This window comes from Lutra lutra, chromosome 12 (genome assembly GCF_902655055.1).
Source record: "Lutra lutra chromosome 12, mLutLut1.2, whole genome shotgun sequence".
NCBI classification, from domain to species: Eukaryota; Metazoa; Chordata; class Mammalia; order Carnivora; family Mustelidae; genus Lutra; species Lutra lutra.
Window position 1 is genome coordinate 84,511,360 of NC_062289.1, and position 282,317 is coordinate 84,793,676.

General features: G+C 48.9%; 9 protein-coding genes, 2 long non-coding RNA genes and 1 pseudogene across 16 annotated transcripts in view; 5 read left to right on the plus strand and 7 right to left on the minus strand.

The window, feature by feature from the left end:
* Positions 1-1,608: 1,608 nt before the first annotated feature.
* On the plus strand, positions 1,609-23,835 carry VPS33A (VPS33A core subunit of CORVET and HOPS complexes). Its single transcript, XM_047697813.1, has 13 exons — positions 1,609-1,753; positions 4,140-4,205; positions 4,655-4,782; positions 5,649-5,835; positions 11,421-11,537; positions 12,486-12,660; positions 13,515-13,708; positions 15,419-15,545; positions 16,424-16,491; positions 17,035-17,172; positions 19,119-19,256; positions 20,642-20,810; positions 21,833-23,835. Exons 1-13 carry the CDS (start codon positions 1,652-1,654, stop codon positions 22,012-22,014), a joined length of 1,791 nt encoding a protein of 596 aa, XP_047553769.1. The 5' UTR covers positions 1,609-1,651; the 3' UTR covers positions 22,015-23,835.
* Positions 23,836-28,136: 4,301 nt separating this feature from the next.
* DIABLO (diablo IAP-binding mitochondrial protein) lies at positions 28,137-47,017 on the plus strand. Of its 4 annotated transcripts, XM_047697558.1 has the most exons (7): positions 28,147-28,305; positions 28,855-29,079; positions 29,158-29,284; positions 34,155-34,286; positions 35,243-35,353; positions 35,503-35,599; positions 46,150-47,017. In XM_047697558.1, the coding sequence occupies exons 4-7, from the start codon at positions 34,191-34,193 to the stop codon at positions 46,344-46,346; spliced, it is 501 nt and encodes a 166-aa protein (XP_047553514.1). In that variant the 5' UTR covers positions 28,147-28,305; positions 28,855-29,079; positions 29,158-29,284; positions 34,155-34,190; the 3' UTR covers positions 46,347-47,017. The 4 variants fall into 4 exon arrangements, with proteins under 4 accessions (XP_047553512.1, XP_047553511.1, XP_047553510.1 ...); XM_047697556.1 differs by lacking the exons at positions 28,855-29,079; positions 46,150-47,017 and adding an exon at positions 39,691-39,820 and having other exon boundaries at positions 28,137-28,305; XM_047697555.1 differs by lacking the exon at positions 28,855-29,079 and having other exon boundaries at positions 28,139-28,305; positions 35,309-35,353.
* A 130-nt stretch (positions 47,018-47,147) lies between these two features.
* B3GNT4 (UDP-GlcNAc:betaGal beta-1,3-N-acetylglucosaminyltransferase 4) lies at positions 47,148-50,790 on the minus strand. Its single transcript, XM_047697553.1, has 2 exons — positions 50,711-50,790; positions 47,148-48,400 (listed from the first exon to the last, which is right to left on the minus strand). The coding sequence occupies exon 2, from the start codon at positions 48,390-48,392 to the stop codon at positions 47,319-47,321; it is 1,074 nt and encodes a 357-aa protein (XP_047553509.1). The 5' UTR covers positions 48,393-48,400; positions 50,711-50,790; the 3' UTR covers positions 47,148-47,318.
* Positions 50,791-50,849: 59 nt separating this feature from the next.
* LRRC43 (leucine rich repeat containing 43) lies at positions 50,850-67,645 on the minus strand. The gene is made up of 13 exons (XM_047697552.1): positions 67,331-67,645; positions 65,718-65,978; positions 64,598-64,708; positions 62,917-63,056; positions 61,162-61,400; positions 60,351-60,538; positions 59,555-59,781; positions 57,496-57,637; positions 57,162-57,317; positions 56,873-57,058; positions 56,381-56,417; positions 56,224-56,268; positions 50,850-51,108 (listed from the first exon to the last, which is right to left on the minus strand). Exons 1-13 carry the CDS (start codon positions 67,421-67,423, stop codon positions 50,981-50,983), a joined length of 1,953 nt encoding a protein of 650 aa, XP_047553508.1. The 5' UTR covers positions 67,424-67,645; the 3' UTR covers positions 50,850-50,980.
* Positions 67,646-73,984: 6,339 nt separating this feature from the next.
* Positions 73,985-76,262, plus strand: IL31 (interleukin 31). The gene is made up of 3 exons (XM_047696514.1): positions 73,985-74,057; positions 74,210-74,358; positions 75,726-76,262. The coding sequence occupies exons 1-3, from the start codon at positions 73,985-73,987 to the stop codon at positions 76,038-76,040; spliced, it is 537 nt and encodes a 178-aa protein (XP_047552470.1). The 3' UTR covers positions 76,041-76,262.
* Positions 76,263-89,202: 12,940 nt separating this feature from the next.
* MLXIP (MLX interacting protein) lies at positions 89,203-150,179 on the minus strand. The gene is made up of 17 exons (XM_047696792.1): positions 149,602-150,179; positions 106,236-106,342; positions 105,419-105,504; positions 103,949-104,038; positions 103,524-103,565; positions 103,018-103,189; positions 102,277-102,366; positions 101,594-101,685; positions 99,990-100,641; positions 99,423-99,544; positions 99,148-99,301; positions 97,606-97,730; positions 97,005-97,106; positions 96,776-96,903; positions 96,392-96,515; positions 94,497-94,626; positions 89,203-93,914 (listed from the first exon to the last, which is right to left on the minus strand). Exons 1-17 carry the CDS (start codon positions 150,012-150,014, stop codon positions 93,793-93,795), a joined length of 2,751 nt encoding a protein of 916 aa, XP_047552748.1. The 5' UTR covers positions 150,015-150,179; the 3' UTR covers positions 89,203-93,792.
* Positions 150,180-157,811: 7,632 nt separating this feature from the next.
* LOC125081806 (thioredoxin-like) lies at positions 157,812-158,115 on the plus strand (annotated as a pseudogene).
* Positions 158,116-163,926: 5,811 nt separating this feature from the next.
* On the minus strand, positions 163,927-166,824 carry LOC125082212 (uncharacterized). Its single transcript, XR_007121912.1, has 3 exons — positions 166,700-166,824; positions 166,360-166,410; positions 163,927-166,181 (listed from the first exon to the last, which is right to left on the minus strand). It is a non-coding gene; the product is annotated as an uncharacterized LOC125082212 (long non-coding RNA).
* A 3,510-nt stretch (positions 166,825-170,334) lies between these two features.
* On the minus strand, positions 170,335-197,605 carry BCL7A (BAF chromatin remodeling complex subunit BCL7A). Of its 2 annotated transcripts, none has more exons than XM_047697289.1 (6): positions 197,344-197,605; positions 190,035-190,116; positions 186,614-186,710; positions 182,362-182,529; positions 175,350-175,534; positions 170,335-172,172 (listed from the first exon to the last, which is right to left on the minus strand). In XM_047697289.1, the coding sequence occupies exons 1-6, from the start codon at positions 197,433-197,435 to the stop codon at positions 172,101-172,103; spliced, it is 696 nt and encodes a 231-aa protein (XP_047553245.1). In that variant the 5' UTR covers positions 197,436-197,605; the 3' UTR covers positions 170,335-172,100. The 2 variants fall into 2 exon arrangements, with proteins under 2 accessions (XP_047553245.1, XP_047553246.1); XM_047697290.1 differs by having other exon boundaries at positions 175,413-175,534; positions 197,344-197,593.
* On the plus strand, positions 178,403-179,566 carry LOC125082094 (uncharacterized). Its single transcript, XR_007121885.1, has 2 exons — positions 178,403-178,612; positions 178,744-179,566. It is a non-coding gene; the product is annotated as an uncharacterized LOC125082094 (long non-coding RNA).
* Positions 197,606-210,556: 12,951 nt separating the features above from the next.
* CFAP251 (cilia and flagella associated protein 251) lies at positions 210,557-276,943 on the minus strand. Of its 2 annotated transcripts, none has more exons than XM_047698381.1 (21): positions 276,918-276,943; positions 273,467-273,820; positions 270,380-270,520; positions 268,835-268,944; positions 263,874-263,985; positions 263,526-263,606; positions 257,569-257,646; positions 255,452-255,502; positions 252,941-253,155; positions 250,609-250,803; positions 249,619-249,869; positions 249,144-249,295; positions 247,853-248,026; positions 246,475-246,659; positions 240,139-240,253; positions 239,104-239,267; positions 235,066-235,156; positions 234,713-234,856; positions 214,072-214,300; positions 212,808-212,909; positions 210,557-210,818 (listed from the first exon to the last, which is right to left on the minus strand). In XM_047698381.1, the coding sequence occupies exons 2-21, from the start codon at positions 273,638-273,640 to the stop codon at positions 210,682-210,684; spliced, it is 2,901 nt and encodes a 966-aa protein (XP_047554337.1). In that variant the 5' UTR covers positions 273,641-273,820; positions 276,918-276,943; the 3' UTR covers positions 210,557-210,681. The 2 variants fall into 2 exon arrangements, with proteins under 2 accessions (XP_047554337.1, XP_047554335.1); XM_047698379.1 differs by lacking the exon at positions 276,918-276,943 and adding an exon at positions 274,959-275,174.
* A 768-nt stretch (positions 276,944-277,711) lies between these two features.
* The window catches only part of PSMD9 (proteasome 26S subunit, non-ATPase 9), a 22,956-nt gene continuing 18,350 nt past the window's right edge, over positions 277,712-282,317 (minus strand). Inside the window, exons 5-6 of the mRNA XM_047697762.1 lie at positions 279,923-280,011; positions 277,712-279,390 (exon numbers count right to left, since the gene is read on the minus strand). Coding sequence (XP_047553718.1) covers positions 279,363-279,390; positions 279,923-280,011 — 117 coding nt within the window. The 3' untranslated portion in view covers positions 277,712-279,362. The remainder of the gene's footprint in view (positions 279,391-279,922; positions 280,012-282,317) is intronic.

Sequence of the window (282,317 nt, forward strand, 5' to 3'; positions counted from 1 at the left end):
TCCTCCTCTCTCTCTCTGCCTGCCTCTCTGCCTACTTGTGATTTCTCTCTGTCAAATAAATAAAATCTTAAATAAAAAATAAATTAAAGGGCGCCTGGGTGGCTCAGTGGGTTAAGCCGCTGCCTTCGGCTCAGGTCATGATCTCGGGGTCCTGGGATCGAGTCCCGCATCGGGCTCTCTGCTCAGCGGGGAGCCTGCTTCCCTTCCTCTCTCTCTCTGCCTGCCTCTCTGCCTACTTGTGATCTCTCTCTCTGTCAAATAAATAAATAAATAAATAAATCTTTAAAAAAAAATTTTTTTTAGGGGCGCCTCGGTGGCTCAGTGGGTTAAGCCTCTGCCTTCAACTCAGGTCATGATCTCAGTATCCTGGGAGCCCCACATCAGGCTCTCTGCTCAGCGGGGAGCCTGCTTCCCGCCCCCCATCCCGCCACCCCGCCTGCTGCTCTACTTGTGATCTCTCTCTCTGTCAAATAAATAAATTTTAAAAAATAAAAATCTTTAAAAGATTTTTTTAAATTTATTTGACAGACACAGTGAGAGAGGGAATACAAAAAGGGGAAGTGGGAGAGGGAGAAGCGGGCTTACCCCTGAGCGGTGAACCCAAAGTGGGGCTGGATCCCAGGACCCTGGGACCATGACCTGAGCTGAAGGCATTTAACGACTGAGCCACCTGGGCACCCCCAAGAACTTGTGATGCATGTTGAGAAGCACTGTAAAAACCGGGTTGAGAAATAGGGCATGGAACAGTGTGCATGAGTGGAAACAAGCTAGTTTAAAATCTAAATGGTTTTGATGGAATCATGGAATTGAGTGTACAAATGTGTATATATGGATGATTGTTTGCTTTTCTGCTTCATCCAGAACAGAACAGAAATTCTGTTCTTTGCCTGCCCAGACTTAATGGTAGTTGTTTAGTGAGCCCTTTCTTCATACCACAGAGTGTATATAAAGGATTGAAGGAAGCATCCACTTGAAGACCAATTTTCAAGCCTCTTTCACCTCCCAAATAATCAATTTCCATCCTCGAAGTACCGAGACGCACTTATCCTCCTAAAACATTAGTTATTAAGCAGTTAAGGTCCAGGCACCCTTCTAAGCTTTTAATATGAAACATGATGTAAATGCCACCTTTTTGATCCTCACAACTCACAAGGTAACATACGAATTTTATTGATGGAACTGGATTCCACGAGGAATAGTATATGTGTGAAATACCAGCAGTGGAAGTTTACCAGAAGAGCTAAACATTGACGTCCCATGACGGATTCCCTCAGCCGCTGTCCTTTTTCGTAAAGTTTAGCCTACAGAGCAAAGCGAAAGGCTGAGTGCTACAAAAGATTTCCATTATAGTGGGTATGCTTGCTGCTAAGAAGAACGAGTAGGGGGCCGGTCCCCGCCTCTCAACTCAATTCCCAGCGCCCAACGACTCCTGGACTGAGTCAGGGTCCGGATAGGGCTGGGGGGCGGTCTTGGGGTGTGTCGGAACCGACGCGGCAGAATAAACGGCAGGCGCTAGGGCCAGGAAAGACCGCAGACGCAAACCCAATTCAGTTTCCGGGTTTGCGTGCTGTCAGCTGCCCCGGTCACGTGGCAGTACGGTCACGTGACCGTGCCCGTGGGTCCTCGCCGGGAAAAGGGGCGGTGGGGCAAAATGGCGGCGCACCTGTCCTACGGACGAGTGAACCTGAACGTGCTGCGCGAGGCGGTGCGTCGCGAGCTGCGCGAGTTCCTGGACAAGTGCGCGGGAAGCAAGGTGAGGGACGGGAGGCAGCGACAGTGCTCTCCAGCCGCCAGTCCGGCCTGGCCTAATCTGGTTCCTGACCGCCTGAGCTCCAGGTGTATGAGGTCGCGGGGGCTTCCGAGGAGGGGAATAGGCGGTACCGGTGAGGCGGGGAGGCCTACTGGTGGGTCTGGAGGCACACAGCTCGGAGTCGGCGTGGCATAGCATTTGTTTTGTTGCAGCGCAGTAAGCCACTGTGGTATCTCAGCCACCTGAAACGGTTGTGTCAGGTGCCCTTCATGTCCAGAGGTCCAGCAGGTGTGGTGTCTCCCGAGATCAGCACGCGGTGGGGTGCGGGGAAGCGCGGCCCAAGGACATAGACAGTCCAGTGTCCCTGCATTACAGCGTGTCGTTGTATATCGAACCATCGAAAGTCTCCGAAGCACCAGCGTCTTACAACCTGCTGCTCACACGGATTATGAAATAAATTATAGTTATTTGAGGTTTTACCGTGACCATTTTGAGGATTGTTTCTCTTGTTAGACTTTTACCACCACCTAGCTTACAGCTGAATGAGAAATGGTAGATCAGGGACTTGATAGGATTTCTTCTTAGTGGTGTCACCTTTCTCCACTCCCCTTAGGATTTATCAGGCTTCCTTAAGTAATTGGCAATACAACTCCGAAAAGAGAAGGAAAACTGAGGAGTCATTAAGAGAAAAAAAAAGTAGGCTAAGTCCTAGGTGCCCAGTTCAAGCTCAAGAAATGGTACTGAAATCTGAATAAAATCATGGGTTGGATCAGTGTCAGTATCCTGGATATAATATTGTACTCTGGTTTTGCAAAATGTTACCACTGGGGGAAGCGGGGCAGAACATACAAGGGCTATCTGATTATTTCTTACAAGTAAATGTTAATCTACACTTATCTCAGTAAAAATTTCAGTTAAAAAAGAAGAATGGGGCTCCTGGGTAGCTCAGTCGTTAAGCGTCAGACTCTTGATTTTCGCTTAGGTCATGATCTCAGGATTGTGAGAACCAGCCCCATGTGGAGCCTGCTTAAGATTCTCTCTTCTTGGGGCACCTGGGTGGCTCAGTGGGTTAAAGCCTCTGCCTTCGGCTCAGGTCATGATCCCAGGGTTCTGGGATCGAGCCCCAAATTGGGCTCTTGACTCAGCAGGGAGTCTGCTAACCTCTCTCTCTCTGCCTGCCTCTCTGCCTACTTGTGATCTCTGTCTGTCAAATAAATAAATAAAATCTTTTAAAAAAAAAAAGTTTCTCTCTTCCTCGTCCTCTGTCCCTCCACCCACCTGGTATGTACCCTCTATTTAAAAAAAAAAAAAAGGGGGGGGGGCGCCTGGGTGGCTCAGTGGGTTAAGCCTCTGCCTTCGGCTCAGGTCATGATCTCAGGGTCCTGGGATCGAGCCCCACATCGGCCTCTCTACACAGCGGAGAGCCTGCTTCCTCCTCTCTCTCTCTGCCTGCCTCTCTGCCTACTTGTGATCTCTCTCTCTCTCTGTTGAATAAATAAATAAAAATCTAAAAAAAAAAAAAAAGCGGAGGAGGAAGAAATTACTCTGGGGATTAGTAGTAGAAAGGCTCTTAAGGGCCCAGAGCAATGATTTGTGGGTCACTGAGTTCTAGGTTGGTCCCCCTATTCTATAGGTAAGGTCTAAGGTCCCTATGTGACCCTGGACATGGTACTTAAACTTCCCAAACCTTTTAAAACTTTTCTGTCAAAGTAATATTTGTAATACCTATATCCAAGGTTTTAATTTTATATAATTTGATCATATGACATTTCCATAGAAAATACTAGGTTGAACTGTTGCCATTAGCAGTTTCCATCTCATTCAGTCTAATAAAATGCCATGACACAGATACACAACAAACTATAGTTCCTTCTTTCTGTTGAGGACAGTGATTAAGTCTTAACTTCCCCATGACAACAGTAGCATCACTGCGGCCCCTGTGTGGCTCAGTCTGTTAAGACTCCCAACTCCTGATATTGGCTCAGGTCGTGATCTCAGGGTCATGGGATCCTGCTCCGTGTTGGGCCCCAAGTTGGGCTCTGCCCTCAGGGGAGTCTGGTTGAGATTCTCTCTTTCCTTCTCCCTCCCCCCCTCCCTCTCCCTGCACACTCACTCACTCTCTGTCTTTCTCTCTAATAAATAAATCTTAAAACAAAACAAATCAAACAAAAACCCAGCAGTAGCATCACTTGTCCAGGGCTGGGTTTTTTTAGACCTGTAAGATATGAATGTGGTTAGAGCCAATTAAAATTTTTGTTAATTCAGAGTTTGAAGCAAATATTCCTACTACATATGACTGCTGGGTTTTTTTGTTTGTTTGTTTGTTTTTTTTGGTTTTGGTGAAATTCCTGATATTAACTATAACGAGAGTGTCCCTTCCATCCTACAGGCAATAGTTTGGGACGAGTACCTCACAGGACCATTTGGCCTGATTGCACAATATTCACTACTGAAGGTAAATGAGTTATTTGGGTTTTGTTCAGGAATTAATAATTCTAAACTTTAGCAATAATGGGATTTTACATTTTCTCCTGAGTAATTGGCTGGCAAAGCTCTTTGGCCCTTAGAAACACTGATACTAATGCACGTATAACATTCTTCATACAGTGGTCCATTGGCCAGTGATTTTATGTTGATCCTAATTCTAGGGAAAATACTAGCCTTGTAGTAAGTGACCATTACCTAGTGTCACTGACGGTTTCTCAAGTGAGAGTCATTTGAATTCAGGTGCAGTAGCAGTGACTTAATCCTGAAACTTTGTCCTTTATACATCTGGATTTGGGGGAACTAAATTTTGCTAATCAAGTAATGTCATTTGGCTGGGATTGTTACTGATGTCTGAGTCTGGATATGACAGGTAAAGTTCAGGGTTTTTGTTAACCTTTTGTGTGTGTGTTTTCCTAGGAACATGAAGTGGAAAAAATGTTCACTCTTAAAGGAAGTCGTTTGCCAGCAGCTGATGTCAAGAATATTATTTTTTTTGTCAGACCCAGGCTAGAACTGATGGATATAATTGCTGAAAATGTGCTCAGGTATCTCTTACAGCTTATGTTTGGTCCAAAAGCTGTTGGTCCTTCTCATGGTTTTAACATACTGAGCCTCTTACAGGAATTCCTCTTCTTGTCAGTTCGGGGAAAGGTGGCCATTAGAGAACAGGGCAGGCGCAAAAGAACCTAAGAGGGCAAATGGGAAACTCGTGAAGTTGTTCAAACAGTTGGAGAAGGGGATCAACATATAACCCCATTTTCTGGACAGCTAAAACTGGGACCTATACCAATAGAAAGGACTCTGATTACAAAACCAAAACCTCAGATGGTTATTTTTCAATACACTCAGTGTAATGTACTTGACTTTCATAAGCAAAGTAAGTACAAGCTGATTAAAACTTAATACTGCATCCAATCTTTAGAGGAAGTTCTCAGCCCCGTCTGCACTCTGTGGTACAGTTGATTGATGTGGCCCTTAAGATCTTAAAAGCATATGGGCTATTTTGGGAAGTCTGCTGTCAAGGAGACTAGACCTGGGAGTCAAGATTGATCTTTCATTTCCTGTAAGACCGTGTCACTGCATTGGTGGAGTTAAAGAATCATTTGTTTTCAGTAAGACACGGATATCCTGTTTCAATAAACCTGAGAGCTTTAAAGCCCCACAGAAAGTTTAAGAGAAAGTTAGAAAATGCATCAGGAAACACTGGCTGTGAATCAATGCCTCTTTCCCGCGAGGGGCAACTGTATAACAGTGTGTGAATCTGAAAGTCAGTATGTATGTGTTTATCCAACCAGCATTTATTTAGCGCCTGCTGTGTGCCAAGGCAGTGGTAAGGCTCTGGGAGTAAAATAAGTAAAATAGCCTATGACTTGTGGCTGCTCATAAGCTAACCAGCGTACTTCATTTGCAGTGAAGACAGACGCGGTCCAACAAGAGATTTCCACATTTTGTTTGTGCCGCGACGTAGTTTACTGTGCGAACAGCGGTTGAAGGATCTGGGTGTTCTGGGATCCTTTATTCATAGGGACGAGTACAGCCTCGACCTCATTCCATTTGATGGGGATCTCTTATCCATGGAATCGGAGGGGGCATTCAAAGTAAGTACGACATTCTCCCTTTCAATGTCAGACTTCAGTTTTTTCTTATTTATGAGCATGACAGTGTCAGCGATCCTGTTTTCATCTGCATTTCTGTGACTTCCGTGAAGCTGACCCTCTTTCCATGTGTTTATTGACATTTAAGATTTTTTCCTCTTCGGAGATCTTCAGCTTGTTCATTTTTGTTGCCCATTTTTTTCTTTTTAAGGAATTCTTTATATATTGTGTTCACGGATCACTGTGTGTTACAGAAGCTTCAAGTATGTTCTCCCGATCTGTGGTTTTTGGGTCTTTTTTATAATTTTTTTTTTACTTATATTTTTACTTATATTATCTTTTCCTTTTAATATCTTTTTTTAAACTTTTACTTATAAAATCTTCTATTACATAGACATTTCCCATTATAAAGTGCTTTGCTTTTTTTTTTTTAGTAATGGCTTTATTGAGACCTAGTTCACATGCCATAAAATTTACCCTTTTAAAGTGTGCGGTGCACCAGTTTCCGGGGTGTTCACGGAATTGTGCACCCATCGCCGCCATCTCATTGTGGACCATTTTTATCATCCCAGAAAGAAATCCTCTGCCCTTCAGCAGTCACTCCTCCCCACCCCCACCCCCCCGCCGCCCCCAGCTACTGGCAATCACTAGTCCATTGCCATCTGTATGAATTTGCCTGTTCTGGAAATTTCTTATCAATGAAATCATACAACCTGTGGTCTTTTGTGTCTGGCCTCTTAGCATCATGTTCTTTTTTTTTTTTAAAGATTTTATTTATTTCATAGACAGAGATCACAAGTAGGCAGAGAGGCAGGCAGAGAGAGAGAGGGAAGCAGGCTCCCTGCTGAGCAGAGAGCCCGATGCAGGGCTCGATCCCAGGACCCTGGGATCATGACCTGAGCCGAAGGCAGAGGCTTTAACCCACTGAGCCACCCAGGCACCCCTCTTAGCATCATGTTCTTGAGGCTCGTCCACATTGTGGCAGGTATCAGTCCTTCCTTTCCTTTTATTGCCAAACGGTATTCCGTGGTAAAACCCTCCCGCATTTTGTTTATCATCCATCTGGAGTGGACAGGTGATGATTTTTCATCTGTCGGCGATCATGATGCTGCCAACATTAACATGGGTTTTCATTAACATTAATACATGTATGTTCATTTCCCTTACCTATACCTAGAAGTGGAATCACAGGGTCATACGGTAAAGGTCTGTTCTCACCCATTTTCTGCTCCCACCAGAGAGAGATAAGGGTTCCAGTCTTAAATTCTCACCAGCACATTATTGTCTGTCTTTTTGAAGTTTGTCATCCTGGAGAATGTGATGCATTATCTCACTGTGGTTTTGATGTGTGTTTCCATAGGGACTAGTGATATTGATCACCTTTTCATGAGCTTCTTGGCCATTTGTATGTCTTCCTTTAAAGAAATGTCTGTTCTGGGGCGCCTGGGTGGCTCAGTGGGTTAAGCCTCTGCGTTCGGCTCAGGTCATGATCTCAGTGACCTGGGATCGAGCCATCTGGGATCCCCTTCTCTCTCTACCTGCCTCTCTACTTGTGATTTCTCTCTCTGTCAAATAAATAAATAAAATCTTAAAAAAAAAAAAAAAGAAAAGAAATGTCTATTCTGATCCGTGGTGCATTTTTTAAAAGTGGAATAGCTTATCTTCTCATTAGAAGAGTTGTAAGAATTCTGGAATGTTCTAGATGCAAGTTCTTTATTGGATTCACAATTTGCAAGTATTTTCTCCCGTTCTGTGAGTTTTTTTCACTTGGTAAAAGCGTTCTCTCCCAATACCAAAAAAATTTTTTTAACACGAAATTTTTCATTTTGAAGTTGGGTTTATCTGTTTTTTTTTCCCTTTTGATGCTTTTGCTTTCGGTGTCCCATCTAAGAAATCCTTGCCTAACCCAGAGTAACATATTGACCCCTATGTTTTCTTCAAAGAGTTTTATGGTTTCAGTCTTACATTAGGTCTTCGAGCTACTTTAAGTTCCCTTTTATCTGATGTGAGTTGGGGATCCAACTTCTCTGTTTGCATGTGGCTGTCCATTTGTTCGGCACTGTTCGCTGGAAGGCAGAACTTTCCTCGTTAAATTGTCTTGGTGCCCTTGGTGTTGAAAATCAGTTGTCCATAAATGTGTTTATTTCTGATGTCCCAGTTCTATTCCATTAATCACTGTGCCTGTCCTTAGGGCAGTACCATACTCTCTCCATTACTTGGCTTTGTAGTAAGTTTTGACACTGAGAGGTAGGAGTCTTCCAAGTTAAAGTAGTTAAATATATCACTTTTATTCTTTTAGTTTGTGCTTTTTTTGAGTATTACTAATCTTTCTCCATCCTGAAGACATGAGAAATCTTATATCTTCCTTCAAAAGTCTTGGAAGTTTTGCTTTGTTGGGGGGAAAAAAAAGTTCAGGGCTTTAATCTAGCTTGAATTGTGTATTTGTGTGGTGTGAGGTAGAGTCTCATTTAATTTTTTCCAGGTGGGTAGCCAGTTGTTCCAGGCCTGGTTTTCTCTGCTGCTTATTTTCTGTGTTTATAGCAAATGTGCACGCCTTTGTTCTCCAGAATGGAGAGTTTTCTTACAAATGTCATTTTATGTATTTGTTTTATTACCATCTTTTTGGGGTTTTTTAAGTTTTTTTTTTTTTAATCCATTTGACAGAGAGAGGAATCACAAGTAGGCAGAGAGGCAGGCAGAGAGAGAGGGAGAAGCAGGCTTCCCGCAGAGCAGAGAGCCTGATGTGGGGTTCAATCCCAGGACACCGGGATCATGACCTGAGCCGAAGGCAGAGGCTTTAACTGACTGAACCACCCAGGCGCCCCTCCTCCATTGTTTTAAATGAAAAATGTAAAATTTGCAACAAAAGTTGGGAGTTTGACAGGGAACACCCTTATATCTATCACCTGGACTGGAGTCACCATTTTGCTCCATCTGTTTCTTGCGTAGCTGTAATGGCGTACCCACGTGTCATTAATTCACATCTCTGTAATTAATGCGAATTGCTAGCAGCTGAGGCAGACGTGTCCCAGCATGACAAGCCCTGTCCAGAGGAGAGATTTCCTGTTTGTTTTTCTGAAGATTTGCAAAAAAAAAAAAAAAAGGACAATTATTTTCTGCTGGGAATTTCAAGCTCTTGGTTTTGTACATTCACTTCAGATTCTGTTTAGAAATCAAAAGATTTTGCCTGGATGGTAACGCTGAGAATTCCCCCTAATGCAAAATTCAACCCCAGTTTCTGATGGAGTTGATGTAACTTTACATATTTATGTGATTTTAAACAATGAGTATAATTCAGTGGGTTTTGGCATCAGAAGGCACAGGTAGGTAGATCTTTCTGTGCTGTGGGAATGTGCTTAGGATCTTCTCCATCATTGTTGTGTATAAAAATGTGGGAATCAGAGTTCACCCCATTGAGTGCTCGGTAACAGGGTTTAATGTGTCACGGCCTTCATGCGTATACATAAAAATCAGTGTATATAAACCTGTTTCCTTTATAGAAACTGTGGGCTGTTCTGTTGTGTGGGCATGTGGGATTTGAAGGTTAAAAAGTATGTGTATTTCATTGTTAACAATATTAGCATCTGTCGGGGCGCCTGGGTGGCTCAGTGGGTTAAAGCCTCTGCCTTCAGCTCGGGTCATGATCTCAGGGTCCTGGGATCGAGCCCCGCATCAGGCTCTCTGCTCAGTGGGGAGCCTACTTCCCCGTACCCCCCTCTCTCGGCCTGTCTCTCTGCCTACTTGTGATCTCGGTCTGTCAAATAAATAAATAAAATCTTTAAAAAAAAAAAATAGGGGCGCCTGGGTGGCTCAGTGGGTTAAAGCCTCTGCCTTCGGCTCAGGTCATGATCCCGGTGTCCTGGGATTGAACCCCACATTGGGCTCTCTACTCAGCGGGGAGCCTGCTTCCTCCTCTCTGCCTACTTGTGATCTCTGTCAAATAAATTAAAAAAAAAAATCTAAAAAAAAAAATAGAATCTTAAAGGAGCATCTTGGTGGCTCAGTTGGCTAAGCGTCTGTCTGCTTTCGGCTCAGGTAGTGATCTTGGGGGTCCTGTTATCGAGCCCCATGTCAGGTTTCCTGCTCAGCGGGGAGTCTGCTTTTCCCTCTTCCTCTGCCCTCCCCCTCACTCAGTCGTGCTCTCGCTCTCTCTCGCTCTCTCTCTCTCAAATAAATAAATAAAATCTTTAAAAAATAATAAGAATACTATTTTGAGAGATGTTCCCTAATACTTTTTTTCTTAAAATTTTGTCTTACTTCTGCTCCTGTCAGGGATTTTAAGTAATTTTGCCAGAAAGTGTGTCTTAGACACTTTTTTTTTTTTTTCACCTTCCTATTTGGCTCTTCCAGACTTGGAAGAGCCCTCCTCCAGCAATGCTTCCATTGGTGACCAGACAGTCCTCACAGTGTCTTCAGGGGACAGCCCTCCTTCCTCCCAGGGGCGGAGTGCCCGAGTACTCCTCTCTATCTTCCCTAATCCCTCTGGTATTAGACTAAACCCGTTGGGTGGGTGGGTGGGTGGGTGAAGGGCAGGAGTCTGGTGCAACGTACCATTTTGACTTATTATTTCTTTTGGAGGGGGGAAGGGCAGAGGGAGAGAGAATCTTAATTAAGCAGGCTCTACACCCAGCACAGAGCCCAACGTGGGATTTGATCTCACGACCCTGAGATCCTGACCTGAGCCGAAATCCAGAGTCGGACACTTAACCAACTCAGCCACCCAGGCCCCTCATGTACCATTTGACTTGGGAACAGAAGATGATCGTGAAAAACAGCCCAAAAATTACAAATAATAAAAGCTAACATTTATTAAGCACTTACGTTAGTTTCGAGTGCTGGGATTTAATTTTTTATGTGCATTTTCTTCATTTACTCCTTACACTATGTAGAATGTACTCCCTTTTACAGATTAGTAAATTGAGGCACACAGAGGTTATCTGACCAGTGGAGGGAGCAGCTGGGAAGTGGCACAGAGCGGCTCAGATCAAGGCGACCTGAGTCAGTGTTAGAACTGAGCATTTCCCCTCTCGCTTCTCAACTGGCTTTGTGTGTATTTTGTTGGCCTCAACAAAATGGACCTCATGTATCTTATAAAGTAAAATGTATCTTCCGAAAATGAGTTCATACTCTAAAGATTGTTCAGCTATGTTTTTTGTCAGTGTATGTGAGATCTCATGTTTGTCAGAACAGCTGAGTGTTCTGTTGTGCGGTCCTCTGGCACTTTGGGGGTCAAAGAATGTGTGCCTTTGTGGGGATTAGCATGTGGCCTTTCCAGAATGCCTTTCCATTCTCATTGTCCATCTTCATTAATCAGTTTACTTGAGAGTTGATAAGAAGAATTGCTGTGCTTGGTGAACACTTTCCTTCCAGAAGGTTCTGCCAGTTGCTTCCACAGCTACATCCCAGTAGCATAGCTGTTGGCCTTGTGTTCTCAACCGCCAGATAGCAGCTTGACAAGACGGTCTTGCGTCCCCAGCTTTCCAGGCAAAGTGGGAAATAAAGGGCGAGTCCCAGGGCCAGACAGAGGCAGGCACCCAGCACGCACCCAGTGACAGGGGCCTAACAGGAACCACCCTTTCTCCCTGCAGGAGTGCTACCTGGAGAGTGACCAGACGAGCCTCTACCACGCAGCCAAGGGGCTGATGACCCTGCAGGCTCTGTACGGGACAATCCCCCAGATCTTTGGGAAAGGAGAGTGCGCCAGGGTAAGAAGCAGGGCATGTTTCTGCGGTGAAGGAAGGGGTGCCCTGGTACCCAGAAAGGGAGAGATGGGAAGCTATTTACAAACCAGTACAGCCAATCCTACTTATTTCTGAACTCACCTAATTGCTGAAATGTACATGTAACTCCAAATTGATATTCACAGTATTTTGCGGCCACATCAACAGTGGCAAAACATTTGAGCGGCCCGCTGTGCGTGTTCCCAGCTGACGTCCTTGCAAAAGCAGTGCTTGCCCTCTTGTTTCGGCTCTCGGGCTATAAACAAGTGTCCTTTTGGGCCATTATGTAGTGTCACGCACTACTTAACACCATGTTTTTTGCATTTTTGTGCTTTCTGTTGGTGATTTCCCTGTTTCACAGGGCCCCAAGGGTGGTCGTGCGGCACTGCCCGTGTCCCCCTGCTCAGGAGGGTTGCGGTGCCGTGGTTGGGCCTTACCAAGAGGAGGATGCCGTGTTGGCTTAGCTTCCCGCAGGCCTGAGTGATGGTGCTGTTGGCTCAGAGTTCATTGTTGGTGACTCAACAATCTGTAGGAAACAGTGTCTTTAAATAGAGGCGCACGGAAAGCAAGCTTGCCCGTTGATGAGTCGGTAGAAATGTTGTGACCAGAGGCTCACAGGAGCCTAACCCCGTGTTTCCCCTTGGAGCAGAGGCTCAGTACGCACCGAGTCAGCGCTCATGGTGGCTTTACAGGGGTCTTGTGAATAACAAGTTCCTGCCTCCCCGAGTGGGGGCAGCCATAGGCACGCGTGCACATATGGGAGTGGGTGGCCAGCAGCAGACGCTTTTCTCTAACTGCTGATTTCTGATCAGTCTCACCCTTCCACAGTTTCCCTCCTTTTACATTTTTTTGATTGTCTTTCTGTTTTTAGCTACATTTTAAAATCTGCTGCTTCCCAGAAAGGTCCCACCTGATCTAATGTTTTGTTTCCAGCAAGTGGCCAATATGATGATCAGGATGAAGAGAGAGTTTACAGGAAGCCAAAATTCAATATTTCCTGTTTTTGATAATCTCTTGTTGCTCGATCGAAATGTGGATTTATTGACGCCTCTCGCCACTCAGCTTACGTATGAAGGACTCATTGATGAAATTTATGGCATTCAGAACAGTAAGTAAAGTGACATCTGTGTTTCCTGAAAGGTCAATGGATAAAAATATTCAAAAGGGCGTTTTTTGAGGGGAGGGGGTTTCGTTTTGGGGGGGTTTTCTTTGAGATGCTTTCTTTGCATATAAATCAGAAGCTATTTGAGAAAATACAGTTCTGACTTCTGGCTTTCGGACACCAGATTAAACAAAAGTCCGGCAAAAACTGGTGTTTTCGGTCCCACGAAGGCTGACCGGATGCTTAGTGTGCAGGACTCTGCTTGTTCCTGTGGGCAGTGACCCTCAGTTAGATACAGACGGCGCCGCGGTTTGGAGAAGGCGGACCCTCGGGGCTGGCGGTTGTTGGGACAGCTTGTTGGAGAGGCCGTATTTGCACTGTATTTGGTGAGGGGTGGGTGGAGAGGCCACAGCGAAGGGCAGGCTGAGTCAGAAACGCAGGAATGCTGCCGTGGAGATGACAGTGTGACGTAACCTGGGAAGGGCCGACACTCGACACTGGGGACACCAGATGGAAGATTGGGGAGGCCTGCTAGCATTTAGGTGTGACAGATCATTAGGTCCAAGGTCAGAGACATGTTGATTTGGCTTTGGCCCACACCATAGGCTTGTTTATTTCTGTCAGCATTTTAAATTTTAGAAATGTTTCATAATAATCCTAATAATAATCCAGATATATTTCTTTTGCCATCAAAGTCTATTTTGTGGAAAAATAAAAACCTCAGTATTATATGCCATTTGTTTCCTGAAGCTGGCTTATTTGTCTCCCGAGTTCGAAAATCCTGTTTTGTGCCTGGGCACCTGATCTGTTCCTTCAGTAAATGCACACAGGACCTTGCCCCCTTCCACTGTCATTCCCAGGTTATGTGAAATTACCTCCGGAGAAATTTGCCCCGAAGAAACAGGGCGATGGTGGGAAGGAGCTCCCCACGGAAGCAAAGAAGCTTCAGCTGAATTCCGCAGAGGAGCTCTATGCCGAGATCCGAGACAAAAACTTCAACGCAGTAGGCTCCGTGCTTAGCAAGAAAGCGAAGGTGATCTCCGCAGCGTTTGAGGTGAGGCTGTTTGGGTTTTGCTGCTGCCCTGGAGCACCCCCCTGCCCACCGAGGGGAGGAAGAGCCTCAGGGCATCCGTGCAGGGGCACGTTTCCCTCCTAAGGAACTGGGGCTCCCTAGGGTTTCTTTTGGGACCTGTTCCCAGACCCGCGACAGAACGTGTTCCGTTTGCTCCTTCCTGGGGGGGCGGCGGGAGCATTGCTTGCAGTTTACAGCCTTTTACAGATATTTGTTTTACCTTTTCTTTTTCGTTATTTCCTACCTCCCTCACGAGGAAGCCAGCTGTACTATAAATAAAAGATCCTCCAGAATAGAGCTCGTGGTCAGGGGGGACAGCGCTAAGTCCCCGTGGAGGCGGGGGGTGACAATGAGGGAGGTGGTTCATTATCACCTCCTGCCCCCTCTCACCCGGCCACTCATTTACTCTTGGGTAAGCTCACGTCCAAAACAGGGAATTCAGAAACATGATAAACTCTGTTTAGACTTCGGAAACACAAACTCGGAAAATTTTTGAAAACTAATGTTTCACCAAGTCTATATTTCTAGATTTCATCTTTCTGACGGATTATATTTGTTCATTGATTCTCACATTTCTTTTTTTTTTAAGATTTTTATTTATATGACAGAGAGAGGGAACACATGCAGGGGGAGTGGGAGAGGGAGAAGCAGGCTCCCCGCTGAGCAGAGAGCCTGATGTGGGAGTCGATCCCAGGACCCTGGGATCATGACCTGAGCCAAAGGCAGCCGCTTAACGACTGAGCCACCCAGCCGCCCGATTTTCACATTTCTGAAGTTACATTTGGTTTACATGACTAAATTTTGCCAAAAAAAAAAAATCCATCACTAAGCGAGGTTTACTTTGTTCATGGACAATATTCAGGATTGAGATTCAGCAGTAAGAATGCATCTTTTTTATCTTTTTATAGAGGATACTTTTGCTGTTTACGTTTCCCTCTTAACATAATGTTTTTGTTTTTTATTTGGAAGTGTTTGTGGGTAACCTAATAGTGCCCCCACAAATACTCAGATGCCCCCGAATGCCAGTCACAATAGGATCCCGGGCATAGGAGGAGAAAACCTCACACACTTAACTCTCTGAAAACTGCTAACACAGTAGTCAGGCACTATGAACTCATCTCTGTTTCTCTTGTAATGTCGGAGCTGGGTTTGGCCTGACTGATTTGCATTCTTTTTGTCACGTTGATATAAGTCATACATCCCATGAGCAAGACACAGAAGAGAGCACTTAAAATACCGTGGGGGCACCTGGGTGGCTCAGTGGGTTAAGCTGCTGCCTTCGGCTCAGGTCTTGGTCTCAGGGTCCTGGGATGGAGCCCCACATCTGGCTCTCTGCTCGGCAGGGAGCCTGCATCCCCCCCACCCCCTGCCTACTTGTGATCTCTCTCTGTCAAATAAATAAATAAAATCTTCTAAAAAAAAAAAAAATCTTCAGGGCACCTGGGTGACTCAGTCAGTTGAGTGTCTGCCTTCAGCTCAGATCGTGGTCCTGGAGTCCCAGGATCAAGCCCCGCTTCGGGCTCCCTGCTCAGTGGGGAGTCTGCTTCTCCCTCTCCCTCTGCCTCTTACTCCACTTGTGCGCATGCACACTCTGTCTCAAATAAATAAAATCTTGGGGAAAAAAAGTCTTTAAAAAATTAATAAATAAAATCTCTCCCCTGTTTGATGGGTCTGTCTTTTCCTCCATTTCAGGAGCGGCACAATGCTAAGACCGTTGGGGAGATCAAGCAGTTTGTTTCCCAGCTGCCCCACATGCAAGCAGCAAGGGGCTCACTTGCAAACCACACCTCGATTGCTGAGTTAATCAAGGATGTTACCAGTGAGTATCCTTGGAGGGATGATTTTCATCGGGGCTGATTTCGTACGCACTGACGCCAGGGTCACAGGCGCCACAATACCTCTTTGGGAAAGGCAGCTCTCTGTGAACATTGTCATTCTCAGTGTTAAAAATTAAGTGTTCGCATGTCCATAGTTAAATGTGTTTCATTTGTGGTTAACTCATTTTCTTCCCATTATTAATACCATCCTAAGACAAAATATTTGGAAAAGCGGTAAGAGGAAAAAACTCTTCTGTAAGTTTGCCACCATCATGAGGCTCCTTTTTGTCTAGAATTTTCCCTCTTGTTAAGGGTTTTTTAGTCAGACCAATGTGACATTTCTGGTTTTGTTTTTGTTTTTCCCTGGAAAACTTCCTGCAGAATTGGTAGAGAGATCATACGTTGAGTATTTTGAAAGTGCTCGGAAGATGTATATTAAACAGAAGACAAGTTTATTCGCAAAAATGGGTGCCGTGTATTATGAAGTCTACTTTGAATCCAAAGTAAAACATGGTGTTGGAAAATCAGTCCTTTGTTTTCATGTTAATAGAAAGCAGTTAAAACTGGGTTGAATTTGATGATGATAGTGAGTTGCTAGGAAGATGGGCTTTCCCTGGTACCGAGGCAAAATTCTTGGGATCTGTGTTGAGTCCGAAGGGTCCCAAAGGGGTCAGCTACATCTCGCTGCAATTGAGGAGCACAAGGTCGTAGGGTTTTCCATGTTTTAGAAGATTGTTTTCAGATGACAGTTTGAGCCTTTTGCTTGCTTGTTTTTGGCATGTCTTGTTTCTTAATTATCTTCTGTGTAGGAAAGCGCACTGCTCAAATAAATCAACATTTACTTAATTTCTAAGTTGCATATTTGCTGATTACGTTTCAGCTTCTGAAGACTTCTTTGATAAACTAACAGCGGAACAGGAGTTTATGTCCGGAGTAGACACTGATAAGGTATGTGGACAAAACAACTGAGAAATCATCGGTGATTTCTCAAACATACGATTATAGGTAGCATAGCAACGGTGTTGATTCCCGTGCCTTGCTGAGGCATTTTTAAGAGCAAGTGCGGAATGTGAAAGTCTAGATTTCTTCATGTCACGGACAGTTAGCAGTGTGCTGTACAAGGCGCTTCCCAGCCCCTGAAACCAGCCATCTTTAAGGCCTGTCGTAGTTAAATGAAGATATTTGCTTTCTGAGGGAACTGCTCATGTAATTCCTTTAAATATCTACCTCTATTAATACATTTAAAATTCATTCAGTTTCTGGAAATTTCCTATTCTCTAGAAAATCTCCTATTTTCCAAGAAAGTGCCTATTACTATTACGCATGATCACACACGCCCCAGACATCCTCCCAGAAGGCTGGCTGCTGTGTCGAGACGGGCAGTTGCATTGCCGGAGTGTGTCCTCCGCTTTGAAAAATAATCCTAAAGACCAAGTTCCTTAGGCCCCCAAACCGGATGCCGGGATACATACCTGTGTGTTTTGTTTCCAGGTCAATAGTTACATTGAAGACTGTATTGCCCAAAAGCACCCACTGATCAAGGTGTTAAGACTGGTTTGTCTCCAGTCCGTGTGCAATAGTGGACTCAAACAAAAAGTTCTGGATTATTATAAAAGAGAAATTCTCCAGGTCAGTAGGTTTCAAATGACTAATTTCCTAAGGGAGGAAACATCTTTCCAAAAAAATACTGCTTAAAGCTCCTGTTTTGGTATACTGTTTCCACTGTCTTTATTTTTTTTTAACACTGGGGGGTGGTTGTCCTTGGTATTGATCGCTGTTTACTGTTTTTGCATAACAACAACAGCTAATGTTTATTGAGCATTTACTATGTACCAGGCTCTAGTGAAAGAGCTTTACTGTATTCATTTGTTTAATCCTCACTATAGCCCTATGAGTTAGATACTGTTATCGACCCTACTTTATGGATGAAAAAAACTGAAGCCCAAGGTCACCTGACTAGTGAGGGGCAGAGCCAGTGCCAAAGCCCAGGGAACTGGGGTCTGGCGTCCTTGCTCTTACCCAGATTGCATTTGATGGAGGAAGGGACATCTTTGCAAATTTTCTGATATGATCCCTTAGCAGACATACTTAAATTAAGCCCATTTTACTTCATGATTAGGAAAAGGCCACCATTATTTTTAAAATTCTCCCCTGTTTGGACGTGTCTCATGTAGTATTTATTTGCTATCACCAGGCACAGTTAAAGTCATTATGATTAAAACTAAGTGCTCAAAATTTTTTTTATATTGTTTCGTCTTTTAAAAAATTACACAGATGACGCATGCATTCTCATCCTCTAAGATTCAGATAAGGCCAAGTGTCCAGGAGCAACATGCGGTCCTCCCCGTGCCCCACTCCTGCCCCCATTGCCCTCCCCAGACAGGACCCGGGGCCGCAGTTAGGTTATGCGCCTCCAGACTCCCTTGTTTGCATTTATGGACAAAGAATATTCACACTCACCGACTCTGGGGTGAGACTGGCTGGGTCCCTGTCCCGGCTCTGTTACTGAGTAGCCGTGTGACCTTGGGCAAGTTACATAAACGTCTCTGTCAGATGGAGACAGTAGTACCACCCAGCCCGTCGGGTTCTGATAAAGACACGGAGTTGGTGCGTGTGACCCCCTTACAGCAGACACTGCCCTGCCCCCGGAAGTGTTATGTCAGTGCTGGCTGTTACTGTTATTATTTACTGTATCTTTTTTTTTTTTTTTAAGATTATTTATTTATTTATTTATTTATTTGACAGAGGGAGAGATCACAAGTGGCAGAGAGAAGGGGGGAAGCAGGCTCCCCGCTGAGCAGAGAGCCCGATGCGGGGCTCGATCCCAGGACACTGAGACCATGACCTGAGCTGAAGGCAGAGGCTTATTAACCCACTGAGCCATCCAGGTGCCCCCTACTCTATCTTTTTAAAAACAGAAAGTCCTCCTGTATATAGTATTCTATTCCTGTATTTTTTTGTCCTTGAGAATATATCCAGGGGCGCCTGGGTGGTACTGCCCGTTGAGCTCCTGACTCTTGGTTTCAGCTGAGACGGTGATCGCAGGGTCATGAGATGGATGTGGGGCTCCGTGCCCAGCGGGGCGTCTGCTTGACATTCTCTCTTCCTCTCCTATGCCCCTCCCTCTGCTCTTGTGCACATGCACTCTCTCTCTCTCTCTCAAGTAAATAAATTAGTTTAAAAAAAAAAGAATATATCCAGATCTTCCTCATCAGGGTGTATCAATGTGCCTCATTCTTTTTTTAAATATCAAATTATATCACACTTAAAACATTTATTATTTATTCGATGCTCCCTTAAGTTGGGTCCATAAATTCTAATTTTATTCTTTTTTAATAAATTCTGACTTTAAAGGAAAAACTTTAAATCAGTCTTTGAAGCAGGGAGCTGGTTAATTTTGTGACAAGCGGGCAGGTCGCACGCTGCACGCGGCCCCCGTGCCCGTAGACAGCCCATGGACTTGGGTAACGGGCCCCAGCGTACAAACGAAATCCCTTTGTTGGAAGTGCACTTTTTAGAAAGTGGCAGAAACTCTTTTCCTGATCTGACTTCTGTCCGAACGGCTCGCCTTGCAGACATACGGCTATGAGCACATACTGACCTTGTACAACCTAGAGAAGGTTGGCCTGCTGAAACCACAGACGGGGGGCAGAAACAATTACCCAACCATCCGGAAAACGCTACGCCTCTGGATGGATGACGTGAACGAGCAGGTGAGACACGCCCCTCCGCTTCAGCTCGGTTTACCTCCTGGTACCAGCCTGGGCCCGAGGGCAAGGAGAGGGAACTGCCGCAGAAATCTGTTCCAGAACCTGGAGAGAAGAGCTGTGTGGAGAGGCCATCTGACAAGACGAGGGATGAGAGCCCTCTGGCCGAGAGACACAGCCAGCCTCCAGCAGTGTGGCAGAAGGAAGCCAGGGCCGTCAACCCGACCCCTCGTGCTGGCTACTCTCCAGGTTCCATCTGGTGCCTCCCATTGGCCAACCCAAAGAGGGCGTGGGGGCACATTGGCATAGAGCCTACAGGTTCGCCTCCTGGACACAGAGCACCAAGTTGGGGGAGTGAGGAGGTGGAAGGATCCGGAAAATGTCCAGCACGTGTGGTAAAAATGTCGGCCGTACAGAAGTAAGGCAGACAGTGAAGAGTCAGTTTCCCTCCACATCTCACCCTGGTGTTCCCTCAGAAGGAACCGCTGTAATCAGTTTTTTATCTGTCCATCCAGGAAGGCTCTGTGTCTCTACAGACCTTTTAACATAAATGACGCATATTTATACCATTGGCCTCCGAAATAGAGTGCACGTTGCCTTACATTTGTTGTTGATTCCAGTTTTTCTAAATTTCTTCCTATTATTTTCTTTTTTGGTCTTTCATAGGAACTTAGTCAGGCTGCCTCCTACAACAAAAGCTAATAATTCAAAGTGGCAGAATCGGATTATCTTCCCCCGGGGGGCAGAATATCCATACTCTTACTTTCTATATTGTACAGCGTAATAACAATATATGAGCTCCCCTCTCTTCACTGTTCTGACCTGCCTCTCCCTACCCACCCCAGCCACCACTTAATACTACATCTCGAAGATCCTTCTGTGATCTACCTCGTTCTTTTTTGTAAGTTTTTTTTTTTTTCAATTGCTGCATAGTGGTTTTGCAGCTAAACCTTAATTTCTGACGTAACAGATTTCTCTTGATAGAAATTCAGGCACTTCCCAGTCTTTTGCTAGTACGCACGGAGTTGCGGTTAATACATCGGGCTTTGGTCTCTTCCGGTGGACGAGCCCTTCTGTCGGAGAAAAGCCCGAAAGTAGAATGCCTGGCTTCCAGGGACATGCATGTTGTCACTCGGCTAGAGTGTGCCGGCTTTCCCTCCAAGAAGTTTCTTGCCAAAGCAGATAACAGCATTTCATGGTCGGTGCCTCGAGATGCTTTGAGTGGCTTGTTCAAGATCTAAGTTCAAAGCTAACCTCGGGAGGTTGTGGAGTTCGGTTGTGTTTCTGCCTTCAAAGCCAAATCACTGAATTTTGGGTTACCCGAAAGGCTGCTGCTCAGTGGCTCTGCGTCTCTGTAGCTACAGACTTTCCCCCCTCTCATGATTTCACAGAATCCCACGGACATATCGTATGTGTACAGTGGTTATGCCCCTCTCAGCGTGCGCCTGGCGCAGCTGCTCTCGCGGCCTGGCTGGCGCAGCATAGAGGAAGTTCTCCGCATACTCCCAGGGCCCCACTTCGAAGAACGGCAGCCCTTGCCCACGGGACTGCAAAAGAAACGTAAGTCTGTGGCCAGTCTCTGTAGAGAATTACGTGCTGCTGGTGTGGTTTTCGTGGATTGTGCATTTGCTTTGTAAAGTACATTTGTAAGGTATTTACAGGATTCAGGGTCCGGTAACCTCTTTTGTTAGTTGCTAATGTGCAGTGTAAGCTCTAGAACCCAGCATTCCCTCAGGAGAGCAGCTTTCAACTGCTGAGTTGAGGATCTCAGGAGCTCGAAAAAACATTGAGATCAAAATCGCGTTCCTGAGTTTCAAAGGAGCTATCTGTACGTACCAAGACACAGTTAACTGCTTTTTCTTATATATGATGCTGTTTTGTTTTTTTTTTAATTAAAGATTTATTTATTTTAGAAAGAGAGGGAGAGCAAGTACAGGGAGAGGCAGAGGGAGAAAGCAGATTCCCTGCTGGGCTCAGAACCCGACTCAGGGCTCAATCCCAGGACGCTGAGATCATGACCTGGTGGAAGGCAGACACTTAACCGATTGAGCTGCCCAGGTGCCCCCAATGATGCAGGTTTTTTTAAAGATTTATTTATTTTTAGAGCGAGCACACGTGAGAGAGCGAGTGGTAGGAGGGGCAGAGGGAGAGAACCTATAAGCAGAGTCCCTGCTGAGCACAGAGCCCAGCTATGGGGCTCCATCCCATGACCCATGAGGTCATGACCTGAGCCAAAACCAGGAGTTGGGTGCCCAACCGACTGAGTACCCAGGCACCCCCATGATGCAGTTTTTTAGTTTAGTTTTTTTCGTTGTTGTTTAAGATTTTATTTATTTATTTGACAGAGATACAGTGAGAGACGGAACACAAGCAGGGGGAGTGGGAGAGGGAGAAGCACATGTCCCGCTGAGCAGGGAGCCCGACATGGGGCTCAATGTCAGGACCCCAGGATCATGACCTGACCCGAAGGCAGATGCTTAACCCACTGAGCTGCCCAGGCGCCCATGATGCAGTTTTTTAAGATGTGGGAGGAGAAGCACCTGTAATAAATAATTGTTTTTTCTGAAATGTTTCCCTTTCAGGTCAACCAGGGGAAAACCGAGTCACTCTGATATTTTTCCTCGGGGGAGTAACCTTTGCTGAAATTGCTGCGCTGCGATTTCTGTCCCAGCTGGAAGATGGAGGTACAGAATACGTCATTGCCACCACGAAGCTAATGAATGGGGCCAGCTGGATAGAGTCTCTAATGGAAAAACCCTTCTAGGGGGATCAGAGTCGACTTGAGTGAACTACAAAATAAACTGCTCCTTTGGAGAAGCAGCCAAACAGAAGTGAAACCCCACCGAAGAATGACAGGAGAATACAGAATTTACTTCGGGGGTCAGCTTCTTCAATTACACTGGTTTCTCCTTTCTGCTTCTCTTTCGTGTTTCTAATTTCTTGAAGAAAAAAGGGAAGAGAATCCATCTGGCTCCCAGGAACACCAGTTGTTAAAGTTCTAAGCTCGGGGTCTTCCTTAGAGACCCTGCAAACGTATTAAGGACGGTGGGGACAGATAATCTCATACAGCTGCGCAAATGAGGTCGTTCTTAACATAGGAAGGTGGAGACTGGGCTGAAAATGAAAAGTAGAATGTCTCACCCCTAATAGGAATTTCTGGAAGGCACGTCAGGCCTGGGGCGTTAAGGAGCAGGAGCTGGCCCAGTCACTGAGTTGAGATCTCTTTGTCCTGCAGATTAGGCCACATTCTGTTTGGTGGTTGTCAGCCTCTGTCTTAGTGGTCACTAAGGCAAGTGTTGATTCCTTCTGCTTCTCAGTCTTCTGCTCCTATAAAGCAAGAGGCGTGGAGGGAATGCCTTCTCCAAATCAAAGTTCATCATCTGTCTGACCAGCTAGGGTTCTGTGGGTCTCATACTCGTCAAGGGCTTTTTATGTCAAAGAACCTGAGGTTGGGGAGCAGCTGCCTGAGAATTTTCTTCGACGCTATTCAGACGCTTTCTGAGCGCGCGTGTTGTTCCCAGTGTTGCCGTGGTAGATGCCTCCGCCCAGGCGTCCGTTTTCTTACCCATCCATCGTGGGCCCCAGCACCCGCTGGTCCCCCGTGAGCAGCAGCGACTCCTGCTTCTTCGGCATTTGGCGACGCCACCTGCATGGTAGCTGGCACATGTCCTTCTCCACACTCAGCCTCTTGCGTCTGTTTTGCTGGGAAACATACAGCTCCGCCGCAGGCCCTGGTCTAGTGACCTCTGCCTCCTCTGGTGCAGCTCGTCCATGGCCTTGGCATCCAGCAGTCGCAGCTGCTCCTCCTGCAAGGGATGGTTAGCCTGTGGGACAGAGGGACAGGGAGTTGGTCGAGAGGCTGGAAACCTGTGTGTGTTCCTGCCTCCCTCCTGCTCCATCCCAGCATCTGGAAGTTAAATCCAAGAATGGGACCAAATGGATGGCTTCATAGCCCTTGCCCAATCTCCCCTTTGTTGGGGGATCAAGGTCAGCATCCTTCCTCCGGGGAGGTGTGGCTTCTGTTGTTTCTCAGTAACCACACTTGTTTTCTGCTCATTTTGTTCTGTTAGTGAAATTCTGGTAGCACATTGCATGCTGTGAGTGAAAGAGAAATTCTACAAAAAAGATCTAAGAATGAGGAGCAGAAGAGGTACTATTTAAAAGATCTCCTTCTCATGCATTCCACTTGGCCTTGACATTCAGTATTTGGAAAAGGGTCTTTTAAAAAAACCAGGTCTGTTTTAGAAAATCCGTTTTCAAATACTCATTATCCCAGGGAGATTCGTTTTATACCTTCCAAGCCCCAGCTGTTGTCAGCCTCAGCCGCTTAGAGGACGAAATCCACCTTTTCCCTCAATGTCTTTGGCTCACGGGATTCAGTTCAAGTCTGGTCAGGTCTCCTTGGCCAGGGTTTTTGTTCTGTGAACAGACCCTCAGTTGTGTCTCATGTGTCAACATTCACTCATGATTCTGTACTCGCTTGCTCAGAGGATAGTTAGGTCGGCTCTTAAAATGCATTCAGCAGAAGACTTAAAAACATCAATTGCTTCATTTGTATGCAAATAGAAAGTGCTGGATAATTATATATTATACGCCTTTGTGTGAGTTCACTTAATCCTTGAAGCAGTCTCTGTCTCAAAGGAGTATGCCCTCACTGGGAAAGGGTATGTGAATGGTACATTTATTCCTAGAGAGGGTGGATTGTTTACATCATGTCTGGACTTTTGTCTAGCTAGGTAGACAGTTCTGCCTCCCCAGCAACTCCATAAAAAAGAAGTCTACATAGATAAAGAAGTCTGCATAGGCACTATTCTGTGTCTTACTATATACTTTTGAGTTTTAGCCAACAGAGAAGTATTTGAGTAGTGGTTTAACTGTAGAACAAAAGAATACAGGCATACTGAGAGATACTTGGCTTTGGTTCCAGAGCACCCCGATAAAGTCAGTGTCGCAATTAAGTGAGGTGAGTGAATGTTGTGGTTTCTCAGTGCATATAAAATTATGTTTACACTATCCTATAGCCTCTTAAGTGTGCAAAAGCATTGTCTAAAAAAAAAAGTATATTGCTTTATTAAAGAATTTGGCTACAAAATGCTCACCATCATCTGAGCTTTCAGTGAATTATAACCCCTGGTCACAGTCCACCGTGACGAATATAATAATAATGGAAAAGCTTGAGATAGAATTACCAAAATGTGACAAAGTAAGAAAATGCTGTTGGGAAGACGATGCTCACGGACTTGTTCAGCACAGGATTGCCACACATCTTCAATTTTTAAAAACTACACTGTCTGCAAAGTGCAGTAACATGAGGTGTGTCTCTAACGGTTAAAAGGGGGAATATGAAAAATAGCACATTTAATCCTTTTTTTTTAAGATTTTATTTATTTATTTGACAGAGATCACAAGCAGGCAGAGAGGCAGGCAGAGAGAGAGGAGGAAGCAGGCTCCCTGCTGAGCAGAGAGCCTGATGCGGGGCTCGATCCCAGGACTCTGAGATCATGACCCGAGCTGAAGGCAGCGGCTTAACCCACTGAGCCACCCAGGCGCCCCAGCACATTTAAAAATTCTTGAAGAGCACTGGGAAGGTTTGGCCACTCTGGCTCTGCCGTCCCTAGAAATGGATTATACTTAACCGTGACCTGCTGGTCTGCCTCTTGTTCTCAATTCTACATTAAAGATTGGCCTGTCACCAGGAGGAAGTGTCTGTATTCAGCAGAAATTCAAGAAGAAATACTTTTTTAAAAAAATTACCAAATGAACTGAGTGTCTAAGGCTGATAGGAAGAAGGACTGTGGTAAAATAAAGATGGCAGGTCGTACAAAGGCAGCATCCCATAGACTGATTTGTGGAGAGTCGGAATTCTGATCTTTGGCCAGATGTATTACATGCAGTCAGAGGCTGAATAACCTGCCACAGAAAATAGAGGACGCCTTTTTTCCGCCAGTGATCTAAGAAAAAGGCAATAATGTAAATTTTCTCAGTTGCTCTTATTTCTAAATGAATGCCTGTGAATTTTAAGCCACGTAATGTTTCTTTGCTTCGGTTGCTGCATTGGGGACGGGAGTCTACAGAGCCTGGAACACCTAAGTGCTCTGAGACATCCATCTGAAGGACGTGGGAGTGAAAGCCGACCGAACTGCGCCTGCTTAGTAGCCTCTCTTCTTCGTCTGTTGCTCTGGGGTGGGCTGAGGGTATAAATCTTAGCCATACTTTCTTTCCTATGCCTAGGCAGGACACACAAGCCCTTCAGATGACCAATTCTCTGGGGGAGCAATTACTACTCACTGGCTTCCTGAGCAGCTTGATAATGTTCCGCTCCTGTTTTCAGCAGGGCTGCGGCCGAGGCAATGATTTGATCATAACAGACCCTGATTAGATTAAGGAGCCATTTGCTTCTGGATGATGATGTTGATAAAAAAGGGTTGATGTCCGCACTCCCTGCTATTTTAAAGGTCAAAAAAAAAAAAAAAAACAACCCAGTCTTTAATCACAAACTTACAACAAAAAGCAAAATAATCTGAAGCAGCATAAAGTTTGTGTTTTTTCTTCATTGTTACATCTGGGAAAGGGTCTGTTCTTTATTTGCCGAAACCCTAACTGGCTCTTTTTGCATCGCTCCTGGGAGTTGAAATTGGGAGTGGGCTCACTGGGACGGTGCTTGTACAGTGCGTCTCTAAACTGCTAAACTTGGTCAGTTAGAATCAAGCACTCAGGAGCTCTTGGTTCTCCAAGCTCCTGTTTCTCACATACATGCATACGTGCATGCTCACACTTATGTGTTTTTAAGATAACAGCCCGAGGAGCGCCTGGGTGGCTCAGTGGGTTAAAGCCTCTGCTTTCGGCTCAGGTCAGATCCCAGTGTCCTGGGATCGGGCCCGCATCGGGCTCTCTGCTCAGCAGGGATCCTGCTTTCCTTCCTCTCTCTCTGCCTGCCTCTCTGCCTACTTGTGATCTCTGTCAAATAAATTAAAAAAAAAAAAACAAAAAAACAGCCCTTGCAGTAGTTGGACAGTCATAAGTGAAAGTCATTTGTATAGTGGTTCTTCTAGTCTGAGACTCAAGAGTAGGATAGGGCTCCTCTTCAATACGAGCTTGTTAGAAAAGGATTTGGACTGTATCCCACCGGCAGTGTTGAGAAAAGCAAGACAAGAAGGGGCATGAAAAAAATCCCCTAGTGTACTACTTGCTCAGCCCATCTGATCAGGAGTTTTGCAGGCATCCTTAGAGCCTGTGGGCTGTGGTGGTGAAAGCCGGGGGAGGCGGGGGAAGGCAAGCAGGGTTGCCAGTGCCCCGCCTGGCCTGGGATGGGCTCTGCGCAGCTCCCTGATTGCTCAGGGACCACGTGGAGACTGTGATTGGTCTCTAGACCACACCTAGTTGGTGAGTGCAGCTGCTCCCTGAATATCCCACAGCTCTGCCTAGATTGCTGGACTGCGCACACGCCTACCTTCAGACACCAGACCCGGAGAGGAACCGTGGAGCTGCTGCAGCAGAGGAGTCGTGGAAACTTTGCTGAGTGAGTGAAATGGGGAGAGAAGGAAGCTAGTGGCTGGCCCTAAGGGAAGTTGCTGGGCAGGACAGCAATGGAGATGAAGAGCTGGTTTGTGATTGTTGCCATGTAATTCCATCTGTGGTGGAAGATAGCAGGACTGGAACAGGTGCACAGGAGCACAGTTGGGAAGGAGATAAGCCCAGAATCAAATTGATGTCCACCCCTTGGCACTCCTGCAGTACTGGCTGCCCGTGAGGGCAAGCGTCCTGCCCACAAAGCAAACATTTTCAAACTCTGCATGCTGTCAAGCCTTGGGGTCCACGGAATTGCAAAGGGCGTCAGTGAGGACCTGCTGTCTTCTCCCACCCGAATGAGTCTCTCTCCTCTTCCCCTCCCAGGCAGCACTGACAGCTGGGGCTGCATCTTGAGCGATGGGAAAACCAAGCCTTACTCCATCAGGCCATTAGCAGCACTCACAGCATTAAAAATGCAGGAGGTGGATGGGAGGACAGAGGGCCTGTGATGAAGACTAATGCAGCAGCCGAGACTGGGAACAGACAGGATTCTCTCTCCTCAGAACCCAGATCCAGATTAGGAGCCAAAGAATGAAGGGAACTTTTGGCTTAAAAGATTTCTATAGTGTAAATGCTAAGAGGGCCTCTAGCTGGTTGTTAGGGAGAAAATCAGAACTTCAGGCTTCTTCAGCCTTAGGACAGCGTGTTTACCCTTTTGAAGGCCAGGACCTATCCTAGCCTCCTGTGTCCACATCAACTACGACAATGCCTGGCTCAGAGGCGCTGGCTCGGTGGCTGGGGGGTGGAGGAGGTGACCCTGCGGGGGACCGTCCCCTTTGGGCGCTCAGGGACTCCCGAGTGCCCCTGCCCCGCAGGTCCTCCGTCCTCCCGCGCACGGCGATGCCGGCCTCGTCTACCATCCACGTGCTGCAGCTGCTGCGAGAGCTGCTGGCCTTCGTGCTCCTCAGCTACACAGTGCTCATCGGGGCGCTGTTGCTGGCCGGCTGGACCACCTACTTCCTGGTGCTGAAGTGACAGCGCCCAGAGCCCCGCCCCGCGCCGTGCCCGCCTCGCGCCTGCCCCCACCCGCCCGTCCCACGGCGCGCTGCCCCGCCTCCCCGCCGGACGCGCTCCACTCGCTGACGGAAGAGCCGTGCGCCTCGCGCCCGGGCTGGGGCTGCCTCTCGAGGCACGGCCACGCCCGGGTTGGAGTCCAAGCTCCCCTAAGGACGGCCGACTCTGCTCCGCCCGCTCCTCGCCCTCAGGTCCAGGGCCCGCCCCGTCCCGCGCGGAAGCCCGATCGGTTGGGCTTTCGCCACAGCCGTTACTGCCGTTACCCTAAGCCCCGCCCCCTCCCCACCTCCTGTCCAATCCCGACGGCTCCTTCGGGGTGTGGTCATGGGGCCAGGCCCCCTCAAGAAGAGGCCGCGCCCCGTCCTCCGCTCAGGAAGCGGCGTCACTTCCGGCGTGTGCGTCTGGCGTCCGGCCGCCGCAGGATGGCGGCTCTGAGGAGTTGGCTGTCGCGGAGCGTTGCCTCCCTTTTCAGGTACCGCTGCGGTCGGGTTTGAGGGCAGTACCCCAAAGGGGGAGGCGCCGCAGGTAGCGCTGTGGCCGGGATGGCAGCGCCGGTGTAGCTGGCGCTCCTTTCGCTTCTCGGCCGAGCGGGCCGCTGCGTCCCGCCCCTCTCAGGTCCGAGGACGTCCCGACTCTGCCTCCCGCCTCCCGGGGCCAAAGCCGGGGTTTCTTTCTCACCGACGGCTTTTCCGTTATTCCCCTGGGTGAACGCCGGTGAGCGCCCTCCGCAGGCTCGGGTTGGCTTCCTGGGGAGCCTCGGCCTGTCCTCGAGTTCCCGTTGGCCCATCGCCGTCACTGGAGGGAGATCGGGAGCCGCCCGGGCGAGCGGCGGGTTACGAGAGCAAGTTTTCTCTGCGGGCGGGAGGGGAGCTGGTCAGTCCCCGCGCGGCCCTGCTGGCCGCGAGTTCCAGGTGTGGCCTAGCGGGGACCATCGGAGGTCCGGAGCTACATGCTGCCTGCAGCAGTGGTTTTTTTGTGTGTGTGTGTGTTTTTTTTTTTTTTTTTTTTCTTTTGACCCGAGGTTTTAAAAAAGCTCTGAGACTGCCTTTTAAACTTCCACACCTGTTGCCGGTTAAACTTCGAAATCACTGTGCCCGCATCCCCGCGCGGCCAGGTGCCCGGGAGTTGGGTAGCAGCTGCTCCTTCCAGCGAGTCCGGGGCTTTCCAGGCTCACACGCTCCCCACCGAGCCCTGTCGTCTGGAAGGCGGACCCAGCATCTTCGTGTAGGCTTCTGCGTGGCCGAGTGTGAGTTTCCAACCCCTGCAAACTGAAGACGTGCAGATTGGTAGTTCCTGCCTCCCTGAATCCGACTTGTGTTCCTAGGTACAGGCAGTGTGTTCCTGTCGTGGCTAACTTCAAGAAGCACTGCTTCTCAGAATTGATAAGACCGTGGCACAAAACTGTGGCGGTTGGATTTGGCGTGACCCTGTGTGCGGTTCCCATTGCACAGGTAAAAATACTGTAGCGCCACTGGGTGTTGCTTAGTGTGCTGTGCCTTCCTGAAGTCTCACCTGGGCAGTGAGCCACCAGACAAGCTGTTCGTGTTACCCAGTGTTGGCACACCGATGTGATGGTTTACTTACCTGTACCAGCATCATCATCTCATAGCTGAACAAATATATTAATGTTCGCATTTTTAACTGTTCCATTTGGTAGGAACAGTATGTCAGGGTGGTCAAATTGTATAAAGAGGACGGAGAATAAGAAAGGGGATATTACAGTCTGTCAACAAAATAATCTTGCATTCAACAAAAATTTATTGAGCAACTTTAATGTGCCATATGCTGCTCTCGTAAAACTTGCATTCTGGGGTGGGGGTGCCTGGGTGGCTCAGTCGGTTAAGAGTCTGACTCTCTTAATTTTTTTTTTTTTAAGATTTTATTTATTTTAGAACGTATGCGGGTTGCGGCAGGGTGAGGAACAGAGGGAGAGGGATAAGCAGAAGCAGACTTTGCACTAAGCGTAGCGCCCTACCCCAGACTCCATCCCACAACCCGGAGATGATGATCTGAGCTGAAATCAAGAGTCTGCAGCTCAACCTGCTGAGCCACACAGGCGCCCCAAGCATCTGACTCTTGATTTAAGCTCAAGTCATGATCTCAGGGTTATGAGATCGGGCCACATTAGCCCTGCATGGGGCTCCATCCTGGGCACAGAGGCTGTTTAAGATTCTCCCTCTGCCCCCGCGCCCCCCCCACGCTCTCTCTCAAAAAAAAACCCCCCAAAAACCAAACATTCTAGGGAAAAGAGAAGAGAGAAAACAAATATAAAATGCAACCTGATGAGTGCTATGGGGGAAACAAATAGGGTAAGAGTATAGGGAGTTCTGGGAGGGAGTTGTTTTATTTTAGATAGGAGGGAGTGGTCCAGGAGGGCTCCTGTGATAAGGTGAAGTGTAAGTCGGGATCAGAATGGTCTGAAAGAATAAGCCGAGGTAATATCTTGGAGTAGAGTTTTCCTGGCAGAAGGAACTCTTGAGTGCAAAGGCCTGGAAAGCAGGTGTATCTACCCAATATGTTTGATGACCAGCAAAAAAGGTTACTGTGGCTGGAGTGGAATGAGAAAGCATAATAGACAAAGCCAAAAAATTAGCTGAGGGTCAGACTCTTTTGTCCTTTTGAGCCATCGTAAGGCTTTTAATTTTATTCAGAAAAGGAAGCCACAGAGGATTTTAACACAAGGTTGTTACAATCTTACATGAGTTTTTTTTGTTTTGTTTTTAGAGGTTTTATCCATTTATTTGACAGAGATCACAAGTAGGCAGAGAGGCAGGCGGGGCGGGGTTGCAGGGAGCAGGCTCCCTGCTGAGCAGGGATCCCGATGAGGGGCTCGATCCCAGGACTCTGAGATCATGACCTGAGCCGAAGGCAGAGGCCCAACCCACTGAGCCACCCAGGCGCCCCTCACATGAGTTTTTTTTTTTGTTTTTTTTTAAGATTTTATTTATTTATTTGACAGAGATCACAAGCAGGCAGAGAGGCAGGCAGAGAGACAGGAGGAAGCAGGCTCCCTGCTGAGCAGAGAGCCTGATGCGGGACTCCATCCCAGGACTCCGAGATCATGACCTGAGCCAAAGGCAGCGGCTTAACCCACTGAGCCACCCAGGCGCCCCATCCCTCACATGAGTTTTTAAAGGTTGCTTTGTGAAACTAGGAAGACCAATGGGAGATTGTTGCCCTAGTCCAGGCTTGGAATAGGCGGGCACCAGTGTAGGTGGGGAGAAGTGGACCAAATGTGGTCAGCTCAAGATGCTGTTGGATTGAATGTGGAGTATATTCCAGGATTTTTTAAAATTATTTTTTAAAATTTTTTAAAAGATCTTGTTTATTATTTGACAGAGCGAGATCACAAGTAGGCAGAGAGGCAGGCAGAGAGAGGGGGAAGCAGGCTCCTCACCGAGCAGAGAGCCCGATGCAGGGCTCAATCCCAGGACCCTGAGATCATGACCCGAGCCAAAGGCAGAGGCTTAATCCACTGAGCCACCCAGGCGCCCCATTCCAGGATTTTTTAAAAAGCCTAAGCAACTGGAAGAATGGAGTTAGCATTTGTTGGAGGGGAGGGTGGTACATTTTGGGAGGATAAAATCAAGAGTTCAGTTTTGGAAATGACAGTCTAAAGCATCTAGTAGACATCTAGGTGGAGTTGGCAGGTAGGTGATATGAAAGTGATACCTTATTAAAAAGATCACTGATTATACGCTTTGTGAGAAAGAGCTAAATAGGAAACTAGCAAACCCCAGTTTGATAAAATATTTCTAATACTTAAATGTGTGTTTATCACAACAAGAAGATCAATTCCAGGGGCGCCTGGGTGGCTCAGTTAGTTAAGCGTCTGCCTTTGGCTCAGGTCCTGATCTCAGGGTCCTGAGATCAAGCCCAGAAGCGGGCTCAGTGGGGAGCCTGTTTCTCCTTCTTCCTTTGCTCCTCCCCTCCCCAATTGTGTTCTCTCTCAAATAAATAAATATAATTCTTGGGGAAAAAAAGATCAATTCCATTGATCACAAGTCTTTGCAGCATCTTCTGAGGCTTTCTCATGAGCCCGATCTCTGCTTGTTCATGAATTGTTGATTCTAAAACCCTTACTTGAACACCAGGCCATTTTCTGCCACAGTTAGGATAGCATTTCTTTTTCCCTTAAAACGAATTTTCTGGGTTTGTCCTTCCTCAGTTCACACACTTTTCTTCAGCCCCACTTACCTCAGTTCTGGGCCACATGACAGGAGCCTCCGGTCATTTTCCTGTAGGAGTAGTTCCACTTCTGTTCTTCAGAACCCGCAGCAGCTCCCCATTGTGTTCTGCAGAACTAAAACCCAGCCAGCTCTCCCCGTACTTGTCTCCTCGCTCTCTCCCCTCCCTAGTGCCCTTTGTTGTGACCAGATCCCCGGACGTTCCCTGAATGCAGTGGATGTATTCTTCTCCTCATTATTTCTTCTTCCCCAGGCTGCTTGGCATTTCTCATCCTGGCTATCTTCAGGCCCAAGTCCCACCTCTTTTTAATGCCTTTCAGAGTTTCTGACCAACAGTGATCTCCGTCTTTCTGACCGCTCGTGCTGTATTCTGATATTGGTTGATTACACTCCCCGGAGTCAGCGGAGCATCACAGAAAGGGCACAAACATTGACGAAGGTGTGGTTTAAGGTCTAGATAATGTGACTTTTTGGGAGAGTTTCTGTAACAGAATATTCGGAGTTTCCATCTCCTCATCTATAAAAAAGTGCTAACACCTGGGCTGTTGGGAGCAGGTGAAAACTTGTTAGATGCAGTGTGGGCGGTGCAGCCGGTTAAGCGTCTGACTCTTGGTTCGGGCTCAGGTTGTGATCTCAGGGTTGTGGGATCAAGCCCTCCGCTGAGATTAAAATAAAATGTATTATTAAGATGTAAGTTAGAGTATATCAAAGTTAGCTTCCAGTGAGCAGAAATAATATTCTTTCCACTCTTTCTGTACCTTCAGTGCAAGACACATAATGAATACTTAATTGTAAAGGAAAATTCTGGATTTGTTCATGTGTCAAAGATTTCTTGACTGATAACTTTTTTTTTTTAAGATTTTATTTATTTGACAGCGATCACAAGTAGGCAGAGAAGCAGGCAGGTGTGGCAGGGGGCAGGCTCCCTGCTGAGAGCCCGATGCGGGGCTCAATCCCAGGACCCTGAGATCATGATCTGAGCCGAAGGCAGAGGCTTTAACCCACTGAGCCACCCAGGCACCCCAAGTAGAGCATTCTTATAAACCTTTCATAATTCAGCACACAGTGAAGAGTATCTTTCCAAAAGCTCATGTTATGACACTTTGGTTTTTGCAAAGGACATTTAGTACAGTGACAGCTTTTTTTCCTTTGTAAACCTGAAAATCCTCTCCGGACTTTTGGTGTTTGAAGTCAGCTATGAATACAGTCAGATACCTTAAAAGCAAAGGGACTTCACGCAAACTTTCAGAAAGCAGGGAATACTTGAATTTAGTTAAGGTGGCCACACTTCCTTAACTCTTGAGATAGTTACATTGGCTTTTTTTTTTTTTTTTTAATAGCTGAGGTTAGAGTGAAGAGTTCCCACCCCCTACCCAGGACTGTACTGTTCATTCTGCTCAGAATCGCTCTCCCCCATCCACCCACTTACTTTCTTAGACTCAGCTTATCCCTCATCAACTCTGTAAAGCCTTTTTAAGCTATTTTCATTCAGTACAGAAGTGACTGTTTTTCATGCATGCCCCTACTTGTAGCTTTTACAGACGTCTGGGGCGCCTGGGTGGTTCAGTCAGTTTAGTGTCTGCCTTTGGCTCAGGTCATGATCTCAGGGTCCAGGGATCAATCCCCACAGCCCACTCCCTGCTCAGTAGGGGGTCTTCCTCTCCCTGGTGCTTTTTCTCTCAAATAAAATCTTTTAAAAAAGATACACAAACTTCTGCCATAGCTCCCATGGTACTTGATTTGCATTAATTGTTCAAGTTCTCTCTCAGCCCCAGCACCTCCCCTTCCCCATCTGAAATCTTTGAGGACAGAGAATATATCTTATATGTCTTCATATCCCAAGCGTCTCATACTGTGGTAATGAATGAATCATAACTTCATCAGATTTGTTGGTTATAATTACTAGACTTTTATTTCATGTAGAGAAATGCTTGGCTTTTTGGAACACGGCATAAAGAATAAAAGTCGATTGGAGGCACACTTCTATATGGTCTTTAAGAGCCAAAACAAAGCCTAAAAAGAAAACAAGCAGTTGCAGTGTAGGAAGTGTTTTTCACTTGTTTCTTTAGCTATGAAGAAGTTCTCGGTTTGAGCTTCAGGTTAGAAGTTGAGTGAAAATGTTTATGTCTTTCAGAAATTGGAACCTCATTCTCTTAGTAATGACGCGTTAATGAGGAGGGCTGTGTCTTTGGTAACAGACAGCACCTCCACCTTTCTCTCACAGACCACATATGCACTGATTGAAGCGATCACTGAATATACTAAGGTAAGTGTCTTCCTGTTGAGTCTTGATCTAAACCAGGGGTTAGCAAACTATGGCTTGTAAACCAAATCTAGCGGAGTATCTGTTTCTGTGGCAACACTGGAGTGTTGCCATCCTCCTTTGTCTATATGTTCTATAATTGTCTATATCTCTTTGTATTTTCTAAGACTGCTTTTATAGGTTGAATAGTTGTAACAGACTATAGGGCCCATAAAGCCTAAAATATTTACAACAAGTTGGTTGAGCCCTTGACCTAAAGCAGTGATTTTTAGATTTTTTTCCAGGAACCCTTTTTAAAAGAAAAAGAAGAAAAAATTGGTTTTTTAAGATGTATTTATTTGACAGACACAGCGAGAGAGGGAATACAAGCAGTGGGAGAGGAGAAGCAGGCCTCCTGCCGAGCAGGGAGCCCGATGCGGGGTTCAATCCCAGGACCCTGGGATCACGACCTGAGCTGAAGAAAGCCACTCAGTGACTGAGCCGCCCAGGCTCCCTGAAAAAGAAAAATCTTTAAATACAGCAGCCCAGTATGTAAGACAAAACCAAGCTGATTAGGTGCAGTTACGGGTAAAGGGGTCTAGAGTCTCCTGCTTGCGGCAGCAGGCGCTTCGCTGTGGGGACAGTTTGAAAACCACTTATCCGCGTAGAGAGGTATCTGGATAATCCAAGTCCTTGTTTATTGGTGTATTGTACCATCATTTTTCAGCAGTTTTTCCCTCTGCCTTCTGAGTTTTTCCTCTGCGTTGTATTCTCTGTCTGAATTCCTAACAAATTTTTAGAAATACAGAATTTGACAAGTGGAAACATGTATGTCCTGGGATAATGCCTCTACCTGCCGTGGTAGCGCAACTTCAGGGAAGTGGAGGGACAGAGTGGGTTGCCGTAACGGGACTCTCTCCCCTTGGGGTGTCATCTCACAGGTCCGAACATGCCTCACTTACTTTATTCTGTGTTTGTAGGCTGTTTATACCTTAATTTCTTTGTACCGACAATATACAAGTTTACTTGGGAAAATGAATTCACAGGAGGAAGATGAGGTGTGGCAGGTGATCATAGGAGCCAGAGTTGAGGTAAGCAGAACGTTAACGTTTCTGTATTAGTGCCCCCGCCCCGTCGTGGTGTCTAACAGTGACTGTCCTCTAAGTCTGTCTTGAATAAGCCCATGTTACGTGCTCATTAACCTCTTCGTGTTGTCTCAAGTGCCGTGTTTAATTTACAGATGACTTCAAAACAGCAAGAATACTTAAAGTTGGAAACCACTTGGCTGACTGCCCTTGGTCTTTCAGAGATGGCAGCAGAAGCTGCGTACCAAACTGGTAGGTTCGAAGTGCCCTTTGAGTTTTCGTCTGGCTGTAAAATGAGGGATTTAGATTTGTCTAAGGCCCACGTGGCTCTAACTTTGTGAGAAAGTTCCCCATTTCCACCTGCTAGGGAGTCTGTATCTAGAAAACGATACAGCTAGTGCCCGTTAGAATAATTGCATCTAAATCATTTTTAAGCATTTTGCTCCTTTTATAACCCCGGTATTGATGGATAACTGGGCGTACCGTGGCACAGTTGGAGACTGGAGACCACCCGTTGGTGTGAACCTGTATAGAAGGGAGAAATGGGGACCTGGAATCCTAGTCAGTGACAAATCCAGGACAAATAATAGCTTTATCTGTTTATTGAATACTGGTCTGTTCCATGCTTTGCAGTAAGTATTTTATAGGCATTTGTAACGTAAGGAACTGAGGATTAGCATCCCCACGTCTACACATGAAGAAAATGGGGACCCAAGGGTTATGAAATGCACTGAGATATGCGGGGTGTGTAAGGAAGCAGCCACACTGGCATTCAGCACGGTGCTAAAGCCTCTGCATCTCCGGGTCCCAGTATAGAAAATGTGGTTCCGCATTCACCAGGATGTTTTCTGGACCTCTCAATCCACCCAGTGGGCGTGAGCTGAAGGTTTTCAACTATATTTTGAAGAAAACTCTATTCTTACCTGAATTGGTCTCAAACTGGGTAGCTCTCAGAAATTTCTGTTTTCTCACTTTCAGATAATAGACTAGGGTCTGTAGCACCAAATCTTAAAAAGGATACAATATGCATTTTTAAAAGTAAAGACAAAAAAGTCTTAGTTAACTAAAGGAATCTGCGATCCTAGAGGCACAAGTGGAATGAAGGGTGAAACTGACCTAGGAGCAGGGTTTCGAGATACAGTGACCAGGGACGTTTGCTGGGCATTCTGGCATGAACATTCCCAGGCAGCCTTAGATTGAGCTGGAGAAAAGGGAAAATAAGACTTTAACGGATTATTAGGGCTCACACTTTAAATCATGGCAAAAAAGGCTCAATAAAATACTTCAACTATAAGAAAAGACTTACCTGCGAAGGGAGTATAATCTGATCAACAACCCTGGATACAAGGTGATAAGTCAGTAACCTATCATTTTACATCCAGTCAAATATTATTTCAGACCTAAAAATACTGTTTACCAACAGCATATGTTTTCTGAAAAAACTACTTTTTGAAGAAAAAAAATTAGGAAGGAACTGAGACGAATGAACAAAATTCAATAAAACTTGTCAAAACTTCTGAGTGTTAAATCAGTTTGGGAAAGAAGTGAAAGCGTGCCGATAGTTGTTTTGAAAAGAAATCATCAGCTCGACATTAGACCTTGCTAAACAAAGAAAACTTGGTAAATTCAATTAAGACAGGGAAGTTTTATTTTTTTTTTTTAAAGATTTTATTTATTTATTTGACAGAGAGAAATCACAAGTAGGCAGAGGCAGGCAGAGAGAGAGGAGGAAGCAGGCTCCCTGCTGAGCAGAGAGCCCGATGTGGGGCTCGAACCCAGGACCTGGGATCATGACCTGAGCGAAAGGCAGCGGCTTAACCCACTGAGCCACCCAGGCGCCCCAAGACAGGGAAGTTTTAAAAGAAATAGAACAAGTTCCAACATAAGTCATCACAGTAACTGAATATGTTAAAAAAAAAAAAAAATCACCGATAGGGGCACCTCAGTGGCTCAGTTAGCGTCTTCCTTCAGCTCAGGTCATGATCCCAGCTCCCTGGGATGAAGCCCTACATGCCTCAGCAGGAAGCCTGCTTCTTCCTCTCCCTCTGCTTGTGCTGTCAAATAAATAAAAAAAAAATTTTTTTTTTAGATTTTTATTTATTTGACAGACAGATCACAAGTAGGCAGAGAGAGAGGAAGGGAAGCAGGCTCCAGGAGCCCAATGCAGGGCTTGATTCCAGGACTCTGGGATCATGACCCGAGCCGAAGTCAGAGGCTTTAACCCACTGAGCCATGCAGGTGCCCAAAATAAATAAAATCTTAAAAAAAAAAAAAAAATCACAATTAAAACAGTTTACAGAGACACCTAAAACAAAATGATGTAGGAAGGTTGAAAGTTACAAAAACCTAAATCAAATCATTATTAACAAAAAGAAAGCTGCTCCAGAATGCCGGCAAAGAAGTGTCAGAATAAGGATTCAAGACTAAAAGAACATTAAAACAGTTCAGAGGGTATCAATCATTGGGCAGTGTGCCTGATAAGGAATTCAGTCATGTTCATAAAGATACTGGACTTGAGAAAAAAGTGGATGAATGGAGAATTTTTTTAAATTTTAGAGATTTTAAAAATCTCTAAAATTTTAAAAGAATTTTAAAGAAAATGCAAAAAAGGGTGCCTGTGTGGCACAGTAGGTTAAGCGTCTGACAGTGCGGTTCTGGCTCAGGTGGTGATCTCAGGGTTGTGAGATCGAGCCCCACATGGGGTTCCATACTCAGCACAGAGTCTGCTTGAGGTTTTCTCCCCCTCCTCTTGCTCTCTCAAAAAAACAAACCACCAGTCAGAGGTGAAGAATTTAACCAAAATAAAAAAATACACCAGAAGGAATCAACAGCGGACTAAGGGATGCAGAAGAATGGGTCAGCGACCTGGAAGACACCATGATGGAAAACAAGCTGAACAGCAAAAATAAAAAAATGAAAACCGGTCAGTGACATCAAGTATAATAGCATTTGCAATATAGGGATCCCAGAAGAAGAGACACAGAAGGGGGGGCAGAAAATGTTCCTAATCCGAAAAAGGAAACAGACATCCAGGTCCAGGAAGCACAGAGAGCTCTTAACGAGATGAACCTAAGGAGATCCACACCAGGACACAATATGCCAAAGTGATGATAAACCATTTTACAAACAGCAAAACCGTTACAGGCAAGGGATACCCCAGAAGGGGTATTTGTGTTTTCAGCACAAACTTTGCAGGCCAGAAGGAAGTGGCATAGTATGTGGAAAGTGCTGAAAGGAAAAAACCTACAACCAACAATACCCAGCAAGGTCATCATTCAGAATGTAAGGGAGGCGGTTTCCCAAACAAAAGTTAAAGGAGTTCGTCACCACTAGGCCAGCTATATAGGACGTGTTAAGGAAGAAATTTCACAAATAAAAGCAAATATATTTGGTAAAAATATTATTCATTTAGAAAAACATGGTGGTTAAGCCACAAAAGTAGTAAAAATCTATTATATCTATAAAAATTAGTCAAGGGATACACAAAAATGTAAAATAAGACATACATAAAACATGGGGGGCAGGGGAGTAAAAATGTGCTTTTAGAATGTGTTCAAACTTAAGCTACTAACACCTTAATAAAGATGACAGTGCAGGGGCGCCTGGGTGGCTCAGTGGTTAAGCCTCTGCCTTCAGCTCAGGTCATGATCTCAGGGTCCTGGGATCAAGTCCCACGTCGGGCTCTCTGCTCAGTGTAGAACCTGCTTCCTCCTCTCTCTCTGCCTACTTGTGATCTCTGTCAAATAAATAAAAAAATCTTTAAAAAAATCATTAAAAAAAAACAGTGCATGTAAGATGTTACATATGAACCTAATGGTAGCCACAAATCAAAAATCTAAAATAAAGGAACAAAACCATCAAACTCATAAGGGAAAAGAAAGGAAGAGAAACAGAAACAGCTAGAAAACAATTACAAAACTGCAGTGAGTACGTACTTAATACCGCCTTTAAATGTAAATGGGCCAAGTGCTCCAATTGGGAGACATAGGGTGACTGAATGGATAGAAAACAAGACCCATTTATAAGCTGCCTTCAAGAGACTCACTTCAGACTTAAAGACACACACAGACAAAGTGAAGGGATGGAAAAAATATATACACTATGCAGATGGAGGGGGGGCAGGTAGGGGTACTTCTATCAGATGAACAGACTAAAAGTGTACAGTGCGACACCTGGGTGGCTCAGGCACTTGAGCATCTTGATTTTGGCTAAGATCGTGATCAAAGGGTCATGAGATTAAGCCCTATGTAGGCTCCACACTAGGCATGGAGCCTGCTTAAGATTCTCTCTTGGGCACGGGGGTGGGACAGTCTGTTGAGCATCTGACTGACTCTTGGTTTCAGCTCAGGTCACGAGATTGAACACAGCGTCAGGCTCCAAACTCCGCTCAGAGTCTGCTTAAGATCTCACAGTCTCTCCCTCTGCACTTCCATCCCCCATGAGCACTGTGCCTCTAAAATAAACCTTTAAAGAAAAACTTTTCTTTCCCTTTCCCCCTCACTTCCCGTGTGTGTGTGTGTGTGTGTGTGTGTGTGTGTGTGTGTTCGTGTGTGTTCTCGACCTAACAACAACAATAACGACGGTAGCAGGAGACAGGAGGACAGTACATAATGATAAAGGAATCCATCTGAGACCGAACCGTTGTAAATGTGCACCCAACATAGGAGCACCTATATGTAGCAAATACTTACAGAAAGGGAGAAGTTGACAGTAACACAATGATAACAAGGGGCTTCACCCCCCGCTTACATCAAAGGATGGAGGATATAGACAGAAAGGAAGGAAACAGTGGCTTTGAATGCATTAGCCCAGATGGATCTAACATTCACACACACAACATTCCATCCCAAAGCAGAATACACATTCTTTTCAAGTGCACTTGGAAAGTTCTTCAGGATAGCTCATATGTTAAGCCATAAAACAAATCTTAAGTTTAAAATTGAAATCCTCCAAGTATCTTTCCCTTCCATTATGAATTGAGACAAGAAATCAATTTCAAGAAAAAAAAAAACTTGAAAAATACACAAACACATGCTACTAAACAAGTGGGTCAACCAAGAAAACAGATCAAAAAATACATGGAGAAAAATGGAAGCATGATGGTCTGAAGTCTTTGGGACACAGCAAAAGCAGTTCTGCATTTGCAGTACACAGGCCTACCTCAAGAAACAAGAAGCGCTTCAAAAAAATCTAACTTTACACCTAAAGGGACCAGAAAAAGAAGAACAAAGCCCAAAGCTAGTAGAGGGAACAAAATAATAAAGATTGGAACAGAAATAAATAGGACTTTTTTTTTTTTTTTTAAAGATTTTATGTATTTGACAGAGCTAGTGAGGGAACACAAGCAGGGGAGCAGGAGAGGGAGCAGCAGGCTTCCCGCTCAGCGGGGAGCCGGATGTGGGGCTCGATCCCAGGACCCCAGGATCATGACCTGAGCCAAAGGCAGATGCTTTATGACTGAGCCACCCAGGCACCTAAATGGGAAATTTTTTTTTTTTTTTAGAGATTTTAAAGATTTTATTTATTTATTTGAGAGAGAGACTGAGAGAGAGCATGAGCTAGGAGAAGGTCAGAGGGAGAAGCAGACTCCCCATGGAGCTGGGAGCCTGATGTGGGACTCGATCCCGGGATTCCAGGATCATGACCTGAGCCGAAGGCAGTCGTCCAACCAACTGAGCCACCCAGGCGTCCCCTAAATGGGAAATTTTTAAAAATAGATCAGTAAAGCCAGGGGCGCCTGGCTGGCATGTGACTCTTGATCTTGGGTTTTTGGGTTAGAGCCCCAGATTGGGGTATAGAGATTACTCAAAAAATAGAAAAAGAAAAAGAAAATGAAGCCAAGAGTTTGTTGTTTCAAAAGATAGACAAAATGGGGGCACCTGGGTGGCTCAGTGGGTTAAAGCCTCTGCCTTCGGCTCAGGTCATGGTCTCAGGGTCCTGGGATCGAGCCCCGCATTGGGTTCTCTCTGCTCAGCAGGGAGCCTGCTTCCCGCTCTCTCTCTGCCTGCCTCTCTACTTGTGATCTCTGTCAAATAAATAAAATCTTAAAAAAAAAAAAAAGATAGACAAAATGGATAAACCTTCGCCAGACTCATAAAAAAAAAAAAAAGTATTGAAAATTGGAAATGGAAGAGAAATAATGAACACCACAGAGATACAAAGGTTTAAAAGAATATTATGAAAAATTATATGCCAACAAATTGGACAATCTAGAAGAAATATTAAATTCCTAGAAAAAGAAAATCTGGGATGCCTGGGTGGCTCAGTTGTTGTCTGCCTTTGGCTCAGGTCATGATCCTGGGGTCCTGGGATCGAGCCCCACATTGCGCTTCCTGCTCAGTGGGAAGCCTGCTTCTCCCTCTCCCACTCCCTCTGCTTGTGTTCCCTCTTACTGTGTCTCTGTCAAATAAATAAAAATTTTTTTAAAAAAATCTTCCAAAAAGTGAATTAGGAAGAAATAGAAAATTAGAACAGAAAAATTATTAGTAATGAGATGGAATAAAAAAAAAAGTCCAAGGCCAGATGGCTTCACCAAATTGAATTTCACCAAACATTTAAAAAAGAAATACCTGTTCTTCTCAAACTACTCTGAAAAACAGGAGGAGTTTTGGAAAATTTCCAAATTCACTCTACAAGTCTAGCATTATCCTGACACCAAAACCAAAGACACTACAAAAAGAAGAAAACCAGGGATGCCTGGGTGGCTCAGTCCATTAACCTTCCTACTCTTGGTGTCAGTTCCAGTCCGGATGTCACAGTCATGAGATCAAGCCCCTGCATCAGGCTTCGCACTCAGCGAGGAGTCTGCTTGGGATTCTTTCTCCCTTTTCTTCTGTCCATCCCACCTTCCACCCCACCCCACCTCTGCATGCACACACACCCTCTCTCTCATAAATACTTAAAAGAAAACCAAAAACCAGTATCTCTGATGCACATAGATGCAAAAATCCTCAATAAGACATTAGCAAACTGGGGTGCCTGGGTGGCTCAGTCCGTTAAGCCTCTGCCTTTGGCTCAGGTCATGATCCCGGGGTCCTGGGATCCAGCCCCAAGTCGTGCTTCCTGCTCAGTGGGAGGCTGCTTCTCCCTCTGCTGCTGTCCTTCCTGCTTGTGCTCACATGAGCACACTGTCAAGTAAACTCTTAAAAAAATATGTTAGCAAACTGAGCTCAGTCATACATTAAAAAGACCATATACCAACACAAATGAAATTTATTCTAGGGATGAAAGGATGGTTCGATATTTGCAAATCAGTGTGATAATAATAATAACTCACATTAATAAGAAGGATAAAAACCATTGGTGCAACTCAACAAATGCAAAAAAAAAAAAAAAAAAAAGCATTTGACAAAATACAGCATCCAGTCCTGTTAAAACCTCTCAACAGAGTGTGTTTAGAGAGAACATCCCCCCCCCAACAAAATAAAGGCCATATATGGAAAACCCATAGCTAACATCATACTCAATGGTTTACCAAAGGGAGCGGGAGAAAAAAGATTAACAAGGGGCACCTGGGTGGCTTAGTTGGTTGAACTAATCTGACTAATCTGACACTTGATTTCAGCTTGAGGTATGGTCTTGAGGTTGTGGGATTTCGACCTGTGTTGGACTCCTTGCTGGGCACGGAGTTGGCTTGGTATTCTCTCTCTCCTTTTCCCTCTGCCCCTCCCCTGCTTACACACACACACACAAAATAAACAACCTTTAAAAATCTTAACCATTTACAATTGCACCCAAAACAATAAAATACTTGGGAAAAAATTTATCCAAGGAGGTGACAGACACATACTGTCAAAACTATGAGACACTGAGGAAAGAAATTGAAGACAGCAGAGATGTAAAGACACACCACGCTCTCGCGCGTTGGAAGAATTAATTTTGTTAAGATAATGCTGCTCTCCCAAGCAAGCTACAGAGTCCGTGCAGCCCCGTCACCGTAGCAGTAGCATTTTTTACGGAACTGGAATAATCCTCAAGTTCGTATGGAACCATACAAGACTTCGACTAGCCAAAGTAATCTTGAGAAAGTAGAACAAAGCCGGAGGTATCACAGTCCTGGATGTCAAACCACACTCCGCACCTGCAGGACAGTGTGGTACGGGCACAGAGAGAGACTGATGGACGCCACAGGAGAGGGGGCGGGCCCGGAAGTGATCGCGCACCCCTGTGGTCAGCGGATCTGCGACCGAGGCGGCAAGACTATGCTACGGGGAAAAGACGGTCTGTTTCCCAACAGATGGTGTTGGGAAGACTGGACAGCTACACTCAGGAGTGAAACCGGGCCACTTTGACACCGTGCACACAAAAATAAACAGATTAAAGACCCGAGTGTGAGGCCGGAAACCATAAACCTGAAAGCAAGCATAGGCAGTAACGTCAGCCGTCACCCTCAACAACACATGTATGGGGAACAAAAAAAATAATTGGGACTACATCCACCAAAATAAAAAGCTTTACCAGAGCAAAAGAAACTGTCAGCAAAACAAAAAGGCAAGCTAATAAATGGGAGAAGATACTTTGTAAATTATGTATCTGACAAGGGGTTAATATCCAAAATACATATAGAACTTACACAATGCAACACACACAAAAAAAGAAATCCAGTTAAAAAACAGGCAGAGAGGGATGCCTGGGTGACTCAGTCGGTTAAGCCGCTGCCTTCAGCTCAGATCATGAACCTGGAGTTCCTGGATCCAGTCCCACATCAGGCTCCCAGCTCTGCGGGGAGTCTGCTTCTCCCTCTGACCACCTCCCCCTCTCCTGCTCGCGCACATGCGCTCTCTCTCTCACAAATAAATAAAATCTTCAAAAAGAAAAAAATAGAGGATCTGAAGAGATACTTTTCCAAAGAAACATAGATGGCCAACAGACACAAGAAAAGATGCTCAACATCACTAATAACCAGGGAAATGCAAATCAAAACCACAAGAGAACCCCGCACGCCAGTCGGAACGGCTCCCGTCAGAAAGACGGGAAATAACAAGTGCTGGCCAGATGCGGAGGATAGGGAGCCCTTGGGCACGGTTAGTCGGGATGTAAATGTGTGCACCCACCGTGGGAAACAGTATGGACGTTCCTCAAAAAAATAAAAATAGAAATACTGTTTGATCCACTAATTCCACTACTGGGTACTTACCCAAAGAAAACAAAGACACGTTCAAAAAGATACACGCACCCCAGTGTTTACAGCATTATTTACAAGAGCCAAGATATGGAAGCAACCCGGTGTCCATGGTGATGAGTGGATAAGGAAGTTACGAATGATGTATGCGTGTGAAATAAAACATGTAAGAAGATTTACAGAAATAGGGGTGTCTGGGTGGCTCAGTCGGTTAAGCATCCAACTCTGGATTTCTGGTCAGGTCATGGTCTCAGGGTTGTGAGGTGGAGCCCCCATGGGGCTGTGTGCCCAGTGGGGAGTCTGCTTAGGATTTTCTCCTCTCCCTCAGCCCCCTCCCCCAACTTATGCGTTTGCTCGTGCTCTCTGAATAAAACCTTTTTAAAGATTTTATTTATTTGACAGAGATCACAAGCAGGTAGAGAGGCAGGCAGAGAGAGAGAGGGAAGCAGGCTCCCTGCTGATCCCAGGCTCGATCCCAGGACCCGGAGATCATGACCTGAGCCAAAGGCAGAAGTTTAACCCCCTGAGCCACCCAGGCGCCCCGAAAAATAAAAATCTTGATGGACACCAAGCCCAGGCTGTTTTGTGGAAAATCTTAGCAAATCTTCAAGAAAGAGAATTCCTGTGTTACAGAAAGCATACCAGGGCATAGAACATGATGGCAAGTCTCCTACCTGTTGTCACTGTACAAAGTCAGCATGGGCCTGACCCCCAACTGTACTAGGTCAGCACTGGAACAAAACTATGGTCGGCATCACTTATATGGACGTAAGGCCAAATGTAGCCATCCACCCTCAAAATACAAGATGCTTCAATACTGAAAAAAAACTATCAACATAACTCACTACTTGGGATTATCTGCAGTAGAGGAGGAAGGCGGCCATGTCATGTCAGTACATGCCCTGAAGCCATCAGTGAAAGGTACCCATTTATGCCATAAACCTGAGTACAGTTACAAATAGAATTTTCCTAACATGATAAAGGTTAAGTAATCCTACTTAGTAATGAAATATGAGAGGCATTCCCATCAAGGTCAGAAATAAGAGGGGTGCTTACAATTCTCCACTGCCTTTAACACTGTACTGAGATTCTTAATACAGTAAGGTTGGAAAGAACCAGATCTTCTCTAGATCAGTTAATAGGCAGAGGTCTGTGATGTACTAGAAGCAGGTAGACAGAATGATAGAGCCCAAAAACATTTTTAAAGAAAAAAAGATGGCAAAAATATGTTCAATACATAAAGACACAAAAGGTAACAGTATTTCTCTGTGCACTCCATACGTATAAAAGATGAGAAGGATGCCCTTTGAACTTCCAGCAGAGGTTATCTCTGAAGATTAGGTAGGGAGATGAGGTCTTTGACAATTCCACGGAGCTGTTGTCAAAAAGAAATGTGTTTCTTGTGTAAATTCCTAAGGCGTCTGTACTAAGCTGTGTGCTATAAAGAGATTGTGGGAATTGTAATTATTAATGATAGCTGCTGATAGCTAGAGAAAAATGCGGACCTCGGTGTGGAGGTAGAAAGGTCTCTGCTGTGCAGAGAGGGAGGACAGGGAGGGCAGGGAAAGTCTCCAAGAGGGAAGGGCTCGGATGCCAGCCACGGAGCCCCCGGCTTTCCTCGTCCCCCCGGTGCCTTCCACCCTGTGCAGCCGTCCAGCCCAACCGTCCCCTCTCTCGGCAGGAGCAGATCAGGCCTCGATCACCGCCAGGAATCACGTTCAGCTGGCGAAGTCACAGGTGCAGGAAGTACGCCAGCTTTCCCAGAAAGCAGAAGCCAAGCTGGCAGAGGCGCAGACAGAGGAGCTCCGGCGGAAAACACGGGACGACGGGGACGAGAGGGCCGAGCCGGAGCAGGACGCCTACCTGCGCGAGGATTGAGCGCCCGCGCGGCCGCCCGTCGGGCCCGGGGAAGGCAGGGGCGGCTGCCGTCCGGCCCGGGGCGGCACAGCCTTCTCTGGGCGGAGGAGGCAGTGGGTCCTGCTCTGGCCCATCAGGCCGGAGGCCTTAGTGAGCTGTGAGTGCCTGGCCCCTCCCTCCCCACCCCGAGGAGCTGGTTCTTGGCCCTGGGGCACTCACCCTGTTTAACGCTGACCCCACTCAGCACAGCTCCCCCCCCCATCTTTCTACCCCCACCCAGTGCGGCCCAGCAGCCTGGCCGGAGAGAGGGGTCCTGTCTCGTCATGCCCACGAGTTCAGTGGCTGGTTAACTTCCCTTTTCAGTCTTACATTTTCAGATATGATTTAGTCTTTGCTCCCCCCATAGGAATGTGTGTTGCTTCGGGGAAAGGGGAGCCTGTTGATAAGATTCCTTTTTACCTGTTTCTGATGCCTTCTGTGATCTGGCCCCGTTGCCTGTAAGGACAGCTGGAGCCCAGGCGCCAGAAGCCCATTATTGTTACGGAACTGAACGCGGAGTGTTTACCTGGTGCTCAACAGGACATACTCCAACCCGTGCTTCTCGTTTCCTTCTTTCCTTCGAGTGTCTCTATTGTATCTGAAGGAGAATAATTGTTTTGTTTTGCACTTCAAAAAGAAAATGTTTGTGTGTATATTCTGGGACCTGTGCAGCCTCTTTCCTTCACTTCCCAAACTGGCAGAGCCGCAGGGGCTCCAGGAATCATCCCCCCCCCCCCCGGCCCCGCCCCAGCAACCGGCACCTGAGTCCTGGCCGCATTCGCTGAGCCAGACTTGGTACAGGTGAAGCGAGGTTTCGGTGTTTTTAATCAGAGTTAGCAAGGCTGGGTGGGGGTACAAAAGCGAAGTTAGCATTTCCTATAGACCCTCAGGGTGGGGTCACGGTTCTCAGTTTGTCTGTCGTCATGATGGGAGAATCGGCACGGGCGCTCCTCATCAGCCCGCCCCTCGGACTTGAGGCAAGGGGGCCGCTGCACACCTGAGCCCCTCATCGGTCACCAGCGCCCACATGGTCCACATCTCCAGGGGGCTGAGGCGATGCACCAGGAGGAGCCCTTGGTACAGGCAGGGGTCTAGGGGGTCCAGGGGCCGCCGTATTCCAAATGTCTTAAAGCCAGCGTGGTGCGTGGGGCTCACCCCCAGCTTCCTCAGGCACATGCCCACGAACACGTCGTCGATGGGGAAGAGTTCGGCCTCTTCCACGGCCGCTTGGAGGCGCCGCACGGTGGCTCTAGACATCACATATCCCCCACCCCCGGCGTAGGGCGGGTAGTGGCGGGCCCGGTACATGGATGGGGGGATGAAGTACTTGACCTTGGTGTTCCTGTTGGGCAGGGCCTGGCGGATCACGTCTCCCACCAGGAGGTCCCGGGCTGGGTCCCAGCCGTCCAGGAACTCCAGCACATTGGGGACATGGACGAAGACGTCGTCGTCTCCCTTTAGCATGAATTGGGCGTGAGGACAGGCACCCGCCACCCAGCGCTGCAGGTGCAGCTCCTTGAGGGTCAGGTTGAAGAAGTCCTCCGCAAAGTCCCACTGCAGGATGTCGTCGAACTCCCGACTCTCGTAGGCCAGCAGCTGGGCAGGGGGCGCAGGGCCCGCCACCCCCAGGAGGAACACCAGCTTCAGCCGCCGGCCCCGAGCCCGGTCCCCCACGCGGCCCCACGTGCTGCGGATGGCCGCGCGCCGCTCCACGTGGCCAGGCTGCGACTTGATGGCCAGGAGCAGGAAGGTGTCCTCGGCACAACGCGAAGGCTCCAGCAAGATGGAGAAGTTGCGGCAGTGACGATAGGTCAGGAAGAGGCGGTGACGGCTAGGCAAGGACAGGGAGACGTTAGCCACCGTGTGGTTGGGGGGACACTGGCTGCGGCGGGGCCCTGGGGGAGCCCAGAAGGGCTGACGGGCCGCGGAGCCCCCCACCGGCTTGGCCTCCTTCTTCAGGAAGAGCAGGCAGCCGAGCAGCAGCGCCGCCAGGCTGTACAGGACAGGCCAGCCCAGCCGGCGGGACATGGCAGGGCCTGCGGGGAGAGAGCACGTGAGCGGCCGCAGCCCCCGCCCGGCCCCTGCCTCCCCGGCCCGCAACCCAGCCAAGCTCCTGCTGGCCCATCTCCGATTTACTCTTCCCAGCGAGTCCTTTAGCTCTTTCCAGAGTCCCTCTCCCAGGGGACAGGCCAAGCACACCTGCTCCGCCAGCCCTCGCCTTCTGTGGGCATGGAGGTGGGGGGGCCTCTCGCGCACCTTCTCCCCCAAAGGACTCGCAGCTGCTTTGAAACCGAGGCACCCCGGGGCACCTGGTGGGTTCAGTCGGAAGAGCGTGGGACTCGATCTCGGGGTGGTGAGTGCGGGCCCTACACTGGGTGTCGAAATTACTTAAAAAAATAAAACACCAAAAACCTGAGGCACCATGAGCACTTTCCTCTTTCCCAGAAAACTCGAGAATCTTACAGTGAAAACGGCACATAGCTGGTTCAGTTCCCAGTCAGATCCATTCTAAGCACAAAACCTGACATTCAGGGCCCTCGAGTCTAAAACCATCCGCCCTGCCCCCAAAAGTGTGCAGTCCCTGTTGGTGGCAGGCCCTGCGCTGCGTCTCCCAGAGAGGACAGCCCCGGGCGTGGCCCTTAGAGTTTGCTCCTCCAGGGAAAGGCAACCACAGGACAAACCCTTCACATCCGCCTCAGGTTTCCTCTTTCCCACAGGTTTCTTGGAGGAGTCACTTAAGAGGGGGTTTAAGAACAAACCCCTCGCACACAAGGGCATGAGAGCAAGTAGGAAAGCCGTTCGCCTGTGCGGGGCTGCTCCCTGCGGCCGCGGGAGCCCGAGTCCACGCCTCTCGCAGCTCTGGTTCTCCCAGCAAGAACCCCGCAGTCCGGAGCGAAGGCCCAGAAACGGAAGCTCGCGGGGGACACTGCCCAAGATCAAGGGCAGCAAAGCCAGGCCTCCAGCCTCTCCCCTTCACCTCCACGGCCATGTGGTCCTTGTCCAACAGGCCTTTGCTTCGACCCAGTCCACCCGCAGTCGCCCCATCCCTGTCACCCTGCTGCCACCGGGACAAAAGCATCTCTTCCCAGCCGCCAGGGACGTGGAGGAGAGAAACCAAAACAAAACCAATCCGAACTTCAGACGGTGCAGAGACATGAAAGCAGCGTGAGGACATTCCGCGACGGGGAGGATTCCAGCCCGTGGTGGGTCCGAAAGCTCTGAACGAAGGGACCCAACCGCAAAGACCTGGGGAAAGTGTGGCCGGCGGCGTTAAGCGGGGCTCCTGGAGGAGGTGGAGGGGAGACGCCTTTGCGGGCAGGAGGGCGAAGCGCCGGGAGGGGAGGGACGGGGAGCACCGGCCTGGGAAGGCAGGCGTTAAAGGCCAGGGCGAGGGGCGCGGGGCAGCTCGGGTTTACCGTAACCCCAGCAGGGACCCACTGGAGGATTCAGCAGAGGCGGCGGCAGAAATCACAGCGCTTGAAAGGTTCCTCCCGCTGCGGCTGAGATGATGGATTACGGAAGGGAGAAGGGAGCGGAGACCCGCGAGGAGACGCGCACGGGCCCAGCCCCACCGCAGCTGGGACGCGCGCGGCGGCCGCGGAGCAGCGAGCGGGAGGACTGGCAGCTGTGGGCGGGGAGCCCCGGGCCGGCACCGCGGCGGAGGGTGGCGCAGGGCCGGCGGTTTGGCTCCGGAGCTCCCGCTGCGCGCCCCCGCGCCCCCCACCCCACGTGTGGCCCAGGGCCATTCCCCCACCCCCGGCTCCCCGGCCCACACACTGCTGTGAGTCCCAATTCGGCACCGGCCCAGCGCAGGTCCCCAGTACTGGGAGCCCCCAAGAGCCCGGTTCTTAACCGTGCGTGGGCTTCAGCGAGGGCACGACCCCCTGCGAGAGCGGTGCCGAGTCCTAAGGGTCTGCAGTTGTCTCTGGGGCGACAGACGTCTCTGACCCTGGGAGCTCCATGTCCCGACACGCTTCAATAAGGGGAAGTGCCAAGGGCTAGTTCACTCCTCCCGACGGCCTCTAGCCGGCTGCTGGGGGCGCCGAAGGCCGGCGGGGTCGGCGGAGCACGGAGCAGGGCTCCCGCGGCGGACACAAGGCCGGGTTCCGGCGGTTCGGGCCCCGGCGGGCGAACACAAGCCGAGGGGCAGCAGGAGGCCGCCTGGCCCCGACGGCCCCCCGCGGGGAGACGCCCCCCCCCCCCCCCGCCGCCAGACCCAGCGTCCTCGCGGGTGCGCGGGCGGTGCGGAGGCACGGGCCCTTCCCGCACCCGGAGACACGCCTGCCCCCCGCAGCGGCGGCCCCAGGCGCCCCCAGGCCCGCTCAGCCCGCCCGCCGCGGACCTACCGAAGCCGGGACGCCGAGCCAGGGACAGGCGAGGAGCTCGCGCCGCGGAGCGGGGACCGAAGCTCTAGCCTCGCCCGGCCCGCCCGGCTGGGGCGGGGCTCCGGGAGGGGCGGGGCTCCGGGGCGCCGCGGGACCCCTCCCCCACGCGGCTTCGCGCACCCGCGGCGCACCTGCGGGCGGAGAGGCCGCCCGGCGCCCCCAGACGGTCCCCCGCTCCCGGGCACACGCACGCGGAGCCGCGGTCTTCAGAACAGCCTTTAATCCCGCGCGCTACAGGGACATCTCCCGGAGCGCCTCCTCGGCCGAGCGGTACTGGTTCAGCTGCACCTGCACCTCCACCGTCAGGGGCTGCGGCTGGTAGTCGCCGTCGTCCATGTGAACCGCAGACTTATTCTTCTCTGAGAAATAAAAACACGCGTGTGTGAGTCCCGAGAGATGTGCCGGCTGCCCCTCGGCCGCCCGGACCGGCAGAGCCGTCCTCCGAGCCCAGGGGCAGCGCGGTTTGCGAGTCCGAGATCCCAGCCCCTTCGCCGCAGGGAGGAGCAGCGGGATCACCTGTCATCAGATCATCATCTAACAGGCGCAGCTGTGCGAGCTGCAGGGCGAGCTGCTGCCCGGGCCTGGGAGCATCGTCCTCACCTGGAAGAACCCTAACCGCGGTTGTTCCGACGTGACTATTTGGCAGATAGTTTCTAAACAGCACATGAAGTCTGGCATTTCAGGGAAGACAACGGAACGCATTTTGATGAATTTATAACATTTGAGCTTTCCAGTAGAAATCAGAATTTTGAAATACTGTATCTACCACCATGAATGTAACAGTTTCCCAGTCCTCAAAGCCTCTTCTAATGATATGAGTGCAGAACGTGATTTTTGGATGATGTATAATGAAATGTGTCAACAGTTGAAAGATCTGCATCACTCAGTGAACCAGTATTTTACAAATAACCAATGCCTGATGTTAGATTGTGCATGAATAAGACAGCCCTTCAAAATGCAATGCAAAAAAAAAAAAAAAAAGGCAATGCAGACCAATGAATGGATTTTAACTGACTACAAAAAAATGCATTCATATAGATTGTTTTCACTCTGCAACAGCCTTTAAAAAACTACTAGTTGTCAAATTTGACATACTATCAAAGAAAAATATCATTATTCGAAAGTCTATTAAAATATTCCCTTTTCCAATTTCCAACATCCATGAGACTGGGTTTTCTCCATCCACTTCAAACACTGCAACACGAGATTAACAGCAGATGTAGCTATTTCAATGCAACTGTCAATTAAGCCAGACAATAAAAGGATTTACAAAAGTGTAAAAAAAAAAATTAAGACCATCTTAACCCCGTGGCTTGATCATAAATCGTATGTCCATATCTGCGTGGGTCCTTCCTGAAATCCATCGGTGTATGTCCTTTGTTCTTTTTCAAAGTTGTTTTGGCTATTCTAGGTCCTTTGAGTTTCCATATTCAGGTGATATGACACTTCACATAGAAATAGGAGCCTTATGGTGATACACTTCCATTTCCTTCCTTACTCTCACCCTTCACCTCTTTGCTGTCGTTACACATTCTACTGGGGTATAAGCACTGCAATGTATCTTTTCATTAAACAATTAACAATCGGGGCGCCTGGGTGGCTCAGTGGGTTAAAGCCTCTGCCTTCGGCCCAGGTCATGATCCCAGGGTCCTGGGATCGAGCCCCGCATCGGGCTCTCTGCTCGGCGGAGAGCCTGCTTCCTCCTCTCTCTCTGCCTGCCTCTCTGCCTACTTGTGATCTCTGTCTGTCAAATAAATAAAATAAAAATTAAAAAAAAAACAATTAACAATCATTTAAACATATCTAAATAATAAGAAAGGAGTCTTTATATTTAACCACAGTTAGCATTTCCAGGGCTCTTGAATTCTTTGTGCAGATTCGGATCCATCTAGTATTTTCTTCCACTTACAGGACTTCTTTGAACATTTCTTGTAATAGAAGTATGCTGGTGATACATTCTTTCAGCATTTGTAGGTCTAGAAAAGTGTTCAGTTCACATTTGTTTATGAAAGATATTTTTGTTGGGTAAAGAATTTTAAGTTGAGGGGCGCCTGGGGGGCTCAGTGGGTTAAGCCTCTGCCTTCAGCTCAGGTCATGGTCTCAGGGTCCTGGGATCGAGCCCCATGTTGGGCTCTCTACTCGGCAGGGAGTCTGCTTCCTCCTCTCTCTCTCTCTCTCTCTCTGCCTCTCTGCCTACTTGTGACCTCTGTCTGTCAAATAAATAAATAAAATCTTAAAAAAAAAAGAATTTTAAGTTGACAGTTATTTTTCTTTGAGTGTTTAAGAATTCTTTCACTGTCTTCTGTTTGGCATTTTCCCGGTGATAAGACTGCTGTCGTCTTTATCTTTGTTCCTCTGTCTTTATCAATGATTTTAAGCGGTTTTATTACTATGTAGCTTGGCTTAGTTTTCTTCATGCTTCTTGAGTTTTGAGTCACTGAACTTTTTGGATTGGTGTATTTATAATTTCCATCTAACTTGGAAATAGTTTAGCAATTACTTCTTCAGCTATGCTTTCTGCCTACCCCTCTCTCCTTTAGGGACTCCAACTAGACGGACATCAGTTCCTTTGAATTTGTCTCAAAATACTGATGCTCTGTTAATTTTTTTCCAGCCATTTTTCTGAGTTTAATTGCGGGTAGTTTCTACCGCTTCCAGTTTACTAATCTTTTTTTCTGAATTATCTAATATACCATTAATCCCAATGAATATATTTCTGATGGGACATGGTTGTTTTCATCCCTAAAAGTTTAGTTAATAGTCCATATTGTTACATACCACCATCTTCCCTTTAGCTTCTTAGATATATAGAACATAATTATAATAATTGCTTTAATGTCCTTGTCTCCTAATTCTAACACATATGCCATTTCTGAGTCAGTTATGGTTGATAAATTCTCCTTATATATTAAATTTTTTTTGCATGTGTGGTAGTTTTTTTGCTGGATGGTAGATGTGAATTTTACCTTGGGTACGTTTTTCTTTTTTAAAATTTTTCTTATTTTGGAAAGAGAGAAAGAACATGTGAGCTGGGGGAGGGGCGGAGGGAAAGGGAGAAAGAGAATCTTAAGCAGACTTCACGCTGAGCACAGAGCACAGAGTGGGGCTCTATCTCATGGCTCTGAGGACCATGACCTGAGCTGAAATCAAGAGTCTGATGCCTAACAGACTGAGCTACCCAGGCGCCCCAACTTGGGGGGTAGTTTTGTATTCCTTTAAGTATCTTTGAATTTTGTTTTAGGATATGGTTAAATGTGATCCTTCTGGGTCTTGTCCCCTCCTGCTCAGATTTTGTTGTGGTCCCCAAGGTGCTGGGCTCAATCCTTTCCTCTTCTCTGTCAACATAAGTACGCATATTTTCATGGTTTTAAATACCACCTATGAGCTGATTCATTGAGTCAACCCATGTTGATAGCCTACTACGCTGGGGACTGGGGGTTCTAGGACTTTAAAGAATGCAGGCGCAGACCCCCACCCTGAACAACACACACCTGTAGTTTCAGTGTCGTGGACAAGATAAACATAAAACAATCACATCGGTTTGTATCTCTATCGTTTGCACAGGGCTGAGTACTATAGATGAGAACACCGGATTCAGGATGCCTGAGTGGCTCAATTGATTCCAAATCTGCCTTCGGCTCAGGTCCTGGGATCAAGTCCCTCATCGGGCTCCTTGCTCAGCAGGAAGCTGCTTCTCCCTTGGCCTGCTGCTCCCCCAGGACAAATACGTAAAATTCTTAAAAAACCAGAAAACCAAAACAACAACAACAACATCAACATCAACAATGACAAAACCCACCAGATGCTATGAAGAAAACAGGGAGCCCAGGCCAACCCGGAGGCTCAGCTTCCCTTAAGAAGGAGCCGGACGCTGAGATCTGATGGATGAAGGAGCTGAGTAAATTCCGGGCAGAGCTCGCTGGGCTCACAGAACATGGGCATTCGGACTTTGGGAGGCAGCCAGCAGGAAGTCATGGAAGATATTCCAACAGGGGAGTGACTCGGTGGGAATGTGGGGGGCCTGGCAGAGTGGCTGCGTGGGAGGGAGGCCATGCAGCGAGGTGACCATGGGGCCTGGCTGGCGTGGGGGCAGAGGAGATGGACAAGGCACCGGGGGGACAAGAGGCAGGAGAGGGAAAGGCTTCTCGGGTGCTCCACACACTTCGGGTTTCTCAGGTGCAAAACCCAGCCCAGCCCCGGGTGCAGCTTTGCAGGCCCCCCTGCAAAGCCTCTCCCGCGCCCCCGGCCCCCCAGTCACTCTCGGACGCATCCCCTCCACACCGCCTCTGCCGTCCACTTCCAGGTCAGGCCCTCAGAGTTTCTTGCTTTTACGTTGTTGTTGTATTAGGTGAACTTCCTTTCATTGAGATAAAATTCTCATCATATTCAACATTCTAACTTTTTAAGTGTACAGTTCTGTGGGTTTTAGTATGTTCACCACGTTGTTCAAACATTCCCATGATGTAATTCCAGAACATTCCGTCCCCTGCATGGAAACCCTGTGCCCATTAGAATCACTCCCCTTCCTGTCCCATAGGCCCCACTGGTCTACTTTCCGTCCCTGTGGACTCGTCTGTCCTAGGACATTTCACATGGACGGACTCACACACCGTGTGGCCCTCTGTGGCCGGCTTCTTCCCCTCACCGTCTCCTTGTCAAGGTTCCTCCAGGTATACCTGGGCCGAGCTCTGTTAATTTTTGCTGCTGAGGAATCCCCATCGTGTGGAAATGCCACGTCCTGCCGCGGCTTTCACCCACGGATGGGCCCTGGCTATGTCCCCTTTCCGGCTGTCGGGAACGGTGCTGCTCTGACCTGGCCTGGCGCCGTGGCCGCCTCGCAGCCGGGCCCTGTCTCCTAGCGCTCCTGCCACGCCAGCTACTTCCTTCTGCAGCTCCAGTCCAAAGCCCAGCTGTCTCAGACACTTCGGTGACTGCCCCCTCTTCCGGGACCAAACCCAGACTCCGAGTTGGGCAAAGACAGCCACTGTCCTGAAACAGACCCCAGACTGCCAAGCCCGAAGGACCCCGGGGCCAGGCCCAACTCAGCCCCCTCCCACCTCACCTGCCTCCTACCCCAGGTCCCTCTCCTGCCCCTAGCACGATCCATAGCTGGCTGCTCCTGTCTCAGGGACACAGGAAAGATGGAGGGTTGGGTCCTTAGGGTGGGCAGGGCCCTCCTGCTGCCCAGAAGATATGATTCTCGGTCCTTCCATTTCTTTGGCCCCAAATCAGGCTGCTCCTTCCCCAGGTCCTGCTATGGTCTGAATGTTTGTGTGTCTGCAAAATTTACATGTTGAAATCCTAACCCCCAGAAGTGACGGTCTTAGGGGAGCCCTGGGAGGTGACAAGGTCGTGAGGGTAGAGCCTCGAGAATGGGATCAGGATCCTTACAGAAGAAGCTCTAGCGAGTCCCCGCGCCCCTCCCACCACGTGAGGACGCATCGAGAAGGGGCTGCCACGAAGTGGGCCCTTACCTAGCGACGCTGGCACCTTGGTCTTGGACTTCCTTGCCTCCGGAGCTGCCAGAAATAAACGTCTGTTGTTTACATGGGCTGTGGCCTGTGATCACATGGACAGACTAAGGTCCTCAGAAAACATTCCCCGCTCTCTGCTGCCATCATTAGTTCTTACCTTTTTTAGCTTTCTTGTTCTTGTTCTTCTTTGCATCCTGAGAGAAAGAACGGGAGAGGCTTATTGGAGTTGGGGGACGCTGGGGAGGGGGGCCTGCAGATTCCCCCCCTGGCCCAGGAAGGAGCGGGCCTGACCCGCCCCCTGGCCAGGCTCCTCACATCTGAGAGGGCTGCTCGCAGCGCGGGGTCCAGCGAGCTGGGCACAGCTGCAGGCCGGGGTGGAGGCCCTCCTCCTCCTCCTCCTCCCCTTCTCCTCTTCTCCCTCCTCCTCCTCCCCTTCTCCTCTTCTCCCTCCTCCTCCTCCTCCTCCCCTTCTCCTCTTCTCCCTCCTCCTCCTCCTCCTCCCCTTCTCCTCTTCTCCCTCCTCCTCCCCGTGCCTCCCAGGGGCCTGCCCACACGGGGCCTTCCAGAGGAGGCTCAGAGGCCTGCATAGCCCTTCCGGGCCCAGCACTGTTTCGGTGGAGAGGGGTGTGGCAGGGCCCCCCCCCCCTACCCTGAGAGCAATCAGGTTGTCAGTTTCCAAGGTGCGGATCACCCCGAAGTTGCACACTTCAGACACCAGTGGCTCCCCCACCAGCAGGGGCTCCAAGGCCACCAAGCCGCTGCCCAGCACCCGCAGGATGGGCGGGTCCTGCCGGAGCTCCTTAGGAAGCTCCTTTTTCTTGGACGCCTTCGGCTCCTGGGGGCAGAGTCGGGGCGAGTGGATGGGGCCCGGCAGGGACAGTGCCCAGAGCGCCCCCGGCCACTGCAACCGCCCTGGGCACCAGGCAGCCCAGAGGTACCTTCGGCACCGTCTCCTTCTCCCCTTTCCCAGCCTTGTCCTTCTGGTCCTTTCCTTTCTTGTCTTTGTCCTTCTGCCCCTTGTCCTTCTCCCCTTTTCCGCTCTTGGAAGACAACACAGCGTCGACAGGTGAAGGCACTGGAGGCCAGGAGAGAATCTAGGGGACAGTGAGGTGGCCACGAGTGAAGGAGACCAGCGCAGGGCTGGCCGGGATCTTGCTCGAAAGGCACGGAGACCTCGCCAACAAGGCAGCAGGGCCCCGGGACGCCCTGACAGAAGATCGGAAGACGGGACAAGGGGACCGACGCACGGAGCATGGGAACCCCGTCACCCACCTTCTCCTCCACGATGGTCACGGTGGTCCCTGCCAGCAGGAAGGCCTTGAGGGGCACGAGGTCCCGGAGCGTGTGATGCATCTCGTAGTGGCAGGGGACGACGTCAGTCCAGGGCTTACGGACAGTGCTGAAGAGAACTGTCCTAGGGGGCGGGGGCGGAGGAAGACGGGGTGCCGTCACCCGGGAGGCCAGACACACAGCATTACTGCCTGAGGCCATGTATAGGAAGGTCTAAGAGAGGCACACGAGTTAATGGTGTTTGTTGAGCTGACAGTGACCCTTGGAAGGCGGGAAGGGCATAAGGAACCTTCGGAGGTTCTGGTCTGTTGTTTCTTGTCAAGGGCAGTGGTTCCCTGAGCCTCATCACTTGGCCGCAAGGTGGCTTCTTCTGTACATGTGGTTTACATTTGAATCATTTGTTGTTGTTTTTAAAATAACAGGTCTGTGTGTCCACAGCTACATGCGAAGTCAGCACATTTCAAACTGAGACACAGATTACGAGTCCATTTTTTGAGAAAAAAAATTATAGGTGTATATAGGTTCATATATATGAGTGTGTAAGAAAAAACAGGGAACTCTACGCACAAAACTATTCAGAGTAATTCCCTCTGGGGCGCCCGGCTGGCTCAGTCGGGAGAGTATGGGGGCTCTGGATCTCGGAGGTCCTAAGCTCAAGCCCCGCGTGGGATGTAGAGCCTCCTTAAATAAATAAATAAATAAATAAGAGTAATTCATTCTATGGGATGAGTTCAATGGATACAGGAGAAGAAACCTTTATTTTCTAACTGACTTTTTTTTTTTTTTTTAAAGCAGAATCATTTGTGGTTCTTACTTTTTTGTTGCTATTTCCCAAAATTCAACAACCACCACCACCACAAGGCTGTCAGCTGGGGTTTACTGGGGAGCCTGGCTAGGGGCTGGCTGGGGGATTCCCCTCTTCTGACAGCTGGGGTAGCCACCTCCGTCACTGTCACCCACAGGAACTCAGCCAAACAGCCTAGGGCAGCTCCCCCATACCCTCCATAAGCCTGTATCATTTACCTTCAGTGGAGGTTTTAGGTCATTAAAAAAATAAAAAACTCTTTTAGCTTCAAGAGAAACTAACTTTCCCAATTCCCTGAAGGCATAGGCTGCAAAATCTGTGGGGGTGGGGCGCCTGGGTGGCTCAGTGGGTTAAAGCCTCTGCCTTCAGCTCAGGTCATAATCCCAGGGTCCTGGGATCGAGCCCCGCATCGGGTTCTCTGCTCAGCAGGAAGCCTGCTTCTCCCTCTCTCTCTGCCTGCCTCTCTGCCTACTTGTGATCTCTGTCTGTCAAATAAATAAATAAAATCTTTAAAAAAAAATCTGTGGGGGCGAAGGCTGGTTCATTAGAACTCAGCCACAGATTCTGTTTTCTGAGCTCTGGTCTTCAGAAGAAACAGCAACGCCAGCTGATAGCAGGAAGCTTGTTAAAAATGAAAACAAAAACCCCAAACCAGGCTCCATGTATCGCAATGACTTAAAAATCAGTTTAATGGAGCTTCCAGACTAAACGAGAAGTGATTTCAAGTTCTTGTGATATTCCCCATCACCAAAAAAGACTCTTTATCAAGTAAGACAAAACGTGATACGCAACAAACAAAAAACCACCCCAAACACGTGATAGGCACGACGCCCACGTGGTGGGCCTTGGGGGTGGGTGCGTGGGAAAGAACCCGCGACTCAGATCCACCCCACGGGTCAGAGGCCAGAGTAAATCCCGGATGAATGGAAAAGCCCGACTGGGAAGGTCTTCAACTCGGAGGGCGGGGAAGGGCTGCCCCTCTCTCACCTGCGGACTGAAGCCAGCCCCGCATTCGAGCACCCGGCGGTTCGGGGAAAGGAGGTGCAGCTGCGTCCGGGCAGCGGGAGGGCTCCCGGGGCCTGAACACTGAACCCCGCCGCACCTGCGCGGCCAGCGGCCCAGAGGGTCCCCCGGGGCTGCAGGGACCGCTCTGCTGTGGGGCCGGGAAGGGGCGCGGACCGAGCTCGCTGGACCCCAGCCCCCCGCCCCCTGCTCCCTCTTGGCCTCCGTCCTTACCCCGGGGAGGGGCAGAGCCGGGGATCTATTCGCGGCCGCAACTTGGCCAGCTCCTCCGCGGAGTCGGTCACCCTTGGCAGGTGCCCCGAGCCCTCCGAGGCCCCGGATTCCTCCAGCTCTCCCGACTGGCTGGACAGCCCGGACTCCGGGGAGTCTTCGGCCTCCCCGAAGAGCTCTTCAGGGATGTCCTCGCCCAGCTGTTCGGTGCTGGGCGAGGGCTTGACGATCTGCGGGAGAGACCCAGAACCCGGGGGCCGCTATGCGCGGGCTTCTCCTCGAGCCTGTGCGGGAGCAGGTGTCTGCGCCGCGGTGAGCTTGAAGCCCTAACAAACGCGCGGGCTCGGGCAGGAAGTTTTTTTTTTAAATGCCTGTCTTGCCACTTCTGAGAGGTCTGTGTTGGGAGTAGGAGCAGTAACAATTTCTGCAGGAATTCGGGTGTGCCCCATCTCTCCTGGTTGGAGGATACCCTCGGGTCTGCTTTTGACGGGGAGGGCGATGGGAGACTAATGGAGACACACGGTGGGGACAGCCAGGCTGGTTGTAAATGTTGCTCCTGTGCGAGGCCGTTTGCTTGTATTTCAAGGGCAAAGGAAGGAGGTGAGCACAGGTGAGTAACTGGAGCTGCAAGAAAGGGGCTGAATAGAGCCGCTTCCCTTCTGAGTAGAGTGTGAACCGGAAAGCCCCGAGCAAGGGGTTTTCTGGGCCCCAAGAAGCGGTTCTGCCTCATAGGAGACCCCGTGAAGCCAAGGGCAGCGCGTGTCCCCCAGTTCCCCCGAGCAGCCCGCGGGGCACACACCTCAGCCAGCACGCCACCGTGCGTGTTTCTTTCTCCTTCTTCATCTTCCACAAAGTCGTAGGTCACGTAATAGCTGTATGAGATAAAAGGGCCTTGAGGCCCGGGTTCTGGGTCCAGGATAGAGGTGTCCAGAATGCCCTTGACATTTCCAATAGTCACCACAAGCTGCGCCTCACGGGCCAAGAGGTCTGCGAGGGGAAGGGGCAGAAGTGAGCAGGACGGCAGGGGAGGCCAGGCCCAGCCCGGTCCCTGAATTCTCCCCTCCTCCCGCATTGAGCCTCGTGGTTTGCAGACTTGGGTTCAAATCCCAGTTCTGCCGAATTCAAACAGAGATTTGAAGATACCCCTCTTAAGCCTTGTTTTCCAGATTCGTATAATGGGAATGATAGTAGCTGCTTTACAGGATGCTTACAGATAAAGACTCGATGTTACCTTAGCACAACCTGGCACACAAAACCGGAAGCTATGATTACCAAACTCCATTGCCCTGACCTCGAGAAGGCCCTGATGCAGCTTATGGTGTGGGCCACAAGGGGGTGATCTCAAGCCACCACAAAAGTACAGAAATGGACTGATCGAATGCTTCCTGTTGGCCTAGGATGGTTTCAGCCTCCTTACCACTTGTCCCCAAATCCCAATCACAGGGACCAAAAATCTGGGAGAGAACTCTGATCAGGAAGGTGAGCTACGCCTGACTAACTGGAGAGCTGCAGGGACAGGCCACCCAGTTCGATGGCGGACCGTCGAGCAGAGGCTTGGGGGGGTGGGTCCAGTGCCAGCCCCCCCCCAGTCTGCCCATCAGCTCCCTCACCCCCACTCTGGCTGAGCCCCCGGAACTGATGCTTCTCACTGGGAGACACGGTGATGTCGTCCAGCACGCAGAGCCGGGGCAGGCTGTCGATGGTGAAGCCTCGATAGTAGGGCACCAGGGCCAGCGGGTTCCCCTGGAGCACAAGCACCCGCAGGTGCGGGAGGGTGCGGAGGCTGGCAATCAGGCCCTGCAGGTCCGTCAGGTCGTTGAAGCTCAGGTCCAGGGAGACGAGGTTGGGCCTAGAAGGGGAGCGGGACCATCCGGGAGTCCTGAGGCAGGGTTGAGTGCAGGGATGGGGACAGGCAGCTGTGGTCCGGCGCAAGGCCTGCCCTGATTGACAGCCCCCAGCACCCCGTGTCCAGAACAGACAGCAGGCCCACACTGAGGGCAGGAGGGGAGCCTCGGAGGGCAGGAGAAGGACCTCTTGGTTCTACTGCCCCTCCCCCACCCCTCTCCATGACACTGCCATCCTCACTGTGACAGAGATGGCCCTGGTCACATCCTGCTTGCAATCACTTCCATTTACACAGATCTCTTATTCTCAGCGGCACACTTGGTACTGCCCATAGATCCTGATACAACACCGTGCATCTAGAATGTTCTCAACAAAGACTGACACTGGCAAGAAAGACAGAAGGAAGCCATGTGGGGAGAAGCCATGGGCAGAGGTAAAAAAGGCCAGTAAATATGGGGACCTGGGAAGAGGGTGCATGAAACTTGAGGGGTCCAGATGCAGGAGGACACCTTCCAAAGCCCCACTGACTCATGGTCGGGGGAAGCCTTGTGATTCAGGACTTGGGGGCACATGGGAGAAGAATGCCAATGAGGACAAAGAAGGCGCCCTCCATCCCAGTCTGGCAGAAAGGGCCAGGAAGGGGGGCACGTGTGCTCTTCCCACACACAAACTAGAAAGCAAACAGGTGCCAGGTCTGAGAACAGCAGGAAGAAGGCAGGACACTTCAGCAGCACATCACAGCCTCTGGTCTCCAGCAGACTGAACTCGGGCCCCTCCCGTCCCCTCCCGCCCTGCTTTCCTGGCCTGGACAGCCCTCGGCAAGGCTGGCTAGCCAGTCAACAGGAAATACCCAAGAAGAACATCTCTTGGGGGCCAGCACACGAACCTTACCCAATGTCAGCCTTCAAGAAGACGGGGAAGGCATCAGCAAAACAGATCCATGAACAGGGTACCCTCCTTTGAATTTCAAGGCAGTGAAAGACAGAAGTTTCACGTGCGTATTTTTACGAAATTCACGCTTGGCATGAAGCAGGTTACCTCGGTTTAGAGGAGGTATGTTTTCCAAATTAAAAAATCCAAACACAGGGTACTCTGGCCATGGTGTGAGTCTACAGACTTTGGGTGGTTACAGCTGGTGTGGGGGAGCTCCTGGCCTCTAGTGGGTGGAGGTCAGGGGTGCCACTCGACTTCCTACAGCGCAGGAGACAGCCCCACACCCGACCGTTGCCCACTCCGATGTCGGCAGTGCCCGAGCTGAGCAGCCCTGACCTAAAGGTCTGACCCACTCCCACCACCCGTTGTTCCCCTTCCCTGGGCTTCGGTGGGAATTTTTGCTTATTCAGTCGGAGACACAAATCCTAGGTCTGGAGCTGGTGGCCAACCAGCAGTTATAGAAAAGAATAAGGCAAAAAGGGAAAAAAGAAAGGAAAAAAAAAGAGCAAAGCTGAGTTCTTCCAGACGCGACCCAAACCTAAGGCTTAAACCCTTCTCTCTCTTTCTGTCCGGGGCTCTGGAGTTACCAGTAGTCTGCGGTGACATAGAGACTTTCCAAGGGGCCTAGAAGCTTGTTGTGACCCAATCCCAAGTGCTGGAGATGTGGGGGCGGGCGAGTGCACAGACACTCCATGCTGCTGATCTTGTTGCCGTAGAGCTCCAGCACCTGGGGGGAGCAGAAAGGACAGTGCCCGTGACCTCCAGTCTGTCCTTCCTTCCAGCCTTCCTCCCTTCCTCTCTGAGAAACAGCGGGGTGGGACCAGGAAGTACTCATACCCTGCCACCCTGTGCCCGCCTAGGCTCCCTTTAAAATATGGGGAAAAAAATATATGGGTGACTGGGTGGCTCAGCCGGTTAAGCGTCTGCCTTCAGCCCAGGTCGTGATCCCAGGGTCGTAGGATCGAGCCCCCATGGGGCTCTCTGCTCGGCGGGAAGCCTGCTTCTCCCTCTTCCACTTCCCTCTCATTCTCTCTTGCTCACTCTTTCAAAATAAATTAGAAAATAAAATAAAATATGGGGAACAAGTATTTCTGCAGTGGGTTTTGGAAAGTTTCTTTTCCTTTTGTGAAGGAAATGTTAAAATTTGGCATGGGAGGTGATGGTGGAGTGGATGGGGACAGGAGCAGCATTTTGGCAACTGCTCATCCCACAGCAGCCTGTCTCTGGGAGAGCCAGAGGGTCCCGGGCTGGAGTAAGGACTCATGTGGAGGATGACAGCACATTCTTGGATTTCTGCTCCGAAGCCTCGTCTGGTTTCTCCCTAAGCCTGGCACTGAGCCACATTTCTGAATTCCTTCTGCCACAAAATCTACAAATTTCCATATTTAATTTAAAATTGAGACCACAGGGGCACCTGGGTGGCTCAGTGGGTTAAGCCTCTGCCTTCGGCTCAGGTCATGATCTCAGGGTTCTGGGATCGAGCCCCGCATCAGGCTCTCTGCTTCCCCCTCTTTCTCTGCCTGCTGCTCTGCCTACTTGTGATATCTCTCTCTGTGTCAAATAAATAAATAAAAATCTTTAAAAAATGATTTTTTTTATTGTGGCAACATACATACGATTTGCCATGTTCCCTACTTCAGTGGTGCTAAGTCGCACCATTTGCGCAGCCATCACCACTCCTAGTTCTCGAAGTTTTCATCGCCCCAGACGGCTCTGTCTCCATCACAGTGGGTCCCCCGACTTATACCACAATGACTCCCATCAGTCTCACCCCTGCCCTAGTAACCTCTGCTCTACTTTCGGTGCCTGTGGATTTGCCTCTTTTAGATATTTCGTGCAAGTGGAACCCCCTAATATGTGACCTTTGGGGTCTGGCCTCCTTCATTCGGCATAATGTTTTCAAGTTTCCCCCATGCTTGTGGCATGCATCATTCCTTTTTATGACTGAGCAACACCCCACGGTCCAGAGAGACCACATTTCGTTTAGCCACTCATCTGTGGATGGACGTTTGGGTTGGCCCCACTTTTGGCCGTAAGAATCCCAGTCCCTGCCTTCAATTCTGTGGGGCATATGCCTAGAGATGGCATTGTTGGGTCACATGGAAATTCTACTTCTTTTGAGGAATCTGGCCTCCCTCTCCAAAGCCTGGGGCTGGCCCTTGGCATACAGCCGCACTGGCTGAACCTTCAGGCGGCAAGACAAGGCAGGGGCAGGGTCTCTGGGCTGTGGCGGCACAAAGATGCCACAGGGAGCCTGGGCTCCTTTACCTTGAGCGTTGGGGGCAGGTTGATGGCATCTATCTCCTTGATCTGATTGGCACTCAGTACCAACTCTTCAAGTTTCAGAAATTTCAGGAGACCTTTATCCACCAGGCTCACCTGGAAGGGAAGATCAGGAAGCTGAGAGCTCTCATGGGTGAGGCAGTTGCAGAGCAGAAATGGGGTTCACGGGGGACAGCAACAGGTGGCCACTTCCCCTCCTGAGTCACCTGGTACCTGCCAACCCTCTTCCTGCCCTAACGGACCTCCCTAGCCGCTCTCCCGCCCATCCCACTAGGATCCCTGTGCCTCGACCAAAGCCCACCCTGCCCCCTAGAGGTGTTGTCCAACTGTCAGCTCAGTGTCCTGTTAGACTGTGAGCTCCCAAGGGCCGGGATGCCATGTTCTTTGCTGTCTCCTGCTGGGCCGCAGTGAACCCCGAGGCTGTAAGGAACCGCTAGCTGATGCGCAGCAGGGTCAGACCCGAAGTTCAGAGTTCCTTCTGTGATTCTTCAGTTGTCTGTGGCCTCAAAGACATTAGGGTCCTTCCTGATGACCATGCCAGTTTGCCCAGGATTGAGGGGTTCCCAGGACACAAAACTTTCAGAGCTGACACCCGCAAGGTCCCGGGCAAATTGGTGGGAGTGGCTCCCGCTCCCCATGCCCAGTATTGTGTAAATTCAGTTTCTCTGGGGGAGGAGAAGCAAAAGGAGGAAGGCTGAGTTTGCAGTTTGGGGGCTCTGTTATTTGCTAGAAGCGAAGAAGGCTTTTTTTGTAACAGAAAGTAGCATACAGGACTATGCCCACCCTCGCTAACCCCGGGCCCCAAAGATTAAGTAAAACCAATATAGAGACTTTAAGGGTCTGTCCTAGGACCCAGGGGGCCTACCGCACGGTGCAGCAGAAGTCAGCTATGCAAGACACACCTGGATGACCCCCCCACCCCTGGGGACGGGGGTAAAGACACACAACAAATGAGCTGCTGGCCCTCCCTGCTGGAGGGGCTGGTGAAATTAATTTGGGGGTCACAACTACCTTCCCATCCTTCCTGCCACTGAACACCGAGGTCCCACCCTAAGGACTATGCAGTTCTGTAGGGCGATGGCCTCCCCCCCCCGGCAGCTCTTACCTGCTTGTCCACTACCCGAAGGGACCTGAAGTAGGAGTCGAAGAAGGTGTCTTTGAGCACCAGGGGATTCCGGACGGCCAGTTCCTTCAGAAAATGGTCCTCTGCACTGGAGCCCTCCGGCAGAGCCCAGGGTGAGTTGGGGCTGCGGACCAGGCCCAGGAGCGCCTCCACTGTCTCCTCCCCAGGGTTCCCGGCCTCCTCCTCTCTGGGGACCAGCTCCTTCCATGTTCGCCACGTTCGGGGAAGAAAGCGTGACTTATTCTGCAGTGGTGCAGGTGGAGAATTTCGCTGCTCAGTGACTCAGCCCTCTCCAGGACTCGGGACACCCCAAATGGAGCAGATTGTAACATTCAGGACAATCAGGGACAAAGAGCTTAGACATTTAGATGGTGAGTACTCAATAATTTTGACTGATTATTAGCCTGGATAGAACTACAGACCGAGAACTACATTCCTGCCTTTAGGAGTTTACTCAAGCCGGGAACCTTGAAGAAGCAGGGGAAAGCAACCAAACATTTCAGAAAGATTTATGTACTAGAAGCTACAAGGTGCAAAAGGTCATCTGGGGGATGTATTAACAAAGGAAAGGTTTGTGAGGGAGTGGTGGCAAGGCTGGAAAGGTGAATTCTGTATTTACATATCACAGTAGCCCAGAGTTGACTGTCTCCCAGCCCTTCCTCCGGGAGACCCTTCAGAGACATCAGTGAAACCCAAAAGCACCTCAAGGATGCCAGGCACACACAGTAGGTGTGCAACAAAGTTTGTTGATGAAACAAACAAGTGAATTGATTCCTTGATTGGTGTCTCCGTTTTCTCCTCTAGGAGAAGAGGAACACTGACCTCCCCTTAGTGTTTTACCAATGTGGGGAGTGCCAGCTTTCCAGCAAGTGGGAGGGAAACGTTCCAGACCCTCAGGATGTTCCTGTGCACCTCTGAGGGGCGGTGGGCTGTCACTGTCATGCTCCCCAGCCCCAGCAAGAGCATGGAGCTTATGGGGGGGAGCGTGTGGGCAGACACACCTGCTCTAGCTCTCCTGAGCCACGACTTGCTCCCCAGGGAGAAGCCTCAGAAGGGAAGTGTTTCTGGCCTTAGAGACAAGGAGACAGGAAAGGAGGGAGGAAGCTGCCTCAGGACAGAGCCGGCTCTGAAACCACCACCCGGTCCACAACTCCCCTCTCCCCGCCCCCGCCCTGCACTCAGAGGAGTGGGGCCTCTCGCTAGGTGTTCTGGAGCACTTGAAGGTTGAGAAGCTCTTTCCCCTGGGAAAAGCTTTTCACCCCAAAAGGAGCCTGGTGTCTCTAACAGGTTGAGAAACCCTACCCCAGGTCAGCCTGATGTGCTCAGGATAGGGGGTCCTGCCCTCCTCTCTGGTCAGGCGGGGTGGGGGTGCTCTAGGGGAGCCATCCCGTCTGCCCCTGCAGTGTCCCAGCTCCCACCCCAGGTCAGGCCGCTCCCTAAATGCCCAGATCCAAACCTCCTCCTCAGGCTTCTCCAGATCAGCCGTATCCTGCAGCTGGCGGCCCCTAGGGCCCACCCCACCGCCCCTGGTCCGTCCCGTCCGTCCCCCAGGCCCCCCGAATCCCTCGTCCGGCCGCCCCCGCCGGGGTCCGCACCCAGCTGCCAGTGCCGCACGGGAACTCGCGCAGACACAAGCGCCTCAGGTGCTCGCGGACCGCCGCGCTCAGAGTCCCGCCCGGCTTCTGCATGGCCGCGCGGCGCCTCCCTCCCAGCCGGTTGCTGAGCAACCGCCGGGACACAAACGCGCGCGCGCGCGCCCCATTCGGGCGCGTGCCCGTCCCAACGGGGCCGCGCGGCCCACAGACGCTCCGGAAACCCACGACTGGCGACTGGCCGGTGTCTGCGGGCTTTTCCGAGACCCTGACTCAGGCGGGAACGACCTGGGTTTTCTCTTCTGACCCGTCCGTGCTCGCAGCTGTACAATGGGAAAATAGTCCACTTCGCACCGCAACCAGGGGACTGTAACCTGTAACGGCTGTAGCTCCTAGCAGGAGCCGATCGCTTCCCATATGAGAAAAGTGCTGTCGTCCTCATTTGACAGATCTAGAAAAGAGAAATGAGCCGAAGGTCAAACAATCTCAAGATTCTAACCAGTGGATTGCAATGTGGATGGATCCCTTTAACCCCCAAGTCACGGGTTTTAATCACTGTCTGCATATATAACCATTCTAGTACCAAGATCCCCTTTTAGACTGAAGAGTCTCATTCATCTCTCCATTTTCAGAGCATCTAGCATCTAGCCTACTGCTGGCCACACAGTAAGGGCTCCTGGGCACAGCTTTGACAAATAAATGGGATAAGATGATTATGGTTCCTATAATTTGGAAATGCAATATCTTTATTGAGATACAATTTACAAACCCCCAAATTCACCCGTTTAAAATGGGCAATTTTGTGATTTTTAGTATATTCACAATGCAACTATATTCATAGTGCAACTAGCACTGTTATCTGATTTTCAACTTTTTCCTCACCCCAAAGGAAACGCCATTCCCACGAGGCAGGCAATCCCCATTCCCCCATAGGCCTATCCCCTAGGCTTCCTGTCTCTATGGATCTGCTTCGTCTAAGTGTTTCATATTAAATGGAATCATACAATAGTTGTCCTTTTGCGTCTGGCATCACGTTTTCATCCATGTTATACCGTGTATCAGTACTTCATTCCTCCTCTGGCCGAGACCGTAGTATAGTACGGTATGGGCAGACCACGTTTTGTTTACCCATTCACCTGCTGGCTGAAGGACATTGGGACTGTTTTTACTTTTTGACTCTTATGAATAATGCTGCATTCAACCTTCCTGTGTATATCATTATGTCAACAGATGTTTTCATTCCTCTTTAATAGATACCTAGGAATTATATTGCTGGGTCACGTGGTCACTCTGTATTTAACACTTTGAGGAACTCCCAAACCCTTTGACACAGAAGTTGTGCCATCTTGCATTCCCATCAGTTCTATATGAAGATTCCAACTTTTTGTATCTTCACCAACACCTATTATTTTACTGTTCATTTTTTATTTTTTTTAAATTTTTTTAGAGATTTTATCTATTTATTTGACAGAGAGAGATCACAAGTAGACGGAGAGGCAGGCAGAGAGAGAGAGAGAGAGAGGGAAGCAGGCTCCCCGCTGAGCAGAGAGCCCGACGCGGGACTCGATCCCAGGACCCCGAGATCATGACCTGAGCCGAAGGCAGCGGCTTAACCCACTGAGCCACCCAGGCGCCCCATATTTTACTGTTCATTTTTTAAATGATAGCATCTTAGTTGGTGTAATGTATCTTATTGTGGTTTCTATTTGCTTTTCCCTAATGCCTGACTCGTAATAATATGGAGCATCTCTTCATGTGCTTTTTGGCCATTTGTATATCTTTGGAGAAATGTCTATTCAAATCTTTTGGTCATATAAACATTTTTTTTTGTCTTTTAATTGTTGAGTTGTAAAGGTTTTTTTTAATATATATATATATATATATATATATATATATATATATATATATATATATCCTGGATATTGGGCCCCGCTTTTACATATAATTTCCAAATATTTTCTCCTGTTCTGTGGTTGCCTTTTCAATTTCTTTTTTTTTTAAGATTTTATTTATTTATTCAACAGACAGAGATCACAAGCAGGCAGAGAGGCAGGCAGAGAGAGGGGGAAGCAGGCTCCCTGCTGAGCAGAGAGCCCTCTGTGGGGCTCAACCCCAAGACCCTGAGATCATGACCTGAGCTGAAGGCAGAGGCTTTACCCACTGAGCCACCCAGGCGCCCCTGTCTGTTCAATTACTTGATAGTGTCCTTTTACCCACAAAAGTTTTTAATTTCAATGAAGTGTAATCTATCTATTTTTCTTATATTGCTTGTGCTTTGGTGTCATTTTAAAGAAACAATTGCCTAATTCTAATAAAACTGAGCTTGAGCATCTTTCTATATTTCATCAAATATATTTCTTTCAGTCTACTCTTGTCTTTTCATCCTCTAAACAGTGTCTTTTAGAAGACCAAACATTTTAACTTTGAGGAAGTCCAATTTATTGATGTGATCCTTCTGAAAACACCCACTATGGTGGACATCTATCATCCTTTCTGCCTTCTGTCAGAACACCTTTACTATTATTACAAAAATTCTCCAAAACTGGACTATAAGACAAAAAAAAAGTCACATGTCATTAAAGAATAAGATAAATATCCATGAGTAATATAAACAAATCAAAGAGACGAATCTGGGATGACTCCTGGGATTTTGATGAAACCGGGTAGCTGCTGTGCAGTGAGGGAAAATAAGTCTGGGGAGGGGAAATCAAGAGTCCTGTCTGGACTGAGTTAAGTTCAAGATGCCCACTGGCATCTCCATGTCAAGTCAACAGTTGGATAAGAGTCAGGAGCCCAGGGAAGAGGTCTACCCTGAGTGGTCTGCAGATCCTAATGCCCAACAGAAGGAACAGCTGGGAACCCCTCACCACCACAAGGGCCCTCCAACCACTGCTGTCTCTTTCCTCTTCTTTCTTTTAAAAATTTTTTTATTTATTTGACAGAGATCACAAGTAGGCAGAGAGGCAGGCAGAGGTACAGAGAGGTGGAAGCAGGCCCCCTGCTGAGCAGAGATTTTTTTTCCCCATGCGGAGCTCTATCCTAGGACCCTCAGATCATGACCTGAGCCGAAGGCAGAGGCTCAACCCACTGGGCCACCCAGACGCCCCTCTTTCCTCCTCTTATTCAAGGATTCTTGACAGAGCAGTCTGCGTGCACTTTTTCCCTTCCCAAACGGCTGCAATATAGCTCCTACTCCCAACTACTTACTCAATCTCCTCCAGCAAAGTTCCCAGTGACCTCATGTTGCCAAACCTAGTGCCTCTCTTCAGCCTTTATCTTACTTGACCTCTCCATGGCTCATGATGGTGCTGATCGCATTAGCCTTCTTGAAAACCACTTTTATCTTGCTCCATGACAGGTTTTCTAGTACATTTCTCTCCCTCTCAAGAGTGCCTTCTCAGCATTTTAGACTGTCATCTTCCTCTCCCTATTCTGTGGCCAGAGGTGTACCACTGGCCTCCACACTTACCTCACATGTCTCTCACTGCTTATCTCTGGTAGGCTTACAGTTTTCTCAACCACAATGTGCAGATGGCACTCAAAGATGGCACAGTACGCAGATAGGACAGCCATGTCTACAGTTCCTTCAAGCTGCAGATCCAAATGCCTAGTGGCTCACTGTACATCTTCCCCTGAGAGTTCCCTGACGCTTCTAACTCACTGTGTCAAAACTGAATTCCTCATTCACCTGAGCCCTGTGGTCCTCTCTGTAGCACCTCCGGTCAGTCTAGTTGCCCAAACCACAAACCCAGAAGCAGTCCTCACCTCTTCCCTCTCCACCAGCCCCATATATGGTCAACTACCATCTCCTGTGAATTTTGCCTCCTACAGATTTCCCCAGTCCCTTCACATCCATTCATCTCCAGCATCATTATTACCCTGGTTCAGATGCTTGGGTTTTGGACATGTCAAGGGTGGGGCATTCAGGTGGAGGTGTTCAGAGCTGTTGACCTTGTCCCTGTGCCCTTGATTCCTAGCCAATGGCTGACCTGACATTTAGATCTGGAGTTTGAGAGAGACCTTAAAGTGTGAGGACCATCAAGGGTGGGGCCCTTGGAGACACACCTACTAAAGGACCAGGCCGGAAGATGATTTGGCCCGAGGAGGCACTGTCAGAGGGCCACAATGTGTCAGGATAATATTGTCATGGAATAAGAGGAAAAAGAGGTTTTTAAGGAGAAAGTGGCTGGCATTACTGAGAGTCATGGAGGGGTCAAGTAAAAGGAAGGCTGAGGAGAACCAAGTAATGCTGGCAACACGGGGCCACTGGAGATTTTATCGTTTCTCAGTTGCTGCTGTAACAAATACCATAGACTCAGCAGTTTAAACCTACAAAGCTACCGTCCCACAGCTTCCGTGTGTTAGAAATTTTTTTTTCTAAAGATTTTATTTGACAGAGAGAGATCACAAGTAGGCAGAGAGGCAGGCAGAGAAAGAGGGGAGGAAGCAGGCTCCCTGCGGAGCAGAGAGCCTGAAGCGGGTCTCCATCCCAGGACCCTGGGATCATGACCTGAGCCGAAGGCAGAGGCTTTAACCCACTGAGCCACCCAGGCGCCCCCCCCGTGTGTTACAAGTCCAGTGTGGAGTAACCGGATTCTCCGCGCAGGGTGTTATCAGCCTAAAGTCAGAGCCGTAGTTGGGGCCCATTGTCTTCCTCCAACTCATGGTTCTTGACCAAATTCATCTTCTTCTCATGCTTTCCACCTGGTGCCTCCCTCTGTAGACCAGCAATGCCAACTGAGTCTTTCTCCTGCTTCCAGTCTCTCTGCTTTCCTTTTGTATCTAAGGGTTTGTGTAACTACACTGGATCCACCTGGCAAACAACCTATCTTCAGGTCAGCTGATTAATAACCTTAATTATATCTGCAAAGTCCCTATAATGTCACAAAATTAGGGGAGTTAACATCAGAGGGTGAAAGTCACGTGGGCAAAATTCTGCCTACGGTGGACTTGGCTAGAGGATTTTGAATAAGTTGTTAGGTTAGAACCATATTGTGGTGGTTTGGGAAGTGAAGTAAAGTGTGTGTAGACCCTTCTGTCAAGAAGCTTGGAGAAGAAGATGAAAGAGACAGCAGGGGCTAGAAGAGGGCCTGGGTTTAACGGTGGGAGGGGGGTTCCCAGCTCTCTCTTCCATTGTGAATCTTGAATTCTGTGGATGGTCCCGGCCTGACCTTGTCCCTGTGCTCTTGATTCCTAGTCAGCGGCTAACTTGACGTTGAGTAGATGCTCAGAGGGCATCCTGACCTTAACTCATTCCAGACAGGACTCTCAGCTTCCCTTCTCTAGACTTCTTTTTCCTCTCTGCGTATCAACCACCCAGTGGCTTCATCAAAACCCCAGGAGTCATCCCTGATTCCTCCCTTGGATTCACCTCCACGTAAGTCCATCAGCCAGTTCTGTGGACGCCACCCCCATCCACTCTACCCTGGTCTAAGCCACCATCATCTCTACTTGGACAGCCACATAGCCTCCCAATGGCTCCTCTGCTTCCATCCTGGGTTCACACAATCCATTCTCCACTTAGCAGCCGCTCTAATTCTCACTTCTGAAAGCACACCAGATTCTACATTCCCCTCCCTAGAGCCATTCGGCGGTGCCTTGTCACACTTGGGGTAAAACCCAAGTTCTTTAACACAGCCTCAGAAGGTCCTCTGTGACCTGGCCTCTGCCCACCTCCCTACCGCCCTCCCCAGCCCTCACTTTGCCCCAGTGGCCTTCTTGGCCACACCAAGCTCACTTTTGCACTAGAATCCTCCATTCTAGGAGCACGCTTTCCCCAGAGATTCCCACAGCACACACCTCCCCAGAGACACTATTCCTTATCACCTGACTTAAAGTATCTCACCCACCGGTCTCGATCCCATCACCTTGCTTTATTTTCATAATTCTTATCACTACCTTACACCTTCTTGTTATTCCTATAGCTTACTGTCTGCCCGCTGTCTGCTGGAACGCCAGCTTTACCAGGGCACGGACCTTGTCTAACTTCTTGGCCACCTTCCCCAAGACCCTAGAGGAGTTCCTGGTCAACGTTGGCATTCAAAATAGGAATAAGTGCCTTCAGCAAATCACCCAGGAGCACGGATTCTGGTTCTAGACCTTGCTGCTTCCAAGGCACAGCTGAGAATCCAACCATGTTCAAGGCCGAAACAGTGGAGGCAAGGCCTTGACTCACCTCATTCATAGTGGTCATGGGGCCATCCCCGCGCACTGGCAGGGGCATGCTTCAGACATTTACAAAGGTAATACATTTTTGAAAACCTCACGCCAGCCTGACACCTACACACCCTCACCGTGACCTCCCCAGAAATTCCCTATGGGGCACTCGCCCTCAACTCCTGTAAATCACCTGTTCCTGGGCAGTTACGTCTATCAAATCTGGGCTTCAGAATTTCTTCTAGTCAAATCAATAAGCTTTTTCCCAGAAGAAATGGCAAAGATGCGTGTGCCTTCCTGTGTGTGTGTGTACTGAGTCAGGCATCTGCCCACCTTGAGGGTAACCTCAGCGCTTCCTTCCAGCCCTGATTTCGCCCAACTTTGGGCCGCAGAATTTTGAGTGTTTTCTGGAGAAAAACTGAGCTATGATTTTGCCATGGGCGGGACGTTGATTGTGCTTTTCCCCGCTGCGAGCGGCCCTTTATATCTCTCCTGAGGACCATGGCGAGCACATCTGACCGGAGGCTGCTGCCGAGGCAGGCTGCGCGCTCTCTCGCCATGCTCTCCCACGCAGGTATTGCCGGGTCCTGCTGCCCCATCTGTGGGCACGGCTTTGTCTCCTCAGAAAGAGGGGAAGACTCTGGAGGGGCTCAGCCAGCGGTGGTGGCAGCTGGGGCGGGCAGGCGGTATCAGATCCTGCGTCTCACGGCGTCTCTCTTTCTCCAGCACCCGCCAGGTTCGCCCTGTTCCTGCTCTGCTGCATGGAAACTTCGATGACCTCCCATGCAGCGCCCGTCCAAGGGCTACAACCACGCGATGTTCGGAAAATCATCTTGGAATTACAGCACTTGTCGAAGGGACTTTTGGAAGACTACGTGAGTGTCCTACAGAATTCTTCTCTGGGCCATTTCTTTAAAATGCCTTCTGTTGCCCCCAGAAGAAGCCTCCTCTTTTCAGACCCGAAGCTAGGGCTGTGGATACACCAGAAAGGGACGGGAACAATGAGCCAGGCTATGATGGACTTTCTATGAGGGTCGGAGGCAGAGATTAGCCCAGACAGCCTGAAATTCAAACACTTCTCATCTACTGTAGGTTCTGTTCATCCCCAGCATGTTTGGTTCATGGCAGGATGACGTGGATTTTCCTGCCTGAAGCGTATCTTTAGAGATGGGCCATCTTGCTTGACCATTTAGGAACCCACTAGGGAGCCTCGAACATCAACGGAAGCTATAAATGTGAACTCAGTGAATTCAGGACGTTAAGCTCCTCATCTGGGTCTCAGAGAATCTCTCTTACTGCAGAGAAGAGCAGTTAACAAATTAGCATCTGCGTGTGTACTACTTTGTTGTTTAATTAAGACCCAGCCTGCTTTTGCTGAGGCTCTTCTGAGCCCAACCCCACTGGCGGGAAAGTCTGAGGCTGAATCAATGTGAAAGCTCTCGTTTTCTCAGAGCCGTGATCAAGATAGAACCTCGTGGGCAGCTTTGCTTAAACAAACAAATAAAAACCAAAACCTGGAAACGACTCATCAAATTGGCCTGGCTCTTCCCTTCCACCCTGACCTGTAAACCTTAGCCTTGGTTGTTAACAGACGCCTCGCTACCCGCCAAGGTGACTAGGCAGTTCAGGCTAGGGAGGTGTTCTCAGCATTTCAGGTGAATCCAAAAGCTCTTAGTCCTTAGGAAGAGAGACAGGAGAGAGCCTGGTCTGGAGTCCATGGTATGTTTGGAAAAACCCTCCCTGGCATCTTGGAGGCCTTTCCAGACATGCATATCCCCCCTCAGTGAGCTGGGGATACACGGGCTCTAACACAGAGTCACAAAGAGCAAGAAGCAAGAAGGAAACCCAGATGCTCTCCTCTTCCCCAGCTCTCTGAGCCCCTGGGCAGCTAAGAGAAGATTCTAGGGGTCTGTGAAGGCCTTGGGCGGAGGGGCAGGGGAGGCAGGATGGAGCGGCGGTTATGGGCATCGTCTTTGGGACTGCTGCTGGCATGGGTGAGAGTTCCAGGCCTGCCACTTGACAGGGCCAGCTCTGCTAATGAATGGAGCTTTCGTTTCTTCTGGGAAGGGAAATAGTGATGATCACAGCCTCACAGGTTCGTGGAACCTATTACGAGAGATGGCAGGGGGACGTACTCCCCCATCCCAGCCCATCGCAGAGGGAGCATTCAGACGTTAGCACTGGGGCTTCTAGCTATTACTGCAAACCTAATGCTCACCCAGTTCTCCGCCTCATTCCACAGCTGAAGAGAGAGACAGGGGTGCCGGAATCCAATCATTTCCTGCTGCCGTGTCTCACCTCTGATTCCCAGCCACTACGGATCAACAGCTCAGCCATCCTGCCTTATTTCAGGGCGATCAAACCATTATCAGACAAGAACATGATCGATAAAATCACAGAACAGCTCGACAAACTCAAATTTCAACACGAGCCAGAAACAGAAGTTCCTGTGCCTGCAGATACCTTTGAAAGTAAAAGCTTCATCTTGACGATTTTACAACAGTTCTCGGCGTGCCTGGAACGTGCGTTTAAATCACTGAACCCCGGACCCCAGTAGGTCATGCAAGGCCATTGGGTTGAACCTCTTCCTTTTGGAACAGTGGACATGTATGAAGCCTTGAGACAATACGACTGACAGCCAAGTGCGACAGCTCTGCTTTGAGTTGTCAAGTAAATTATTCTAATAAATAATCTCAGCGAATCCCCAGACGAGCTAGTCTTGGGAGGACTGAGGTATAAATGTGTGAATTAACTTGAAAAGACTTCAGGTTAGGTCACTGTTATCGCTCTTGTATTTACAGAATGCCTTTCTTCTGCAGACTTAAATCTTATCCTCATTATGCTTCTGTGAAGGCAGGAGGGGGCACCTATGTTAATTTATTGGTTTTATTGTATTCAGAGTTGTTAATGTTCCTTGAAGGAACCCTCGGGAATTATTTAATAAATTATATTGAATTTTTCTCATAACCTGTTTTGGATTTAGTAAGGGGGTTAACATGAGTGGCTGGGAATCCAAGCTGGGTGGTGTTAGGGCTGAGGGAGCATGGGACACGCTGTGGAAGTGGAGACCACTGTTCTCACTGGTACTTCTCCCCCACTGAAAAGGCTCAGTAGTAAAAAAATAGTAATTCCAGCAGCGACGACCATTTTCTTTATGCTAGGTCATGTAAGTACCATTACTGTCCTATTTTTATAGGTGAGGACAACTGAGGCAAGGAGTCCTTTAGCCACTTGCCCAAGGCCACACAGGTGTTCAGGGCTGGGACCCGGACTCAAGCTTGCCCTTCACCACTCTGCCCGACATTTGTCCCTCTCTAGACTGGGTCTTTGAAGCACGTCACGGCATGACTAGTACCCAACAATCCCTCAAGGGTCCTCTGCATGTTTCCATGCTGGATTTCCAGTGCCTCTACCCCTGCAAAGTGCTGTTCCACAATTGCATCCATAACTTTTTCAGAGCCAAGCCCAAAGATTTTACCAGTTGAATAAATGTTGAGTCCAAAGTTGTGAATGGGTCTTTGAGAGCCTCTGGATTAATGGTTCTCAAAGCGTGGTCTCCGGACCAGTGGCATCAGCATCATCTGGCAACGTGTTACAAGGGCACAGCCACGAGTCCCCCCCTCACACCTGCTGGATCAGACACTTTGGAGGTGCAGCCAGTGATCTGGGTTTTAACCAAACCTCCAGGTGATTGCTAAGCACGCTCAAGCCTGAGAAACCCTGATCCTGAGTTGACCAATACCTTCATCTTCATCTTATTTGGGGGGAGACTGAGGTCCAAAGAGACAGTATGATTTTCCCAAGTTCTTGTATCGGGGGGATGAGGTTAGGACTCTGAGACATGCCACTCAGCCCTGGAATTCTCATTCTCAGTCTTATGGGGTTTTCTCTCCTTCAGTCCTACACAGGGCTCCTAAGCGTCCATACATTATAGCCTTTGATAACAGTGTTTTGGTCAATCTTTCCAAAAACATCCACCGTGGTGGTCATTTATCATTCTTTTTTATTGTCCTATATCAGAACACATTTACTGTTATTAGAAAAATTATCCCCAAACTGGGAAACAAGGCAAAAAGATGACCATGTGTCCTTCTAAAGAGTAAAACTAATATCCACTATTCTGTAGTGATATAAATAAAGGGAGGAAAAAGGACAAATGTTCCTTACAGAATTCCAATTAATTAACATTGAAGGAATGAGGGAAAGAGAAAATCACCTTTAGAACATGTGAGCCCTGGGGCACCTGGCTGGCTCAGTCAGTAGAGCATGCAACCTGATGTTCGGGTTGTAAGTTTGAGCCCCATGCTGGGTGTAAAGATTACTTAAAAGTAAAATCTGGAAGGAAGGAAGGAAGGAAGGAAGGAAGAAAACAACACCTCAGTCCTAATTGCTGCAGGCAGTTTCCACAGATGAAGGCTAAATTTTTTTTCTAAGATTTTATTTATTTATTTGACAGACAGAGATCACAAGTAGGCAGAAGGCAGGCAGAGAGAGAGGGGGGAAAGTAGGCTCCCTGCCGAGCAGAGAGCCTGATGCGGGACTCAATCCCAGGACCCTGAGATCATGACCTGAGCCGAAGGCAGCGGCTTAATCCACTGAGCCACCCAGGAGCCCCATGAAGGCTAAATTTAATGAGTGAGGGATACCTGGGTGGCTCAGTCGGTTAAGCGGCTGTCTTTGACTCTCTTTGACTCCCAGTGTCTTGCGATCGAGCCTGGCGGCAGGCTCCCTGCTCAGCTGGGGGTTTGCTTCTCCCTCTCCCTCTGTAATTGTGCTCACTCTCTCTCTCTCTCTCACCCCCCTCCAATAAATAAATAAAATCTTTAAAAAATAAAATAAAATAAATGAGTGAACTGAAAAAAAAACAGGAAATTTGCATAACATCAAAGGATCTTCCCACAAATATTTACTAGTCACTTGGCAGTTTTTTTTTTAAAGATTTTATTTATTTATTTGACAGAGATCACAAGTAGGCAGAGAGAGAGAGGAGGAAGCAGGCTCCCTGCTAAGCAGAAAGCCCGATGCAGGGCTCGATCCCAGGACCCTGAGATCATGACCTAAGCTGAAGGCAGAGGCTTTAACCCACTGAGCCACCCAGGCGCCCTCATTTGGCAGTTTTAACTTGTGTCTACAAATTCCTTGATATTCCCTCTCCAAGAGGTGGAGGGGAACTCCCTTCTCCATGACAGCAGACTGGATCTGTGACTTGCTTCCAAAACACGGAGCACAGGAGAGCAGACAGTGGTGCATAGAGGTGACAGCAGCCCCGATGGGAAGGGCGGCTCCTCACCTCTGTGGGGCTCTTCCCCCAAATCCGTGACTGGCCCCTTTGTGAGAAAGCACCAGGCAAATCCGAATCAAAGGATATTCTACCAAATTCCTGACCACAACTCTTCAAAAGTGTCACAGTCAGGAAAACCAAGGGAGGACACAAGGGTCTCCACCTGGGGACCAGGGAGACACAGGGGTTGAGTGTAATCTTGGACGGGATCCTAATAAAGGACATTAGTGGAAAAAAATGGGTGAAAATCCAAATTAAGCCTGTACTTGTGTTAATTTCATAGTTTTGATAAATGTACCACGGTTGTGTAAGATATTCCCATTTAGGAGAAGCTGGGAGAAGGGTATATGAGAGCTCTGTATTATCTATAACTTTTCTGCATAACTAAATCTATTCTAAAATAAAAGATTTTTAAAAATCCAGGGGCGCCTGGGTGGCTCAGTGGGTTAAGCCTCTGCCTTTGGCTCGGCTCATGATCTCAGGGTCCTGGGATCAAGTCCCACATCACAGAAAGTTCTATTGGACAGCAGTGCTCTCAGGAGATGGGACTTTGGCATGATTTCTTTAGGAATGAGGTCCCAGAGCCTATGAGTTTGTAGGAATTGTAGAAATCTGTAGGATATATAGAAATCTGTAGAAAATTGGTAAGGTACAAATCATTCCTAGCTAGTAGAGAAGTAAGCCCAGGGGTGATGGTTTTACTGACCGTGAGGCCAGTTGAACATCTACCTTATCTTTTTGTTCCAGTGCTGATTTCCCTCACTGAGGATGGAGGGACAGATGAGAGAGAGATACGACCTTCTTGAATTGTCCTTTGAGCCAGTTGTGCTGGGCTGACTTATTCCTTCACTGATGAGGTAAATAAAGCTTTGGCACCTAAGTTACCTGGATTTCAGCTAACAAGAATTTCTTTCAGTGATAATCTGCCAAAACCTAGAAAGAGGCAAAAAGACAAGCAGATCTTGGCATTTTGTCACAAGTTTAATATCTCCTCCACCAAATCATTTCCTCAATATGTTTTATGATCAAAACACTCCAAAATAATGTCTTAAAAAATATCCCGGGGCACCTGGGTGGCTCAGTTGGTGAAAGTCTGCCTTTGGCTCAGGTCATGATCGCTGAGTCCTGGGATCCAGTCCGTCAGGCTCCCTGCTCAGCGGGGAGTCGGCTTCTCCCTCTGCCACTCCCCCCCACCCCGCTTGTGCTCGCTCTCTCTCTAATAAATAAAATCTTGAAAAAAAAAAAAAAATCCAGTGCCACTGACTCACAGAGGAAAGGAAAGCAAATGGTCAAGAGTCACAGAGAAACAATAACTAACATGATATGATTAACATGACTTCCTTGTTTCGGGGGAACTCTCTGAGGCTGAGCAAAGGCTTAAACGTGAGCAATTTATAAAGGAAGAACAGGCAATATAAAGCTCTAAGAAAAGCACTTTTACGCAATGTCATCTTCTTGTTCTGGAGAATTAAGAGGTGAGAGGAAAAATAAAAAGGAAATAGAAGGGGCGATCAGATAGCGAGCGAGAGGAGGAGGAGAGAGAAGACAGCGCAGTGGTTAAATGTACAATAGGAAATCAAGTCACTGCTAGATGTGAAACTAGACTGAACCTCACTAGTAACCAAGAAAGGCAAATAAACAGCAGGTCAAATCAGCAGAGGTTTTACACATGATAAGGCTTGCCTGCGAGGCGGCGAGGAGGAAGGCGTCCTCAGCCTTTCAGAAGTGGGTACCGCTCTCCTGAGAGGATTCCCTCCCTCACCGGGAAGCCTCTCCTGCTGTTCTATCCCGCGGTACTTCCCTAAGGAGCTGACCACAGACCGGGGTGGGACCAACACGCGTGCGCATGCGTGCACACGCGCGCGCGTGCGCACACACGCACATACACAGGTGCACACGCACGCGCCCGCACACACGCGCACACGCATACGCGCGGGGTCCAATAGCATCAGTGATGTCAGAAACGGGCCGGGAAATCTGGGTCAGTGCGGGTCCCCCCAGGAGCAGACGTGGTGCTGGGACTCCCCACACAAAGGCTCCACAGCAGCCAAGCCGGTGGGGGCCGGAGAGAGGGAAGAAGAGGGGCTGGCGGCAGCCTCTCAGAATCAAGTGCTTCTCTAAGAGACATGGGCGAGGCTGTCGGGAAATCTGCAGGGTCACTTGCCAGAGGAGCCTCGTGGCCCTCGGGAAGGAGCCCGCCTCAGCATCGCTGCCATGGTCACTGGCTGGGAGAGGCCGGTGGGAGGCAGGGCCCCTGCCTGATGGGTGGATGGATTTCGGGGTCTATTACTGGGCAAGTCTCGTAAATCGCCTATATGGACAGGGAGCAGGCCTGGGAAAAGGTATCCTTAGGGACCGGGGTCATTTTCTTTCTATTTTTATGTACTTTACCAACTATTCTGAAACCGGTATGTATTATTTTAGGAACCAGTAAGATAAACACAATTTCAAATGTTGAAATAGCAGTGTGAGAAAAACGGGATGAAAACGGAGCGTTTGAAGGCCACCCCAAGGCTGTTCACTGTGACAGTGGGTTGACTTCTGACCCCTGATCTCTGAAATTAGCCTAGCATCCACTGCTGACCGCTCTCCATCTGCTCTTCAGACTCCCAGCTGAAAGGCACGGCCAGAGCAGCCCAACCGGGCGCGGTTATTCCTTGTCCTGTACAACCGACTTCAGTGTAAACCCATGCGGTACTCCTACCTCCAGCCCTTCTGTGAACTATCCCAAACTACAGTACTTCGCAATGAGAAGGACTCTTAAGAATGACAATCCTGAGGCTCTTTCAGATCTCGGCTTTCTTAATTTGCTTACTCATGGACCCCAGAAACCTTCTGCCTCCAACAGCCACTGGTGCCATGAGCAGATGGTCTTGGGCTCCAGCTTCTGGTCCTCTACTTACTGTATGTGATGGGACCTTAGATGGATTATGTCATCTCTCTAAAGTATGCAGTTTGGTAGTGCGTGTGTATATACATCTTCACAGAGTTGTGCAACTATCCCTGTAACCTAATTCTAGAACATTCTCATCACCCCTAAAAGAAGCCCTGTTCCCATTAGCAGTCATTCCCCATTCTTCCAGCCCCTGGAAACCACTAAGCTACTTTTCTCTTTTACAGTTTATCTATTTATTATTTTTAGTAATATTCACACCCAGCGTGAGGCTCTAACTCACAACCCTGAGATCAAGAGTCACATGCTCCACCGACTGAGCCAGCCAGGGGCCCCTCTACTAACCTACTTTCGGTCTCTAAGGATTTGCCTATTCTGGGCACTTCATATAAACAGAACTGTATAATATGTGGCCTTTTTTATTTGGCTTCTTCTACTTAGCATAGCGTTTTCAATTCACCCATATAGCAGGTGAGAGTACTTCATTCCTCTTTATGATGGAGTAACATTCCATCGTACGGGTATGCCACATTTTTTTTTTTAAGATTTTATTTATTTGACAGAGAGAAATCACAAGCAGGCAGAGAGGCAGGCAGAGAGAGAGGAGGAAGCAGGCTCCCCGCTGAGCAGAAAGCCCGACGCGGGGCTCGAACCCAGGACCTGGGATCATGACCTGAGCTGAAGGCAGCGGCTTAACCCACTGAGCCACCCAGGCGCCCCGGTATGCCACATTTTATTTGTTCATCTGTTCAAGAACATTTGGATTGTTTCGATATTTGGCTATTACGAATAATGCTGCTCTGAATATTTAAATCAGCTTGTTCATTTCTGCAGAAGGGGTAATTATAATCTTGACCAGGATTGCCTTGAGTCTGTAGATCACTTTGGGGAGTGCTGCCATCTGACAATGTTGTCTTCCAGTCCGTGAACACAGAGTGACTTTCCATTTATTTAGGTTGTCTTTAATTTCCTTCAACATTTTTTTTTAAGATTTTATTTATTTATTTGACAGAGAGAGATCACAAGTAGGCAGAGGCAGGCAGAGAGAGAGGGGAAGCAGGCTCCCCGCTGAGCAGAGAGCCTGATGTGGGGCTCGATCCCAGGACTCTGGGATCATGACCTGAGCTGAAGGCAGCGGCTTAACCCACTGAGCCACCCAGGCGCCCCTCCTTCAACATTTTTAAATTGAGGTGAAAATCATGCAACATAAAATGAACCATCTTGAAGTGTATGATTTCACTGGCATTTAGTACGTTCAGTGTCATGTAACCACCACCCATATTAAGTTTCAAAACATCATCACCACCCCAAAAAGGAAGCGCCATACCGGTGAAGCCGTCACTGCTGCTCTCCTCCCCCCACCCTCACTGGCCCTGGCAACACCAGTCTGCTTTCTGTCCCCATGGATTTACGTATTCTGGGTATTCCATATACAGAATCATACACTGTGTAGCCTTTTTGTCTGTGGGCTCCTCCCACGTAGCATGGCATTTTTGAGGTCCGTCCACGTCGTAGCATGGGTCAGTGCCTCCCTCCTTTTTATGGCTAACACACCTCAACTCTGGCCTGTAGTTTTCAGTGTAACAGTCTTACACTTCCTTGGTTAAACTTATTCCTAAGTATTTTATTCTTTTTGATGCTACTGTACATGGAGTTGTTTTCTTAATTTCACTTTTGGGGTGTTTATTGCTCGTGTCCAGAAATGCAGCTCATTTTTGTGTACTGATCTTTCCTCCTGCCTGGGACCTTGCTGAACTCATTTACTGGCTCTCCCAAGGTTCCCGTGGGCCCGTGTGTCCTTCGGGGTGTTCTACATATAGGATGGCATCTGCACATGGAGATAGTTTTACTCCTTTTTTTTTTTTTTTTTCCAGTTGGAATGTGTTGTAGTTCTATGCATTGCCTAACTGCTGACAAGGCCCTCCAGGACCGTGTTGAGTCTTGTACCCGTCTCAGATGGAAAGCTTTCAGCCTTCCACCACTCAGTGTGTTAGCTGTGGGGTCTTCGCAGATGCCTTTATCAGGTTGAGGCTGTTCCCTTCTACTCCCGTTTGTTGAGTTCTTATCATGAAAGGGAAGCCTTGGTTTTCTCCTGTGGAAAAGGAGGAGAGCAGTCTAGGGACCACATAGGGCCTCTTGAGGATACAAATCGGGATAATGTGAAACTCTCTGGCTGGGGGTGGCGCCTGCTGCTGCTGTCAGACACACCCAGTCCTAGAGCACCAATCTGCACTTGGTGAGAAGCCGCTGGGCAAGTTGGTGGGCTTCTCTACACCGTCAACTTCCTTATCTCTAAAGTGGGATGATAACAGTACCCATTTCATACAGTGTTGCATCGCCCCGGCAGGGCAGTGGTAGATATGACTTAAACCATGAGCTGACTCGTGCCCAGGACACAGAAACTGCGTGTGATGGTAGATGGCTGATAAACTGAGATGTTGGTCCCTGTCCTTAGGCGGGTGTTGTGTGTGTGTGTGTGTGTAATTCTGACAGTTACATTACCAAGAGAAGGTGGCGTGTGGCAGAGGTGACACGTGGAACACTGGTGGTAAGTTCAAAGACCAAAGTGGGGTGGGCCAGGGCAGGCCACAGAGAGGGACAGAGCACAAGGGATTCCAGGGGCAGGGACTGTTGGCCAGGCACAGAGGGAGGGCGGCTCAGGGCATAGCTAAATAACCACAGGGCAGGCATCTAGCCTGGGACCTGGGCTATGAAAACGGACGGGGATGTGACATGGAGCGAGTCGGCCATTGAAGGCCACACTAAGGACTGGGGACTTGATTCTAGAACAGGAAGTTCTGAAGTGCTGGGAGGAGGGCAGGTTTTTGAAAAAGGGATGAATGGTTAGGAAGCTGAATGCTATTTCCTGACTGTAGACCGGAGTGAGCTAGGAAGGTTCTATTGGATATTTCTCAGCTCTGACCCATACCGCCTGTTTCCGCGGCAAGGAATGGACCCCAGTCGGTGACGTTTTGCAGAAAGAATTCACAACACTAGATTCAGTGAATGAAAGGGAGCAAGCAGGATGCGGTGCGGCAGGGAGAATCAGAATGACCCCAGAGTACTGAAAAGGAGGATGGGCTTCAAGGGTAGCACGTTAAAATCCAGGAGAGTTGGGAGAGGGTGCAGTGTTGGGAATGGGGGAAGAATGTGGGGAAGAGAGACGAAGATTAGCAAAAGTAGCTCGCGCTACAGGGGCTTACTGTACACCCGGCTCGCTTAATCCTCCAGCAACCCGGTTGGGTGGGTGTGATTTTTATCCACGTTCTCTAGATGAGGACTATTCAGGCCCAGAAAGGGCTGTCATTCGCCCAAGCAGTTAGGGGGCCAGATGGTGAGGAGTTCAGACTTTATTCGAAATGCAACAGGAAACCACTGGAAGTCTGAGCAGGGGGAAGGACACAGTGTGTCCTGAGTGTCTTAGTAAGGTCACTCTAAATCTATGAAGGATTGGCGATGAGCAGCAGGAAGTGGCACGTGCAGGAGGTTATGGTGTCCCTCCAGGTAGTGGCAGTGGCAGCGGGGAGAAGAGTGGACCTGTGATTATCCTGGAGGGCTCACTGACAGGATTCAGCCCAGATTAGAGGTGGGATGTGACTGGATGGGACGGAAGAACCTGGGCGGGGAAGAGAGATGAGGAGGGATATCAGAATCTCTCGGCTGGCCCCTGGGGCTGGCAACAGCACGTAGCCAGATGCAGAATATTGGGGGATGAACAGGCCCCAGCAGGGGAATTGAAAGTTAAAGAAAGGTGGTTAAAGCAGATGGACCTGAGGACAAGCAACCGGTGCCTAGAGAGTGAGTCAATTGGAAAAGGGAATCGGAGAGGCAGGAGAGATAAGGAGAAAAAGCCCCAGCCCCAGCGGGGAAGGTGGAGGGGGAGGCTCCCTCAATGGATGGTGTCCCCTGGGCGGAGCTTTGCCTCCAGTGGAGCCCATTCTTTTTCCCTGAGGGCTCTGCCCCTTTGCCCAGTGACCTCTGCTTGTCCCGCCGCCGGCTCCTGGCTCAGGCACCACCTACCTCGGGGACATTTTCTAGCCCCTCCCAGGATGGGTTCCTGGCGTGCCTTCATGACCTCATGGCACCCCGTGCTTACCCCCATCACTCAGTATCAAGACAGTGATACTGTCTCCAATAAAGTCATTGCTGTGTTCTCCGAGCTGAGTTCGAATTGAGCCTTCCACACACACGTGTTGATCAAAGACTGGGGCAAAGAAGGCACAGCTGGGCAGCGCCCCGGCGGGTGCTGGCTAAGTGGCACAGAACCGGAGCTGCTTGAACATATCCCCGTGGAGGTCATTCAGTGACACCGATGGGTGGGCTGGGGACGCAGGAGACACCCAGGCTGGGATCTGGGCTGCCAGACAGGTGAGGGGGCAGGTGGGAAGGCAGGCCTCACTCTCACGCAGGCCTCACTCTCACCACTAGTCTGTAATGGAACCCTGCCGGCACAGCTTGGTCTCGTCCCCCAGGAAAGTAAATCAGTCAGACTAGATCAAGAGATTAGATTGTTTGCTGCACCATACCCATTAAGGCAGGAAAGTAGACTCTTATCTTAGAAAGCTTTTGCCTCTTTAAACAATAAGCGTTTTCTAGCTAATGATTCAGTGAAACAGAAAATCTGATCAATAAGAACTCCCCAGTCCTCAGATTTCTTATTAACTGTGACTTTGGAGCTTTTGACAAAGCCTTCAGGAACCTTTAAATGACCACAATGGCAGGCATATATGCGCTTCTGTAAATGGTACTAAGAAGTGCATTTACTATTAACAAATGAAACCCACATGGTGTCTGGGACTTGCTTCCAAACAATGGGGGCGGGGGTGAGCTACGTAGGAAACAAAACTGGCCCCGAGTTGGCAGTTGTTAACGTGGACGATGAGTAAGTGGGGGATCCTTGTACTAGCCCCTCTACTCCCGTATGCGGGAGATTTTTCTGAAATAAAAACGTAAAAGGCATGCTTACTGAAATTTAGGACATGCGCACTCACATCGTCTTACACGAGGCTAAATTCAGGTCTTGACATGTGAAAAGAAAGTAAACGGGTCCTGGAGAATAATCACGTCCACATCCAGATGAAAGGCTTTTAAATGCCAGTTAGAGGTTTGTTCTTATACCTACTACCTCAATTGCTGGAGTTGATGTTTTATATTAAAAATGGACTCTCAGGGCGACTGGGTGGCTCAGTGGATTAAGCCACTGCCTTCGGCTCAGGTCATGATCTCAGGGTCCTGGGATCGAGTCCCGCATCGGGCTCTCTGCTCAGCAGGGAGCCTGCTTCCCCCTCTCTCTCTGCCTGCCTCTCTGCCTGCTTGTGATCTCTGTCAAATAAGTAAATAAAATCTTAAAAAAAAAAGAAAAAGGACTCTCAGGGGTCAACCTCTTCACCTTGGTCAACATCTACACCAGCTTGACCTCTGCACCTGCTAGTGGCCCCCTTCCCTTCTCCCGGATTCTCACAGGTTCTGGGCTGGGCGTGGCAGTGAACATCGGCACCACATCCTTGTCCTGACGAGCCTCGGTACCTGGTGGGGAAGACAAATGACAATGATAAACACAACAGGTGTCCTGAGCACACAGGGGGTACCTGGTGGGGAAGACAAATGACAATGATAAACACAACAGGTGTCCTGAGCACACAGGGGGTGCTCTGAGGACTGACTCCACGTGTGTGTGTGCGCCTGTACATCGGGGAAGGGGGGCCGTGAGGGCTGGTTTCTGAAAAACTAAGGTCCACAGATTGGGACTAGAAGAAAGAATGGGAGTGAGCCGGGAGATGGCGAGAGGCTTGGGCAGAGGAGATAGGCCTTGGAAAAGCCTAAGACTGGAACGGCACACAAAACATGGTAGTTCAGAGAACAGAAAAGAGCAAAAATGAGGTTGGGAAGGCAAGTAGGGGCCAGGTGGGCAAAGAGATGGCGGTGGGTGGGAAGGGTGGCAGAGAGCCACTAGGGCTTGGCCCTCATCTGGAAGGCCGTGGATGGACTGAGGACGGGAGTGACACCACTGGACCTGGGCTTTTCCAAGCTCCCAGTGACTGTGACAGACACCGCAAGACAGAGTGAGGGGGACACTGTTACGTGAACTGGTTGAGAAATAATGGAGACTCGGCTTTGATGACAGCAGTGGTGATGGAGAGAAGTGGATCACATATCCACATCTGGAAGAGAGCTAGAAGACAAACTTTAGCAGACGTGGTGTGGGGAGTGGTGGTGGGTGGGGAGGAGGACAGGTCAAGGATAATCCTCCCATTATGGTGGGTGGAGACACAATTTACAAGGTAAAAAAACAAAAACAAAAACAAAAACCCCCAATCCTTTAGCCTTTTCTGAGGCGTGTGGCCTTGACACTTTGGAACTACTTTGACTTCCTCCCCTATGAAAAGGGAAGAGCTACCCTGCCAGGTTGAGAACTACCCAGGGGCTCCCTGAGGAGCCTGGAGCCTGACACCTGGGGACAGTCTCCAGCACATTTGTCTCGCTCCCTCTGCTCTGTCTCCCCATTCCTGGCCTATCCAAACTCAACCCTCTTCTCCGAATTATGAATTATGCCCCAAGCATCTTTGAAGATTCCATACATAACATGGAGCTGGGCTCGAAAACTTAAAAAGAGCAAAGCCGACATCTGTTGCTTGATGGAAATCAAGTCTCTCCCAGGGGAGTCCGTGAATCACGCTCTTCTTTGTAGGGCCTCCTGTTCTTAGGGCCCAAAATCTTGCTTTGTGTCATGGAGACGTTTTTCTTTGGGGAGGCATCGGGTTTGATCAGACAAGAGCCTGTGTACCAACCCACGGCATTTCAGTCAGAGATCTGGATCTGCCAGGCCGCCTGCAGGAGGTAGTGTGACTCAGCTCACTGGGTCACCTCCCAAGCACCAGGAGCTGCGGTGGGGGAGACGGGGGGGGTAGTGGGTGCAGGAAGATGGTATGGAAAAGAGAGAAGCTTCTAAATTAAACAGAGATCATCAGAATCTTCTCAACACAACAAAGGGCACCTTTGTTGGTCAACTTCCCTTCCTTTTCCTACAGCTCTGGGTCCACAGTTAGCAGGGAGACCACCGCCTCCAGGGGCCATCACCTTGACTTAGTCCTGGGGCCGGTGTTAGCCGTGCTGACGAGAACCTACGCTTTCTAAGCACAGTGCTGCATGGGTTACTGAGCACTCTGACAGGATTTTATGGGAACCTCACAGCCACCCTGTTCATGTGTGCAGGGCAGGTGCCAGCTGCCCGGGTTCCAATGGGGTCATGGGCAGTTTGTACAAGCACCACTGAACTCCATCCACCCAGGAAAGGCCCGGAGCACCAGGCCCTGGTGAATTCACAGGGAGCATCAGTGATGTGGGGCTTTTGTCATGGGTTCTTCCAGCAGCCTCTCTTTAGGACCCCCTGCTCACCTGGGGCCTCTCTCCTCACCAACCCCCGCCCCCACCCCGGCCTTCAAGGTTAGACTGAGTAAGCCAGTCTGAGCGTCACTGTGTTCGGATCTCCCGGTATCCTCATTTCCACAGCCCAACAGGAAGCATTTAAGAAAAATCATCACAGGCTTTTCAAAAAAATACAGCTTTTTATTGTTTTGGATGCAAATATAGTTTTAAAACTGCATTGTAGTGTTGAATACAGCTGGTGGAAACGTGCTTCTCGACCGCGGAGCATGAAGGGTGGTGTCTGGATGGCGCAGCCTGAGGGAGCCTCCGAGGGACTAGGCTCTCCTCGGATTGTGCTGTTCGGACCACGAGGGGAGACCGTCTCCTAGCGGAGCCCTGACACAATCACCAAAGCTCGCAACAGAAAATGGGAACCATTTACACAGTGAACTGGAAGCGGGAAAATGAAGAGAACGTGGTGGCTCAGCTGTGATGTTACAAAATAAGTAGATGAACAAAGTCTCCTTTCCTGGGCCTCCTGAAAAGACTCGGCAGAGAAACAGCAGGGCGCTGTGGCGTTGTCGGGGAGAGAGGCTGCCTTCAAGATCCCCCGTGAGAAACACGATCTGGGAACTGTGTCTCCCCGGGCTAAGCCCTTCGGACTCTTCAACTGCAGGACAAACTCTACGGAAATGGATCTGCTTCTCCCAAACCCTCCACAGTCTCAAGCCTTGGGAAGGGCACACCTCTGTTCAGAAACCCAGAAGAGAATTCTTCAAATTAGTGATGCCCACAGTTGACCATGAAACCAAAAGTTTGACTGGGAAACGGAGGTGAATTCTGCTACATAACTGGGAAGGAATTTTGCAAAAATAAAATTCCATTAAGTGCACACACACAGGTGGGCTTGCGCAAGCACGTGCACGTGCGTACACACACACACACACACAACCAACATTCAACATGAAAATTCCCTTTTCTTTCTCAAAGGCTGATTTTCACAAACTCCAACAAGGAAACAGCCCCCTGCCTGATGAGACAAGCAAAGTCAACTCCTCAGAAGGGAATGAAAATGGGGCAGTTGTTGGAGGTACACAGTAGGCCCGAAGTCTTCTCCCTGCTCCTGCAGCCCCTCGGATCCAGGAGGGTCAAGGCCATGGAAACTACTGAATGTTACAAACAGGTGTTGACCTTCCAAGCTCTTCCACCGTCTAACCCTCTTCTCCCCTCGTCCATGTTCAGACGTGGTGAAGACCCATTCGCAGTATCGGGGCACTGAGGCGTTGACCCCGGCCCATGGCTGCCATGTTGCTCACACCAGGGTATCCCAGCTCTCTCCCCCAATGAGACCACAACAGAGGGAACACTTGGCAAAGCTGAGTTCCCATGAGCGGTGGGTGGGTTATCATCACTGCCAAAGTGCATAATCGGAGGCAGGAGGTCTCCAGGGAAAGGCAACTTTACACCAGAGAGAGGAAAGAGAGCGGGCCAGCCTGTCCACAGCATGGGGGGTCCTGGGCATGGGGCAAAGGGCACTGAGGACAGCCCAGCAACCTGCCGACTGACCGGTGCTTCAGCTAGACTGACAGCTTGTAATCCTAGAAACAACGAACCTGCTCCTCCTCCCTCTCTGGTCACTTGCCACCATACCCCTTCACCTGGGGCGACACAAAGGGGGCTGGCACCACCCTGGGGGTCCATGCTTGCTCAGAGTCTAAGTTTCTATTTCTATCGCCAGAGCAGAAAAACCTTCAGGCCCAATCGTCAGGTCACAAGGGCAGGAAGCAGATGAAGCTGGGAGCCCAAGGACACATGGACAACCACGGACCACCCCTCCTCCTGCAGAAGCTCCAGGAACAGGGCGGTGCTGGGGGTTCCCTGCCCTCCAGCCCTTCCTCCTGACAAGAGCCAGTGATGCCTGTTAGCACCTCATTAACTCTAACTTCCAATGCTGGGGCTGCTGCTCTCATGTGAGAAAATCTGGCTGGACAGCAGCCAGGATGCATGGGCTGGGGCCCTCCTGGGGGGGGGGGGGGTGACTGCTGCTGTGCAACCCGCCTGAGATGGGAGGGACGGGCCCACCAACTTTCAGAAAGCCCCATGGTGGCACCTGCCCTGTCCCTCTGTTTCCCACTCATCGTGAAAGAGCAGGCAGCAGTGTGACGGGAGCTGATGGCACAGAAAGATTTCACAGAAATGCTTTTCAAAGATTTATGTGCCAGGCAAGCTTTTTTTTTTTTTTTTCCTTTTCAAATTGATTCTTTTTATTCTCCAAAGTGTCAGCATTTAAAAATTTCTCTTACGGGAGCAGAGGCAGGGGCAGGGGTGAAAACGAGTGTAAACAAAGCACAGCCCTGCGGTCAGCAGGCCCTGGAGGCCTCTGGCAGGGTGGTCTCGCTGTCCCTGCGCCCCCGCTGGGCCCCTCTGTCTGGCCAGATTCATCAGGCAAGATTCCAAAATAAATGATTCTGGGACATGAAACGATCACGTCTGTGGGAAGAGATACAGCTTTGCAGCCCTATAGCCAGGGTAACCGTGAGCACCAAGAGAAATGGATTTAAGTAAATGTCTCAAAACAAAAATATGCATCTAGTTAACGGTCTGCCAAGACACACACACGAACACACACACACCCTTCAAAGTCTCACATGACCTAACAGCCTTAAATATTTAACAAAACAGAATCATGAACATTAATTCAGCAAAAGGAAGAGGAGAGGTAGGCCGAAGAAGCCAAGAGGCCAATTTTATACCCCATAGAGTTAAAAAACAACAACAACAACAACAAGCAACAACTCCCAGCACAGGGTGGGGAGAAGGCTACTAATTTAGGAGAGGTCTTGGTGGGCCAAGCATTACGGCCATCCGCGTGGTTTACAAAGGCACAGGAACTGGGGAAGGGATGGCGCTCATGACCCCCCACAAGCCCTCACAGCTAGGGAGATCTCGTGTTTTTCCTTCTGACCCTCGTGAGTTCTTACCATGGTGGTCTTCCCCTTTTGAAGGGCGACTTCCTGTTTATCCTGGGGTGAAGGAGGAGTTCTCTTACCACTTCCCAGTGGACAGTAAGGATCAGCCCAGCCTCGTCTTGTGCTCGCCCCTCAGGGGAGTGAACTGGGAGGCTTGTAAACACATCTTCTGGAGAGGCTGAGGGGTGCCGCCAAGCTGCTCTTGTACGGAGCTGAAGCACAGATGGGAGTGGGTGACAGGTCGGTGACCTGCAGCGAGACGGTGGCACAGCTGGCAGGCGGTAGGGGGAAGACACCCCTTCCATCCTCCATCAACTGAGGCTGAGGCAGGGATGGATGTCCCCCGAGCAGGCCTTCAGCAGGCCTCCAGGAACCCGCGGGAGCCTCCGAGTAGGTCCAAGCTGCAGGAGGTGGCCCTTGGTAGCCCCCACGGAGCCTACCCCAGGATTTCCGGCCTGCCTGGCACTGCCCAGGCTCCATCTCTGGCAGGGGGGACAGAGGTTGAATGGAAAGCCCGCAGGCCCTCTGAACTTCACAGCAGGACGTTTAAAAGCACATTCTTTCGACGAGGAGGTACCCTTGGCTGGGCTTCCTGAGTGTTAGAGAGAGCGCCCGCCCTTCCATCTGCACCCCCTCTTGCAGACACGGCAAGAGGTTGGGCCTGGCCACTCCAAGTGCAAGTCCCACGTGCAGAAGCAGCCCGCTGCCCTCAGCTATCCTTCTGCCTTGATCAAATAGGAGTGTAATTCTTCACCGTCTGATATGGGAGATGCTAGACAGCCCTGAGGCCGGCTGCCTCAGAGCGCTGCCCAGCAACATTCTGTTTCTTCCTCCAAACACAACATGGGACAGACTTTGGGTGTGGTGACATCTTTGGTCCGAGAACTGTTATGGTTTGGGACTCCTGGCTGAACAATCCAGACAAGATGACAGCCCGCTGGCGGCACCGTGGAGTCTGGCCTCTCGGATGCTACACCCTGAGGGCTGTGAGCGTCCCCCAAACGCCGCTGGCTCGTCCGAGGCTGCGGCTTGGAGGAAGGTGGAGAACAAGGGCCACGTGGTGAGTCCCCGCCTGAGTCCCCGCCATGGTTCTCAAGACACTGACGTGTGGCTGCCGCCCGCAGCGCAGCCCGAGGGGTTCCAGGCCGGAGCCGTGGCTTTGCACTGCTTGTGCTCTCCTCGCCAAGTGTGCACCCACGTCCATTGCTTCCGCCCACGGGGCCTGGGGTTCCCTGGCGGCCCACAAGGTGGGAGCAGCCTCCCATGCGCAAGCCTGAGCTGCTGTCCAAACCTACTTACAAGGCCAGAGTCTGAGGGAAGAAGGAAGGGGCCTTCCACCTGCCCCCGCCAGGAGAGTCAGAGCAGCTCAGGGAATCGCTTAGAGCCATCCGAGGGCCCAGGGCTGACAGGAGCCAGCATCCTACGTCTGAGGACAGAACCAAAGAGGAACCCTTATGCTTCCTAGCTCCCGGGAGCAGGCCGTGACTGTCTGTCCCATCTACTCCCTTAGGCCACCAGTGGGACAGGACACTGTCTGGGTTGCCCGAGGGCAGGGGAGGTCACGACTGAGGTCGCTGAGTAAGAGTTCACAGCAAGGAGTTCCCAAAGACGAGCTATTGCTGTCGGCAGGACCCGAACCTGCTTCAGACCTGAGCGGTGTTCTGAGGGGCCCGGTGGGCCGGTGGAGTTGGAGGGAGGCCCTGAGCTCGGCGTCAGGAGAGGCCTGGGGTGCAGCGTCCTCTCCGCGGGCAGGGAAGAGCCTCCGTGGCATCTTGTGCGGCCAAGTGCCCGCGAGGCACTGCTAAGACTCCCCTGGTGTCTTGCCAATTCTGGTGACAGCCTGTGCCGCCTGCTCCGGCAGCTGGGATGGGTCCGTCAGGACGGAGGTGGTGGTGCTCAGGTGCCGGAGGGTGCCCAGCACCGCTGCAAGGAAGGAGCAGGTTAGGCCAGGGCCACCGGCACCCGCAGCCGCTTTAAGTCCCGCAGTGGATAGCATGCGTGGTCTCCCGCACAAACGCGTGTGGTCATTCTCATGCCACCAGAGGAGATGCACTGAGCAGCGCTGAGGGACCAACGCCAGCAAAGCCTTTCGGCTCCAGGATAACTGTGAACCCTGTCTCCTCTCCCACAGACGAGCAGGGAATTCCAAGCTCCTCCTGTCTGTCCACCTCCATCCCCTCAATATACACACGTAGCCTTGTCCGTTGTAAGAATTAAATGAGAAAACATACGTGAAAGCACCGGAGACGGGGCCTGGTGAACAGCCAGTGCTCAGTAAGCACAAGGGGCCCTGAGCACCTGGATGCACAGGGACGACAGGAAGCAAAGGAGTGGCGTGGGGGGCCAGGCCCCTGTCCCGCAGCTGGCATCTCTGGCCCGGGCCTCCCACACAGCGTCACCTTGTGCCGACGCAGCTGCCCGCGGGGCGCCTGGATCTGCACTATCCACACAGGCCCTCCTCCCCCCGGGACTATCCTCAAGGGTCCCGGCAAGCCCCGGACTCACTCGGCCTGAGGACGGGCAGGGAGCAGTGCTGGTCCAGCCAGGACAGCGCCGTCCGGTGCAGCTCCTCCAGGCTGCTGGTGGACACCATCCCCTTGAAGGACTCAAACAGCGGCTTGATGATGATACTGAACTGCACGGCATGTGGGTTAAAGAAAAGGTAAGCGAGGAGGAGCGCTGGCGAACATGTAACCGGGGTTGGGAGAATCAAGTCCGGCTACTGGCCGGCCCGTGACCAGCTTCCCCTGGGAGCGGCAAGTAACTGCGGACACTTGGCGAGGGAGTGTGATCCAGGGGAGATGCACCCTCACGTTCCCCTGAGATCTTTCCATCTAACTCTGAGCATCAGCTTAATGACCACAAGAGGCAGGGACAGAGACGTTTCCTCGGTGTGGGACATGTCCTAGCACTCTGGCACGAAAGCCGGCAGTCTGTGCGCGGTGGCAAGAGTAGCAGAGGCGGGCGCCCGGGCGGCTCAGCGGGTAAGCCGCTGCCTTCGGCTCGGGTCACGATCTCAGGTCCTGGGATCGAGCCCCGCATCCGGCTCTCTGCTCCGCGGGGAGTCTGCTTCCCCCGCCCTCTCTGCCTGCCTCTCTGCCTGCTTGTGATCTCTCTCTGTCAAATACATACATACATACATACATACATACATAAAAGAATAGCAGAGGCGTGGGGCGCCTGAGTGGCTCCATGGATTAAGCCTCTGCCTTTGGCTCAAGTCATGATCTCAGGATCCTGGGATTGAGTCCCGCATCGGGCTCTCTGCTCAGCGGGGAGCCTGCTTCCTCCTCTCTCTCTGCCTGCTGCTCTGCCTACTTGTGATCTCTGTCTGTCAAATAAATGAATAAAATCTTAAAAAAAAAAAAAAAAAAGAATAGCAGAGGTGCATCGCAGACCACAGGGTGGACCGTCTGTTTCTCTTGATGAACACACGTGCTGGCTCTCCGTCACGTTCTGTGTGGGTCTCCCAAACCATCCTGGGCAATCAACTCTGCAAAGGCATGAGGTCCATTTTCCCCCTGATCTGAACCGCAGTGGTGCCCCTGGTCCCCCAAGCTGAGGCTGGCGATGAGGAACATGCCATTTTACCAAAAAGGCCCTGGCTCACCCCAGCTGCCGCCTCGCTCCATCAACGATAAGGGCCAGAGCCAGGCTGAGTAAGCCGGGCAGAGCAGAGGAAACAGAGCTCGTGCGTGCTGTCGGCTCTGCTCCCAAACGGAGCAGTCTGTTAGCAACAAGATGAAGACACACAGCCAACCTACCATGCGTGCACATGAGGCACAGATGTGACTGGAAGGGCACTGACAGGGCAGGAGCTGTCCCCCAGAGGGGCCCTGCTGCCATCTGGAAGGCTGAGCGCAGATAGGCCCTGGCCCCAGGGACAGACCCCAGCACGCTGGTGAATGTACCTCACGACAGCATCTAAGACCATGTGGCCCAAGCGAGACAACAGCCTGCAGGAGCTGGTTTCAAATCCTGCCTCTGCCACTTAGTCATTTACGAGCCCTGGTTTCCCGTCTACCCCATTGGCAGTACTCGAGCCCCTGTTGTTGCAAGGACTGAGATGGCTGCCAGGATGTGCCATTAGATCCTACCTCTTTCCTATGGGATGGCCTCAGCTGGTGGCCCTGGCACCTTGCAATAAAGCATCTTTATTTTCCAAGCAGGCAGAGAGCTGAGCTGGGCTGCTCAACCTCCCCAGCAAGCCCCAAGCCTGGACAGTCACCAATGACAGCCCCACTTCATAGCGTGGGCCAGGCCAGGCTCCTGTACAGTGCCTGTTGGGTGAACTCCACGAAGACCATCTATATAGAATTTCTCGAAAGGAACTGTGGGTAGGGGCTGCTGTTTCAGTGCACAGGGTGGGGGTAGGAGAAGCGAAGAAAACGCAAAGATACAATCCAGAACTTCCAATTCTGCAGGGTCCGGCTCTTCACATACTCATCAAACATGTCCCTCATGTGATCGAACTGGTGCCGGGGGACGGGGACTCCGGTGGCAGGGAGCAGCTGCTGGCAGGAGCTGTAACAACGGAGGGAGCAGAGGACGCTCAGAGCGGCCGGCAGTGAAGCTGGACCCCGGCGCTCCACGTGGGCAGGGCCAGCCGCTGCTGGCCACTGTGGGCCCAGGAGAAAGGCCTCAGGAGGAGGAGGTAAAGAGCCCACAGCACGACAACAGAGAGGCAGCTATGGGTGACAAGGCCACAAACGACCCTCCTGTCTCTGTGACATGCACGCGAGAGGATGAGGTACCAGCCCCGGGCCCCACGCCCCCAGGCTCACATGATGGTGGCGTTGAGCTCCTCGATTTCCTCCCGCAGCCGCCGGGCTTCCTCCTGCATCTGGCTCCGCTCCTGCTGCAGCTTGGTGATGTACTCCACGGTCTTCTGCAGCGTGAGGGCGTGGCTGGTCTGGGAGAGGGGCGGCGGGGTCACAGCACAGCAGCCGCCCTGCCTGTCCAGCCGGCGCCGAGGCCAATACAGGGGCTCCCCGCCCACCTGACACCACTCACCAGCTTGGAATTATTAGAGATCAAACTGTTGAGTGTGTCAAAGCCCATCTTGATGTTGAAGCGTCTTTTCTGCTCAGCTGAAATATGCTTCATCTGCCGGTTCTGTTGGAGAATCAGCCCGTCGCCGTGGCACATGGTGCCCCGCAGGGCCGCTGCCCCTCACTCCCACCTGCGACTCGGTGGGGGGCAACAGTGGGCAGGACAGGGTGCTAGAAAACCCCGCCTGCAGAACAGAGGCCCTCGGCAGGGGCCATGACTGCTGCTGCTGACACTCCCCAGCCACCCTCGGCCCATTCCTCGCTGACCCAGTTCTTAGAGCCGCCACCTCCCGCAGGCTACAGGGCTCGGCCGGTTCCAGGGCTCAGGGCCACCTAGCAGGTGGGGCAACGGGAGGAGCCTCCGACATATCTCCAGGTTACGTAGCAAACGTCCAGGTTCCTGATACTACCTTAGCCTGCTGGAACATCGGTGAGGTCTGTGCTGCTCCTTTCCTGTGTGTCCCTAGTAAGGGACACAGCAGCCCCAGCGGTCCCTGGATATTCTCCTTGCCCCTACCCCCATCCCTCCAAGGAAATCAAGACCCAAGAGAGACCTGTGATACCTTTAAAGCAGCCACGTTTTTGGGGTCTGCCGATTTCCCTGAGCAGTTGTTCTGGGGAGACTGGGGACTGGGGCTCTGCTCTGAAGCACATGGAGAGGCCTGCCCTGAGTTTGGGCCATCTCGACCTGAGAAGAACAGAGACTCCTCTTAGGACACGGCCGGCCGCAGCAGTCGAAGCAGTGCCCACCAAGGAAGGGAATCCCTGCAAGTCCCAAAGCCGGAAACCCGTCTGAAACCTCCCCCAGGGACCCCAGAGCAAAAACTGGAGAAATCCTTGCCAACCTCCCAAGGAATGTTCTGTTAGGTGTGGACAAGGCCCGATGAAGGCTGGCTGGACGTGGGGCAATATGGCCTGAGCTTGGCCAGCCATAGCTCTGGGGCATGGAGAGTTCCGAGAGGAGGCCCGACTGCTAATGCGACCTATTAACAAGCCACCCGGAGGCCACCTGCAGTTTCCGCAGCCTCTGTGAGCCTCTTGCCCTGTGCGTCCAGTACACAAAGCTGTTCATTCGTGTTCCTTCAACTCTACATTTTCAATCTTGTCCACTCCCATGCCAGCCGTGCCCTGGTCACTGGCAACTCTCAGGAGGCCCCTGGAGTCGCCTAGGGCTGCCCCGCCCGCCTGCCCAGAGAGCCCCCATGCACTCCTTTCTGCGGCGCTGACCACCTCCCTGCCTTGCTGCTCAGTTTCCCATCGTGGCTCCAGTGCCCCGTGTTCTGCGTCCCGGCAGTCAGGGTAATGCTACGCTTCCTGAGCTCTGACGCCACCGTACGGGCCTGACCTGTAACCAACCAGTCTTCGTCTTTAGCTTTCCAGGCTGGAGGCCCTTATTCATCCAGCCTCCCTGGACAAGTCCCTCCACGGTCTCATCTGTGTAGACAGAGACCAGCCCTGCTCGTCTCCTGGACTGTTCAGCATGGAGCTCCAGCAGTGGCCATGCCCAGCTTTTACTTGAGACAAGGCACCTTTGGTCTCCCTCTCCAGTGGGCATCTGAGAGGAGGAAGCCTAGGTTCTGGTTCTACCCCACCACCAGGGGCACAGCCTCGGGTGACTCCTTTATCCCGGGCTCCACGGCTCTTCACTGGGCACAATCAGTTCTCCCCCGACCCTCCTGCCGATGGAAGACCCACAGTGTGGAAATGGGCTCAACAGATGTGAGGGGCTTGAAAACTAAGGGATGACCACATTGATGTGGAGACAAGCCTAGGTGGTTCCCGTTTTCTGGAAAGTGTTGATAGCCTCAATCCCTTTTCTCAATCAGAACCAGCAGCTCAGAGCCAGGCCTTTCTGAAGGGGGTCAGAGTGGTGTTCCCCAAGTGCATCGGTCGCCTACCCTGCACACGCTTGCCCCTTTCCTGCTCCTGGGGTGAGCTGCCACTGGCTGAGCACTCCCCAGCGTGGGCCACGGGCAGGCTTCTAAGACCTCACTGCACAGTCCAGCCCCAATCCTGGGGAACCCCATGGGCGGTCTCCCTGACTGTGCGGGCGTGCTCATTTCACTCACGAAGTCCCAACCATTCAGAATGCAGCGCACACTCACTGGAACCCGTGGCCGGGACCTGCTCGCCCTTCACCAGGGCGTCTTGCACTGTGCTTGGAGAGAAGAGCCGAGAGACAGGGGCCGGCTGGCTGCTCGTGGTGTGGCCAAGGTCTGTCACCAGGATGCCACTGTGGAACTCCGTGACTCCAGGAGCCTGAGGTGACACAGGAGAGGGAGGTCACCCCCAACCACAGTCATGTCAGGTGAGAACCACCCAAAAGCAGGGCCATGTTGGGGTGATAAGGATACGGAGGGTCTGCCTAGGGCCTCCTCACCCGGGCAATAGCAGCGGGCGTGAGGACCACATTGGACTGGGACACGGTAGAAGCCAACATCCCTTCTCTCTTCAGAGGGCCTGATGTCATAATCACCGCTTGTGGTTGTCCTGAAAAGGCAGCTGCCAGAACAAGAAGTGACAGTGAGGCCCGGAGTTGCGGGGCTCTGCTTCCAACACTACTGCTGCTGAGCCCAGGCCTGTGGGGCCCCCAGGAGCAGCACAGACCCCTCCCCTGCTGCTCAGACATCACCTCTCTCACCACAGGCCAGAGAGAGACAAAACCACTCGTTTTGTATCTGACATCTGTTTTGCAACTTCTCCTCGAAGAGGACAGATTACAGGCCCAGGAAAGAGATCACCTGGACCGTGCTTTTTCAAAGTGGGTTGAGACTAACTTGAAAAGACCACCACAGAGTAGACAACAGACTAGATCACACACATGTGGTAGACTGGAACACTTTCGTTTCACAAGTGTGTGTGTGTCACAAGTTTGTAAGCCTTGGAGACAGAGACATATCCTCTGGGAAGGGGAGATCAGACGTTGGCTTCCTTCCACCTGACTCACCTGGGGCGATGCAAGCATTCTTCAATACCACGGATACAGACTCTGGTTTGGGAGCAGGCACTATTTTGGGAGGCTGCTTGGGCCTTCCCCCAGTCAGAGAGACAGGTTTGGGGTGCACAAATGTTAAACAGGGTTGGGGAGGCCCAGCGGTTGGCGGCCGGGTGACCGGAGGAAGCGCCAGGCCACAGGGGGACACCGAGGGCGTGGGATGGTGGGTTGTGATGACAAGACCCTGGCTCTGGCTGAAGGTGGTGGCGGATGCATCATGGGTGAGGGTGGCAGAGGCCGTGTGTGTGATGACGGAGGGTGACTTGCTGGCTCCAGCAAACTTCGGCTGCAGGAAGGTAGGTGGAGCCGAGGGGCTCAAGGCAGGGGCAGGGGGCGGGGCTAAAGGCAGGGCAGGAGAAGCAGGCGCTGGGGCAGGGCTGGGAGATAGCAAGGGCATGGTGAACACGGGCAGGAAAGGCTGAGCGACATTCAGTGGCGGTGCAGGGGGACCGAAGTCTGTGGGCTGGATAAAGGGGTCTCCAGGCTGGGGAGCTCGTTCGCAGCCCTCCCCATCCGTGGCATCCAGGGCGGTGGCTGCAGGAGGTGCTATGAGGCCATCAGGGAGGCTCACGGTGGGGAGAGCTGTGGTTGACAGGACGCTCTCCTAGGAAAGGAGGACAAATGCTGGATCACACAAGTCGCTGTTCACTTCCTGGTACAACACACCCACAAAGTCCAACAACGGATGTTGGGCACCTGAGCAGAACCTTCCGACAGAGGGACAGGGCGATGGCTCCTGTCCCCATTCCTGCCAATCTGGGGGGAACGGAGCTGTGTCTCTCCAGGCGTCCATAGGGGTCTTGTTTCCATTAAGGACTAAATGATAACACGGAGCTCAGACAAAGTGTCTGTCTGCACACAGTTGGCTCTGGGCCTGGGAATATCTTGTTTCTAGAGTCCAGGAGGGGTCCCCCCAAAGTCCCGGCCATCTTCTGTTACAGAGCACAGGCAGCCTGGAGCACAGCTGCTCATGGGGTTCCCTCAGGACAGTTTCACGTATCAACTTCTAGAGGTCACCCCTTCCTAAAAGGGAAACGCTATAAGGAATCAATTGTCAAGATCTCAGTCTCTATAGAAGAAATTCTTCCCAGAGCCAGATGGAAGAAGATGGGGCCAGGTTTCTGTGTCTAACCGGATACGGGTACCAGCCTGAGAGCCCCTGCAGGCAAAGAGCCGTGCCTCACTCGGCTCTGCAGCCCCAGCGGCTGATAACCAGCCTGTGTTCATTGTTAAGTTGAAAGTAAAAGAGGAACTTCTTTTTACAGAACTTCTGTTTATTAGCAATCCATGTTTTCCTTCGCTAATTCTTTCTTAACTGGTTAAACAGAGCTCACTGCACACCGGTTATGGGGAGCTTCAGGCAGGAGCCAATGTTTACAGATAGCTCCTACCTTGTGGAGATCTATGGCTGCTTTCAAGGAGGGCTAGAATAACTTTTTTACACATCGTGTGTGTTTGTTCAGCACTAGAGCTAGCAAGCTGTAGCACTCTGCTTATGACTTTTGCACAGTTACTCATTAGCCTAGCCCTGGCCACCTCTCCCCAGCTCCCTCTACCTGAGCAGGTGGACTGTTGGGATCTGGTGCAGGTGCTGAGACAGGAGCAGGCAGCATGGAACCAAAAATGGAGCGGCTGGAAGAGAAGAGGTCTGAAAGACAACATTGGGTGCTTTTAAGCTCTATGTGCCCATCATATCCTTGAATTAAGATCCAAATAAATCGGGCACTGAACCCCATCTTACCCACAGAGGAATGCCACGGCCAGAGGGCATCCCCCGCCTGAGGTAACTCTGCAGAAAGAGGCCCTCTGATTGGAACCGCTCATGCTGGCAACTAGTGTGGGGTCTGAAATACTCCCAGGCCGGGTGTTTGGCAGCTCTTATGAACCCAGTTCTAACTGCAGGATACTGCTGGGAGGCGGCTGTGTTGCCAGCGCCCTCTGCTGCCTATAGGGAGAACTGCTTACGGTCCTGGGCAAACCTGAGGATCTGAGTCCGCAGGAGAATGGTGATTCTCTTTAAGAGTAAGAACCCTGCTGCAGAAAATCTTCCCAGACCTTGAAACTACTACCAATATGAATATGAATATGAATATGAATATATATATTTTTCTGAAAAATTCTAAGTCCTCCCTCTTGCCCATTCTAACAGTTCCCTCTATGAAAAGGAAACACCAGTGTGCTTTATCCTGGGCAAAGGGAGATCAGGCGGCCATGCTCTCTTCCTGCCCCATGTCCTCACCCTGGAAGGGTTCGAAAGTGTCCATGAAGTCCAGGTTGGGCTGCAAGGGAATCAGCCCCGGCTGGATCATGTCTGCATTTCCCAGATGTGCTGTAAGAATCAGAAAGGAGACAAAGGAATCATCCTGCCTTCTCAGACAATGTTGCGAAAACATATAAAAGGCCTGACTGGATCCTCCTGGCCCTGCTCAGATACTTCCAAGGAGATGTGCAGGTGGCTGGCAGGAATTTCTACCTTCTTGTGGGTTTGTGGCTATTCTTCACCCGCAGAAGGCAGGAAAGAAAGAAAGAATTTTTGTAAGAAAGATAAAGTGTCAGGGAACAGATACTGCCGGGATGCAGAGATCCCCAGTTCTAACTGGTAGTCTGTGGGCTCTTCCCTGAGGGGTTAACTGGATGCCTGACTTCAGCCAGGCAAAAGGTCGTGCCCAGGAATGCTTCTGATTTCCTTCCCTGTCAGTCAAAGGCCCTGTCAGTTGGCCTAAGCACAAAACCTCTGCTAAGGGGACAGTGTCAGAAATGTGAAATTGATTCAGACCAAATCCCAGTCTTCTTGCAGGGGTACCATGGACCTGACAGCTGCCCAGGAAGGCCCATTTGCAGCCTCCACCCACTCAGTGCATATGGCCCTCAGATGCCAGCAAGGTTGGCCAATCCTGCCCTGGGGGGCCAGGTTACGGGGGCGATGCCAGAGAAGGAAGCCAGCTGTGTGTTCAGGGTCAAGGATCTAGAGATGGCTTACCTATTTCCCGGGGGTTGGGCCACGCCACCGGCTGGTGTGAGGAAAGTGTTGAGAAGAGGGTGTCGCTGAATTCCGACATGAGCATGTCTGTGTCCAGCAGTGGGTCCTCCTCCATGGGGACTGGGGTCTTCCATCCATCCCCACGTTTGTGCCAATAAAGCATGTCATCATCCTACCACCAACAGGGACAGGGGGAGGGAGGAAAAATCAGAGGGGCACTAGTGAACTCAGAATTCTCGATCACATCATGTTACCCTATCAGAGAGAGCTGCAAGGGCTGCTGTAAAACATGAGGGGAGCGTGTGGAGCAGGGAGAACTGGCCTGTTTCCTTAGCCTGCATGTCTTCCGTGTGAGAAGGGAGGTGGCCCCTCCTGGAGCTGCAGGGACAGTCTTTGTCCCCACAACCTCCTACTGCAGGCTTCACTGTCGGGCCACCCACATCATTCCTGTTCCTTGTCAAAGGAGGGCTCTCATGAGGGTCCTCATGGCCCCTAAGCTCACTCACCTGGGCCAGGCTGGAAAGGTCCTCATCCTTGTGCTGCTGTAGCTGTGGAGAAAAGGGGAGACAAGGTGGTCACCCAGGGTCCCGGGAGAGGATGAGGCCCTCAGCCTCTCCTCCAGGAAGCATCTAGGGCTCATCTCCCTGAGAGGCACATGAAAGAGCCTGCTCTCTGCCGTTCCCAGGCCCATGCTAGGCACAGAAGAGGTTCTCAACCAGTGTTTGTGAGGTAACTAACAGCCAGAGAAAACTGAGACCACAGATAACTTGGCCAAAGCAGGCCCATCACTTGGGCTGGGCTAGAATGCTGGGTTCCCCGGGGCCAGCGACAGAGCCACAGCCTTGGGGAACAGTGTTAGAACATAGACTTAGATCCTCCCTCCCCTATGGGGCTTCCTGAACATGCTGTTCTTGGAGTCCAAGCCAGATACCCTTTTCTTGAAGTAGGTTCTCCACTTGTGATACTCCCGGATCACTATCTCAATGCGGCTTTTCCAGTACTTCCCTTCCGTGGTGATGGCCTGTGAAGAGATATGGGTCGGAATCAAAAGAGGGCAATCTAGGTTGATTGGCAGAACTTGACCTGAAAATAAAGGCTAGCAGTCAGCCCTGGGCAATCCAATTCAGAGAACCCTACCACATGCACATAACTTCATTCACAAAGTGTGTCCCACCCCAAAGACAGGCTTTTATTTCATGACCTCAGATAATGAAGTGCGTCTTCGGGAGTACGGCTCCTAAGGGTCTGGACTGGAGCATGGGTCAGAGAGTGCTTGGGCCGGGAAGAGGGAAAGGGCGCTCCACCCAGGCACTGAAAAAGCCCTACAAAGAGCCAGGGGTAGCACTAAATGCCCTTATCCAGGAGACTCTGCCACATTTTCAAAGGGTGAAAACAAATGGCCAATCACAGAAGTTTTAGATGGAAAGTGACTTCCAAGAGCAGCTACTTCAAACTTTCCATCACGCAGGGGAGCCCCTTCCACGATATGCCTGAAGAGCTCTGGTGTCAAAGAAGCTACAACCTCCTCAGAGAGCCCACCTCACTTTCAGGCTCCTTTTCGTTTATGGCTGGAGTATATTATATATTAAAGCAAGTCCCACACATCATAAGGCCCATATAATTTCACCTAGCAATACTTCATTATGTGTCCGACAGTAAAGAATCCTCACAGTGAACAATACAATATTATCACCAGAACCAAGAAAATGATATTCCTTAATATTGTCCAATACCAGATCATATCCCACCACCAAAAGGGTCTTTCACTGGGTCTTTTACTTTCTAATTGTTCCCCCTTTTATCCTAACAGTAAGACAGGCTAGGATAACATTAAAACAACACAGGAGGGTATAAAGGGTATCCGCCTCACTCTAATCACCCTCCCCAGAAGCAGCACCCAATAAAGGATTTCAGTGTATCCTTCTAGACTTTTCCTACACACACATAATCACGCAGATACACGCTTTAAAAAAAAAATTAACATAAAGTTACTAAAATACTGTTGTACAACTTTTTTTTTTTCATTTACTATTTCTTCAGCATCTTTCCATCTCCACATAGAAAGATCTTGAGGTCATTCTTTAACTATCAGAGATAACTGCCTTGTAAGGAGCCCAGATCTCTCCCTTGACTTCCAGAGAAAGGCCAGTGTTAAGGGACAGTGGAGAGTAAGTCCCAGCGGGAGAACCCCTGAGTGCTCTGGGTCAGCCCAGACTAAGAAGAGGGGAGCCTCTGTGGGCTGTCACAACATCAACATGGTTGTGGGGCGGCACAGCCAGACCTTCTCCCCACACCACCCCGACTGCTGCAGAATCCAACCCCTGCTCCGAGCCCTGGGAGAGTGGCTTCCTCCTGATGAGGGCAGATCCTTTCCAGCTACTGATGGCCACGAGCCAAGTACCTCCGGCCTGCGATGCTCATCTACTTCAACAGAGCCATCTAGTGGAGTGACAAAGTGGCACACAGGATTCTTGCGCTTCTCCAAATCTAGGCAGAGAAAGGATGAGACATCATCACTATGACCAAGACCCCTGAAGGAGCCCTTGCCTCCTCTGTCCACATCCCCCTTAGAGCGGGACCCTCCTAAGTGTTCTTTCCTTCTCCTTCTCTTGAAAATGAGATTTCAGAGTATAAAGGAAAAGAATCTGTCAGTAACTCATGGGTAAGAACCCAAGGGTTCAGTACCCCTGGGTCAGTAACCCAAGCATGCCCCAACCCAAAGATCATTGGATCTACTGGCATGAAGCCAGGTGGAGAATAAACATGGCCTGGGTCTGTATCTTCTTCGACCTGCTGAAAACAGGAACTGTTCCCTGACTCTTCAAATGTCACCTCTGCTACAACATCCTTAATTCCCCTAGAGAGAACTAAGCCCTCCCACCTCTGCCTTTACAACCTGGACCCAAGTGTCTAACCTAATAGTGAGCACGTTATGCTGTGAGCACTGAGCTAACACATCTGTCTCCTGCAGATTATGGGCAACTACATGACACAGACCACATGACGGGCCCCTGGGGCCTGACACCTGAGAAGTACCTAGTTCATTAGGATTTGGCTTGGTTTTCCAATTGCTGCAGACTCCCCAAAAGAGGCTTCCCTTTGAGGCATCGTGTTTGAAAAGTGGGCTTTGGGCCCCAACGTGAACCTGGAAGTCCCACCCACTGCAAGGCCTCGGGTCCCCGCAGGCCCCTCCTGCCAGAAGCCTGCGTAGCACTCACACTGCATGTACCACGCCCGCCAGATGGCATTATTGAGCCGGATCTTGTCTCTCCACTGGAGCTTCAGGCCCTTGAAATTCTTCCACTTGGGGGATACCAGCTTCCCACTGAAAGATAAGACAAAGAAGGGAAACTCAGTGGTTCCTCTGAAAATGAAATGAAATCGAGAAGTGCCACCCACTCACTCCAGGCTTCAACATTCTGGATGATCCATCATAAGAGACAGGCTAGGCTTGACAGAAGATACCAGTCACTTTGGGATTTCTTCAAAGTGATCAGCAGTAGGGAAAGGGGAGGTGGGAGTGGGGGTGGTGACGGTGTCAGTGCACAGAGGGGAAAGGACTGGCCACGCATTGGTAGGTGCTGGAATGGGACGATGGCACACGGGTTCACTGTCTTAGTCTGCCGATGTTCACCTGTCTTTTAAATTTTCCTAATTAAAAGTTAAAAAAAATCTTTTGATTTTTCAATATATCAGATCTTCATGTTGTACACCTTACCTCAGCTTATGCAATGTTGTAGGTCAATTACAACCCAATAAAGCAGCGGGTGGGAGGAAGAAAGAAAGAAATCTGCCAGCAAATACGTAAAAGCCAAGCTCCTTTACCCTGGTCCACCTCCTTTGTCACCAGTCCCCAAAAGGCATTTACAATGCAGGCACACAAACCATCCCATCGGCCTTTGAGCCTGTGGGACCCTCTCCTGCCTCCAGTCCTGTGCACCCATGGTCCTCACTCCTCACGGACCTCCTTCTGCCCCCTCCTCCAACACCATCTCCTCCGTGCTGGCACTGGCCTCCCCTAGGCTGCTGATGACTCCTTCGGGGTTCCCTGAGCACCACTCAAACTCAAAGGCGGCACTCAGCTACCCTCCACAGGGCAGTATCCACACCCACAGCTGCATGTAGTACTCTGCAGCTCACCGAGGGGAGGACCTGTTAGGTGTCACACCCCTAAGCACCTAGCACAGATCATGGCACATAGAGGGTCTGGGAATAATTCTTCTCTGGATGAGCTAAGGAGCCCTCGAACCCCAGCCACCTGCAGGCGAGTCACTCCCCAGTGGCATGGGCTTCTCAGACAGTCTAGTTCGCCAAGCGCTGTGTCAGAAGCCGCCTTCGGGCAGGGCAGCTGACACAGGGCTCCTTTTTTCAGAAGGCTTGAGATGGACAAGGCAAGATCTTCAGTCCGTACTCTAGTGGGTTCTGGTGGTTCTACCTGGCTGTGAGCCACAGCCCTGCCTCTTCTGCAAACGCACTCAGAAAGACCTCGTGAGGAACAGCAACTGGTCTCCAAAGACAGTACCCAAGCCATAAGCCCTGTATGAACCTGCGAACCTGGCTTAAAAGCAAAGCCCCTGGCTGGGCACCTGGCAAAGACCTCGTGCCTCTCCCACCTATCCCAGCGAGCCGGGGTTTGGATCACATGGGGCGGAAGGCTGGGAGTCCCAGAGAGAAAAACGCCTCAGGATGCCCTCACAGAGTCTGAGGGACAGACAGAGCAACAGTCTCAGCTCAAAGGGCTGGACATTTCCAACCCATCAGACACCTTCTTTGCCACTTCTGCTCAGTCCGAAGGTACTCCTAAGCCACCTCCAAGTGATCTGCTCGCCCTCAGCCTCAGCAGCCAGCGACTAGGCCTCAAGCCTCTGCAGCATCGCGTGTGCACGAGGCAGCTTTGCAGTCAGGTAACTTGTCTGACACCCAGTTTCCTGGGTAAACTCAGGATAATGCCATTTCCTCCTGAGTGTTTTGATAAGGATCGTGTACATATACATATACACTTAGACACATATAACTGGCAAACCCTACCGCAAAATACGTTATACATAACCATCTCAACTATCTGGACTTAAGTTACTACTGAAAGGCCTGAGTTTTAACATCATCTGACTTGAAAAGTTCTTTGTGTTTGCCTCCACTGACATGTGGCTCTTCCTCCTCCAGGGGAGGAGAAAGGTGACACCCACAGGCCCACCCTCGATAGCAGTGAACAAAGACCAGGACAGAGGGCAGCCTTGTCTCAGAGCTTAGAAGGCAGAGACCCTCACTCATGCATTTGACAAGGGACAAGCGCTACAAATGGAGGAAAGGAACAGATGGGGCACATGAGGCCCCGCCCCTGTGCTGAGGGTCAACAAAGAAGAGCAGAGGGCTGTGGGAGCACAGAGTTGCATAACCAACCCAGCCTGAATAGTCAGGGGAGGCTTTCTGGAGGATGTGACATCTCAGCTACCACCTAGAAGATAAGGAAACGGGCTTAACCTTAGCCAGAGAGTGGTCCCTGCTGCTCTTCTGCAAGTCTGTGGTGGCCCTGAGGTGAGCAACCACACACCCGGTCTAGAGCTCCTGCGGTGATGGGGGGGCGACACGGCACACGTGTGGGGCACTTGACACCAGGCTGGAGAGCAGAGCGCACGGCAGAATAGATTAGGTCCCACAACTTGGCAAAACCAACCCTCTCTCCCCTCTTCTGTTAAGACCTTCCAGCAATTTGGTATCTAGCTAGGCAGGTGGTTCCCAGAAACAAAACAAAACGGAAAACTGTCCCTGTTTTTTAATTTCCTTAAAGGGAGAAAAGACACTTTTTCCGTAATTGACAGCTTTCTCATGCTGAAGCCAGCATTCAAAGGTCACTCTCTCTGTGGAATCCTTCCAGGGTGTTTGCTGCTACAAAGATGACCGCAGAGGACAGAAGCAGAAGGGACACCATGCGAATGAGGACTCCAGGGAAGAGAAAAACCTTTGGTGTCCTGCAGTGCTCTGTAAGAACTAACCATTGTGCTTAACTACAGACCAACTCTCACCCCTGCTTTGTTAAGAAAAAGTGGCTGACGTGCATGTAAGACCATCTCCTCAAAGACGTCAGATCAAGCCAGCAGCTTCAATTTCGTAAAATGAAGAAGGGAAGATACAAAGGGAGCTAAACTCTGTGAGCTAGAAACCAAACTGGACAGGGGGCAGTTTGGGGTTCTCCTCTTCTTCCTCCTTGCCTGCTCAAATGGTTCACTTTTCCTTGATGTTTACATCAAATTTGGTCAAACCTCAGCACAAATATATAGGAATCCAGAACGTACAACTGCTGTCCCATTGTCGTCCCAGGTTTCTGTAACATCTCAACAGTCAACAGGTGGTGCTCAACCAGCACGAAGAAGTGAGTCCAAAACCCAAACCCAACCTGCCCACAGAACTAGAGACAGTGAAAGAGCACTGTCTAGGATGTTTTTTATGGTGACTGACCACTCCTGGCCCATAGAAATTTCAAGAAAAGGTCTGAAAAAGCAGCACAAAGAGTTCTATATATCAAAGTACTACAGAGAAAAAAGGCCTCCATAGACACATTTTTAGGAAAATGGGGGGGATAAATTTCTTTAAGTCTCCTCACTGATGGGCCTCTCAGAGCCTTTGGTCCGCTGATGTCACCATCAATCTTCAAGGAGGGAAGAGGGGACATTCCTTATGCAGACATCCACAGACCAAACCTGGACTGGGACCCTTATCATGGGGGGCACCCAAAGTCTAGTTTCCCAGGAAACACACTGGGGATGGGTTGCTCTACACACTTGTAAAAGGGACTCACAGCTCCCTTGGCAGAGCTCTCCAGAGCAGTGGCCCCAGAAAGCGTTTGTAGTCAGGCTTCTGCTCCCCCAACCCTGCCCCAGCTTCACTCATCCTCCAGAAATGGCTGATGGGGTCCTTCTTGGTCTAACTCAAGAGTATGTTACTTTCCTTCCTTTTGGAGGGGAGGGGGCAGATGGGGAGGGGGAGAGAGAGAATCTTAAGCAGGTGCCCAGCATGGAGCCCAACACCAGGGCTTGATCTCATAACCCTGAGATCACGACATGAGCCAAAATCAAGCCAGACGCTCAACTGACTGAGCGACCCAGATGCCCCACCACATTCCTTCTTTAAAGAGTAACCAGAAACACATGACAAAATTTTTTAAGACCAGTGGCTTTGCCTCAATAAACAAAGCCCTCTTCCGGCCTCACCTCCCCAAACTGCCCTCCTACATACCCCATGGGCTTCCCTGTCAGAATAATGACCCTGGATTCTCCCCAAACTACGGGAAGGCCAAGGTCTAGGGCTGACTCATCCCAGCACAGTGCCTGGCACATGGGAGGCGCTTTTAAAAATTTTATTTATTTATTTGACAAGCAGGCAGAGAGGCAGGCAGAGAGAGAGGAGGAAGCAGGCTCCCCGCCGAGCAGAGAGCCCGATGCGGGGCTCGATCCCAGGACTCTGAGATCATGACCCGAGCCGAAGGCAGTGGCTTAACCCACTGAGCCACCCAGGCGCCCCTGGGAGGCGCTTTTAAATACGGAGCTACTAAGTGACTGTTAGCCTCCTCCATAATGAAAAATCTTCACGCTGCCCTGTCACGGACACTCTCCTAGAAGACAGGCTCACTGCCTGAAACAGGTAATTTAGAGTACAACAAAGATCTCTCAGAACTGTTGGCGGGGGGAGCACCTGGGGGGGCCCAGTTGATTGAGGAGCTGACTCTTGGTTTCGGCTCGGGGTCATGGATGGAGCCCGGCATGGGGCTGGCTCCATGCTCAGCAGGGAGTTTGCTTGAGATCCTCTCTCTCTCCCCCTCTGCCCCTCCCCACCTCAAATACATAAATAAATCTTAAAAAAAAAAAAAGACTGTTGTTGGATGGACTAGCAAACTGAATTCTTCAGAGGTCTGGCAAGAGACTGCTTTAGAATGGAAATTAAAGTGCAAGCTTTACACAGATAGGAGCTGAAATTAAGAAGAACTGGGGGTAGGTGGGTCCAAGAGGGAACTTTTGTATTCTGTCCGTCCCAGGTAGGATTAGCTCCTAACTCCCAGTCGGACCATTCTCTCCAAAAGAAAGCAGGCAGAGGGCTCTAGGATCTGTCGCTACAGGTCCCAGAAGAGTGGGGGGGGGGGGGCATTCATTTGTTCACTGAACTATCCTTGCTTGTTATGGGGCAATATTTCTTCTCCATTCCTCAAAATGCTTCCTGGACACCCAATAGCAAGTTATCCCTAGCACTGCCTCTCCTTTATTCCCACCCAGTTAAGCAGCGTGGGTTATGTCAGCAGTGAGTGTAGGAGGAAGAACCGGAGTGGGTGGTCCAGGCCCTTCCCTGCCTCTCCTCTTGGGAGCAAGCTGCCATTTGTCCTGCTCTGCTCCTGCAAAGCCTGGGGTGGGGGATGGGGCCTGTCCTAGTCCAGGACTGCCTGAGACGCCTGGAAAGGCAGTCTGCGGTTCACCTATAAGCCATACCCTCAGCCTGACTGACAATAAAGATAAGATTCTGGCTACCATTTATTGACTCTTTTTTATTGTGATCAAGTATATATAACATAAAACTTATCATCTGAACCATTTTAAAGCATACGATTCAGTGGCTTTAAGCGATCTGCAATGCTATGTGCCCATCGGGGCTACCTAGGTTCACAACAGTTTTCATCATCCCAAAAGGAAGCCTGTACCCATGGAGTAGTCACTCCCCATCTCCTCCTCCCCATGCCCTGGCAGCAACTAATCTACTTTGTCTCTCTGGTTTGTTTCTTCTGGACACTTCATATAAACAGAATGATTAAATATGTGGTTTGCATGTGGCTTTTTTCACTAGGCACACTAGTTTCAAGGGCCATCCACGTTGTAACAAGGGCTAGTCCTTCGTTGCTTTCCACGGCGGAATTCCATCCCGCTGGAGGGACAGACCACACGTGCTTATCCTTGCACTCGCGAGTGGACATTTGTCGTTTCACCTTTTGGCTGTTACGAATAGTGCTGCTGTAGACCAACTGCTCTGTTTCAGTTCCCAAACCATGCGGCACTCTGGCAGGGGAGAGAGGGTGATCAGTAAGCTGGCCCTGGGGACACAATGATGGGCAAAAACAACTTTGTTGGGGAGGCAAGCAGACAACTGTCTGTCAACATCTTCAATGCACCTCCCTTTGACTCACAATCCCACTGTTAGGAACTGATTCACGTGCACATGTGCACAAGGACACACGTGGAGGGGCGCCTGGGTGGCTCAGTGGGTTAAGCCTCTGCCTTCGGCTCTGGTCATGGTCTCAGGGTCCAGGGATCGAGCCCCGAGTCGGGCTCTCTGCTAGGCAGGAAGCCTGCTTCCCCCCCACCTCTGCCTGCCTCTCTGCCTACTTGTGATCTCTGTCAAATAAACAAACAAACAAACAAACAAACAAGGACACATGTGGAAAGATATCAAACAGCAGCACTGAAGTGGCAGCCAAAGGCTGGAAACGACTTACACACTCATCAAAGGGAACTGGTTTGAAAACTGTGTTGTACCCACAGAGAGGGACACCATGGGGCAACTGCACAACAGCACACATTTTATGCGCTGAGACGCAGGCAGAGCCATAAGCTATATGAAGCGAGGAGGACACTGAGGGGCAAGAAGGACAGTGTGGCCGCCGTGTGTATTTGTAACAGGGAGCTACGCACACAAGACACACGGGCTGGGCCGAGAGGGAGAAGAGACAGCCTGTCAGCCAATCTCAGAGAGATGCAGGAGAAACAGGGAACAGGAAAACAGTGATTTCCCTTTAGAGAGCTAAATTGGAGAATGAAGGGGTTCAGTTGGAGACTTAGTTTTCGCTGTTAACTGTTTCATACTGCTGAAATATAATACAAGAACAGGTTTTGGGTTTTGTTTTGTTTTTTTGTTTTTTTGTTTTTTCCCCAAAATAAATAAGGCAAAAAGACCAGGTACAGTTCAAGACCTTATAAGAGAGTTTCAGGTTAATTGGGGGAGGCAATTAATCACATGAACAGATATAAAGTTCATGTGCAAGTCAATTTTGTAAACTAGACCCAAATATGAGGATAATGCTTATTAAAAGGTTTCTTTAATGAGTGAGTAGATTAATAATGCTCAGACTGGTCTCTCTTCCAGGATTCTCTTTTTCTTCAAAAGAGCGAGCGGTCTCTATTGGCTTTCCTGGGATCTGGGCCTGATTCCACAGGCAGCTAGGAGCCAAAACTAACAGGCTCCAGACGGACAAAGGTTCATTGAGGAGCCAAGACGTGGGGAGCAGGCACAGCGAGAGGCATGGCAGGAGGAGGGCAGTGTGTTTAACGGAATTGCCTGAGCTGTGGGCCTCCGCCCTGGGCCTCCTGCCCAAGCAGAGCCTCCTCCCAGAGGAAACTCCCGAGGTTGTCAGGCCCTGCTCCCACGCCTAAACATGGGTCCTCCCTCCTGCACCCACAACTCATCCTCCTCGGGGGTTGCTTGGTGTCTATTTTACTTTCTTTTTTTTTTTTTTTTTTTTTTAAGATTTTATTTATTTATTTGACAGAGAGAGATCACAAGCAGGCAGAGAGGCAGGCAGAGAGAGAGGAGGAAGCAGGCTCCCCGCTGAGCAGAGAGCCCGATGCGGGGCTTGATCCCAGGACTCTGAGATCATGACCTGAGCCGAAGGCAGCGGCTTAACCCACTGAGCCACCCAGGCGCCCCTACTTTCTTATATTCAAAGAAAGTCCTGTTGGAGAAGCAGATTCTGAGGGCAATGACAGCAAGGCAAGAACATACCCTCCTGAGGTCCTTGTCCCGGGTCTGTCCTACTGACAAGGTGAGTGAGTGTGTGTTGTGTTCATGTGCGTACGTGTGGTGATGTATGTGGTGTGTGGGTATGTGATGTATATGGGTGTGTGTGTGTACAGGTGTGTGGTCTGCATGTGTGACTATGTGTGTGAGAGAGCACACTTGTGTACATGTGTGTGCTAGTGTCTAGGTGTGCATCTGTCCTCATGTGTGAGCATGTTTGTGAGGGCCTGTCTGTTTTGTGTAAAAAACAGGGAGTAATCATTTCTTTTTTTTAAAGATTTTATTTATTTGACAAAGAGTACAAGCAGGGGGAGCAGCAGGCAGAGGGAGAAGCAGACTCCCTGCTGAACAGGGAGCCCGATGTGGGGCTCAATCCCAAGACCCTGGGATCATGACCTGAGCCCAAGGCAGACGCTTAACTGACTGAGCCACCCAGGCACCCAAGGAGGAATCATTTCTATAACCTTCAAAAATTAAAGCAACTTGAAGGAGTTGACACCAGGCAAAATCAGAGAAGCTGCAGTGGTGACCTCTCATTCACCCTGTGAATGCTGGTGACCTGTGTCCTTGCTGGAAGCAATCCCTCCTATGTCCTGGCCTTCCATAAGGGGACAGACACCGCCAAGCTTGTACCACTTCTAAGACAACAGGAAAAGGAGAATGGTTTCCATTTCCGAACAAGGGACATGAGCTGTCCAAGCCCCACCTTCTATATAAAATGGTGTCGATGTCCACCTCACTGGGAGAATTACAGGTGACATATAAAAGGACAGAGGGAGCACCAGCCAATGCTGGGGCACGCAGCTGAACAGCAGTCAGTTCTGGGGCACGTTGCTGAGTTTGAAAGCCTAGAGTTTCCAAATTCTAGCCATTTTAAAGCCTGGAGTTTCCAAATTCTAGCCATAACTGGACTTTCAGGCAGGAGCAGGGATGCTGGGCAGGGAACCATTTAAAGCCAGATTCATCTGTTTATTTGTCAGGGTGTTCAGACTCCTCTGAACCGGGAATGGGACCAGACTTAAAACAAGAAAAAGTGCCATGACACTTCAGTTTGCATCATTTGTTAATAAATTTTAATACTTAAAAAAAAAAAATCTGTGCATTAGCCATATGTATCTCTTACTGTATTGAGCTGTCTGTGCCCTTTGCCTTTTAAAAAACTTTTTTTTTTTTAAAGATTTTACTTATTTATTTGACAGACAGAGATCACAAGCAGGCAGAGAGGCAGGCTGTCGACGGGGAAGCAGGCTCCCTCCCTGCAGAGCAGAGAGCCTGATGTGGGGCTCAATCCCAGGACCCTGAGATCATGACCTGAGCCGAAGGCAGAGGCTTAACCCATTGAGCCAGCCAGGCGCCCCCTAAAAAACTTTTTATTTTGAAATAATTATAGACTCACGGGAAGTTACAAAAATAGCACAAGGAGTCCCCAGTCCTTCTCCAGGGCGGCATTCTCCGCAGCTGTAAGCATAATCTCGCCACAGGGACAACAACCCTGCATATGATCGTTAACTAGAATACAAATCTTCAGTTTTCACTATCCATTAAAACGTTGACTGTTTTTCTCTTGCTATTTTATGTTAGTAACGCCATAATATTAATTTGTGATGTTTCTACAAATGTTTCCCTTAAGTTTTGGAGTTTTACTTCTTGATATAGTATATCTTCGAATAAGTAGATTATACATGTGTGTAGTCATGTCTACTGGTCTTCCTTTATCATTTCTTTTATTGCTTCGCCGCCCGCCCATCTACCCCATGAGATTGTTTCCATTAATCTCCTTTTTAGCTTTTTAGTCTTATTGATTTTAAATTATACACCCGCACTGAAAGAAAATTCAAACGACACAAAATAGTACATACAAAAGCAAAGCCCCCTGTAATTCCACTACCTAGAAATAACCATTATCTGAATTTTGGTGACAATATTGTGTAGTGAAGAAATGAAATAACCTTATCCACAGTCTGGCCTTTGTCCTTGGCTCCTGGGAGGTGACCTCTTTGCCCCTGGAATGTCCTGCCAGACCGGAGTATCTTTGTTTGTCTGGGGGCTTTGGTCTCAGGAGACTCTAACAATCTGATTCACTATAGGGGTTTTGGACCACACGGTATCAGTTCCAATCTCCAGAGGAACTGATAACTAAAGGTATTAGCCAGATCTCCCAGGAGGCGCTGGGGACCAGAAGGTGGCCACACAGGCAGTATGTGATCAAGCCCCATAAAAGCCGCGAACACCAAAGACTCAGGTGAGCTTCCCTGGCTGACAAGGCTCCGTGTGCGCTGTCACAGACTGTGGTGGGAAGGAGGTAATGCCAGCAGAAGGACGGCACTGAATGCGTCTTCAACTCTGCCCTATGCACCCCTTCCCTTGCTGATTCAATTAGAAGCTTTTTCCTGTAATAAACCCATAATGAAGACTTTAAGTTTTCAGTGAGTTCCCTGAGTCCTTCTAGAGAATTGTTCAACATGAGGATGGTTTTGGGAATTCCTCTAATTTATAAGCTGGTGTGAGAAGTGAGGACAGTCTTGTGGACTATTATCCCTAACTTTGTAGTTGGTCCTTAAATCCTTATAATATACATATATTCGTACATATATATACTTACACATATGAATAAATAAAATATTTAAATATGTTGGATCATTAATTCTATTTTATAACCCATTTTCATTTATGTTACAGGTATCTTATGCCAATAAATATAGTTTCATATAATTTTTATTGGCTGTATATATTTATCACAATCTAAACTTTTTCTTTATAAATAGACATTCATTTATACTAACGGACACATGTTGTTTCTGTTTTTTACTATTATAAACAATGCTGTGATGAATATCCTGCTACTTACATTTTTGTGCAATTACATGACTGTTTCTGTGAGATAAATACCTAGAAACTCAAAAGCTAAGTTGGAGGGTATACATATATTTATAATTTTATTACAAAGAATCAAAGCTTATACTAATTTACAGTTCCAACAGCAGTGATTAGTGCCTATTTCCCCAAACCAGTACTTAAATTAGTTATTATTAATGTTTGTGAAGCCAACAAGCAAAAAAATCATTTGATTTTTTGGTTCCCACTTATTATCTTTTTATGCTTATTAGCCATTGGAACTTGTATATTAGTTATCCACCTATCTTCTCTTTGTTCTGTGTTGCGTGAGAGCTCTTAATGTGCTAGGAATGTCTGCAACACATACGACAGAGTTAGTGGGCGTATCGTTGATGGTCTAACTTGGCCTTGACCATTTATGGTGTGCCTTGCCTTGGTTTTTGCTCTACTCTATTTTTTGTATGTACCGTGGGCTTTTGTTGTTATTTTAAGTAGGAATGTTTCATTAATGTAGTCAAAAATTTTAAAGTCTTTTCTTTAATGTTTTTATTTTTTTGTCCATACTTTAAAAAGGCTTTTCCTATGCCCAAACTGTGAAAATTGTTCCAGTTTTCACAGCTCCAGTGCTCTCACAGCTCCACATTTTACAGTCAAGTCTTAGGTCCACTGGAATTTATTTTGCTGTAATATGTGTTAAGGGGATCCTGCTTTAGTCAATGGTTCCTACTTATTTATTAAATAATCCAACTTTCCCCTGCTGGGATTAAAATACCATCTTTATCCTACACTACGTTCTCATATATATATTTGGGACTATTCCTGAATATCCTATTTCTTTTGGTATTTTGTGCATGTGGTTTTGTTTTTTTTTTTTAAGATTTTATTTATTTATTTGACAGAGAGAGATCACAAGTAGACAGAGAGGCAGGCAGAGAGAGAGAGAGAGGGAAGCAGTCTCCCTGCTAAGCAGAGAGCCCAATGCAGTACTCGATCCCAGGACCCTAAGACCATGACCTGAGCCGAAGGCAGTGGCTTAACCGACTGAGCCACCCAGGCGCCCTGTGCATGTGTTTTTAATGGTTTCACTTTTTACATTTAACTCTAATTCATCTAGGGGGAAAAAATCAATTTACTTCTTTAGGCAGCTCACCCCAATTAGCTATCTGATTGTCTCACCTTGCTCAACTATTTTATGAAACTTCCATTAACATATATTAAATTATAATATACACTAGGGTCTGTTCTGGGGCCTCGTGTCACTGATTCATGTCTAATCCTATGCTAGCATAACACTGATTTAATAATTATACATTTGTAATATACTTTACTATCTAGTTTAGGTTGGTCCCCATCATTTTTTAAAAAATGTTAGAATCCTTGCCTTTTTTTTTTTTTTAAAGATTTTATTTATTTATTTGTCAGAGAGACTGAGCACAGGCAGACAGAGTGGCAGGCAGAGGCAGAGGGAGAAGCAGGCTCCCTGCTGAGCAAGGAGCCCGATGCGGGACTCCATCCCAAGATGCTGGGATCATGACCTGAGTCGAAGGCAGCCGCTTAACGACTGAGCCACCCAGGCGTCCCAGAATCCTCGCCTATTTACTCTTCCATGTTCCAATTACAATCACTTTGTCAAATCTCAAAAGACAACTATTCTGGTATTTTGATTAGAGTGGTACTTAATAAATAAATTAATGTGGGCAGGGCTGACCATTCCATCTGGGTCATCTCCATCCTAGATCAGTGTACATTTTGCTACTTATTCAAGCCACTTACCCTACTTAAAATATCAGAGGAATCTGCAGCTGTCTAGTATTCTATAATTTACTTCATCTACGTCTTTCACATTTCTAATCATATACTTCTTTTAAAAAAAGATTTTATTTATTTATTTTTGGGGAGAGAGATAGAGCACAAGCAGGGTGGGAAGGGCAGAGGGAAAGGGAGAAGCAGGCTCCCCACTGAGCAGGGAGCCCTGGGATCATGACCCGAGCCAAAGGCACTTTACCTGACTGAGCCACCCGGCACCCCAATCATATATTTCTATTAATGGTTTAAAATAATGTAAGAAGAAAATTTAGAAAGCTAAACCAGCAAAATTAGTTACACACCCAAACACAAACTCTGTCTACATTTTACTGTATTCCACTTAGCATACTCCGGCCCGCAAGTAACTAGTATGGTAACCGCCACCCTCACCCTGATCAAAGCCGCCAAGCCGCAGACACTCTGACACAAGTCAGAAGCTTCTACCGCATCAGTATTAGGAGTGACTACCCTCAAAGAATTCAGCCATTCCCTAGCACTTTTTTTAAAAAGATTGATCGATTGATTGATTTGACAGAGAGAGAGAGAGAGAGAACGCACACAGGCAAGGGGAGAAGCAGAGGGAGAGGGAGAAGCAGACTTCCCACTGAGCAGGGAGCCTGACGGGGCTCGATCAGAGGACCCTGAGATCATGACCTGAGCTCAAGGCAGATGCTTCATTGACTGAGCCACCCAGGCGGCCCTTCCTTAGCACTTTTATCCACCTACGCAAAAAGGTAATTACTAGGTTCAAATATTCACCACGGTTAAGATTTTTATGTAAAAGATGAAGACTCCACCCTGTTACAGATATCTGGCCTAAAGGGAAAGTAAATTAACAAAGGCCTCCAGCCAGAGGACACACCTGGAGTCAGGACTCTAGAAACTATCCACCAGAGAGGTAATAGAAATAGATCAGCAGGGGCGCCTGGGTGGCTCAGTGGGTTAAGGTCTCTGCCTTTGGCTCTGGTCGTAGTCCTGGGATCCTGGGATTGAGCCAGGCGTTGGGCTCTCTGCTTGATGATCAGGGGGCCTGCTTCCTCCTCTCTCTCTCTCTGGCTGCCTCTCTGCCTGCTTGTGATCTCTGTCAAGTAAACAAATAAAATCTTAAAAAAAAAGAAAAAAAGAAAAAAAAGAAATAGATCACAGATGTTTCTGAGTTCCTATGAAGTGTTCCTACGAAGACTGGCAAGAAACAAATTTGTTATTATTATCATTACTAGTTGTTTTCAAGGCACTGCCAGCTGCCTAACCCACTTAAAAGGCAGAGATATCTGAAGCTGTCTGATGCATTTCAAAGGATAAGGTAACACTCTTCAGGTAGCCAAGACTATAAATAGGCTTTAAAAACACTGGCTCCTTTTCTAAAAGTCAGCTTTGACAATTAAAGAAAACCACTGCAATCTGCTCTCCACTGAATTTGAAACCCAAACCTTGACTTTGACAGGACAAGGGTCACAGTGACGGTATAGGTACCTCTACCAAATCCCCACTTCTCTGGGGGCAGGAGCTAGAGCTATGTAGCACCTACTCTAATGCCCGTGTAAAATGGTGCTTAACAAAAGAAATGAGTTGATGATGAGAAGGAGAATGTTTTCAGGTTGCATGTGGGCTATACAGCCTGAACACTGTAGCCAGATTAATTTGGCCGAGACACCACTTTCTTCCTGACACTATCCTGATTTACTTATTTAATACAGTTCTAGCTGCTAATGATACAGCAGCAAACAATACAACATTCCTCGTCCACAGAGCTTATATTCACGGGGAAAGACAGACAACCAAGTATGTGCTATGTCGGGAGCCCTTGTGGTGTGGAACAAAAGCACGGTGGAGGGAGCGGAGGTGCTGTCTTTACAGGGTGAGGTGTGAAAGCAGAAGGCGGATCCTGTGGACACTGATGGATCTCGGCTTCTGCCTCAATAAGCCAACAGAACCGCTTTTGCCAAGGACACTATCAAATCAGTCACTGTCAGAACTCACCTGACAGAGTTTCCTCCAACATTTGCCCCTACCCCATCCCCAAGGCCTCAGCTACTGCCCAGCCTACTCCTATGCCGGGCTGCTCTCCCCTTCACCAACTTTTCCTCCCCCTTCCCACAGTCAAGGGGCTTGACCTGGACCCTCCACACCCCACACTCTCTCCCTCGCCTCCCCTCTACCCGCATGCCAGGATGACCTCAACAACTCTCTCACACCTCTCCCCTGCTGAAACTCCTGCAGGGGTTCTCACAGCTTAAAAGGTAGAACAGAGGAGTGCCTGGGTGGCTCAGTGGGTTAAGCCTCAGGTCATGATCTCAGGTCCTGGGATCGAGCCCTGCATCGGGCTCCCTGCATTAGCAGAGCCTGCTTCCCTCTCTCTCTTGCCTGCTTCTCTGCCTACTTGTGATCTCTCTCTCTCTGTGTCAAATAAATAAATTTTTAAAAATTTTGTTTTTTTTTTTTAAGGTAGAACAGAGTCCCTAAATACTCAGGAAGGTAGAGCCCCCCCTGCTGCACACACCTGGAGTAAACAAGCACTTCACTCACGCACTTCACTCACGCAGCTAACTCCATCATCTTGCAGATCTTAGCCTCCCGAAGGATCCCTCTTGGACCACTCTCAGTGTAAATTACTAGCTAAGCCTCTCCCAACACGCTGTACCCGCCACAATCTGCCATTACCTACTCGTGTGTATGCTGAGTATCTATACAACAGACTGAGATTTCCATGAGGAAGGAGCTGTGTCTATCCCATTCACCGACACCTGACTTGTCCCAGCACAGTGCCACCACATAACAGGCTCTCGAGTATATGCTGAGTGACCTCCAGAGTGAAAACACCAGTGTGCTCCTACTGCCCACAGAGCCCCGCTGCAGACTAGGGCAGCTGCTGGCCTTGCCCCATTGGTCCTGCACTCCGCACTCCTCTGGGCTCTGTACGGGACCCCAACTGCAAAGAGTCTTCTGTTTCAGTCTCCATTGTCTCTCCTTGCTGGGAACTCCAGGTATTCACACAGATGCGTTATTATCCATTTAATTATCCATTATCCATTTAATAATTATCCATTATTATCCATTATCCATTATCCCCCCCATCCTACCTCCCTTCTCCCCCGCCCATTTACAGTTGTATAAATGAACAATTATAGCCTTTTCTAGATCTGCTTCATTTTAAAGACCTCACCTAGGGCACCTGGGTGGCTCAGTGGGTTAAAGCCTCTGCCTTCAGCTCTGGCCATGATGCCAGAGTCCTGGGATCAAGGCCCGCATCGGGCTCTCTGCTTAGCAAGGAGCCTGCTTCCCTTCCTCTCTCTCTGCCTGCCTCTCTGCCTACTTGTGATCTCTGTCAAATAAATAAATAAAATCTTAAAAAAAAAAAAAAAGACCTCACCTAGATGAAAAGGAACAGTATGTCACCAATTGAACAAAACTAAATCAGGAGTGGGACCCAGCAAGGCTGTCAGTTCTGTTGCTAAACAGCATGTGATTTTCAGTGGGATATCATCTCCGTCCAATTCAGTTCTCCTGGCCTCAGTTTCCCTTTCTGTAATGAGAGAGAACTTAATCAGCTTATCCCAACTTCCTGTCAGTTCTCCAATCTGGAACTGTACCCCTCCTCAGAAAGGGAGATGCTGCCCCTGGGGCGCATAAATGAGAGGTACCCAGAGTAGGGGTGTACTGGGGAAACAGCGGCTACTCTTAAGCAAAAGAAAGAGCAGAAGGATCTGTAACACCCCACCACAACCACACCCCTCTGCCATAACTCAGAGGAGGAGGCTTTTACAAAGCACGGACGTGGGGGTGGGGGGACGGGTGGCTAGGCGACAGGGATTAAAGAGTGTGCTTGTGATGAGCCCTGGGTGCCATACGAAGTACGGCATCACCATCCTGTACACCTGAAACTAGTACCACACTGAATGTTAAATGGAATTTAAACAAAAACTTAAACAAACAAAAAACCCTAAAACAAAACAAAATAAAAAGCACAAACACCACAAGAAACCATAGGTGTTGGCGAGGATGTGGAGTAAAAGGAACCCCGGTGCAGGGCTGGCACCAATGCACACTGGTGCAGCCACAATGCACGACAGTGTGGATGCGCTTCAGAAAGCTGAAAAGAGAACCAGCCTCCGATCCAGCAGTCACACCGCTGGGTACTTACCCGAAGATAATACAAGAACACTAATTCAAAAAGATACATTCCCCTGTATGTTTACAGCAGCAATATTTACAGCAGCCAAGACACAGAAGCAGCCCAGGTGTCCCCGGCTAGATGACTGCAGAAAGACGTGGAATATATACACAATGGACTACTATTCAGCCCCGAGAAAGAATGAAATCTTGCCATGTGCAACGACAGGACTGGAGCTGGGGAGGAGAATGCTAAGTGAAGTCAGTCGGTCAGAAGGACAATATGTACAATTTCACTATGTGGAATTTAAGAAACAAAACAAACAAGCAAAGGGAAATGAGAGAGAGAGAGATAAAACCAAGAAACAGACTCTTAACCGTAGAGAACAAACTGACCATCACGAGGGGGGAGGGCATGGGCAAATGGGGGACCAAGGTAACAGGGAATGAGGGAGGGCACCTGTCCCGATGAGCACCAGGCAATGTACAGAGGTGCTGAATCACTGTGTCATACACCTGAAAGTAACACAACACTCTGTTAACTATACCGGAATTAAAATAAAAACTTAATTAAAAAAATAAAAACCAAACAAAAGAACTTTGTATGGCCCTCCTCACATAACAGAAATTCCCAAAATGAAATGTTTTACCTTTGCCTGCTAAAGACAATCTCCCTTCCATCTGCTACTGAGAATCAGCTGTCACCCTAAATCTCTCTCTAATTCCCCTCCCATGCATGCATTTTAATCAACTTGTCAGGCACCCAAGTAAGAAGTTTGGGGTGGGCTTCAGAGCTGGGGCTCACTCACTGAAGGCAAATGAGATAATCTCAGGCTGGTGTCTATTTCAGAAACATTGTAAATCTGCACCACCCCAAAGGCGCAGCCCAGCCCTCCTGCTGACCGTCCCCTGAGATGTGTGTAAATATTTCGTCTTTACTGGCACTCAAAATACCTATATTTTTATCTTCATGATATTTTCACTCTGATCTTTCTGTCAAAAGCAACAATTTGCTATTCATGAAATCAAACTGGAAAACAGTGGTAGAAGATGAGGTTTTGGTTCATTAGCAAATCCCAGTTTTAACCTCAGACCTTTATACATATGAACCCTGCTGCACCAGTATTTCCCATCTTAACTGCCGCTGCAAATGCTTAAGAAGGAAAGTGTGTCTTTATAGCTCCACAGGAGAAGAAACACACCTTAGTTACTACAGTGCTATAAAAATCAAGGTCAGGGTAATTTATCTCTCTTTCATTTACTCCTGCTTTGAGCCTCCTGGGAAAACACACAAAAACAAAATGCACATATCTAAGGAACAAATTATTTAACAAACTACCCAGCAGGAAAAAAGTCAAAAGAAAAAGTGATGGGCATGTGTTTTCTCAAAACCAAAGTCCTTAAAATGCTGATATTTTTCTCCCTCCATATTCACAAATGAAACCGACAAACGAGGTGGGCAGGAGGAGCTTGTGGTATGCAAGACTGAACCAAATGGCAAGGAGACGCCGTTTTTTCTTCCTGCAGGTCTCTAGGAACTGGTGTGCATTTGGGAGGAGGAGAAGAAGGAAAAGAGTAGAGAGAGAAGCTCCTATGAACGAAACGTGAAGCCAACCATTTAAACTGATTTTTATCTGTAAAATTTCAGAATCTTCATATTATTGTAAGAGCCCAATCCACTTCCCTGATATAAGGAAGAGAGTACCACCTGATTCTTAAGTCAAAATCCCAGATTGTACTAAGGAAATCTGATCCTGTCCACTGGGCCGCAGTGATGGATCATAAAAATCCATCTACCAAGAGACTCTGAGGCCAGGCCACCCTCTTTGTGGGGAGACACAGTGTGGCTCCCACCACGGGCTGACTCTCAGAACAAGAGTAGCCCTTCTTTCATTACTACCCGTTACCTGCCGGCCATGGGAGTGGAGAGACACCGTGTCCCCACCTTCCTGCCCACTGTGTAGCCTTGGGTGAACATCTGGCCTTCCTGAACTTCACTTTCTTGGCGGGGGGGGGGGGGGGGGGGGGGGGACGACCAACCTACTTTACAGAACTCTGGTAAGAATTAAATGAAGTAAGGTGTTTAGATGGACCTACAGCGTCTGGAACACAACAGGCTGCCACTACAACGGGTCTCTGAGTTCAGCTGACACTCCCCATGATGTTCAGAGCTGCTCTGACTCTGTGCTGTGATAAAGCCGTTGAAGGCTTCCCGGCCAAAGCAGCCAAGCCTCCCAGCAGAGGGACTCAGGAGACAAAAAGAGAGCACGACTGTTAGGGTGGGTGTTGAGCAAAGGTCTTGAGAGTGGGAGGGAGCTGCCATTTAGAGATTAGATACGCGGCTCTTCAATGAAACACCATCAAATCCCACCAGTGCCTGCATGCAGACACAGCTGTCTTCTTTATTAGCACTGGTTCACTCTCCAACACAAAGGAGTCTACATAGTAGCAAGATCTAATAGCCCTTCAACAAGAACTGCAGTTGGGGCCCTCCACAGCCTCCCATTACTGGCACACCCCCCCCCCCGCAAGCAGCTCCCTCAGCAAGGAAGTACCCCCTGGGGGCTGATGCCCAGCCTTCAACATCCGCTCTGGGGCATACTTCACAGCACTATCCCCTACCGGACCAGCACTCAGGCTAGAGGGCGGAATGCTGTTCTGAGCACTGCAGGAGAAATGAAAGCAGGCAGCCCGTGGTCTGTCTACTTGGTGGCCTGTTTCAGCTCCAAGTCCACAATTCTATAGGCCTACAAGAATAAAGAGTAAGAAACGTACTAAGTGGGGGCACCTGGGTGGCTCAGTGGGTCAAGCCTCTGCCTTCGGCTCAGGTCATGATCTCAGGGTCCTGGGATCAAGCCCTGCATCAGGCTCCCTGCTCAGCGGGGAGCCTGCTTCCCCCTCTATCTCTGTCTGCTGCTCTGCCTACTTGTGACTTCTCTCTCTGTGTCAAATAAGTAAATAAAATCTTAAAAAAAGAAAAAAGAAAAAAAAGAAACGTACCGAGTGAGAAACAACTACCCTAGAATGCAGAGAAGCCAGCTTTAAGGCTGTTTGCACAATTATTGAGGGAATGGCCAAGGAGTGTTAATTCCTCAATTATTTATAAGGTACAGATAAATGTGTCTTTTGATCAAAAAGAGCCTGCGAGGGACGCCTGGGTGGCTCAGTCAGTTAAGCCACTGCCTTCGGCTCAGGTCATGATCCTAGGGTCCTAGGATCGAATCCCTCATTGGGCTCCTTGCTTGGCAGGGAGGCTGCTTCTCTCTCTGCCTCTGCCTGCCACTCTGCCTGCTTGTGCACACACACTCTCTCTCTCTCTCTCTCTGACAAATAAATAAATAAATAAATAAAATCTTAAAGAAAAAAAAAAAGCCTGCGATTCCATCTTGCTTTCATGCCCAGGAAGCAGACACATCCAGCCTGTGCAGCAGAGGTCATCTGCAGGCCAGGAAAGGAAACATCCCAGCAACATGTACCAAGAACCTGTGATGTGACAGGCTCTGCACTGAGAACTGGGTGACAGTAACATCAGGATGTCACAAGCTAATGGGAAAGACAGCTTTGAGGGGCCTAAGGCACATGTGCAGTGTATGGAAACACACACACAAGAGCATTCAACGTTGTCGGTGGGTCCAGAACGCCTTTCTCAGGTAGGATGCCTGAGCTGAGGCCCCCAAGGATGGGCAGGAATGAACCAGGGAAAGAGGATGTAGAGAAAAGGGTTGCAAGCAGAAGGAATAAAGAGCTCTTTCTCAAAGTATTAGCAGTCTGGCTTCTGGTCCCCTCTCTCTTCCATCCTTCGCTTTGATGAACAAAGAAGTGAAGGTAAGAACATATTATCTGGAGCCCTCAGGATCCAAGTCTCCCCCTTGCCAGTGAGATGGGGTTGGGCACAGCAGTGACATCCTGGGATAAAGGAGAAAGAGGTATGGAGAATTTAGTCTATATCTACATTGAGGACCAGTGCAATTTCCTGAATCTGTCATTCAAAAAAGATGACAGAATGGGAGGAAGAACTAGCTTGTCACACGCATTTCTGAACTAAAGCAGAAGAGAAAGAGGGGAGAAAAAGAGAGGAAGAGGAAGGGGAGAGCAGGATTGAGAAAAGGAAAGTTTGGTAAAGATATGTCTTCTATTATTGGTTTGACTTTTTAAAAGGGATAAGTCTCTCTTAAATCAAAAAATCAATAAGCAAGTTAGAAGATAAGTGCCAAATGGAGGGACAGATCATGGAAGAACATTACTAAGTAGTTCTACAAGATCGGTTAAGCTCCCCAACTACTTACTAACTGCAGAGAGAAAAACATATCTTTACAGTGAAAAGACCTGGCTGTTATCCTAACCAAACGATCAAATCTAGCATCATTAATGTGGGACATCATTAATGTGTGACATTATGTTCCTTTGATGTGTCTGTGAAGCACATCCACCAAAAATCCTGAACCGAAATATAGTCAAGTCTTTTGGGCCCAACATGGTTTACAGGAAGTCCAGGGGACGGAGGAACATGTTAATTAACCACTGCAACAAGAAAACAAATACAGAACGTGGGATGTTCTTCCGTACAACTGGACCCATTACTTAAAAAGTCAATGCCAAGAGGAAAAGGTAGGATTATTCTCTTTGACATGAAAATGACATAATGATCATGAAAGGGAATGTCTTTATTTGTAGGAATACAAGGTCATGATGTCTCCAACTTTTTCTCTGAACCATATGAAAGTAAGAGAGGCAGGTATGTAAAACAATTATGGCCAAAGTTAAACATCTACTGCAGGTAGTGGCTATGGAGGGGATGGCTGCACCATTTTTCAAATTTTCTCTGTTAATGATTTTTATAATAAAAATGTTAGGGGGGAAAAAAAAGCCTGGAAAAAGAAAGACCTGGAGCACCTGGGTGCCTAATCAGTTAAGCATCTGCTTTTGGCTCAGGTCAGGATCCCGGACTCCCTGGATTGAGCCCCACATCAGGCGCCCTGCTCAGTGGGAAGTCTGCTTCTTCCTCTGCCCACCTCCTCCCGCTCCTGTTCTCTCTCTCTCAAATAAATAAAATCTTAAAAAAAAAAAAAAAGCAAAAGAGAAGATCTAAAAGGAAATTCACAAATATAAAATAAATGGTCAAATTCAGGGAATAATACATCCACTAGAGATCAAAGAAATGAAAATTAAAACACCAGAGATACTGTTTTTTGCCTATTGGATTAACAAAGATTTTTAAAAGCACAGTATTAATGGTACATGATTTTTTTAAGACGTACAGCCATTATGGAAAACAATTTGCCAGTTTCTTATGACATGAAACATCTTACCTATGACCCAGCATTTAACACAAGAAAAATGAAAACATGTCCACATCAAGACTTGTATATAAACAGTCATAGCAGCTTCATTCATAATGGAGCTGAAAACAATAGAAAGACATGCCAAATGTCCATCAACAGGGGAGCAGATAGAGCCAACTGTGGCATATCCGAGCAGTCGCATATTAACTACTGAGATATGTAGCAATACAGGTAAGTCTTAAAAACACGCTGAGCAACAAGCAAAAGAGTATGTACTGTATGATTCCATTTATACACAACACAAGGAATGATCAGTCTAATCTACAGAGAGAGAGCAGATGGGGGACGGGAAGAATGCCTGGAAAGAGTACAGAGAACCTTCTGAGATGCTGGAAATGTTCTATATCTTGGCTATAGTGGTTATACATGTGTATATATTTGTCAAAACTATTGAAATGTACATTTAAAAGGGTGAATTTTATTGTCTCCATATTAAACCCCAACAGAGCTGAATTAAATTTTCAAATTATAGAAATGACACCCAGAGTTGGAGAGAATGTGGGATAATGGGGTCTCTTATATACTGACTGGTGCAATTTTTTTTTTTTTTACTAACAGCTTTATTGGAATGCAATCCACATATGACATAATTCATGCACTTAAAGTGTCCAATTCAATAGTTTTTAGCCTAATAACAAAGTTGCACAGCTATCACCACAATTATTTTACAACATTTCCATTCCTATTACCTCAAAAAGACATGCCATACCCCTCAGTCATCACCTCCCAACCCTAAGTAACTACTAATCTACTTTCTATCTCCACATGTGTGTCCACTTCAGACATTTCATATAAGTGGAATCACGTAGTCTGCAGTTTTGTGACTGGTTTCAACTTAGCATAATGTTCTCGAGGTTCATCTGTGTGACACCAAATATTTAGTTCCTTTTCATGGCTGAACAATATTCTATTATATGGATGCAACACATTTTGTCTATTTGTTTATTCGTTGATGGCCATTTGGGTTGTTTCTACCTTTGGGCTATTCTAAATAATGCTGCTATGAACATTTGTGAACAAATTTTGTCCACACATATGCTTTCATTTCTCTTGTGTAGATACCTAGGAATGCCAACTTCTGAGGCAAGTGGTACATCTATGTTTAACTTTTTAAGGCACTACTAGAGCAGTTTCCACAGTGGCGGCACCATTTTCCATTCCCACCAGCAGTGCAGAGGCTTCTAGTCCCCTTCACATCCTCACCAGCACTTGTCCCATCCTAGTGGGTGTAAAGCAGCATCTCTGTGGTTTCGATTTTCATTTCCCTCATGATTAATGGTGTTGAATATTTTTTCATGTGTTAATTGGTCATCCACGTATCTTTGAAGAAATATCTATTCAAGTCCTTTGCCCGCCATTTAATTAGGTTGTCTTTTTCTTTCTGAGTTGTAGTTTATATATTCTATATAAAACATCCATTATTAAATACATGATTTGCGGGGTGCCTGGGTGGCTCCGTGGGTTAAGCCTCTGCCTTCAGCTCAGGTCGTGATCCCAGGGGCCTGGGATCGAGCCCCACATCGGGCTCTCTGCTCAGCAGGGAGCCTGCTTCCCCCTTTCTCTGCCTGCCTCTCTGCCTACTTGTGATCTCTCTCTCTCTCTGTCAAATAAATAAATAAAATCTTTAAAAAATAAATAAGTAAATAAATAAATACATGATTTGCAAATATTTTCTCCCATTGTAGGAGCTGTCTTTTCTAAGTGGTACAACTTTTAAAATCAAGTCTGACAACATACATCAAAGATTTCAGTGTGTGGGGCACCTGGGTGGCTCAGTGGGTTAAAGCCTCTGCCTTCGGCTCGGGTCATGATCTCAGGGTCCTGGGATCGAGCCTCGCATCGGGCTCTCTGCTCAGTGGAGAGCCTGCTTCCTCCTCTCTCTCTCTCTCTGCCTTCCTCTCTGCCTACATGTGATCTCTGTCTGTCAAATAAATAAATAAAATCTTAAAAAAAAAAAAAGGATTTCAGTGTGAATACCCTTTTATCTTTTAGTTTTACTTCTAATAATTTATCCTGAAAAATAATTAAAGAAGTGGAAATGAGAAGAGCTAATAATAAGAACATTCATTACAATACTATTTAAACTGGATCTCAGGGCGCCTGGGTGGCTCAGTGGGTTAAGCCGCTGCCTTCGGCTCAGGTCATGATCTCAGGGTCCTGGGATCGAGTCCCACATCGGGTTCTCTGCTCAGCGGAGATCCTGCTTCCCTCTCTCTCTCTCTGCCTGCCTCTCCATCTACTTGTGATCTCTCTCTGTCAAATAAATAAATAAAATCTTTAAAAAATATATATTTTTTTTTAAACTGGATCTCAATCCTTTCCTCATACATAGATAAAAATTAACTCCAAATGGATCACTGCCCTACATTTAAGAACCAAAACTATAAAACTTCATGAAGAAAATATAGGAAAACTTTAGAGACCTTGGGTCTGGGATTTCTTTCTTACTTTTTCTTTTCTTTCTTTTTTTTGGTAGATAATTTCTACCATATACACAAGTTAATATATCAACAAATTTCAGTGATGTAAATGGATAATAATGGCTTAAGATTATTCTATAAAAGAAGTTTGTATGTACAGCATTATCTCACAACTCTCTGCAGCTTAGTTATACAGAAGTAAAAATAATTCAAGATAGATAATGTCTGTGCACTTGACTCAGAGGAGACTCTCTAAGCCCTCACTAAGTGAACTGCTCTAATTTTACACTCAATTTAACAAGCTATGCAAACCAACAGAAAACGGGAGGCACTAGACCAACAGGGAGGGTAAGTGGCAAACTCACATACAACAAGTGGCAGCCAAGAGCCCGGAGGAGACAATCACTAGAGATAGGAAACCCACACACAAGAGAGCCTGTGAGGGCTGAGCAGAGAAGCAGATATACACACATACTTGATGGCGCAAGAACATCAAGAAGGGGCTGTAAGGATATAATAAATAATATTCAGAAATGAGGGGCTAGACAATCAAGTTATACTCAATACATTCAAGAAAGCAGTGAAGACCACTATGTATTTGAGAGAGATTTCCACTTTTCATTAAAAATGGCTAATTTGGGGGCGCCTGGGTGGCTCAGTGGATTAAAGCCTCTGCCTTCAGCTCCGGTCATGATCCCAGGGTCCTGGGATCGAGCCCCACATCAGGCTCTATGCTCAGCAGGGAGCCTGCTTCCCTCTCTCTCTCTGTCTGCCTCTCTGCCTACTTGTGATCTCTCTCTCTCTCTCTGTCAAATAAATAAATAAATAAATAAATGTTTTAAATGGCTAATTTTATTAAAGAGATGATTAACAAAATAAGCCATGAAGATCTGGAAGACCAGCTTATTCCAAAGGAAGCTCTCTATTTATTAAGAGAGGCAAACAATCGGGGCGCCTGGGTGGCTCAGTGGGTTGGGGCCTCTGCCTTCAGCTCAGGTCATGATTCCATGGTCCTGGGATCAAGCCTCGCATCCGGCTCTCTGCTCAACAGGGAGCCTGCTTCCTCCCCTCTCTCTTCCTGTCTCTCTGCCTACTTGTGATCTCTGTCTGTCAAATAAATAAATAAATAAATAAATAAATCTTAAAAAAAAAAAAAAAGGCAAATAATGAAGGTATTTTTGTCAGCATATCTCAGTAGTTACCCAACATTAATGCCACTCAAAGGACTTAAGTAAAGAAATAATTAAGATCCACTGACAGATTCTTCTATGCTCCTCAGATCTCACCATGTAGGTAGGTGGTTCCCAAGACCAGTACTGAGTAAGAACTAACCCTGTGGACAAGATCACTTTATTTTTTTGTGGGCAGCAAAGCAAGGCTTATCGAGTGACAGCAAAGTGATAGTACAAAGCTCCAGAGAAGCAGGGACCCAAGAGTGTTGCCGCACGATCACTTTTGAGTGCTCCTCCATCTGGCTCTGTCCACCACATCTAATCCCCTGCCTTTGCACCTCTGTAAAAAAGCACTTCAACTTGGCTGTCTGGGGCCCAGGTCTGCATTTTTCCCAAGCTCTTCCAATGCCACTCTGCAACCGCACCAATTTGGATAGCCACCAGTTCATATGCAGAGAAACTAAGCTCCTGACACGTAAGGAAATGGAGTCCGATCTTCTCGCTGCTTACGTGAGCTACCTCCACCCCAACGTGAGTTCCTGCTGTCCACACCCATGAGGCTGGCATTCCCACAAAGACAGCTGGATGTGACTAATCTGACCACACAGATATGAAATTAAACGAGGGGTGGAAGCCAGTGCCACTTAAGTAAGCAGCAGAAAGAACCCAAACACCGAGTTCCTGCTCCCAGGCTGGAGGGACTGTGTTTGGGACGCCAGCCAGAGGAATCATTCACTCTTCGGATTAACTCTGTAGCTTGATAGGGGCAGATGCCAGACCAAAAGGTCGGCATGAAGGTCAGCTGGGCTGCAGCCACAGCAGGTGGGGAACCTGGCCAGAGAAGGTGGTCTCCTGCATGAGGCAGGGGAGTGCCAAGTGAGGCTGAGGCCACGGGCAAGCAGCGTGATTCCTGGAGGCTCCACGCCAGGAGGCCATGATGTCTGTGACCCAGCTGAGGTCCAGGAGTGGCCTGGGATGGCCACTGACCAGGTGGCAGCTGTACTATTCTGGAAAGGTTAACTAATCGCCTAAGATGCTACTGAGCCAAGAGGGCAAAGGAAAGCAGGTTCTTTCCTCTGGACTGGCCAGTTCTCCTCCCACCTCCCCCCGGGGAGCGTGGCTGAGGTGGAAGGAAAGCAGCCAGTTTCAGAGCACTGAACTGATTCAAACTGAACCAACTGGTGCTTTATTCAAAACAATGACAGCTTTGTCAGGAGACTGCAGCAGGCCAACAAGGGCCAGTTGAAAAACCTGCCCTCCCCTCCTAATTTCTGCCCCCGAGTCCCCATGACTTTAAGACATCACACAAAAAAGAAGGGGGAAAAAGTACACATTTAAACCAACATCAGCCAACCCATGTGACACGAGAGAGGCAGGCCAGCTGCCATGCAGCGATGACACATCACTGGAGCTGGCTGTTTCGCTGCTATGGGATCTCCTACCCAGGAGCTGGAACTCTCGGGACATACTTGAGTCTCACTTACTGATATATTTCCAGTGATCCCAGCCAACAGAGAACAAAGGGCTGAAACGTCAGGTTTTTCTGTAGTGCTGCTGGGTCAATGTTCCAATCAGTTTGGGAGGGCAGCACACCCAAGACCTCAAGTAGAGCTACCAAGCAGGGGTGGCTGCCCCTAGCTTTACAAGAGCCTGAAAGCGGCTACCCCAGGACCCTCTGGTTGGAAACAGAAAGAAATTCTCTCTGCGGGAAAGAACCTGGAGGGAGCTAGGGTGGGGGAACCAGCAGATTACAGTATTTCTCATACCACACCCATGCCTGCTCCCTTCATCCATGTTTACCAATCAGCAGCAATCACCTCAAGCACTGTTCAAACACACCCATAACTCCAAGGAGCCAGCCACGAGCACAAAACCAGAGATAAGCAAACAAAGTTATAGGGCAAAAAGCAGCTGGCTACCTACTGGCCAGTCCAGCTCAACTATAATCAAAAGGTCTCCGGGGGCGCCTGGGTGGCTCAGTGGGTTAAGCCGCTGCCTTCGGCTCAGGTCATGATCTCAGAGTCCTGGGATCGAGCCCCGCATCGGGCTCTCTGCTCATCGGGGAGCCTGCTTCCTCCTCTCTCTCTGCCTGCCTCTCTGCCTGCTTGTGATCTCTCTGTCAAATAAATAAAAAATCTTTAAAAAAAAAAAAAAAAAAGGTCTCCGGTAGGCTGCTTGGAGAAGCAATGGTGGGAGACCATGTTGTGCCTCATGCCACAGGCGAGTTTCCCCAGCACCTGCCTGCTGGCTCTCGGGAACAGCACAGGGCCAATGCCAAGGACAAGCCAGAAGCTGATGACTGGGTTCTTTGCTTTTGCCAGAGGCTTTTATTCCATGGGAAGAAGCCTTCTGACAAGGTCTCTCATGTTGGGGCGGGGATGGGGATGCATCATGAATTCCAAAGCTAAAGAGAAATAGAAATAGGGACTTGTCTAATGAATAGAAGACCAGCCTGAGAAAGAGCTAGGAGGCTGGGGGGCCAGTCTGGACCCCTGAGCCAGAGTGTGGTGGGTGGCTATAGATTCTGCTGTAGATGCCGCAAGGGGCAGCCCAGCCTCTCCACTGAGCCAAGGAGTCCTACGACCAATGCCGTTCTTCAACCATAACCAAGGTCCTCATGTCTCCAACCAGCCCCTCCACTACACACCACACATTCTGCCAGCAGTGCAGGGGTGTGCTAGATGGAACCACAGAAACCCCACAACTGATCAGACTGACAAGCAAGGCTGCCAAAGCCAGAGGTCAGCATCTCCGGACTTGATGTGACAGATCAATTAAATTGTTTTCCAGCAAACTGAATTAGCTCTTCCTTCCACAAATAAAGTCATACTAGCATTTTGTTTTACAATTCAAAGGAAATGCATCCACACAGCTCGCCAAGACATGTGGTGTGGATTTACACAACTGGAATTACCACCTTTCATGACACTCAATGCTCTCCCTGCCTCTGGAACAACAGGAAGCCAAGGGACTGCATTCACCCATTCACATCATTACAAAACCCTTGGCCTGAGGGTTCTGTCCACCAGCAGGACACAGCAGAGACATCCAAGCTCAGGCCTCAGTACAGGCGTGCAAGCTGTGACCCGTGTGTCAAACACCACCCATCATGTTCCCTGCCCTTCTGCAGCCTGTAGGGACGCACATAAAAAGGTGGGGAGCTTTCCTATCAGCAGCAGAGGACAGAGAACAAAGGGTGTTTTTCTGCTGTGTACCTGCTCACCTCCTCCCTCCACACACACCTTATCGATGAGGGTTGGGAGGGTGTGACAAGGCAGGTGGGTGCCTTATGTGGCAATCCTGATTGCCGCCTATTTCCAAGAGTCTGCAGAAAGATTCTCAGGGTCGAGGGTTATTTCTGTTATGGAGAAGGAGGCAGCAGAAGGACATTTGCAGAGTAAGTAGCCACCTTACAGTATGGTAAGTGAGATGAACAGAACAAGGGCCCAGAAACACCTTAAAGTTACACAAAAATAACATGAAATATTCTCAATAACCAAGAGATTAAATAAATAGTACATCCACACAGTGAAATACCATGCAGTCAATAAAAAATATTGCAGATGAGTATTTTAGGGCTTAGAAAGGCATTCGTAATCTATTCAATGGAAAAAAAAATACACCCATCATGACCAAAACAAAAAAAAAAAGAAAGAAAAAAAGAAAGAAAGAAAGAAAGAAAAACAAAATCCCCACAAGGTCTGGAAGGATAAACACTAGTGAACTGACAGTAGTTATCTCTGGGTGTGGGATTTTTTTTCCTGGAAGGAGGCCTGGAAATACAGTCAAATTTCAAAAACTACGGTGTTTAGCCTAAAAGAATAACTCCCCAACTTTTCAGAGACCACATGTCAGCAGAGGCACTGCACCTCTAAGAAATACAAATTCTATTTCACTCTGGCTTAGAAGCAGAAGTTACTGGCATTTAAGAACCATAAAGCTAATTTGCCCACACCCTTACAGATCAGATCAAATACAGATAGAAATCGGAGAGCAGGAACATGCCCACGGTGGCTGCACAGGCCGTACTTTTATGTGAGAATATGTGTGTTAGGTAAAGCCTTCTAAAGTGGCACATCTATTCTTTTCTTAACTGCCTCAAACACATACACACACACACAAAACACACATACACTAAAATTGAGGCAGAAAACACAGAGGCATGTAATATGTTAAATGTGTAGGTTAGAAACCTTAAAACAAGAGCCCAGAGATAGGCCTCCTCAGTCTAACTTAGAGTTATAATTTTGTTTCAACTATAACCAAATCAACTATTTGTGGAGTTCAATCAAATTATTATCCCTTTCCTCAGAATCCCCCTATGAAAACAGCCCCACTCCAGTCAAGTATGGTGAAGTTAAGGGGTGTAGTCTGAGACAGACTATATAGCTAAGAGTAACTTCTAGTCCAAGAAATTCACAAAATGGAAAATCGACCCTCCATCTCCCAAGATAAGATCATTTAAAATAATTGCCCAAGCCCCTCCTAACTCAGAGTTAACTGTCTACTAGGTGCATATATATCTCTGGGATTTACCAGGCAATCTTAGATTTTATATTCAGAAGATTACGGTCCTGTGACTTTAAACACAGCACAAGGCAGAAGGTACACATTAAGAGTTAGTACACCTAAAAATACTTTCCTTGTGCCAGAAGCTGACCTGTGGCAAACAGCACAACACATTCCTTAATCTCTTTGGCCAAGACTCATTTCTAAACTAGATTTAACCTAGCCCAAACTCATTTCCCCAGAATAACTAATACTTGGACTCAGACATTAAAATGTAAATTGAAGCAAAATATAAAAGTACAGTTCACATATTAATTCAGATTTCTCCCAACTTTTCAAATATGCCAAATCTTCTAATAGTGGGATCACATTCCCAAATAGCAAGAATCACCTGAAGCTGAATGATGGCTGCCCCCTTTAGACCAGACAAACATCCTTTAATTCGCCACACACCCCACCACTCCCTATTGCCTTTCCATCTGTCACTGAGGCCAAGTTCAACTACAGTTTATGCTTACAAGGGTTTTCACAATAAAAATTTTCTCTGTAACCATGACTATATCATAAGAAGGTAAACGCACAGTAGAAAAGGTCCTCTTTGCCTCACAGACGGCTCATGTCACTTCCTGGCCCTTGTGGGCATTTATATTTGTAACCCCTGACTCATTAAGAGGAAAAAAAGAGCTTAATAGGATAACCTCAGAGAGGGTGATTTGGCAAGCTATCAGGCAAGTTGGAGAGACAGGTCAATTTCCCAACCAGTCTCTCATTTATGATACACAGAAGAGATGGGGAGACACCAAATTATGAAATTTCTAGACACTGACATATTTAAGATCTTCAAGATCATGTAGTCCAGAGTTTCCCAAGTCTGACTTCCTAAAGATAATGTTGAAAACCTGAAGTGTTTTAAGTATTTTTTAAGTAACAGTTCTATTGGAACATAATTTCCATGCCACAAAATTTTCCCTTTAAAAGTGTTCATTGGGGGCGCCTGGGTGGCTCAGTGGGTTAGGCCTCTGCCTTCGGCTCAGGTCATGATCCCAGAGTCCTGGGATCGAGTCCCGCATCGGGCTCGCTGCTCAGCAGGAAGCCTGCTTCCCTTCCTCTCTCTCCGCCTGCCTCTGCCTACTTGTGATCTCTCTCTGTCAAATAAATAAATAAAATCTTTAAAAAAAAAAAAAAAAGTGTTCATTGTGGGGATGCCTGGGTGGCTCAGTTGGTTGGACGACTGCCTTCGGCTCAGGTCATGATCCTGGAGTCCCGGGATCGAGTCCCGCATCGGGCTCCCGGCTCCGCGGGAGTCTGCTTCTCTCTCTGAACTTCTCCTCGCTCATGCTCTTTCTCACTGTCTCTCTCTCAAAATAAATAAATAAAATATTTTTTTAAAAAAAGTGTTCATTGGGGGCGCCTGGGTGGCTCAGTGGGTTAAGCCTCTGCCTTCGGCTCAGGTCATGATCTCAGGGTTCTGGGATGGAGTCCCGCATCGGGCTCTCTGCTCAGCAGGGAGCCTGCTTCCCTCTCTCTCTCTCTGCCTGCCTCTCTGCCTACTTGTGATCTCTCTCTGTCAAATAAATAAATAAAATATTAAAAAATAAATAAATAAATAATTTAAAAAAGTGTTCATTGGTGGGGCGCCTGGGTGGCTCAACTGGTTAAGCGACTGCCTTTGGCCCAGGTCATGATCCCAGAGTCCTGGGATCCAGTCCTTCGTCAGGCTCCCAGCTCCATGGAGAGTCTGCTTCTCCCTCTTACCTTCTCCCCTCTCATGCTTTCTCACTCTCTCTCTCCCAAATAAAGAAAATCTTTTTTTTTTTTTAAGATTTTATTTATTTACTTGACAGAGAGATCACAAGTAGGTAGAGAGGCAGGCAGAGAGAGAGGGGGGAAGCAGGCTCCCCACCAAGCAGAGAGCCCAATGTGGGGCTCGATTCCAGGACCCTGAGATCATGACCTAAGCCAAAGGCAAAGGCTTAACCCACTGAGCCACCCAGGCGCCCCTCAAATAAAGACAATCTTAAAAAAAAAAAAAAAAAAAAAGTGTTCGTTGGTATTTAGTACATTCACAGGGTTGCATAATCTTTACCATTCTCTGATTTTAGAACATGTTCATCACTCCTTTAGAAACCTCACACCCATTAGTTGGGCCCATCCATTCTTCTATCCCGATGGCAACCGCTACTCCACTTTCTGTTTTATGAGTTGCCTAATCTGGACATTTCATATAAATGAGATCACGACAGGTGGGCCTTTGTGTCTGGCTTCTTAGCATAATGTTTCAAGGCTCCTCCTGGTTGTAGCATAGATCAGTACTTCATTCCAAAGGTTGTCTTCAATATTGTTCAAAATATCTATTTTTCCGTGATAAAGCCATGGGGGTCATTCTTTAAATAAATGCATTTTTCTCATTTTGCTAACAATGTGAAGATTTTTAAATATACAGAAAAACTGAAAAAAAAAATATGCTGCACAACTGTGTACCCACAACTTGGATGCTACAATTAACACTTGGCTATATTTACTTTATCACGAGTTAATCTATCCAACTATCCATCTTATTTATTTTTGAGCAGTGGTTCTCAAAGTGATCTGGAGACCCCTGGGAGTCTGTGAGGCCCTTCTGGGGGTCCATGATATCAAAACTATTTTCAAAATAATACTGAGAGGCTCTTTCCTTTTTCACTCTCATTCTCTCAAGAGGATACAGTAAAGTTTTCCAGGCACGTAATACTGCAACAGATGAATATAGATATGAGCATCCAGCTGTCTTCCAACTAAACATTAGCTAAACATTAAAGAGAAGGGCTTGTTTTTTTCAGAAAACAATTCTTTTTTTTTTTTTTTTAAAGACCTTATTTATTTATTTGACAGACAGAGATCACAAGTAGGCAGAAAGGCAAAGGGAGGGGGGAAGCAGGCTCCCTGCTGAGCAGAGAGCCTGATGTGGGGCTGGATCCCAGGACCCTGGGGCCATGACCTGAGCCAAAAGCAGAGGCTTTAACCCACTGAGCCACCCAGGCACCCCTTGAGAACTGTTATTTTCTACAAAACCGTTAACCGTTAGGTTGACCCAAATAGGTTTATTATTTTTTTTAATGCTTACCAAATATTTTTACATTTTCTCAGTTTTCATTTCTAATATGGTAAACATTAACAGATATAATCCACACAAACAAAAGCTCTTTGGGGTTTTCAATATTTAAGAGCACGAAGGGGTCCTGAGGCCAGAAGGCTCGAGCACGACTATCTTAAAACACTTTGGAGTAAGACACAGACATCTGTACACTTTGTCCTTAGCAGACCAGCATGCCTAACATCAACCAGGGTTCCATATTTGTCGATGAATGGATAAATAAATGTGGTATGTTAAAACCGAGAATACTATTCAGCAATCACAAAGAATAAAATATATTGTAAGTAAAATACACACCATGGATGAACCTTGAAAACAGGATGCTAAGTGAAAAAGTCAGATGTAAATGTTTCCATTTATATGAAACTGTCCAGAAAATGCAAATCTAGAGACACAGAAAGCAGATCAGAGTGCATCTGAGGCTAACGTGGGAACTGGGATTAAACATCAAGGGGCAGGATTTCAGTGGGGTGATGGAATCCAGTTCTAGAACTGGACTGGGATAACGACAACACAACAACAAATCAGTGAATGGTATACTTAAGATGAGTGTGTTTTGGGGCACCTGGGTGGCTCAGTCAGCTAGGCGTCGGGACTCTTGATATCAGCTCAGGCCAAGATCTCAACCTTATGATTCCCGCCTAGCAGAGAGCCTGCCTGTCCCTCTCCCTCTGTTCCTCCCCCAACCTCGAACTCTCTCTCTCCTCTTTTTCTAATAAATAAACAAAAATAAAAATCTTAAAAAACAAAAAAAGATAAGTGAATTTTATTGTATATAAATTATACTTCAGTAACGTTGCTAAAAAACAACAACAAAAACTTGTCTGTGCAAGTGGCTAAAAGAGACCTGCTTCAAGGCAGAGAAAGACCTGTTTGATAATTTAAAGAGCAAAGAAGGCATTTTAAAAGACCCTGCTTGCTACTCAACTAGAAAAGAGTCGTTCACAATAGCAAACCAATACAATCATATGTTGTTTGAAGCATTCAAAGTGTTTCATTTTATTTTTTTTTCAAAGTGTTTCATTTTAATAAATAAAAGGGATTTATAAATTAACTTCCTCTAAAAAGCTCAGTATCAAGCTACCAGGGCAGGTCCCCGCTGCCCATCAGGAGACGAGGTAGCCACTGGCACACGGGCCGGTTGCCGTGTGAGCACAGGATGAAGTTCCTCAGGGTGTTCTTTCAGAAACTCGGTCACTGGGTAAATATCTAGAAACTAAGTTAATGCCCCTACTTTTTATATAAGAAGCTTTTTTTGTTTTGATGCCCAAGTTTATCTCATGGTGACAAACCAAAAGAGGCCACCTTCCTTCCTAGGCCCACAAGCCACAGAGGGAAGGAACTGTAACTCGCATTCAGAACAGATCCTCCTGCCCCCAGACTATTCCTCAACAGCAAAGCTACGCTACCTAAATCCTCACGGTTTCTCGCTCACTGCACCGGAAACCCAAACCTGTTTCCAGCAGGCGCCAGCTCTCATTGCCGTCTCCTTATGAGATCTTACTGCTTAGCTTTATTCCTCGCTGTTAGATTCTTTTTCTTCACTCCTGAGGCTCAAAAGCGAAGGGCAAGAAATCCTGTTTCTGGAATTGTTTTTCCAGATCTTGGACGCCTTCCTAGAACTCCCCTTTTACACTGCCTCCTTCCAGACGATTTTTCTGGAATGCTAGATTTAGAGAAGTTTCGTTAGAGCATTTAAGATCGGGCAGTGTTCCTCTACCACAACCAGACCCAGCTGAGCAAAAATATCTTGGGATATACGATAACATATATTTCGCAGGAAAAAAACATTACCTTCCGAATGCCAGCTCTAACATCCAAAACCTCCCATCCGCAGCTGCCTCCTCGAGAGGCAGTGGAGGTCTGGGAGGCAAGATGGAACATCACGGACTGGAGACTGGCCAAGGATCTGCGAGGACTGCTTCAGCAGTAGTGAGCACCTTGCTGAACCCAAGGGCCACCCACATTGACAGCCCCCTCATAGCCTCCTCTTCGGGAAGCTGCCTCTCCCACAGCTCCGGCCACAGGGCACCCATGGCAGACAAACTCAGTGCACAGCACACCAGTGTCCTGCCACTGCAGGCGACTGGGCCTTCCTCAGCCAAAACCTCCCAGTCACGCCGATGCTGGCCTTTCTTTAATCCTCCATGTCCAATCCCTTGGCAAGTTCAAAACCCGCCTTGAATCCATCCAGTTCTCCTCACCTCCAAGGCTACCATGCTAGTCTGAGAGAGGCTCCACAGCCTCCCAAGTGGTACTCTTGCCTATCAACCCTTCTCCACAGAGCAGCCTCAACAAGTTGTATCCCCCAGGACAGCAAGCACAAGACCCTAATGTCCCCCCCACGGCCAACAAGGCCCCTTGCCTCTTGTGTCTTATCTCCTACCACTCTTCCTGCCTTCAACATTCTAGCCACGCTGGCCTCCCTTCTCGCCCCGCAGTGTGCCAAGTTCATCCCACCTTGGGCCTTCGCCTCCAGCTCTTCTACTGCGTGGGAGGCCTATCCATGGCTGGCGCCTACTCACAACTCAGGTTTCAGCTCAACCTAAAATGTCACCTCCTCAGAAGACTCCTCTGACCAGGGAGACAGAGTATCTGCCCACCCTCCCCCAGCCCCGCAGCACTCTCCTTCCTTCATCTTGTTTTATGTTCTCCACTGCACTAACAACATACATCACTTGCTTACTAGAATACAAACTCATGAGGGAGGATGACTGATTTTCCTCATCTACTACTGGATCACCAAGGCTAGAGCTGTGCCTAGCACCCAAAAGAGGCATGATTAATAACTTCTAGAGGGAAGGAGGAGCCAGCCCAAAGACCACAGCCAGACTCGTGCTCTGGGGCCAGTGAGGTTCTGCTCAGAGAGGGAGGGGACAGCTAATCTCCCCCTCAAACAGTTTAATTAGAGGCCATGGGGCTTAGGCGACTGGCAAGGGGCAGTGGTGGTAACAGGAAGCTCTAAGCAAGGGCTCTATCCGAAACACAGGCCACGGGCAAGCGCCAGTCAGGCAGATGCCAAAGCTCCGCTAAGCAGAAGCTTAGACACAGAGAAGAAACAGGCTGCAGGTGAGCGAGCCAGCTGGCAGGGGGCTACGCAAGACCGCGAAGGAAAGCAGAGCCTGAGAAGAGCCGAGTCACTTCACGGGGTGAACCAGGAAAAGACAAGCTCCCAGTGCCGAGGACCCAGAGCCGCCTGGAACTTGGCTCCAGCCTGCACTGAAGTCAGGCGGTCCTAAGAATCCTGGAATCATCACAAGATTCCCAGCACCTTTCCTAATCCTTATGGGGTAATCAGCCCCCATTACCCAGGTGAGCACAAGAAGGTCCCTGATCCATGATCCTGATTCCAAGAGATCTGTCTAAATAAAATGCAAGTCCTGTGGCCTGGATTTCTAACTATAAACAGAATTTCAACAAAAGATGGAAAACATCACCCAAGATATTTGCTGTCTGAACTGCACATATTGTATCCAAGAGAATGGGAGCTCACGCTGAATTTTTCATCATCGTATGAATCCTTAAAAATAAGTAAAGTTGGGCGCCTGGGTGGCTCGGTGGGTTAAGCCGCTGCCTTCGGCTCAGGTCATGATCTCAGGGTCCTGGGATCGAGTCCCGCATCGGGCTCTCTGCTCAGTGGGAAGCCTGCTTCCCTCTCTCTCTCTCTCTCTGCCTGCCTCTCCGTCTGCTTGTGATCTCTCTCTGTCAAAAAAAAAAAAAAAAAATCTTAAAAAAAAAAAATAAGTTAACTCTCTATAATACCCTGTTCTCGGATTGTACTGGGGACTAAGGGTAAGACCCATTTTACAGGCTTTTCCTGATATAACTGGGCCCTCCTATCACTGGATCCCCTGCACTGGTGCCTACTATAGCCTGTATAACTCGATAGAATTCCAGGGTGGGCTGCTATGCTCTCCTGCAGTTGAAGAGCTGAAAATGCCTTTACAGAACCTGGGTTACTTAAAAACATGACCTCAAGGAACATTTCAAACCAGGCTGTATTAGTTTCCTAAGGCTGCTATAATAAATGACCCCAAAATGAGCGCTAGAACACCACCTATTTCTTATCTTAGAGTTCCGGAGATCAGAAGTCTGACATGGGTCTCACTGGGCTAAAAATCAAGGTATCGGCAGGGCTGGGCTCCCTCTAAAGTACTAGGGGAGAATATGTTTTCCTGCCTTTTATAGCATCTGGAGGCACCAACATTCCTTAGCACACAGCCCCGTCTCTGTCTTCAGGGCCAGCAAGTAATCAGGCCAGGGCTTCTGCTGCTCTCTCTGCTTCTCTCTGATTTCCTCTCCTATTTTTTTTTTAAGATTATTTATTTATTTATTTGACAGACAGAGATCACAAGTAGGCAGAGAGGCAGGCACAGAGAGAGAGAGAGGGAGAAAGGCTCCCCACTGAGCAGAGAGCCCAATGTGAGGCTTGATCCCAGGACCCCGAGATCACGACCTGAGCCGAAGGCAGAGGCTTAACCCACTGAGCCACCCAGGCACCCCTCCTCTCCTATTTTTAAGGACCTTTGTGATTACAGTGGGCCCACCCAGTTAATCCAAAATAACCTCTTCATTTTGTTTTTTTAAAGACTTTATTTATTTATTTGTCAGAGAGAGAGAGAGAACACAAGCAGAGAGGGAAAACAGGCAGAGGGAGAAGCAGACTCCCCGCTGAGCAAGAAGCCTCATGCAGAACATGATCCCAAGACCCTGAGATCATGACCTGAGTCGAAGGCAGACATTTAACGTACAGAGCCACCCAGGCAACCCTAATCTCTCCATTTTAAAGGTACCTGATTAGCAACCTTAATTCATAGTCACAGGTTCTGGGGATTACCACATGATTATTGGGGGAGAGGGGGTGTCATTAATCTGCTCCAACAGTCCATGTGGGCCACGATACAAATACCAGCCAACAGAAGCACTCAGCCTGTTGTCCCACTGCACACCAATGTCCTCTGAAGCACCACCCCGCAGAGTTTGTGTTTATCTTTGCACAGGTGAAGATAAACCAGACTGCCAAGAGCAAGTTTATGATGTTGGCTTCCAGGTCCCTGAGCTTCCCTTTTCAATGCCACAAGTATTTCTTAATCACCTAGTATGTGCCAGACACTGTCAGGCCCTGTGGGAAAGTCAAAGGTGAAGACAGCATGAATGGTGCCAAGTCAGGTCTACATAACAAGAGTGGGCAGAATCCACGGCGTCACGGATTTACGGAGCAATGTGGCACATGCGCCCTTTGCAAAGTCTTAGTAGGACAAGAGTGCTTGAGCTGAGTCTGGAAGGATGGGTGGGAGTCCATCAGTGGGGAAGGGGAGCACCTGGAAGGGCTCCGAGCAGCCTAAAACCATCTCAGTTTCCCGTGGCTTGCTTTAGAGGGACTGGCACTCTCGCCTCCTAACAGGGCCGCAGGCTTTTGTGGAAAGATGAGAGAGGCAACTTTTCAGCTCCACAGACATTGCCTTGGACAAGCTGCTTCACCTCAGCAACAGGGCAAATTACCTTCTAAATTTGGGGAGAGGGATATTTGTTTAATACGAAAAATGAGGACTCAACCACCACCCACCTAAGAAGGCTATTGTGAGAGTTGTTTAGGATCACATAAAGAGAGGGGCGCCCGGGGGGCTTAGTTCAGTGTCTGCCTTCGGCTCAGGTCATGATCCCAGGACCCTGGGCTGGAGCCTCATGCCATTGTCCTGAGGCTCACTGCTCAGAGGGGAATGGGCTTCTGCCTCTGCCCCTACCCACCACTTGTGCACACTCTCTCTCTCTCAAAAAAAATAAAATAAAATCTTAAAAAAAAAACAAAGACCACGTCAAGAAAATCCAGGACACAGGAGAGCTCAGTTAGTGTGAGTCCCTTCTTCCACTCTTGCAAATAAACTCCCTCCACCTTCTCCTCTAACCTCTTTTCCCAGGCTCTTCCCAATATTACCAACTTTTTCTGCCCTTCCATCAGGATGGCAATTAGCAAATCAGCCTCTGTGAAAAGGAAATCTGCTTCCAGTCTACTCAAGGGAAGAAGACAGAGAAAAGGAACACTGGGGCTTCCTGCTGGGGAATATGGTCCGTAATTGTGGACAGTTAACATGGGGAAGGGGAGGTAAGTATTAAACCCCGATGTCAGGGCAAACTGTCCACACTGATAGCAATTACATAAACACACACACACACACTCACACGCACTCTCAATCTCAGTATGGCCCTAAGAGCTGGCTCACATTTTTTATCACAGCCCTTGCTAATTATTCTACCACCGTCTGTTTATCTGTCCCCTACTCCCTAGTTTGTAAGCTCAAGGACAGAGACGGTCTTTCTCATCTCTGTAGCCCTCGTTCCCACCTCAGTGCATGCCCCTCAGTGCATACTATAGAATGATCAAATACTGAAAAGAGTGAAAGAAAACCTGCTTATCCTTGGCATGCCGCAGAAGAGTAAAATTAGTCATTTGTGTGCACGGTTCCCATTTACAACCAGTTACCATGCCTAACATTAGAAAGTACCTCTACTGGTAACCTAAAGTTTGGAGGATACCGTGTTCCAAGCCTTTAATCCTGGCAATTCCTTGAGTGTGGCAAGAGACTCCCACCATGGGACAGGAGCACAGGTTACTATACAGAGCATACGTGTATAGGAATAGATTTTGGAGATCCGTATCCCAACGCTATCCTACAGGTACGAATTAAAAGGTCTCCTCAGACATCCATTTCAGCAGAAACCCACTGTCCAGAAGGAACTGCTTATCCCTAAATACATAGAAAGACCATCTCTTGCCCTCCAGAGACATTCATACCTAGGATTCTTATTAGGTTCTTATTAGGAACTACTTAAAAAGATGGAGAAATGAAACCAAAACCAACCACAAAAAAACTATCTACTAGATGTGATCAGAATCTGTGTGGGTGAGTTACATGTGTGACATTCCTTAAAATGCTAAGAGGGCAAGAACCATGAGCTATGTTCTAGAGTACATAGCTCCATTGTGGAGCTTGGGAAGCATGGGCAAAGCAAGAATGCATCTATTTAGTATTTGTCAAGCAGGCATTTGAAAGCCACACTAAAAGACCCCAGTCAGACCCGTTACTTCCTTCAGCTTATACATGAGGACTCTTGGTCCTCCTAAACATCAGCGGGGTCAGGACAGAAAACTGGACTCTGCCTGTGAGTCCCGCCTACCTGCCAGGTATTAGGCACATTCACGACATTCTTTTTTTTTTTTTTTTTTTTTAAAGATTTTATTTATTTATTTGAGAGAGAGACAGTGAGAGAGAGCATGAGCGAGGAGAAGGTCAGAGAGAGAAGCGGACTCCCCGTGGAGCCGGGAGCTCAATGCGGGACTCGATCCCGGGACTCCAGGATCATGACCTGAGCCGAAGGCAGTCGTCCAACCAACTGAGCCACCCAGGCGTCCCCACATTCACGACATTCTATCAGTTAATCCTCACATCCACCCTGCCGGGCAGGGCAGTTTTATTCTCCTGGTTTTACAGGGGCAGACAGGAAGGCTTTGAAAAGGTAAACCCTGGGCTCTTCCCCCATCCTCTATCACCTAACTTTGCCTTGGAGAAAGGCAACTTCTTCCCCTCTAGAACGTCCCAGTAACTGAGCACACATTGTAGGACCAAATCAAGAAGTTCTGTTGTGGGGCTACTTAACGTCACAGAGCAGGAAGGACGTGGATGCTAAGGCCAGATATAGAGCTGGAATCCCCCTGGCACTGTCACCCAAGCGGGCCACTGGGTGCACTCACACATAGTCCCCATTTCTCAAACACCCTATTCCCTCATCCAAAGTCTGTCTTGCCAAAGACCCTTTAGGAGTTCAAGACTTTGCATGTTCAAGAACAGATCATACTCAGAATCCCTGGACCACTTCACAGGACTAGGGAAAAAATAGCCACAACTTCCCTTGCACTTAGTTCCTCTCCCAAAGAGCTGTTGAACCTCATCTGGAAACAGCTGGGAGACAGCAGTTCAACAGGAAACCAAACCAAAAAAAAAAAAAAAAAAAAAAGGGCACAGAGTGTACCAGGGAGAGTTAGGCAGCTATAACCAAGAGACAGGAAGCTGAGGTTAGAAAGAGCCTAGGCCAGAAACAGTCACGCAGAAGAGGAGGCCCTGCTGGCCTTCCTCTAGGCCCAAGGAGAAAGAGAAAACCTGGAAAACAGCAGTGAAGGCTCAAACCCCACAGAAAAGGAAGTCAGACCACCAAGATCAAATCTGCTTCCCTCCCTGCCCCCACCTCAACCCTCCTTCTCAGGGAGGGCCAGCTAGTGGTCATGATAGGACAGCTGGGTCAGAAACTCACTTCTGTTCTCCTGCTGCTTTCCGTGCCAGAGGCGACAGCCCAGACAACTGGTTTTGAGTCATTCCTCTGTCAATCTGTACCACAGCTCCACACTGCCAACTAAATTCAGGGACATTCAAATCGGCCTCACACAGAGAGACAAAGAGTGTCTTCATGAGAAATTACTAGGCAGATACCCACTGGAGACCTGCAGAGTGGCAGGACTTGTGCACAAGGAACTACAGCAAAGCAAGAGAGCCAGTGGGGCTGGAGGTCTTGAAGAGCAAGGTAAGGGTGCGTTTTGCAACCAAGAAACTTAATTGAGCAATGGCCAGTTGCCAAGATATTTTTGAAAGAAGTGGGGGAAAAAAATGCCATTACTAAAATTCTTTGGTGTTATTTAATAATAAGCCTTTAGGTTATCCAAACCTAAAAGGGCAAAGGGAAGACTGGCTTATTTTTCCTTTAGCAGAGCTCAGGTAAGAGCTTTCTACTCATGCCTCCTGCGCCTTAATCATCTTTCTCTCCCAGTACACGAAGAAGTTTATATTAAAAGAAAGAAAAGGATTCAGTCCTCTTAATAAAACACATTCCTGTCTTTAACCTATAGTTTTGTTGGAAAAAGCTCTTGTGGCATATGCTACAATCTAGGTGGGGTTGATTCCAATGAAGTGCTCAAAATTCAAGACTGAGTAAGCAGAGCTAAAACAGGGCAAAAGGCTGCAATCTCAATACCATTAAAAGAGAGAGAGAGAGAACATCTTCACAGGCTCAGTGCCAGCTCAAACTGGCAAGACCAGAGAAACAGAGCAGAGCCTAACCAATGTGCCACGCAAGGGGGATGGGAAGAGAGCTCTGGGTAATCCACTCTAGCCGTGTGCCAAACAAACCACCAGGGAAACCTTCAAGAGAGGAAATGGGGTGGGGGCGGGAGGGCTGTTTCAGGAACATAACAAAGGCACAAGTTGACTAATCATTTATTCCAGAGAGGGAGAATGCTGCCCTGAGCCATGTTTTAACTTCAGGTGAATGTGTAATGTTTTTAACTTGGGACGTATCAGGGTTTAAAGGCTCTCCAAAAAAAAAGGGGGGGGGAAACGGGGGGGGAACATACCTACTTTTCTTTATGCTGTTTCTGGAGTCTCCTAGGAAACGTTCCCTGTGCCGCCTGCAGACCTGAGACAGCCAGAGCTAGTCCAGTTACCAATGCAATAACCACCACTCAGCAGAGATCCTATCGAGAGCTTCATGCAGGACTGGACTGCTCTGCACTGCAGCTAGCCCAGAGAAGTTCTGTTGCTGAGGCAGAAGTCACCTGGCACAAATACCTAACATGCACACGGAAGGAGGAGAGGGCGGAAAGACACTTAACTCATGAGGGCCAGGCATATCTGTGACTTACGGGGGGAGGGGGAAGGATTTCTGCCCAGAGCTGGATCCACGTGTCAGAGTGGTGTCTGGGGAGCCTGCCCTCAACAATGCCATCTCCATATAGTGTTTCACCGCTGACCAGACAATCTTCCAACTTGTCAGCGGGGGCAGACTGCACCTCCAACAGCTGTGGCTCTGAAAGTCTACCTAGGAGGCACCCAGGGTGGCCACGAAGGTGGGAGAGGGTCTCCCAATAACGTAGATGTGAGAAGACCCAGCCTCCCTCTGCTGGGACAATCAGAAAAGTAGCCAACATTTAAGGAGCATCTAACCATGTGTCAGGCACCGGAATAAGCACTACCTCTCTCGTTCCATTCCCCAAAATAGCCAATGGAGGCTGATACTACTGTCATCCCCCCCTTCATAAAGAAGGAAACAGGCTCTGGGATTGGACACAGCCATTAACTACTGGAACCAGCACTGAAGCCAGCCCTGGACAGGTGCTCTTACCTACTACCCGATATTGCTGGCAACACACAAAGCGTTTGGGGGAAGGGGTGGAGAGTCGAGTAACACAAGGGGCAGCCTGTATTTACACCCTTTTCGTGCCCCAAATCGGCGGCCTCGGGACCTTGGAAGGGAGGGCCTGGATGGAGAACGAGAACCGGAAGAACCCAAGCACTGCTAGCACGGGAAGAGGCCAGGACAATGACCCCTTTGGCTTCCACGGAGGATCCCAGACCCATAAACCCTGCCCTCCGCGCCGGTTTTGTCAAAGTAGAAAGCTCCTCTCGAGAGGTGGGGCCGGCCCGGGGTCGCCAGGTCCCTACCTGTAGGCCAGAGTCATGCACTCGAAGAGTTTGGTGAGCGAAGCGTCGATGGACAGGTGGCAGGAGCTGGTCTTGCCGAAGCTGTAGGTCTGGCACGTCTGCTTGTTGACCGTGTCGAAATCGTAGCCCTTCTTGGGCGGGTGCTCGCGGTGTGGCGACGACACCATGAAGTGGCCGCTGTGGATGATCTGCTGGCGGCGCGGAGGCTCCTCGCGGCCCGGCCCGGCCCTCGGAGGCGGCGGCGCGGCGCTCGCGTGGGCCCGGGCCGGGGTGGCCGAAGCGCAGGCGGGCGGCGGGGACGGTTCATCGGTGTCCGAGTCGTCGTCGTCCTCAGGCACCTGAGGCTTGAGCAGCACCGGGCGGCCCCGACTGCGGGGCCGCCGCGGGGAGCACATGAAGACGTCGGCGGCCATAGGGGGTGCCGTCTGGGGGCATCCCCCGGGGCTCCGGGCGACGCGGGCGAGCAAGGCTGACTGGGCGCCGGCCCGACACGGCCCGCGCGCGGACTGTCCGCGAGCGCGCCGCGGGGTGGGAGGGGGAGGGCGCGGGCCGACGGGGCCGCCTCGGCGCCGACCCCGATGTGACGTCACCGGCGCGTTTCGGCCAATCGGCTGCCAGCCTCCGCCTCTTAAAGGTGCAGGGGAGCCTTTCCGTATCTAGGCGGACAAAAAAAGCGCGGGGGTGGGGCGGGGAGGAAGGTCGCCGGAGGCCACGCCTGGAGGCCCCGCCCCTCGCTGCCCCTTGCCGCCCCCTCCGCTCACGGGTGCGGGGGATGCTACGGGCTGCGGTGGCCAGGTGGTGCGGCTCGCAAGTGTCGCGGCCTTGGAGAGGCGTTGGCCAAGCGGTGCGGGACCCGCCCCGCCCCGCTCTCCCCGGAATCGCGCTGCGGGCGGGGCGGGCGCTCCACGTGGTGGGTGGAGGTGGGGCTCCTTCCCCCTCTCAGACTCCGCTTTTTCTGGCTGGGCCTGGAACTGTGTCCTCGCAGCTGGTCCCCGGTGTTTCTGAGCACAGTGGTTATGATCTCCATCTTATTGATGAGAAGACTGAGTCTCTGAATATCAAAGGGATTTTTCTAACGCGGAAACACGATCAAGAACGCTTCTCACTGAGACGTCATATCCACAGGGGTGGAAACTGGCTCGGCCGAGTTAAGGCACTCTGCGAGGGGCATCGCAATTAGTACGCGGTAGAGCCACCAGCTCCTTTAACCCCAACTACTGTCTTTTCAGACTGTTCAAATCTTAAATTTGGTGGGTGAACCAGCCCCCAGGCAATTCTGAAAGGGGAAATTCTGAGCCATAGTTTACTTCCCTTCCTAACGGAGCAATTCTATGTTTCAGAAGTTGTGACAGTTAAAAATGATGATAAAGTGCCTAGCTTGGAATGAATGCTAAAGAATTGTTACACAGGCCGCCTGGGTGGTTCAGTGGGTTAAAGCCTCTGCCTTCGACTGGAGTCATGATCCCAGGGTCAAGGGATCGAGCCCCATATCAGGCTCTCTGCTCAGCAGGGAGCCTGCTTCCTCCTCTCTCTCTCTCTCTGCCTGCCTCTCTGCCTACTTGTGATCTCTATCTGTCAAATAAATAAATAAAATCTTAAAAAAAAAAAAAAGAGCTGTTCTACAGATCAAAGCAATGGAACCAACCAGACCAGAGGTACCTAGAAATTGCCAACACTCAACCATTTGGGACCTACAGAAACAGCAGTTTCATATGGTTCAACCTAATAGTCAACACTTCTAGAAAACTGTCAAGGTTTCGGGGACTCGAAGCCAGCCTGGGGTTGGGGGCTGTGTTGGGAAGATAGGGGATGACAGGGCATCAATAGGCGGAAAGAGGCACTTGGCCAAGAGGCCCCATTAATCCGTTGAAAGTCCTCCTCAGCTTCTGTGCTCTGCTTTGAAACCAGTTTCACTTCCAGGTTTGGGTGGACGCTAAGCACCCTGCCCCGCCCTCCTCCTGACAAAGGTCTCCAGAAGGGCAGAGTGCTCAGAGTGAAAGTGAAAAAAGGGCTCTTAGTGGCCACGCACCCTCCTTCCCCAGATGTCTCCAAGAAGGGATAGGCCAAAGGGACTGGCTGCTTCAAGTGGAAGTTTGAGTTCTTACCCCTTGCCCAAAGCAGCGCCCCCAACGCTGGTTGCAGATGTCTAAAAGGCCACCATTTGACTTGCCATCCTTCATCTGAAGGCTTTTCTCCTTGGGAAACTTTTTTTTTTTAAGATTTGTTTATTTATTTGTTTATTTATTTATTCGACAGAGAGCACAAGTAGGCAGAGTGGCAGGCAGAGGGAGAGGGAGAAGCAGGCTCTCTGCTGAGCAGGGAGCGAGATGCAGGGCTCCATCCCAGGACCCTGAGATCATGACCTGAGCCAAAGACATCCACTTAATCAACTGAGCCACCCACGTGCCCCAACTCCTTGGGAAACTCTTAAATGCCCAGCTGCATTTGATGACAATCCCACTTCAGAATTTGATCCTAAGATTGTAGCATCACTTATCAAGAGTGGAAATTAGAAACAACATAATGGGGGCACCTGGGTGGCTCAGTGGGTTAAGCCTCTGCCTTCAGCTCAGGTCATGATCTCAGGGTCCTGGGATCGAGCCCCACATTGGGCTCTCTGCTCAGCGGGGAGCCTTCTTCTGCGCCCCCCCCCCCCGCCGCCTGCCTGGCTCTCTGCCTACTTGTGATCTCTGTCAAACAAATAAATAAAATCTTAAAAAAAAAAAAAGTACAGGGACGCCTGGGTGGCTCAGTGGGTTAAGCCGCTGCCTTCGGCTCAGGTCATGATCCCAGCGTCCTGGGATCGAGTCCCACATCGGGCTCCTCGTTCTGTGGGGAGCCTGCTTCTCCCTCTGCCTCTGCCTGCCACTCTGTCTGCCTGTGCTCTCTCTCTCTCTGACAAATAAATAAATAAAATCTTTTAAAAAAAAAGTACATAATGTCTGACAAGAGGGAATTCATTGAATATACTGTGGCCCCAAATGGAATAAAATGCTACATTTGGGGGGGCGGGGCGCAGAGAGAGAAGGAGAGAGAGAATCTCAAGCAGACACCCTGCTAAGCACAGAGCTCCAACAGAAGGCTTGATCTCACAACCCTGACATCATGACCTGAGCTGAAATCAAGAATGGCAACTGGCTGAGCCACCCAGGCGCCCCGGAAACACGACATATTAAATGAAACAAATATTACTGACATGGAAAAATGCCCATGATATGATGTTGGGTGGAAAACCAACTTTTTAAAAAGTTATCAGTAGTTTGATATCAATTTCAAACAAATACTAACAAAGCATATATTTCTGTGTGTGTGTCAGAAAATGCACCATAGGGGCACCTGGGTGGCTCAGTGGATTAAGCCACCGCCTTCGGCTCAGGTCATGATCTCAGGGTCCTGGGATCGAGTCCCACATCCGGCTCTCTGCTCAGCAGGGTGCCTGCTTCTCTCTCTCTCTCTCTCTCTCTCTCTGCCTGCCTCTCTGTCTACTTGTGATCTCTCTCTGTCAAATAAATAAATAAAATCTTAAAAAAAAAAAAAAGAAAATGCACCATAATGTTCATAACGGTTATCTCTGGGTAGTGTGATTCTTATTTTCTTCTTTATGCTTATCTGTATTTTCTAATTTCCAAAAGAAATCTTACTTGTATACCTTTTTTTTTTCCAGTATACTCTTTATTTCTCTTTGGTCTCTTAGCACAAAAGACATCCTTGTGGGAGGATGTATACTTTATTTTTTTTTTAATTTAAAAAAGCAAACATCAATTCCGTAGGAGGACAGAGCCTCTCTAAAGGCTGATGTTGCAAACTGGCAACCCATGGGCCATATGTGGTGCACAGACCTGCTTTGTTTAAGCCACACCATCGATTCTTAAAGACTATATTAGAGAGGAAAAAAAAAAAAAACAAGACTGGAGGAAAACACAGTTTAAAAGGCAGGAAGCAGTGAATTACCAAGAGTGAGATCTGGAGGGCATAACAACCAATCAATGGCTAGAGGGAGAAGGCCTTGGGGGCAGTTAACCAGGATATGGGGAAATGATTGCAGAGAATCTAGCCTGAGAGGCCCCCACCTTCCTTCCTGCAGAGTAATGAGCAGCAACAGCCACGTGCACAGAGGGACAGGCAGGGCAGTTCTCCAGGTGAGCTGACAACTCCCATGAAGGACAGAGAGCTCCTAGACCCAGCAAACCACAAGAATACAGAACCTCATAAGGACAGCCATCTCTTCTCGAAAAATCAGAAGCATGCCGTTATAATCAAATCAACAATCAGGCAAATAGGAATTCCCCAATACAGAGTATTACAGACCAGCAAAAGTCAGTCAGCAAGCACTTAAGGAAAGCCAGCACTCCGGAAGAAAGCTAGCTGAGAACTGACAAGTAAGGGGGAAGTTAACAGAACAAATAGAAGACTTTAAAAATAATTAATAGCCCTAGAAAAAAATGTGGAAGATTCTGTGCCCATCAAGCAAAAAACTCATTTTAGCTCCTTTGTTAAAAAAAGCAAATAGAGTGGGGCGCCTGGGTGGCTCAGTGGGTTAAGCCGCTGCCTTCAGCTCAGGTCATGATCCCAGGTCCTGGGTTCAAGCCCCGCATCAGGCTTTCTGCTCGGCGGGGAGCCTGCTTCCTCCTCTCTCTCTGCCTGCCTCTCTGCCTACTTGTGATTTCTCTCTGTCAAATAAATAAATAAAATCTTTAAAAAAAAAAAAAAAAAAGCAAATAGAGGGTCCCTGGGTGGATCGGCGGGCTAAGCCTCTGCCTTCAGCTCAGGTCATGATCTCAGGATCCTGGGATTGAGTCCCGCATCGGGCTCTCTGCTCAGCAGGGAGCCTGCTTCCCCCTCTCTCTCTGCCTGCCTCTCCACCTACTTGTGATCTCTCTGTCAAATAAATAAATAAAATCTTAAAAAAAAAAAGAAAACAAATAGAGATCTTGGAAAATAAATAAATATATGATTTTGAAGAGCTGAGTTGATAGCAAAATGAATATGGCTGGACAGCACAGTAGTAAACTAAAAAACTAAAACAGAATTTCTCCTAGAAATTCTAAAAGGACAAAGAGAAGGTACATGACATGGAGGATATATTCAAAAGCTCCAGCACCTGCCTAATAGTTCCAGAAAGAAAGAAGAGAGTGAGAGAGAGAGAGGGAAGAATAGAGGAAATGATGACAGCCCCAATAAAAGAAAAGTTCCAGTGCTTAAATGCACAGGCCTTCTCTGTGGATCAGTATGGGCTGATTGTGCTATGATAACAAACCACACCCAAATCTCAATGACTGAAAACCACCACGGTGTGTTTTTTGGCTCTAGCTACCTATCTATTGGCTACGCATCCATCACACATCTCTCTGCTGGTTGCAGTCACTCAAAGGCTCGGACTATCAGAGCAGCCACCGTCCAAAATGTTGCCCATCGCCTCCGTGGCGGAAAGGAAGAGAAAGCTAGGTGGGTCTCACATGAACAGTTCAATGGTCCAACCTGGGAGTGATACGTACACACTCACACGACTCATTGCCTGGAATGAATCACATGGCCTCACCCAAACACGAAGGAGCCAGGAGGCACAATCCCAGCATATGACTGGAACTATGTAGTGCATGGCACTGATGAGTAATGATCAATTATATTTTTGGTTTCCATTAACGCGACACCATGGGTAGCTCTCAGAAGCATTATGATAGGTGAAAGAATTCAGACTTAGAAGGCCAAATACTGTTTGATTCCGTTTATTTATATGACATCTGTAAAAGGCAAAATGATAGGGACAGAAAAACCAGATCAGTGGTTGCCAGGAGCTTGTGGGGAGGAAACTAACTGCAAAAAGGAACAAGAAAACTATTTTTGGTGTTGAAATACTCTCTCTTGTTTATGGTGGTGCTTATGTGACTGTGTAAGTTTCTCAAAAGTCATAGAAATGTATGCCTGACAAGAGTGAATTTCACTGTATGCAGTTTTACTTTAGTAAGTCTTGGAGTATAAAAGGTTAAATGAATGGTTTTTCGTCCATAGGATATTTGAAAGAATTACTGGAGGCTGTTCTTCAGCAACAGAAATTAAATTCAAGTAAATAGAGTATGCAAGAAACAGAGTAGAGCAAAAAAATAAAACTTAAACTTTGAATTTTAAAATTATGACTTTAAAAGACTTTTATAAAAATAAGGTGTAAAATGGGGCGCCTAGGTGGCTCAGTGGGTTAATCCTCTGCCTTCAGCTCAGGTCATGGTCTCAGGGTCCTGGGATCAAGCCCCGCATCGGGCTCTCTGCTCAGCAGGGAGCCTGCTCCCCCCCCCCCCGCCTGACTCTCTGCCTGCTTGTGAGCTCTCTCTGTCAAATAAAAAAAATATATTAAAAAAAATTAATAATAATAAGGTGTCAAAATAGAGCTTTTAAGAACAAATCATGTTAGAAGGCTTATAATTAAAATAGCAGTCCCCTATCGGGACCCCCACACCCATGACATGCTCCTTATTAACTGACAGTGCTACCCACCTCCTCCCAGAGGTAATCCTTTTCAATTCTTTATCTCAAGTATTTATCTTCAAGTATTTATTTCCAATTTTTTTTTCATTTTTAAAAAATATTTAATTTAAAAAATATTTAATTTATTTATTTGACAGAGAGAGAGATCACAAGTAGGCAGAGAGGCAGACAGAGAGAGAGGGGGAAGCAGGCTTCCCGCTGAGCAGAGAGCCTGATGCGGGGCGGGGTGGGGGGGTTCCGATCCCAGGACCCTGAAATCATGACCTGAGCCGAAGGCAGAGGCTTTAACCCACTGAGCCACCCAGGCGCCCCCTAATTTTTTTTTTAAAGCCTCTCTTACTATATATATATATATATATATACATATATATATATATATATATATATATATATATATACATACACACACACACATATATATATTCTAAAATCACCAACTTCAGACTTCATCTATTGACTTATTATGTTAGAATGATTTGACTTTGAAACACCTGGGTGGCTCAGTCAGTTAAGCAACTGCCTTCAGCTCAGGTTGGGACCCCAGGGTCCTGGGATCGAGCCTTGGAGTTGGGCTGCCGGTTCAGAGGAGAATCTGTTTCTCCCTGTCTCTGCTCTTCCCTCTCACTCATGCTTGCACACATGCTCTCAATCTGTCTCAATTAATTAATTAATTTAATTTAATTTAACTAATTTAATTAACTAATGTAATTAAAGTATTAAAAGAACGATTTTACTTTATTTTGTTATACACCTCTTTCCTCCCCCTTTTTACTAATATAGTTAAATTGTTATTTTGTTAAATTCACATTCAATGTTTTTATTATTTTGGCCACAAGATCATTTTATTTATTTTATTCTATTTTATTTTGTTTTTATTTTATTTTTAAGAGGGAGGGAGAGGGCAAATGTGCACATGTACGTGCAAGTAGGGGGAGAGGGGCAAAGGGAGATGGAGACAGAGAATCTCTTTTTTTTTAAGATTTTATTTATTTATTTGACAAACAGAGATTACAAGTAGGCAAGAGAGGCAGGCAGAGAGAGAGAGAGGAGGAAGCAGGCTCTCGAGAGAGCCTGATTTGGGGCTTGATCCCAGGACCCTGGTATCGTGACCTGAGCCGAAAGCAGAGGCTTTAACCCACTGAGCCACCCAGGCGCCCCGAGACAGAGAATCTTAAGCAGACTCTACACCCAGTGCAGAGCCCTACTTGGGGCTTGATCTTGTGACCCTGGGATCATGATCTGAGCCAAAACAAAGAGTTAAACGCTTAACTGACTGAGCCACCCAGGCGCCCCGGCCACAAAATTATTATGCATTATAATTTCTTTTCCTTATTTCTTTGAATAAAAAATTGTTCAAATTTTTGTTTTTCCTGGAGTTAATAATTGCCTTACTTTTCCCCCATTTGTTTAGCTTTCTTAGAACCAATGGTTTAAGTCTCCCCATACCATCCAATAGTTTTGTTAAATATATCTCAATACAATTTTGACAGAGTCAACCCTGTCAGATCTTATCAGCCTCAATTTTTCCCACTAAAGTCCTTTGTACTAACAATATGGATCGATTTTGTCTAGGCTTACTGCATAGTTATTGTCCTGGGACCTCGCTTTATCATCCTGGAAATTTCCTTCATTGATCCTGTGTCAAATATACTATTTCCTAAGCTCTGTCTGATGCTTTGGATCCCCTTTCACTGGTTTTTACAATTGTTTGTCAGACCCCAACCACCAAAATGGTGAAGCAGATTGAGAGCAAGTATGCTTTTCAGGACGCCTTGAACAGTGCAAGAGATAAACTTGTTGCTGTTGACTTCTCATTCACATGTAGTGGACCTGGCAAAATGATCAAGCCTTTCTTCATTCCTTCTCTGAAAAGTATTCCAACATGATGTTCCTTGAAGCAGATAGGAATGACTGTCAGGATGTTGCTTTAGAATGTGGAGTCAAATGCATGCCAACTTTCCAGTTTTGTTTTTTTTGAAAGGACAAAAGATGGTTGGATTTTCTGGAGTTAATAAAGAAACTCTTAAAGAATGAATTAATCTAACCAGGTTTGCTGAAGCATAACCAGCCATTGCCTGTTTAAAACTTATAATTTTGGTGCGGGGAGAGCCTGGGTGGCTCAGTCAGTTAAGTGTTTGCCTTTGGCGTGGGTCATGATCCCAGAGTCCTGAGATCGAGCCCCATATTGGTCTCTCTGCTCAGTGGGGTATCTGCTTCTCTCTCTGCCCCTCCCCTCCCCTCATGCTCTCTCTGACTCTCTTGCTCCCTCAAATAAATAAAATCTTTTTTTAAAAAACCTTATAATTGGGGCGCCTGGGTGGCTCAGTGGGTTAAGCCGCTGCCTTCGGCTCAGGTCATGATCTCAGGGTCCTGGGATCGAGTCCCGCATCGGGCTCTCTGCTCAGCAGGGAGCCTGCTTCCCTCTCTCTCTCTCTCTGCCTGCCTCTCTGCCTACTTGTGATCTCTGTCTGTCAAAGAAATAAATAAAAAAATCTTTAAAAAAAAAACCTTATAATTGTTTTATTTATGAAAAGGAAAGATCAAGCATTAAGACTATATACCCAACTACCCTCTGATTATAAGTAACAATAAAATATTAATTCTACCTTTTAAAAAAGAAACACACAAATGTAGTATTTCCTGGACTCCTTGTCTTTATCTTTCCTGGTGTACCTTCTTGTTTCACAGGAGTATATCCTCTAGTAGCCTCTGCAGAAAGGTCATAGGAAGCAGAATTTGGTGGGTTTTGCACATCTAAACGTGATTTTATTTTACCTAATAACAGTTTGTCTGGGTAGAAAAATGTAGATTGAAAATCATTTGTCCTCTGAATTTGAAAGATATTGCTCCACTATCTTATAGCTTCTGATATTGGTTTTGAGACATCCAATATCATTCTTTTTTGTTTGATTAAGATTTATCTATTTATTTGAAAGAGAGAGAAAGATGAAAGGAGTTGGGGGGAGGCAGAGGGGGAAGGAGAGAGAAAATCTCAAGCAGACTCCCCACTGAGCATGGAGCTCAACACAGGACTCAATCTCACAACACTGAGATCATGGCCTGAGCTGAAATCAAGAGTGGGACGCTTAACTGACTGAGCCACAGGCACCCCTCCAATGCCATTCCCATACTGTGTTTTGTTTTTGTTTTTGTTTTTTTTCCCATGACCTGTTTTTCTCTCTGGGAGCCCTTCTGTTTTTAGTGTTCTGAATTTTATGATCAGGTGTCTTGGTGTGGGTCCATTTAAAATTAATGAGGTTGGGCACTCTGTGGGCTCTTTTATTTATTTTATTTATTAAAAAATTTTTTTTTCAGTCCAAAACTCATTGTTTATGCACCACACTCAGTTCTTTTATTTTATTTTTGTAAGATTTTACTTATTCATTTTAGAGAGAGAGACAGAGCATGAGAGCAGGGGAGGAGCAGAGGGAGAGGGGAAAAGAATCTGACACGGGTTCTGCATTAAGTGTGGACCCTGACTCTGTTCATTCTCACACCCATGAGGTCATGACCTGAGCTGAAACCAAGAGCTGGATGCTCAACCAGTTGAGCCACCCGGGTGCCCCTCTGCGGACACTTTTAACCTGAAGGTTCATGTCCTCATATGAGGAATATTGTTTTATATTATGTAATTGATTATTTTCTCCATTTCATTTTGTCCTGTTCTTTCTGGAACTTCTATTAGATATTGGACCCATTGGATCCATTCTCTAATTTTATTATATTTTCTGACTTCTGTCTCTCTGACCTACTTTTTGGGGAATTTTACCAAAATTTTAACTTACGCCACATTAAAACTTTTTTCTTAGGGGTCTTTCTTAATTTTGGTGTGTTCTTTCTTGATAGAGAGAGCATTGGTTCCTGTTTCATAGATGCAATCCCATCTCATCTCTCCAAGAATAGTACTTTGAGTTTATTTGAAATTATCTTTTGCTCACTGAATTATTTATGTTTCTTTTTCTTCTTCTTCTTCTTCTTTTTTTTTTTTTCCCATTAGTTTGTTTTGAACTCTCTTTTCATGTGGGAAGCTTTCCACAAAGGTCTGGGCTCCCATTAGAATGTCCGCCAGGATCTGTGCATGTGGCTGGAACTTTGCTCATAAGCGGCGAGCCCGTGGGTGGCCAGGGAGCTTTTAGGTTAGAGACTCCAGAATGTCACAATCTGGTGGTCTTTGCTCTGAGCTCCAGTCGCTTTCTGGGAAAGGATAAGCCTGTCTACTGACTCTCTGGGACAAGGCCAGGGGAGGGGGAAGGGGTCTTGCTGTTCATCTGTCCACTACCGCCGAACTCTCTGCCTGCAGCTTCCGGCTTCTTCCCTGCCCTCCTCCATGCTACTGTCCAGGAGCCTGGAGCCTCTCTGATGTAATTTCTCCAGATGTTAAACCCCCTGTCTCCAGAGGAAGGGAGAGAGGGTGGTCAGCTGAGACTGAGCAGGATGTAGGAGGCAACCTAGAGGTCTGTTTCATATACAGATTTTTTTTTTTTTTAGATTTTATTTATTTATTTGACAGACAGAGATCACAAGTAGGCAGAGAGAGAGAGGAGGAAGCAGGTTCCCTGCTGAGCAGAGAGCCCGATGTGGGGCTCGATCCCAGGACCCTGAGATCATGACCTGAGCCAAAGGCAGAGGCTTTAACCCACTGAGCCACCCAGGTGCCCCTCATAGTCAGACTTTCAACCAAGCCCCGTTTTAGTCCCCTGCCTTCTGCAGTAGCGGAGACATCCAATTCCTGAGATTTTCCGGGGCTGCGGAGAGGAATGGCTTGCCTCTCACTAGATTCTACCTCTCCAGCCCTGGGGTCTGATCTTTCTCACCTTGCAGAGCCCATTCACGTCCCTCCTCCTCCTTTCCACTCTGTATATTGTAGCCTGGGGCTCCCGATGTCGCCTTCTTTCCCTAAATTTGGATTTGCCGCTCCTGCTTCTTGTTTTCTTGTACTGTGGGGGCGATTTTGGCGGAAAAGAGGGGGTGAACTTGCCATTAATATACAATAATAAGAACATTATCTAAACAGCTTTTTGTTCTTAATTTGGCTGATTTGCTGACATTTAAAAAATCATGATATTTCATATAAGCGTGAGAATGTTAGAATTTTCTTGAACTATCAGAAGGTCTGACAACATGGGGCCCTTATCATTTCTACCTGGTAGCAGCTGGAGCTCCGGAGCAACTGTCCCCTTTAGATGCAGCATGGGCGCTCCCATTTCCCACAGTCCCCACCATTCCCTATTGTCCCAGTGGGTTTTTGCTTCTTTCCATTACCTGCCTGGCTCCTGTAGGCATTTGAGTTTGCATTTCCTGCCATGCCTCTTCATCAGCTGTATGCCTCTCACGGGAGCAAGTTAGTGGGATCTCTTCCTACTATAGCTGTGGGAAGAAAACAGCCCCAGGAGAGGTGAGGGTTGCAGAAGGAAGTACGTGCTCGGGGTCAGACCAAGGTGGGGAGGAAATTGAAGGTGAGAGAGCTCTGGGGACAAAGCTTTCACTATTTAGGATAATTAATGCCCACTCCCTGGGGTTGTTGTGAGGATCGAGTAAGTCAGTATGTGTGAGGTACTTCCAACAGTGCCTGGAACCTAGTATGTGGTGCCATATTGGTTTATTATGATTGTTTGGTTTGGGTGGGGTATAATTTATATGCAGAAAACCTCTCTCTTTACGGTACAGTTCCATGAATTTTGACAAAAATATGCTGTCACGTAATCACCACTGCAGTCGATATGTGGCAGATTTCCGGTACCCTCCTCCCCACCCCAACACACAGAGGCTTCCCTCGACCCCTTTCTTCTACCCCAGTCCCTGGCAACCACAGACATACTTCTTGTCCCTGCTGTTTTGCTCTTTCCAGAATGCCATAGAAATGGAATCTTTCAGTACATAGCCTTAAGTCTGGTTTCTTTCATTCAGCATAATGTATCTGAGATTCTTCCCTATTCTTTAGTGTCTCTAGTTCATGCCTCTTTATTTCTTTTCTTTTGGAAAAAAAAAAAGATTTTATATATTTATTTGAGAGAGAGTACGAGAGTGGAGAGGGTCAGAGGGAGAAGCAGACTCCCCGCTGAGTGGGAATTCTGATGCAGGGCTCCATCCTGGGACTCTAAGATCATGACCCCAGCCGAAGGCAGATGCTGAACGACTGAACCACCCAGGCACCCCCTGTGTAAAAGAAAAAAAAAAAAGATTTATTTAGGGGCACCTGGGTGGCTCAGTTTGTTAAGCATCTGCCTTCAACTGCGGTCCTGGCACAATTCTGGTCCTGGGATCGAGCCCCACTTTGGGCTCCCTTCTCCATGGGGAGTCTGCTTCTCTACCTCTGCCCCTTCTCATGTGCTCTGTCTCTTGCTCACTCTCTCTCTCAAACTAAAAATTTTTTTAAAGATTATTTATTTCAGAGACAGAGAGTTCGAGTTGGGGGAGGGGCAGAGGAAGAGATAGAATCCTCAAGAGCTTTCCCACCCGGGGCAGAGCCCAACACGGGGATCAGTCCGAGAGTCCTGAGATCATGACCTGAGCCAAAATCAAGCGTCTGCCACTTAACTGACTGAGCCACTCAGGCGCCCCTTTTCCTGTTTATTTGTGAGCAGGATTTCACTTTATGAGCGTACCACAGTTTGTTCATTCACTCAGCAATCGAAGGCCATGTTAGTCGTTTCCAGCTTGGGGGGATTATGTAAAGAAGGCTACTATAAACATTTATGCACAGGCTTATGGACATCTTAATTTCTCTTAGATTAATACGTGTAGGAGTGGGATTTCTGGGTTGCATTGTACGTTGATGTTTAAACTTTAGAGGAATCTGCCAACTATTTCCCAAGTGGCTGTACTGTTTTAGCTCCCCACCCGCCATGTGGGAGGGATTGGAGGGGTCTGGCGGAGCAGCGCTCTCACTGACACTTGGTGTGGTCTATCTTTTCAGCATTCCACTGGGAGTAGACTGGCATCTCACTGTGCTTTGAACTTGCATTTCCTAATAACTCATGCTGTTCAGCATTTTTCCTGTGCTCATTTGCTTCCCATATATTTTCTTTGATGAAATGTCTATGCCGATATTTTGCTAGGTTTTCTTTTTCTTCTTCTTGGCGGGGGTGTTTGCTTTCTTATTATTGATTCTTGAGAGTTCTTTATATAGAACTAGGTACAAGTCCTTTATCAGATATATGTTTGGCCAAGACTGTCTGCCGGGCTGTGGTGTGTCTTTCCGGCTCATAACAGCGTAACTTTAGCAGAGCAGAAGTTTTGAATTTTGATGAAGTCCAGTTTTATCAACTTTTTCTTTCGTAGTTGGCACTTTGAGGTCATGTTTACAACAGTTCTGCCTAACCCCAGTCACGGAGATTTTCTCCTGTATTTTCTACTAGAATGTTTAGAGTTACATTTTTGGTCTATGGTCCATTTTGAGTGAATCCGGCTGGAAGGCTCAGGGGATGGACTGAGGTTCGTTCCGTTTCCAGGTGGCTGTCCAGTTGTTCCAGCATCAACTGTTAAATATTTGCAACGAGCATTCACACTATTAGGAGTCCCAGCGTTCTGGGGGCTGGCAGGCAGCGAGAGGGCATCCTGGCCCCACGTGTCTCTCCAATCTAACAGCTGGGGCCTGCTGCTGTTCTTTGCTGGCGGAGGACTTGGTTTCAGGTCACTTTACCTCCTCTCTCTCTTCCTGAAATCTCTAGCATAAAACAAACCATGAAAGGGCAGGGGTGGCTTAGTGGTCTGGCAGCGTCCCTTTGAAAATAAACAAGTGCAGAAGCTGAAAGCCAAGGGCCATCTCTGGGGACTACTTGGAGAAACAGTTTGGGGCCGGTGCTTCCGCCGCGCGTGGCTCTCCTGCCCCCGCCGGCTGCAGGTCGGATGCAGCAAAGCCAAACAGGATTCTGATCGCTTCAGATGTCACCTCTGCAGGGAGACACCCCAGCTCCCCCCCACCCCGACCCAGGCCTTTGCAGAGAGAGGCCACGCTGGTGGGGGGGTGTCTAATCGTGGGGGAAGCCAAAGAGGCCCAGGCTAAACGGCCCGCGACTGTTTGCACAATCGGCCTCACGCATCTACTGAGCAGCGACCTCTCTCTTATAGATAGGGAAACTGAGGCGGGGCGGGGGGGGGGGGGCGGCGTCTGTGTGTGTGTGTGTGTGTGCGTGCGTGCATGTGCATGCACAAAGAAACAGATGAGTGTAAATTTGGAATTTTGGGGGAACAGCCTTATTGAGGTATAACTTACATTCCATACGATTTCACCCACTAGAAGCACAGAGCTAGATCAGCTTTAAAGAAACACAGCTGTGTGATCCTGCCGGCCATCCACTGTTAGAATATTTCCATCACCGCCTGCCCTTTTGCAGTCCATCCTTGCTGCTCCCAGTCTCTGACAACCCAGGCTTTACCTTCAGTCACCAGAGTTTTGCTTTTTCTAGAAAGTTCGTGCAAATGGAATCCTGCAGTGTGTAGTCACAGTGGGATTTCAAAGCAGAATCTAATAACGAAGCCAGAGAGCCAGGACCACAAGTACCACGTTACTAAAGCTTTCCACACCGGCCGTGTCTCCAGACTTGCACATCTTCCAAATGAGGCTATGCAGGGGTCCCCCTGTCAGGGTTGAGGCCAGGCTGAGACGAGGTAATGTGGGTCCACTATCTTGGATAGTCCTCTCACTCCACGGAAACTGGAAACAGACCAAGTGGCCAGCAGCAGGAGAATGGGTAAGTACCTTGTCGTGTCTTCACCCCAGGGCATCTTCTCTAGCAAGAATGGACTCCAGTGATGGGCAACCGTATTGTTAAAGCTCACAAACATGGCATAGAGTGGATACAAAGGAGCACATCCTGTGACTCCACGAACGGAAATGTCAAAACCAGGCAAAACACACCTGTGCAAAGGGAAGTAGGGAGAGTGGTTGCCCTTTGGGGGGTAGTGACTGGGAGAGTCAGAGGGGGGCGGTTAGGCAGGCGTATTCAGTGTGCGCAAGTTCAAGGAGCTACACCTTTACGTGGTGATTAACACATCAGGAAAGGCTTGTTAGCGCCAGGCACATAGGAGGGCATGAATTTTCTTGTTCTTTTATCTACACCTTGTTTCTGTGGGAAAGTGTGATCGACCGCCAGGGTTGGCAGACTTTTCCCATAAAGGGCTAGATACTAAGTATTTTTTACTCTGCCAACCATACAGCCTCTGTAGCTACGATTCACCTTTGCTGTTGTCTTGTGAAGGCGTCCCGGGATGACGTGTAAATGAACGTGCATGGCTGTGCTCCAGTAATAACTTTATTTACAAAAACAGGTGGTGGGCTGGATTTGCTGAGCCCTCGCCTAGTGAAAGGTTGAATTCCAAAGCCTCCTTCACTGAGTCTGTGTTCAGGTCCTTCCCTGGCCTCAGTTTTCCTATCTGCATAATGGGGAGGCTGGTCTCTGCTCTAAACTATCATCCCAGGGGGCACAGAGGTCAAATGAGCTCATTACCAAGGGAGCCTTGAGGCAGAAAAGAGCAGGAATTAGAAGAGTCTCTTGAGATCCTTTGGTGCAAAGCAAACGGTTCTTCCTGCCAATATTCCTGTCTGAGGAGAGAAAGCCACTGGCCTCGAGTCACCCAGTGCCTCCATGGGCACCAGCATCCCAGGGGTATCCTGGAAGGGGAGTCAGGACCCACAGGCCTGACGCCACATCCTGGTCCTTGCTCCCCAGAGGCTCTTTTCTCAAGAGCCTGTGGAGGAAGAACAGGGATGAAGAAGGAAGCCTGGAGAACTGAGTCCCCAGTGGGCTGCTCTTCTGAGACCCCGGGCCCCTGAAGCTCCCCACTTGGGTCTGCTTTACTGAGCAGCCAGCAAGTGCAACAGGAATATGTCCTCATCTCCTCAGCCACGAGTGTCTTCCCTTCTTCCTGGTTCCTGGCACCCTTCTACTCATCCTTCAAGGCACGATTCAGGCCATTGATGACTCTGGGTGGATGACCCCAGGGTCAGTCATTTGAGGGAAAAGGCTGGTCCTCAGAGAGTCAAGCATAACTCAGAAGGCAAGCCCAAAGCAGCCGGGGGTACCCAATTCTTGCCTTTCCCTGTGCCTCGTTCTCTAGGAGTGGAACTCCCACTGTCTAGATGTGATCGAAGATAGTAACTGTAATAGCAATAATAGTAGCAGCTACCATTTATTGAGATTTCCTATGTGCAAGGACCTGTCCCAAGCCCTTCACCTGTATTAATTCATTTAATCCTTGCAACAACCCGAGTAGGCACTATTATTCTTCCATGTTACAGATGAGGAAATGAGGGCCCAGAGAGGTTAAGACACTTACCTGGGGTGACATAGCTCTGAAGTGCTGGAGCTCTGAGGGTGACAGCAGTGGCTGTTTCAGAAGTCCAAAACGGGTCTGTGTTATCCTGTTTATATCCTTTTCCTCAGCTCAGTGAATCATCTAAGTCCTTATCACATGGGAGCATTAAAAGGGGAAGTTGTGAGGGGGAAAAGAGAGTGTCTCAGGAGTCAGAGCTACCGTAGGGCTAACCACCCCTCCTTCTGGATTCATCCAGGTGATGCTCCAAGCCCTGGGACAGACGACAGGGTGGGGGGGTGCTCATGTGGGAAAAGACCCAGGGAAAATGGACTTAAACCAGCAAGGGCATTCATTGACTCACAGGATTGAGAAGTTCAGGAGGCGGCCGGCTTCAAGGCTGGCTGGGGCCAAGTGGTTAAATGCAGCTCTCTGGAAGCTCGAACTCCTCATCTTTCTTTTTTTTCTTTTCTTTTTTCCTTTCTTCCTTCTTTCCTTGCTCTCTTTCTTTCTCTCTTCCCTTCTTTCTTCCTTTCCTATCTTTCTTTCTTCCTTTTTAAGATTTTATTTATTTATTTGACACACACAGAGAGAGACACAGCAAGAGAGGGAACACAAGCAGGGGGAGTGGGAGAGGGAGAAGCAGGCTTTCTGCTGCTCAGGGAGCCCAATGCGGTGCTCAATCCCAGGACCCTGGGATCACCACCTGAGCTGAAGGTAGATGCTTAATGACTGAGCCACCCAGGCACCCCTTGAACTCCCCCTTTCAACTTGTACTAGTGCTCGCTTCATTCTCAAGCAGGACTCTCCCAACGTTGAAGCAGAGGTGGCCCTTTAGGGAATTCCCTAGTGAATACTTTGGGAGGCCCCGTTCCCAGCAGTTCCCACAGAAATCCCAGAGCTGACTCTCACTGGGCAACCTTGGCCCATGTGATCATCCCTGAACCAACCCTGGTGGGGGGAGGGACCATGCTGCTGGTACCCGCCTGCAACACCAGGCTGGCCTAGGGACTGAGAGGGCAGGAGTGACCCCTACTGGCAGAAGAGGAGAATGCAACCAGCAAAGAGCAAGGTGTCTTCTATGAGCCTCTAGAGAGAAATAAAGCATTCCTCACCTGGAGAAGGGGGATGGTTAGACTTGGCCTTGAAGGTCTGCAATCCCTCCTTGGTCTTGACTGTGGACCTCCAGGACCGCGTTGCTTTAGTCTGGGCTAAGACCTGGACGTGAGTTTCCCTACCTGCCCCTTCCAGCCCACCTGACTCCACCCCACCAGGCTGCAGTGCTGATTGCCTGGGAATACTCGGCCTTGTCAACTCCCAGCCTCCTGCATGGCCTATCGCCCCAGTTCCCTGCTTGCTTTGCCTCACCTCTAGTCTGGCTTTTTCCAATCCATGCCATTCCCTGGAAATACCATCCCTGTTCCAGCAGGGCCCTGGTGCAGAAGCCTCCTGCCTACTCCATAGCATCAAGGAAAAACGACCTTCTTAGCCCCATGCATGGACTCTCTCCGCCCATAAGCCTTCCTGATGCCGACCCCTCATCGAAATGCATGTCCCCTAATTCCAAACTGTGCTGGCCATCCTGGCACCGGCTCTTTTTTTTTTTTTTTTTTTTTTGCCTAGAAGGAAAGGCTCAAGCTTGAGTCACTGCTGCCCAGGGCCCAGCACACACAGGATGCTCACAGGAACACCTGCAAAGCCTACATTTCCAGCTCTTGGGCACGACTGCTCGTGCACAAGATTAATGGCACATGAGAGCAAGTCAGAGAGTTCCACACACGGACAGGAAGCCGGAAGCAATAGGGAAGCCAAGACAGAAAGAGAATGACTGAGAAACATAATGGCGGGGAGGTTGTTGGAGACAAGGGTGGTAGAGCCAGAGAGACAAGTCTGGAAGGACCTTCTTCCAGGACAGAGATGCAGACACAGAAGACATCAAAGGAGGGAGCCAAAGGGCGTGAGCTGAAGTTTTGCTTGAGCAAACAAGGCTCCTGTGATTTCTGTTTTGTCAAGTTGAACTTTCTCTATCGGAGTTCAGGAGTTTATTTTGCTGCGTAATCACTCCTGGGAAAAACACTAGAACATGTTAAAAAGGAGGGGGTGGGGTGGGGAGGAGAGGCAGACAAAACAAAGGAGAGAACATTTGCCTCCAGGTGGGTCAACATGGTGAGTCTTGGCAGGCCTGGCTTAAACCATAATCTTACCCCCCACACACATACCCCTTGCAGGCGGCTCAGCCAAGTTCAGGTTTCAGGTGTAAGATGAGGCAGTGAGACAGGCCCAAAAAGGAATAGTCAACTCCGGGGAGGGAGTCTGAGCTGAGGGAGAGAAGTGGCCCCCCTGCTGGGAGAGGGACGGACCTTGGGAAGGCTCTGGCTCTGGCCTGGCCACAAGTCACTTAGTTAAGACAAGTCAAGAAAAAGTTACAATCCACCCCTAAGCTGACCCCTCAGAGCCCCTGCCATGAGTCACAGCCTCCCAAAGTCAGGGACATAGCAAGCTGGTGCCCTTGACCAGGGAGCAGGTGTGGCTTTTCCAGAAGGGCTCTGCCTGGCTATGCGACGGGCTGTGTTCTCACCTCAACAGGGTGGTCTCCAACACCTGCCCAGAGTACCCAGCCCGTGCTTTGTGATGGTAGCTAACACGACGGTGGGAGTTGACAGTCCCTGCCTGCAAGGAGCTCAGTGTCCCACACAAGGTCAGGGCCACACAGGTGGTCAGGAGAGGCCAGCACCAGTGCAGGACCTTCTCACCATCCATCACATTTACTATTATAATGCTACAGAATCACGTGGTGGTCATGATTTGAATTTTTTTTTATTTTCTGAAATGGAACCATTGTACATTGTACAAACCATATCTACTTGATGGAATAAATAAGTGAAAAATTATACTGCTGTACAACACACCAAAAAAAAAAAAAAAAAAAACAACCAAAAAACAAAACCAAAACAAAAACCAATAACAAAAAACAAAACAAAAAACCCAAAACGTAATAGGGAAAAAAAAAAAAAATTAGGTAACGGTGAAAAAAAGGTCTTTATACCTCTAACCGGGTCCTTGGCGATAATGAACATTCCAAACCATGACATCGCTCCTAATGGGAGGTCACCACCCTATACACGGGTCCACCGCCTTCCGGGTGTAAGTGCCAGCACTTTGTGGAATGTAGCTCCCTCGACGTCACGGGTGGCGGGGAGTAAGGTTGCCCTGGGAGCCCTTTAGGCCATGGGGCCTGGTGGCCGCGGAAGGCATCTGCTGGGGACCCCCGCCCCTGGCTCGGCCGGCTGAAAGGTCTTAGATTCTGTGGTGGGAGGGGGCGAGGGGCGCAGGGCAGGCCGGGCCCGTGGCTCCGGGGAGCGGACTGCGTCGGGGAAGGAAGCACGTCCGGATTTGCGCAGTCTCACCGTCCCGTGTGGAAGGCCTTCCTGGCCAGTGATGCGTGCAGGGCCACGGCGGCGGGGGCACAGGGGCCCAGTGGGTCCCAGCCACGGGCCCCTTCCTACCTTCAGGCACTTCAGAGAAAAACAAATGACAGCCTCGGTGTCGCAGATGTCGTCCTCATCCTCAACTGCGTTGACTCCCCTTGCCTGTCCAGAGAGGCCACCACAACCGGAAGGGGACCCCCATGCGGGGGGCGGGGGGGAGAGGGACGGGGCGGGGGGGGGGCTGGCCGCCGTGTGGTGTCTGTGGATGCGTGTGATTCTCCTTCAGCTGTTTTGCTTCTAACCTCTCATTTCCCAAAAAGAAAGGAAATAAATATCCAAATTCATCTTTTGTCAAAATGGAGTTTCGCTGCAAAGAAAAAAAAAAGTTACTCTAGCTTTAGAGGCTCTGGAGGTAAAGCCGCCTGGAGATATGTGAGAGGTAACGCAGAACGGGGTTCTGCACGGAGCTGACTGCCTGAGGGGCAAAACTGATAAGGATTTTTCTCTCTTTTTTTTTAAGACAGAAACCTTTCGGCATTGCGAACTTCAACATTAAGATTTTCAAAGTTTGTGTGTTTTTTTTTTTTTTCCCTTATTTCAGGAGACCATTTTGCATGAGGTATTTGAAATTCAGGAACATTTTGATTCTTCTTGAAGTGCAGGAAACAGATTGGCTCCCTTAGAAACAAGGGAGAGCCCACCCTCAGGAACTGGCAGACACTTTCCATGGTGGTCAGGAGAGAGAGCCCCACGTCAAAGGTCTTGAAGGTAGTACCTGGATATGCACCAATCAGCAAAACGAAAACGAAAACAAAACAACAAAAAAAAACAAACCACAAAACAAAAGCAAACCCCCTCCCCCCGACCCGCCCACCCCCTCACTCAACTCAAAAGGAGTTGGAACTCCAGTGCAGTAAAGAAAGCTCAGGAAAAGGGTTAAGGTCCGAGGAGTCCATCTAGGAATTAAGAGCAAACCAGGCCTCAGAACCAAACAATCAGGCAGTTTGTCCAAGGGGCCATCTCCATTTTAGTGAGAGGAAGGTGTCCCAGCACAGGCAGAGGATGGAGGCGAGGAGGGGGCCTCGGTCGCCCCCTTCTGGAGGCGTGCAGAGCATTCCACTCCCTGGTGCCTTGTTCTGGCCTTTGAGGCCCAATTGTCAGGGTCAGCTCCCCCGTGGGGGCCGTCTGTGCATCCTGGGGGCAGGAGGCCATCTGACTGCCGGCTCTGAGCCTCAGAACACTTCGCAGTCTTGCCTCCCCTGGGGCGGGGGGAGCATTGCCAAGTGAAGCTGGGGAGGCAGAGGGTAGCAGGTTCCTGCGGATTTGAAATCCAGGCAACATCCTATGAGAAAGTTCAGCACCAGCTCTTCCTGCCGTTGGCTCCCAGCCCCCTCGGCCCTTTTAGCGTCCTAAGGAGACAGTCCTGCAGTCAGCCACAGAAGCCATTTCATTTTCTGAGGTGTGGGAGAAAGCGGTGTGGTCGGGGTAGAGGGTGCACGTGTCAGAGCGGTCGAAGGGTTCTGTGTGTCCGTCTGGGCCACGGTAGGCTTGGAAACACCGGCCTCAGATGCCCCGAGGAAGTGAGAGAGAACGTCCCGAAGCCAGCCCTTGGGGACAGCGCTCCGACATCCGAGACTCCTCGGACCCAGGACCCAGGGCCCAGGGCACGCCCAACACCCCCACACCGGCAAACCGGGCGGCCAAAGAGGTCCTGCTCGTGCGGGGCCTCCAGCCCCCTCCTCCCTGCCTGCTCCGCTCCAGCTGAAGTCCCGGGTCAGGGAGGAGGGAGGTGTGAGGACGGTGGCACTGGCTGCCCGGACAAAACCGAGGGCACTTTGCAAAGGGAGATGCAAAACAACCAGGAAAACATGCCAGAGGTCACCTCAAGGGCACAAGGCACAAAAAAAGAAAGCGGAAGGAATCGGGCAAACAGTGAAAAGCCCGGACGAGAACCGATTCCCTGATCGGTATGACCCTCGAATAGCTTATATCGTTAAATAGAGAGGGTGTGTGGGGGGGAGGGACACAAAACAATACAGCAGCAACACAAATGTAATCTTGGCTTCAGAGACAGTGTGCAGATACTCCTGAGCGGTCGACCCCGCCGTCCCAAGGACAGTCCCTCCAACACCCGAGTGTTTTGCTTCACAGCAGAAAAGTTCTTCAGTGTCTGAGAAGTTACGCTGTTCTGGGTTTTCTTGGATTTGCACTTGGTAAACTTGGAAAGTTTGTAGTTCTGTCCACGCCCAAGAGGAACCGCGCAGGTGAAGCCGTTCTGGGATTCAGCCTGCAGGTGTCTCCCCCGTGGCGCATGGACAGCAGGACTGAACGCAGGGTCTACATCTCTTCAGAGTTCTGTTGCGAGGTCTCCAGTTTCATCTTCTTCGAGGGGGGCACTCCTTCCAAATCCTTGGGGGAGAAGAAGACAGGATGCGGGTTACCACGCCAGGAAGGCAGGCGAGGCCGGCCGTGAGGCTGAAGGCCAACCCGGGAGGAAACGGAGCACCAGCCTCTGTGGTTTGAACTCACAGTTCTGACCCTGCGTCCCCTGTTCACCAAGCCCTGTGTCACCTGGGGCCTGCCTGTCCCCGCCACGGTGGCTTCCCTCTTCCAAGCATGTGCCTCTAAGCGCCCCCGGCCCCTTCCCCACACCAGCCCTGGGCAGGTCTCCCCATTATCAGCCTTCCAGTCTGTCATGAATTGCCAGAGTAATTATCTGTGCATGAGTTCCGAGTGGACCTTTCCAAGTTCGAAGGCTTAGTCGGACCTTGCCCCGTGGTCAGTGGCTCCCCCAATACTCAGCATTTGGTGAATGCACACGCGTGTTACTCTGCGGAAAAGCCCATTAGCTGTGACCACATTCCGAAGTCCCGTGGCCCAGAAAGGTCGCGCACTCACTCCGGCACCCCGACTTTTCCACACAGGCATCTCTGCCTGACCCATCGCCCGAGACCAGCTGATGACTACCCACCCCGACCGGCCCTCACCAAGTCTGTCTTGACCCCACACGCACCCAGGATCAAGCTGACAGCACCCCAGTGGCCTCGTTTCCTCCTCCCGCTCCCACACCCCACCTATCAGCGAGTCCCACCAACTCCATCTCCAAATACCCTTGGGCCTGCCCCCTTCCCCTCTGCCCGCAGCCGTGCCCACCCCATCTGCACCTGTACCGCCACCTGCCCAGACAAAGCCGCACCCTGCTCCGCGGTCTCCTGACCCAGCCTTCCACACAGTTCGAGAAATCCCTAAACAGCAATCATACACAGAACATAAAACCCGAGGATCCTTTCCCACTGCCTCTAGAGCAAAATCCCAACTCCTCACCAGGTTGAGAAGGCCCATCACCCAGCCCGTGCCTACCTCAGTGCCTTGCCTGCCTGTTCTCTTCCTTGTCTGCTAGGCCCCAGCCACCCTGACCTCCCTTTTGTTCCTCAGGCTTGCTCCTGTCTCCAGGCCCAGCCCAGAAAGCCTGCCCTCATGGCCCTCTTTTTCTCCACCTTCAAATTCCCACTCCTAGCCTGTCTCTCTGCCTACACCAACCCGAAGAATGCTCTACCGTCAGGCCTCCCTCCAGCCTCATGTGGGTTCTTCCGCAGCATGTGTTATGACCTTGTAACCTGCCTATGGCTGCCAAACCTGGCTGTGTCTCTTCCTACCCCACCCCACGGTGAGCCCCATGAAGGCGGGGAGGGACCCCGTCTCCGGCTTACCCTGGGTCCCTAGATTCTGACACAGCGCCCGGCCCCCCCAGTGGGTGCGCAACATATGTTTAAGGGAGCCCCCGGGGCCTGATGTGGGCTGTGTGGGAGTTTCTAGTGACAGACCCCGAGGGCACGAGAGCCGGCATCACAAGGAGGCCAAAAGAACTGCTTCTGTGTTCTCCCTGGTTCTCATTCCGAAAGCAACAGAAGCCCAATACAGACGCAACGGGAAAAAGCGGGTACTGCGCCTTCAGAGGACGCTGGGTCCTGCTGGTGAGAAGGTTCTCTGGTTCCGCAGAGCACTGGGATGGGTGAGCGTGGGAGTAGACAAGAAAGGGAAAAGGGAGCAAGAGGGGCGTATGAGCTTAGGACAGTCCAACAGGGGAGAAGAGCCGGAGTTCTGCTCCTCTCGGGAGGCTGGGGTAGCTTTTTTTTTTTTTTTTAAACACAGAAATGGCCAAATGTCAGTGTCAAGTTGCTTGCGCAGCTGTACGGTATCTTCCACCTTGCTCACGAACCTAGGAGCTCTGTGGATGAGTATCTGTGTCCATGTGCCCTGAGAACAGTGGAAGAGGCTCGGTTTCAGGTCTGGGTCCCCCGGAAATGGGAGTGGAGGGGGGGACTTGTGAGAATGAGAGATCCCTGTACCTTTCAGATATCTGGGGCGGGGCGGGGGGTACTGGATGCTACCAGGGCACGGATCAAAGGTTCAAGCTAATGTTTCTTCCTTCGAGTTCAGGAGGCCAGGAGACCCCAGCAGACGTCCTGGTTTTATACACTGTACAGGAGGCTCTGATTTTTAATCTAATGGGCTCCAGCTGTGCCCGAGGTTCTAGGTCTTGCTTTTCTCATTTCACATCAGGAGGTTATTTCTTTCTGGACAGTCTGTACCTGGGTCAGCCACACTCTGTATAACAGCTGCATACTGGCCTGTTTGATCCATGATCCCCGGTTAATTTAAGCAGTCCCCTTTGAACAGACGTAGGTTGAGGCCTGCTTCCTACCACTGCAAACACACCTTCCATCAACGCTCCTTCCGTGTCTTTGGGCCTCTGGAGGAGGGCTCTGCAGGAGGAAGGGGCTGCAGAGCCAAGGGGGAGTTAGACCTTAGAGTCCCGGAGGCACGGCCCCCTGCGGGAGGCCTGACTCAAGGCTCTGCACAGCGCAGACCAACTCCTGCCGCAGCCTGGCCCCTTCCAGTCTTTCTGCGGCCACCTCCTGTCACTTTCTCAGGAGGGACCGGACTATACTCTTATTAGTTCAAGTTTCAATGCCTCGGAGTCCCCACTCATCTTAGGTGAGCACAGAAGGTAGACGGTGAAAAACCACAGACACGGCACCTGAGGCATTCCGTGTCCAGCTCCACACCGAATGTGTTCGCCACATTCTCTCATCCCATGTGCCCTGGCCGCAAGGCAGTTCTGGGGTCCCAGTCTGGCAGCTGCAGACAGGGAGGCTCGGTTATGCCAAGTGAAGGAGCTGGGATTCGAACTCAGGATGTTTCTTCCTAGCTACTGGCCACATGCTCCTGCACTGATTCAGACCAGATGCTGACGAAGGGGGTGACCCAGAATGGGGTCCAAGCAAGGGGGTGGTGCGGTCAGTTGCAAAATTCCAAAGGACGAGTTATCTGGTGTTCAGGATTCTGAAGATGTATCATCCCTGCGCTGAAGGGAGTTGACTCTGGGGCACTGGAGCAGGCAAGACGTTTGTGACAAAGTGACAAAGCCGAGGCTGGGATAAAGGCCGCCTCCTCTTCCTACACCCTGCTCCCTGAGGGTTGGGGCCCGGGACACTCACGGCTCCCGCTCATCGAATGCAGGCGAACGCCAGTCTTCCAAGGGGAAAACAACGGAACAAAATAACAAAATACCTTTCAACGTACCCCCGACACCCCAACGGGCTCCCGGCTGATCTGGCTGCCCCTCTGAGACCTTGATCGAGGTACCTGAGAGGCTGCCGACATCTCCGCAGCCAGGCCCGCGTCTCCAGATGGCTGCCGCTCCACTTTCTCTGAACTGTTCACCGAGTTTTCCACTGAAGACTGCGAATTCTGCTCGTCAGAAGCATCTGAGGGGAAGCGAGATGACAGAAGCTGTTTTCAGACACGTGAGATGTGGAGCCAGATGGACCCATTACTAAAAATACCTGGAACTGGGGAGTTTTGTGGCCAGGCGGTCTGCCGGGCCTGCAGCGAGCCGGGGCGCTTGGGAAGCCTCTCTCGGGGCGTTGTCTTAAGCAGCCCTGGGACCCCCAACCCTTGCCTGCACACCCACCACCTGCCATGTGCCCTGAGAGGAAGGACAGCTTAGGGGACGCTCCACGCTTTGTGCCGCGTGCAGCTGGCGCCCTCTGGTGGGCACAACGCACCCGACCATCATGGCTGCTGACTCCTCCCTTTTCCATCCCGGAGCCCCGCGTCCTCCACCTGGGGAGCCCAGAGAGGTAAAGTGCCCCTTTGTAGACATTTCTCTTAATAACATGGGTATTTTCCTGATCATCAGAGCCATGACTGACGATTGCACGGAAACAGAAAACACAGGAACAAATAAAGTTAGAATCACTGATTCTCTCACCCCACCCACAACTACCATCCCACTAACATTTCGGAGGATTTATTTCCTAGCATCTCAGAGGATTTCTTTTCATCTCTCCAGATGTTCCCCCCCCCACGTGCATATAATTCTCTGCTCTCCCCAAATAGAGATCACAGAGAATTTTGGAAAACATTTTCACGTCTTTTAAAAATTCTCTAAACACAAGAGTGGACAAGATGGCTGCACGGCTTCCAACCAGCCATCACTTATTTATGAATCCTGTTTCGCCAGTCAGTCGGGCCATTTCTTATGCATCGGTCTCCCTGCTCTCCTCCCCAGCACGGTCCTCCAGCAGAAGGAGGCCACGGGCCACAGCTGTCCGTATGAGGCTGTGCGGCTGCGGGCGAGGAGGCAGCCGTGTTTCTATCTGACGCTTATTTGGGGCACTAAGCGCGGAGCTCACAGTGGGAGCAGTGACATCTTGCCCGGGGCCCCACTCTGTTTGCACTCGAGGCCCCAACAACACCCGTCACTCTGATTTTTTTCAAAGGGCCCTAGAAGACTCAGGAATGCCTCACTTTCTGGGGTTCCTGAGGCAGAAAAGAAAAAAAAAATCTATCTATCTATCTCCAGGCTTAAGTTTTAAAGCGAGCAAGCAATACAGAGAGATGGGAACCAAGTCAGCCGCACCCCATGGCCTGAAGCCAGTGGGGAGCAGAGGGCTGGGGAGCAGGGCAGGAAGGAGGTGTAAGAGCTCCCTCTCCCAAGGAGGCTGACCTCCCAGCATGTCCATCCCAGGTGAGCTGCTCTTAACACATACTCTGACTCCCCAAACCACAGCAGCCCTGATATCCTGCGGGCAGCACTCAGAAACCCACCACCCTGCCAGGGCCTGAGCTGGGTGTTCCTGCTGCCACAGGGAGGCTCAGGGGTCCGCCCTCTCCAGGGCTAGGCTCTGCCTACAACCTGCTACCTGGGAGGACCTAGGGTTTAGAGATAGACCTGAGTTCCTTTCATGTCACTCCTCCACAGCCTGTTTCCTCTGGGAGGCCTACAAGTTGACAATAGCCACCCCGTGGAGTTTTGGTGAGGACTTAAAAGGAATGACAGGGGAAGTACTCAAGGAACAAAATAACCCCAGGGGGGACTACCTGTACCTAGGACATAGGACCACACTCCCTATAAACCCAGCAGTTCTTTAATATTTTGTTTTACCTTTTTAAAAATTTATGTACTCGGGGCGCCTGGGTGGCTCAGTGGGTTAAGCCTCTGCCTTCGGCTCAGGTCATGATCTCAGGGTCCTGGGATCGAGCCCCACATCGGGCTCTCTGCTCAGCGGAGAGCCTGCTTCCCTTCCTCTCTCTCTCTGCCTGCCTCTCTGCCTACTTGTGATCTCTGTCTGTCAAATAACTAAATAAAATCTTAAAAAAAAATTATAAAAATTTATGTACTTAAGGAATTTCTATACCCTGTGAGTGGGGTTCCAACTCACGACCCCGAGATCTGGAGTCACACGGTCTACTGACCAGTCCAGCCAGGTGCCTCTATTAGGTTAAGTTAAACACAGAATCCCTGTACAAGCCAGCTCCTCCACCGTCAGGGAGAGACCCAAAAGAACGGGAAATAGGTTCTCACACTAATATTTGTACACCAGTGTTCACGGCAGTACTATTCCTATCCAGTACTATTCCCAAATATAAATTAACAAATGCGTCAAACAACAAAATGTGGTACGGGCATAGTCCACACAGTGCAGTATTACAGAGTCACAGACAGGAAGGAGGGAGCGGCACCTGCTATCACGCAGAGGAACCCCGAAAACATGATCCCGAGCGAAAGAAGCCAGATGCAAAAGGCCACATACTATACACCCACTTCTATGAAACACCCAGAACAGGCAAAGCCATACAGATAGAAAACAGACAGGCAGATGCCGGGGTTTGGGGGAAGGGGGAAGTGACAGTTTATGGGCACAGTTTCCTTTGGGGGTGATGGAAATGTTTTGGAACCAAACAGAGGTGAATTCCATCTCAATTTTTTAAAAAAGGACGAAATCCACGTTAATGTCACGTTCTAGCTCGTGATGGATGTCTGCTTTAGCAAACTGAATTGTTTTTGCCCTCCTTTGGCCTCCCTTCTCGGCCCTACAGTGAGCTCTGCGGGCTGGACACGGAGGCTTGGAAATCATGGCCAACCACCCAGAGTCATGTTGACCCCCGGCCCGGCCGAGAGCTCAGCGGGAACTGGCCTTAAAGCTCACGGAGCACGCAAGGGCTCGGTGCAGGGGCCTGATTCTCCTAGCGCTGGTGCTGGAACTCACCCAGGGGAAATTATTTTCCTAGGGCCTAAATTTAGTCCAGCGAGTTAGGACATTATGTCATTCCCTGAACTCACTCAGCAGTAAACAAGTTCAAAGCAAGGTCAACAGCTGGTGACTAACCCACCCTGTCCCGCAGGCTGCACAGCCCCACCTGGGAGGCCTTCACGCCTTTCCCGTGGGGCCTCCCCAACGGCGGCGGGCACCCCCTCCCTCGAGCAATGCTGCACAACTGTGCGGACCCAGTGACCTGGTCGCCAAAAGAGGACCCTGGTGTGGTTCCTGCATGGACCGGTAAAGCTTTTGGTGGTGGAGAGGGGCAGGGAGGAGAGCGGGGGCGGAGGGGGGGTCATAGTTACCAAAATGGTTCTGGAAACAGCGACCCAAGAAGCAATTTCTGCAGTTGCGCTTTAACTGGCTGTTAGGGCGAAGGAGATGCAGCCCCGAGACACGGGAGCCAGGAGGGAGAAGGCACGCAGGACGGGGAAGGAGCCAGGATGTGTGCACAGCTGGCCCGGCAGGTGTGGTGACCTCCCTAGCTCACATCGGACTCAGGCCTGGGTGAACGCTTCTGCTTCCTTCCTGCTCCGCTCCCTTCAGGGACTGATGCAGGAGGCAACTTTCGTTTGCCTCATTTTATAAATAAGGAAACAGGAAAGCTCGCAGGAGGTGACGCCACCAGCCCAAGGCCACACGGCCAGCAAGCGTCAGCCCAGATGTGACAGCTCGTCCTGTCCCTGGTCCCAGCCCCCTGGTTCCACCACCCACTGCCCGCAGAGCCCCAAGAGCAGGACGGTACTGGAGGCCCCTGTGGGAACAGGAGAGGACGCTCACCCAGAAGGCCCTCATCCAACCTTCTCCTACAGCGGCTCCCCACGGACGACAATTCTGCACCTCGGGGCCACATTTGGTAGCGTCCAAAAATATTTCTGTGTCACACCCGGGGCGGGGGTGGGGCTCGCTCCCAGCAACTGGCGGGGAGAAGCCAGGGAGGCCTCGCTACGTCCCGCCACACACAGTATGGCCCCACAGGCGAGACCCTCCGGCCCCAAAGGCCCAGCCGCACCGAGGCCGAGAAGCTCTGCCGGCCACGTCTCTGGAGGAAAACAGTGGGGTACACCCCACCTGCAACCGCCTCACCTCTGACTAAGCACACGGTCCCTCCACCCGCAGCGCCAGCGCACCTGAGCGCAGATAAAAAGAGGCATGGACGAGACTCACTGCAGGGTCACGTGTGGGGAGAAAAGATGGAAAAAGCCGAAATGATCGTCAGGGTGGGGACTGTTTAAATAAATGACGACCCGTTCCTGCCCCTGAAGAGTACGAACCTGGTAAAGAGAGTGAGACAAACCTTACGTCCCAAAACGAAGCAATCTCCATGGTGACTGTTAAGGGAAGTATTCTAAAAAAAGGAGGTTATACTCTCATCTAGATCCTTCTAGGCGCGCAGACTACCTCTAGGACCGCCGCACTAGACTCGACAGCGGGTGTCTGGGGGTGGGGACGGGGGACACCCGAGGCTCTGGCTTGGGGGCCGTCCGGTCCTTGTCCTAACACCTGGGTTGTTCCCCATGTGTGGGGTCACCTGCACTCTAGCCTGCCCCTCCCCCAGGCCTACCTGGCACATGAGCCGCTTTCCGCATCCGGCTCAGAAAGGGGGTGCTCCACTGAGCACCTGAGACCCGCACACCTGGCTGGCTCGCCCCGTAACCCACACGTCCCCAGGCACTGCCCCCGGTCCCTTGTGCCTGCACTGTTCATTCCCCTCCCATTCCTGCTCAGCCTTGAAGCCCAAGTCAGCCAGCACCTCCCCCTTCTCCTACAGTCTCTCATGGCACTGCCCACAAACACAAAAGCCCCCTTTAGGGCCAGGCAGTGCCATGAAGGCGTCACCGGGGCTGCTCAAGCCTCAGACCCAGGTAAGGGGGGAAAAAAAAAACCTGAAGGAATAGTCTATTCCTCAGAGAAATACAGATTCCCCCAACCTCTCAGGCTTTTGCTTGTCCACTTTTGATAGAGAAACATGTTTAAAAAACAAAGCAATTTTTCCTTTAAATGAGTAATAAGGGAGCGCCTGAGGGGCTTGGTCGGTTAAGAGACTGCCTTCTGCTCGGGTCCTGGGATCGAGACAGCCTAGACAACCTCCAACCTGCTCAGGGGGACCCTGCTGCTCCCTCTGCCTCTCCCCTTGCCTGCCGCTCCCCCTGCTTGTGCTTTCTCTCACTAATAAATAAAATCTTTAAAAAAATAAATATGGGGTTATGGACATTGGGGAGGGTATGTGCTATGGTGAGTGCTGTGAAGTGTGTAAACCTGACAATTCACAGACCTGTACCCCTGGGGATAAAAATATATTATATGTTTATAAAAAATTTAAAAAAATATATAAATATAAATAAATAAATAAGTAATAAGGAAAGCAACAGTGATCGCGGAGTGACACAGGGCCAGGACTCTCGGGCCTCAGTGTCAGATGGACAACAGGGAGCGGCAGGGAGTGCGGCAGTCAGCAGATGTCCGGCCGCTCACCCTCCCCAGAAGCCACATCTCTGCTTCAACCAGTTGCCGCTCCCTGGAAAAGCAGAGCCGGTATTGCCTGATCTTCTGATTTTCTCAAGACAAGGTGGAAATCAATCTTATTTTAAGTGCAATTGTTTAAAGTTTTGACATCCAGTTCAAATTAAAAATAAAAACTGCACCAGGCCCGTGGCCACAGCCACACGCCCTGTGCTGGATCTGGTCTGTGACCCCTGGGGTTCCAGCTGATGCCACAGCACAGAGAGGCCTTCCTCCCATGAAGACCCGTCCCAGTCCCTCCCCAAGCACAGGGAAGCCTGGACTCCAGGCCAGACGTCGTCCCCGCCGGGTAAGTGGCACAGCAGCCCGACCTCATGCTCAGCCTGGCTGTGTGCAGGCATCCCCCACACCACGGGCCTCTTCCTCCTCCTCCCTTCACAGATGCTGGCAAGGCCACCCAGATGCTAGGGGGTCACCCTCTAGTCCCCGCTCAGGCCAGGTGCCACCTGCCAACACATCCTCTGCCTCGGAACCTTCAAAATACACCTCGACATCAGCAAGAACTAAGGGCCCGTCTTCTCAGGTGTAATGACGGTACTTGTGATGATGTAAGAAGACATTCTTATTTCTAAGAGACGTGTGCTGACGTGTTCAGGGACAAAATGTTGTAAGATCTATAGTCACCCTCAAATGCCCCCCCTCTACAAATATTTACAGACAAAGCAAAACAAACAAACACCAAATTCAGCTGACATACATGGGAGAGTACCCTATTCATTTTTCTGTACGTTTCAAAATTTTCTTTTTCAAGAATCCAGAGATCTCAAAATAGACAAAAACAAACCAACACAATACAGATCTGGTGCATATATGTCTTCCACAACCAGACTGCTTCTTACCACCTTGTCTGCTCCCACCCCGGACACACCAGCCTTAGCCCTACTATGCGTTCTCAATCACAGCATCCAAAGCAGTCCTCCAGACCATGGCAGTCAATCCCAATGGTTCCTGCCTCCCTTGACACAGAAGGGTCTGTTTAGTGACGTAAGAGCCACCCACACTCAAGGTCTGGCCTCTTCTGACCTCATCTCACTTTGTGAACCCCTCATCCGCCCTTCCCTAGCCACTGAGAGCACTCCTGCCTCAGGGCCTTTGCACTGCCCATTCCCTTCCCCCCCAGTGTTTTTCTCCCCCTTTTCCATAGGGTTTGCTCCCTTACCTAATTTTAGCCTAATCTGTTTTAATGTCACCTTCTCAGTGAGGCCTTCCCTGGCCGCCCTATTTAAAATGGAAACACTCCCCATAATTCACCAAGTCTCTCCATTCCTCTTCCTTACTATAGTTTACCATGGAACTTATCTTCCCAACACTAGACTGTAGGATTTTTAAATTGCTCCATAAGAAGATGAGCTAGTCTAGGCATTATCCTTCTTCTACTGTGACCTTCTAGGGGGTCAGCATGTGGCAGGACCTCACAGATACCTGTCAACCAACCGCACGGAGGCCCAGCCCCTGCAGGCACGTACCTTCGGTCCCAGGAAGCTCCTTCCCGTCGGCCTGGGCCTCGTCTGCCTTGGCGTCAGTGCCTTCGCTGGGCACGGCTGAGTTGGGCTCTGGAGCAGGGCTTGAGTTACTGCTGTTCTCCTGTTTGATCGGGGAGGCGTCTGCTATGGAGCTCTGGTTGCTGTTATCATCTGCACGGGGAGGGGGATGGGGAGAGAACCAGAGGCTGAAATCCCACAGCTGCTGAGGAAGGGGGGTTGGGGGCCCAGCCTCCCCAAGCCTCTCCGCCAGCAGCCCCATGGGACCCTCTCCCAGGGAAGGAGACACATTCCTGCCCTCTAGACCTTGGAGATGAGCCACCAGGGGCCATTCCACAGGTCCTGCAAGGAGAAAGCTTCTGGGAGCCTGCCTGAATGCCCCCCACTGGCTCAGCCCTGGGTCGGGGGGCAGCAGTGACACACAGTGGCCTCCCACATTTCAAGTCTTCAGGGGACATCTGAGGCCTCATTCTGGGTGAAGAAGCCAGATTTGTCCATGAGATAGCACTGCCAAGAACACCCCACTGCTCTGATCGAGCGTCTAGACCACCTTCCACTTGATACAAAATAAAAGGGGGAGAGAACATGTGAAAAAAGTAGGATACTATTCCACAGGACAGTCGGCCCAGGCTCTTCAAGTCAGAACCATTAAAGAAAAGAGGGGGCAGGGAGGGCAGAAGGGAGAGAGAAGCAGGGAATATTATTATGAAGAAATTTAAGAGAATTAACAGCTAAATTAAGGACATGTGAAAATTATTTCTGTTCTATTTTGAATGTGCCAGCTTATAAGGGACATTTTGGAACAACCAGGGAATCTGAATATGGTCTGGGATTTAGAAGATACAAGGGAATAACAGTTACTTTTAGTAGGAGTGAAAACAGCACGGCGGGTGTATAGAAATGTCATTTATTAGTGACGCGTGCCGAAGGGTTTAGCTGGGGACTTAAAACACAACGCAGGGAAACTTACTTTAAAACCGTTCCGTCCAGGCTGCCTACAACTGTCAGAATTCCCTGAACCGAACACTCGAGAGCTGTACTGTTTTTTTATATAAATTGCATTTCAATTAAAAAATTTAACCCATTAAAAAAAAAGATGAGGCAAACATGGCGTGTGAGTGAAAACCCAGGGCGTATGAAGTTCGTCCCACTAGTCTTCCCACTGCTCTCAGTTACGAGATTTTTCACAACACAGAGAAAAAAAGAGAAGTAATTGGAGTCACGCCTTCGTGGTTGAGCTGGTGGCAGGGCTCGGGGTCCAGGGGGCACACAGTGCCCAGCGCTGGACCCCGTCTTCAGCACAGAGAGTCATGTGAGGTTGCAGACACCCAAGTGGCGATTTCAGAAGTATCACCACCCTGCTTTTCCGGGCCACGCTGCACACCTGGGACCAAGGCCACTTTTGTGAAACAGAGAACGAGGAGGAGACACGGAACAGCAGGCCCACATGTCCTGGGCTCTACTGCCTGCTGGCACCTGGGCAAAAACAGCCACTGTCACCTGCTTCATCCTCCCGACAGCCTGCCGGGTGGGTGTTGTCACCTCCCTCGTTTCCAGAGGGGGACACTGAGGCTCTGAGCAGCAGAACCCCTTGCTCAAGCGGCTCTGCCCAAATCTAGATCCAATCTGCCAAGGAGGCGTCAGGCAGTTGCATGGTCCCAGCCAGGGAACCGCACCTTGTTCTAAGTGTACTAGTTACACGGAAGATCCTCTTGTGAATCCTGGGACTTAAAAAAAAAAAAAAAGTGGGGTGCCGGGGTGGCTCAGTGGGTTAAGCCTCTGCCTTCGGCTCACGTCATGATCTCAGGGTCCTGGGATCCAGCCTCGTGTTGGGCTCTCTGCTTAGCGGGGAGCCTGCTTCCCTCTCTCTCTGCCTGTCTCTGCCTACTTGTGATCTCTCTGTCAAATAAATTTAAAAAAAAAAAAAAAAAAGTGCACTCTCCTGATTTGCCTTTTAAGAAAATCTAAACTTCCTTCCTATACCAAACTATGTGTGCATGTGTGTAAAAGGCAGAGGCCTGACCCACAGGTCCCAGCACCGAGTTATGTTAATTAATGGCAAAATGGCAACAAGTACTAATGTTTAACGAGTAAGTTGCTGGAGCCTAACCTGGTCACCTGGTAACCACATGACCCTGGCATTTCAGTCAACGTCAGTAGAATCTCAAGACTCGAAAAAGGTGGCTACAGACGCCCTCTGCCCCACTGGGAGCCTTCCCGATAATCCTGTCCAGGCCCGTATCTTTCCTTGAGTCTCCTGGCCATCCGTGCCCGGCGGCTGGATGAGGGTCTTGGTCGCACACATGTGCTAAAATAAAATGTAAGGATACTGAGAAGAGGAGCGAGGGTCTTGGGCTGGGGGCCACACACTTGGATTCGGCCTCCAAAGGACCTCAGGGCCAGCGCTGGCATCCGCGAGCTTCCTAACCTGGGGCGGCCACCTCCCTGAGCCCTCATTTCCTCATCTGCACAATGGGGCTTGTTTTTAGGATGAAATGAGGTAAGGCATGAAACGCGCTTAGCAAGATGCTTGGCGCATTGTGACAGCTCCTAAATGTCAGCTACTAACATGCCAAGGGCTTCGAGGGGGTTTTCTTACGGAATACGCACAGGGACCTTATGAAGTGGGCACTGCCATTCCCGCTGGGCAGAGTGAAACCAGAGCTGACGGTTACATGTTAAGGAACTAACCCAGGATCACACAGCCGGAGTGGGGGGTGGCCTAGGGAGCCAGATGTGAACCCAGGTGGGATCTCCTCCTCTGCTCTAAAAGGCCCTCCCCTGTGAGCCAGGCAGGGATCTTCTCGATCCCTAGGGAGTGAGGATCTAAGCACTGCGGGGGCGGGGGGTGGGGGCAGATTGAATCCCAGCTCCAACACCTGGTTCAATTGTGTTCCATGTTTCAAATGTGACTGTATGGTCAGCCAGGGGCTTTCCTGACACGTGAGCTATCAGCAAGACCCCTCCGTGCTTTCTGAGGCCGGTCCAGCAATAGGCAAGACTGTGACTATTTTCCAGACGGGTCCGTATGGGCAAATGGGAAAGTTCCCTGGCACTCCCTCCCCAGAGCAAGACAACCCTGGAACCGGAGGGGCAGAAACACGATCAAACCAAGACTCCTTTTTGATGTACTTCTTTATCTAATACCACTGTGCTGTACAGAAGGCCTGGGTGGTCAAAAGGAAAAAGACGTTGAAACTGGGATCAAGAAATGGGAAGGGGGCGCCTGCGTGGCTCAGTTGGTTGGGTTTCTGCCTTCAGCTCGGGTCATGGTCCTGGGCTCCTGGGATCGAGCCCCGTGTTGGGCTCCCAGCTCAGCCTGGAGTGATCACAGCTTCCTGTAGGAACAGCTAAAGCTGCCTGGAGGGGAACACACTCCCCGAGTTTCTAGGTATGATTTCTCAAGGCACGGCAGAAATGCAGATATCCTCATTTATAAATATCGGAAACTCAATGTTACAGAAATTTCATGTTTGACTCTCTCAGGTCAGAAGTCGGGGAGCAGTCTTCCTTGTGGGGCAGTGGGGAGATAACTGGGGGATGGCCAGGCACATTTCCATCTGGACCTGGGCCGGTTACATGGGTGTATGGAGTTTGTATACCTATCATGAAGCCAGTGCCCTTACGATGTGTGCCTGTCCTCTCCGTTAGCAAGGTAAAACGGGAACTCAGTGTGAGCCATGTCAAAACCACAGACTGGCTATGGCAGGCCTCCAGCCTGGATTCCATCAGTGGGAGACTGGTTAGGACTTTTGAAATAAAACAGCAAAGGAAGGTAGGATGTCATTGTGGAAGTCAGATCCCTGGGTTCCACAGTGATTAACGGGATGTGGAAATTCAGTCTGGAGTTTCCTAGCAGCCAAAGCGAAATAGGAAATGGAAAACAGCATCATTTTTACGGCAGGTCAGGCCTAGGAGGGAAAAACATCGTAGACCCACAAAATGTTCCTGAGCGCACAAAGGGCTGATAGGTCACCCCCATGAGGGTTGTGTCCCTGGGCTCGGAGGGCTGCGTCACTGGGCTCCTTAAGGTCTGGTTTTATGTCTCTGGCTTGGTTTACGTTTCTTGGCTTGCTGTGCTGGGAACAGCTTCTCCTCCGCTGAGCCTTCCCCTGGGCACCAAGGCCTCCCAGTGCTGCCCAGCCCTCCTACCCTTGCCTGGAATGTGAACAAACCTGCTAGTGAGAACAAAAACCGCGTGCTGTGCCACAGCCCAGGGCCTGGCAGGAGAGCTCACCGTGCATGTCCATCATTCCTGGGGAGGAGCTATTCTCCGGCGTGGTCACCTCGGAGCCACACTTCTCATCTTTGCCCTTTTTCTTGTTCTTGTTCTTCTGGAGGAGAAAACGGAGCAGAAACTGAGTGACCACCTTGTGTGTGCATGTGTGAGCGAGCCCCCGGGGGTGACAGGAATATTTTATTCAGCTGGTTCACCTTGGAGCCTGCAAGTCTCCCGAGGGCTCTCCTTGGCCTGCATTTGAATGTGTCCCATTAGGGGCCTCACCTGCAGAAGGGAGGATTCTGGGGCTGGGCATAAACCTGCCGTGGGTGGGGGAGCAGCACCAGCAGGCATGCAAACAGGTACAGTGATGCCAGGTGAGGGACAGAGAAGACACAGGTCACACACTCCCACTACCTACCAGGCCCCATGGCTGCTTTCTCAAAGACCAGTCAGCTGCAGCACTCCTAGCACCACACTGGAAAGCCAGTCGAGGAGGGAAATCCAAGGAGGAGGGATGGCGAAGAGGATGCTTTTGTGTATGGTTCAATTTGGTTTTTTGTTTTGTTTTTATAAATGGAACAGAATCGTGTTGGAAATGACCTATGTCCACTGCTAACACTCGTTAAATTACAGCACATCCTTGCCACGTAACGTAATGCAGTAATTACTGAGAATAAGACAGTAGTTCGTGTACCAATATGGAATGATCTACAGAAACATCAGCATATTAGAACATCTCAGTTATTTCAAGGATGTACAGAAAGAAGGTGTGGAACACGGGAAGGGAAGGCCACTATTCACGGAAAGGAAAGGACACTTGAGTATCTGTCCACATGTGTGTTTGCGGGCGCTCTCTGGAAGGATGAACAAATGCTGGTCATCTCCAGGGAAAGGAGCTGCGAGGTGTGGGGGCGCACACAGGACGGGAAGCAGATTTACAAGAAGATGTACATACATAGGTACATATATTTTTGTATCTGAAAAAAGTAGCATTTGAAGAGGACGTACACCTCTGGAGCTGGAGAGTCAATGGGTAGATTCCAGGAGTGTGGCGCTGGTGGGGCAGTGACTGCTAGCAGGTATGAGGTTTTCTTTTTGGGGCAGTAAAAATGTTCTGGAATTACAGCAGTGATGGCTAGAGGACAGTGAATATACTGACACCAACGTGTATACTTTAAAAGAGTGAATTTTGTGGCATGTGTGTTGTCTTCAGTGGAAAAAAAATGTTTTTAAAACAACGTTTGAATTTTGTAAATTGCTTTCCCTATTTAAAAGAAAAAAACTGGGGCGCCTGGGTGGTTCAGTGGTTAAGCATCTGCCTTCAGCTCGGGTCATGGGTCTCAGGGTCCTGGGATGGAGCCCCGCATCCCAGGCTCCCTGCTCAGAGGGGAGCCTGCTTCTCCCTCTAGCTCTGCCCCTCCCACCGGCTTGCGCTCTCTAGCTCTCTTTCTCTCCCTCTCTCAAATAAATAAATAAATAAAATCTTTAAAAAAAAAAAAGGAAAGAAAAGAACTTGCAAGAGTTATGAAGGGGGAAAAAAATGGTGCAACCATGTTGTAATTGGGTGTTTAGAAAAATGAGAAGCTACCCCCACCCCACAATTTGGATTCCTGGCCACAGCCACCAGATTCCAACTCGGATGTCTGGGGTGGGGTCCAGGGACCTGCATTTCTCCTCTGTTCCCAGGGGATTGGATGCTCAGCCAGGGGTGGGGCCCATAGCCCTAGAGGGAAAGGGGGTGGGGGAAACACCATATTGTACATCATGGAGGCTCAGAGACAATGGCAAATTAGCATTTTTCCAAGCTCCGTGGGCTCCGCAGCCCTGGGTTAAGTTCTCCACATTTGATGTGCTGCCTTCACACCATTGCAGAAACCCCAGGAACTGGCTGATGCTGCTCCAAGGTGTAGAAGAGGGAACTAGGGCCCAGCAAGTTGGGGTCACCTGTCTGATGTCACAGGTTAATGGGGGAGACGCCTGTCTTCTACCTCTTTGCCCAGCCTGCAGCTGCCCTGACCTTCCCAGCAGCCCACATATTACACTTTCTCCTTGATCGCAATCCATTTTGGCACTTTCCTGATGTCTGCTTCATGCTATTCTATAATTATCTTTCCAACGAGATTATAAATTCCTTGAGAGCAGGGACCATGTCTTCTCAAACGCAACCGTCGTTTATACAACACCTAATGATATGCAAGGCGCAGACGGGGCCAGAGCCGAGAGTTGTCTTCGAGGAGCTGGCTGCACTCTGCTCTCCCGTCTGGGGTGACCAGCTCCAGCCAGAGCGACAGGCTAGGTCTCGGGGCCTCGAGGAACGCAGCCCTGGTGGCTGCAGGAGCCCAGGCCGGAACCAGAAAGGAGGACAAACACAGACATCCTCAGCCCAGCACTGAGCTTGTGATCACAGGGTCAAGAACGGAGCCTCGGCCCTGCCTGGAGACCCGAGATGGGTCACGGAAGGTGGTGGTGGGGAAGCTTGGCCTCGCCCTTATGGCTCCCCGGAAACCCCCCGATCATGACGACAACCCCCCAGGAGCAGATGGAACCGTCCGTCCAAGCAGCTCAGCGTGAGCCATCTTCCTGGGGGAGAGGATGGCTTGCACGAACAGGGAAGGCACTCTGGGCAGGACAGCCTCTGCCAAGGTCTGCAGGCGGGCCCACTCTGGATGCTGACTGGAAATAAGAGGAGCTGACCTGGGGTATTTGGGGGTAAAATGGCCCAGGAACCCTGAAGCTGAAACACTACCTACGATGTGGGGCAGCAGTGGCCGCGTCCCCGCAGGAGAGCAGGCCCGGCTGCTGAAGCTCCCTCTAGTGGTCGTGGCCCCCGTTCCCCCCACCCCAGGGTCCCAGCAGGGGCTGTGTTCCTGAGCACCAAACCCTCTCACTCTGGGGTCTCCAGCAGCTCCAACCACGGGAAGGCTCTCTACCAGCAAAGGGAGCGTGCACTCTGGAGTCAAACGGACCCGAAACTTGCTGTGTGATTCTGGGGAAGTGGCTCATCTCTCTGAGCCTGTGCCCTCACTTGTACAGAGGGGATAGAGAGTCAACCCGACAGACAGGCAGGGGCTCGGGAGCAGGGGCGCAACAGGGATGGGGGAGGGTCTGCTCGTCTGTGTGTCTGCCACACTCAAACAGCAGTGTCCAGGGCCCCAGGGCCCCAGGGAGGGGACGGCTGGGCACTAAGGCATGTCCCCACTGGCAAGCTCTAGGGCTCTCCACCCAGAAGAGACGACTTGCAGGGTACATGTCCCAGCTCCCTGAGGGCCAAACTCTGGGGCTGGACTATGAGTGGGGCGGAGAACCCAGGTCAGCTGGGTCCTTCTGCTTCCCAGGACGTGTTGGCCCCAGAGCAGCGGTGGACAGCACCTTCCACCTGTGCTACAGGGAGCACGGATGGCTGGCCCCACCCCAGGCGTTTGGCCCACATACTCACATCATCCACCTTTGGCTCTGTCACAGGGACCCACTTGTAGATTCGCAGGGATGTGTCCCCCACAGTCACCCACTTCTTCTCCCTGTAGATGAGAAAGAGCTCGTTATCAGGGTGTTTCTGGGGCAGAATCCTGTGTACCCCTCGCAGGGCACACGGGCCATACTGCCTCGGAACAGCTACAACATGGGGGCTGCTCAGCTTGGGGTTGAGGGAAGGCGCTCCGGATCACACCAGATCTAGTAGTGGGGCTGCTGGGACGTCACTCATCAACCCACACCTCAGTCTCCCCATCTGTTAGACCACAGAGGGTCATCAGTCTTTGGGCCACCATGAGGATGACAGGAGAGAGCATGTGGGAAAAGCCTCCCCATTCCTTAAAGGATGTGCCTGGCGAGACTGGGGGGGACAGAGGGGCTGCCATCAAAGAGGGTTCCTCTGAATCAAGGGAACTGGGCCCCGGGGCCCTCCAGCTTTGGTGCCTCACCCCACTGCCAACTCCATGGAGCCAGTGGACCAGACCACCACAGCCCCTGGGGCAGCAGAGAGGGCTTTAGGCCAGCAGGGCATTTCCTTCTCGGGGCTGAGGGTGGGAGGGGTCTTCACCAAGGGCACCCAGGGGCTCACCCTGTCCTCCCTGCAAGGCCTCTGAGGTCAGAGGAAGGAAGGCAGGAGAAAACAGCATGAGTAACCACCCCGTGTTCTCCGAGGCAAACGCCATTTGGAGCAGCCGGCAAGGGGGGGTGGGCAAGGGCAAACCTGGATGTCCAGTGGCCTTGGCCCCAAGGGCGGTCCCCAGGCCTCAACAGGGATGCACAGCCCAGACTATGGACAGCAGCCACTCAGAAGGATGCTCTGAGACCCCATATCCCAACTCTAAGACAGGCATGTGTTTCTGGGTCTTCCCTCCTAATACCTATATCTGCACACTGGCCCTGACCCTACCCCTACCCCAGCCTAAGCTCCTGGGGGACCGCATCCAGGGATCCCCGCTACTAGAATAAAGTTTATGGGTAAGGAGAAAAATCACAAGCCAGGAGAAGGAAACGGGGTGACTGGTTTTCATTAAGGATAATAATTAACACCCTCTCCTCCTCACTACTGTGCTTCAAGCCACCATCATTCCCTAGATTCCTGCCACAGCCTCCAAACGTTGGTCCTGGACCCCTGCAGTCGACAAGTCAGGTCATGTCCCTTCCTGCCCCTAACACTGGGAATGAGAGCCCGAGGCTGTGCACCTGACAATATCGAGGCCCAGAGGAATCACCCGGAAGGAAGGCTGGGCCTTCAAACCAAGCAATTTGGGCTCTAGGGTCTCAGTTCCAGGCACCAGGCTCTGCCATCTCAGAAATGGGAGATCACAAAGAATCTCTTGCGGCTGCTTGATTCAAGGGACCCACAGCGGGATGTCGGGGCCAGATGCACACCTAGGACAGGTGATAGAGCCGCCAGAAGCCCCCAACAAGTTTAGTGACAAGGATTCCTCCAGAACCGAGATTTACATGTCACAAGAGCACCTCTGTGAGCTGCCAGGCACCTGACCACCTTCCCTCCAGGGGTGGGTGGCTTTCACGGGCTGGTGGGACACATTACAGCCACCTGGCACCCCTTTCCAACAGGGGGTTCGGGGCACCCAAGCAAACTTGAAACCAGCTAACCCAACCCACAGAAACCTCCATGCCCCAAACTGTGCTTGTTCAGATCCTACACATTCCGGACCAGAGGAAGCTACAGTCTAGCTTTTACTTATTTTAGGACTATTTCTCTGGTCTTCTATGTGCTAAGCTCCCATATACACTTGCTCTAATCTTTCCATAACCTTGTGTGGCAGGAACAGTCACCCTCCCCATTTGACAGATAAGGAAACCGAGGCAAAGAAGATGAAGCCATCCTCCCCAGGGCCCCTATTCAAAGTCTCCACACCACATTGCTTAAGGAGCAGCTTCTCCTACTCCCACCCCTGCCCCCTTTTAGTCCAGAAAGAATTAAGTGAAGGCACGTATCTATCTAAGTCACCACCCACCCATCTCCCACATCTTGGAGGCAGGATGGACAACCCGTACCCGTGTCCTTCCCCACCTTCATTCTGAATAATCAGAAGGCACCCCAAAGGGACAGGAGTGTTCCAAGGAACAACCTTGGTGACAAAGCAACAACCATAATAGCCATTGTGTGCTGAAGGCCAACATCTGCTAAGTGCCTTATTTACAATAAAGCCCTCTTGCCCAAAGACTGCCCAATAAGCCCACTGTCACACCACTTTATGGGTGGGAAACAAGAGGTCCAGAGAGGTTATGTAACTAGTTCATGGTCACACAGCTAGTCCAAGGCAGAATGAGGACTAGACATGGGCCCTGACCTAGAGCCCACTCTCTGCTACTCTGTCCCCTATGAAAAACTAAGAAATCATTCCACAGAGCACATCAGTTTCAGAAGCTGGACAAAGAAACACAAATTGCTAGCATCCTACGTAAATAGCCAAAGGCACTCACTACTCACAAACCCTCAACTGGGCTTCCACGGGCTAGGGCCCCAGCAGGTCAGCAAATCTGAGGTTTGGGTTGTGTTAAAAACAAAAACAAAAACAAAAGTAATTGACTTGCAAAACACAGGACAAGTCTCAAGGCAGAAAGTGTGCCAGATCTGGGCTCTGCTGCCAGCAGGTGCGTCAAGATGAAGCCTCAAGCTGCACGTGCTTCCCCGAGTGGCTGATGGTCTGCAACCCATGGGCGGACGGCAGCCGGGTTCTCGCACCTCCCTTTGACCCAGTTGGTGACCCCTCACCCTGAGTCCCCCCGGTTCACCCCAAGGATTAGAAACCTTTCTTCATTTGCATTTCTACCGGACACTGAGGGGCTCTAGGACATAGGGAAAGGCACTTGAGAACCCCACCTCTGCCCAGCAGCCATGCAGGGAGACAAGGCCCTGGGACACAGGCAATAAGTCAGAGCAAGCACCAGGGAGGACAAGAAGGGATTCATAGACATGACCAGTGGGCTCTGGGTGTCTCCTCAAGCTGGCAGCTCCCTGGCAAACAACACACACAAGGGCTCAGGGAAATGGCAGAGTTCCTGCTAGTTCCCCAAACCCATCATCCCAGAACACACGCTGCCCTGGCTCTCAATGACGGGATTCAGCGGTACTTACTACTTTACAGCTGGGATGGCAAACAAGGGGCCCACAGGTATGTTTTGTCTGGTCTGCATATTAGTTTTTTTAAACATTTGAATCAATTGCCAAACTTTAAGAAGAAAAAACGAAGACCCCACATAAAAACCCAGATTCTTAACGACTCTCACAAAGGCAGTGCCGTGGCCATGAGGGGCCCACATGTGTGAGGAGTCGGGGCTCTCTCAGAGCCCCCAGCACTCACCGGGTCACTGGAGGCACCGGGCCCAGATTCACCACAGCCAGCAGGCCACACCCCTCACTGTGCCCCAAAGTGGCCTGAGGGCACACCGTTAAGGGCTCCTGCCCTACCTCTCCGCCCCCACCCCCAGTAACCAACCAGGCTCAGGCTCAGGTACCGCTCTCTTCCCCTCCAGACCTGGGCTCCTGGACAAAGGGCAAATGGGGGTCCTAGCTGTACCAATAAAGCCCCAACAGCCCCCCCCCCCCCCGCCCCCAGCATAGGCTCCCATATAAACCGTAAACACCCATCACAGATTTTCCAGGCCATGGTCAATTTCTAATGTTTTCCTGGTTCCAGGTTCAAGGGCTAGCCAAGGAGACCATCTGAGGGTCACCGTCCAAGGGGGCCCACTGACTCCCTCAGAGACACTATGAAACCCTCACTCTGTATTCACTTCCCAGGGCTAGACTGTGACACCTGAGGAGGCCTTGTCTATGGCTGGGGTCGTCTTAATTAGGCCCAGGCTCACTTGACCTGCCCTATGTCTGGCGAGAGCATACCCCCAAACGTAAAGGGGTGAGGCCCTAAACACGGTCCAACTTCCTCCTCCCTCTAGAACGGGTGGGAAGTCTCCAGGGAGCAGGCCTCTCTCCTTCAGGAAGTCACCGAGGGACCCTTCAGACCGAGGGCCCAGGGGTCCCAGGCCTAAGCCTACTTTGTGGCTCAATCCTTTGTCTCCCACCCAATGACCCTCCTCCCCTGCTCTTCTCCACCCACACTGGGCCCCTAACCCTGGCCCAGTTTCCCAAAAACGGGCCCACCATTTTGTTGTTCTTCCAGCCATCTTGTGGCTGCCTCACAGCCTACCAGCCTGCCTTGCTGGGACAGCAGACAAGGGAGGAAAAACGGCTGGCAGCTAGGGATGGGGTGGTCACGGCTGACTGCCGGCTTTTTCTGGGGACGAGGGAAGGGAAGGGTTGCCAGAGGGGAGATTTTTAGGGGTCCCCAGGGCTGAGAAGAAATACTACCCTAGACCCACAGGATAAATGGTATGCCAGACACCTCTGTCCTCTGGATAAAATACAAGATGCTGAATTAAATTTGAATTTCAGATCTGTCACAGTTTAGTGTAAGTATGTCCCAAATATTGCATGGGACATACTTATACTAAAATTTATACATATATATAACTTATTTTTTAAAAAGTTATTTCACTGTTTATCTGAAATTCAAATTTAACTGGGTGTCCTGTAATTTTATTAGCTAAATCTGGCAACCTGATGCCCCCGCCACTAGTGAAATGCATGGTTGGTGGCCACACAGTTAATAAACAACCCAAAGCCTCAAGGACTGACTGGAAGGCCTATTCTAAAAGTACAGTGAAAGTGAGATCTGGCTTCTGGGAGCTGGGGAAACCCTGAAAATGAGGCAAAGTCTTTTTTGCTTAAAAGGGGCAGGAAAATGGGGTGCCTGGGTGGCTCAGAGGGTTAAGCTTCTGCCTTCGGCTCAGGTCATGATCTCAGGGTCCTGGGATCGAGCCCTGTGTCAGGCTCTCTGCTTAGTGGGGAGCCTGCTTCCCCATCTCTCTGCCTGCCTCTCTGCCTACTTGTGATCTCTGTCAAATATATAAATACAATCTTTTTTAAAAAGGGGGAGCAGGGAAAAAAAAACCAGCAAAACACACACTTTATGGCACCCACCTTACAATAAGGACACCCTTAGTGACTGCTCCTGTTTGCAGGAACAGGTGCTTTGGGGGAGGTGGTTTTGTTCTAGGAGGGAGAAAGCAGCCAGCCCCAGACCCACGGGTGCCGTGGTGAACGAAGTTCAGCAGTTTGCCCAAGGTCACAGCAAGGAAGTGAACTGGAAGCCCAGCCCTGAGATCCTGAAGCCTGAGGTCTTTATCATGACCTGTTTCCTAAAACACAGGGAGGGAGGAAAACCCTTCCCCCAACCTGGGCCAGGCCAGAGGGGGCCTCCAGGCTGCCTGTTCTGCCACTGCCAGGGTAGAGAACCCATAGCTCCATCTGGCCTCCCTGCAAAGCAGCTGGCAGACTGGCCTCAGAGAGGCAGCTGTCAGGGTGCCACAGCCTCCGTCCTGCTGGGAACCCGGAGCAGAAGGCCCCACCACGCCTCTCAGAACAGAGAAAGGCAGCTTGCCCCTGGCCGGTTTCTCACCTCCAGGCTTTGACAGAAGGGTCTCGGGCCCAGACACTGGTTCTTTCTTTGCCCCCACACTAAGGCAGGGGACAACCCCAGCCGTCCCTCTGGGAATCCCACCGGAGAGAGGGCTGCGGGCTTGTTTCCCTGTGTGTGTTTTGGCCCAGCAGCTGTTTCTGCCATTTTTAAATGGCTCCAGTTGGACAGCCCCCCGGAGCTCCCACAGCCCCGAAAACTCGGATCGCAACTTTGGAAGGCCTCTCCTTCTCACGGTTCTGAAAATTCTTTGTCCCACTGGAGCCAAACCCAGCCCTTGGCCGGGCATCCGGCCATCCGCAGACAGCCCTTTCCATAGGAGGCCGGGAAGCACGTGGACTTTATTGATTTTCCTCTTGCCTTTTTTGTTGGGTTTGACTCAGAAAGGACAGCTAACTTGTGACACGGCTAGGCTGCAGGCTTACCCCCAGCGGTTTTTAGAGACCAAGGCGTTACTCAAGAAATAGCTCCCCTAAACACAAACATACCCCACCAGGGGCCTGCCCCGTTTTTTTTTAGTCTTTAAATAAAAGGGTCAGGACGAGCCCGCTGGGGCTGACACTCCAGATCGTCGCGGCTGCTCCTCTCCCTCCCTGACCCTGGTGAAGCCGTGGGAAAAAAAAAAAAATAATAATAATAAAGTTGAAATCAAGGTGCCGGGAGTTTTCAACAAGTCTGCCCCAACCTGGCGATGTGCTCGCGCCTGGGGCCTGGCCCGCTGGCCGATTCGAGCCAGACCCCGACGAGGCGGCGAACGCGTTCAGTCCTATTAATTACAACAAGGCCACGCCGGACAGACTCCAGCGTGAGCTCGAAGAACACGCACGGCTGGCCCCGAATCTCCTCTCCCCCGCGCAGAGAACAAAAACAACGGCTCTCTCGGCAAAACAAACACGAGCTGCTGCTTTGGGAAAGGCAGACTCGGCCGCGGACCGGTTTCTGGCCAAAAAGATTCGCTCGCCGACCCCCGCGCGCGGGCGCCGGCGGGGCAGGACCGGCTGGGCGGGGGTGCCGGGCGCCCCGGGCCCGCGGCCGCCCCGGCGCTTCCTCCTCGCGCTCGCCCCCATCTTTCTTCCTCGCCGAGAGCCCTCGCTCCAGGCAGCCCAAAGCGCTAAATTTAAACGGCTCGCGCTCTGCAAACTCCGCAGACTCGAGGGCGCCGGGCCTGGGAGGCGGGGAGCGAGCGAGCGAGCCAGCCAGCCAGCCAGCCGGGGAGGGAGGCGGGAGGGAGGCCCGGCGCGGGCAGGGGCGCGGGGGCCGGCGCAGCGCCGCCCGGGGCGCGCGGGGAGGAGACGGAGACGGCGGCGGCCCGCTCGGTGCCTGCACAATGGAGCTCGCGCTCTCCCCTCCGCCGCCGGCATCGCGGCCCCGGCGCGCGGGAAGCCGCTTTCATGTGACTTGCACAAAACGAAATGGCTTCTGGGGCCGGCCCCGAGCCCCCCTCCCGGGAGCCGAGCGCCGCGGCGGGGCCGGCCCGCCGCTCCGCCGCCCGGCCCCGGGGCGCCCCGCCGCCTCCAGGCTGCCGCCGTCGCCGCCGCCGCCACCGCGCCAGGTGGGCGACAGGCGCGAGCGCACCTGGGCAGCGGCCGCGGCCCCCGCCTCGCGCAGGTGACCCGGCTCGCGCGCCGCCCGCCGCTCCAACTCCCGGGCCCGCGGCCGGCCCGCGGCGCGGCGCCCGCCGGCTTTTTGTATGTGCTCCGGGGGTCTGGGGCGGCCGCGGCGCCAGGCGGGCGGGCGAGCGAGCGAGCAGGCGCCTCCGCTTACCATTTGCGCACTTTCTCGATAGCCGCCATGACCCTCTTGATATCATCTTTGGCGCGGCTCCTGGTCTCGGCTCGAACCGACCTGCCCGACATGGTTCTGGCGGGGAGAGAGAGGCTGGGGGAGCGCGCCCGCCGGGTCCTGCTCGCGCTCCGCGGCGGCCACACTCGCGCCCGCCCGCCCGCTCACTCACTCACACACTCACACACACACTCTCTCACACACTCACACACACTCACACACATACACACAAAGCCGGAGCCGCCGCGCGCCCGGGGCCCAGTGCGCAAGCGCCGGGCGCCAGCTGCACCGAGCAGGGGGAGCAGCGCCGCCGCGGCCGCCAGCAGTGCGGCCTCCGGGCGCCGCCGGCCAGCGCCGCGGGCCTCCCCCGCCCGCCCAGCGAGGCGCCCGCGACCCCCCGCTCCCCGGGGGTTTGGGGGGGGCGGCCGGCGACCCCCGGCTCCCGGCGCGCGGGTAGGGGTGGGGGGCGGCGGGGCGCGGGGACACTCATTCGGAGGCCGCAGGTGGCGCGGGGTCCCTCGGGGAGGGGGCGCCGGCGGGGCGGCCGGCCGGCCGGCCGTGGAGGGGGCGCATTCCTCGGGAGCCAGCTCGGCTGCTGGTCCGCTGCCCCGGGTGTGTGGCAGCGGGTGCAATAATGCAAGTTTCCTGTGGGGCTCCCGACTTCTCGGAGTTGAAGGCGGCGATTCGGGATGCGAGGTGCTCTTGGAAAGAGTTAGGAAGCACGGATCTCTGCTGGCCCTCTGCCCTGTGCAAACACGCGAGCTAGGACGTCGCTTGCCTTTCCCTCGTCCTTTTGGAAAACTAGAATCGGAGGAAAGGGGCCAGGGGCGAGGCGACCACGAGACATTCGACCTTGCCTATTAAATAGCTGTCTGCGAAGGAACAGCTCAAGGATTATCAGCATTTCAACTGGGGCTCTTTCTTTCCCTCTGGGGTTGCTATCAGAAAAGCCCGATTTAAGCTGAAGCTACTCCTGCCCGGAAGTCCCAGGTTCAGACCAGGTGCTGCTACCCCACAGATGGCCCTAGCAGGTGAAACGGGCTGGGTGGCCTACAAGGAGAACTTTAGACGTGGTTTCTTCCCCATCGTGCCTCAGGACAGCTCTGTGGAAGACTCTGCAATTATCAGGATAACCCAGGTGGCCACGTCTTTGTGTTCAGCTACCACTACACCGACTTGACCAGAGTTTCTTCCTGCCCAGATGGTGGCTAGGGGCAAGTGAGAGTGACCCTGTTAGCAAACCTGGTGTCTTGGAGATAAACTAGTCCAACACCACAGTCTTTTTCTGGGGGGAAATTGAACTGCAGGGAAGCTCAAGGTCACAGCCTTAAGCTAGACCCCAGACTCCCACTCATTCTAGAACCAAGCAGTTTTCCCTGAAATTTTGGTTTTGGGGAGAAAAGCTACTGGAGAAATGGGATGCCTGATACAAAAAATAAGATAGTACCTCAGCGAGTCATTCTGAACATCATATAGGAAAATATGTCACAGCAGGTTATAAAACAGAGGTCTCTACTGTTGGTCCTCTAATGGCTTAGGACCACAAAGAACTTCTGAATATATGGGGTGCCTGGGTGGCTCAGTTGGTTGAGCATCTGCCTTTGGCTGGGTCATGATACCAGGGTCCTGGGATCCAGTCCAGCATTGGGCCCCCTGCTCCACGGGGAGCCTGCTTCTCCCTCTGCCTTTGCCTCTCTCTGTGTCTCTCATGAATGAGTAAATAAAATTTTTAAAAAATCTGAATATATATATATACATATACATATATGTATATGTATATATATATATATATATATATCTCTGAAAAAAAAAAATAGGAAGATATTTGGGACACCAGATTGGTTCCCTTTAAGGAGCATGCTACTCTTGATCTCCAGGTAGTGAGTTCAAGTCTCTATATTGGGTAGATTACTTAAATAATACAACCATAAAAAAAATAAAATAGGAAGATATAAAAAATTCAAATATCAACTGACGAATGGATAAATGTGTATATCCACACAATAGAATGTTATTCAGGTGTTAAGAAGGAATGAAGTACTGTTACATGCCACAACATGGGTGAACTTTGACAACACACTAAGTAAAACACAAAACAAGCCAGTCACAAAAGAACAAATATTGTATGATTCCACCTACACGAACTATCTAGACTGGGCACATTCATAGAGACAAAGCAGATTGCTGGTTGCCAGGGCCTGGGGGTGGGGGCGGGGAATAGAGAGTGACTTCCAAGGGGTATGGGGTTTCTTTTTGGGGTAGTGAGAAAGTTCTGGAACTATATAATGGTGATTGCCATACAACATTGGGAATGTACATAATGCCACTGAATTGTACACTTCAAAATGGTTACGGTGGTCAGTTTTATGTGTATTTTACCATAAGGAGAAGAAATCCCAACGTCCAGCTTCTCCAGAAAGAGCAGAAGATCTGCAGACTGGCAGTGCCAGTGCCACATGGTAACAATCAGCTGGAGGTGAGGAGCCCAGTGCCCGTCACACGAAGCTTTCCAGGTCACCAGTGTATCACCAGGTCACTTAACTCATCTGCACTACCAGATGGCCCCTGAAGGTATTTGTGTTCATGATCTCTGATTAAACTATAAAGCTTTCTACAAATGTTCTAAATCTAGCCAGTCACTTTTTATAGTTCCCTGTCCCCTGCAGATATTTTTAACCTTTCAACAAAGCACAGCTGTCTTACAGTCTGTGTCTGATAATTCTACTATTTGAAGTATTGGAGGGTCAGTTTCTCCTAGTTTTTGCTCATGGTGTCCTATTTCCTTGTGATCTGCCTGGTTCTCTTTGGCCAGGCTGGACACTGTATTTTTAAATTGATTTATAGGGATAATTTGAGGCCTAGGATGAAGTTACCTTCCTCCAGAGATGACTTACATTTGCTTCTGCCAGGCTTCTGAGGACCCTGCTCTTCCAGGACTACCTGTATCCAAGTTCGGGGCTTATGGGTCCCTGGACCACCCAAGTGATGCAAATACAGGCTGCCTTGCTGAGCTAGTCTGGTTTCCTTATTGTAGCCTCCAGAGGCACGGGAGGGGGGTAATCAGTGATGTGAGCAGCTGGCTGACAGGCCTGCACTTCCCAACAGTGACCCCATGTTGATGATTTGAAATCAACTGTAGCAGGAGTGTTTACACTATGGAAATTGGCAAAGGCTATACATCAGGATCCTCTTCCCAACCCCACCCAGAGCTGACCGGCAAAACTCTACCAGCACACCAATAGGGTCTCCCAAATTACTGTGGGGCAAGTCTCATCTCCCACCTGGACTTTTATTTCTGGCCTCTTGCCTCAAAAACCATTCACGCTAGAGTTCAAATATTCTAGACTTGACAGCTATCTGCCAGGTTAAGATGGCTTCTTTGCTGGATTATCTTTCAGGGTTCATCTTTTTCCTTTGATTTCAGGTGTTCATTCTTATTTTGTCAGCATGTGGTGGCTTTTAGAATGTTTTCAGATACTTTTTCTACCATTTTAAGTTGCTTTTAGCTTGAGAGTTCGTCTGGATCCCTGGTTACCAGAAACTGGGAAGTTGGGCTCTCTCTGAATGTTAGTTATTGTTCCAGATGTTAAAAGAGAGATCATAGGGTTACAGAAGTGGGTTATTTAGTTATGGCTTGTGTCTTAAGCTCTCTGTGCCTCATCTGTAAAATGGGAAAATAGAAAGAACACCTGCCTTACGGAGCTATCATGAGAATGAAACACAGTATTTATTAAGGACTGAGAACAGAGCTTGGCACATCCTAAGTGCTAGAGACCCAGAAGTATTTGTTGAATAAAGGACCTGGGGATCCTTCATCATTATGAACCACACAGGGTCAACTACCTCTCTTTCCTGGGCTGTTAAATTCAACCCTTATTCCACTGTGAATGGGGAAGGGGTTGGTGAGGAGGTTTCCAAATCTGGAGTGTGATACGTAATTGTGCGGAAGCTCGGGCCCGGCTCCTGCTTCTAGGCAGCCTTGGTCCTCACCTAGCAATTTACAGCGGCAAGTTGTTTTCATAAACAGTGGTGCTTTGGTGTTTGGGGAGCAGGCCATTAGCAGAGGAAGAGTACTGAAGAGAACGTTCCCTCTCCCCTCTCGGAGACAAGAGCCAAAGGGTATGTTGCAGGGTGTGAAACCCCACTCTTGTTTCGGAAAAGGACACTAAAACTCAGACGTCACGCAGCCAGTTAGCAGAGTTCTGGCCAGAACCCTGCTCTCTCCTGCTGTGGTCTCCAGGATTCCCGGCTCCACATCCATCCTGAGACTGGAAATCAGCATGGCGGGAATGTCGACGCTATGGAAATTGGCAAGTGCTGTCCACCTGGCCCTCCTCCACCCAGAGCTGGTGGGTAAACACTTACAAGCATACCACTGTTGGAGCTTAGCGGGGTCCTAAACAAAAGTGAGGGACATCTCCCCAGAAATGTGGGCCTTATGATAGACTGGGGAGGTCTTGAAAAAAAAATTTTTTTTGACAAGCCAGATACTGTAATCTGCCGTCCGTATCTTTCTTGCCTAAAACTACAACTATAAAAATGGTCGCCAGCTCAAATTCCAGTATATGGGCAATTTGCCTATCCATTCATGCAACCATTGGCTTGCCCAGAAATTGGGCCATTGGAGGTTATTTAAAAATAAAGAGATAGTGGACATGAAGTGCTTTGAAATACTGATGCGTTCAAAGGTGAGTCAGTGTAATTCAGATGCTTTTCTAATAATAATGATTAAATACAGGGCGTCTGCTCAGGACCCAAAGACTTGGAGCAAAATCAGAGACTTGTCCACAAACAGGCTTGGTGAGTTCTCTGGTCAGGAACCTAGAAGGCTGCCCAAAGGCCTCCTGCCTACTTCCTGCACACTACCCGGCATCTGGATATCTGTCCCAGTTCTGTGTGAGCCCTTGAGGGTGAAGGCCACCCCCCCACTACAGAAGCTAGCAATGGGGCCTGTCTCCCTCTTCTGCCAGGCGTTAGGGCCTGGGCATGGGTCCCAACCTTAGCCAGATGGCAGATGGTTTAGCCAGTTGGTTTTTTAAAATAATAGCTTTATTAAAATATAATTAGCATGCCATAAAATTCACCCTTTTAAAGTGGTTTTTAGTATGTTTACAGAGTTGTGAAACCATCACCACAATTATTTTTAGAACATTTTTTCATCTGAAAAAGAAACCTTCTACCCAATGATAGTCGCTCCCCGACCTCCCCCAAGACCTAGGAACCGCAGATCTACTTCCTGTCTCTATGGATTTGCCTATTCTGGACATTTCACATAAATGGAATCATACAATGTGTGTCTTTTTGTGTCTGGCTTCTTAGCATATTTTCAAGGGTCATCCACGTCGCACTTCGATTCCTTTTTATGGCGGAAAGATATTCCTTTGTGTGGGTTTACCACATTTTGGTTGTTCCGTCATTAGTTGATGGGCACTGGGATGTCTCCCCTGTTTGGCTCTTAGGTACAAAGTTACTATGAGCATTACCATACAGGTTTTTGTGCAGATGTGTTTTTTTCATCTCTCTTGCCTGTATATATACGGAGGAGTAGAATTTCTGGGCCATATGGTAACTCTCTGTTTAACATTTTGAGGAACTGCCAGACTGTTTTCCACAGCAGCCACACCATTTTCTGTTCCCATCAGCAGTGCACGAGGGTTCCAACTTCTCCGCATCCTCACCGACACTTGTTCTTTTCTGTCTTTTTTTATTTTAGCCATCCTAGTGGGTGTGAAGTGGCATCTCACTGGGGTTTTGATTTTGACTTTGATTTTTTGAGGGAGCGGAGGAGCGGTGGGAAGGTGACTTACAGCGGAAGTGGCCACTGGAGAGCCCAAGAGCGTTGGAGGCACTGAGCTCCTGGCATGGCAGGGCCGTGGCATCTGGCTGCCTTTGGTTCCTGCTCATTTTCAGAACTCGTTTCTCCATCTTTCATTGCTTCTGTGAGTTACTGGATAGGCTTCAAATAAAGTCCCTTTCCGCCTAAGCTAACCTGATCCACTTTCTTTTGCTGCAAATCAAAGATCATGATTGATACTATATTTAAGCTATCCCTTAGTCTTAACACTTACTTATACTTTCCTAAATTTGTCTTATTGTAATCCTTCCCTTCTTCTCCCCAAACTGCTGTAATAGTCTCCTCGCTGTTGTCCCTTTTCCCAGCCATCCCCTCCTGTCACCCAGTCCTATGCTTCTAAGATGCAAATGCAATCCTCTTCTCCTTTAATCTTCAAGTTTAACCTCCTTGTTTTAGTGCATGGGGCCATCCATAATGTAAACACTGCTTTCTCTGGGTTGTTCTCCTGCCACCACCCCAGGGACCCCTCAGATTGGCTTAGAGTGCCTCATTTATGTAATTTCCTCTCCACCTACCCTGATCTCCTCCTCCTTCCCACCCCATCTGCTCTAGATGCCCCTACATCTTATCACAAGATACTGTAATTATCATTGACATGTGTTTCCCTCATTACAATGTAACCTTCTTAAGGGCAAGAACCAGGCTCTGCGCCACATTGTATCCAGGGCTTACCACGCTGTGTTGACACTGAGGTCACTTCGTAAGAGGATCTGTGGGCCGCCGGTTATTGCCATTCCATCACTTATTCTAGAAAAGTAAAAAAAGGTAGAGGGGGCCGGCCGGACACTGAGGAAGGCGTGAGTGGCATGCTTTGCTGAAGCTCTTTTGCATAGCAGGCTGCCTTCTGGCAATTACCAGCGGTTAGTGGGAAAGGAAGAGTGAAACATGATTGTTCGTGAAGGCACAAGATTGTGGAGAGCATTGTGGTTACATTTTTTAAGATACTGAAATCTCTGGGAAACTAAGGAAGATGGAGTGATGTCAACTCAGCACGTAAGGTTTCTGAAGCAGGAGCCAGCTGTAAGCATTTCCACCTTTGGCTGGTGTCACGTGAAAGAACATGTCAGCTTCAGGGCTGGCTCCCCACATGACTTAGGGTCTTTCCTGGGATCCGCTATCTCACACCAAGACTCTGGATATAAAAAAATGAGAGCGGCCCAATCTTCCACTTGGGAGACCCGGCTAGCCTCCCTTCCTCCTGCTGATTGTTCACACGAAAACATTCCTGTTCAGACTCGTGAGGAAGAATCATATAGAAGAAACTTCTAGACCACTGAGGATGTTGTCTTGAGCCTACAACCCCCTCTATGGTCACTGAATGCTTCTGGCTTTCGTGCACACTGTCCTCTCCATCTGGAATGCTCTCCCCTATCTCTTTCCATGACTGGCTCTCAACATCTATGTCTCATCTTCAGAGAGACCCTTTCCGACCATCTTAAGTAAAGCACATTCCCCCTTGGTATTCTATGTCATAGGGTCTGGGCTTTTTCTTTAAGGCTCCGAGCACAATTTGCAATGACATATTTATGGGTTTGTTTCACATGAGCTCCCTAAAGACAATGGCCATGCCTGTCTTGTTCACCCCCGCATGCCCAGCGCTAGCGCTCAGTAACTATTTGCTGGACTCATGAATGGACAAATAGATGGACGAAGCCCGTCTGTGAACTCAGGCTCTCGCAGAGGAGAAACAGGACAGCAGCCGGCCCCTTCGATAGGACGGTGTGCTCTGGATTTGCCACGACCCCCTCTCTCCCTCGTGTCGGAGCCTGAGCTCGATGTGTTCACGGTGCTTCAGACCTCAGGGCCGCGGCTCCCTGCTCCAGGGCAGGCGTGCTGCCCGGCTGGCTGGGGACGCGCCCCTGTCGGCACACGCTTCCGTCCTGTTTCAAGTGCTGGTGAGTCTGTGCTAGCTGCTTACAACTGGACTGCTTCCCCTCACAAAGAAGGCCTCCCCGCTTGCTTTAAAGAGTAAGATATAGGGGCGTCTGGGTGGCTCAGTGGGTTAAGCCTCTGCCTTCGGCTCAGGTCATGATCCCAGGGTCCTGGGATCGAGCCCCGCATCGGGCTCTCTGCTCAGTGGGGAGCCTGCTTCCCCTTCTCTCTCTGCCTGCCTCTCTGCCTACTTGTGATCTCTGTCTTTTAAATAAATAAATAAATAAAATCTTTAAAAAAAAATAAAGAGTAAGATATACAGACATAAACACCATGTGTGCACTAAGGTGGTTTGTGACTTCCGATCAACAAAACAAGTAAACATGAAGGACTTGGGAAGGCCACGGTGGTTCCGGCCCGTTCTGCGGCCGCACCTGATGTAAAACTCCCCCCATCGTACCACTGGTCGTTGCAAACTACCAAGAACGACAGCGGGACCAGCAGTGGCCAGTGATCTTCCTGGGCCTGATGCTTCTCACCTGAGCATTGATAAATACCCATCGTGACCTAGAAAGGCCGGAGGCCTGCCTCACCTATCAGCAGCTCAGGGTAACGAGCTAAAGGGCACAGGGACCCCGCTATTAACTGTCCTGTGAGGTCAGTCGGTCCTTATACTCTGTATCACACTCTCATTGAAGAATGTCACATCAACCCGGGGTGTCATTTCAGATTTTAGGGCTCGGTCCCAGGGTCTTGGGATCATGACCTGAGCCGAAGGCAGAGGCTTTAACCCACTGAGCCACCCAGGTGCCCTCAGATTTTATTTTTAAGCAATCTCTACCCCCAGTGTGGGGGTTGGACTCAACCCCGAGATCAAGAGTTGCACGCTCTACTGACTGAGCCAGCCGGGCGAGCCTGGATTGTTTTTTGGTTTTCGTTTTTTGTTTTTCCCTTCAAGCTAAGCTACCGGAGGGTAGTTCTATGACATACGAGTAGGGTGGCAAGTTGCTGTTGATTCCCAATTCCCTGTATCTATTTATTACAGTCAATTTGGAAGCAGTTGCCTGCAGGGGAACTGTTGGCCAAATCCCTAAAGAGTGTGTTGAGGCTGAAAACACCAGTGTTGAGGGAGCCGTGGCTTAAGGACACAGATCTTTAGAAAAAAGTCCCTTCTTGTCCGCATCGCCTGGAAGCGCAGCAGAGGCTCGAGTTTGCAGAGGATAGACGGAAAGTGAGGTGAGCCCAAAGCAGTCGGCCCTGACTGGCTTCAGGAGCGTTTGCTTGAGAACGGAGAGGCTCAGGGCAGATCACGGAAGAAATCTGGGGGTGACTCAGTCAGAAAGGTGGTGCAGATTTCTTTTTTTTTTTTAAGTCTTAATTTTGAGATAATTTTAGATTTTTAAAAAATATGTTTTTATTTCTTATTTTAGAGGAAGAGAGAGAATCTCAAGCAGACTCCCCACTGAGCATGGAGGCTGATGTGGGACTCAATCTCATGACCCCAAGATCATGACCTGAGCCAAAATCAAGAGTCGGATGCTTAACCAACTGAGCCACCCAGGCACCCCAAGATAATTTTAGATTCATAGGAAAGTTGCAAAGGTAGAAGAGAGAGTTCCCAGGGACCGCGCTCCCTGCTTCCCAGGTGTGTATATCCAATGTAACCACTATACTGTGATCAAAACTAAGAAATTAACACTGGTGCGATCGATGCTGGTAACTACATTACAGACCTCACCTGGATTGCATGCTGTCCCCAACATCCTCCTCCTGTTCCTGAAATCTGTTCTGGGATCCCATTTCTCCACTGTGTCTCCATAGTCTCCTCTGGTCTGTGACGGTCTCTCAGTCTTGTCTTGCTTGTCACGACCTTGATAGGTTTGAAGAGCGCTGGTCAGGTGGGTCGTAAAGACGCAGTGTGTTCGTAAAGATCTGTGGGGACGAGCGAGACTGGCCTCGGAAGTTCAGTGGCCTATGGACTGAGGCACAAATGATGTCTGCAATTGTTCAGAATGGTTTTCACATTTTTTAATGTTTGAAAAAAAATCAAAAGAAGGTAGGGGCGCCTGGGTGGCTCAGTGGGTTAAGCCTCTGCCTTTGGCTCGGGTCATGATCCTGGGGTCCTGGGATGGAGCCCCGCATCGGGCTCTCTGCTCAGCAGGGACCCTGCTTCCCCCACCCCCCGCGCCTGCCTCTCTGCCTACTTTGTGATCTCTCTCTGTGAAATAAATAAATAAAATCTTTTTTTTTAAAGATTTTATTTATTTATTTGAGAGAGAGACAGTGAGAGAGAGCATGAGCTAGGAGAAGGTCAGAGGGAGAAGCAGACTCCCCATGGAGCTGGGAGCCTGATGTGGGACTCGATCCCGGGATTCCGGGATCATGACCTGAGCTGAAGGCAGTCGTCCAACCAACTGAGCCACCCAGGCGTCCCTAAAATCTTTTTTTTATTTGACTTTTTTAAAGATTATTTATTTATTTATTTGAGAGAGAGAGAGATATCACAAGTAGGCAGAGAGTCAGGCAGAGAGAGGGGGAAGCAGGCTCTCTGCCAACCAGAGAGCCCAATGCAGGGCTCAATCCTAGGACCCTGAGATCATGACCTGAGCTGAAGGCAGAGGCTTAACCCACTGAGCCACCCAGGTGCCCCAATAAATAAATAAAATCTTTTTAAAAAATCAAAAGAAGGTAATTCATGATATATGGAAATTATCGTGAATTCCCATTTCAGTGTGCGCAAGTAAACAGGATTGGAACGCAGCAACACTCACTCGTTTCTGCATTGTCTGTGGTTGCCTTTCTACTCCAATGGCCACGTCAGGGAGTTGTGACCGAGCCCATTTGACCTGCAGAGGCTCGATATCTGCTCTCTGGACCTTTATAGAGAAAGTCTGCTGACCTCGACATAGAGAGCCTGGCAGGACTTGGCGTTCGCCTTCATTTGAAAGCAAAGCCAGCTATTAAAGAGCTCCAAGTTCATGTGTCCAGTCATTCTACGGATACCACTGAGGACCCACTGTCAAAGCCAACAGAGACCCCTATTTGAGCAAGCGCTAAGGAAGCCAAAACTTTGGAACTGGAGGAGGTCAGTGTCCATCAGCGACCTCCCCGGGTCTCGGTGCAGCATGTTCCGTAATAATAGCGGCTGACCTATTTTGAGCTCTGCCTATGCTGGTAACGCTTTACTTGTGCCCTCTCCTTTAATCCTCTCAAAGAGCCAGGAGCTGTTCCCGGAGGAAACAGAGGTTTCAGAGCCACACCCACGGGCACACAGGGAGCCACTGAAGGGCAGGAGCAGAGAATGAGCCCAGTTAAGCTCATGGGCTTCCAGAGCAGATGCCAGGCAAAGATGCAAGCCATGCTGGGGAGGAACCTTGGGATCTGGAGCAGAGGGGGCAAGGTGGAGGGGTGGTAGGGAGGCTCCTGGGGTTTCCTGAACTCTAGAAGCAACAAACCAGGATGGTTTGGTTGATCAGCAGCTGGAGGCCCCGTCTGAAACAGTATTCTCCTTCCAAAGGAACAGCACAGTGTTCAGTGTTTGGGCCTTAAGTCTTGATGTATAAGCCCAACGACTAAACTTCTTTGGCTTTTCCTGGCTCCCTTCCTGGTGTCACTGCTCGGCCGTGCATGCTGTTGGAGGGTCTGGGGGCTCTGCTCACTCTGCAGGAAGGCTACCCACCACTTCCTACGCCTCCAGCATCTGTGTGGTCAGCAGGTGGGCAAAGGGCCTCCTGGGGCTGAAAGGTACACAAGGTCTTCTCCATGTTGGTCAAACAGGTTGAGAGATTCCCAAACAAAAGCACTGCAGAAGGGGGCTCCGAAGGTGAGACGGGGAACCCCTGGCCAAGCCGGGCTGGGAGTGGTTGGAACGCTATTGACAGGAATCCTGCTGTCCCATTTTGGCTTCCCCTCCCGGAGGAGACTTGGAGACAGGGGAGCTGGTTCAGCACAGTGGGAGCATTGCAGGAACGGTGCCACCATGGTTCCAGCTCACTGGTCCAGCCACAGTGGGTCAGGCCGCTGGCCAGTCCCACTTAAGACAGTGATTCCAAAACATGCAGTCACCAAGAACAAAATCAGAGCGTGCCCAATTTAATGAAAGAAGCCTCTGCTTGGTGTCCAGACTGCATCCAATTCTGAGCAATTTTTTGAAGACAACAAGTCATCTGAGAGTTTCCTGTTCCCTAAAATGTCCCTAGGAACTCTTTAACCAGCTTGGTAATATATCTCCTAAGCCCTTAGCAGCTGCAAAATGGATTCGTAAAGCTTGTTGTTGTTGTTTTTTTTTCTTCATCTTTTTTTTTGGTTGTTTGGGTTTGTTTTGTTTTTTTAAACAAAATGTAAACCTGATTGCCAAGCCTGGTACCACAATTTGATGAGCAGACGCCACAGAAAACCGGCCCACTCCGTTGGTCCCAAGGTTGCCGTGACACAGCCTGTTTGGGGGTAGACAGTTCTGTTCTATGTTCCAGAGATCCAAAGACGCACAGAAGCCAAGTCTCCAAGTGGATGCCAGGCAGCGGGGAGCGCTCTGTGCACAGGGGACGGTGCCCCTGTCATTTACTTCTCTCACGCGGACTCTGCTCCTGAGGAGGAAGGGCTCTTGGGAGAGCCGAGATGTCATCTCCCACGCCAGGGCCTCTGGGGACGGACCCGGTGTGGGTGTGAAGGACTGAGCATGTGTAGAGAATCACATTTGGCACATGGGTCAGCGTGAGAACTCATTACTGGGAACAAATCTCTAAAATCAGACCGTCATTTCACTTGTTTACACAATGATGTGCTACTTCCCAAGGTCAAGACACCGCTGAAAACTCAGTCATATTCCCCAAACATCCCCTGAGCTGGGCAACTGGGCCCTGTTTTTGCCTGCTAACGTGTTTTGAAGCCCAGTGGAAAATGAGGCAGCGAATGTCCCCCCGCCCCCCGCTGGTTTTGTTGGGGGGGCGTTGTGGGGGAGGGGGAGGCTCACAGACTCTAGTCGGTGAGTTCTACCCTCTGTGGGGCCGGCCAGGTGGTTTCTGGCCCAGGTGCAGCACGCAGGGCCCCAGGGGACTTTTTTGCATTCTTTCTGGCAGTTGCCACTGGGGCTAAGCATGGCCAGTGATGCTCTTCCGTAACGGCCACACACAACCGCTTAAGTGTTTTGCTGATAAGAACCCAGAAGCAGGGACTCTCAGGAACCCAGAGCACCCCCGCATCCCCCTTCCTCCCTAGTCAAACCGCAGGTAGGGGTGACCCACAAGAGGTCTAAGGTTTAGGTGGCCCTCGAGGGCCATACGTGTCCCTAGGACCAGCCCACCTCCAGGTCCTTTCCAACTGTGCTCTGGTAGCATTGCCTTACATTAGGCAGAGAGACGGGCCAGGGGACCCAGCCGCCACATACATCCCGCTGCCTATGTGTTTCTTGCCTCCACCCACTTTCCTATTTCAGAAACAGTGGAATGTCCAACTTTGTGAATTCCATTGCTTAACAGAAATTTGCTTTTAATGTCTAAATGTTCCAAAGATTAGAGTGGGGGCAGGGAAATGCAGGGAAAGCAGTGCCTCTTGGTGGGAGGAAAATATCCCGCACACACAAAGTCTTTTGTGCTTCAAACATTCTTTACAGCTTCACTGACCATAGGATCTTGTCTGAAATCTTGTGAAATGGTTAGGCCAAGAATGTCCGTCGTGAATATTTCTGCAGTGATTTCGTCTGGAAGTTCTTCTTCAAGGCAGATTTCTGAACCTAGCCAAACAAGAAAAGAAAACAAATGCTTTCATAACAATTAGGTTTCTAACTTAGAAGCATTTTCCAAAAATACAAGGAACCTATACTAGACAAAAGTGAGAGGTGCTTTGTGCTACGGTTTGGCTGTGAGTTCTTAAAAACCCCTGGGTGGAAATTGGCTGAAATCCCTTCTTTACGGTTTGGAGCACTGTTACCAAATCTCTGTGAACTCCATTGGAAAGCCTTAACCACGTGGTTTGGTTGATTTATGTGTAACAACTGGGAGCATTGCATCCTGAGGTCCCACTACACAAGGAACGGGGGAGGGGAGCTTGGAGGCTGGAAATGACCCACGGGATACTGGAGTCTAGAACTGTCTGAGATCAGGAACCCTGTTTAATGTGAGACAGGGGATGAACAATGAAGCAGAAGGAGGAGCATCGGGGTGGCTCAGTAGGTTAAGCATCTGCCTTCAGCTTGGGTCATGATCTCGGGGTCCTGGAATTGAGTCCCACGTCAGGTTCCCTGTTCAGTGAGGAGTCTGCTTCTCCCTCTCCCTCTGCCTCTTCCCCTGCTTGTGCTGTCAAATAAATAAATAAAATCTTGGGGGCGCCTGGGTGGCTCAGTGGGTTAAGCCGCTGCCTTCGGCTCAGGTCATGATCCCAGGGTCCTGGGATCGAGTCCCGCGTCGGGCTCGCTGCTCAGCAGGAAGCCTGCTTCCCTTCCTCTCTCTCTGCCTGCCTCTCTGCCTACTTGTGATCTCTCTCTGTCAAATAAATAAATAAAATCTTTAAAAAAATAAATAAATAAATAAATAAATAAATAAAATCTTTAGAAAAAAAAAGCCACCTCCAGCTATCTGAAGTCTTCACGAGGTTGTTTGAAAAAAGAAAGAAAGAAAGAAAGAAAGAAAAAAGGGAGGCAGAGGGAGAAGGAAGCCTGGCAAGGGGTCGGTAATGGCGGCGGCTCGGACCGCCACGGGGCGTCAGGCAGCATCTGGGGCTTGGCAGTGGGGACACCCTCGTGGGCCCGGGAGAACTGCTTATTTTAATTTTTTAAAAAATACTTTATCGGGCGCCTGGGTGGCTCAGTGGGTTAAAGCCTCTGCCTTGGGCTCACCTCATGATCCCAAGGTCCTGGGATGGAACCCCGCATCAGGCTCTCTGCTCAGTGGGAAGCCCGCTTCCCCCCCACCCACCGCCCCACTGCCTCTCTGCCTACTTGTGATCTCTGTCAATAAATAAACAAAATCTTTAAAAATATATATTTTATGTATTTATTTCAGAGAGAGAGAGAGAGAGAGAGAGAGCATGAGCAGGGGGAGGGGCAGAGGGGGGAGGGAGAAGCGGAGTCCCAGCTGAGCAGAGAGCCCGATGCAGGACTCAACCCCAGGACCCTGGATCATGACATGAGCCAAAGGCAGACGCTTCACCAGCCAAACCCCCAGCTGCCCCTCGGGAGAGTGGTTTAGACTGGATTCTCCAGCACTTAAATTCACAAGCCCAACTTCAGGTCCATTGCCCTCCCTTGGGTGGACTAAAGAAGGAGGTGGGCCATCCTCCGGCAGGAGGGGAGAGGAGGGTGAGCTTTAGGAACTTCCAAGACCTGGTGGCTTGAAGCCGGGCTGATGCTTGCTTGTTGACTTGTCCCTACTCGAGTTCCCGACAATGCCTCTCGCAAAACACCTTCCAGGCTGTATCTTCTCATGGTCAGGACTCACGCACCCCAGCCGGAAAGATGGAGACCGGGTCCGTGGAACTAAGGGAACGTGCGAGCAGAAGGCACCGAGGATGGACCGCACATGGTAACAAAGGCTTTCATCTCTCAGACATGACCACCGCCCGCTGGTCCTTTCATAACTTATTCATGGTGGGTCCCCAGCTGACTTTGCTGTGGGCACAGTATTAAGGAGAGAGGCTTGCACCAGTCAAGAGAAATAAATGCACTTAGGTCTCCAACAAATTGGGGAGCCACGGCTGCACACCCAGGCAGAGCCAGCCACAGTACCTTTGACGGAGGAGGCCACGGGCTCGGATTTCCACCCCTCAGGGTTCAGTCCAAACAGGGTAGCGAAGCAGTCAGACATCTCCTCTTCAGTCATGTGCTCACCTGAGTAAAGTAGAGGAAAAAGTGTCCATTCAGCTCCCGGGACGACGCCTCACGTCAGAGCTTAGCATCATCATCCCGAGGTCTTAAAGAGAATTACTCCACGATTTCCTTTTCTTGAGACACAGAAACAATCTACGGGGTCCCATGTCACTGTCATATATCCTTTCTCATGTTGGGGTGAAGAACGGAGCTCCCAGAAGGGGAAGACTGTTGGGGCTCGTAAGGAGAAAGAAGACAACTTTCTTTCTTTTTTTTTTTTTTTTTAAAGATTTTATTTATTTGACAGAGTTCACAAGTAGGCAGAGAGGCAGGCGGTGGGGGGGGGGAGAAGAAGGCTCCTCGCTGAGCAGAGAGCCCGATGCGGGGCTCGATCCCAGGACCCTGGGATCATGACCTGAGCCAAAGGCAGAGGCTTTAACCCACTGAGCCACCCAGGCGCCCCAGAAGACAACCTTCTGATAAAGGCCACGTTCAGCTTCATTTCCCCTTCCCTCACGCCAGGACCACCAGTCTGACGGAGAGGAAGAAAGCCTACCTGACTTCCTCATGTACAATAATGAGGAAAACAGTGGGGAAAAACGGAAAATTTTACATTGGTGTTCTTTTACCTCACCATTGCGTCCCAATGTCATCGCAGCCCAGTGACACTGGTGGCTCACCCTTTCGCTCCCCTTTTACAAGTGAGGATACTGATCCTCATGGGGGTTCAGCAAGTTGGGGCATAAATCACATTCTTAGGGACCCAGGATGGCACCCTTCCCATCACCCTGAGTTTGCCAGCTCTACGGACCAGCAGGTAGCATCCCTCATGGTTGAAACCGTGGTTTTGGGGGGAGGCAGACATCCCCCCCCAATTAAAGATGCCAGGGGGTCTGCCGCCCCCCCAAAACAACTCCTCTCCAGTGGCAACAGCCCAATGGTGTGATAAGAAACTCCCTATTGGGGCGCCTGGGTGGCTCAGCAGGTTAAGCGTCTGCCTTCGGCTCGGGTCATGATCTCAGGGTCCTGGAATCGAGCCCCACATCGGGCTCTCTGCTCAGCGAGGAGCCTGCTTCCCCTCCCACGCCCTCTGCCTGCCTCTCTGCCTACTTGTGATCTGTCTGCCAAATAAATAAATAAAATCTTAAAAAAAAAAAAAGAAACTCCCTATTTATGGATTTACCTTTCGTTAGAAGCAGATTCAGGAAATCTTCTCTTCGTATGGCCTTCTTTCCTTTTGAATTGGTAAAACCAAGAATGTCAAAGCTCTCCTGGATCCCGCGCATGGTGTTACCGAAAGGTGGCCTGTGATTGAGGTAAACTTTGAAGAAATCTGGTAAGTTGATTTTGTCAATTAGCTTTCCAGTGTCCACATATTCACTAAATCTGACTTCATTAAACATATCTTCAATCTAGGGAAGAGGGTTAAAAAAAAAAAAGACCACGGTGAGCAGGAGAGGCACTTCGGGGGCATCTGGGTGGCTGTCTCGGTTGGTGGGGTGTCCAGCTCTTGGTTTGGGCTCAGGCTGTGATCTCTGGGTTACAAGATCAAGCCCTGTGTTGGGTCCTGTGCTCCACATGGAGTGAGTCTGGTTGTCCCTCTCCCCCCACACCGTCCTCCCCGCCACACTCACTCTCGCTCTCTAAAATAAATAAGTAACACCTTTTTTTAAAAAAAAGAAAAGACACCTTTAAAAAACATATTTCAAAAAAAAAAGACACCTTGCTATATTTCTAAAAATTGGACAGTAACAGACAGATGTTTATAGTTAGCTGAAAACCTGTCTGTTGAGGGTTGCTTATATCCCCCAAGAAAAAGATGTTGATGTCCTCACCCCCAGGAGCTCAGAATGTGACTTTCTTTAGAAACAGGGCCATGGGGGCGCCTGGGTGGCTCAGTGGGTTAAGCCGCTGCCTTCGGCTCAGGTCATGATCTCAGGGTCCTGGGATCGAGTCCCACATCGGGCTCTCTGCTCAGCGGGAAGCCTGCTTCCCTCTCTCTCTCTCTCTGCCTTCCTCTCTGTCTACTTGTGATCTCTCTCTGTCAAATAAATAAATAAAATCTTTAAAAAAAAAATTAAAAAAAAAGAAACAGGGCCATGGCAGCCATAATTAGTAAAGATGAGATCATACTGGGGTGGGATGGGCCTTTAATCCATTGTGAATGGTGTCCTTATAAGAGAGGGGAGAGACACAGGGAGGGGACAGCCATGTGATGACAGAGGCAGGGAGTGGAATGATGCTGTTTCAAGCCCAGGGCTGCTAGTGGCCAGCAGAGGCTGGAGGAGGTGAGGAAGAAGGGAGGATTTCAGAGCACGCCCCTGCTGACAAGTGGATTTATCCTATAAGAGGATACATGTCTGTTGTTTGAAGCCACCAGGGTGTGATGCCTTGTTAACAACCCTAAGACAGCTGGCCAGTTTTTCAATCCTATCAGCACTATTACTTACCTACCCATCTCATAGTGTTTCAACTACTTCCTTGCTTTGGCAAATAGAGCTTAATTTCATTTAGAAGGCAGAATCCTCACAAACTTGGAAATTATAAGAACAAGCAAATAATTCCATGTGAAACTCAAATATAGGACCAAGGGCCCTAGTAAATTTCAATTAACTGCACCATGATTCTTGTTTTCTTTCCTCTCTTTTCCATTTTCAGTGTGCAATATTTTATATATACAAAAGATCACATGGAACTTATGGGATTTGATTAAAAGATGAACACATAAGAAGCCATCATTCATTGATTCATTCATATCAACAAAATTGATAAATCTTTAGGTAGAATAACCAAGAAAAAAAAAAAGAAAAAGAGAAAAGACTCAAAATACTAAAATTGGGACTAAAAGAGGGGATACCAGTACCAACTTTTCAGAAATAAAAAGGAGGGTAGCTCTTTCTGCCCACAGATCTTGTCTTTGTGCTTTAATAAAACCACCTTTTTTGCACCAAATAAAGTATGAGCAACAGCCTGTCAACAGGATAACTTAGACGAAATGAACCACATTCCTAGAAAGAAACAAACAACCAAAACTGACTCAAGAAGAAATAGAAAATCTGAATAGACCTATAACAAGTGAAAAGATTGAATTGGTAATTTTAAAACTTCCACAAAGAGGAGTGCCTGGCTGGCTCAGTCAGAAGAGCATGTGACTTGATCTTAGGGTTGTGAGTTGGGCCCCACGTTGGGTGTAGAGATTGCTTAAAACAACAACAACAAAAGAACCTTAAAAATTTTTTTTCCACGAAGGAAAGCCAAAGACGAGATGACTTCACTGGTGAATTCTAACAAATACTTAAAAAATACCAATTCTCCACAAGCTTTCCCAAACACAGAAGAAAAGGGAACACTTCCCAATTCATTCAATGAGGACTGCTTCCTGATTTGGAAATTCATTATGCATTTGCCAAGTTTTCTAGAATGAGAAAAGGGTACTGACCCGTCTATGGATTCGAAGGAAAATGTGGTGCCCTTTAGTGCAAGTCTCCAATGGGTCTCCTTAGGGAACTGGCAGAATGAGAGAAAGGGAGAAATATAAAAACAAACAAAACCCCTCCTCAGTGTCCTCCTCCTCTCTCTCTCTGCACTATTTTTGTACCATGCATACTGCAGTCAGCTGAAATTCAGAAACCCAAGTTATGTCTGGCAAAGGGCTAAAAATTAGTAACTTATTTTAATATTTACATTTTAAACTGATACATTTCCAATAAATTGTGGGGCTTGGAATTTTACGAGAGAATATGAGTCATAGAAAAGTGGGAAATATTTTTATTTCCCCTGAACATGAACTCAGTTTTGGTTTGTAGGAATAAATCAGGAACTGAATCTATATTTGTATACAACATTTATCAATAGGTAACCAATTTTTCCCTGTCCACTACATTTTAGTAAACAAAAATTGGAAGAACACCCGTTTGAACCTACACCAAATATCAGCTAGTCTGGGGCACCCTAGTGCCTTGGTCTGGCCCCAAGTATCAAGAAGAAAATGGGGCGTCTGGGGGGGCTCAGTGGGTTAGGCCTCTGCTTTTGGCTCAGGCCCCGCATCGGGCTCTCTGCTTGGCAGGGAGCCTGCTCCCTCCCCACCCCCACCCACCTCTCTGCTACTTGTGACCTCTTTCTCTGTCAAATAAATAAATAAAATCTTTAAAAAAAAAAAAAAGAAGAAGAAAATAAAAGTCTTTTGCAGTCCAACCAACCAACCGTAATTTCTGTGAAAGATTTCAGGTACTTTCTTTCCATTCCCCTCCCATGCATACAAAATATATATGTATATGTTTTGCAAAATTCTCATCACATATGTACAAAACTTTGTATCCTGTTTTTTCCCCCTCAAACACTGTATCTTAGCGATCAGTATTTAGATTAGTACTTAGATTAGCATTTTCTTTCTTTTTTTTTTTTTAAAGATTTTATTTTTTTTTTGACAGAGACAGAGATCACAAGTAGGCAGAGAGGCAGGGAGAGAGAGAAGGAAGCAGGCTCCCTGCTGAGCAGAGAGCCAGATGTGGGGCTCAATCTCAGGCCCCTGGGATCACGACCTGAGCTGAAGGCAGAGGCTTTAACCCACTGAGCCACCCAGGTGCCCCTAGATTAGTATTTTCAAAGAAGCCATTTATTTTCAATGTAACATTCTAGGAATGGTCTTTCTTTTTTCTTCAAGATTTTATTTATTTATTTGACAGAGAAAGACACAGCAAGAGAGGGAACACAAGCAGGGGGAGTGGGAGAGGGAGAAGTGGGCTTCCCGTGGAGCAGGGAGCCCGATGCGGGACTCGATCCCAGGACCCTGGGATCATGACCTGAGCCAAAGGCAGATGCTTAAGATTGAGCCACACAGGGGCCCCTAGGAATGGTCTTTAGACATAACGTCATTGGTTACAGATACGAATAAACTTTAAATAATACTACATAAGTAACTTTAAGTGGTAACATTTTCAATTGGAGCACTTAGTTTATATTATGTACAATTGCAAGTTATGTATAATTTTATGTATATATAAAACACTACCCAGGATAATATTATTTCGTTTTTTTACTGTATTAATTATAATTGTATTATAAACATGTGCTACTATTTAACTATGAGCCAATAGAGACTAGGGCTCAAAGTTTGATCATTGATGGTACACCTAGGTTCAAATCCTGACTTTCCCACTTTCTTTCTGAACTGACTCTCAGTTTCCTCATCTTGAAAAAGGGGGTAACGGAATTTTGAATGTATTTATTTGAATGTATTTAAGGTGCTAAACATTAATGCTTAATACATTGTAAGCTCTCAAAAGGCGGTAACTATTCTGGTGATTATTATACTGTCTATGCCCTTGCTAATTACGACCCATGTAATTATTATATAAATTATAATTTATAGTTACATAAAGTATATGTACGACTTATAATTACATAAATAATATACATGATAAATATGAATTATAAACGTCATACACTATTTAACTCAATTCCGAAATAGAAGACTAACCCAAAAACAACAAAAAGGAGCTCCAAAGCGGGAGTTACTCATACCCAGAGTGTTCCGGAGACCTCAGCGAACATTCTCAGCACAAACGGAGCAGGTGATTCACCTCTTTACCCTCTTTTCCCATGCGACTGATCAAGGATCACTGCTTGAAAAGCACCGAGTTGGCAGTTAGGGCACCCTTGACATCTCTTTCCCGAGCCTCCTTTGCAAGCGTGAGCTGAAAAGGCAGACTTCACTACATGTCAGGGAGAGGAGCCCCGGAGACAGAATGGAACGCTGCGAGCCTTCCCCATGCCCCAGTGCGAGGCCGGCTGGGGAGGATGGAGGCTCCCGCCACCCTGCCCCGAGTGCCATGCTTGGCTTCAGCCAGGCCTCTTATCGGCATTCTGGCCCTTCCTCCGCAAAGGCTGTGTTTCATTTGATTCACTCGAGCAGCTTAAAACATTGGGGCCCCTTCCCAGAGATCCTGATTTCATTCATCGAGGGTGGGGGCGGGGAGTATAACTAGTCATATTTTTTAAAAGCTTCCCAAGGGGATCTGAATGTACAGCCAGGGTTGAGAAGCACGGCTTCAAATCAGGGGTGCTCAAGCTTTGTCAGGGGATCAACAGGAACAGGAGGGCTTATTTTAAAAAACACTGCAGGTCTGGCCCCAGAGTTTCTGATTCAGTGAGTCTGGTGTTGGCGGGGGGGGGGGGGGGGGGGTCGGGGTGCAGAGAGTCTGCCTTTCTTAACAAGTCTCCAGGTGAGGCCAGCGCTGCTGGCTTGGCCGGGAGGGGCACCTCTTTGGGAACAACTGCTCTTAGACCACAGAGCTTGGGCAGAGGGAAGACACCAGCCCCCAGAAGAATCGGGACCTGGCTTGGGGTGCTCAGTAGAGAGGTGCATTGTAGGGACCCAGAGAAGTAACAAAGGAAACGAAACAAAGCACACGATGCAGGCACAAGGGAGGTCGTGGGAGAATTTTTCTTAAAATACACGAAAGTCTTCTTTAAAATAACCACTTGCGGGCACCTGGGTGGCTCAGTTGGTTAAGTGACTGCCTTCAGCTCAGGTCATGATTCTGGGGTCCTGGGATCGAGTCCCACATCAGGCTCCCCCTGCCTGCTTCTCCCTCTTCTGCCTGCTACTCCCCACTCCCCATCTTGTGCTCTCTCTGTGTCAAATAAATAAATAAAATCTTTAAATAAATAAATAAAATAACCACTTGCTGCCCTCGTTGTTTTAGTTCAGTTTAGTAGTGGTAACTGAGCATTTGGTTCCGTGCTAGGTGAATGGAAAGCAAGCCACTTAATTATGATGAGAACAGCCCTGCACTCTAGGACTTATCAGGCGGCAAATATTTATTAAACACCTGCTAGGTGCCAAGCCCTGGTCTGGGCCCTGTGAAGAGACAACGTACACGGAGAGTGAACCAAAAGGAAGGTCTTTCACTGCAGTTTGGTTCTCAGCCCTGGCTGCCCGCGAAGCACCCCTGGGGGGCTTTCCTCACCAGCTGAGCCCAGACTCCACTCCTAGATTCACTGCTCAGAAGGGCGGCCCAGGTACCGGCACGAGTGACTTAATCCGTTTGGATTCCGCCGCTCTCAGACCTCTCAGACCTTTGGTGACAAATGCAGGCGCTTGGCTGCAGAAGCCCTCAGCACGGTGGGCCTCGGAAGGCCTCATGGAGGAGGTGGATGGGGAGGACGGCCATCGAGGATCCAGCCAGTCTAAGGTGAGGGGGAGCACGTGTGAGGAGGGGGCGTGAGCGGGGGCTGAGAAGCTCCCCCCAAGCCCCTCCCACATCTCCTGTCACTGTTGGAACCACCAGCGACAAATGAAGCAGCTTAAAGCACGCAAGCTGGTCTCCTTGTTCTCAAGGTCAGAAGTCTGCCATGGGTCTGAAGAGCCTACATCAAGGTGTGCATGGGGCTGCATTCTTTCTGGAAGCTCTAGTGGAGAATCTGCTTGTGTTGCCCTTCAGTTTCTAGAGGTGCCACTGTTCCTTGGCCCTTGGCCCTTCCATCTTCAAAGCCAGCAGCCTCATCACGAGCTCTGGCGTCTCTTTCCCTTCTCATGCCTCCTCCTCTGACCCTGACTTCTTGGCTCCCTCTTCTAAAGACCCTTGTGATTACACCCGGTCCGCCAGATTATCCAGGATAATCTCCCATCTCAAGATCCTTAATTTAATCATACTTGTGACATCCTCTTGCCACGTGAGGTAGTGTATTCACAGGTTGTAGGAATGAAGACACAGACCCCTCAGGGGGGCATTATCCCTCCTGCCACCCTGCTGGCGGGTCGGGATTCTCATGAGGCACCGAGGACCTTGGTGCTATCGGCAGGTCAGAAGCAGCACACCGGCAGGGTTCGTGTGGGACTTCCAGAATTAGGCGATTTCATATAGAAATCTAGCTTTCAGGGGCACCTGGGTGGCTCAGTGGGTTAAGCCTCTGCCTTCGGCTCTCGTCATGATCTCAGGATCCTGGGATAGAGTCCCGCATCAGGCTCTCTGCTCAGCAGGGAGCCTGCTTCCCTCCTCTCTCTCTGCCTGTCTCTCCACTTGTGATCTCTGTCTGTCAAATAAATAAATAAAATCTTAAAAAAAAAAAAAAGAAATCTAGCTTTCAGACTTCTCTTGGAAAGTCGGAGTCGTCTGATGATGGTAGGCCTGCATTTCCAGACACAGACCTGAGAAGAAACCATCCCCGTTAGAGAGAGGTGTTCTCTGGCAGGGACACCATGGTATCCAGGCAAGGGGGCCCCCTTGGTTAACCCCCTCCTCAAAGGAGTCTTGGGGCCATAGGAGGTCCCCACCTAGATGCCCTGCCCTCCATCACAGACCATGCTCTGGGAACCCGGAACCCCAGGACTACCCCCCATCCCCAAATAACCCAAGCCCACTTCCAGGGCCTGCAGGTCTCCTGAAGTCATCCTCCGAGAGGGACCTGCACTGTGACCATGCCCATGGGGCTGAAGGCTGGCCAAGGAGGGAGCCGGGCGGGAAGACAGGCAGTCATCACTGGCCTGGCCCTCCTCAGGCCACCCACCCAAGTGGGAAACGCAAGGAGCCCCAGAATTTTGAAGGAGACCAAGTCAGAGGGAGAACTGTCAGGGCAGAGTATTAACAGCTTGCTGCTTGGTTTTTAACTTCTCAGGCTTAGCCACGCGGTGCCTGGGCTTCTGCGGGCCCTGCTGTGTGGCCCGTGACAGAAGGGAGACCCGGTCCTGGTGGCCTGGGTCCCCTTGCTCAGGCTTGTTTTACTCTGCCTCGGCCATTCACTCCCATGGCAGCAGGAAGCCACCGATGGCCTTAGCACCGTTTTCTACTCACGCTTTCTAGCCTCCCTGTGAGGCAGAGAGGAACACACGACATTTGAGCGCAGTCCTCCCTGGGTGGACAAGCAGGCTGCTGGCGGCTGGCACGACTCTGTTTCTCTTGTGCTGGTTTCTTGGGCTCGCATGGCCGGGAGGACTCTCCGCCGGCTCAGGACCCCCACCCCGGTGCCCCGCCCCAGGGTGCCTTCTAGCGCAGCCCCAGCAGACGAGGAGCCGAGGAGCCCACTGTCTCCGTGCGTGTCCTCACCGGGGACCCTCACCTGGGGCCCCGGGCAGGGAAGGAGGGCGCTGGGCTGGGCTGGGCTGGCCCAGCAGCCCCGCCACACACTCGCATCTGGAGACACCTCCGCTATTTATGCTGGGCTCCGTGACTCACGGCCGCTCCCTGCTTCCTCCAGGAACTATATTTGGACAGCGGCTGTCTTTCTCCAGGAGTGAGACGGGCCACACCCACGGGACCCAGTGGCAGGGTCAGGCCACCCTTGGTGCTTGGCCTCCGAGCTCGCTCTCTCCCTGCTGTCTGCAGTGAGGGGGGCCCAGAAAAGAGAGCACCGCCCACTCAGGAGTCCCTTGGGAGGACCTTCCCCCAGGCCCTCATCAGAGCCCCGGGGTCAAACGCTTCAGGCTCTCCCTTCAGGAAACAGCTTTAAAATCTAAATGTCAAGGGGCACCTGGGTGGCTCAGTGGGTTAAAGCCTCTGCCTTCGGCTCAGGTCATGGTCCCGGTGTCCTGGGATCGAGCCGCACATCGGGCTCTGTGCTCCGCAGGGAGCCTGCTTCCACCTCTCTATCTGTCTGCCTCTCTGCCTACTTGTGATCTCTGTCTGTCAAATAAATAAATAAAATCTTAAAAAAAAAAAATCTAAATGTCAAGTCCTCCAGCTTGTCCCAGACCCACAGTCAAGGGTTTGTCAATCAAGCGCTCACCGCTCTTCAAAGTCCTGCTTCCTTGTAGCTACCCAGAAACATGCACCCAGAAACTGGTTCAAGCCAAGAAATAGAGACCAATCTGGCCGTTCCTCGAACATGGGAGTTATTGATACGGCAATTCTACCCCCTAGGTACGGAGGCACGAGAAATTAAAACCCAGCTCTTGTACACAAATATTCATAGCGGCATTACTCATAAGAGCCGAAACGTGGAAACCACCCAAATGTCCATCATTCGATGAATGAAAAAACGCGACACATCCATATGAAAGAACGGAATATTATTCAGTTACAAAGAGGAAGGAAGCGTGGACACCTGCTACAACCCGGAGGAAACTTGCAAACGTGATTCTCCCGTGAGGGAAGCCAGACACAAAAGACCGCATAGTGCCATGAGGCCATCGCTATGAAATGTCGAGAACAGGCAAATGCATAGAGGCAGGAAGGAGACGGGTGGGTGCCGGAAGCGGGGAGGTGGGAGTGGGGACCGTATTTGGTGGGTCACTGTATTACGTGCGCTAATGGGTATGGGGTTTCTTTTTGGGGTAGTAACATGCTCTGGGATTAGACAGCGGTGACGGCTGCACAACTCTGTGAACCAAAAGCCATTTCAAATGCATGAACTGTAGGGGATGGGATAGAGCTCCGCAAAAGTTGTCAAAAAGAAAGAAAAATAATGGGAGGTGAAGTCTTGGCAAAGGCAAGTAACAAAGCAAATACCACTCGTATTTTTTTGAATATGTTTTCCACCACCACTATGACCTATCCTGCTACAATCATAAAACCAATAAAGATTAGTACATGCTTGTTATAAAAAAATTCAAGCAAAGATATATAAAGAGAAAAGAGATATAAAACGAAATAAAATGCCCTATAATTCCCCACCCTCAGCTATATTTTTATAGCTGATTTTTAGGGGTTCAATGTCGCGATTTTTAGGGGTTTTTTTTCCTTGTTCGCACTAACGCGTACGTGTAGAAACAGAACCTGGGAAGCCCCACTTCCCCATCTGTAAAATCGAGACCATAAAGGCATCTCCCTGCCAGGAGGGTTAGACACCAGTGGGGTCGGCATAAAACTGGGCGTGTGGCGAGAGCCCCAGAGAGAAGGGCGTGGTTGTTGCTGGTGGTGCTGGTGTTATTATGGTATTGTCATCCCCTGCACTCTTTTTTTAGCGGTTGCGCGGCATTTCGGGATTTCTTTCTTTAAATGCATTAAAGTGTAAACAACGGAAATTGTTTTGTCTTACCCTGATCTCTCTGCAGGGGCACACACTGCTCCCTGGTATAGGGGCTCTCAGCTGACCGGAAGTCCTCCCTAGAGCGGTGGGCCACAGAAGGATCTCCTGACATTTCTGTTTCAGAGCAAACCCAACATGTTGAGGGCTTCTTTTCTACGTGCAAATCTCCCAATTCCCATGGGGTCTTGATCGGGGCAGACACTGTGCCCATGACCACTGGTTCGGATTTCTTCTCCTTGCATGGGGAAAGCTGTGCTGGTTGGCCACGGGCCCTCCATCCCAGCTGGGACCACGGTTTAGCCACAAGATTAGCACAAACGGCTTTGGGAGGATTTGTTTGTTTATCTTCCTGGGTTTTGTTGTAGATACAAAAGCAACACAAGCCACATGCTTGTAGCTAAGAAAAATTAAAACATTACAGAACTGTATATTGTAAGCCCCCTTCCCCATATAACCACAACTGTCTTCTAAGGAGGGTAGAAACTACTAAATGGGTAATTTTTCATTTATAGACCCTCAAGATGGGGTTGCGTTGCAGGTTTGGACACAGAAGCTAAGAAGAGCCAAACTGCCGTGGCTAACACAAGGAGAACGTGGCGTTCCTGGGCGTGCACCAGGACAGAGGGGGAGCAGAGCACTGAGTCGTGTGTGGGATGAAGGCCAGCAAGGAAGCCCCTGTCAGAGTGACTGGCAGGACTGGGAGAAACGTCTAAAAGCAGTTTCTGGAACATTGCTGGGAAATCCAGGTCTGTGTCTCTTTCTGATGTTTCCCAAATTTTCAAGCAAGTTGTCTACCATGAGTGGGCTTTGTGTTTTTGTGGAAACTAAGGAATGAGCTGAGTGTCAGGTCTGGAATGACATGGGGTAGATAGAGTCTGCACACAACCATGGGAGCCCCCAGGGGAGCCCCAAAACCCTGACTCTCATGGACCAGAGCCAGGTTCCAACTGACACGGGCTTATGTGCACAAAGTGGGAAGTAAAAATTCTCCCAAAGCCCACCCCTCAGAAGTCAATGTTGTTAAGCATTTGGGGCGTGGTCTTTCAGAGTTTTGCTAGGCATGTACAAATATCTAAATTATTATTAATGAAATGAGCTCATGATTTACACATGGTTTTGTGACTTGCCCTTTTCCCTTCAATCACAAATCCTGTATGTGCTTTTTGAGTCAAAAAACGTTGGTCATGGGGCACCTGGGTGGCTCAGTGGGTTAAAGCCTCTGACTTTGGCCCAGATCATGGTCTCAGGGACCCAGGATCGAGCCCTGCCTGCATTGGGCTCTCTGCTCCCCCTGCTTGGGCTCTTTCTCTCTTTGTCAACTATATAAATAAAATCTTTACCAAAAAAAATTTTTTTTAAAGTTAAGTGATTGTTTATTCCTCTCTAAATATTCCTAAATAACACTAAGTTCCTGAATCTATCAAATGCTACCGCTGATTACCCTGAAATCAAATAATAATGTCAGGGATTCTCCTTCCCTTGTTGTCTTTGTGCCAGATCTGACCAAAGCCCATCACTCCCTCCTTCCCTCACTCACTCATCTGAACAACATTTGCAGAGTGTCCCTTATGTGAACACTTGCCAGACACACCCCTCTCTGCTCACATTTATAGAACTAAGTGGTGGGACGCCTGGGTGGCTCAGTTGGTTGAGCAGCTGCCTTCGGCTCAGGTCATGGTCCCGGCGTCCTGGGATCGAGTCCCGCATCGGGCTCCTTGCTTGGCGGGGAGCCTGCTTCTCCCCCTGCCTCTGCCTGCCATTCTGTCTGCCTGTGCTCGCTCTCTCTCCCTCTCTCTCTCTGACAGATAAATAAATAAAATCTTTAAAAAAAACAAAAAAAAAGAACTAAGTGGTGACACAACTGTTAATTCAACGTGAAAAGCTATCAGGATTAAACAATGAGAGCTCTGCAAGCAAAACAGAAACGTAGCCACCAGTAAGCAGAGAACCCATGTGACGCACAGGCAAGTCCCCAACAGGGCACTCCAGAGTCCTGCAGGAAAAGAAAATGATGAAGCTAGAAGATGAAACTTTGTCCCGTGTGTACGCAGCTGCAGAAAACCATGACGCCGAAGTTTTGGTTCCTTCTATCACATTACAAACCGTGCAAACAGTTCATTTCAAAAATGAAGATCTGTAAGTAGAGTAGGCGCTCCCCGACCACACTTTGGCTGTGTTATGCCCAAGTACAGTGCTCTGCAAAGGATGGGAGGGGTTAGGAATTTTCGGGGAGGGTTATATTCTTGTGTAATTTGGCTTCAATTTACCACACTGACTAGATTCAAAACCCCTAGGCAGTTAAATTGACGTAAGAGAAATATAAGTAACGTATAGCCTGGGTGGGGGGGGCACTGGTGTGAACCCCTGTGACTGTGTCTTTTATGGAACCAAGTGCTGAAGTATTCTACTAGCTCTGTGTCCTTCCTACGGCTTCTCAGGGGCGGGGGAACAGCTGCATCTTAACGGGAAATGTTTCATGAACCACAACGAAGCCTGAATTTGAAAGTTTCAAAGCCCTGAAGACGTTCTTATGGAAATCCCTATAAATCTAATGTGAAAACAAGAGACCAAAAAGTTTTTAGAAACAGACTCATCAGCTCGTGAGGTCTGCACACTGATGTGGCCACATCTGGGCCAGGGGCCTTTGGAAAACATCTCCAGAGCCTGAGTGTGTTTATTTAGGTGGACGGAAAACCATGGAGGCCAAGGGATTTATGAAGACCTCCCAGGGGGCACTGAAACTCTCCTTTGTGACAGAGAGGAGAGAGGTCTCCAACAGCCATTGGAAACCATACAATCGCCATTTCCACTTCTTTTTGTGTATAACTGAGGCTCGATGCCACTTTACATTTGCTGCAGACTAATGTTTTTTTCTGGGGACGGTTTACTCATCAGCAAGACCTGGAGAGGGTGTTAGGTCTTAGTATGTTTTGCCAATGACTGGGTGGCTGAGTACCTTCAATCACGGCACGAGCTTGCTTCTACAGGAAGCAGGAAAAGGCCGGTCACTCTGTGCCCTCCATCTGTCTGTAGCACCTTATGTGGCAGGTATGAGGGTCACAGAGGCTAAACACCAAGAATTCCCTTACCAGCCAAGCAGGACTGCAGAGGACGACTCATTTAAATGAGCTTAGGGCTGAAAATCAAGGATCCTGAAGGAGGGGTGCATGGCTGGCTGCCAGTAGAGCATGTGACTCTTGATCTCAGGGTTGTGAGTTTGAGCCCCACACTGGGTGTAGAGCTTACAAGAAAGAAGGAAGGAAGGACAGAAGGAAGGAAGGAGAGGGAGGGAAGGAAAGAGAGAGAGGGAGGGAGGGAGGAAGGAAGGAAGGGAGAAAGGAAAAGAAAAGAAAAAAATCCCTTAAAAAAATCCTGAATGAGAGGGGCGCCTGGATGGCTCAGTGGGTTGAGCCACTGCCTTCGGCTCAGGTCATGATCTCAGAGTCCTGGGATCGAGCCCCGCATCGGGCTCTCTGCTCGGCAGGGAGCCTGCTTCCTCCTCTCTCTCTCTGCCTGCCTCTCTGCCTGCTTGTGATCTCTCTCTGTCAAATAAATAAATAAAATCTTTAAAAAAAAAAAAATCCTGAATGAGAAAACTGCCATCAGTTTGATGACTTTCAGTCACTTATGCAAAGTGCCTTTACCAGATGAATCAAGGAAACTGGTTTTAGAAAGGAAATTGTGAACAAAGAACTGCACGGTCAGAGAAGCACTGGCCCCAAGGCTTTTCACAAGCTCACGTCCAGAGATGAGGACACGATGATGAAAACAATGATACTCGATGGGATTTTCCAAACGTTTAACACGCCGCGGCCTATGCTAAGTAGATGTGCAGTCACTCTTCAGTCACCTGTCCCACCACTCCCACTTCACAGATGAGGAAACAGAGACTTGGAGAAGTCAGGGACGCGACCCAATCGCGAGGCTGCCCAGTGGCTCCAGGCAGGGTTCGTCCCTGGGGCCACGTGACGCAGGAGGCCCTGCCTCCCTACACGGACGGCTTGAACCAGAGAGACATCTGATGCCCGCCCACAGGACATGCATGACGGTGAACCTGAGACACCTACAGGGGTGGAAGAGGGACCCTCACCCCGGCTAGATGACGGAGTAAGGGACACCCCAGTTCCAGAGGCCTCCCTGTGAAGTAGGAGTGTGTGGCACCTGCTTCAGAACAGGCCAAAGGTGCAGAGTAAGTTGGTGGGTCTGGATGTAACAGGAGCTGGTAATTGTTGAAGCTGACTGATGGGCACACGACAGTTTATTACACTATTTTCTCTGCTTTTATCTGTTAGGAATTTTCTAAAATAAAAAGTTAAAAATAAGTAAAAGAGGGGCTGTCTCATGTACCTCTTAAACAGAACACGCTGTGTTGACAGGAAATACTAAAGTGAGAAAAGGGGCTAATCAGTAGCTACTCTGTGTGACACAGGGTAGGGGAGGGTCCTTGGACCCACGTCCGTCAGTCCTCGAAACAACGCTGGAGGTGCCAGCTCCCGCCAGCCTCGTCTGACAGACGTGATCACAGGAACTCAGACTCTCGCTGACATGACTTGCAAGGGGTGAGCTAGGTCAGCCAGGTTCTGGGTCCCTGCACTTCTGCCAACGTACGCATTTCCCCTTCCTCAGTCTGGAAGGCGATATGCCAGCCAGTCACCCCAAGAAGATGGGGCTTAACTTAAGATCAGTGCATGGGAAAAAAGGGAGAAGACGAACCACGGATACAATAAAGAAGATGAAATACCGGGGAGGGGGGAGGGCGGAACCCAGGCGAGAAGTCGCGAAAGCAGTTATTTCCAAAGTGAAAAAAGAAAGAGGTTTCTATAATCAGTCCAGTTGGGGGGTGCCGTCCCGCTTGTGTACACCTCACTTCCCAATGTCCAGGAACTTCCCAAAGCCTCAGAATCGTGGACCCATTTTTTTCCCTCTGCAGAATTCCATTTGAAGTCCACTCCTGCCGCCCCAGAGTCCTCGTGGTCAAGGTGGCTGACCCTGACTCTGACTCACGGGAGCATCCAGGCCTGGCCGACCTGAGAGCGCCTGCCCCGAGGACAGCGGGAGGAGGCTGGGGCCAATGACCGGGGCTCTGGAGTTGTGCCCGCTGCACGTGGGCCCAGGGACCTACTACGTTTACAAAGTAACACGGAGGAAGGAGAGGCCTGGGGGGGGACGACACTTTCTGGCAGCAGCATGTGGGCCTAACCTAGGTCATTCTGGGCATTACCTCTACCTCTCTAGACTTAGAATCCTGCGAATTAAAAACTAGTCCGCATTAGGTTTTGGTAACCCATAACCAAAGGAGGGTCCTGGCTAATAATCCTGTTTTGCTTTGTCTAATCCTTCCTTAAGCAGGAGCGGCCCTAGGAAACACCTCACCGGGCCAGTTCCAAGACAGGTGTTTACAGCCCGAGGAGGGGGAAATGCAGACTCCCAGGCCCCCTGCTTGGAGAGTCTGACCGGCTTGGTCCAGGATGGGCCCAGGAATCTGTTCTTCCTTAAGTGCCCCTCGTACTTCTGAGGCAGTTTGCTGGTTTGGGAACTGGCCGTTCGAAGGAACGTGCTTTGGAAGTATAGCTCTCTGCAACACTTTTATGTGGGTTGCACAAACTTTCGCCATAGTCGCTGCCATTTCTGGGCATGTACTTTTACAAAACGTACATTGGTCAAAAGGCCTTTTGAGGAGCTCAGAAAACCTGCTGTGCTGAAGGCACTCGTTCAAGTCTCTGCATGGGTCTCTGGGCCCTCAGAGCTCATTTTTCCCGATGCTATTTGGAGAATAAAAGTCACCTTCTGGTCAGACCCAGAGTACATGAAAACAGGTGGTTCTAGGTGTGCCAGGAGCAGTAACAGGGACCACAGCTTCCCCCCCCTGAAATGCACCCAGCCAGCAACGTGGGCCCCACAGCGTAGCTGGGTTTCAAGCCTTCTGTGTGCCTGATGGTGGGCTGCGAAATGCGACATTTTTGGAAAGCTGTTTGGCAGCAGAGCCTTGAAGTTCCTATTCTCTGACCCAGTAATTCTATTTCTAGGACTTGGAGACTGGAAAATAATCAGAGGAGTATGCAAAAACTGGAACCAGAGATGCTCATCGCAGCCATTCTCAGACAGCTGAACACTTCAGACAACCAATGTGTCTGTCAGCTGGGGACTGGTTCAGTTAAGTACACAGCCTGTCAAAAGCACGTCATCTACCTCAAACCCAAAAGCTTCCGTGCAGCCATAGAAATTAGCAAAATGAAAAGGTAACCTACAGCATGCGAGAAAATATTTGCAAACCACATCTCTGATAAGGGGTTGCTATCTAAAATATATGGGGGAACTCCCACAACCCAACAGCAAAACAAACAAACAAACAAACAAAATACCCCAATTTATAACTGGGCCAAAGACCTGAATAAGTATTTTTCCAAAAAAGATATTCAAACGTGAAAATGTACTCGACATTACTCATCATCAGGGAAAGGCAAGTCAAAGCTGTAATGAGCTATCACCTCCCACCTGTTAGAACGGCTATCCTCAAAGACAAAAGGTAAATGCTGGCAAGGATGTGGGGGAAAATGGACCCTTGTGCACTGTTGGTGGGAATAAATACAGAAAATGTGATTTCTGGCTATATAATGGAATATTATTCAGCCATAAAAAGAAAGAAATTCTGCCACTTAGGACATGAATGAAACTCAAGGGCATTTTACTAAGTGAAGTAAGTCAGACTGAGAAAGACATAGATGTGGAATCTGAAAAAAGAAACCCCAAACTCGGGGCGCCTGGGTGGCTCAGTGGGTTAAAGCCTCTGCCTTCGGCTCAGGTCATAATCCCAGGGTCCTGGGATGGAGCCCCGCATTGGGCTCTCTGCTCAGCAGGGAGCCTGCTTCCTCCTCTCTCTCTGCCTGCCTCTCTGCCTACTTGTAATCTCTGTCTGTCAAATAAATAAATAAAATCTTTAAAAAAAAAAAAAACCCAAACTCATAGAAACACAAAACAGACAGTGGTTGCCAGGGTACAAATTTCCAGTGACAAGATGAAAAAGTCCTGGAGAATATTACGTACAGATGATGACTATAGTTAACAATCCTGTATTGTATATTTATTTGAAAGCTTCTAGAGGGGCACCCAGTGGCTCAGTCCTTAAGTGTCTGCTTTTGGCTCAGGTCATGATCCCGGGGTTCTGGGATCGAGCCCTGCATTGGGGTCTCTGCTTGGCGGGAAGCCTTCTTCTCCCTCTCCCACTCCCCATGCTTGTGTTCCCTCTCTCACTGTGTTTCTCTTTGTCAAATAAATAAAATCTTTGAAAAAAAGAAAGCTGCTAGAAAGTAGGTTTTAAAAGTTCTTACCAAGATCCCAAATGCCCATTGACTGATGTGGTATATATACACAGTGGAATATTACTCAGCCATCAAAAAGAATGAAATCTTGCCACTTGTGGTGCCCATGAATGGAGCTACAGTGTTACTATACTCAGTGAAATAAGTCAGTCAGAGAAAGATAAATACCATATGATTTCACTCATCTGTGGAACTTAAGAAACAGATGAACACATGGGAATGGGAAAAAAAGAAGGAGAGAGGGAAACAAACCATAAGAGACTCTTAATGACAGAGAACAAACTGAGGGTTGATGGAGGGAGGTGGGTGGGGGATGGGACAGACGGGGGTGGGGGGTTGGGCATTAAGGAGGGCACCAGTTGTGATGAGCACTGGGTGTTGTATGTAAGTGATGAACTACTGAATTCTACTCTTCAGACTAATATTATATTAAATGTGAACTAACTAGAATTTAAATAAAAATTTGAGAAAAGAAAAAATAAATAGATAAAAGGTTCTCACCACACACACACACACACACACACACGTAACTGTGTGAGGTGACGGATATGTTAACTAAACTTATTGTGGTGATCATTTTGCAATAATACATATATAAAAGCACTACACTATATATTTGCAACTATATAAGGTTATATGTCAATTATATCTCAATAAAGCTGGGGGGGAAGTATACTGTCTGAGAATTTTTACCATCATGCTCAAAACAATAGTTACTAAGAATGTTGATATAAATATATCTATATATACACATATATACCTATATACACCCACAAATCCGTACATCTACACATGCATATCTGTAAATGGTTGATATACATGGACATATACATGTATATACCATATAGTGCTAATTTTTTATTTTAAAATAGAGATGTATCTATATCCATATATAAAACAACAGAAGGGGCACCTGGGTGGCTCAGTGGGTTAAGCCTCTGCCTTCGGCTCAGGTCATGATCTCAGGGTCCTGGGTTCAAGTCCCACAGTGGGCTCTCTGCTCAGCAGGGAGCCTGCTTCCTCCTCTCTCTCTCTCTCTGCCTACTTGTGACCTCTCTCTGTCAAATAAATAAATAAAATCTTAAAAAAAAAAACCAACAGAAGGAAGTCCACCAAAATGTGAACAGTGATCATCTCTGAGGAATTTCTATTTCTTTTTTATAGTTCTATTCTCTAAATCAGAAAAAGTTATAAAATTAAGATATGTCCGCCAACGGCAAGGGAAGCAGGGGCAAAAATGAACTATTGGGACTTCATCAAGATCAAAAGTTTTTGCACAGCAAAGGAAAGAGTCAACAAAACCAAAGACAACTGACAGGATGGGAGATGATATTTGCAAATGACATATCAGATAAAGGGCTAGTATCCAAAAACTATAAAGAACTTATCAAACATGGGCACCTGGGTGGCTCAGTTGGTAAAGTGACTGCCTTTGGCTCAGGTCATGACCCAGATTCCCGGGATCGAGTCCCCACATCGGGCTCCCAGCTCCATGGGGAGTCTGTTTCTCCCTCTGACCCCCCACCTCATGCTCTCTGTCACTCTTTCTCTCTCAAATAAATAAATAAAATCTTTAAAAATTAAAAAAAAAAAGAACTTATCAAACTCAACAGCCAAAGAACAAATAATGCAATTAAGAAATGGGCAGAAGACATGAACAGAAGTTTTGGCAAAGAAGACATCCAAATGGCCAACATACACATGAAAAAGTGCTCAACATCATTTGGCATGAGGGAAATACAAATCAAAAGCACAGTGAGATACCACCTCACGCCAGTCAGAATGGCTAAAATTACAAGTCAGGAAATGACAGATGCTGGCAAGGATGTGGAGAAAGGGGAACCTTCCTACACTGTTGGTGGGAATGCAAGGTGGTGCAGCCACTCTGGAAAACAGTATGGAGGTTCCTCAAAAAGTTGAAAGTAGAGCTACCCTACGACCCAGCAATCGCACTACTGGGTATTTACCCTAAAGATACAAATGTAGTGATCCGAAGGGGCACGTGCACCCGAATGTTTATAGCAACAATGTCCTCAAGAGCCAAACTATGGAAAGAACCTAGATGTCCATCAACAGATGAATGGATAAAGAAGATGTTGTATGTATATATACAACAATGCAGCCATCAAAAGAAATGAAATCTTGCCATTTGTGATGATGTGGATGGAACTAGAGGGTATTAAGCTTAGTGAAATAAGTCAATCAGAGAAAGACAATTATCATATGATCTCTCTGATATGAGGAACTTGAGGGGCAGGGCAGGGTGTCATGGGGATAGGGAGGGATGAAATGAAACAAGATGGGATTGGGACAGAGACAAACCATAAGAGACTCTTAATCTCAGGAAACAAAATGAGGGTTGCTGGAGGGTTGAGGGGGAGGGATAGGGTGGCTGGATGATGGACATTGGAGGGGGGTATGTGCTATGGTGAGTGCTGTGAAGTGTGTAAGCTTGATGACTCACAGACCTGTATCCCTAAAGCAAATAATATATTATGTGTTAATAAAAAAAATAAAGATATGTCCTTTAAAAATCATGTTTTCAGGAGAACCTAGGTGGCTCAGGTAGTTAAGCATCTGCCTTTGGCACAGGTCATGATCTCAGGGTCCTGGGACTGAGCCCCGCATCAGGCTCCCTATTGGGTGGGGAGCCTGTTTCTCCCTGTGCCCCTCCCCGCATTCATGCTCTCGCTCACTCTCTCTCTCCTTTTCTGCTCTCTTTCAAATAAATAAATAATCTTTTTAAAAAATCATATTTTCAAAGAATTATTAATAAATGCAAAATGGTTAGAACAGCGAGTGGAAATATAGAATAAAAATATGTATTCAACATATTTTTATGTAATATTCAAATTTTATGTAACTGTTATGTCTGTGTATGTGGGATTATAAGTAATTATGTTCTTCATTCCACTTGTGTACCTTTTCCAAACTTCCCACTATGAAAATGTGGTAACCTTTCACATCTGAAGGAAAACCCAGTCTAGTGCACTGTGAATCACACACGGTCTCTAGGATGACCATTTTCCCTGCGGTGCTTCTGGTCCCTGGGAGCCCCTCGAAGCTGGGATGTGTTTTGTGAGGGTCATGAGGGCTGATGGCTTCTTCTGAGCCCCACAGCCCAGCATGCGTGCCCACCTCCCAGAGGCACCCCTTTCACACAGGCTGGGGTGGACAGCAACTGAGCCCTGAAAATCACCCCAACAACACCCATTCCCTGAGCTCTCCCTACACGCCCAGCCCTGCGCCCCATGATTGACAAGCATCACCTCCTCGAGCTCAGCGTGGGCCCGTCTGTCTAATTCCAAAACCCGAGCTCTTACCCGTGTCACACTCCAGTAAGGAATAAGACTTTCCAGAATATCTTTATGGTAAGTCTGTTTCTAAGGAGCAGGTCTGGTATGCCCAGAACCTTCTTTCTGATCGGTTTATGTAAGAATGATGTTAAATTTTTAGCTTGACCTATAATTGTTGTTCCCAGAGGTCGTTTTCATAAATAACGGGTCCCACTGCTGCTCTTGTTTTCTTTCTACCTACCTTCTCTTCCGACGGGTAAAAGCCAATTGCTCTCATGACAAAAGGAAGCTCTGACAGGCAAATGTGTTCCGACACCTTTCTGGTCTCCATTGTATCAATACCTTGACTACGGAGCTGAGAATAGTAAAAATAGTCTTCCAGCTCCTACGTGGAAATAAAATGGAAACACAACACACATTTTGGCTTCAGTCTGAAGCATCCATTAGGACTCCAAGGGCATTTTCTAGAAAAGTACATTTCGAGCTCAGTGGGGAAAAGAGATTGGGAAAAAGCGAGAAGGTTCACCCCAGGCACATTTGTTTTACACACATAACTAGATGTTACCAGCAAGTGTTTACTCTGAGGACAATTACCCTGTAGAATTTTCCTTCCCTGCCACCATCCACCAGACCATAGAATGGGGTCAAGTCTTCGCCCCCAAGAGAAACAGCCGCGTCCAGCGCTCTAGAACAGTAACAGAAACACCGCTGTTAGAAGGCGCGAGCGCACGTCAGCTGGTGTCGCCTGGCACCGCGGGCCTCACAGGGCATTACAGTGCCCATACAATTAGGGGCTCTAGAAACCTGTTAGGAAGGTTCCCTCGAAAATGAGGGGGAAAACGACAAATCCCATCTCCATGCAGAATCTGATGGTACAGGGCACCCGCCTTAATGACAGTGATACTCTCTCGCTGATGACAGGGCAGGCGCCTGGCAATTGTCTGCAGTGTTTGAGGAGCACGGCTCTCCTGAGGGAGGGAGGGAGGGCCCCTGTGTGCTGAACCTGCAGTCCTCCCCAGCAGAGCAGCTGCGCCCGTAACATGAGCTCTGCATATGGCCGGAGCCAAAAACCGGGATAAGTGCAGGTACACTGCCAACACTAATTACTTCCATAAAAACTCGGGAGGCCACCAGGGACCCACGCCAGTCAGATAAAAATAACCCTCTGCTCTCTAACATGGGTCAGGCTTTCTAAAAATAGACACTGTAAATGGTAAGAAAACCTACTTTTTGTATGAGACTGACTTTGCCCCATACAAAATACACGTAATACGAAGTCATGGTAATAATCCACTAACTGGATTTCTGCTAATCAGGTCATTAGCCTCTTTGTGGGGTTATTAAAACACACTTCAGTGTAGACCACAGCGGCAAAGTGGTTTAAGTGTCCAGAATCTGGAGTCGAAGGGACAAGCGTGAGCCTTGACCCTGACACCTGCAAGCGGTACGATCACGGGCGAGTGACAGCCTCCCTGAGCTCCTGTTTCCTCATCTGTAGAATGGGAATGATTACAGGCCTGCCTCACGGGGTGGCTGTGGAAATGGACTGAAGCTACATAAAGGGCTGGACGGACACGAAGCCCTCCGTTCTCCTGCGAGGAGCGTCTGTTAAGGTGTGCTGGTGAATCTGAAAGCCCAGGTGTGAGTCCCAGCCTCTCCACTGACTCCAGTGCCTGGAGGGTCCTTTAACACTGGGGAGCTGGTTTCTGGACACATGGGGATGCCGTGTGGGGATACCAGTCGTCCTGCCTCCCAGGATCAGCAGCGCACAGAAGACAGGCGGCATAGGGCCCGGCCCAGAGAAGGCTCGGTACGAAGGAGTTAGGGTTATTCTTCTCTGTTGAATGGGGTGTCAGTATACACCGACGTCTTTCTTCAAATAGCCACAAGACCGTCTTGGCCCTCTTACCAGGCCCTGCATAAGCAGGCAGTGTTGGTGTCTGGGGGGCGCTGTGTGTTCTCCAAGTGGGTCCGAGGCCTCCTCTGCAGCAGGGACCAGCCCCCGCCCCCGTCCCCAGCTCTCTCTCGGCCCTTATATTCGTCATGGAGGCAGGTGTCTAGCTGAGAGGTCCTCGCCCTCTGTGACCTCTGGGCATTGCCCAGGATCTGTGGGAGGCCACTTATAGCCATGTGGCTTGGGAACAGGGCCAGGTGAAGACCAGAAGTGATGCAGAGGAGCCTGTCACTACCAGGAGTGCCTGGGAACAGCTCCCTGGTGGTCAGGACTGTCCTGCACCTCCTGCTTCCTGGCCACTGCCAACAGACATGGGACAGCCGGAGGGACAGGACTGGGGTGGTCCAACCAGAGCCAGGGAAAGAGACCCACTGTCTCTGTGGTGCGAGCAACAGCTTGTGGGATCTGAGGACTGTCAGTGGCTGTGGTTGTGCTGGGCGATGAAATCCAGTTGTACCAAGAACAAAGCCAACAGCAGAGCCGGGCAGAGAGCGAACGCTGAGTGCACACCATTCCGGCTCTTCCCGCAGGATGGACTGAAAGATGCCCATGACCGTCTCATGAATTCCCCTTTGTGCTTAAGCTGGGTCTCTAATGCTTGCAACAAAAAAGGGGGCCATTAGGGCACAAAGGGAAGCACGTTTATAGAAAACCTACTGTGTGCTGAGACATACAGACAGTACTTCCAGGAAATGAACTCAGTCAGGAGAAGCAGCAAGTACTGTGACACATGGTTAAGTGTTCACAAATGCTCCCCAGGGGAGGAGGCACAGGGGCGGGGAGAACAGCAGCGGTGGTAACCTTTACTCTCAAAATGGTGATGGTATTCCCATTTAACAGATGGAGAAACTAAGACCCAGGAGTTAAGGGACTAGCCTGAGGTCATGCCACAAGCAGGCAGGAAAGGTGGTATTTAAATTGGGTCTTTCTGCTCCTGTCTGAGCACAGCAGCAGGACTAGAGGTGGGTGTGAGGTTGAGCATCAAAAGTAAAGGGGGGTTTTAAAACAGGTGCCAGACAAGGGGAGGAGGGGGGGCATGCCAGCAAAGACGGGGCAAAGGCCAAGTATGTGTGGACTGAACCTTAGGAGAAGATGCCAGGGAGGGAGGGGTGCGCCCCGGAGAAGGGCGATGTGCTGCAGCGATGCTATCTGGCCCAGGAGCACACGGATGAAAATCATGGGAACGTGAGAGGACGCAGCGTCTTAGTTTCGCCCTATGACTCCCCCCCGTCGGTAGACCAGCAGGGAATTATATTTGTTTACTTGTTTAGCATTGTTACATTTCTTCCCATTAGTGAAGCACTGAACATATTAAGACACCAGAAGCAGCAATGAAGTGCTAATTAGTTTATAACGATCCTTTGTCCCCACAACAGATTAAATTGAAATTCTCAGAAGCCTGGACTCTGGCCAGGCCCAGGAAAGCCATTGGAAAGAGGGTGCCTTTTTTTTTTTTTTTTTTCCCTTTAATCTCTACCATGATTATGGAGAAGAGGACAAAATGAAAAGGAGGAGATTTTGTTCTGTCCCCAGGGTGTCGCTCACTCCTACTGTCCCAGGTGACAGACTAGCTGCCAAGGAATCAGGCAGCTCCTTCCGGGCACACCATCGGGAAGTGCTTTTCAACGCTAGAGCTCACCTCTAGCTTCTAAATTCCCACATTCCCAAGATCTGCTGTCTTAACTGAAGGCAGAGGTGAAGGTCAGAGCTCCGAGTGCAGTCTGAAACCAGCGTGGACCCAGAGCAGATCTACCTGGCTCTTCCTGCCCCTGTTTAAGAAGCTTCGACGTCTGCCATAAAAGGGAGATGTGCATGTGGTACATGAATCGAAGGAAGGAAGGATTCTCTGGGAGGGAAGGGGCCTCCGAGCTGTCGGTACCCAGCTCTTGAGTGTGACGCTGCGAGGCAGGAGGCTGAGAGGCAGGGGCTGGGAAAAGGTGCTCAGGGGTGGGAACCGGCTCTGCCCTGTGGCAGCTCAGTGAATCTGGGTAGACAAGAGGACTGCTGTAGCACTCGCCCCCTTTTTCAGTAAGGCTCTTTAATAAGCCCTTCATAAATAGGAGAGAGAAACTAGTTAATGTACTGAGCCCCTAGCTCTGCGTTATTCAATCCTTACAAGAATCCTATAAAAGTCCCTATTACTATCCTCCTCCCCCCCACCCCTCCTGCATTTCACAGGCAAGGACTCTTAACAAGCAGAGATGTTGCAAAACAGGTCCTAGGTCTCACAGTCGGCAGAAAGGAAGCTCCACACCCAAACCCATGTCTCTTTGACCTCAAAGTCCGAGGGCTCGGTGGTGTTCAAGCCTGGACCTCTCCGGCCTCACCCAAGGCAGAGTCTCAGCTCAGGCCAGGTGGGTCAGAAGAGCAGACTGGAAACACATGTTACTAAGAATACCATTGCTGTCACACAGGCTTTGGAGATTTGGGCAGGATCTTTCTAGCTGGCGTGAATCTGCAGATGACAGTGTGGCCCGCGCGGGAACAGGGCGGAGCCACGCCGCCTTCACTGCAACCCCCATCGGTCCCTGAAGCAGAACAGTAACCTTCTGTTTGCAACGCAAATAGGGAAGCAACCCGAAGTAGGGTCGACACCTGTCTGCCGTGGCTGGTTAAAAACAGGGCGTCTGCAGCTGACACCCTCCTTGTGGGGTCGAGCTTCTCGCCTGGTCACTTACCTTAAGTTGATTTCCCACTGCACCACTGATCGATCCTGTCCTCCCGCTGTGAAGGCCCAGCAGCCGTCATAGGAAAGGGCCATTCCCGCCACCCCACCGGGATGGCATATGATGGCAGATGTCTTGTGTGGATTGCCATCAACTGGTAAGATCTGAAGTCCAACCTAGAGAGGAACAGGCCATTGGAAATTTGGATTCAGATGACTGGGACCCAAGCTCAGGTCTGGCACGTCCGCACATCACCTCTAGTGCGGTTTACTGGAAGGGCCTATGCGTCTGGAACCACCTCAGTGTGTGCCAGCCTGTTTTATAGGGTTGGGGGTTCACACACACACACACACACACACACTAACCCCTGTGGGGTCGTCCCTCAGGAGAGAGATGCCAGGTTGCGGTAGCAACACAGGAAGGAAACTTTTACCGGTCTTCCTGGTCAGATGTCCAAAGTTTTCCAGGATAGTTCTAGAATCCTATGATTTTATGCTTTTCCACAGATTATTATTATTTTTTTAAGATTTTATTTATTTATTTGACAGATTGAGATCACAAGTAGGCAGAGAGGCAGGCAGAGAGAGAGAGGAGGAAGCAGGCTCCCTGCTGAGCAGAGATCCCAATGTGGGGCTCGATCCCAGGATCCTGGAATCATGACCCGAGCCGAAGGCAGAGGCTTTAACCCTCTGAGCCACCCAGGCGCCCCTTCCACAGATTATTTATTAAACGTAGAACCAAGTGTAGCTAGTTTGCATGTCTTTATGAGATTTTTCCATGTCAATAAATCGGAAAGAAAAAAAATCCTTTGGTGACCCTGTGTCTTCATGGGAGTATAGAAAATGCAGTAACTCTGCTTAGAAATGCTTCCTAAGACCCAATTTTCACTCATTTATGGCAATTTTCAGGATCACTGTGGACCGGGAGGAAATAGGTCATAGCTAAGCTATGACCTCTGGCATCCTGGAGTCTGACCCTCGTCGGGGCGGACTGCTACCCAAACCACACAGAGCCATCTCCCGGAGGCAGAGAGCTAAGGGGTGATACCTTGTCCCTGTTAATAAACACCATGTAGCGTTTCTGCAGTTCTAAGGTGCTTTTCACCGGGAGGATTTGTATCTGCTCAATGGGAGAACCAAAAACCGGCCCGAGAAGCGTCTTTCTGCATGAGAAAAAAAAAGAAAAAGAAAAAGAAACACTTTTTTTTTGAATTCCACAAATCTGAACGTAGGCTCCCTGACTAGCTACCTTTCATGAGACCGCACACGTTTTGCATTCCCAATTTCCTGTCCTGTCACTCAGCAAAGAACCTCTCTCTCAGCCGCTGCTAACAGCCGCCACAAATGAGGGGCAACAGCTCCAAACAGTAAATGCTCCAGGGAAAGTCTGATTGTGAAGAATGCTTTCCATGGTGGAGGCTCTGACTTTCCTCCTTGACAGCTGAGTGAAGGGAACATTATGCCTCGAGAACGTGTATAGGAACAAGGGACGGGGAAAACGCTGTGAGGAAGTGGCACGTGTCGACGGGGTGTAGGGAGACACCCCTCTCCCAGGGGCAGCCCAAGAGATCAGAATGAGAGGCTGCCCACGGCTCCAGACCCCTGACATACATGCACCTGACTCCAGGGGCAACACACAGACTTCCAAAACACCATCTGTGAAAATAACTGTGATGAATCATGCCCCGGCAATGGTCAGGCTTCTTTAGCTCAGAATCTGCTAGGAATCTGATCCCAGGAGAGGCTCCGGGATATTACCCGCAGCCCAGACAGGAGCTTCAGGACCCCTGGCTCCCACAGGCACCTTCTGAGGCCTCGGAGGCGTCCTGCTGTGTTTAATTCTTAAACCTTTTTTAAAATATTTTATTTATTTGACAGAGAGAGATCACAAGTAGGCAGAGAAGCAGACCAGGGGTGGGGGGGAAGCAGGCTCCCCACCGAGCAGAAAGCCCGATGTGGGGCTCAATTCCAGGACCCTGAGACCATGACCTGAGCCGAAGGCAGAGGCTTTAACCCACTGAGCCACCCAGGCGCCTCATGCTTTATTTAATTCTTAATTATGAATCCTTTTTGCTTTTTATCAGGGCCCACAAGATTGAGTACACTTCATAGCCTATGAAACCTGGATCTTCTCCGATGTGAGGTCAGTGCCTATTGCAAACTTTTTATATGATAAGCCCCTCATTGTTTAGATATGTTTTCTCCCTGGGGCCCCCATGCCCAGCCCGTGTCTGGCGGGGACAGTACATACCCCAGGCATGTGCACTGACTAAATGAAGCGCAAATCCATTAAGCAGTCTTTTTTTTTTTTTTAAAGATTTTATTTTTCTGACACACAGAGAGAGAAATCACAAGCAGGCAGAAAGGCAGGCAGAGAGAGAGAGGAGGAAACAGGCTCCCCGCTCAGCAGAGAGCCCGACGTGGGGCTCGATCCCAGGACCCTGAGATCATGACCCGAGCCGAAGGCAGAGGCTTTATCCCACTGAGCCACCCAGGCGCCCCTTAAGCAGTCTTTTTTAAGGCCCTCCTGTGCCAGGCTCTATGTGAGGGGCTCGGGACACACCCATGAGTGAGGTTTGGTCACTGCCACTGAGCTCACAGCCTGACAAGAGATGACAGACACGGAAGCACTGTGAGGGGAGAGGTGTAGGAACGAGCAAGTGCAGGGCCCCGAGACTGCTCTGAGGAGGGAGACATGCGAGCTGGGTCTGCAGTGGTAAGTAGAGAATATGGAAGAGACAGACAACAGGCAGCAAACAGAGGTGGCACAAGGCCGCGGGAAGTGGGTTGTTGTTGGAAAACTGAAGAAAACATAAAGGGGCAGGAGTGGGAGGAGGAGGGCAGTGAGCTGGGCAAGGGGGTCAGGGCCAGCTGTGAGAGTGCCACGGGCAGGGGGCGGTCAGGTTGGTGATCCGCGGTCAAGTTCATACACGTGCAGACTTAGGTAAGGTGTCAGACATGCTAAATGGACCGCCTGAGGGACCACGCACCATCTAGCTGCAGGTCACCCTGGGTAGGGATGTCCGAGGGCTTCCCCCAAGAAGCATCACCGAGTGGACAGAGGTAGGGAGAGCACGGCTAGGGGCAGACTCTGGTTTGAATCCCAGCTCGGACCCTCAAAGAGTAGGGGCAAGGCTGCAGAGAACGTGCAACCACCACATACTGCTGGTGGGAATGATACCTGGTGGCATCGCTTTGGGAAACAGTCTGGCAGATCCTCAAATGGTTAAACAGAGTTACCAGGTGACCTGGACATTCTGCTCCTAGGTCTTTTCCCAAGAGAAATGAAACAGGTGTCTGCTTGGAAACCTACACAAAAATGTTCACAGTAGCCCCGAACAGAGACGGCCCAAATGTCCGACAACAGGTGAATGGATAAATAGGGTAGGTTTATACCATGAAATATGATCCAGCTGTCGAAAAGGAAGGAAACACTGACACACACTATAGCATGGATGAGCTCTGAAGGATCTTGCTAAGTGAACGAAGCCAGACACAAAAAGTCACATGCTACATGGTTCCACCTATATGAACTATCCAGAATAGACAAATCCACAGAGACAGAACATAGCTTGGCGGTTGCCGGGGGTGGGGAAGGAGTGGGGGAAGGGAGGGAGGGAATGGGGAAGGACTGCTCATGGATATGGGACTAAATAGGTAAAACCTTTAAAAAATTTTAATAATGGATATGGGCTTATTTTGGGGTGATGGAAATGCTCTTAAATTAGATAGTGGTGATGGTTACACAACTTGGTGAATATGATAAAAGTCCCTGAAAAGGGGTAAATTTTATGATATGTAAATTACATCTTAATTTAAATCATAAATAAGAAAAAGGGGGAAAAAAGTCAAACTAAAAATCAGCCTCCTGGTGCCTCAGGTTCCTTGCAGGCACATAGGGACAATGACATGCCTACCCCGAGACTGTGTGAACAGTAAGTTGGTTAATATACTTAAAGCACTCACGGCAATTTCTGGCACATAGGACCCATGGAACTGTCACCTCGTATTTGTTAAACGTATCTGACAATTTTGTAAAATTACTATCTTCTGCTTCTGACTGAAAAATGTCACATACTCCTTGCAAACCATTTCAGACATTTAGACATGCAAAAGCCTGATAATCTACCCAGACCCCCACGTTGCCACACCCTTGAGTCCCTGGGGACTCGAGAATTTCCTTTATATATTCTAACATATAGTTTTATGTGAAAAGTAAATAAATTATAGAAATCTAACTTTATAGGAAAACACATTGTGTCTTGGGAGCTATTTCCATGTCACAACACAGAAACAGCATACTTTTTTTTCTTTTCTCAAAGCATCACTGTGTTTCAGCATAGTGACGAGTCATCATTTAACTAATCCCCTATTAATGGACATCTGGATTGTTTCCATTTTTGAAAGTATTTTTGAGCAAGACATCCTTTTACTTATGCCTCGGCATACTGTGTGAGGGCTTCTGTGGGCTACATTCCTAGACATCAGAAGACAGGATGCAATTTAGCAAAGGGAAACAAAGCGCTCTCCCAAAAGGACACGCTTGTTTCCATGTCCGCCCCAACAGGCAGTGGGACTGTCCACCCGCTTATACCTTTGCCAACATTGTGCCCTGTCATTTTTATTTCACTTGTTTTCATTTCAGTCATTTGTTTTCATCTGCATCTTTGATATTCAAGTGAACATCTGCTCATAGCTTTATTGGCTTTTTTCTGCTAACTGCCTTTCAAGTTCTCAATATTTTAAGTGCATTTTAAAATTGTTTTTATTTGTCATGAAGAGACAATTCCTTCCCAATTAAGCTGTGGTTATGAGGTCTTGTTATTCCTACCACTTAAAAGATGCTTTATGGGGACGGCTGGGTGTCTTAGTGGGTTAAACCTTGGCCTTCAGCTCAGGTCATGGTCTCAGGGTCTTGGGATAGAGCCCCGCATCGGGCTCTCTGCTCAGTGGGGAGCTTGCATCCCCCTCTTTCTCTGTCTGCCTCTCTGCCTACTTGTGATCTCTCTCTCTCTCTGTCAAATAAATAAAATCTTAAAAAAGAAGATGCTTTATGCAAGGGGCTTTACTTTGGGGTGATAGGGGTGTTCTGGAATGAGATACATGGTTGCATGACATTGTGAATGCATTAAATGACACTGAAGTGTTAATTCAAAGTGGTTAGGTTTTTTAAAAGATTTTATTTATGTATTCAAGGGAGGGAGGGGCAGAGAGAGAAAGAATCTCAAGCAGACTCCCCCTGAGTGCAGAGAACCCCACGCAGGGCTCCAGCCCACAATCCCAAGATCATGACCGGAGCTGAAATCAAGAGTCAGACACCTGACTGGGCCAGCCAGGCACACCTAAAATGGTTAGTTTTTATGTTTTATGTTATTGAATTTCACTTTGATAAATTATTTTTTAAAAAGATGCTTTATGAAAAAATTTTCAAAATAAAAATAAAGAGGGGCACCTGGGTGGCTCAGTCGGTTCGGTGTCTGCCTTTGGCTCAGGTCATGATCCCAGGGTCCTGGGATCGAGCCCTGTGTCGGGCTTCCTGCTCAGCAGGGAGCCTGCTTCTCCCTCTCCTCCCTGCTCATGCTCTCTGTTGCTCTCTCTGTCTCTCTCAAATAAATAAATAACATCTTTTTAAAAAATAAAATAAAAATGAAAATATCCCTTATGCTAATTTCCAACTGATTGTCAGTGGCAGAAATTCCAAACTGTGTGGCTTGGAGTCCCTGCTTAGTAACTGTTAGCATCCCCAATCTACCCGCACGGTGAACTCGGATTTACTCAGGACTTCCATATCCATGGGATATTCCATTTCCAAAAAGTTTGTGTCCGTTAAAGATGATGTATGAAGATTCTGAGATCTTCCTGAAATTCCTTTTCTACCTACTTCTTTCAAATGTCTCCTTCCCAGTGTTTTAATATTTTTTAAAAAATGGTGCTGAATTTCTCTCCTATGCCTGCCACATGACATGGCATTTCTCAATCATTTTTCCTTGTATCCTTCTGGAAACAAATGTTTAAAAAAAGAAGATGATGATGTTGATGATTTTGGGTGATGCTGACCTTTGAGGACCAGAACCCTGATCTTCTCCCGCACGGGGCCAGCTGCTGTTGGTGTCGCACTTCCTTCTTTCAGGTGAGGTCCCTAATGGGTTCTCACCTGTTGCTCTGGCCTCTGGGCCTCTGTTCTTTACGGCCATACCCACGAGGCAGCCAACCTACAGGGGGAAAGGGGCATCCTCTAGGGCTGACTAGGTAGGAGTCCACGGCCAGGGCTGCACCTGGGCCCAGGAGTGCCAAGTAGAGGACGGGGGGTCAGAATTAGGCTCATGGGTTGAGTCCCACCCCATCCTGAGCACAAGCTCTGTCACTGCTCTGAACCTCAGTGGGATATTACTTGAGAAAGGGGAGAGTTGTTGAAGATGAATGAGAGCCCAGTGCAGAGGTGATGCACCATGATCTGTATCTGTCACGAGGAGTAAACCTAGGGAGCCCCGGACCTAGCAGCACAAGGGCCAACCACAGACGTTGACCTACTTCAAGATGGAGGAGATGCTGCTCTGAGATGAGGAGCTTTGGATGCCCTGGGCTCAGTCCTTTGGCCCCTCCTCTATATGCTCGTCCCCTCTGGAATCTTCTCTGGTCTCATGGCTCTAAAGCACCATGTGCTCCCAACCTCAAATGTGGACCTCCAGCCCAGGCTCTCCCCTGAACTCCACTCCCCTACCAAGATGCCAATGCCGGGGAGGCAGGAACACGGCTGTCGGCATCTCCACCTTCAGCACCTCGGACAGAACCTGGCTCAGGTAAGGGCTGGGTAAAACTGAGTGAACACATGAATGCCATCAGGTAAACTTAAAAACTTTAGGAAGCAAGAGTAAGGCAAATCGCACAATGAGGGGCCCCTGTTGGCTCAGTGAGGAGAGCCAGTGATTCTTGATCTCAGGGTTCAGTCTGAGCCCCACAGTGGGTATAGAGATCACTTTAAAAAAATGATAAAATCTTTTTAAACATCACACAATTGATACTATTCAAGTGAAAATACGTTTTTTACACAGGAGGGAAAGATAGGAGAGTTTATAAGGCATCAGCGACTTTGCGGGGTCCTTCCCTGGGTCTCGGGCCCGGAGCTCTGGCTCCCTCATCTCCGTGCAGGGCTGGGCTCAGAGGCAAGGGCTCTGGATTCACATCCTGCCTCTGGCGACTTCCCAGCCACGTGACCCTGAGTGAGACTTACTCAACTCTTCTGCACCTCGGTTTCCTTCCCTGAGTAGTGAGGGATAGTAAAGGCAGCCAAACTGCTCGGGGGTCTGTAAGCTGGGACTTAAAGAAGATGGGGATGGAGAAACTGAGGGAGGCATCACACCAGCGGGAAGCTGTTAGCACTTACCGGCACATTTTGGTGGTAGAATTAAAAAGTTTCACTTTGTAGCCACTGTTGCAAACGAGCAGGAAGAGCTCCTTGGTGAGCGGTGGGTACCAGACCATACAGGTGGGATAGTTGCCCTGGTCGGTGCAGTGAATGTCCAGGACTTCCAGGTTGTCTCTGCAGCTCTTAAGAAGATTATATTCAATCTGCAGAGGAGGCCAGATAGACACACATGAGGCTTGAGCCAAAGAAGGCAGTCAACAGTCCTGTTCTGGAGGACAGTACTGGTCCCCCTAAGAGAAGACTTTCCTAGACCCTCACTCCTAACAGGCTGCCCTGATGAGCATTCCTTATGAGCAAAGACAATGAGCTGCTCTAAAAACACGACGCCACTTAACCCTCCTGACTCCCCTGCCAAGTCATACTGTTGTGCCCATCTTACGGGTTAGAAAGCAGAGGTTCAGAGAGGTTCGGTGGGTTGCTCAAGGTCACATAGCTAAGAAGTGGTAGGATGAGAATTCAAATTTAGGTCCAATGGACCCCAAAATCTGAACTCTCACAGTTGTGTCCTACAGTCTCCCTTACCATTATCTTGGGAACTCTTCAAGGGTAGGAATACGTTCATACATAATCTCTACACTTGACAGTCATAAATTGGTAGCTTGCTGAATTTCATCCACTGGCAGGTTTTGGTGGCCAGACCATAACGAATGGATGACTGGACGGCCAATAGAGGAGAGATGGGAATGGAAGAAAGGGAAGGAGCGAGGAACAAAGTTTAGATGCACAGATACAGATCTTCTTTGACTCGTGGTGGGATTATGTTCCAATAAACTGTTTTAAGTTGAAGCAGTCATAGACAAAAATGCACTTAATATGCCTCCCCTACTGACCCCCACAGCCTGACCTGGCCCACCCTAATTGTGCTCAGAACGCTGACATGAGCCTACAATTGGGCAAAGTCACCTACCACGAAGGCTGTTTTATAATGAAGTGTTGACTACCCCATGTAATTGATTGAACTCTGTCCTGAGCATGACAAACAGAACGGCTGTGTGGGTGCAGCTGGTGGCCAGTGTGCTGGCTGTTCACCCTCATGGTCGCACGGCTGATGGGGAGCTGTGGCCCCTGCTCACCATCACACCGGAGGATGGGACCTCAAGTCACGAGCCTGGGACAAGACCCCAAATCAAATGCCAAGCGTAGTTTCTACTGGAAGGAGTACTGCTTTCGTGCATCCTTGAGACCAAGTGTTGACTCAGAGAGCTTTATGCTACCTCACTGTACATTCATTTTTTCCAACAAGGACCCAGACTGGGGGCCCGGTTCTAGGCCAGATGCCAGGGACACAACAAGAATGAAACACAGGGGTGAGGTAAACGGACATTAAACAGCTCACCAAGAGCCTGTCCCTCCCGAGGCTCAGCAGTCTTGGCTCGTTGCTATCCAGATGAACCCCAAACAGGAGACTGCGGATGCTTTTGCGATGAGAACGAAGCCTTGCCAGGTACTCCCAGACCCGGTGTCCGTTTCTGACTACCACCATGTAAACGGCCACAGTAAAATACACGTCCTGAATCGGAGCCAAAGAACAGAAGTTATTCCTTTTTCAGTTTTCTAACTTAAAAATCATCACCATGTTTTTCATACTAATGCTGCCTTTAGGGTATTTTATCCAAAAGGAGATTTTAGTCTGCCTGAGCAAGTAATAAAATCACACCCATTTTATAGATGGGAAAACTAAGGTTAAAAGTAGATAACACGCTAAGGTAAGGGGGGCGGTTAGAAAGCATCCGCCTGACACTGGGGCCTTCTTTCCGGTCCCCACCTCATTCTGTGTGGAAAACTGAAACCCTGACTCTTTTCGCTTTTGTCCTCCCTTCTCTGTATCCAGCCCCACAAAATGAAAAAGGTATGAGTTCCACGGCTGAGAGTGAGTCCGGAGTGTGCACAAGACCAGCCTAAAGGGAAAGGGACACCTGACTCGGGAGCTGCAGGGCCCCGGAGGCTCAGCGGCAAGCCCGTGAAGGTTTGGAGCACACAGACCAGGGTGGAGGCCGGGCACACAGGCAGGGGTGGGGGTGTAGCAGGGACGTGGGAAGCAGCGGTGGCTCTTCCCCCTCACCCAACATCAAGGCAAGACGAGCGTATGGCAGACCAGGAGAGCTGGCAGGAAGGGAGAGGCTAAAGGTCTCAGAAAATCTTTACTGAGCTTAAGAGCCCTATTCATTGAGGGAAGGAATGGAATCCAAAACACCAGGGGAAGACGGTGCTTTGAGATAAATGAGAATGTCATCTTGTCAAAAATCAAAGAGAAAGACGAAAGAACGGATGGCGAGGAAGGGGTCCAGAAACCAACACACCGAAATGAGCTGTCAGGATGGCAGAATCCCGGCCTGCACGTCCTGCGGCCTAGGCTCGTTTCGAGCGGCAGTCCCTCCTCTTTCTATAGAGGCCTTGTGGAGACAGTTCACACCGCACACAGTTCACACCTTTAAAGTGTATGACTGTGGTTTTCAGTGTATTCACAGATCTCACCACCACCATTTTAGAGCATGTTCATGACCCAAAAAGAACCCCGAATCCATTAGCATCCCCTCCCTCGCCCCCCCTCCCCCAAGCCTTCTCTCCCTTTTCGTGGTAAACAAGGTTGCTAGATTCCCTGGACAGTTCCCAGTGGAAACACTTACAGCAGTTGCCATGTACTGGGAGTCATGGGAGAAGCTGATATGAGTCACACTAGTCCTGGAATATTTGAAGGGCTCTGGGATTTGGTTTTCTAAGGACATTGCATCAAGAATGTAAACTGTCCCCTCAGTGAAGCCAGCTCCAAGAAGGGCTCCTGAAATCACAAGCCAGAGAACAATGCTGGAAAAGGGACTTCATTCCTTCAAAAAACACCGACTCCAGGCCAGGCTGTGCTCTAGGAGCTGAGAAGACAGCAATGAACTTGACAGACCAGGACCCCGGCAGGAGAGATAAACGGAAAAGCATGAGGCTCTGGGGTGAGCGCTCAGACACTAACTAGGCACAAGGCGTCTCATCTAGCCTGCTGGGGGGAGCGTGGCCAAAGTAAACTTCCTGGAAGCTGTCACAGCCAAGGGCACAGCCATCTGGGTGCGTTTTTAACTTGGAGGCCAAGATAGGCCGATATAATGAAAATACCTTCAGGATTGTAGGTTAGACTCTGGACGCCAAGCCCCTTCTCAAAGACCCTGCTGAAAAGGTACTTTTTCTTCTCATAATCCCACACTTTGATCATCCCACAGAAACTGCCAATGGCGATGAGGGGCTGGTACGGGTGGCAGGAGATGGCACAAATGGCATCCTTGGGCTCCACGAATAACTTCTCAAGTTTGGTCCCATCTGTCGTTAAGTGGTAAACTGTCGCATCCGACGTTCCAATGATAAGATTCCTGTTTGCCAAGAAGGGACCCAACAGTATCAGTGTTTGCAGCGCATGGGGCACGGAGGCTATTCTGCTTCTAATTGCACATGAAACGCCTCTGTCGTCTGCAATTTAGTGACATTATTAACCCAGCGTCTCCAAAAATATACTACCAATACCCAACAGCCTCCATTTGCAAGTGAAAAAGCCCACATTTCTACATGTAAATGGAGTCATTAAGTATGCAGATGGACAGTCAGTTGTACAATTAGCTAATCTGCACATGCAAATATTCATTTGTGTATGCAAATATGGAGTTTGGTGCACACATACAGATGTGCTTCAAATGCTGCAAGGGTAATTAAGCAGACTCGCAGATAATTCAGTCTTGAAATGTTATGGCTATTAATTATCAAATGCCTTTAACCGCAGCACTAGGACAAACTCGGCTTCGGGAGAAGATACCAAGCTCTAGCAAAGGCCTTCAAACGCAACAGAGACTGCAGCTCAGGGATAAAAGCCCTTTCCAGTTTCCAGTCGCTTAAGATCCTTAGTACGCATACAATGCTTCATTTAAAAAAAATGACTGAACGGTGATTCTAATCAGCTGCGGAGATCCACCTGCGGGCCCGAGAAGGACCGAAGAGGAAATCCCACTCTGTCTCATGGCCCGGGAGCAAGGTGAACATTCCATCGCGTGCCAACCGACAGAGAGGGCAGCAATCATTTCTTGGCCATTCAAAGGACTAGATTCATTAACAACCTACCTTACAATAAAAAGGTCACCTTTTAGAGTGCTGTCTGGAGGATAGTTTGATTTTTCGGTGGGGGGAGCTGCTGGGGTCTTGGAAAACGACAGGGTCCTTATGGAGCTCAGTCTGAAGTTGCTGTACCAGTTAACAATGGACAGGGTCCGATCGTAGAACTTAATGTTACCTCTAATATCACCTGTGACGATATAGCTGAAATGGAGAAAAACATCCGTCTGGGAACTAACAGTAGTAAGTACCACCTACTGAACAGCTAATTTTGTGTCCGGCTCTGGACTCCAGGTGTTGTAAAAATTTCACTTTAATACTGTCCTACGAGGCTGATTTTACTGTTGTTCCACTTTACATCTGGGAAACTAAGGCTCAGAGAAGTTGAAAAATTTGCTCAAGGCCCGGGGTTGCCAGATTTAGCAAATAAAAAATGCAGGACGCCCAGTGAAATTTGAATTTCAGTGAAGCAAGCACTAATCTTTCAGCAGAAGTATGTCCCAAATACCGCCAGGGACCGACTTACACACAGCAGCCCCATCAGGCCCCATGGCTAGACTGTGCAGGGATCCAGGTGTACCCAATGCAAAGCACACGCTCTCGCTCTCCTCTCCCCGCCCTCCCACATCAGCCACGTGCAGTAGCAGTGGGCGGTGACTGACATTCTCTGCCACGAGACCACAGAGGACACCAGAGTCTGTCCACCAGCCCTCTGAAATCACACAGCTTGGTGAAGGCACACAGGCCGCTTTACGGGAGGGCACTGCGGTCAGAGCCATATAAAACCCTGTCCAGCCGTCACAGCCAAAGGCAGTGTCGCGTGACAAAATGGCTTTTATTTCCAGTCCTCAGATCCATCCCAAATGGGCTTTTTTTTTTTTAAGCTTCTGGCATAAGTCTAATCACGGTGAGGGGGGGGCAGGATGGGGGATGAATTTCCTCTTATAGATGCAAAGTGATTAAATGCAGTTTCTGATTAATAAGCCAGGCAGGTGGGCAGAGTAATTGGTGAGAACATCTTTCACTGCCCTCTGCTGGAAAGAAATGGCAAAACAGGCCAAGTGTTTTCAAGATCCTCGGTGGGCTCCCTGGTCCTGGCTGGGTTTTATTTACCATGGAGAGAGGGGAACCCAGGCCTCGTCTTCACTGGGCCCTAGCCCCCCAACTAATTAAAGTCTGATTCATCATCAGCTGCAATTCTACTACCATCTTTTCCGCACCCCTGAGTGAGGACAATTTGCATTTCTCTTTGTAAAGACGTGCCAGGACCTCACCGCTCTCTGTATTAAAAGAAATGAAAAGAAAAGCAGGGCTTTTGGAAAGCAGATGGCACAGTGACTCCAACCACACGTGCATGGTCCCTGTCATGAGGCAGAGTCCTCTGTCCCTGTCGGGAACTTCTCAAGCATACTGATAGCGACGATTTCATTTAGAGCTCCTCTGTGCCAGATAAGGAAGGTACTAGAGTTTTACGTGGCTTATCTCACAAAAATTCTCATAAAAATCACTCTGAGGGAGAGAGTCATGCCTATTTTGCAGGTGGAAAAATGGAGGCTCAGCCAAGTTAAGTCCCTTGCCCTGAGTCGTTCAGCAAGGAAGGGATACGTCTGGAAATTGAACCCCTTTCTGTCTGAGACTAAGGCTTTTAATGACACTCTCTGAGCCCCCACAGCCTCTCCAGTCAGCGAACTTTTATAGTCCTGTTGTATTTCACCTTTTCATAATAGGTGTTATTTTGTAATCAGAAAAAACAATATGGGGCAGCTGGGTGGCTCAGTGGGTTAAGTCTCTGCCTTCAGCTCAGGTAGTGATCCCAGGGTCCTGGAATCGAGTCCCACATGGGGCTCTCTGCTCAGCAGGGAGCCTGCTTCCCTCTCTCTCTCTCCGCCTGCCTCTCTGCTTACTTGTGATCTCTGTCTGTCAAATAAATAAATAAAATCTTAAAAAAAGGAAAGAAAAAACAATATAGCTATTTATGTTATTTTCTTAAAATTAAAGGACATAATATTTAGGGTGAAAATGACTGTAATTAGTGTGGAAGGAAAAAAACCAGTTTTTGTTTCACCAACACAAAGGGATTTTTTTAAAAGTAATACATGGCCATGATTTTTTTTTTAAAAAGCAAACCAATTAGTACAAATGAGATCATAAGAAGAGGTGAAGCCACCCCCACCCTTGATCCCACTTCTCTGTTCTTTTCCTCAGAGATACCAAACATTCCCAGTTAATAAGGAATTTCCCCAGAAATATTCTCTGCATATACAAAATATGTGTATACATCCAAAAGGGTTTTAACATACTTTGGTAATCACTGTAGCTGCTTTTTAATTAAGTTAATTACCGATCAACTGTAGTGAGCACAGTGATGCCCTCTTTCTGCAAATGAACCAGTTTACAAGGTTTGATTTGAGGGAAGCCCGCAGAGGCGGAGGCAGACGATGGTGGGCGGTGGATGTCCCAGACAACCAGCTTCCCTTCCATTGTTGCGGAAAGTATTTGTGTTAAATTCAAATGAAAGACTGACTGGCTAAATTTTCCCACGAGCTTGTTGAAGGTCTGCATTTCAGAAGACAGATTATAAGTTACATTGGTATAAATATAAAACAAAGCATTTGTCAATATGGCCTATTTTATAATATTACATTGATTTACAGTAAGAAAAAGATACAATTAGAAAAACCAATCACTAAGAAATCTCTCCCCCGTGGATTGCCATGGTGCAGGCCATTCTGAACCTCTGAAGGTTTGCTAGGAGCAAGTGAACGGCTGTGTACGGGGTTCATTAAACTGTTTGCTTAAAGCAAATGAAAAAGTGTTTAACCACTTGTTTATACCTGCTCAACTTCTCTTACCAAGGTTTCAGAGACTGATAAAAGAAACTAATGTCCCTGTCTTGTGCAAAAGCATGTCTGGTTGTAAGATATCACAAAATAATCATCCCAGTCTTATAACTATAAACTTTTCCCATAAACTATTTTCCCATCAGTAGAAATTAAGTACTGTACACAGACATGCCCCTGACACCTCAAGAAATTTGTGCTACATAAAATAAGGCACGAGGGCCATCTTTCTTAGGCAATGTCTTGGAGATGAAGTATAGAAAGAACCCAGAGCGGTGGAGTGGAGCCCCGCAGTGAATGTTCAGTGAATGAATCGGTCAAAGAAATGCCTTCATTTGTCACGGGATACAGCAAGTTTGCTGCCCCCTTCTCTAATGACTCGGAGAAGACCCTAGGGCTCACCTCTTCTGCCTAGAACACAGGAGGGTCAGGAAAACAATAACTAGTCAAGGGAGGGCATCTGCTTCCATACGAGGCATTTTCATGGCTTGTGGGTTCTGTATTTGCAAACTCAACTACTCACTAAAATTTATTTATAACCCCATGGGGCACCTGGGTGGCTCAGTGGGTTAAGGCTCTGCCTTCGGCTCAGGTCATGATCTCAGGGTCCTGGGATCGAGCTTTGCATCGGGCTCTCTGCTTAGCAGGGAGCCTGCTTCCCCCCAACCACCAGCCTCTCTGCCTACTTGTGATCTCTGTCTCTGTTAAATAAATAAATAAAATCTTAAAAAATTTTATTTATAACCCCAAAATCAACCCTTGTGGCCCCTTCATGATTGTTTGCAGATGTGTGCATATTCGGAGTGGCAAAAATTTGACTCTCCCTGTGCGCATGTCCCTAACTGAGGTCCAGTGAGGACATGCTCTGCCTTCTTATTCCAGCTTTCAAACTGTAAACAAGAGTCCTTTCCAGGGTCTGCTTAGTGCCACGTTGTTCATGTTTTTGAGGTGCTTTTTGTTAGTGAGGGCAGTATTTAACGCCAAACACGGTACTGAAAGGCAGTCTAGTGATGTGCCTTCCAGAGCACATACCTGAGTTAGATAAACGTCATTCAGACATGCGTTCCACAGCTGCTGGCTGTGAGCGCTAACGCATCAACATTTTGTATTAAATATGGTGTCTTCAAACAAAAACACACTTAAGACAAGGTTATGCGTCTATCTGTTGGTGAAACTGTTATGACCCGAGGCTGGCAGGAACCCAATCCTGTACTTCTCCTAGAAGCGATGATTTTGTATTCATTGAGGTCTGTGGAGACTTTGTGAAACGTAACTGCCACGCATGATGAGAACTGAACTTTATTGTTTGATAACTTTGATTTATGAAAAAGAGGTTGGAACAGAATCCTCTCTCTTTGTATTCATCTATCTCAACTTTTTTTTTTTTTTGGCATGCCCTCTTAAAAATAAATTTCTATAAATCGTACTAAGAGTGAAGAAAGGAAGCAGAAGAAACACCATAAGGTGCTCACTGAGGGCAGATTACATGGGTGTCAAACGCAGAAATTGTGGCAGGAGATGGGACCCAAGGTCCACCTCAGATGCGACGACGGCTCCAGGTGAGCCAGCAGGCAAGATACCTGTTTCTTCCAACACCTGCTATACCGCCTTTCTACTGGCTCTGAAACGTCTAAGTACCCAAGATCACGTTTTATTATTCTGAAAACTGGGTAGCATAAAAAGGAGCCACTCACATTCAACTATTTATTATATCACTCCGAAATAACTTTTCATTCTTTGTCATAGGCACACACATACATTGGCAAAGCCATCACTTTTTTGGGTATTTTCTCAGGGTAGTCAAATTTCTTTTCCACAATATTTTATTTTGAATAATGTTTCCATTATTTTCAGCTGACGATTCAATATGGTAAAGGACCCAAGTAAAAATGTCAAATCATTTCCCCACGGTGTAATATCAAGACATACAAAGAGTAGCCCGGAGTGACTAAGCTTACACATATTTACTCTCCACAACATCTGACATATAAAAATGCGGGAGGCATACTCACTTTTTCTGTTAAACGTGGGGCACTGTGAGCAAGTAGATCTCCCTCTTCACACTGAGGGGTACAGAAAAAATAATCACTACTACAAAAAGACCTGGTTTCTAAAAGAAAGAACTACTATAACCACAAAATCAGAAGAAATGCATCTAAACAGGGCCAGAGCTATGCAACCTCTACAGATAAGAGAACCTGCTGCCTCAAGGAACATCTGAAAACATTCTGAAAGAAAAGCAAATACGTTTAAAAAAAATGCCACAAACGATTGTGACTTTAAATGGTAGTAAATGAAAATCTGAATGCTACATTTATATGGCATTAAAGCTACAATAAGTACTGGAAGAAACGACTAGCACTGAAAATTGGTGATTGAATCAGTGTTTTTGTTTTGCATTTTTAATTGAGGTAAAATTCACATAACATAAAATTAACCATTAATCATTTTATTATTATTATTATTTTTTAAAGATTTTATTTATATATTTGACAGACAGAGATCACAAGTAGACAAAGAGGCAGGCAGAGAGGGAGAGAGGGAAGCAGGCTCCCTGCCGAGCAAAGAGCCCGATGCGGGGCTCGATCCCAGGACCCTGAGATCATGACCTGAGCCGAAGGCAGTGGCTTAACCCACTAAGCCACCCAGGCACCCTCATTTTATTATTTTTTAAAGATTTTATGCTTAAATGTTTTTAAAATTTAAATTAAATTAATCATAAAGATTTTATTTTGAGGGGCGCCTGGGTGGCTCAGTGGGTTAAGCCTCTGCCTTCAGCTGAGGTCATGATCCCAGAGTCCTGGGATCGAGCCCCACATCGGGCTCCCTGCTAAGCAGGGAAACTGCTTCCCCCTCTGCCTCTTGTGACTACTTGTGTTCTCTCTCAAATAAATAAAATCTTATAAATAAATAAATAGCGATTTTATTTTGAAGTAATCTCTACACCAAACAACTCTAAGATCAAGAGCCACGTGCTCCACTGACTGAGCCAGCCAGGCATTCCAACCATTAGTCATTTTAAAGTGTACAATTCAGGGACATCTAGTACACTAACAATGCTGTGCACCATCCTCTCCATCTGGTTCAGGACATTTTCATAACCCCAAAAGGAAGCCCCCTCTCCATTAAGCCATAATGCATGCCTCTCCCCCAGCCCCAATCACCACCATTCTGCACTTGTCTTAATGGATTCTTCTCTTCTGGACATTTCACATCAATGGACTCATACAGCACATGGTTTGTTGTGTCTGGTTTCTTTCCTTTATCATGATGTATACGCGGTTCATTCATGTTGTAGTGGGTGTCAGTGCCTCGTTCCTTTTTATGGCCGAGTCATAGTCCGTTGTACGGATGGACCACATTTTGTTTATGCATTCACTAGCTGATGGACATGTGGTTTGCTTCTACCTTTTGGTCACTGACAATCATACCGCTGTTATGAATGTTTGTATGTTTGTATTTGTCTGAGTGCCTTTTAAAATTCTTTTGGATTTAGGAATTGCTGGGTCATGTGGTAATTTTATGTTTAACTTTGATGTTTTTTTATTTTTTTATTTTTTTTTAAAGATTTTATTTATTTATTTGACAGAGAGAAATCACAAGTAGGCAGAGAGGCAGGCAGAGAGAGAAGAGGAAGCAGACTCCCTGCTGAGCAGAAAGCCCGATGTGGGGCTTGAACCCAGGACCTGGGATCATGACCTGAGCCGAAGGCAGCGGCTTAACCCACTGAGCCACCCAGGCGCCCCCTTTGATGTTTTTTTAATCTCACCATTCTGCCCTATGTCAATATATACATTGCTCAACTGTTTGCTAATTCCTTTCTAAAACGGGGTTAAAAACCAAGGTCTTGAAAAACCCTGTATTTTTTAAACCTGTTAAATACATTCAAATAAATATTTGCTTCATTACTTTAAAAAATTAAATGAAATTTAAATTATCTGCTTCTGATTTAATACACTAGTTTCCAATGAGACTAAAGTAAATGCTATAATTAAATCAAAACATTTTAATACATATTTATTGCTTCCTAAGTAGATACTGTACTGTTACATTGCCAAAACATCTGTACTCAGGAAATGAACACATACTTGTCCCTACATTTAAGACAAATCAAAATATTTCTACTTACCCACAAATAATATATTGCCTGTGTTTTACTGTTGCTCACCAATTCTTTATTATTTGTTGGATTAAAAGTAAGATAGTTCTGAAATATAAAGTACGGAAATATATTACATTGCAACAGATTTTCTGTTTCTCTCTGGCTAAGCTAAATGGTAAAAATAAATAATATTTATATTATAATAAATAGCTGAGTAGGAATATAAAACAGAAAAGACAACAGCATTTTGTAAGCAATAGGAATAGAATTTAAACACTGAGTGTTAAAATTAATGGTCTCAAATGTGTTCCCTTTCTTATTAGTCTTCTTTATTATAATTTATTGGAACAAGCAAAAGTAGCACAATATTCACTAATAACCTTTACTCTGTGTCCTTTTGGACAAAAACTGCTGCATACACATTTCTAAATTTGACAAGGCCACAAGGTAACTTGGAATGAATGCCAAATACTGGAAAGAGTTTCTGATTCCTGCCAACATGGTGAATAGCCTGGACTGCCTGGCTCCCTTCCCAAAAATCAACCCTGCGGTAACTACGCAAGTGAGGAAACCACAAAGTACAGAAGCTAAACAACAGCCACACCACCACGGAGCTCCCTGGGGAGACTGAGGCGTGTCTCCTGCAGGGGTACGTGTGTGGGAGGGGGTGGCTGCGGCCTGAGGTGAAGGGATACAGGGGGCAGCCCTGGGAGACAGCTTCTAGAAACACGACTTAAGTTCCATTCCTGCCACCTCCACACCATCACCTACTCCTTGCCTGCTCCAGGAATGTGAAGGACCAGTGCCAATGTTTGAGAAGTAATTTCAGGACAGCTCAATGGCCTCAGCAGGGGTGGGAAGGGATGGGGAGGGCAGGGGGAGTACAGAACGGTTGGAAGCAAATGCATGGACAAGTCCTCACAAAGGCTGGAAATCAGCCTCAAATCACTGCAATCTGTGATTCGATTAATCAGTTAATCTCGTTAATTTTGCCAGATGCCAGCAAGAAGCAAAAGTGAGTCTTCCTTGGAGGAAGGTACCATCCTGAGCCTCAAATTATTCCTAGACTTTTTAAAGCATGACACTGGGCATCTGTTGAAACATAACCAGGCATATGAAAGAGACATTTCCAAATGACTGACAACCGAGGGGGAAGCAATCGTCAGCAAGAGACCCCAGGAGATGCAGGCATAACATCAACACATGCAGACTTGACAATACTGTGGTCACGATGTGCCAGAGAGTAGAGGGCACGATGGGCAATCTCAGCAGTAACTCTATTTTTAAAAAGAATCAAATAGAAATTCTAGATCTGGAAAAAAAAAAGATTTTAAAAAACCTCAAAAGAGGATTTAACAGAAAATTAAATATAGCCAAAGAAATAATTAGTCAGTATAATGGGAAGATAAATTAGAAGAGGAAAGATCCAGACTGAAGGATAAAGACACAAAAGAACAGACAATATAGACAATAAGAGACATATAGGACAAGACGGGTCCAATGTCTGTATAATTGGAGTACCAAAAGGAGAGGAAAGAAAAAAAGGTGATAAAACTGATGTTTAAAGAAGCAGTGGCAGAGAATTTTGCAAAACTGAAGAAAGATATGATATTCCAAGTTCAAAGAACCCCAGAAGATATGTTTTGGGGGTTTGAGATTTTTTTTAGATTTTAATTTTTATTTATTTATCCTTTTTTGTGAGTAATCTCTATGCCCAACATGAGGCTCAAACTCACAGCCAAGATCAAGAGTCACACGCTCCACTGACTGAGCCATCCAGGCACCCAGTTTTGGATTTTTAAGAAAAATCAACAACATATCCATATACATACAGACACATCATTAAAAAAACTGCTAACAATCAGCAGAAAACCTTAAAAGCAGCCAGAATGGGGCAGGAGGAGAAAGACATACATAACTTTCAGGAGAGGGAACAATAAGATTGATTGTTGACTTCTCAATGGAAGTGGTGTTAAGTCTGAAGACAATAATATCAGGGTGCCTGGGTGGCTCAGTGGGTTATCCCTCTGCCTATGGCTCAGGTCATGATCTCAGGGTCCTGGGATTGAGCCCCACATCGGGCTCTCTGCTCAGCGGGGAGCCTGCTTCCTTCTCTCTCTGCCTGCCTCTCTGCCTACTTGTGATCTCTCTCTCCCTCTCTCTCTCTCTCTCTCTGTTAAATAAATAAATAAAATCTTTAAAGAAATAAGGACAATAATATCTTCCAAGTACGGCAATAACGACCACACTCCAGCCCTATAGTTAGGGCAGATAGCCTTCAGAAACAAAGATAATTACCAAGAGAAACGAAGGCATATATCTACAAAGACTTGTGCATGAAAGTTCATGCACCTTTGTTTTCAACGGCCACAAACAGGAAACAGGGCTAATGTCTTTTAACAGGTGAAGAAGCAAATTGCGACATATCCATTCGATGACTACTCAGTATTCAGATTTTAAAGGACACAAAGAGGAATAAAGAAGAATAAACTATTGTTGCATACATAGATGAATCTCAACAATTAAATTGAATAAAAGAAGCCAGAACCCTCCACAAAAAGAGTCCATTTCTTTAAAATTCCAGGGTATACAAACTAACAGACATTAATAAACAGGAGGGTAGGTGCTGGGAGGTGGGTGGAGGGGGAGTTTAGGGTTATGCCCATCACAAAGGGAAGTCACTGAAAGACTTTAAGCAAGAGAGTGATATGATGTGTCCGGCTCATTTAAGAACTGTCACTCTGGCTGCTGCAGGAAGGCGGGAAAGACCGGGACAAGAGTGAACATGGCTCAGCCTGAAGGATGCTGGAGTCACGCAGGGAGCTGTGGTGCCAGTGGAAATGGAGAGAGGAGGACGGATTTTGGGTGCATCTTGGGAATGAATGCACAGGACTTAAAAGTCATGGGAATGGATGAGAACACCCAGGAAGAAGGTGTCGCCATAAGAGGAGCTCCCACAACTCAATCCTGAGGATGGCCAGCATTAGAAGGTGTGCAGAGAAAGAGGACAAGCCCACAGAGGAGCCCAGGAAAGGTTGTGAGCCCAGGGAAGGTGTCTTCAACGCCCACTGGGAACGGTGCTAGTGAGGATGTAATAGGGCTTGCTTGACTTGGAAACGCCAGTGACTGTGATAAGCACAGATCTGGTAGAGCCGTGGGCAGGCGGAAGACGATCAGAAGAGCCAAAATGCTAATCGCCGGTAGGATAGAGAAACGAGCTATATTATACTCAGACAAGAAGAGACTAGATAGGCGTGAAAATTAGTGAATTATAGCTCAGTATTCAAAATGTATGAATCTCATAAACAAGGCAGACAAAATGAAGCAATTATGATTCCAGATACACACCAAACAAACCAGGTAAGACAAAATAGGATAGTACTGAGGGAGGGGCGCCTGGCTGGCTCAGCCGGCAGAGCCTGCTGCTCCTGATCTCAGGATTCTGAGTTCCAGCCCCATGTGGCCTGTGGAGCCTACTTAAAAAAAGTGGTGGGGGGACCCAGGTGGCTCAGTTGGTTAAGCCTCCGACTCTTGATTCTGAGTCAGGTCAGAACCTCAGGGTCCTGACAGGGAGCTCCGCATCAGGCTCTGCACTCAGCATGGAACCTGCTTGAGAGTCTCTCCCTCTCCGTCTGCCCCTCCCTGCTCATGTTCTCTCTCTCTCTCTCTCTCTCTCTCTCGCTCAGGAAGGAAAAAAAAAAGGAAAGTACTGAGAGATACTTGCTAGACAAAATATACAGGAAAGTAAGGGAATGTGTAACACAAAACCTGGGACACTAGTTAACTAGTTAACCCTAGTTAACTTGGGGATGGGATTGGGGAAGGAGGACAAAGGGACTTCCAGGGTTTGGGTGATGTTCTTTCTTGATCAGGCAGTAAACACACAGGTACCTTTTGTTTCATACCTTTAAATGCACACATTTTGCATGTATGCCTCCTTTAGCAATGAAAATATAATGAGATCAAATATTTTGTGCACAAAAGCGTAAATGAGACATCATGAAGTCAGAAAGCAGGCACAGACAGCACCTCGGAGACATGTTACTGTGAAGAAGTGCAGGGAGCCAGAGCCGGAAGGAGACGCTCCATCAGTGGTGTCCTCCAGAGATGGGGAAACGAATGCATGTGTGTCTGCTATGGGTATAGCCACCCAGTGGAGGGAGGGCTGATTGCTGCAGGAGAGGGCCTTGAGCGCCTGAGAGGAGTGGCATCTCGGGCACTGGCCGCTCTTAAAGGCAGAGGGGCAGGAGGCGGTGGTGAGCCTGAAGCAGATTGTAGGCTGGGAGTGAGAACAGGCCAGTGTTTGTATCCGATGGCCCCCATTCTCTCAATGCAAAATGAAAGAGGTCATCAGCCAAGAGGAAGAGGAAGGGCCGGGGAGGGATGAAGAGAAGGTGTGAGACAGTTCGCTCTAGAAACAAAACAGCCAGCCTACTAGAAAGCTGGGCTGTGCTGAGAGCTCGCTCACCCTGTGTGACTCAAGCCCAAATCGAAGGGCTCAGTCCAGCTGGGCAGGCAGGAATGCAGAGCAGGCAGAAGATGGCAGAATCCTTCCAGACTTGGGGCCTTGCAGCGCTGTCCACAGCACATTCCGCTGTGACCAAGATGTTGGCTCATCTGTTCTGTCAAACGTGGCAGCCACTGACCACAGGGGGCTGGGGAGTACTTGAGATGTAGTGACACGGAGGAAATGAATCTGTAGTTTTATCTCACTCTACCTGACTTAAATCCAAGCAGCCACATGTAATCAGCAAAGTTTCATGGCACAGAATCCCACAAAAATCAGTTGTGTTTCTATAGACTAGCAATGAAAAGCCACGAAGGAAATTAAGAACACCGATCCACTTACGATAGCATAAAAAGACCTAGGAATAAAACCTTCAGTAGAGGGTTTGTTCACTGCAAACGGCACTGCTGAAGGAAACTCGAGAAGACATAAGCGAATAGAAAGACAGCCTGCGCCCGTGGGTTGTTTTTTGTTTTTTTTTAAGATTTTATTTATTTATTCGACAGACAGAGATCACAAGTAGGCAGAGAGGCAAGCAGAGAGAGAGGAGGAAGCAGGCTCCCTGCCGAGCAGAGAGCCCGATGTGGGGCTCGATCCCAGGACCCCAAGATCATGACCTGAGCTGAAGGTAGAGGCTTTAATCCACTGAGCCACCCAGGCGCCACTGTGCCGTGGATTGTTAAGAGGACAACTGCCCAAAGCAATCCACGGATTCAATGCAAGCTCTAAAAAGCCCCAGAGCGGTTTCTTGCAGCAACAGAAAAACTTGCTATGGCCGGTGGCTACTGTATCAGCTCAGCTTATAAAAGCTGTGAGGAAATTTTTTTGCGGAGACCTAGAGGGATGGTGGGGGGCCAGAAGGAGAGAGATGGACATGAAGCTACAGCATGACGTGTGCCAAGCTAAGCCCAGTCACCCAGGCCCTCTGACTGGGTTCTGGGTCCTGCACCCAGGTGAGAACTTTGCACAGTGTCTGGTGCATCGTAGGGACCGAGCAGCCGTGTGATAGGCGAAGGGTGCAAGGACGAGTAAGATAACACAGAGCACAAGAGTAGACTTGGTGGGTGTCCTTGGCAAGTCGCTTCAAGCAAACCAAGACTAATAATTTCTGGGTCTAAGGAGCAGTTAAGAGCATGTCTAGAACAGGAAAGGCTACTGGCCTGTGACTTCAGACAAATTACCTAGTACTTAACAGTAGCAGTCCACTGTATTACTAAAGAACTCCTTCCCAGCACGTTTGCATGGACTGTGTGAGATGCTTGCTCTAACAAACTTAGCAGAACCTGGTACATAATGCATGCTCAAGAAAATATTGCTCACTATCATCAAGATTAAAATGAGATCAAGAACATGGCAGTGTTTTTTTTTTTTACAAGTGCTAGTGTACTGTAACCAAACGCCAGCAAACCCAAAGTAGGTTTGGACCTGGGCTCGGTGTGACTGTAGACACAGCTTTGCACACTCAAACTGAGCTCACCTGAACACCATACTCTTTGAGGAGGTTGAGGGTACATGCTGGCGTTTCCACGGCTAAGGTCCACCTCCAGATGCAAACTTCCTGTGAGTGACAACAGATGGAGGAGAATGAGAAGGTTCCTGAAGGCTGCTGATAAACCCGACACCTCTCGTGGTGGCCGTGTAACTTTGGCTCAGGAACATGGCACTGTGAGCTGAACCCCAGGGAGAGAACACACAGCGAGGGGCCATGGGGTCCAGTCGTTCCCTGAGAGCATCACAGATGCCACATGGCCCGAGCAGAGCTGCTCACCGGGACACACTTGACAGGCCAGCCAGCCCTCTGAGGCGGCCTCCAAGTGCTCTGTACCTGGATTTCAGCATCGGAGATGGTTGCCAGATATTTGGCATCCCGGGTGATGGCTATGGCCTCGATGCCGTTGCCTTCTGGGCAGCTGTCAAATATTGTGTGCACAGGAATGCTGCAAAACAGGACCAGGGAACACCCCTTTGCAGAGGTCTGCCTTGCTCCCCGGAGGGACTCACTTCAAAGCTAAGGAGGAACCAAATGTGGTCCGTCCAAACAACGGACTGCGATGCAGCCATACAAGGAAGGAAGCGCGGACCCCTGCTGTATCAGGGGCGGACCCCAAAAACATCACGTGAAGTAGAGAGGCCTGACACAAAGACCACATGTTGTTCGAGCTCACCGATATGAAGATTCCAGAATTAGAAAATCCACAGGGAGGAACTGGCACATCAGGGGCTGTCAGGGGGAATGGCAGGGATGACTGATGGCTTTGGGTTTCCCTTTTGGGGTTTTGGAACTAGGGGCACCCAGCGGGCTCAGGTGGTGGAGCATGCAACTCCTGACCTCGGGGTTGTGGGTTCGAGCCCCACATTGGGCGTAGAGATGACTTTAAAACAGCAGTTGGAACTAGATACAGGTGGCGATGACACAACACTGCAAACGCGCTCGATGCCACTGAATCGCACGCTTCACGACAGCGAATTTTACCTTATGTGAATTTTACCTCAATTTAAAAAATAATAAAACTCAGCATTAAAAAAATAATTAAAAAAAATAAAAAATAAATTTAAAAAATAAAAAATAAATTAAAAAAATAATAACTCAGCATTATGCAAACGTGCCGTTTGTTCTCTTCATGAAGTCGACTGTCACCCACTACTGAGCGCTGATTCCATGCCAGGCACAAAGGACGGAAAAATGGAAAAAAAGATGCTGAGGACAATACCCAGGGAATACTCAGGGAAACGAGCGCCCTCCCACCTAAGCGGGAATGAAATCAAGCACAGGCTTTCTAGACAGCAACTTAGCTGCACCTGTCAAAATTTTAAATGCACACACCCTAGGACTCAATAATTCCTCTTCTACAGCTTTTTCCCAGAAAATAAATAGCGATAATATAGATAAATATAAAATCATGTTCATCGTGGCACTGCTTTAACAGTAAAGAATCTTGAAACACAAATATCCACGGATGTGGGAACTGTTAAAAAAAAAAAAACATTATGACATAACCATATAATGAAAAACTAGGTTACTTGCAAAAAGAATGAGGCAGGGGCGCCTGGGTGGCTCAGTTGGTTAAGCGGCTGCCTCCAGCTCAGGGATCTGGGATCGAGTCCTGCATCAGACTCCCTGCTCAGTGCAGAGCACGCTTCTCTCTCTCCCTCCACCTGCCGCTCTGCCTACCTATGCTCTCTCTCTTTGCCAAATAAATAAATAAAATCTTAAAAAAAAGAAAAAAAGAATGAGGCCGATGTGGCAAGGTGACCAAAATTTTGAGAAAAAAGCAAATTGCCGAACAGTGTAGGTAGCTTCATCCTGCACGAGGGAGAGAGAGTGCACACATTTCTGTGCACGGAAGAGTCTAGAGGAACAGATTCTAAACTAAACAAGAATGACTCTGGAGATGTGTCTGGGTGAGGAAGGACTCACTTTTTTTTTTTTCCCTCATTCACTTCTATACCGTGTCACTCGCAAGACTGTAGAACTCTAAGAAGCAGGAAAAACCTGGTCACATGCAGAATTAAATGAGATATTTAAATGTCTAAGCGAGCCAGAGAAACACAACAGAAGCAAGGATGTGGGTGATCGTGAGTGAGTGGGGGGAGGGAAGGCCGGGTGGTATGACGTCCTAATCCAGGATCGTGGGCTGGTGGTTCCCCATTGTTTTTCATTACACAGCCCTTGTTACAGGAAATATCAGCAGGCCTCGTAGGTCACTCCAGTGCCCCAAATGGCTGGGACCAAGTCTGTGCCCCAGCTGAAGACCTGGCTGGTTCTCTGTCACCGGAGAGGACTTCATCCCCCCTGGGAAGTAGCCCCCAAAATCATTTGAGAGAAGGCAGCCCTAACATTGCTGTGAATGACACAGTGATGTCCTTAGTGGGGAAAAGCATCTTATCCCTGTGGCTTTCCAGAATTAAACGGAGAGCCAGTGATGTCAGCTGGGCCTGTTCTGGAAACATATTGGTGGGAAGAGGATCTGTTTATTTTTCTCAGGAATGGGTGATGGTTAAGAAAATTTAACATATCACAGCCGCTGATGGATTAAATTTGTGATTCTAATTTAAAGCCGTGGTTGATTCAGACTTGTGATTTTACATTCAAATCACACTGGTTTATAAACAATATTAGAATACTTATGAGAACTTAAGATTTGCTATAGTTATGTCTAATTTATTAGATTTACAAGAATTCCTTAAGTATGGGTGAAGGGCTTATTTTTTAATCAGACTACTAAAGAACTTAGAGATAAAACCAAATATATTCAATTTCTAAGTGCAGTTTAAAAATGTTTAAAAGGAATTAATAATCAAATTTGTGAGTGGGGCCAAACATTAATCAAAACCCCCTTAAAGGCAATTGTAAAAATATGCTAGATTTATAAAAGGAGTAATATTTATAAGTTGAATAAAAAGCTTAAGGAAAAATTATGGTTCTTAGTTTATCACTCTAATAAAGTGAATATTTTTTTTTAAGATTTTATTTATTTATTTATTTGACAGACAGAGATCACAAGCAGGCAGAGAGGTAGGCAGAGAGAGAGGAGGAAGCAGGCTCCCTGCTGAGCAGAGAGCCCGATGTGGGGCTCGATCCCAGGACCCTGAGATCATGACCTGAGCCGAAGGCAGCGGCTTAACCCACTGAGCCACCCAGGCGCCCCAAGTGAATATTAATTCTAAAACCAAGTAATCTTTTCTGGGTCCCAAAGTCATCATTTACTATATCATAAAACTCGTATTGACATATTGAATTATTAACCACAGATGCACTTTACTTTGCAATTAAAAAGAAAAAAATCACTGCCAGAGTCACCCCTAGTCTAGTCTGGGAGACAGCTTTATAAGCAAGAGAAAAGCAAAGAGGGGCGCCTGGGTGGCTCAGTCAGTTAAGCCTTCAGCTCAGGTCATGATCCCAGCATCCTGGGATCGAGCCCCGCATCAGGCTCCCTGCTCGGCAGGGAGCCTGCTTCCTCCTCTCTCTATGCCTGCCTCTCTGCCTACTTGTGATCTTTGTCAAATAAATAAATAAAATCTTTAAATTGTTTTTAAAAATCATATTTTTATGATGGGGCAACTGGATGTCTCAGTCAGTAAAGCATCTGGCTCTTGATTTCGGCACAGGTCATGATCTCAGGGTCCTGGCATGGAGCCACATGTCGGGCTCTACACTCAGTGAGGAGTCTGCTTGAGGATTCTCCCTCCCTCTTCTTCTGCCCATCCCCCACTCACACTGTCTTGCTCTTAAATAAATAACTAAATCTTTTCTAAAAATTGTGGAGATGGTCAATTTTATGTTATGTGTATTCTAAATCACCATCCTGGAGGTTGCGTTGCAGAGTGAAGCTGCAGAGGAGGAGGCTGGCCAGGCGGGTGTAGGGGGGCAGGGGCAGCAGAGGTGGGTTTAGAAGGCCTCTGGGAGGAGATGCAACAGGGCTTGGGGACATTTTAGCAGGAGATATCCACGGGACATCCAGGTGGAATGTTCTCCAGCAGCTTCCTCATCCATGAAAAGAGGAATTCTGAGGTGGTTATGGGGATGAAGATGGTGTGGTATCAACCCCAGGTCTGCTCCCTCCCGGCTGGAGAACAGGACCAACCGCAGCCTCACCATCTTGGGCCAGAGGAAGCAGAGTCTCAGAAGGTGGGTGAAAACCAAGGGGACGTGGCATCAGAGAAGCCAAGGAAATGAAGAGTGTCAAATGCCACTGGGCCGTCTAGTAAGAGGAGGACCAGGATTAAGTAACAGGGCCCTAGGAGGTCACCAGTCACCTGGGAGACCTGTATCTTAGGACATCCAACCTAACTTTCCAGAACACCTAAGAGCATTAAACACGACTTCTTCCTAATCATCCCCAACTGGACTCATCCACCCCCCACATCACCAACCCCCACAACCCAACCAGGGCCTACAATCTTATCAATTAATCTAGCACTGCACTCTGCCTCTAGGACCAGAAATGAAGAAAGAAAACACACATGAACATCTATCATGGGCGATGTGCTGTGCTCTACTGGTCTTCACGACAGGCCTGTAAGGTAAGTGTAGTGTACTGAGGGCCCCATCAGTAGTCAGGTCCATCCAGAGCCTCAGGATGTGAGCATTATATGGGAATAGGGTCCTTGCAGATGTGTTATCTCAGATGAGGACGGGTTAGGATGGATCCTAAAACCAATGACTGCTGAACTCATAGAAGAGCAGACACAAAGAGACACACAGGAGACAATGCCATGTGAAGACAGAGGCAGAGACTAGAGTGATTGGTCTACCAGCCAAGGAACACAAGGGCTACCAGCCACCACCAGCATCTGGGAGAGAGGTCTGGAGCAGGTTCTCCCTCAGAGCCCCAGAAGGAACCACCCCTTTGGGCACCCTGATTTCAGACTTCCAGCCTCGTGAACTGTGAGGGAATAACTTTCTGTTATTTTAAGCCCCTCTGTGCGTGGTAATTTCTTAGAGCAGCCCACGGAAACTAAAACAGTGGGTATGATCAGCCTCTTTTTTTGTAGATGGGGAAAATCACTTCACTTCTCTGGGCTAGTGTCAACCTCCCTCATCTACTCTGGGACAACGCCAAACCAAGTTTCTGGGCCTAAAGAGCCAAGAATTGTAAATGGGGAAATTCAAGAAGGTAACGCCACTCGACCGGGCCTCAAGGCAACAGGACGGCCAGCCTCCCCAGGCCGCTTCACCCTCACCTGGCATCCCATCGCTGGCTTCTACAAGCCCAGACGGGCATTTCTCATTTGTTGCTGATACGCTACACTGAGTAGGGAAAAACAGGCCTGCGCCACGCCTACCCTGTGAAGGAGTCCCAGATGATTATCAGGCAGTCGGGCCCTTTGTCAGCCGTGGCAATCCACCGCCTGTCTTCACTGACGCAGAGGCAGGAGATCACGTTAGCGTGGCCCTGCGGAAATGCAGAGAAAATGCTCTGAAGCATTCAGGATGGCCGGAGAGGCCAGGGCCCCACAGAGAGAACTGAGCTCCCCTTCCAGGTTCATCAGGCTGAAAATTCCACTCCAGTGGCCTTTCCCTGGCATTTCTCCACAGCCAGTGGTTTTCCGATTTTCTCTCCCTCAAAACCCCTGAAGGGTAAGCCACACTCCCCACAAGGACAGGGGCTCCCTACAGATCTAGGCATGTGCCCAACTCTGAACCCAGGCGCGGAATAAATGTCGGGTTCTGCCCTACCTCCAGCCCCCTTGAAGCCCTGCTGGCCTCATCTCCCTTAAACAGTGTCTGCTCAGGCCACGGAGCAGATCTGGAGCAAAAGCCTCTTTGCTGGTCTCTCTGCTTTTGTTTCTATCCCCCCACAATCCTTTCCCAGTAACTCAGGAACCTTCTAGAAACAAACAAGATGCTAGTGCTCCCTGCCAGGAAATAGCCCATTTCCTCCCTCCTTCCTCTCCCCTTGCTCACTCCGTGTCAGTCATACCAGCCTTCTTTCTGGACCCCATGGGCAGGCCTGCAAACCTGGAGCTCCCTGGGTCTGGACTTCTTCCCAAACTGCCCCTGGTTCGTTCATTCTCCTCAGTCAGTCAGATCTCGGCACAAAGGGCACATTTGCCAGCCCACCCAACTGGAGGGCCATCTCTCACTCCTGATCTCTCTCCTGCAGCGGCCCACATTCCTTTGGAGTGCTTGTTGTAATTCGTAATTGTGTATTTATGAGACTATAAGCTCCATGAGGGGTGAGGGACTAGATCTATTTTGTTCATGACTACAGACCCAGAATCTGAAACAAAGAGGTTCTGACAAATACTTATGGAATGAATGAATGGATGGATGGATGGATGGATGGATGGATGGTCAAGGCCACTCCCAGCCACCTGACTCTGCAGGAGGCCAGACACCTACCTGGCATGGTCCCCATTTCTCAGCCCCTCTGCCTCCTGCTCCTTCCTCGCTCTGCAGACATGAACTACCCCCTCTCCCTCTGCCCTCAGCACTGTGCTCAGTGCTGCACATTCAACGAAGCTCCAAGAAGGGCTGCTTGCTGGGCTTGTGTGTGTCTCTGGACATCTAGATGCAAATTTTGCACCCACATGGCGTGGATCCCTGAGTACCGACTAGGCTTTTGAGAACCCCTCTGTGATGTTTTTGACCTAGGCATTGACTTAAGGAAGGTCCTTATTAAAATATATGTCCAGGGGCTCCTGGGTGGCTCAGTCAGTTAAGCGTCTGCCTTCGGCTAAGGCTTTGATCTCAGGGTCCTGGGATCGAGCCCCATGTCAGGCTCCCTGCTCAGCAGGGAAGTCTGCTTCTCCCTCATGCTCTCTCTTGCTTGCTCTCTCAAATAAAAAAAATAAAATCTTAAAAAGCAACAACGAAAACTTGCATACCTGAAGATGGTGCTGAGTATTCTTGAAGACATCGTAGATGACAGCAGTGTGAGCACAGACGTACAGAAGAACTCGCTGGTTTTCATCTCGAATGTAGTAAACAGGAAGAGAACTGTTCCATCCGAAAGACCAAGTCATGGTCTGGAAGACAAAGGCAAGACCAGCAAGACACTGAGTGTGCCGAGCCTGGAACTGTGATGCCAGGCACCCCTGGCACAGCCTCTGGAGGGCAAGGATTTCACATCATCAGTCCAAAGTGAGGAGGATCACTTCGAGAACGTCCTCAACCGCATGCTAGGGCGCGGAGGACCCTCGAATCCATGATGCCGAGTGAAAGGGGCCACACACAGTGCAGGGTCAGTCCAACCCATAGAGATGGAAAGGAGCCCATTGGCTGCTGGGGGCCTGGGGAAGGTGGGCAGGGAGTGACGGCTCGGGGATATGGATTTCTTTTGTGCGGGATGAAAATGTTCTGGAATTAGACAGTGGTGATGGCTGCACAACCTTGTGGACATGCTAAAAAAGGAATAAATGGTACGCTTTAAAAGGGTCAATTTTACGAGGATGTGGAGAAATTGGAACCACTGGGCACTCTTGGTGGGACTGTAAAATGGTGCAGCTGCTGTGGAAAACCCCAGGGAGATCTCGCTCTCCAAACACTGAAAGCAGAATTAGTGTATCATGCGGCAACGACACTTCTGGGTACCTAGCTCAAAGATCTGGAAGCGGGGTCTCAAAGAGACATTCACACGCCCACGTTTAGAGCAGCATACTTCTCAGAAACCAGAAGGTAAAAGGAACCCAAATATCCAGTGACGGATGAATGGATAAACAAAATGAGTGTTGTTCGGGCTTCCACAGGAAAGAGATCCAATGTTCTACAACGTGGATGGGCCTTGGGGACATCACGTAAGTGAAATCCACCGGTCACAAAAAGACAAATACAGTAGGATTCCACTGACATGGTCCCAAGAGGAGTCAGATCCATAGAGACAGAAAGTAGAATGGTGGTTGCCAGGGGCAGGGCTGGGGAACAGGGAGTTGTTCAATGGGTAGGGAGTGTCCTTTTCGCAAGATGAGTTCCAGGCATTGGTTGCACCACAGTGTGAATGTACCTACTATGATGCTGTACACTTCAAAATGGCTAAGATGGGGGGCGCCTGGGTGGCTCAGTTGGTTAAGCAACTGTCTTGGGCTCAGGTCAGGATCCCGGAGTCCTGGGATCAAGTCCCACATCAGGCTCCCAGCTCCATGGGGAGTCTGCTTCTCCTTCTGACCTTCTCATCTCTCATGCTCTCTCTCACTGTCTCTCTCTCAGATAAATAAATAAAATCTTAAAAAAAAAAAATGGCTAAGATGGTAAATTTTAGGGGTGCCTGGGTGGTACAGTTGGATCAGCAACTGACTCTTGGCTTTAGCTCAGGTTGTGATCTCAGGGTTGTGGGATCCAGCCCAACATCGGGCTCCACAAATAGTCCGCTTAAGACTCCGCTCAGCCTGGGGTACCTGGGTGGCTCAGTGGGTTAAAGCCTCTGCCTTTGGCTCTGGTCATGATCCCAGGGTCCTAGGATCGAGCCCCCGCATCAGGCTCTCTGCTCAGCGGGGAGCCTGCTTCCTCCTTTCTCTTTCTCTGCCTGCCTACTTGTGATCTCTGTCAAATAAATGAAAAAAAAAAAAAAAAAAACAACAACCAGACTCTTCTCTGCCCTTCCCCGCCCCCCCCCCTTTCAAATAAATAAATAAATAAATATTTAAAAGAAAGATGAGGGGCGCCTGGGTGGCTCAATCATTGGGTGTCTGCCTTCGGCTCCAGTCATGATCTCAGGGTCCTGGGATCGAGCCCCGCATCAGGCTCTCTGCTCAGCGGGGAGCTTGCTTCCCCCTCTCTCTCTACCTGCCTCTTTGCTTGCTTGTGATCTCTCTCTGTCAAATAAATAAATAAAATCTCAAAAAAAAAAAAAGAAAAGAAAAGAAAAGAAATACCGGAATGGGAACAGAAAGGAGGTGTCCTCAAGGAGCTAAACAAATTTGTAGAGGGAGGTGGTCTAGAAGAGTTGAGTTCTGCAGTGAGCCCAAGGCTAACAGGGGACCCAAACCCCCGCACACAGGACACTTGCTCTCATTAGCGATATCGCCGGATGTCTTATTAGCCAAAAGCCTTCATGGGCTCCAAAACTTTTTCTATCTTTCAGACTGGGCAAGCCCAAGTTTTGACCTTGAACTCCACTGCTCAGAGGAAACCCAGTCTACAGAAAGGAGGCTGTCAGTTGTCTGCATCTCCCACGAGGTGTTTGCCATCATCCTCGTCAACATCACCATCCCTGCCACCACCACCACGATCATCATCTAGATGTGAACACCCGTCCGGTGCTCACTATGTGTCAGGAACGACATTCAACACGTCAAGTGCCTTCGATCACTTGCAAATCTTCCAAAGGCAGAATCTACAGGGAAAAGGGAGGTGAATCCTAGGAAGCAATTTTCAGTAGCAGATGGAGGAAGAAGGGAAAAAAACCTCCTCTTCCTTCTCTTGGTAAATGGTAATATTTGTGCAGCAAAGGCAGACGCCTGTGGACCTCCTGGGGCCTTTCTCAGTGGCTTTCACTTTTTCCATACCTTTCGCTTTCAGGTCCATCTTCGAATGCGAATGCACAGTTTTAGGAGCCCGTAATGGTTTTAGGTGCTTGTAAAGAGGTATCAAGCCAGCTAAGGCAGAAGAGGCGAGGAGAGGAGGGAAAGGGGAAAGGAATGGAGCAGGAGGAGGAAGTGAGAGAGAAGGGGAAGGGGAGGACAGATCGACCTTGAGTCTCCCACAGGAAACGGCACCCTATGCAACAGACAAACCACGTCCGGAATTTCCTGCCTGGGGAGCAACGCTGTCGGACCCAGATGTCAGGCCCAGATGCAGCGCTCTTGTCACACATGTCCCGCCAGAGCGCTGAACTGAACTTTAAAGCATATGAGTCTATTATTAGTTCAAAAAGGATATTTCTGGTGGTATTTTTCTTCCATATGCATAAAATTCCCTTATTTCACAATGCTTTTAAAGCACTAGAGGAAATTAAAAAGTGCATTACACTCACTTACCAAAGGATACACGCTGGCGCGGTCATCCTTTCGAAACAGTATGTCCTTGCTGGTAGACACCAGTGATTTCTCCGGCATCTCTGCTTTGGACTGGAATTCTTCCTCTCGTCGCTCACTTAAGTCTGATGATCTTTTTTCTTCTCTCCCTTCCTGTCCCAGTTCATCCTGGGGCATCTGGTCGATTTTCTCCCCAAGCTCGCTTGAGGGCTGTGTTTCGGGGAAACTAATCTCTGCTTCCTCGGAACCAGTTTGATCCAAATCAAGAAATTTTAGTTTTGAGCTCAAGTCTCTTAAAGGCTCATTCGTTTCCAAATGCTCTGATTCTAACTCATCCTTTGCCTCGCTAAGGGTTCTCTTAAAAAAGAAATAAAGGAAGATTGTGATTCCAAATACAGTGTGAGCTGTTTGGTTCCCTCCTTTACTTTCCTTTCTGTTCCTACTCAGCCAGCCTTAGTGTTTGCCTCACACTGGAACTATGAACTGTTTCAAAAAGGTGCTGGGGGGTTCCTGGGGGGTTCTGGGGGGCTCAGTTGGTTAAGTGTTTGCCTTTGGCTCAGGTCATGATCCTGGGGTCTAGGAGCGAGCCCCACATTGGGCTGCCTCCTCAGTGGGGAGTCTGCTTCTCCCTTGCCTGCTCTCCCCCTGCTTGTCCCCCTCTCACTCTGTCAAATAAATAAATAAAATGTTAAAAAAATAATAATAATTTTGGGCGCCTGGGTGGCTCAGTGGGTTAAGCCGCTGCCTTCGGCTCAGGTCATGATCTCAGAGTCCTGGGATCGAGCCCCGCATCGGGCTCTCTGCTCGGCAGGGAGCCTGCTTCCTCCTCTCTCTCTGCCTGCCTCTCTGCCTACTTGTGATCTCTCTGTCAAATAAATAAATAAAATCTTTAAAAAAAAAAAAAGATTTAAAAATAATAATAATTTAAAAAAATAAAAAGGAGCTTGGGACGTTTTGTACTTAAATAACACGAATCATGCGTGTGCCAGGTTTATTCTTGGCCTCCGAGCAGAACCACACAGCAAAACCATTTTTCTAAGTGGCACTGGTCATCTCCAAGGATGGGCGAGTCACAGTCACCTCTCCTTGGACCACAGCTGAGTTCTCCTTCAGGGGAACAGCCTACATTACTATGATCTTGCTGACTCTGTTCTAAGACAAGCGCATTCCAACTAACCCCTAGGAACTCTTTCTGTCAGCTCCCCTGCACACCTCCTCCAGGAGGTCTTCCCTGACCATCCTCCTAGCTGGGCTAAGTGTCCTTGATGTTTGTTTTTAAAATATCTCCCATGCGTCTCTCAATCACTGCACTTAGCATGTTGTTTCATGGTGTTCAGGTACTGGTCTGCTTCCCTACACACCCTAGAGCTCCTTAAGAGAATGGACTGTATCTTATTTGGATTATCCCCATAGCCTGGCAAATGGTAAGCATTCCATGATTCCGAATGAACGAATGAAAGAAAGAATAGATGAATGACTTAAAATTACTACTTACTAGGGAAGTTCCTGACATGACTGACTGGGAATCAGTCAGTGTAACTATCTCCGAACTGGTTATGGACTTGGTGATTTGTTGAGGCTTTGCTGTGGTTTCTTCCTGAACGGCAGCCTCCTCCCCCGGTGCTTCTCCAGCCTTTTCCTCTGTTTCTTCTCTGACAGCCTCCTCCTCTTGGCCATATTCTTCCCCCTCTTCCTCCTCCTCCTCCCCTTCTTCCTCCTCCCCTTTCTCTTCCACTCTTTCCTCTTTCTCCCATTCCTCCTCTTCCTCCCCCTCTTCTCCTTTCTTCTCTACTCCTTTGCCCTCCTCCCCTGGCTCCTCTTCCTCCACTCTTTCCTCCTCCTCTGCCTCCTCCCCTTCCCCCTCTACTCCTCCCTCCTCCCCTTCCTCCTCCACTCCTTCCTCTTCCTCCTCCAATTCTTCCACCTCCCCTTCCTCCTCCCCTTCCTCTTCCTCCTCTCCTTCCTCTTCTTCCTCCTCCCCTTCCTCCCCCTCCTCTCCTTCCTCCCCCTCCTCCCTTTCTCTGTCCCCCACCTCCTTTCCCCCTTCCTCCCCCTCCTCTTCTTTCTCCTCTACTCCTCCCTCCTCCCCTTCCTCCTCCTCTCCTTCCTCTTCCTCCTCCCCCTCCTCCCTTTCTTCATCCCCCACCTCCTTTCCCCCTTCCTCCCCCTCCTCTCCTACCCCCTTTTCCCCTTCCTCCCCCTCCTCCCCTTTCTCCTCCACTCCTTCCTTCTCTTTTTCCTCTTCCTCCTCCTCCTGCTGAGGCTCTCTCTGTACTAATATGTCATCTTCTTTTAATTCCTGTTGCAGACTTTCCACCTCTCTATCATATTGATTATACTCTTCTTCCACTTCTGTTTCTTCATCTTTTTCTTCTTCTTCTAGTGGGAACTCCCCTGCACCTGACATTCTTCTTTGTGGAGTTTCCTTTAGAGAAATTTTGACCATAACCATCAGCAGTTCACTCTATTTCCCATTTTAATTTCCTAGTGCATGAACCTATCAATGGACTGTGCAATACCAGTTCTGGTTCCTTTCCACAGGAATAAAAAGAATTTTATACTTCTGGGAAAGCCTGTACCCAATTGGAAGCATATTGATGCCAGGGCCTCTCATCTTTCCAGTAATAACTTTAGAGCCCTGTAACTCATTTTGTATATATTCCTATTCCCACAGGCAAGCAAAATGATAACCCAGGCATCAACAACAATTCTAATAATGTAAATAAGGGCAGAAGCAGCGGCTTAGTGGTTAAAAGGGTGGGCTTTGCAGTCAGCCTCTCCTAGCACCCAATCCTGGTTCCACCACTCACTTGCTCTGAGACCTTGGGCAAGTCACTGTACCCTCAGAGGGCATATGCGCTCACAGGCAGGATAAAAGTGAGAACCCTACATTCTGGGGTTGAGATGACCTATGTAAAATGTTCAGTGCAGCTGCCGCAGAGGGCTTGAGAAGGGCAGCAACCGTTTACAAAGTTTAACAGCCTTCTAACATAGTCGTGAGAGACTATTTATTTCTTCCGACAAACTGGAGTTTGAGGCTCTGGGAGTTGAAATGACTTAATCAGCTCACACCGCTAGAAAGAGGCAGACCTCTCTAACGCTCGGTTCCTCCAGGTGGAAAAAGCAATGCTAAGATTCCAAGCCCGGGGCCTTGAGCACGGGGCCTGCTCCGACTGCAAACTTTGCCGGCGCATCTTGATGCGGGGGCCCAGGGTAGGGGAGGAAAGTGTGGGGGTCTGTGGAGGAGGGGAGGGGGACACAACGCCTAGGCGCGGCTCTTTCCTCCAGCTCAGCTCTCTGAGGCCGCCCCGGCCCCTTCCCAGGTGGGGCGAGCGCCCCCCACCCCCGCGGGGCACCAGGTCCTCCCACACCAGGACCCCCGCCCCCAACTCACGGAGTGCGCCCTCCGACGGCCTCAAAGCCCGGCCCTCCCGCCGCTGGACCCCTCGGTCACCTCCCCAACCTCCAGCGGCCAGTGCTTTCTCCTCCACGCGCTCCCTAGCTACGGTTGCCACCCAAGCCCTGTCCCCAAGGTAACCGCCAACACGGCCGGCGGCCGTAAAGCGGGAGGGCCGGCTGGTGGTCACGTGTCCAAGGCTCCGCCGCGCGCGGGCTGGCACGCCCCCTGGCGGTCCGCGGGGGAGGCGCGCCGCCCGGGCCCCCCTTGGGAAATTAGCCTTCCTGGTCCCAACCACAGTCTTCGGCTCCCTCCCCGAACTTTTTCCCAAGGCGCCGACGTCTGAGAAGCGGCATTGGTGGCTCCCTGCAGTTCTGACTTTCTGAAGGCTAAGTATGAGCTGTTTGGTAAAATCCTCTTTGTCAAAAGCAAACTAAATTTCCCGGCCTCCTGGACACAGCACGGATCGACCCTCCCCACTTTCTCATGGGGCACTACCTGTCCTGCGCAGTATTTCAGCTAGCTGGGAGGACACACTATGTAGGCTACGATATCTTGCTGTTCCTATCACACCATATGTCTGCAAAACCAGCTGGGTTCAATCTATGAGGATCATTTCAAAGTGACTTTCAGCTGCGATCTCACAGAAGCCAGCACACACCGCCATCCTGAGGTTTCTAAAGGGAGATCTGCGGGAAACCAGCCAAAGGCACTGCCGCAGAAAACTCTGGGTGCTCTCATTTTAGGAGAATGTGAATGACTCTCCCCGTCCCCCACCCCCCACCCCAAGCCCCAACGCTGGTTGATTAATAACCATACATCGCAAAAAAGAAAAAGAAAAAGGAACAAACTGGATGGTACAAGCTGTATTTATTATAATCTAGGGCTTACAAAAGATTGGAAAACACTTGGAAAAAGAACACATACAATTTAAGCAGCAAATGCTGGTAAGCACAGCATGTAGGGCTATAAGGGGGAATGCCCGTGGATGTAGTTTAGAGGAAGACACCCAACAGGAAGGTTTTTCCCATTGAGCATGAGAATCTATGGCTGGAAGCACGCCCCAGTGCGGACTCCCGTCAGGCAAGCTGGCTTCTGTACCCAACCCAAGCAAATCCATTCCCAAGGAACCCAGGCATGGCTCATCAGAATGGGCCATACCGCCTCAGAAACAGAAAGTGGTGGGCAAGAAACAGGGAAATAAACACTGTGATAAGATGAAGAGAGAAAGTAAAACACAGGGTCACTAAGAATCACTGAAACCCATGTTGCCATGTGAAAGAAAATAAAAGGAAGGAAGAATCCACATTTCCAAGAAGTCAGATCTGCATGCACTGCTGGTTCCCATCAGGGATCACGCACACCTTAGCAGTTTACAAACTACTGTTGATCTGAGGGGATGACCAGGAGGTTCAATTATAAAAAGTCAATTTAGAAGGTAATTTGCAAAAAAAAAAAAAAGTAATTATCAGGTTTCTTTCTTTTTTTTTTTTTTTTTAAATTCCAGAAACAAAGGGAGCTTGCTGCCCTCTGGTGGGTTACAGGAGAGGAAGCAGACACCACAGTGGGTTACCTGGGGAGCCTCCCCATTTTCCCCACTCTTCAAAGGAGCAGTTGTGGTCCTGGAGGATATAATTTCTGTATCCAAGCAGCAATGCCACACTGCAAATGCAGGTGGTGCAAACCCCATTCACTAAAGGCTGATGTTCTTAAAGTGTCGTTGGTCAAATCTTAACTGCAACACCACTGTTCATTTGTTCTGTCCCAACTTTTTTTTTTTTTTTTTTTAAATAAGCTCTACACCCTATGTGGGGCTTGAACTCAGAGCCCCAAGTTGCATGCTCTACCAACTGAGCCAGCCAGGTGACCCTGTTCTGTTTAACTTTCTTTCTTTTTTCAAGATTTTATTTTTCTTAAGTAACCTCTACACCCAACATGGGGCTCGAACCTACAACTTCAAAATCAAGAGCTGTATGCTCCACTGACTAAGCCAGCTAGGCACCCCTGTCCAGCTTTCTATAAGAATGTTCTAATTCCTGTCTGAGCTTTGGTTTGAGAGGTTTTCATAAGAAATTCAGTTGGCACTAAATGTTAACTGAATTTAATTTAAATAAAATTTTTTAAAAAATTCAGTTGGGGTGATAACATGGTCATATCAACACTGAAAACTGTTTATTTGGGAGAAAAAATTCCTAAAAGAATAAAGTCCTATCAGCTCCTGCCAGAATAAGTCCCGCCCACTTGCCCACAATCCAGAGGACTCCCATTTAGGGGCCACAGCCTAATTCACAAAAGATACCAAGCACAAATCAAGTTAACAAGGCCTTAAACCCAAGAGATTACACTGGGAGGCCACGACATTTCCGTCACCCAGAAGTTCAGGCTTCCAACCTCTTCCAGATCCTTAAGCTTCGGGGAAAGAAGAGAAGGAAGAAAGTCCCAACCAGACCCATGGTCCAGGGCAAGGGAAGATGTTTTCCTACTACCGTTCCCCAGGGACAATCATCTTTGCAAAGGAATAATGTTGCAGCTGGAAGAAAAAAAGAAAAAGGAACAACGTAAGTTTAGTGGCTCCATTCAGAAGACTGGACAGTGAGCCCCCTAAGTGTTTCACCTGTGCTTTTTTTTTTTTTTTTTAAAGATTTTATTTATTTATTTGACAGACAGAGATCACAACTAGGCAGAGAGGCAGGCAGAGGGAGAGGGGGGAAGCAGGCTCCCCGCTGAGCAGAGAGCCCAATGCGGGGTTCGATCCCAGGACCCTGAGATCACGACCTGAGCGGAAGGCAGAGGCTTTAACCCACTGAGCCACCCAGGAGCCCCTCGCCTGTGCTTTTTAATTCTTTTAGAACAAATGCCCAGGTAAGGCGAGAACCAGAGTGACCAGGGTTCCCTCTGCCTCCATACCTGTGATCTCACTGCTGCTGTAGGTGCTTATCAGGTGATCTGGGGGAAATCCTCATTTCCCAGTGGCCCCCCACCTCCTCCCCACAGCTTTAGGGCTGACACGCACTCAAGTGACAGCTGACAGGGTGTGTCAGCGAGCAGAAATGATACTTTACCCCAGCAGTCCTTTTCCTGCCCAGCGGGTCGGGACAAGTCTAAGCTGGTGTTTCTCCCCTCTGCGGATCACTGTCACATTCAAGGGTTTCTGAAAGGAAAAGAGGCTCATTTGATAGTCCACGTGTTTCATATTCAAAGAGATTCAGACTAACAAGCCGAAATACTGACTTTTCACACCAGAGTGGTAAGGATGCTTTATTAAACATAGTCCCGTAGTTGTCAAGAGTGTGGGGGACGTGACACTCTTGGGGCAGCCGATGGGTCACAAATTGGTAGGGTCTTCCTGGACAAACGTGTCTCCCCACCAAAAAAAATCTTTAAAAAGGTGAACACGAGATATATTTTGCAGAAGTACAAGATGATATATGAACAAAGTGTTCCTTCTAGGACTGTTTATAAATTCAAAACCTGAAAACACTCAAAATATCCCTCGATAAGGTATTATTCAAATATACCATAGTGAATGAAGCAGTTTTAGTAAAAACAAAACGAGCAAAGTATGAACCCCTTTGAATATATGCTTTTTTGTTTGGTTTTTGTTTTTTATTTCTTTTTTTTTTTTTTTAATTCTTTTTTAAGAAGGCTCCATGCCCAATGGGGGGCTCGAACTCTTGATCCTGAGATCAAGAAGTGCATGCTCTACCAACTGACCCAGCCAGGCACTCCTGAATATACCTTCTAAAAGGGGATATAAATTGCTTCATGCATACAAAGATTTCTGGAAGATATACCAAAAAACTGTGAACAATGGTTACTTGCAGAGAGAAGCACTGGGAGTTTGGAGTGAAAGAGGATGACATTTTTTTTTTTAATCCTTTTCTTTGAAGATTTTATTTATTTGAGAGAGAGCAAGAGAGAGAGTACAAGCAGGGGGAACAGCAGAGGAAACGGCAGAGGGAGAGGGAGAAGTAGACTCCCTGCTCAGGCTCCGGGCCCAATTCCAGGACCCTGGGATCATGACTTAAGCTGAAGGCAGACGCTTAACCAACTGAGCCACCTAGGCACCCCACTTTTATGTCTTTCTGTACCATTAATTTGTTTTTATCATGTGTATGTATTACTTTGATGTAAAAAATTAAAATAGAATACATATGAAGGAAACTTAACAAACTACAACAAGGTGCATCAAAGTCTAGAACTTCTGTGCATCAAAGGCCACTATCAACAGAGTGAAAAGTAGCTCACAGGACGGGAGAAAATATTGGCAAATCATATATCCAATAAGGGATTAATATCCAGAATATGTGGGGTGCCTGGGTGGCTCAGTCTTTAAGTGGCTGCCTTTGGCTCAGGTCATGATCCTGGGATCCTGGGATCGAGCCCCATGGCTCCTTGCTCAGCGGGAAGTCTGCTTCTCCCTCTCCCACTCCTCCTTCTTATGTTCCCTCTTTTGCTGTGTCTCTCTCTGTCAAATTAAAAAAAAAAAATCCAGAATATGTAAAGAACTCCTAAAACTCACAATAGCAAACAACCCAATTAAAAAATAAGCAAAAAACTCAAGCAGACATCTCTCCAAAAAAGATAAACAAATGGCCAAAAGCACATGAAACAATGTTTCACATCACTAATCAATGAAGAAATACAAATCAAAACCACAGCGAGGTATCACTACACATCCACTTGGACGACTATTATCCAAAAACAGAAAATGACAAGAGTTGGCGAGGATGTAGAGAAACTGGAACCCTCGTGCCCTGCTGGGGGGAATGAAAAATGGCCAGTCGCTGTGGAGAACGGTATGGCTGTTCCTCAAACAAGTGATGATAGAATGACCACATAATCCTGCAATTTTTTTTTTTCAAAATTTACTTATTTATTTGAGAGAGCGAGTGAGCGTGCAAGGGGAGGGGCAGAGGGAGTCCCAAGCAGACTCTGCTCTGAGCACAGAGCCCCAAGCAGGGCCTGATCTCATGACCCCGAAGATCACAACCTGGGCCAAAACCAAGAGTCAGATGCCTAACCGACAGTGCCACCCAGAAGCCCCCACATAATCCTGCAATTAAACCTCCTGGTATACACCCCAAGAATTGAAAGCTGGGACTTGAACAGGTATTTGTGTAGCCCTGTTCACAGCAGCATTATTCATAACAGTCAAGAGATGGAAGCCAACCAAATGTCCATCGACGGACAAGCGGATGAACAAAACGTGGTCTATTCACACACAAACGCGGACACACACGATGATGTGGATGGACCATGAAGACAGTATGCTAAATAAATCCACCAGCCACAGAAGGAGAAAGAGAGTCTGATCCACTGGTAGGTGCAAATCCCACTGAGAGCAAATTCACAGAGACAGAAGACAGATGAGTGATCTCTAGAGGCTTGGGGAGAGGAGAATGGGAAGTTAGTGTTTAACACGTACAGAGTTTCAGTCTGGAAAGTTGAGAAAGT

What these genes read in the sequence shown, in the direction of transcription:
- VPS33A (XM_047697813.1), top strand. Translation starts at nt 1,652, where the DNA reads ATGGCGGCGCACCTGTCCTACGGACGAGTGAACCTGAACGTGCTGCGC. An exon ending in GGAAAGGAGAGTGCGCCAGG is followed by an intron (nt 11,538 to 12,485) that starts GTAAGAAGCAGG and finishes TTTTGTTTCCAG; the next exon opens with CAAGTGGCCAATATGATGAT. An exon ending in ATAAAAGAGAAATTCTCCAG is followed by an intron (nt 17,173 to 19,118) that starts GTCAGTAGGTTT and finishes CTCGCCTTGCAG; the next exon opens with ACATACGGCTATGAGCACAT.
- MLXIP (XM_047696792.1), bottom strand. Translation starts at nt 150,014, where the DNA reads ATGGCCGCCGACGTCTTCATGTGCTCCCCGCGGCGGCCCCGCAGTCGG. An exon ending in GAACCTACTTCAAGAAAAGG is followed by an intron (nt 103,566 to 103,948) that starts GTATCTGGCTTG and finishes TTTTCTCCACAG; the next exon opens with CTACAGCAGCACAAGGATGA. An exon ending in CCAACAGTCCACCTGCTCAG is followed by an intron (nt 100,642 to 101,593) that starts GTAGAGGGAGCT and finishes CTCCTTTCCTAG; the next exon opens with GAGAGCGTCCTGTCAACCAC.
- B3GNT4 (XM_047697553.1), bottom strand. Translation starts at nt 48,392, where the DNA reads ATGTCCCGCCGGCTGGGCTGGCCTGTCCTGTACAGCCTGGCGGCGCTG.
- IL31 (XM_047696514.1), top strand. Translation starts at nt 73,985, where the DNA reads ATGGCGAGCACATCTGACCGGAGGCTGCTGCCGAGGCAGGCTGCGCGC. An exon ending in CGCCATGCTCTCCCACGCAG is followed by an intron (nt 74,058 to 74,209) that starts GTATTGCCGGGT and finishes CTCTTTCTCCAG; the next exon opens with CACCCGCCAGGTTCGCCCTG. An exon ending in AGGGACTTTTGGAAGACTAC is followed by an intron (nt 74,359 to 75,725) that starts GTGAGTGTCCTA and finishes CTCATTCCACAG; the next exon opens with CTGAAGAGAGAGACAGGGGT.
- LRRC43 (XM_047697552.1), bottom strand. Translation starts at nt 67,423, where the DNA reads ATGCAGAAGCCGGGCGGGACTCTGAGCGCGGCGGTCCGCGAGCACCTG. An exon ending in TATGTCACCGCAGACTACTG is followed by an intron (nt 61,401 to 62,916) that starts GTAACTCCAGAG and finishes CTCCCCTTCTAG; the next exon opens with GCCCAACCTCGTCTCCCTGG. An exon ending in CGGCTCTGCCCCTCCCCGGG is followed by an intron (nt 57,638 to 59,554) that starts GTAAGGACGGAG and finishes CCCGCCCCCTAG; the next exon opens with GACAGTTCTCTTCAGCACTG.
- DIABLO (XM_047697554.1), top strand. Translation starts at nt 28,256, where the DNA reads ATGGCGGCTCTGAGGAGTTGGCTGTCGCGGAGCGTTGCCTCCCTTTTC. An exon ending in GTGCGGTTCCCATTGCACAG is followed by an intron (nt 29,285 to 34,154) that starts GTAAAAATACTG and finishes TATGTCTTTCAG; the next exon opens with AAATTGGAACCTCATTCTCT. An exon ending in AGAAGCTGCGTACCAAACTG is followed by an intron (nt 35,600 to 46,149) that starts GTAGGTTCGAAG and finishes CTCTCTCGGCAG; the next exon opens with GAGCAGATCAGGCCTCGATC.
- CFAP251 (XM_047698379.1), bottom strand. An exon ending in TCTCCGATGCTGAAATCCAG is followed by an intron (nt 263,607 to 263,873) that starts GTACAGAGCACT and finishes TGTCACTCACAG; the next exon opens with GAAGTTTGCATCTGGAGGTG. An exon ending in TTTACCCGTCGGAAGAGAAG is followed by an intron (nt 214,301 to 234,712) that starts GTAGGTAGAAAG and finishes CCTCTTCCCTAG; the next exon opens with ATTGAAGATATGTTTAATGA.
- BCL7A (XM_047697289.1), bottom strand. Translation starts at nt 197,435, where the DNA reads ATGTCGGGCAGGTCGGTTCGAGCCGAGACCAGGAGCCGCGCCAAAGAT. An exon ending in AGGAATGATGGACATGCACG is followed by an intron (nt 182,530 to 186,613) that starts GTGAGCTCTCCT and finishes CTCCCCGTGCAG; the next exon opens with ATGATAACAGCAACCAGAGC. An exon ending in GGAGCTTCCTGGGACCGAAG is followed by an intron (nt 175,535 to 182,361) that starts GTACGTGCCTGC and finishes GCTTCCCCTCAG; the next exon opens with ATGCTTCTGACGAGCAGAAT.